The 230,120-nt window shown below is 41.4% G+C and overlaps 5 protein-coding genes, 1 long non-coding RNA gene and 1 pseudogene across 7 annotated transcripts; 4 read left to right on the top strand and 3 right to left on the bottom strand.

Moving 5' to 3' along the window:
• The first annotated feature begins 33,549 nt into the window (after window positions 1-33,549).
• On the top strand, window positions 33,550-90,930 carry hdac7a (histone deacetylase 7a). 2 transcript variants are annotated; one of them, XM_085343959.1, is made up of 26 exons: window positions 33,550-33,700; window positions 51,426-51,494; window positions 70,638-70,831; window positions 70,970-71,060; window positions 71,699-71,819; window positions 71,998-72,092; window positions 73,546-73,668; window positions 73,905-74,014; window positions 74,614-74,715; window positions 76,224-76,395; window positions 76,775-76,980; window positions 77,347-77,550; window positions 77,822-78,047; window positions 78,392-78,525; window positions 78,680-78,800; window positions 79,530-79,579; window positions 80,117-80,224; window positions 81,510-81,565; window positions 82,052-82,139; window positions 82,252-82,371; window positions 82,465-82,562; window positions 86,481-86,599; window positions 86,957-87,090; window positions 87,611-87,692; window positions 87,830-87,968; window positions 88,081-90,930. In XM_085343959.1, exons 1-26 carry the CDS (start codon window positions 33,682-33,684, stop codon window positions 88,121-88,123), a joined length of 3,024 nt encoding a protein of 1,007 aa, XP_085200085.1. In that variant the 5' UTR covers window positions 33,550-33,681; the 3' UTR covers window positions 88,124-90,930. The 2 variants fall into 2 exon arrangements, with proteins under 2 accessions (XP_085200085.1, XP_085200087.1); XM_085343961.1 differs by lacking the exon at window positions 33,550-33,700 and adding an exon at window positions 50,184-50,375.
• Window positions 90,931-94,873: 3,943 nt separating this feature from the next.
• LOC146610676 (twist-related protein 2-like) lies at window positions 94,874-95,509 on the bottom strand. Its single transcript, XM_085344374.1, has one exon. The coding sequence runs from the start codon at window positions 95,507-95,509 to the stop codon at window positions 94,874-94,876; it is 636 nt and encodes a 211-aa protein (XP_085200500.1).
• A 2,153-nt stretch (window positions 95,510-97,662) lies between these two features.
• On the bottom strand, window positions 97,663-126,171 carry LOC146610674 (tonsoku-like protein; annotated as a pseudogene).
• LOC146610675 (uncharacterized) lies at window positions 120,478-121,941 on the bottom strand. The gene is made up of 3 exons (XR_014904996.1): window positions 121,789-121,941; window positions 121,551-121,627; window positions 120,478-121,073 (listed from the first exon to the last, which is right to left on the bottom strand). It is a non-coding gene; the product is annotated as an uncharacterized LOC146610675 (long non-coding RNA).
• A 274-nt stretch (window positions 126,172-126,445) lies between the features above and the next one.
• LOC146610672 (uncharacterized) lies at window positions 126,446-203,933 on the top strand. The gene is made up of 5 exons (XM_085344071.1): window positions 126,446-126,624; window positions 129,143-129,358; window positions 131,385-131,600; window positions 176,185-176,400; window positions 203,659-203,933. The coding sequence occupies exons 1-5, from the start codon at window positions 126,462-126,464 to the stop codon at window positions 203,931-203,933; spliced, it is 1,086 nt and encodes a 361-aa protein (XP_085200197.1). The 5' UTR covers window positions 126,446-126,461.
• On the top strand, window positions 156,612-161,980 carry LOC146610673 (kelch-like protein 10). The gene is made up of 5 exons (XM_085344070.1): window positions 156,612-156,763; window positions 157,851-158,331; window positions 158,744-159,358; window positions 160,078-160,227; window positions 161,618-161,980. Exons 1-5 carry the CDS (start codon window positions 156,612-156,614, stop codon window positions 161,978-161,980), a joined length of 1,761 nt encoding a protein of 586 aa, XP_085200196.1.
• A 10,622-nt stretch (window positions 203,934-214,555) lies between the features above and the next one.
• On the top strand, window positions 214,556-215,344 carry LOC146610671 (uncharacterized). Its single transcript, XM_085344069.1, has 2 exons — window positions 214,556-214,610; window positions 214,643-215,344. Exons 1-2 carry the CDS (start codon window positions 214,561-214,563, stop codon window positions 215,319-215,321), a joined length of 729 nt encoding a protein of 242 aa, XP_085200195.1. The 5' UTR covers window positions 214,556-214,560; the 3' UTR covers window positions 215,322-215,344.
• Window positions 215,345-230,120: the final 14,776 nt, after the last annotated feature.

The raw sequence follows: 230,120 nt of genomic DNA, 5'->3' as shown, positions 1-230,120 counted from the left end.
ATAATCACCAGAGGCCCCCAGACTTTCCATTTATTTTTAATAATCCACTTAATTACAGTCACTTATACTCAAAGTGAAATAAATCGACAAACGAGCTTGCAAAGCTCTTCTGCGTCCACTGCTCATTGAGAAATATGGAACTATTTAATGAGCAATATTTTTTTTCCATGAGTGAAGTTTGTTGATATTCTGTCATTTTATCCTCCACTTGATGTTGGGGGAAATAAGTGAATTAATTAAAATAATTGTATTTAATTTAATTGTGGGACTGCCTCGTTTATTACCACATGGCTGTACACTTCTTTGGCCGGTAGAGGGCGCAAATATGCTGCTGTAGTCCTGAGCGGCTGATAGACTCATCGAAGTGGGTCATTCCGTATGTGGAAATAATCATACCGAATATAGAACAATATTCCGATTTCACGTCTCCGAAAAAGTCAAAGGATCATTAAATTTAATGTATTTCAGCTACTTTTTCTTCCATTTTCCTTTCAGCTTTTGGACACTTTCACATCTTCACCTACATCCTGATTAGTGACAGCCGCAGTGAGAAGCTGCCTTCCATTTTCTTAACGTGCATTAAAGATGCGCATGATTTATTTTTTTTAATCAAGTACCGTTACATGTCTTTGTCACCTCAGAGTGGTGACCAAATTGCTGCTGTCCCCAAACATGACCACTTTCATTTTTTCCGTGTTAGACTTTCATCTGCACAGCGCCATTCCTCGTGACTGATCTGTGTTACGTTCACTTCTCTCCCTGACGGATTGCCTTATCTAATGATAAGACAGCAGCTGTGGCACGATGAAAGGAAGAAGGGCAGTAGATGTAAGGAACAAGATAGATAGGGCTTCCCACTCAGCGAGAGCCGGGAGGCTCATTTTAAGTTTCTCTTTGATCACAAACGTATTCGCCCCTCTTGTGACAAACTCCACCCAACCACGATGAAACAAATGCTGTAGTTTATTGCCAGCCTCTGCACGACCAAGGTGAGCATGAGCAGGATGCTTTGGCCTGCCTGTGATGACAGTCATCCAGACCTCATTAGGACAGTCTCATTCCATGTGACCCTCCGGGAACGACGAGCAGTGCTGTGCGATACCGCACATTTTGATAGCAGTCTGATTCCAAGTAAATGCTGGGCCAATATTACCAGTACCGATACTTTTAACCTATAAAGGCAGCTTATGTAGGGGGGAGCAGTGTGTCATGATTTATTAGATTAATCATCATGAATTTGCAAAATCTGAACACATTTCATTGAAAATTAAATCTTTATCACTTAGGTTTTCCAGAAAAATGAATACATCAAAACACACCTTTTGAGCTTTTTATTTATCTTGAAATTGGTATGTAAATGTGCCGCTATCTCTAAAGCACTTTGGGTCAACCTCTGTTGTTTATGTGCTATAGACTATAGATAAAATAGACGTGACAGTCAACACAAAAAAGGTTCAGACATTTTTCATAGTGCCTTTCAGGAGTATCTGAACAGCTGAGACACATTTTTTCTAAACACTGCATTCCTCTGGCTTTTAAACCCCAAAACACGCCGCGCCAAAAACTGGTCCACCCCAAGGATTGAGTGGACCAGTTTTTGGCAGAGTAATATAGTGTACGCTGTTAAGTGCCAGGAGGATTGCCATGATTTCTACATCGAGAAAACCAAACAACCTCTGGTGAAGTAGATGGACGATGGAGAAGAGCTGGTCAGGCCAGGACTCTGCAATCACACCAAACCAGTGGACACTCCTTCACTGATGAGGATGTACACATGCTGGACAGGGAGGAACACTGGTCTGAATTGAGGAGATCTTTCACCATCTTTGCAGCCATTCCCCAACTCTCTGTGAATGGTACTTAAGGCCACCGATCATTGGGCTTTGGTCGATGATCAGTAGTTGATGATCAATAGTCATGTCAATTGGCGTATTAATGATCCAAAAACTGACCTCACAGCCCTACTCTTTATAACGTTGGGGAAACCTGGAGTCAGCTGAGACTGAAGAAGTCACTTGGATGAGTGACAAAATGTTTCTCCCACTGAAAACTGAGCATAGAGGCTAGAAACACAACACTGATCCTATCACGCTAGTATCGATCCAATACCAGTACCAGTATTGGCACTGATATTATTTTTGGCTCGATCCACCCACCTCGAATGAGAACAACTGCTGGCTGAGCAGTTGAGATCCTAAAAGCTAAGCTCTTTAAACTGAATCACTCTCATGACAAAAATTAGGAAAGGCTTTTTTTATGACAGCTGTCTGCTTAATCTGGTATTTGTCTTTGTTTATGTTAATGACACAGCTCCCAGTGGCTGAATGATTGTGTTCTCAGCCTTGAAATAAACTCACAGCGAAGCCGCCACGAATGCTTCCACCATGTTTGCGCTCATTGCGGTTTTCATAATAACGGCTTCTCCCATATTAAGTTCTCCGCTGGACCGCTAACCAGATGCTAATAGCTCACTCTGTAGAGTGTTGATTGACTATTATCTCGCCGGCTTTCATGGCTCATGTGAAGAGAGCTGCAGTTTATGGATGAGTCTGAGAAGCCAGGCGTCTCAAGTGTTTCTACAGTCACATTCCTGCATAATTGCTGCACATAGCCGTGTTGGGAAAGAGTCATGATACACAGAGAGACATGCCATGGCACGAACACACACACACTGTGTTATTGGTATCCCTGCTGAGCTTCGTTAGTCACATCCTGCACATGGTGACGTGTCCAGATGCTCTTTACTGGAATGTCAGAGAATGTTGTAATACTGCAATGAATCAGTACTCAAAAAAAAGAAAAGTAGAACTTGTTTAAAACTGGAGAGTCTTTTTTTTTTTCTTTTGTCAGGGGGTCTTTTGCAAAGCAGATTATACAGATTGTTATTTGTGGCTCTGAGTTGGTGTGTGCAGAACCAACTTAAAATAAATGACATTCATCATAATAAAGCAGCTTGTCACTGAGCACACAGGGAGTCCTCCACAGATGGTTTTAATCATTAGAGTTCAAAAGCAGTAAAAGCACTAAGTCAGACTGTCCATACACACAAAATGAAAATTCAGTGTGTTTTCATGTTGACAATAAGAAAGGAGATATAGTAGAAATCACTGGCTGCAAATCATGGAGCATATATAAAACACACACACATACATATATATATATATATATATATATATTTATAGTTATATATATATATATATATATATATATATATATATATAAAAAACAACTTTTAAAAAAACCCACAAAGCAAAAACCAAAAAGAAGAAAATATTGGCTCCATTCATCTGTCCAGCCCCAGAAGGGAGTCACCTCCAGTATTTCTTACATGTCTCATTTTCACATCCCCATTGTGCCGTGCTGTGCAGCTTTTCCCAGAGGAGGAGGAGTGTTTTACTGAATAAGATTCTTGTTTCTCCGGCCAAATGTCCGACATTCACAGCTGTCGCAGCAGACATATGCACAAGAGGTCGAGCCTTATTATGACTTTTATATTTACGCCTCATGTTTCTCACAGTTTCTCAGGCCCCTAATTTGCATGACCTTGCACTTTTAAATATTAAATTTAACACACCACGACCGCCCAGGTGTGTGAGCTCTAAAGATTTCGTTCCTCGTGCTGCTTTTACAGTTTTAACCAGCTGGTTCATTTCAGTAAGTGAGCAAAATAAGAAGAGTTTAATTAGTTTATAGTTAGCAAGTCCTTTATTTTCCCTGTACTATCCCTTTATCTGAGTGAAGTTGTGGCTTGAGAGGAAGACGAGTTAAAATGAAAGACTTGTCATCTGATTTGATTTGTAGCTACTTGAGGGCAGCAGAAGCAACTGAGCAGCGAAAACCTTTATTCTTGCAAACATAAGATTTCTTTATGTCTTCCCTCCAAGGACTTGCTTGGACTTGCTTGTCATTTTTAAAGTGGTCTTGAGCGCTAGTTCTTGAGGCTTTCTGAATGTTTTCATTCGGACATTGGCTTCTTTTTCATTCACGTTCAGTTCCGTCCTTGTACCTGATCATTTTCCAAGGAACGCTTTTCATTCGTTAAGCCACTTCACGCTGATTTTAAGTGATGAATAGTGTTCCGTCTACACTAAAGACACAACTTACCAAAGAGTCCATTTTAAGTAGACTCTTTGTTAATAGCTGCCTGATGCAAAAACATATCATGTGTTTCTCTAGATGAATCTACACCACTGATTGTGTCATTCCTCTCAACAGACTATGCAGGTTCCTTGATATCAACTGGCACTTCTCAAATGATTTTCTTCATACCTATGTGACAGATACTTCAGGATTCATATTTACAATGATCTGTGCTCCTCCTTTCTGGGGTTACACTCAATCCTTGGTGTAATTCCTTTATATATGCTACCCCTGGCCGTCTACTAAACAGCTTCAAAGACATCTCCTGCCATTGCACTGCGGTACTTTTCTGTTCGGCCAAACAGCCTCAGCAGGCTCTCCTATCCTGGTGAATCTTTCACTGGCATTAGATGTCTTCAAATTTCCTCCATCTCGAGCAAGGCTGAGCTCCGTGACAGCTTATCAATAAAGTTATTACACTGGTCTTGTCATGCTTTGGGGCAGCAGCCCACATGCTGATATTGCAGTAAAAGCTTACCAGGATAGAGAAACACACAACAGAACACTATCAGTCATGGATTGGCCTTTGAACTTTGATTAGCTTTCAAGAAGCCTGGAGAACTATTCCTGCAGACTACTTAAAGACATTACAGCAGGGGTGTCCAACTCCAGGCCTCGAGTGCCCATGTCCTGCAGGTTTTAGACGTGTCATTGATCCAACACAGCTGATTCAAATGGCTATATGACCTCCTCAAAATTGCCTTGAAGTTGAACTCCAGAGGCCTGGTAATGAACTAATCATTTGATTCAGGTGTGTTGACCCAGGGTGATATCTAAAACCTGCAGGACACCGGCCCTTGAGGCCTGGAGTTCCTCCATCCCTGTATTACAGGAAGAATAAAGGGGGTCATACCAAATACTGACGTTCAACCTCATTTGATTTGTGTAAATTCTGTTTTTAACATCTATACTGAACTGTATTTCCCTGTATGTTTGCACAATTCAATAAATCGCTGCACCTGTTTCCCATTTTGATCACTTGACTTCACATAGTATACAGTGAACAGGGAAAAATCCCACTTTGAGTTGAAAGCACCGGCAGTTTTTGTGTGGGGGGTCTTCTTCTTTTTTTTCTTTTTTTGCCTGTCCCATTTGGTTCTTTAGCCGTCAGAATTGTTGTCTGAAGACCAACAAGGATACCCAATGGATTTACTTTGCCAAATGGATCATCGTGGCATTACCGTATTGGTCCATTTGATCGACCTTTATTGTTATTATTTATTTTATTTTATTTTATTTTCAGTTGTTACAGATGGGACAGACATGACTGAGGGATAGGAAAGGGAGAAAGAAAGATGAAGGAAAAGAAAAACAGAAGGGAAGAGGGACAGTGAGAAAGGGCACTTAAAAAGAGAAAGAAGAAAAAAAATCTCCTGGATCACCTGTTGAGAGAAAAAGAAGAGAAAACAAGCAAAAAAAAAACAGAGCAACATACTAAACAGAACACCATCACGTTAATCTAGCTAAGTGTAAACAGCAGTAAATACTAAATATTGAATGTTGTTGTGTAGCACGCAGGACCGACAGCGCATAATGTGCTTGGAAATAGCAGCCAATAGAGGTGTAGTTTATGTCTATGAACAGTGAACACCCGTGTGCACACCTGTGTGGACACCTGTGGGGATGAGCGCGCTTGTATTCAAAAGGTTTCCCCATGTAACGGTCTGCTAGAGGATGTAGAGAGCCATAGCCCCGTCCCCCAGGGCATGAAGCAGGCATGGAGGAGATCCAGGCTCCAGACATCCAGAGGCCCCAGAGTGCGAGAGCCCAAGGAGGACCACCGGAGGGGCATCCGTGCCACCCTCCTGGGAAGAGCTGAGGAGAGCCCCAGATGAGGGGTCACCCAGTAGCCACGGAGCAGAAGCCAGAGGGGGCTGCAGTGGCATGCCCGCCGGCTCTGCTGGCAGCCAGCTGTGCCAGAGTGAACCGAGCCGCAGGCCCAGAGGCCGGAGGCCCAGAGGCCGGAGGCCCGAGGGCCCCCTTTGCCCCGGAAGAGGCCTGACCGAGCAACAGGCACCAGGCCCCGCCAAGTAGTCTCCGGGAGTGAGCTGGTACATATCTGAGCACCCAGCCCCGGACACCAAGAACCACCAATGCACCGACCCCTGAAGGCATCAGTTGTGTGTGTGAGTGTGGTGAGGGGAGATAGGCCTTTGGAGGGCCTGAGAGTTCCCAGAGAGGTGGAGTGTAAGACCCGACCTGACATATAAACACAGACAAACAGGCACACGCAGACACAAACATGCATTCCCACCCTCATGCACACATATACAAATACTCAGCACTCACCCAACGTAGGGATAGACATACATGGACACTTTACACACAATCACACTCCCCAAACAAATTCTATACCCCAGGTCCAGATACCCTCGCCCCTGGAGGGGGAAACGGCACCTAGACCAAGGAGATGTTACCCTGTCCCCCGGGGTGGAGGCAAGCAGACCGCCCCAGGCTCTGCAGCAGCAGGTAGGCCCCACATCCCAGATCCCAATCGGACGGCCAACACCTCCTTCCAGCCCCCCTGCCCCGATGGCCAGCAGAGAACAGGGGTGTGTGAAGACTCCAAACCTCCCTCCTCTCGCTCATGTGTAGTGTTGCTGCGTGTTGTTCTAAGGTGCATTTAAAACATGGCAGAGCATGGTGCTGCTGCCAGAGAGCAGCAGGTGTTAGCACGTGTGTGGGGGGTGTTCTTCCTCACGCTCACCGTGGCTGCATGTTTCGATTTCATGATAAAGCTGCAGACTGGATCTGTCATCCACTGCATGTTGGTCTGAGGAAGAGTTTCAGCCAAGTGTTCAGCCAAGTGTTGCAAATGTGAAACAAAGTTTTGAAGGCTGGCTTTTTTCCCCCCTTTTCTTTCTTTCTTTTTCTTTTTTTTTGGAGAGGGGGAATGAAAAAATTATTTAACTAAATATGAGAAAGAGGAAGGAGGGAGAGAAAGAGACGTGTCGGGTGAAAACAAGAGGGTGGGGTGTTTAAAACGAGAAGGATCGCGGGGTTACAGAAAGAGGCTGCGGTAACGCTGCTGACGCACATGTGAAACACGGAGGGGAGGGAGGGATGGAAAGGAATCTCTGGCTGGGATCACCAAAACCTCGAGACGAGGTCAGAAAGCCACTGGCGACATGATGAACACACACACACACACACACACTAGAGTCCGAGCAGCACTAATAATAACAGATCTAATAGTAGTTTAATGGGTGATAATCAGTGATCGTTTAAAACCACGTGGAGCACAGGAAAACGGGGGTGAAACCTCTTCTGCGCACACTTTATAATGTGTGGGATATTTAACAGTGTGTGTGGGTGGGTTGGAGATATCATTTTTAAAACATTTTGTTGTATCGCTGTTGTTATTTCCCACTTCTGGGACAGTCCTCTGTCCCTGTCCTCTGTGTGTTTACCGACTCTGACATTAACCAGTGTGTTGCACGCTTAGTTTGTGTGTTGGCTTTTTGTATAGCTGTGTTTAACACTCACACATGCAGTTTAATGTCAACTGCAGGTTGTGATAATCATGTGCGCGCTGTAGTTTGTCTGTCTGCAGATGCGTGCGTGCACGTATATGAATATGAATTCATTTTATATTGCACGGGTATGTTAATAAGTACATCCAGAGGCAGAAAAGTCACCGTTGGTATGTATGCGGGGTACATGTGTGCGCGTGTGGTTGCACGCTTATGTGCGTGTATGTTCTGGCCAGTCGGAGCGTGGGAATGTGGTGAAGGATTTCTGTGGTATTTTTAATGTTTGTTATTAAATATTACCACAAGGGACTAGGACCAAACCCCAGACACTCCTCTTCTTCTCTTCCTCGTCCTTCTCTCCCTCTACTCCTCCTCCTCCTCCTCCGAATAACAATGAAACCAAAGCGACTCACCACTTGGTTTAAATAAATCTGACACTTATGGAAACAAAATCCTGACCAGACTCTGGAAGGGGTAAAAAGTCAAAATAACCATGGTAACACAAGAAGGCAAAACTACTTAGAAGTAAAGCAAAACTATAAAAAAAAAAAAGAAAAACAAAGTGACACCCAGCAGCAGGTGGAGACGTTATTATGGGATATGGGGAACAACAGGTCAGCTCAGTCATAAACCATCTCTTTTTTCTGAATTCCCAGATTTTAAGCAGTGATGTTGGCTGAGTGTGTTTCCATTCTCCTCACATCACAAATAACAGTAAGTTCCAAGTTAATGGACCCAGTTAACCTAACATACCCTTACCTAATTAAAAAAGAAAGAAAGAAAATTACAATATCTTTGTATACTTTGATAACTTGATCAATTTTTCAAATGTATTGCTGCCCAGGGCTGGGGGCAGCTGACCTGGAAGTGTCGGTCCTGCAGGTCTTGAAATGGCTCCTTGAATGTCTCTCCAAAAAGAGGCACTGAGGTTAAAATTACCAACCTAAATTAAACTCCAAAAATCCCACCTGGCAGTGATCAAATCGCAGACGTTAATGTGGAGTCCAGAAACCTGGACAGCTGAACTCATTCATTTAATATTGCTCACTCAGAAAAATCAAGTTACTCCTAGTGCTCTCCACTCACAATGAACACGACCCCTACAAACTAAGAAAACAAAAGTTAGTGAACTGTACTTAGTTTTTCTAAGGAAGAGAGTTTGCATCATTTTTTTAAAGCAATGACAACAACATGAAATTTTACAAAATCAAACCTAAATCTTAAATCTAAACTCTCAAATTGACCTTTTATAGAACCTTATCACTCTGATGGTGTAAAACTCCACTGAGTTCTCACAAGGGTACTTTGTGAACCAATGCCCTGCATGTAGCATGTTTAGGGTGCGTCTATGAAGTTCACAATTTTGTAGTTTAGTACCTACTTTTGATGATTTATTTATTTATTTAGGTCAATTCATTTGTCATTATGATTGTTTTCTATCTCTTTATGGCTGTTTTGCTTCACATTTTGATTGAATTATGGGTCTCGGGGTCTCAGCTGATAAGACCAGACAAATGTTCTTCTTCCTCTTCTTCTTCTTGCTTCTTTAAATTTTGTGGTGAATGTTTTCCTATGTTCCGTGACGTGAACTTGGACTTGCTTCAGTTGTTTGAATTTGGAGTTGTCGGAGTCAAAGTTGACTGAAAAGTCATACGGTGTTGACGTGTTGGTCTGGAAACAGGAGAGCAGAGCAGCTTTTATACCGATAAGAAGAGTAAACAGTGTGAGCGATTATCAGATCCTCCCATCTTTGCAAATTTGATCTTTCCAACCTCGGTATCAAACTGGACTGGATGCATTTTTTTGTACTGGAAATGTCAAGACTAATTTTTCCTGTTTAAAAAAAAAATCCTCTGCACAAAAAAAATGTTCCCCATCAATGCTACAGACAGACCCCATTCAAAGCTGACATAAAGATCTGTTTAAACGTATTTAACTCTCCTTTTCGCTGTTTGAAACATGTGCTACGAGAGGCTCTGTTTGTTCAGAAAGAAAAGTTCAAGCCTTGGGTGGAGCAGACAGATGGATGGATTCAGTGCATACAGTAAACATCTTTTTTTACTTACCAAATGCAGACCTCATTATTTTCCTCCAGCTGAGCATTTTTTCATCTTTAAACTCTTACACCATCGAAACTCGCCCCTCCAGAGACTCTTTCCTGTCGACCATCCCGACAGGGCGGTATTCGTGTCTCTTTGGTAGAGCACGAGGCTTATTTCCTATCAAAGGCAGATATAGTGCAGATCAGAGGTCATATAAACAGGAATTCCAAAGTACACAACAGGAACGCCTATTTTTAGTTGAATCTGATGACTTACATTTCTTTCTTCTTGTTTTCCAGAAATGGGGGATGAAAATCTTCCAGTGACATGAGGCAACCTTTCTTTTTCTGTTCTTTCTTGTTAATTTTAGTGAAAGATTGATTTTATTTTTATGTGTTCTGCTTGGTCATATATTTCAATGATAATAAACCTCAGGGTCATCCTGTTCAGGACACATCTCATCCGTGGGATTAGTTTGAAAGGTGTATACTTTTCCAGTGCTCAGTCCACAGTAAAGTCTTTCGAGACAAACTTTTGTCCCCCACATTCCCCCATCAGCCCCCGCCCTTTATATGTCACCCATTTCCATGTGTTTCCAGCTTTTCTCCATTTTTCTGTTTGTTCCTCTCATCTCCGCCTCTGCCTCTCAGCTATCTGTCTTCTTGTTCTTTCCTTAAAGAAGCATGTGAGAGCGCAATCACGGAGACTCCAAGCTTTTCCGCACAAGCAGCCAAATTTATCCTCGTGGTTTTCCGCATGTTTATTTTGGGTTTTCTTGAGGGACGACATATCTGCGGGAAAACCAAACAGCCCAGAGCGGGTGCTTTCCCTCTGGGGATCATCGAGGCGCGGGTAAAAATAGGAACGTCTTTTTTGGGGAAATGGAATTAAAGATTAGTGAGGGCCTCCCGAGGGTCCCCCACCTCCCCTCACAAGAAGATGGCAAAGATCATAACTCTTTTTTTCTTTCTTTCTTTCTTTGTTTTTTTCTTTTTTAAATATCTTTTTTCCCATTCTGCAGCGAATGTTGAAAATGACAAACTGGGTCTCGTTTTAGACACAATAGAAAAGCACCACTGCTATCCGCTGCTCTCCATTTTTAATCTGACTGTAATTTCCTGGAGCAATTAGCACCAAAACATCACAATTATATAAACGCCGGTGGAGCAAATCATTCTGACTCCTTTGCGGTCCCGCCACCTCTCCTATGTAAAGCTACCCCAAAGAGGGCATTAATCTCTGTCATCACTTTCAAAAACTCTTTCCTTCATGCTTTTTATTTTCTCGCAGCTGAACTCGATGGCTGTCATTGTAGGATGTGCGTGTGGGTTGTAAGGAATTCTGGGATAGGAAAAAAAACCCTCCTCCGCTCTGACTTCTTGGTTTGACCTGTGTTCAACATGCTGTCTGCTATGGTGATCTACTACTACTTCTGCTACTACTGCTGCTACATTCATGGAAATCGTTTTTCTGCAGGGTGGGCGACCCGCTCGGATTGCACCAAGGGGGATAGTGGGCGAGCAAATTGTTTTGTTCACCCATGGTTTTTTTGTTTGTTTTTGGCTATAGCTACTCTGCAGGAAACCTTTACAATCTCTGGGTTGCTCTTATTCAACAACTGCTATCCATATAATGTCTGTGTCTTCCAACCTAAAACCGAACAGGGTTTCACTACTAAGGATGGGGCTCAAACATGTGCATGATGACAAAGCAATGCTCCAGCAATGATGATATCTGACTCATATTCTTACTCAGATGATAAAGTTGGGAGTTTTTTTCCCCCACATTTCTATTACTGTTGGTTCTTTTCTTTTTTTTTTTGCAGTTGTTGAGTCTAAATATCATCAAGGGTGTTGGTTTAACTGCTGGATACAGTCAAAGGCTTTATAAGGATTCTGTGCAGTCAAACTAAGTACACCACATGATTAAGTAGCTTAGAATCACCTTTAGCAGTAATAACTTGAAGTAACTTTATCAGTGACTTTTTGGCCCACTATTATTTACAAGGTTGCTTAAGGTCATTGAGCTGTGTGGGATTCATTTATGTGCAGCCCTCTTCAGGTCCCACCTGAGTATTTCAATCAGATTGAGGTCTGGACTGTGACTGGGCCCATGCAGCACCTGGATTATTTCCTTTTTCAGTCATGCTGTTGTAGTTTTGCTGCTGTAATCCTGATTTTTGTCTTGTTGCATGATCATGGTCCAGTTTGGCCCCAACTGTTGGCTGTTGGCAGATGGCCTCACATATGACTCTAGAACTACATGGTCGACTAAAGTGACTGCAAGGTACCAAGAGCTTGTGGCTAGAAAACAAGCCAAAATCATCACCCCTCCACCACCGTGCTGGACTCAGTATGAGGTGTTTGTGCAGTGCATTATAGCCAAACATCTCCAATTTTCTCCCATTTGTAAAATGACATTGTTTCTGAACTCTCATGTCCTTTCAAACCCTTTTGAGACTAGTCATACTTGTCTTTTTCTGATCTAACATGCTATCTGAGAACGAACAAATTTGCTGGGGCATCCACTTCTAGGGAGATTTTAGCACTGAGTTAACACACAAACCAAAGGGCTCCAGATCAGAAAAGTGCAATAATACTTTTGCTTTTGCTGATCATCAATTAATCAGCATCCTCAGAATTTGTGTGGAAGCAGTACGGATGTGTTTAATTTTCCTAGGACTGCATAAAGTGCTGTGAAAGCTCTTCTTTCACATGACTGTATATTATTTTGGAGTACATTAGTTAGTGTTAGAGATATGGTTAGTGATAATAATTAAGTGTAGTCGGTAAAAATTGTGACCAGAAATTCCAAAAAGTGGAAACAGAAAGGGGATGTGGTTATCAGTTTTTGTTGCCTCAGCAAATGGCAGTATGACGCAAAGTGGAGATATGGTCAACTAACGAAGACGTTCAAACTGTAGTTCATATGTGAAAACACCAGAGAAGGATACAAAAGTAACTAATCTGACTATGCCCATAGGTTAAAAAAAAATAAGAAAAAGAAAGTTTAAGCCACAGAAGCACGCGGCTTTATGTCTACGTCAGCACTGACCACAGCTCAGTCATCACCATCACTCAGCTGGTCACTTGGGAGTGGCTGGGTCTCAGTAGTCTGCTGTCACTGTGACTAATAAGAAGCATCTGCACATCCATAAATATAAACAGACACACAGACTATTTTATACTGCACACAGAGTGACTGGTGCACATAAAACCTCCTAATAGTAGGGGTTACACAGTACATCCACATATGTGTGCAGGAAAAAATCATATCCAGAATGCAGCTGAGATTTGTGTGAAGACTCCAGTAGTTATTGGACCCAGAAACCAGGAGAATAGTGAATCACATAAGCTGGATTGAATTGAGAGTTAGAGCAATCCATGAGAAGCTTGAATAGTCAGAGGGCCCGGTGGCGCCAGTGTCCGGCAGCCTCGCCTCTGTCAGTGCCCCACAGGGTGGCTGTGGCTACAATGTAGCTTGCCATCACCAGTGTGTGAATGTGTGTGTGAATGGGTGGATGACTGAATGTGTAAAGCGCTTTGGGGTCCTTGGGGACTAGTAAAGCGCTATATAAATACAGGCCATTTACCATTTATTTGTAACTTTATTATATTTATAGCACGATCATTTCTTTTTAGGCCAGAGAAGAGAAGAAGAAAAATCAGCTTGTGCATCGGATATTTGGGGGAACATAAACTGAAATGTAGAACATAAACATTGTATGTATTACAGTTATGTAATTAATGTGTATTCCTTTATTTTCACAGTGAAGGAAGAGTCACGTTGTTAAACATGTAGCTGCATGAAGGAGAAGGCAAGCTAATTATAATATTAACACTGCAAACAGTGGCTAACAGCTAGCTTGGCTTTCTCCAAAGGTTAAAATAAAAAACTCACTCTGTAGTGACAGAGTGAATATAATACTGTTTTAAATAAATAAATAAAACTGTAAGAATGAAGTAAAGAACATATAGCGTGCTAAAATTTGAGTGTAGCCAGGTTAGCTTTTTCTACTTTTTACAGTGTTTATGCTAGGCTAACTAAGCTAGCCCTTTTAACTGGACAGTGTGTGTGTTTGTGTGTGTGTGTGTGTTGCACAAAGTGCTTTTTCAGCAGGTTAATACCATTTCGGTGAGCATTGTTGCTGGGAGCTATAAAAAGGTAAGTTCTGTCACCTTGTCATGACTTGCTGGGTTTTTCCTGGCAATCAAGCTAGAACCCAAAGTTAACTTACCTAAATTTAACAGTAATACTTTAACTATTATTAGTATTCTTAACCTCCTAGGACCTGGTGTCCAAATATGTGGATATCACATTTTGGGTTGTCTAGACCAAAATACACAATTTTGCCCTACAAGGGCCTGATATCCACTTTCGAGGACATTATACTGCCACTGTTCTATCGAAATTTGAAACAAATGTCCTCATATGTCTCTCATTTGTCTCAGAAAAATAAATCAGGGAAAAAAAATCTGTTAATTCTTTGTTTTTACATTCATCAGGTCCCAATCAGCCCAACTAGCAAAGAGAAATTAAAAATGCATGCCATGAAAAAGTTCAGGTCTTAGGAGGTTTTAAAGCAGAGTAGAGTCAATTCTTTAACTAACCTTTTTAAGAACTTGCGTTATTTTTAATAAGTGTGCTACTGCTGCTAGACTACTGGAACTACTGGACAGATGTGGCGGTTTTCGTTTAGGACAGTTATTATAGTTGTTTCTACTCTACATTCATTTTATTGTTGATCTAACTGCATCGTATGGATCATTTTAGAAGACTGAAGTCCTAGACTCCACCTTTGTCTAGGGCACTGTTATTCTATGTGTGTGCAGGCAACGAGTCAAGGTCCCCCATCAAAGAGGAAATGACTTCAGAAGACCCGAGGGCCTCTGCAGGGCCAGGAGGGAGGCTGGTATGCACACACAAACACACATGAACTCACATGCACACCTGCAAGCCCATGCAAGAATGTGCACAACAGCTTCACACATACTAAAAGGTACTTGCTGGACAGCACACACATACACACACACTGTAAGCCACACATATATGTACTTTAAATACACTAACCCCAGCCTGTCATCTCCTGGGTCTGTTGGGTCTGACTGTGTTATTTGTTTTAGCTAGCCTGTGTGAGAGTTAAAAATGGAATGTTTCAGCTACATAAAGCACTTCCTGTTTTGATGACTCCCTCACTGAGCTGTTCCCCCAAGCTAAACAGTCCCAGAGCAACACGTAATGATGGTCGCAGGAAAAATTGTGCTTATTTTCATCTAAATAAACTAGACTTTCACTCATGGTTTTCCGCTTCCATCAGTGTGTCAAAGCACCTTCTCCCCATTGGTCTGCTTGCTTGCGGTGATGGAGGTCTTGTTCTTGTTTGTGTTGCACGGGGTCTTGTCTGTCTGCACTTTGAGAGTGTTATCACAAGAACAGGAAGTAAGCTCTGTGTTTTATTTGAAATCTACCTCAGGACAGATACTTTTATGGTACTGCACAGGGATGACACAGGGGGTATGTTATCATCACAGTTTGTCTGTTTGCAAAAGAAACCCTACCAGGCCTAAACACAGTACTTTATACGCTGTGTTTAAATATTTGAAATAATGCATAATGTCCTTGGACGAGGACATTTTCTCTGATATATCTTTTCCACTAACTCCCATTATGATACTGCTGTGAAAGTTCTGGCGTGGTGTCTTTTGGGACTGGGCCCACATTTTAGGAATGGGCAGGTTTGAAAACTGACCTAATACAGTGGTACAAGGCAAAAGTTGGGGTAACTGGTAAGATGTGGTAAAGGGGTATAACTTCCCTTCTAGCTGTCACCATATTTAAGTTAGAAAAGCTAAATTAATGATTGTAGTTTCATTAGTATTTTCAGTACAGGTGGGATACAGTTAGACTCTTGCTAAAATCCCAAGTGTTTCTCTTTAGTCAGCAATGCTGCAGTCAAACTAGAGAAAAAAATAGACTGCAGTACAACCAAAAATATTGCAACCTTGTGCAATGAACTTACCATTTTGTTGCCTTTGAAATGGTTGCTTTAAATATGGAGACGGGGCTGCAACCATTAGTCAGTTGCCATCTTCAAAACTACTTTGGTGCATCAAGACAGGAATAAAACAACAATAAAATGGACTCAGTCTAATCAGTTTGTGATTAAATTAGGTCCCAGATGACAAATACATGCAATTTGTTTGTGATAATTCAGCTATTAACTCTGATAAACTTGCCGTCTGCAACGTGTTGCTACAATATGACCATTTAACTGTGAAATGGCATAGGTGCAATGGAACTCTGCTTTTATATAGCAGTATAACCAGAATACAACCAGCTGGCAACCAGGTGAGTCGAGTTCCTTACAGCAACGAGATTGCAGAGTTACACTCATTGATGCAGACTGACTCAGATTGATTGATTGTTGTCTGCATGCATAAATTGCACAGCATTTATTTGCAAACCTTAACCACTTTGTCTAAGAGTGACTGCAGTGAATCCATGATTGCTTGGAGACAGGCAACCTGTGCAATAGACTGGATCAACAATGGTCAAGTGTTGCATGCTCAACCTCTGGGCGACCAGCTGTGTGTCATCTGTCCCCAAATATGAAAAAACATTCAGTGCAATCACCAAGCAACCACAATTTTTTCCTAATCACAAGGAGGCTGCTGTCCTATTTTTACTCTAGTGTGAGTGAGGTAAGAGGCACTTATCATATTTCTATGTGATCTATCAGATTTTTCACATTTGTAAGGAAAATGCATTTGTGGGTTGAGCAGCAGAGTTGAGTATGTGAGTTGTGCCCATGAAAAACTTCCCAGATCTTCTCTGCTAATGCTTAACAGCTTATTCTGCTGTTGATTCTTGTTCAACATTTGTTGGATTGGATGATTGAAGTTTGAAGATTTAACAGTTTATTTATTTGACAATCAGGGGCCTCTGTTGTAATATGTGGATCAGAATTCATTACAATGAGTGTGATTGTCGCTCTGGCACAAAGAGCACACCCAAGCTGATCCTACAGTATTCAATGGGGTTGAGGTCAGAACTGCAGGCAGGCCATCCCAAAGTCTGGAGGTAGTCTCTGATAATCCCAACTCTGTGGGGGTGAGCATTTTCATGTTTGAAGACCGAGTTTGTTCCCAGGCTGTGGAGATATGAAATTGCCAATGGTTGCAGAATCTCTTCCAGTAATGCTTCCAGTGATGACAAGCCTTTTCCACTGCTGCCCCGTACCATTAAAACGGTCTCCACCGAGAGCTGCTACCCTATTGGTGCAGCAATCAGCATAGCATGCTCAGTGTTTTCTCCACACTTTGACCCTACGATCCAACTACCATAGACTGAATCTGGACGCATCACTGAACACAATGATTCTCTACATGTTCAGGTTCCAGCGCAAACGGGCCTGACAATGAGAGGCAGCTATTGCAGGCCTCCTGGCAACCCTTTGGGACCGACCGGTCATTGGCTGCGTCTAGTCTGTTGTGGATTGTCTGGGCAGAGAGCCGTTGGCATTATCATTCTGCAAACATTGACTGCAGTCTATGGTTCCTAGGTGCTGACAGAGTGATGAAACTGTCGTCTTGTGGATCTCATCTTCTTGGGACTCCCACTTCATGGCTTGTCTCTGACATCCCCTGTTATGTTAAAAGTTGGTCTTCAATTTGGAAATGGTATGAAGGCTCAGACCAGGATATGCTGCAGCTGGGTTTTGCAGAACACCAGCTTGAAGTCACCCTATGGCACTGGCCCTATCCAGATCAGTGAACATGCCATACTTGTAGCAAACACCAGCTGACCGCTGTAGCAGGCTCCATGCTCCGAGGTGCTGCTAATCAGGCACCTGATTGTCAGCACTAGAAGCTCAAAACAAGAGTCAATATTTTGTGCTAACATTATCTTTGGTGGCGACACGACGTCATGTTTTCCATGCACTGAGAGAAGCCACTTAACTTCTACACAGATAGGACCTTATCATAGCTTGTGCAAATAGCCTTTGTGGTTGTTTTCTCACATTTACCTATGCTCATTTTAGAATCATCTATTAGTCTGACATGCATATTTCTGGACTGTGGGAGGAAACCTGAGAGCCTGAAGGGAAACCCACACAGGAACAGAGAGAATATGCTCACTCCACACAGAAAGACCCCACCACACTGAGCTGAAGAAGAAGTAATCCAACAGAAAGCCTAAAATAATGAAAAGCAAGACATAAGCAGATTGCAAACATAAAAAAAATTTCACCTAGAGCTAATAATTAGCTCACTCATTAGGGGAGTTTCAAAGTGATGCTTGTCTTTGTGGTATTAAACAAAATAGCTTTAGAGTTGAATAAAACAAGGCCAAATAAAACAAACATCTTAGGTTGTGGAAAATTAGACACTTTTAACAGATTTTGAGCGATTTCATTTATTCGTCCGACTTGTGTTTGTCCAGTTGTCATGGAATCGCATTTTTCTCCGATAACTTCAAGACTACAAGTACCAGTTTCACCTCTGAGTAAGGAATCCTATCAGTGGACCTTTTGGTGACTTTAGGTGAACATAACCAAACAAAAGCTCCAGTTTCCAGTTTCACTAAATTCAAGAAATCATCGCACTCTGTATCAGACTCATTAAACATGCAAACGTCCGCTGAGTAACATTTGTAGCCGTTATCCCCACTCCCCTCGCAGTTATGATTAAAAACAGAAAATCGTCTAATGGCAGAAATCCACGCTCCAGATGTTTATTCGTGATTTTTGGCAAAATACCAGCTGTTCTGTATTCTCATCACACCCAGGTTTTTCTTTCTTTTTTTTCTGACGTTCTCCTGACAAACACAAACTTCTGCAGAGAGAAGTGAGCTGCCGCAGACGAGAGCTGATTACATCTCTGCGCTGCGACATTGTTGATGTTTGGCTGAGTGAAATTACAGGTGTTTCCAGCAACAAAGTACATGCTTTCACACATACACACACATCTCCCACTCACTGCTCACTAAACCACAAACCCTCCCCCAGCTGAAACAAACCATTATATAGGTGCTTGCTATAGATCTGTGAGATGTACAGGGTCTGTGGTGGAGCTGCTAACACACACACACACACACACACACACACACACACACACACACACACACACATATTTGAATTAACACACAAGTTTGTTCGTTCTCTTTTCTGTTGTCTTTCTCACCCACAACCACTTTTTTGTATTTTCCCTTGCACACACACACTTATAAATTCACACACACCCCACTTTGAAACATTTTCTCTTGTCCAGACTCTACACACACACACACACACACACACACACTCACACTCCCACTCCCTCTTCCTTTTCCCTCCCTTGTTTCTAATCCCTGCAGCTGTTGCTCTTACTCACATTGCTGCCTCCTCCAGACAAAACCTCATCTGTGTGTGTGTGTGCAGATGTGTATGTGTATGTATGTATGTGTGTGTGTTAGTGTGTGTCTTAGAGATAAGGAAAGTTACGTGTTAAATCAAGGAGGAGGGACAGAAAGAGCAAGGCTGCAATGAGAATGAGAGGATGGGAGATGGAGAGGTGAAGGAAAATCCCCCTCCCCACAACACACACACACATACACAAATCCCCCCTCCCTCACAGTCTCGGGAGAGCCTCCGTCTTCCCCTTCTCCCAAACCCATTGTGTTCCCCCTTCACCTCCTTCCTCCGTCCATCCATCTCCACATCCTCGGGGTTCTGCTTTCGGATATCACAAATCTATCAGCCGCATCTGGCTCCATCATGAATGTCAAGTGGAGAGTTGGCAGTGTGCAAATAGTAGCTAAATATATAACAGGGATATTACATCTCAGAAAGACGGCTGTGGTTTGGACACGGTTCATTTCAGTTGTGTCAGAAGTGAACAGTCTGATGAAGGAGATTTGTTTCCGCACTGAAGTTACAGTGACACGAGAAAAATATTTTTATTCTGCTCTATTTGTCTTCAGGCTGAGAAATATACTAGAAAGTAACCCTATTTCTATCATTCTGGCCACATTATACTTTTAGAAGCACGTCCGTCTGACCATAGCCACTGTGGTTGCAAGGGATATAGTAGATAGTCACCACTAAAGGGACAGTCAACCAATTTTCACATGTCACGCTAACAGTCGAGTCATGAGAAGTGCCGCTCAGTCTGTGAAAACAGTTAAGCATCTACATCTTAACGGTTCTGCAGGAGCTTTGCCACATTTGAGAAAATAACCCCTGACGATGACATCAAAGTTCTCCTGGTTTGAGTACTTGATACGACAAATGTGTAACAGAAAGCTTGGGTTACAAACTTGCAGCATGAGGGTTGGAAACATGTAGGATTATCAGTGTAATGACCCAGAAGTGTCTGAGTGGCATCCACGATGCACTCAAAAAAAATGAAATTGGGTGGTTGTTGCATGTACAAGATTCAAACTTGTAATTTGAACTAAATAATTTCATGTTTCTATGGTGAACGTAATTAAATCATGTAGCATCTGCATGAAATTCAGAAACTTAATTTGTTCTTGTTGAGATGACATGATACAATCTAGTAAGAGTGGTTAGTTGCCTGGACTCACGAAATTCGCAAGATCACATTAGATGTCAAATTGGAGAAAAATCACTGGAGTTTTAAGAGGCAGACAACTACACCCACACCACGTGTATGCTATCGCTATTTATTGTGGTTTAACCTGTCAAGGACAAAAACGTACAGAAAATTCTGCATCAAGCCTTGTAATCATAGCTTTTCTACTTTTGGTAAGCCTGGATTGACAGCTTGGTGGTGTGATGGTTAGTGCTGTTACCTCACAGCAAGAAGGGCCTGGGTTCAAATCCACAATCTGGCTGGTTTGCAGTGTGTAATTAGAGTTGGGTTAATTGGTGATTCTAAATTACCCATGAATGTAAGTGCAAATGGTTGTTTTTCTCTATGAAATCATCAACCCCCATATTGGTTCATTAAGCAAGACTAGCAGTAAATGCCTTGATTAACAAAGTAGTTGTTCAAACAACAAGATTTCATTGCATTTTCCTAAAGTTTTTAACTTGTGTAGAATGAATTAAAACAAATTTCACTCTACATACTTAAATAAATCACTTCAAGTCAATGCAAGTATACTACGTTGATTCAGCATAATCTGATTACATTAAACCACCAAATGCCAAATGTGTTGGTCAAAAATGGGTTATTGTACTTGGTTAAATCACGTGGAAAAAGGTGCCATGATTAAATTGTGTTTATCCAACAACAGATTTTTTTGAGTGTGGAAGTCCGTCAAATTCTCTGAATGCTTTAAATACTCGTTGGGGCTTCCTCCTTCCTCCTTTAGTCTGGACAGATCAGAGTGTGTGCATTCAACATAACACAGCATTGTAGTGTTTGAATAGCGTACAGTGTCTAGGTTTTACTGAAACTTGGATGACTTGTAAGCATATGGTGGAAGATTTCTAAACCAAACACTTGCCTATTTATTTTTCATACATGTAACAATTGCTTTCAGAAAATTATATTAAATGGCAGGATGCGCAATGAGCATGAGAGTTGGTTTGTGACCGGTAATTCCGATGTTGGTAATGAAGTCACATTTCTCACCAGGTTACCGTCTTTATGACCTGCATAAAACACCGCAGTGTGCACAGGGTGAAGTATCTGAGCGGTGCTTTTAGGTTCACCGCTCTCGAGCCACATCAAGAACACCTGCCGCAGCATAATTATGTAGCCTAGTGCATGAGCAGTCAAATTTTCTGAGCAGATTTTTGTTTTCTTTTTGTCTTCTTTGACTTCACAGTCACATTTCGTTTGTCTTGACTTTTCCATCAAGCTCGAGAGAAGTGTTTAGAAAAGAGACAGGATTGTGGGAGTGGGACTGACTGTAACTCTAATGTATTAGAATTATTTCTAATATTATTCAAACTCACTACACAGTGTTCTGAAATGTGAAAGTACATATATGGTGTTATTACTATATATTATTATAAGTCTATCAACTGCAATTGTCCCCTCAATGGTCACTCAGATCTCATTTACACATTTTATCACAAACTTTTTGTGTTTGAATAACTTATCTAGACAAAGGAAACCCCATGCCAAGTATAAATGTAAATGCATCTGAGCATAGGAACCTCTACAGTGTGTCTCACAGGTGTTATATGGCTGAACGAGCGACTCTGTTCTCTCTGATGCCTCCCTTGCAATTACATTGATAAGCAAGGAAACAACAAAATACAACATCAGCCGTTGCATAATGCCAATACGTTTGTGGCAGTGTGATGAGTAAGGATTTCACTGTAGTAACCAAGAAGATCTTCGATGTTGCAGTTATTTTTGTTAGAGGGTGGATTCTTACCAAAAACCAAAGATCGTTCAAACTTTGAAAGTTGTGGTTTTTTTTGCTACTGAGTAAAAATAAAAATGTATGCAAATAAGAAAAGAGCAAATGTGACCCATTCCTCTATGACTAATCTTCAGTGTGATCTTCAGGTGTTCATTACTCAAAAAAAGTAATGCATTACACATAGGCTACCGTTTTACACACCAACACAAATACATATCCTAATGAGCACACACATGTGATCTTTCTGTAAGCTTTTAAGTTACAACACAAAATCGACAACACGAAGATGAAGATGAAAACCAGCGTAAAGAGGCTTCAAAACGATCTCGGTCTGCATTCACTTAACTTCATTATCATTTTGAGTTCTTGGCTAGCTTTGTGTTAGCATGCTGTCTGCGCAGATGCTAGCAAAGAGCTTAAGTTATGTTAGCTGTACAATGCAGCTGTTTCTGAGGTGAATGCAGTTTGCACTTTAGTTTGAAATGCATTACCCCCAACACTGCTCATCTTTGAAAGGTGGGCTTTCTTACTCCTTATCCTACCTCTACCTACTTTCTTTTTGGCAGAAACATAGCCATCCAATAGAGGGTCTTGGACAGCAAATCTGCAAAGAGTCACATATGTTGCCACTCTTTTGACATTTAGGTACAGCAGCAAGTTGGAAAAAATAGCAATGAATGCGGGTCTGCAACTCCTTTTGTGCGCTCTCTTGGCAATTCATCGAGCAAATTTAAATCCAGTCACAGTGTGGACAGGTGCTGAGCATGTGAACAAATATCTGACAGATAATATTCAAATAATAGATGTACAGATTACATGATATAATCTGTAAATGCACTTTTATAAGGTTATGACAGGTTATGTCATGCAGTTTTGCATCTGTCACTTTAAGTATTTGAACCTTACGGAGGTTATAATGCTAATGAACAGATGTTCATGGGCCACTCATCTGGAAATAAATAAATCCTTCCTCAGCTTTTGAGTGTTACACACTCTGAAACGACAATCAACATCAAAATCTATTTAAAATCCATCTGGGAAAAAATATTAACTACCATCCTAAACTGTTCCGTAGTGGCAAAAACTATTTTTTAAAAAAAGGCTGTGAGCCTCAAAATATCACTTCATAATTTTGGGTCTCAGTTAAAATCACCCACACCCACACAGGTGTTACCAGTGTAAACACAAATTATAGCCATGTGTCACTTTAATGGGCTTAATCAAATGTTCACGTCATACCCAGATGTCCATTGCACACATGATCTTGTGCTGCGTCTAAAAATACACAAACACACATCAGCCTGTCCGTGTGCAGCTGCTTGCAACTGTGGTTTATGAATACTCAGGGTAACACAGCTGTTAGTTGTCCTAAATTGGTAATTGTTGACATTATGGTGACCATGTGCCATTTTATTTATACTTGTGATTTTGCAAAAAAAAAAAAAGCTTCCTGTTATTTTAGAAAGGTTTCCACAGCCATTGTTAATGAGGATTTTGAAGGTATCAATTTTAATGTTGATTCAGTAATTTTGAGTATGCTTCATCTCTCAGTGTCTGTTATAAACAGTTTTAATGAGGTGGACAGAATGAACTATCCACACAGCCTCTGTCAAGCTTGTATACATCTCTGGCAGCATCATGTACACACTGATGTTTGGATAAAACTAGGGTTTATTTATATTCACTTTAGGCCATAACAACAAGCTGTTAAATACACTGAAATATGGCTGTTGACGCAGACTGTGGACTCTTAACAATGAGGTTCATTCTGTTCTCCAATCAGCTGATCACAATTTCTTCATTCTAGCTGGCACACATTTGGAAGACTGCAAAGAATAGCAAAGAGATGGACTGCACTGTTTTAAAAAGTTAGCCTATCACATGCAACTGAGAGCTTAACTGCAAACAAAATTCTATGAACTTCCTAAAAACATTAGATCTGATGTTGCCAAAGAACTATACAAGCACCCCGTATCTAGTTAGCTTTTACAAAGCTAACGGTAGCTATACTTCACGTTCAGTTTACTCTACTTAGCTAGGCACGTCCCAAAAACTACTCATAAGTCGGAATTATCCTAATTCTGTCATAAAACACTGTATAAAAAATGCTTTAGCATAAATTAACACCTTAATAAAATTAACAACAGGTGCACTGGAGGGGCAACAAAGACCCTGTCATCAAAACAGAAATGATGTTACAGTTGGAGGACACTGACATTTTATCTCTCCTTGTGTTTTCTCACTGTTTTTTCACCAGCTTTGCATTTTGCTGTGTTCAGTGTGACTACTGGTTGCAGGAGCTGATGCCTCAGCTGTACAGAGGTCACACAGGTAGTTCATCTACTCCACGATGGCACATCAGTACCCGGCCTCATATGCTCGCAGTTCCTGAAAGATAAAGGATCGATACCATTGCATGACCTCCACACTCACCTGACCAGCAGAACACCTCTGGGACATCATGTTTCAGTCCATCTGACATCGTCAGGTTGCACCTCAAACTGTCCAGGAGCTCATCTGGGAGAAGATCGCCCCGAACATTATGATTAGGAGCATACCCTGATGTTGTCAGGCATGCACACAAACACGTGGGGGCTATGCAAGCTAATGAGTACCATTTTTAGTTGCTGCAGTGAAATGGACTAGCCTGCTGCATCATTTTTTCACTTCAGCCCTTTCATTTTCATTAAACCATGTAGCATCCTTTTGTTCATAACACATTGCCTAGTCCATATCAGTATAGATATCCAGCATGATTTCTTTACTCACTGACATATGATGTGCTTTCAAAGTGGGTTTTTTTTTTTCAGAAGTAGTAGCCTAATACCTCTCGTTTTATTCTTTTCACTTGTTGCCACTACTGACTTTTCATGGTCTAAAAAGCTTATTTTTTTGGTAAAGCACTCCATCCATCCATGTTCTTCCACTTATCCGGGGCCGGATCGCTGGGGCAGCAGCCCAAGCAGAGAAGCCCAGATCTCCCTATTCCCAGCCACCTCCTCCAGCTTGTCCGAGGGAACACCCAGGCGTTCCCAGGGCAGCCGAGAGATATAATCTCTCCAGCGTGTCCTTGCTCTGCCCCGGGGCCTCCTCCCGGTGGAACATGCCTAGATCACCTCACCCAGGAGGCATCTTCGTCAGATGCCTGAACCACCTCAACTCTCTCCTTTTGATGTGGAGGATGAGTAGCTCTACTCTGAGCCCCTCCCAGATGGCCGAACTTCTCACCCTATCTCTAAGGGAGAGGCCAGCCACCCTTCCACTTGTATCCGCTTGTATCTCGTTCGTTCTGTCACTACCCACAGTTCATGACCATAGGTGAGGGTAGGGACGTAGATTGACCGGTAAATTGAGAGCTTCGCTTTTACACTCAGCTCTCTCTTCACCACAACAGACCGCACAGCGTCCGCATCACTGCAGCACCAATCCGTCTGTCGATTTCCTGCTCCCTTCTCCCATCACTCGTGAACAAGATCCCGAGATACTTAAATTCTTCAACTTGGGGCAGGAACTCATCCCTGACCCTGAGTGGGCACTCCACTATAGCACTCCACTAAAGCACTTCAGCAATAGCTTATTCTGGGTTCCTTAGATTTTTAGTACCCCAACATATAAAAGCATATAGGCATTTATTAGTCTCTTCTTAGCAGATGTTCATGGAGAGCTCTGAATCTCCTCCATTTTGGGCTGAATACACTGTGTCCTTGTGCTGGCCGTTTTATGTGGCACATTTCAATCTGGATTTGTGAATACCAACAAAGTTTCCTGAGAGACAAATCTTTCATCATGATGTCATCAGGAAATTAAATGCTGGATACGGCTAATTTGAAGTGTATGAACAAGTGCATGGCAGCTTTGTTGCCACAGTGACAGCACACATGCATAATTTGGACACAAATTTGGACGGGGCGATTGTGGCTCAAGAGTTGGCAGTTCGTCTTGTAATCGGAAGGTTGCCGGCTCCGATAGTCTCGGTCGTTGTGTCCTTGGGCAAGACACTAACCCCGTTGCCTACTGGTGGTGGTCAGAGGGCCCGGTGGCGCCAGTGTCCGGCAGCCTCGCCTCTGTCAGTGCGCCCCAGGGTGGCTGTGGCTACAATGTAGCTTGCCATCACCAGTGTGTGAATGGGTGGATGACTGAATGTGTAAAGCGCTTTGGGGTCCTTAGGGACTAGAAAAGCGCTATACAAATACAGGCCATTACCATTACATCCTTTGATTCATAACTCATACTGTCAGTCCAACATTTACTCTCAGGCCAGCTCTACATTCTTCATGATCTCATATGTGCTATATGTTCAGAACTGAAGATCTGTGTGTGTGTATGCCCAATGTGGTTTAAGGTGAAGAAAAAGACATGACCCATGTTGGAAAGCTGCTGCGTGAGAGGCCAGAACCATACCACTTAACCTCTGCATGACACACACACACACACACCCAGAGTCCTCACCACATCCATTCACTGTAAAATCCCCCAACATATGGATGCTATAAATTCAACCAGACCTATAAATTCTTGCAAAATGCATTTGAGTTCAAACTATTCAGACTCTTTTGGGTTTGTCACTGTTTTTTATAAGATGTTAAAACCGTAATTCTTTGCAAAAAGACAGCTGGCATGTTAAATTGACCGTGATCGCGACGAGCTCTGACACCCGGGGCTCCAACAGCCCTGCCACTCTTTGAATAAGAGGTGAAAAGCGTGGGCTGCATTTTTCTTCTAGCGCTTTGTCGAAAATAAACAGTAAACTTCTGAAATGTTACTTTTATGAATGAATGCATGAGGTTCTAGAAACTGTATTTCATTCTTTGCTAATAACAACCTCAATGAACTGTGCAGATACTTTACCGAAGCCCCAGCTGGCAAAAATTATTAGTAAAATAATCACGAACGTAAAACTAATCAGAAAGGGTTTGAAAATTCAAAACAATCCCTCTAGCCAAAGTTTTCCTTCCAGAACTTCAGTTAGTCAAAACCATTTTAAGGTCCTGCTTCCTAAATTATGTGGTCTTTCAGCAAATGCTAATAAAACAAGATGACAAAACAGCGTGTGTCGCTTTGCATTGGATAGGAAGTGAGTGAGTGAGTGCTGGGAAGCCGGGGGAGTATTGTATGTCATCTAACACTAACATTCTTTAAGTAGGTCAAGTAGAGAAGTGATGCTCAGCCTTTTCCATAAACCTACTGATGTAATGCTGACCTACAAAACAACAGCAGCTGCTGGGATCAGCGGTCTGGACCCCATCCTTTCCTTTCCTTTCCTTTCGTTTCCTTTCCTTTCCCTTTTTTAAACTTATATGCAGCTTAGTCATCCATATCATTACATCACTCTGTCATCACAGCATTAAGCATCCCAACCTTAACAGTATTGTTTTAGCTGCCTAATCTTTACCATAACCACAGCAGCTCATTTGTCTTTTTCTTCAGTTTGAACTTCATAGCTGTCCTGTCCAAACAAACACGGATTACTTTTCCATCACGGTTCTGCTTATGCATATATTTTGATTGAACTGATGTAAATACCTGTAAAGATGTTGTACAAATCTTCATTTCTAGGTATATGGGACTGAGCCACGTTGTTTACATCTGGGTTTCATTGCTGTTGCTCTGAGAGGAAGCTCTTATCCTTTCACTTAATAACAGCCAGAGTCACAGATGCTCCCAATAACAGCAGTAGCGAGAACACTGAGCAGCAACGGGATGCTTTATTGTCCTTGCAGGTGATTAAACAGACTTTTTAAAAAATCCATTTTAGGGCCATACGGCAAGGTTTTAAGATGATAGTGGCATGCTAACACACCGTGTTCACCTACTTTTAGTTTTGAAACTGGTCTCCACCAATTTCTAAACTAATAAATTGGTCTCTGCCTTTCAGCAAGCTTTGTCTTTTTCATGTGCATCCATCTAATAGTCATAACATTAGTCTCTAAGTTATCATTTTTATCTGTCTTTTAAAGGCAAAACACAAAAAAAAGGCCAACACAGCACTGAAACAAACACAAAGAGCTTATGCAATTAACATGATGATATATTCAGCACTATATAAGAGACTATTTTTGCATCAATAAGGTGATACCTTGTTCTTTGCGATTCCTTGGTGAGAACTAATAGCTAAAAACTTTAAGAAATTAAAAAGCATAAGTGGAAGGCCGAAAAATACCTACTGCAGATGAACAGTATCTGAAATGTATGTTGTTAAATAGGAGAAAAAAATCCAGCAAAGGCCTGAGAGATTCATCTGGGACTAGTTGCTCCATCTACTCTTTGTTTAAGGCTCATCAGAAATGGCCTCAGTGGAGGGATAACTGTTAAGAAACCATTCTTAAGAAGATAAACAGGGAGAAAAGAGTGAGGTATACCAAGTTACACAAGAACTGGGTGATTAATCCAATGATGAATCCAAAATGTGAAATGCAAATCACCCTGAGTGTCCAAGGAGAAGGTCAGGAGAGTGGTACAACAGTGAATGTCAATAAATACTTCATTGTGTAGTATAAAGACAGCATTGACGGTATACTGTCAGTGCAGAGGACGGAAATCAGAAAAGGTAGCTTGTGAAGCATCTGCTTACATTTTATTTAATTCAGTTGTGTAAATCCACAAGGAGCAGCAAACCTTAGAGCAGCATCAGCAGCACGGGTCAGCTGATTATAACCTGTACACAAACAAAAACTACTGCAGTTCTTAATACAAATTACTGTGAGATGTGATTCCAAACACAGTGCCAGAGAAGAAAATGTAAAAGTGGTCACATCAAATTCTGACTGACTCAAGCCTGCCCATATTTTAATAAACTCCTGCCCTTATTTCTTATTTTCCTTGCAAAGTATAAAGGAATGGGGGGTTTCTCATGACTTTTGCACACTGTACATGCAACAATAGTGGTAATTGTTTGAGTTAATTACTGTCGTTCACACTGCACACTTACTGTGCCCTGCTCACAAAAAAAGATCGGTGCTTTATTGTCATTTTTTTTTGTTCATTTTATATGCAAACCTGTATTTCCTGAACAGAACAAATTCCAAGGCACGAATGAATAGCAGACAACATGTTGAACTTGAGGCTTCCATATGCTCTCATTTAATACATTTATGTTGAAATTAGGCCCTGACCTCAGCTCATTTTGTCTCTCTCGTCCCAGTTTTCACCAGATCTGATTTCTCTTTCCCAGAATATTTTTAGCAGCGTTTGAGAGAGTACAGTTTTCTCCAGGAGTTACAGCACCATACGATCAACTGCCAGTCAATATGGGCTGCTCATGAATATCTTGCTTAATACCTACTAAGCATGAGCTCAAAGAGCTTACTGCATATGATTTTTGTTTCTGTAATGTCTTTGTTCTTTTGTATGCTGAACAGCAGCTTATTTAGACTGGAAATTTACTGTATGAAGACTGACAATATGGAGTGAGGACAATGCTCCGAGTCACAAGCAAGTTCACTGTATATGATATGTTCAGGTCTTGTGTTTCTTCTCTGGACCCCAGAACTGCTTAGTGAGGCTTAGCAGACCAGGCTGGTAACCAAAACAGAGGAGGGGAGCTGAAAACATACAACACAGTGTGCTTGGTCACTAATCACTGTGTACTAGCATCACACCCACATCTGAAGACATCTTTCCACGCGCGTGTGAGCGAAAGGCAGAGTGTGAACAGGAGTTTAGTCAGACAATGACAGAAAAGGTGTGTAACGGTCTGAGCGTGTGCGCTTTTGTAATTGTTAAGTCTGTGGTTAGAACAAAGAGTTGTTTGTCTGAGGTTTCAGAGAGAAGTTAGAGAGGACGCTAGTTTGATTCCCAGGAGAGATGTAGTCAAAGGTAGATGAGGCAACATCGGCGTGAGGCGCTGGAAAGTAACATCAGCTAAAACCCCAGGTTTGTGCATATGTGTGTGTCTATGCTCCAGATAGACACACACACCCCTCCAAAGGGACCTCGCCCTCATATTCAGTCATTTTAATGACAACCATATTCTCTGCTTTTGGACACACACACACACACACACACAGTCCTAGTCACGCACTTGCACATGCACACACACTCACACCCTTATGTTTGCCATGCATTTGACAGTGAAGCACAGCATTGTTTTATTTGGCCAAAATGGGACTCAGATGTTTTGAGCGAGTCTCATAAACAACCTGCAGCAAGCCAGCCGCCTCATCAGGCTGCATTACCCAAATCATTGGAGGAGCCCAACAGATCTGACCACTCGCTTCAAATTAAAGCAAGGATTTTTTATTAAAATCTCATATCCTCCGTCTTACTGTGGGACCCAGGATTACATGTTGCTAGCTTGTGTTCTGCTGGGAAGCCTGCAACCTATTTGGGCCCCTATCCCAGGTTTAAAATATAAATTAATAAAAAATAAAAACCTGGGAGGGGAACACAAAAGGCCAAAGAGCATTTGAGGCTTTCATGAAAAAGTCAGACCAACGGCTGATATAGCTCTGCATTCTGCATCTCCACCCTCATTTTAGTGATTTTGACTCATTGTAGCATTTTCTGTGGAGGCTGTAATAGAGACCTCCGCAGAGCTTTAATTAGTGTTTAGTGCTCTTACAGCTGGACTGTAAAGGTATAAATTAGAAGTGTGGATGTAAATACATAAATATGGTTGCCCGCTCCTTAGTTTGTGGCAATTTTATACTTTTCGTTTAGTTTGTCACAGAGCTTGCAATAAACAAGCAGCAAATCTAGATGTCAGAATCTTGCACACAGCTCTGCAATCCAACCTGTAATGTACTGTGGTGTGGTTTAAATACAGTTTTATCTTAAACAATCTGCTAAATACAGAATCTGCAGCTGACAATGCTTCCCCTCGCTGAGCATCATCTGAAAGAATTACTAACTTGCAGTGTTACTGTATTGCACAGCTTGCATTACTTTGATAATGAAGATCCAGTTCTTAACCAAAATTGGTGACACTGACTGTATAAAAAAGACAGACATAGCCACTGTGATGTCACCTACTGTTTTAAACCTCTGTTTTAATGTGAGAAAGAGGACGAGGAGAGGAGGTTGAGGTACAGATTTTAGTTTTGGATAAAGGTAGGAGAGGAAGAAGAGCAGTGGAGTAAAACATGGAGAGCCAAAGTCAGAAAGTAAAGGTTTATTTAGGTCTAGAATATTAAGTGTAATACAGCAGCCAGGGTGAGCATGAGCTAAAACATTACAAAGATTACTGGATACGTTTCTATGAAGTTCATCTCCAAAGTGCTGAATCCTATTACCACTGGTGATCCCACATAGCTTTACCTCAAATCTCACCATAGGTGATGAATGACCCAGTTTAGGCCAAGTTTTAGCTGTCAGACCTCACGTTTCACTCCAGAATACTTGACCTGGACAAGTTCATGGTCAGGTGCCCTTGCCCTAGTCCTGCGGCTGCAAAACAAGCCTGGATCATCACCACTTCATCACCGTACGTGACAGTTGGTATGAAGTGTTTTTGCTGATGTTCTGTGTTTGCTTTTCACTAAATTTGGGACTGTGCATTAAAGCCAAACATCTCCACTCTGGCCTCATTTGACATGCTACCTCAGGGGTGGCTGTAGCTCAGGTGGCAGAGCAGGTCAGCCACTAATCAGAAGGTCGGTGGTTCGATCCCAGGCTGCCTCCTGGCTGCATGCCAAATATCCTTGGGCAAGATACTAACCCTGTGTTTGCCTACTGGTGGTGGTCAGAGGGCCCGGTGGCGCCAGTGTCCGGCAGCCTCGCCTCTGTCAGTGCACCCCAGGGCAGCTGTGGCTACAATGTAGCTTGCCATCACCAGTGGGTGAATGACTGAATGTAGTGTGAAGCGCTTTGGGGTCCTTAGGGACTAGAAAAGCGCTATACAAATGCAGGCCATTTACCTCTGCTTTTACAGAGGGGCGGCTTACATTTTGTGTGTACTTACTGTGTAAATTAGGATGTGCTTAATTTTTCTAAGGACTGTGAAAACTTTCTTTTTCACTTGGATGTATCTTTAATTTTGGAGGTATGAAGTGAATGATTTCTATAGCTTTTTCTTGTGACGTGCTATTCTACATCTGATTTCTTTTTCTGTGTTATTGCACTACTGGAAAAAAAGTAAAAATGTCCACATTATAGCAGCAATGGATCCAACTGGTTCCAAAAAAAAAGCATGTACTTTAGTTAAGTACTTCTATATAACACAGTATCACTTGTTGCTTTTAGAACAAGACTTACCTGACTCCATTAAATATTTGCTGTGGCGACTGGGCCATCGTATTACAGCACATGGAAACAGTGAGCAGCAATCTGTGAGTGCTTTAGGATCCCAGTGAACTGGGATATTTTTTTTCCAGCACAGAACAGCTTTAAGTGTATTGTTTGAAATGCAAAATTGCAATAAGTGGATGAAGAACACGCACACACAGTTTGGATCTTGGTCTCTTCATCAGGTTCTTAATCAGTTCCTCCTTATGGACTCACATACACACATAAACTCACACAAAGGTTGACCCCGAGGGGAGGAAATTGAATTAGCAGTGTGTAATGCAGCTCCTTGTGTGTGTAATCAGCGCAGGCTTAGAATACAGGACCATTGTAAGACACTGTGGTCGGTGCCTGGAGAACCAGTAACCGCTGGGGGAAGCTGCTCTTATCACCAGATATGATTATAGCTGAGGGAATGTGTGTGTGTGTGTGTGTGTGTGTGTGTGTGTGTGTGTGTGGGAGTGGTGGTGAGATTTGTGTGGGAGTCATGACTGCGTGGGGAATGTGTGTCTACATGCCTGTGATGGTGCACAAGTACACAACTTTTAAAATGATGCAAATAAAAAAGAAGAAGAAGCTGAGAACTGTCCCCCCCCCCCCCCCCCCATGAGACCCAGCAATGCACTTTTTTATAATTTTTGCATCCAATGTTGCGCCAACAAAAATAATAGCGGCATTTTTTTACATTCGTTACAGCTAATGCTTTTGATCTGTGTACATTTTTTCTTTTGTTTTTTTTCTTATAGTGTTTTTATATCCTGTGGTTAGAATAACAAAAATACATTCGTTTTTTTTTTGTTTCCACTATCATTGTTCGAAGCAGGCTGCAGGCTGTGTTTTCCACTGTGGATGTCATTGTTTTTCAATGTCTGTTAATTATTTTTGTGCTGGTATTTTGCCTCCTGATATAGTGTTTCCTGCTATTGTCTTTTTCTACCAGGCTAGCTGCCTCTGGACTTGAGCCAGCCAGTCCCTCCTACCTTAAAATACACAAGCACACATACACACACATCATGACCATGAGTGTGCACGCACACACACACACACACACACACACACACACACATTCTCTGTCTCTGCCCTCCCTCTGCTCTCCCTTCCTCCTCTTGGCACTTGAGAGAAAACACAAGAAGTCAGTGATACGGCAAAACCAACTCTGTGTGTGTGTGTGTGTGTGTGTGTGTGTGTGTGTGTGTGTGTGTGTGTGTGTGTGTGAGAGGGAGGGAGGGAGTCCACCAGTCAGCTCAGAGGGGTTAATCTCTCTCTCTCTTTCTCGCTCTCTCTCTCCCTCAGTCTCTCCCTCCCTCTGTTGCCTTTTGTTGCGGCCCCTCACTTTCTCAACTCTTGGACAGAGGGAACTGATACTGTGCCTTTGCATGTGTGTGTTTGTGTGTGTGTGTGATGTTGGAGAATCCTCACCACTTTCTGGAACTGTACATGAACATGACTGATGGGACTTTGTGAAGCACTCCTCGCGCTGAATGTTTACAAGGCAGACTGGTAAGGCAGTCCTGTTCTTGGGAAAGCTGTCTGATTTCATGCAAATGCAAAAGTGTCCGTGTGTGTCTATATGTGTGTGTATGTGTGTGTGTTTTTGGGTCTGCGTGTGGGGAAATGCTGTCAGCAATCCAGCAGATTATTTGCAAATGTGTGGTGTGTTTCTGCGTTTTTTGAGCTTTGCGAACTTTTTTTTTTAATGTTTTCAAGATATAAAAACGCTTGCAGAAGGTTCCTCTGTCTTTTTGCTTTCCTTTCATTCCACCTCCTCTCCGTATCCCCCTCTTTCTACCCGGCCCAACTTACTCAAGTTACCGGCTTCCTCCTGTTGTTATGAGCCCCGTGGTTTCTCTGCAGTACTCTGAGGGCGCTCCCACGCTCTCTTAAAGAGAAAGAAAGGAAGGGAAACGGCGATAACTATTTCAGAGCCACAAAAGAAGTGGGAGAAGCATGGTACGGTTTCGCTCCACGTCTCTCTCTCTGCACCTCCATGCAAGTTTTTGTCCCTTTTAGCACTGAGCAATTTGGAAAAATGGATCTTCCTTTTGCACTGGTTGCTTACTTTTTTTTCTGGACAAAAGTTTTCTCTTTTCTTCCAAGGTGGTGGGGTAGTGAGAAAATTGGAAACAGAGCCACCCACAGTGGAAGTGAGTCAGCCCGGCATTTAGTGGTGTGTTGACTTTGGAAATGGCAGGGATTGGGGGCGGTGGTGGTGCTAGTGCAGGGGGACAGAAGAAGTTGTCAGAAAAAGAGAAAGAGAAGAAAAACAAAAAGTGTCAATTTGTTCATATTTTCTGGTGAGGGTCCCAGAATCTGTGCAAAGTGGGAGCTGAGTTGTGGATAACAGGCATTATAGGAGAGGAGAGGAGAGGAGAGGAGAGGAGAGGAGGCTGTTTATAAAGGGAGGGAGCGGCTTGTGTCCATCTGGGACAATCCCAAGTGCTGAAAGCTTCCCCACCCTGATCCCAAACATCTCTCTCCCCCTTCACTCCCTCTGTCTTTCTCATTGTCTCTCTCCTGCTCCTTCACCATAAAATGCAAGTGGATACATTTTGATTTCAGTCTGTGGAAGGCATCCAACTTGTTGCATTTACAGACACATGCCGCTATTATTTTCCTTCTGCCTTTTCTTTCTTTAAATATCCTTTGTCACGTCCTGCCTCTGTTTTCCCCTCTGCTTCCCTGTGGATAAACTGCCAGCATGTTAGATGTAACATGACAACATAAAACTAAGAGAATGGGGAAGCCCTGCTGCATTTTTGAATTGCATGTTGCATAATATAAAACAGTATCAATGCATTGTGGAAGAAGCACAGGCAAAGCACAGACTGTGCAACATTGTGATTCAGTCACAGCAAGTCACAGCCAAAGGCTATTGTTCTGTCCCATGGGAGAGATTATGGCTGATGGTTAACAAAACAGGCAAAAAGCTGATATCACAAAAAAAAAAAAAAGAAAGAAATTTGATTTGTCCATCAGCAGCGCCTTACAAGCCAGTAACAGACATTTTACACATGTTCTCCTCTTTCTCATCACTCACCACCTTTAAATATTTACTGCTTTCTAAGTAATTTAATGCCAGAATGTAACCCTGTAGAACATAAGCCACAACCCAGTCAGTCTCTTCAGTCCTCTCCCTTTGTTTAGCCTGCATGACCTTCCTCCAGCTCCTCTACTTCCTCCTCTTCCTCTTCCCTCCCTGCTCTGCCTTCCTCCCTCTGCTCTGCCTGGATACCCAGCGATAAGGGGACAGCGACGGTAGCACTTCCTCTCGCCACAGGAAGCAGGAAGTGTTGATTTCCACCACAGCCTCCCTGGGCAAACTCTGCACTGAGTCCACTGGGATCCTCATTCGCACTCTCAGCCGTATCGCAGCGAGCCTGGGATACAGGCAAAGAAGCGCATGTGTTGTGATTGGAAGCTGTCTGCTCACAATGACCCCAGTATGCATTTGCTTCGCAGCTGTGCCTCCTGACTGATTTTCATGGGAAAGCACCTGGGAAGCAGCCTGGTTTGCGTCTCTTTGACCTCAGGCTTGGCTTGCAGGTCACAGGATGATTGGCTAATTATTTCCCTAATCACGCTGCATGTTTTGTTATCACCCTCTGTGGCCACTGATGTGGATGGAGGCGCTGTTGAGCTTAAAAAAACACAAACAACCATTCATCAGCTAATGGATTCCAGTTACGCTGGTGGGTGGGAGGGCTGGGTGTGAGCCAGAGAGAGAGAGAGGGAGAAAGAGGTGACATAAAGAGAAGATGGGGAAGACAAAAAGTTGTGCATTAGGGCAGAAACGATACCTGAAGGGTTATTTTTCCGTTTTCTTACTTGTTTTTGTTCTGATTATGTTAAGATTATTATGATGTTATGATATCTTTGTGTGTGCGTGTTTTAAATTTGCACTGCCAAGTGAGGTCATGACTTCTTTTTTTAAAGGTTGCTTGAACAACATCTTCACTAACTGAAAACAAGGTAAAGAGGGAAAGACAGATGGACACAGCAGCAATACTGAGAAAATTATATTTGATTTGGGAAAGTATTGGCATCAAATAATCCTAGACCCACTCAGTTGGGTTTTTTAAAAACTTGTTCCAAGATAGTATTAGGAGGATATTATTTTTCAGCGAGTGACGCACATGGCCAGAAAAACAAGTGGAATTATTTTGAATTCTGAATCAAGGATTTGTAAGAGAAAGCAGGAACACAGCGGGCGGAGGGAGGTTTGGAGTCTTCACACACCCCCGTTCTCTGCTGCCTGTTGGAGCGGGGGGGCTAGGAGGAGGAATTGGCCGTCCGATTGGGGTCTGGAAAGTGGGGCCTCCCTGCTGCTGCCGAGTCGGGGCGGTCTGCTTCTCTCCACCCCAGGGAAAAGGGTAACACTACCTGGGTCTGGGTGCAGTTTCCCCCCTCCAGGGGCAAGGGTACCTAGACCCAGTTCGTAGAGTACGCTTGGGGAGTGTGATTGTGTGTACAGTGTCTATTTATGTCTGTCTCCACGTTGGGTGAGTGTTGAGTAATTGCATATGAGAGCATGAGGGTGAGAATGGATGTCTGTATCTGTGTGTGCCTGTTTGTCTGTGTCTATATGTCAGGTTGGGTATCAGACGCCACCTCTGTAGGGACATCTCAGGCCCTCCAAGGTATGGAGGCCTATCTCCCCCCACCACTTCCCCTGCCAGTGGCAGACACCCTCAGGTGTCGGTGCGTTGGTGGTTCTTTGTGTCCGGGGGTGGGCGTCCAGGTACACACCGGCTCACTCCTGGTGGCTGCTTGTCGGGGCCTGGAGCCTGGGGCTCGCTCGGGCCACTTCGGGGGTGGGGTGCCCCCGGCCTCTCGGCCTGGGGCTCGGTCACTCTGGCACAGCTGGCTGCCGGCGGAGCTCACGGGCACGTCACTGCAACCCCCCTGGCTTCTGCTCCGCGGCTGCTGAGTGACCCCTTATCTGGGGCTGCCCCTCTTTTGGTCTTCCTTGGTCTCTTGTGTTCTGAGGGTCTCTGGATGTCTGGAGTTCTGATCTCCTCCATACCTGCTTCATGCCCTGGAGGACGGGGCTGTGGCCCCCCCACACCCTCTAGCAGATCATTACATGAAGGAACCTTTTAAATACAAGCGTGCTCATGCTCACAGGTGTACACACGGGTGCTCACACACACAAACTACACCCTTTTTGGCTCCTACCTCAAAGCACACTGTGCGCTGTCGATCTTACGTGCTGCACAATAATGTTTAATATTTAGTATTTACTGTTATATTCCCATAGATCATCGCAATGATGTTGTTTATTATATTGCTCTTTTTTTTCTTCTGCTTGTTTTCTCTTTTTTCTTTCTCAACAGGTGATCCAGGTGATTGATATATGTATTTTTTGTCTGCTTATTTTGTTGGTTTTTGCCCTTTATCCCCGTCCCTCTTCCCCACTGTTTTTCTTTCCCTCTTTCTTTCTCCACTTTCTTTTCCCCAGTCAAGTCTGTCCCGTATTTAGCAAGTGAAAATAAAATAAAATAAAATAAACAATAAAAGGTGAATCAAATAGACCATTATGGCAAGGCTGGGATGGTCCATTTGGTAAAGTAAATCCGTTGGGCATCTTTCTTTGCCTTTAGACAACAATTCTGAAGAGCCAAACGGGACAGGCAAAAAAAAGAAAAGAAAAGAAAAAAGAGAGAAAGCAGGAACTGTGAAAGTCAGAGCGACTAAGTATGAAACACCACACACACAGAGTTTTTATAGTGCTGCTCTTATTATTATTATTTTCCAGTGTTTTCTGTGTGTGTGTGTGTGTGTGTGTGTGTGTGTGTGTGTGTGTGTGTGTGTGTGTGTGTGTGTGTGTGTGTGTGTGTGTCTATATATCTATGAAAATCATTCATCATCTCTCACGCAAAACCCTTGCATGGTGGAAAATGAGTTGCCTAAGTGACAGAAGTGGATGAGGTCTCATGTTACTAAACTTTACGAGCTAGAAATTTGCATAATGAGAAAAGGACACATCTACTTTTTAAATTAATTCAATTAAATTCAATTTTATTTATATAGCACCAAATCACATCAACAGTCAAGCAGCTTTATATTGTAAGGCAAAGACCCTACAATGATACAGAGAAAACCCTGTCAATCGGATAACCTTGTAGCAGTCCGAGCAAGCACATGGAGAAAGTGGGATGCAAAAACTCCCTTTTAAGAGGAAGAAAGCTCAGATGGATTCAGGCTCAGGGAGGAGCAGCCATCTGCCATATACTATGACTGTCTGCACTTTCCAGATGGTGAAAAAAAAGATAATTTGCACCTGGGATGTGGATTGATGCTAAAGGTTGTGGCCCTTGTCATTAAATGTTATGGATATTGGATTTAAAGCCTAGCATTATAACTTGGTTTTTCTCGTAATTAACCACACAAGTCAGAAGGGGGAAAAAACATTAATGAAATAAACAGAAGAGTGGCAAAGGCAGCTACTTGTGAGTTTGACTAAGCAGCTGAGTAGAAGAGAAAGCAACAATGCCATAGCAAAGGATGCTGAGACATTTGGGCGATTAGGAAACAGCGGAGATATGAACCTAAATTGCGGTCGGGTTAAGGGTCAAGAGGGGTGAGGAGGTCAGATAGAGCCCGGCTAGCTCAACTTATAACAGGATATCCTGCAAGGAAAAGCCATCTGGTTCTCCTTCTCCCTCTCCTTCTCTGTCTTAAATTCCCACAAAAGGCACAGCAGTAAGCAGAGGTATAACCTTTCCATGAAAACCCCTGAGAAAACACAAGTTCATCAGTCATCGGTGGCAGACAGCTGATGTATGTGCCTACTTCATGTTCTTCTTCTTCAGCAGAACTCGGAGCACACTGAGTGTTTTATATAAGTGTGCGATGACAGCTGTATGATGTTTTTATCCACTTGTTTCAGGGGCTTCAGCAGCTAGAGGGAATTTTCCTACAGGGGTAGCAAAGTTGATCTTATCTTAACCAGACAGTGTCTAAAAAACACAATGAATCATCCCTCTTCTGTTTCAGTCAGTCATGCCTTAAACTGATATCAACAACTTACTACTCAGAAAGAACTGTTATTCAGTCGCAGTTAAGCCCCATTTATGGAAGAGGAAAATGAATTAATGGAAATTTGTCATATATTAAAGGTATTTGTATCAGACGGCACTTGGCACTTTTATACATGTTTTCCTTCATTTGAACCGGTGTGAACAATGACTTACAAGCGCAATCAATGCCAGAAATTGTGAGGCAATTCTAAGAAAACCAGTACTGTGGTTTGTCAAGACATCTAATAGCAGGAAACTACCGAGAGCACAAGATTTTTGGTTTTGTTGCTTCAAAGGTGTCACCATCTCATTTGCTTCTTTGCCACGTGTTGTTGTGAAACCAATGAAGGGAGAACGTCTGAAGCGCATTTGTGATAGTAAAGTATGGTATACCCTCACGGCCACTTTATTAGGCACACCTGTTCAACTCAGACATGCTCACACGGCAGCACCACAATGCATTGAGGCATGTAGACGTTGGCCAAGCCGAATTTCAAACTGAGCATCAGAATGGGGAAGAAAGGTGATTTAAGTGTGTGAATGTGAGTGTGAATGGGTGAATGACTGAATGTAGTGTGAAGCACTTTGGGGTCCTTAGGGACTAGAAAAGCGCTATACAAATGCAGGCCATTTAAGTGACTTTGAATGTGGTGGTTGTTACCAGGCAGGCTGGTGTAAGTGTTCCAAAGACTGGGCTTTTCCCACATGACCATCTCTAGGTTATACAGAGAATCGCCCGAACAAGCGGAAATATCAACTGAGCAGGAGTTCTGTGGGAGAAAATGCATCGCTGATATCAGAGGGTTAAACTTGTTCAAGCTGATAGGAAAGCAACAGTAACTCAAACTGCATCCAAGGTTTGCAGAAGAGCATCTCTGAACACACAACATGTCAAACTTTGAAGCAGATGGGCTACAGCAGCAGAAGACCACACCGGGTGCCACTTCTGTCAGCTAAGAACAGGAAACTGAGGATACAAGCAGGTTCACCAAAACCGGACCAGAAAAGATGGTCCGATGAGTCTCTGTGTAATTCAAATGATACAGTCAGAATCTGGTATAAACAACACCAAAGCACGTGTCCAATGTGCCTTCAAAGATTCAGGCTGCTGCCATAATGGTGTGGATATTTTAGTACCAATTTTGAATGCTACAGACTCTCTGGTTATTGTTGTTGACCATGTCCATCAATTTATGACCACAATGTACTCGTCTTTTAATGGCGGCACATCTGTCTAGCCATTTTCTTATCCAGATATCCAACTTTGTCCCATCTGGCACGGGGCAGCACAGCGGTGCAGTGGTTAGTACGCTCACCTCAAAGCAAGGATACTGGCTCAAACCTGCTCTGTGTGGAGTTTGCATCTTCTCTCTGTGCAGCTAAAAGGAATGCATGATTCTGTGTCTGGAGATCACACTATCAATATCAGTATATGGTAAAGGCATATAGTCAATCTTAACATTAGCTTCTCACAGATGATTTTTATGTAGATGAGAGGTCTAAATGGTACATACCCCAGCCGTCTAAAAATGGATGTGACCAGACAACCACATATGTTCTCGGGGACATTGATCTGTATCTGCATGTAAATGATGTTACTGTCTCGTTCTGTGCTGCACGATGAGCTTATAGTTATGGGCCTTAGGATCTTCGAAGCTTCTTGTTCCAGATTAGACAAGTTGTAAACATTCAAAGACTTTTTTCTTTCTTTTTTTTTTTTCTTTTTTTTTACCTTGAACTGAAGTGGTTCAAATAACCAGGTTAAACTCTGGCTTGTTTACAACCCATTCTGTTGTTGGAGCTCCCTTTTGTTTTCACATATTTACTGTAAGTGAGGAGGATTCTACTATAACAGAAAGCAAGACCCTAATAATTCAAAATGATGCTTTAAGCATACACACAGCTGGCTTAACAAAGCCCAGGCTGACACTGCCCGAGAAACAAAACCATGCCAGCCTGTTTTGCTTATTTAACAAGGACTGCAATTATATTTGTTTAAAAAAAAAATCAGTAACAACGCAGGATGACAGGTTACTAAAACTGTCCGGTAAACACCTCGTGAGTCCATGTGACTTTTGTTTACAGGGGCTGCTTCACTTGTAATTGGGTATACTAAATCTAAACAAACTGACAAAGTTGCCACAATGCTTTGGACCCCGGTTAAATATCCGTGAGCGTGACAGCACTGTGAAAAAGATGCAGGAAAACACAGGCCAATCATAATTTACTGTATGTGCATGGCCAGAGTGTGCCAGCAGCTATTTTAGTCTATCCTGGATTGTTTTATTTTGACAGGAATTTAGAGGGGAAAAAAAGATAAATACTACTTTATGATCTTCTACAGTTTCTTCAGAGAACTGCCTCATTTGCTCAACGTGTCAGACAGACTTCAACCAACTAATTCTTCCCATTTTGTGAAAACCTTCATGTTTCCCCTTATGCAACAGTTATGCCAAAGTATAGTCATTGTTCTCTCCGTTCGCTGAATCACATACTCAGCCTGATATTCTCACATTCGAGTGCGCTCTTTAAGAGGGTGACATTTTCCATATGGAAAAATTAACTTATTTTTTTCCTACCCGTGGTTAATCATGACACAAACAAGACACACAGAGAAACACAGAGGGACAGACGGAGAGCGAAACGAATGAGCGAAGGATTGAAAGCGAGAGAGGGGGAACAAGAGTAGAGCTATTTTTGGCCTGTCTGGGTGTTTCCTACACACACACGCTCACGCTTCTCAGGCTTGTTGTTGTTCAGAACGGTGGGTGTTATAAGGCTGAGTTTTGATTTGATTTGACTTTACGTTTTGAGGCTTTGTATATGTGTGTGTGTGTGTGTGTGCGTATGTGCTTGTGTGTGTGTGTGTGTGTGTGTGTGTGTGAGCTGGCTGCTGACATCCCTGGGATTTTCTTGTGGTAGCTATGGTTTCTTGTGGTGTTTTGAATAACTTACCATAACTCCAAACGTCCTCGGGGTGTTAAGGGATCCTCGGTCCTTCATCATATACTCCTCTTGTGCCGTCACCGGAGCTGACCTCAGTTCACTTTCAATCAAACCAGATCAAACGTCCAAAAGAGAGGCTGTAATTCATTTAGTCAAAACCGTCTTTGTGTTCAAGTACTTACCGCCATCTTTTGTTGCTCTGCATTAAACCTCTCACAGATCTCTTAGTTTTTTTAATGGCTTTGGTAGCGCTCGGATTTTTAAAATGCTGATAAAAGTTTCTCTGCAGTTTAAAGATGCTATATGTATAGTTTGTATAGATAAATAATGCTATACGACTGGTGTGTGTGGTAATGCCTCTTAGACCGAAGTGGATGATGAGATATTGCACATAAAGCTGGAAAAAAAGTAACACTGTTTCTTTGTTTTACCTTTCAGTGGTGGTTAGTGATGACTGCACAAATGACACTGTTGCTATTTTGCGGAAAATGCCTGTCAGCGATCCATTGTGTTTCTGTGGACTGCATATGTCACCGAAGCTTTCCATGCACTGAGTCCTTTCAGACACTGGTTCAGCCTCAGTCTTTTCACACATATCTGTAATTTGAAAGTAGAAAGATGTATATTAATTTCCTGGAACTTCCCTCACTTTGATCTTAATCAAAGGGGTTTTTTTTAACTAACAAAAAATGCAAGTCCCCAGAACAAAGACATCCTATAATGTGACTGGATAAATACAGTCCACACAACATGAATAAAACCTGAAAGACTTTCAAAGGTCTGTACTGTATATAATGTATGTGCTTAGCTTATTTATGTATTAGGATTCTGCTTGAAGATGCTAACAGTCTCATGTAAAACAACGGGACTAACAAACTGATGCTGGAAAAAACGTAAATATTTAAGACTCACAGCAAAATTAAGTAAATTAAGAGTAAACCTAAAATAGACTTTATAAAATAAAAACATAAATCTTTAGTAAATGATAATATATAAAGGTAACAATCTTCACAAGGGAATGTGTTCAGGATTCTTGTTTTGCCCAACTCTTAATACCCAAAGACAACCTAATTAACTAACAATAAAGAGGAAGCAAACTTCTCATGTTTATATTTATTTCTAAATATCTCTATATTTATCTCTTATCTCTATATCTATATTTATGTTTTTTTACGCATTTTATTCTCATATCATTAAGAGTTCTTTCAATTAAGAATGATTTTGCAATCAACGCTGTGCTATCGACCTACAGCTTGGATTTCCTAATACATGGTTTCCCATGCAGCTCATTGTTACTCACTCCTCATATGAATTGGTCCACAGCACAACAGCTAGACCGCTAACAAAAATCTGCAAAACCTGCCACTCCATATCAGCCTTGATCCCTGCTTCCCATCTCTGCTTCCAGTGAAATTCAGAATTCATATCAAAATTTTATTAGTGCACATGCCTTTTCATGGCCTTATCCCCGCTTATACAGGAGAACTGCCAAAAGCTTATTACAGCAGTCGCGCTTTCCGTTTATCAGATCAAGGTCTTTCAGCTGTTCCCCATTCTGCAACCACACTTTTTAGGTTGTAGCTCCTAAAATGTGGAACAGTCTTCCTCGGTGCATTAAGTCGGCTGAGTCTGTGGTTTCTTTCACATCTGCTGACATTTTTTATAGGTTTTGCTTTTTAACATTGTGTCCTTTTTTGTTTTAGTCTAGTCATACTGCCTTTGTGTGCAGGTATGTACAGTATGTTGGGCTAGGCAGACCCATTATGACGACTGCAACATTTGTGTCTGCTCCTCCTTAACTCCTCCTAGACAGGTAATCAATCTGGATTAAACTTATATTATATACATTGCCCAGGTTACCAGCACTGTCGACATCTAAATAGCTTTTTAAAATTAATTTTATAATTTATATAATTTGAGCTTTTCAAATTATATAAATTTGACATTCACATATATATATTATGTGAATGGTGGCTTAAAACATTAGATCTACATTATACGTATATTGTGTACATTATGTGTACTCTGTTTCTAAACTCATGTTGATAAAGTACTTTTAGTACAGTGAAACTTTGGGGTCTGAGAATTGTGTTGTCATCTGTAAATAAGTGTGGAAAAAGTGGCGCTAATAATGCCTGTACCCTGATTACCAATGAATATGTAGCTTGGAAGAAGAAGAACAATAAATATATAAATCAATTATTTAGTTATTTAGTATTTATGCACAGCCATTTTTGCCACCTCATATACCTATATATAGTGATACAATGAACATAAAAAGAATAACATCGTAAATCAACGTACATGTCCGTGTTTTAATACATGAGCGAAATGAGGAAACAGTGAAAGCTCATTGTTCTAATTTCCACATCCATATTTTTACTCTTGTCCTTTACTAAAATAGCTTTATATGGTTTAGAGTTCAAAATAATCCTTATGTGTCATGAATGGGTCTCAGTTTATCATCTGTCTTGAAAACAACTACTTTAAGCATCTTTTCTCTGATTGGTTGCCCCTCACAAGCTTAAATAGTAGGTGGGCGGGGCTTCTGTTTGCCTGAGAAGACCATATTAAGCAGCGGTCCCCAACCCCTGTGGTCCCGTGGCCCATGGACCCGGGCCATATATCTGGCCCAGATATCGGGCTGCGAGAGTTGAGGCTCGGGTGTGAAATGTATGGTTTTCAGGGTTTTTATTGGTTTTTAGCATTTTTTTTTTTTTAGCATTTTTATCATTAACTCGGTTTCCCCGGGTCTTTTTCTGTGTGTTATGAATAAATCTTCTTTTTTTGGTACCGGTATTGGTTTTATTTTGTTTATTTATCCACAATACCTTAAAGGCCGGTCCGTGAAAATATAATCGGACATAAACCGGTCCGTGGCACAAAAAAGGTTGGTGACCGCTGATTGTAAGGACATCTCATCCCTCTAAAATTAGGACATCTGGACAACTGGAGCAGTTTGATGTCTGAGTTTTCAAATCATAGGGATTACTTACATATACATTGACCTTTTATAAAAGCTTCTTGTTTTATGCTTTGAATGTGTGGCTAATGCATTTTTTTGTGTGGGTGTGGGTGGGGTATTGGCAGTTTCTGGTATAACTCAGAATGCAGGCTCTGAGCTTAAATTTGTGAAGAAATGCATTTCTTCTGTGTGCTCAGTTTGGTGGAACTTTAAAAAGCATGTCTGAAGGTTTCTGTCTTTATATCATGATTAGAAACTGATGATCACCAGACTAAGGCAGACTCAAACATGGTGGGGGGAAGCATTTTCAGTATGTTACACATATATAATTTTAGCTGCTTAAATTACTAGCAAAGAGAATTCTGAAATGAAAATATGTAAACGCACACAAACACATGGCTGTGTGCATACATCTATGTCCGCAATATTCACAAAAATAAAATCCCAGTGCTTTTCCTACCAAATATTTTCCAGCCTTATTATTTTTATCCTCTTTGTTCTTGTGTTTACACAGCCCCACTAAAGATAATACATCTTTTCCTCCCCGTCTGCCCCTCCTCCTCCTCCTCTTATTACCCTCCCTCTTCTGCATCTTCCCATCTCCCTCTTTCCGTCTTCATCTGGATACCTTTCTTTGCTTCCTCCTCCTTGGCTTTTCTTCATTCCCATCATCCTCTTCTGTTTTCTCTCCCTCAGCTCCTTCCCTCTTCTCATGCAGCATTCCTCACATTCTTGTTGGCTTCATAAGGGGAAGGACCCCGCTGGCAGACCAAGGCCAAACATTATTACAGTGCTCCCAGCCTCTCTCTCTGTCGCTCTCTCCGTTTCTCTCATCCTATCTGTCTTATTTTTTTCCCCTCGCTTATCTCCTAAACCACACTGCTCAGGTCCTCTTATCCTCTTCCTGACTTTCCTTTAACTTTTTAATCCCTTCCCTTCAACATTCACTCCTTTATTCGTTTTCTCTTAAGCCTCCACTAATTCCATTTTACTGATAGTATCTGTAAGCTCGGACTTTAACTATGTTAAACCAGTTTACTGAGACTGCTGTCTCTCATAATTAGTGGAAATAAGGGTCATACCATTCCCTCTTACGCACAACAGACTCATTTGTGTTTATACCAGAGCATGTGCTGTTTTTTAACGACACACTGTCTGCACATGGTAGATCAAGTATCAGACACAGATGCTCACAGCAAAGGCTCCCCCAAGTTACCCAACGCACACATACACACAGACAGACATCCACTTTACCTGTAAAGTAGATGACATTTAAAGCATCCTAAATGAATTTAATCAGTTGCCTTTTATTTTGTGAGGACTCCAGTTTAGTTTTGCACATTCTTTATTTTTTTATTGTTGTTTTTGTGAAGAATCACTTCTTGTGTCAAATGTTGTTGCTTTAGCAGTAGCACATCCCTGCAGGTGGGAGGCAACTTTGTAGCACACATTTGACCACATCCTGCCCCATATACTAAACTGACAAAAAAAAGAGCCGTACGTCAAACTTTTCTATGTCATTTCAAATTAATTTACATCTTAAAGGATGACTGATCATGTTTCTAAAAAAAAAAAAACCTGATGTGCATTGCATCATTTTTCTGCACTGTCTTCATAGCTGTGTTATCCCCTGTTGTATCTTAAGAAGATAACATGGATTATTTGATTTCTTACAAAAGCGTTAATACATGCGATGAGTTTTACAAAAATGTGAAATCATTTTGATTTGAAAATCTCAGGAATCAAAGCATAGCACACTGAAATAGACGCCAGTTCCTATTATTGTTTGTGAAAAATACCAAGTGACCAATGCTGGACAGAGTGTGTATGCATATGTATCTATTCCTCTCTCCCTGTGGGCGGTTGCCTGCTGCGCTGCTTTTCTGTCACCCTGTGGTTTGGTTATTTTCAGCTCGAAACCGGATGTGATTCAGACTGCATGCTAGATTGTGTAATTGAATGGACTAACCACATACACACACACACACTTTTTGAACGCGCACAATCGCATAAACGATGCAAACACAAACACACAGGACACAACCCTCTCTCACACACACCGTTATATCGTTAGATACACCCACACACTGAGGGTTTCTGGGAACAGTGCTGGGTTCCCCCCGTTCAAAGAGCCACCCGAGGGTGAGCGAGCGGACGATGAAGCACCACCAGCAGCAGACAGAGCGCTCGTTTCTTGGTTTCAATATTGGTCTTAAACATCAGTTGTTGACCTGGCTTACGCTGAGATCGGAAAAAGGATAAAACGCTTGCACACGCTCGTGCTCTGTGGAAACAAAAAGGACGGTTAAAAGTGGGGAAAAACATTGTGAAGTGCTTGTGAAACTTATTATAAATGTCAGTTTCTGACTCAAAAAAAAAAAAATTTAAACGGTACTCTACAGATGGTGCTGAATTAAGAAGAGTGAGAAAAACAGGGAGTAGATAGCGTCTCCAAGCACCTCCGCCATGCATGAAGACATTCCCTGCGGCCTTATTTAAAAATAATAATAATAATAATTCAAACTAATTTCTAGCAGTTTGGTGTATTAGTTTATGTTTTAAAATGTCTTCTAAATGTGAATGTTTGACAGGAAGTTCTGGGAGGAAGTTTGTTTTGCAGGTACAAACAGAGGTTTGATTTTTATGGTGCTACCCTGGAGAAATTACAGATTTGCAAATTATTGTAGAAAAGGGCCAGAGAGGTTTACTGAATCATGCAGACCACAGTGGAGTGGTTGTGACGCGAGGATGTGTGCGATTCACTGTCAGTGGCCTCTACCAGAAAACTGCCTCTTGATTCTAGGAAGACTTTGGGCTATAAGATTTGACAAGGCAGTGTTCCTGCGTCACGCAGGCTTCCACAGCAGCGTGTTGTACTGCAAGTGTGTGCGCTTGAAAACTGACAGGATGCTCTACTTCCTTGGTGGTCTGAAAATGTCAAGAAAAAAATGTGTATCTGCACATCTGAACATTGCACAGAACTTAGTGTCTTTAATCTCTGAAAAAAAAAAGTAGTCTGCATTACCGCAGGAGAGAATTACAAACATTCAGTCCTTCGTTATTATGAGGGAAAATAAAGATAGCTAGACATCGAGAGCATCTATTTGGATAGTTTTACCCTGATTTTAACTGTTTCAACTGTAAAAGTCTATTATGACTCAACTTTGTTAAGGATTATGTCAGCCTGCTTTATTTACTGCCACATCCCTTGTTTAACCGTAACTGCTCTTAATTACCCCCGTTTTCTTTTGATATTAGCAGTATCTGCTGTATCAAGGCAAGGTGTGCACCGATTACAGTGGAGTTATTTTTACTGTTATGCCTGTAATACTTAAAAGTTCATCAAAAACAGCTGACAAATGATGACTGAAAGCAAAGTTCTTCGTGAAAATTAAGCATTTTAAAGAGAGGATTATGGATAAAGTCTTTTCCCATAAATAGCAGGACTGATCACGTCAAGCCACCAGCAACCATGATCTCTCTTTCTGCACAACATACTTGAAAGCACAATAGGAAGCTTGTTCACACTTAATACTCAATTAGCGTGAACAAGCTATTGAAAAACTACACAAAATGTCCATGTTTCTACATGACTGCATTTTCTTTCATAACAGACTTCCTGCTTGCTCTACCACACGAGTGAATCGGGTGCAGTTTTAAACACACAGATTTACATTCTTCACGTACAGGAGCAAGTAAAGTCATTTGTATTTGTAGAATCGAGACTACAGTATATGGCATTGGTAATTTGGCACATAGAAACTATCTGAGACATTTTTTATGAGGGCCCCTTTAAACAGCCTTACTTTGTTTTTCCTGCTGTTCTTTGGGACAGCAATGAATGTTATTCAGCTTCAGCTCCAACTGCAGATTAATTTCCAAAGATTAATGTAAAGTTATTTCCTGCGCTCCCACAGTTCAGTTTTGTTAGGAAATATCTCTAATACTTACCTTTGTGATTCTATATAATACTGTGATAGTGGTCTATATAAGTTATTTAGGAAACAAATCTGAAATAGCTTCATAACTGAGCACTGTAGGCAGGAAATCAGAATTACAAAGGAAACCAAACCAGGTTCAAAAATTGTTTTTGTTTCCTGAGAAAATACTTGCAGCTTTTATGGTTTTTTGCAGAAACTCACACAGACTCGAGTTTTAATGTGCACCCAAACAAGCTAATTTGTTCGGTGCTATAATGGTTTTCATTGCACATTAGCTCAATGGTGTATGACTGTAATCAGAGATTTTCTTGTCCACACCTACACCACAGACAGACAAAGTTAATGGAGTGGGGGGTATGAGGCGTTTGAAAACGCTATTCAACAGTATGTAATTTACTGTAAGTACAAGCTCAGGAATCAATATGCAGGACAACTATTTATATTCACTGTACTATAAATAAAGTGAGCGCTAAGAAAGGTATTGCACAGCAGATCTGTGCAAGTCAGTGCTGTAGTGATGGAAGTTCCATTTTGACCAACATCTGTCTCATCTTGGAGGGTCACATGTTGCCGTATCCTGACATGAATAACACTGTGTGGGTTGTTTGTTGTTTTGGAAACATTTAAGCATTTATGACAAATAGTAAATGTTCGCAAAAAGAGCCTAATTTTGTTTTGGTTTTTTTTCTGGGGGCCTCCAAAAGAACCCTGGAGATCCCAGAGCCGAGTCACTCTGCTTGCTGCTGGAAGTTCTTGACAGCAGATGGAGCCACAGAGAGGGAGCTATTATTTTATGTGGCACAAAATCCCCATCTTATTTGTAAGAAAAAGTAATAAAAAAAAGAAAAGAAAAGAAAAGAAAAAGAAATAAAGTTAAGAACGCCATACAAGTTACGAGCAGTCAAACGCGGAGCGTGCACTTAAAGGGAGTGAGTCGGTGCGGGAAAACAATAGTCAAGAAGGTCCTGTGTGAAGTCAAGGCTATTTTTGGTGGGGCCCGCCTCGCCTGCTATTTCTGTCAGCAGGAGAGCGAAGGGGAGGGAGCAGGGCTTCGAGGGGGCCGGACTTACTTCTCTGTAACTTGCCTCCGATAAGTTCCTGTTTCGGCTCCTCAGTCAGTACAGGCTTCACTGACAATACCAGCGGACCTCTCCATCTCGCTTCCATCACGTTCCGTCAGCTTTTTGGCTCTTTTTACTTGTTCAACGTTTCAAAAACAGACTCCGATACAAGTTGGATTATCTTCAAGTGTGACTGGACTCTTTGAAGGGGCGGTTAGGTGTAAACGGGCTCCAGTTTACAAGGTAGGCAAGCGCTGGTGGTGACACGGTCCGAGCAGCTGAAAGTTTGATAAATGTTCTTAAATTTCGGGCTGTTTTGAGTCGGGCTTTCGACTCGTCGGGCAGGTGCAGTATGGCGTTAAGCTACGTGCGCAGGTGCACTCTTTTAATTGCTCGCGAGCGCTTGGAAAAGTGTCACGCGCGCGCATCTTTGACGAAAACTTAAAAAAAATAAATTTGGTACTTTTCTCGAGCTTTAATTTATTTCATTAGTCTTTTGTACATATATGTTACATAAAGTCACCATCAACTCCAACAGTCGTTTTAAAACATGATTTGCATTACAGCTCAAGTCATTATGAAGCAAGAAAGTGACTTTAAAGCAAAGTGCCGTTGACAAGCTGTAAATCACGTAAATAATGTCTGCCTTCCTAAACAGAGTAAGGAGTGCTTTGTTGAAACTGCCGGAGGTGTGTTAACCACAAACCTACGTTTCTTATCAGTCATTTCTTAAGATAAGATTCAAATATTATTTACTTTTGGCCCCAGTGAGGTTGAGCAGATGTCGGCCAGCATCACAGTTTAGCAGCAGCACCTCCGCAACCCAGTTTAAAGTGCAGGTGCACTGTTCGCGTACTTTTCTACGACTGGGATTATCGCGCGCGTGTGTGTGTGTGTGTGTGTGTGTGTGTGCGCGCGCGCGTGCTTGCGTGGTACAGCCCAGACCACCACACACTTTTCTCATCTTTTCTATCCACATGTGGGTCAAAATAGTGCACTAGACCTGTGGTTGATACATCACATGAGCAGCTCACATTGTGCCAAGTGCCAGCACATGGCAGTGGTGAAATCTATTAACACACACCTGCAAGAAACGTTGTCACCTCTCTCTTTAAGGCTGGTATTAAAACTGCTTTGTTTATTGTGACATTTTTAGGAAAGGTTCAGAGGTGAAAGCTGCCAGTTATCAACTGTGTTTGTTTTTTTGTTGTTGTTGTTGTTTTGTTCATTGTTGTTAGATATTGTGAATATGAGCTCCAGTTCAGTGATATACTTTTGTCTTTGTCCCCACAGATGGAATCGGCACCTCTGGGAACATCGTAAAGACTGACAGACAGGACAGCGTACTTCCCACAGTGGCAGGTTAGACCTTAAACCTCTGCTGAAAATGTTCAGAATGCAGTTCTGATTTAATAAGTAGTTGGGTTTTTTGGTAATATTTTACTTGAACCTCTTAAAGTTAGGCAAAAGCCATTAGCGCTGAAACGCTCTTGTGGAAAAAGATGCTGCTGCTCTCCAGGCAGTCCCTGCTCACGACTACATCTTGTTTTCTTTACATCATTTTCTTTTTAACATGTGCGCGTACACACACACACACACACACACACACACACACACACACACACACACACACACACAGTGTATGCAATTTGGGTGACAGCAGTTTTTCCACAATGATCTAAGCTGCAGTAAAAGTAGAGAACAGGTGCTGGCCTAGTTGGAAAGACGCAGCCTCCTCGGCTGTGTTTTTCATGTGGGTTTAGAAGTTAGTTTTGCTGCAGGTCATGCAGAAGTTTAATTGAACATGCGTCACGCAGTCCTACAAAAATGTGTGAATGTAAATTTACCACATGAGCTATTTATTGTTTAGTAAACGTCCAATAGCATCCGGTTTTAGTTAGTTTCCTACTAAAACAAAAGACTTAGTTCTGTGTTCGAATTAATATTAGGAAATCACTGGTACCAGTGTATAGTACAGTAGAGGGATTCACTTTTTTATATTTTCACTTCCAGGATTGTGTAAGAGTCATCAGTAAGGATTCTGACGGTCATTCTTCTTGGCACAAAAGCTTCTCACATAAACATCTGGAGATATCAAAACATATTTCCTCCTAATTATGGCTGATTGCAACTGTTTCTTTCACAATGTGGTCATGGTTAGATAATGAAAATGTTCGCTCTGACTACTAGTGTGATGCAGGACGTGAACTTAGGTTAACCCTTTAGCACTCATTTCAAGATGCCACCATCTTTCCAGTAAAATAAGAGCTGGCTTGTTACTTTTCTTTGTAATCGTGTCAAATTTTCAACAATTTTCAGCAACCCTTCCTGTCATGTATTCATCTGTTGTGCCTCTCTTTAACAAAAAGCCTAGTTGATGCTTTTGTTCTTAAACCTGAGCTCAAAAAGTATTTGATCTGCTGCTCCAAGCATCAGAAACAAGTGACCCAGGCTGGCACTTTTAGTCCTGCATTTTTAGTTTAGATTAGCATTCTCTGCTGTGAAGCATGCCTGTGTGATCACGCTGTGTAGGATTACAATGCATGACTCTCTGAATGAAAGCCGGCTCTCGCTGTGCCAGGCTCTGCTGACTGCATGCTAACCAAGGACCCACTATGGGCTTTGTGTGTCTGCGTGCATGTCTCTGGAAAAAAAACTAAACAAAAAAACCCCCATTGAGGTCATGGCCGTAACTGCAGAGTCTGGTTACATGCGTGTTGTCCACACAGGGCAACTGGCACTGGCTCTCTATCCTTTGTCTTCCTCTCTCTAATTTCTCCATCTCAAACATGCACACCTCGCTTTAAATCATTTGGCCTGTGGAGTGCATTGCCCTTACGCCAGACGTCTGAAGTCGGAGATTGGTTAGCGATCTAAGGTGGCGGTGGTCTGCGCCAGATGTGCATAACATGTGAAACCACCATTTTAAAAGCCTCTGGAGCTCAAACAGCCCTTTAAACTACACAGAGTGCTATAATAGACCTGCAGGGTTACGTCCCACTTGTCCTGCTGTGTCTGTAATAGCCTTGAACCCTAATTTTCCACATACGTGAAACAGAAAACACGCAGAAGTGCTGTTCACTTAAAGAATAGCTTGTAATACTTGGCTCCTGTAGCAGTTACCAGAAGTGAGAGCATACAGGTATAATGATGATTTCGGACAAGTTTCACAATGGCTTTCAAAAGCTATGTCTATTAATAAAAAGACCTTCACCTCATATTCAACTTCTTCCTCCAGCAGCCTTTTCCTCTACACGCCCTAGAAATGAAAAAAGACACAACTCTTAATCCTGCAAACAGAGATATTTCAAAATAGTTCAGTTTTTTTTTTTTTTTTTTTTTTTTTTTTTTTGATTGACCATAGTAATGTTATTTTTCAATAATTGTTTTCCTAATAAGGAGTGAAAAAACTGCCTTTTTCAGGGCTGTCAGTGAAATCAACAAAAATTCCTTACAAATTTCTTCATAGAAAATACGACTTATTGCAGTTTGCATGTGTACTCTGCTCATTTTCTCAGGCCTTTACTCTATGGATCGCTAAATGGAGTAACTCCAACAGTCATGCAGTGGAGATCACATATCCTAGTTGTGGTTTCCAGCCACATTGGTCAGCTGATCTGGGCACTGTGTTTCTTTTAGTTACCGGTTCCTGTTGAATTAAAGACTCAACTGGAGGAAAGTTGATAAGCAACAATCAATCAATCATTACCTCTAATGCTGGTAATCGTTCTCACTTATTTGTATATCTAAGTAACATGATTCCTATTGAAACATTTAATCAGCAGGTTTAGCCTTTTATTGAGTTGATATATCACTAGAAGACTGTAATGTTGCAGCTGCTAGACTGTTTATTTAGAGCTTAATTGTGCTCCTTCTTGAATTTCCAGTTTGCGCTTTGGCACCCAAATAGCATTAGGTCATTCATCCTCTGCAGCTGCAAATTCAAAAACGTACTGACATTTTGTACTAATGAACAACATATACATTAAGGTGATTTTGAACTCTAATACCCGTTAAAGCCAAATGGGAGTGCAGACACAAGCTGTTCAGTAGTCGAGGTAGTAATGGTTGTAACAGTAGACGGCGTTGGAGGTTTGGCGGCTATTTTTGACCTGCTGAACAAATGGCTCAATTGTCCTGCCTCGAGGTGCATGAAATCACTTGATATGTCAGGGGTAATGTTATATAATACTCTCCAAGGGGGGCTCACAGGACTGTGTTTGTGTGTGTGGTGCAGTTGTCTACTTTTTATTTCATTTTAGAGCGTGTGTGTGTGAGTTTTTCTGTGTCTGTGTGACAGGCTGCACATATTTAAAGTATTTTCTTGCAAGGGGACTGAGAGACTGTAAGAGTGTGCGCTGTGGCTTGAGGTAAGAGTGTCCTCAACATTTTATTACTGTGTCAAATCAATTCACGTTGCATTAACCTTTGAGCTAAAATCTTTTTGCTGTGGTCTGCTGGGTAACTGGTCTCTTATTGGCCTCCAGCCTCACTCTGATACCTCCCCCTCCCATTTCTCTCTCACTTCCATGCACACAGCCGTGTACATGCCGAGGCACGTAATTCGGATTAAATTTACTGAAGTCAATGGAATTCTTTCTTCTAAGGATTTATTCCTGTGGCATTCAGGGTATAAAAAATCCCGAAACACTCAATTTTCACCTCAGTTACAGCAACTGTGCCAGACGAGAAGCCCTGGATCTAAATCTGTTTCTGAGTTCCAAACTTTAAGGAAGCTGGGGTTGTTCCCGTTTCCCACTATTGGTGAGAAACAAATACACGGAAAGTAAGATGTCCTAGCTTTAATTAGTATCCTCTTCTTTTTTTGTTTTATCTTTCCCTCACCACCAGTGGCTGGGTTTTGCTGGAGATTTCTTCCTGGTAAAAGGGAGTTTTTTCTTCCCACTGTTGCCTAGTGATTGTTTCTAGGGGATCATCTGATTGTTGGTGTTTTCTCCAGCTACTGTAGGCTCTTCACCTTGCAGTATAAAGCACCTTGAGGTGACTGTTGTTATGATTTGGTTCTATATACATGAACTTTCATTGAAATAAACTTGAATCAAAGGACACATTTTACTATTTGTGTACCATTTATTTTAAAGCTAATTTGCTTTTGTTTATACAATTAATACTTAAGTCACCGATCCTAAAATATTCAGGATCAGTGACCTTGTCTTTGTTCTTTTTTCTTTGAAATGGTTAGTTGCTGACTAAACATTACATATGTAGAAATAAAAATCAAGAACATTCATGTAACAGCCCTGAACAAAAAATAAATTTAGATGTTAACTGAAGCATTAAAGTTCTTTGGAGATACAGGTCCATCATTAATGCTAATCATCTTGCTCATAGATAATAAGTTAGCCTGATTCCTGATACTGTAGAAGCCACATATCAGTCACAAGTTCTCCGAACCAGATGATACCGTCTGACCTAAACAGCTCAACCAAGTCATGATTCAGCTCACACCGACTGATGCTGACCTCGGATCAGATGGCTTGTTGTAGGTGCGGATGTAATAGGATCTGACCGGACTCCTGACTTTACATGTGACTCCGTGTGTGTGTGTGTGTGTGTGTGTGTGTGTGTCTTGATTATCTTCAGTGACGTTTACAGCTTCAGGCTGATTTCTTTGTAATTGAATAGGAGAACTACACGATACAGGTTTATACAATGCCCATCTGTGGTCAGTGTGTCTGTCTGGGTGTGTGTTTCAGTATATGTAAGACAAGTTTCTGTGAGACACCCCTTTTCACCGAGGATGATGAAAACAAATAGTACTGCAACAGAGGTGAGAAGAGCTGCTGTGTAGTTTGAAATCTCCAGTAAACTAAAACCCGACACGTACAGGAGTTTTGGGCCCGAGGCAGATGCCTATTTTTAGAGAGTAAAACATTCCGATATTGAAGGGTAAAGTGAGGTTGTGCTGGAATTGCATTGAAAGGGGAAAACAATGGTGTTGCTGTTTGTTGACTTTCCAGAAATGTATTTCCCGAACTAGTTAGCAACTTAGGGCAAAGATGCCACTTGACTCCATACCACCATTTGCTCAGCTGTGATGCTTGCAGCTACATGTCCTGCAGGAAGTGCTGAGAGCCAGAGCTGCTCTGTGGCAAAAAGTATGGGATGGCTTTCTGCATTATGTAGTGACGTTTTTATATTGCACACCATAGACGTTACTGCTGTTATGTCTGTCATACCATCCAACAGCCAAAGAGGCAGGCGTCACATGTTACCAATCTCACAAAAATGAGTACAAAATCATCTACAAGTATTAGCTTTTTTTTCTTTTTTCTTTTTTTTTTTTGTCCAATGGGCAGAACAAACATCTGTTTATTTAAAGAAATCAAATGAAACCAGAAAATTTCCACATTTGATCTACTAAAATTAGAAAAAACAAAACAAAGAGACTTTCTTTTAAAAATATGATCAACCCTTGATTACCAAACAATTTCTCTTTTTGAACATCATCAACTTAATGTTTGGCCTCCATCTTTGTGTACGATTGAGAATGGAATTGGGTTTTTCCAGAATCAATGTTTTTTTTTCCTTTGTTAGATACGCGCATGTGTGTTTGTGTGTTCATCCCTGACCAGAGTGCAGAGCATGTGCAGGAATGTTAATGCCTTCTTCCTTTGTTATCTGTGCAGACGGCAGAGTGTGATGGTGCATATTCATGAAGCTGCTTTCCTGGAACATGTTAACTACTCCCATGAAATGAAGAGATTTAAATTTAAGAGAAGCAGATAGAGTAGAGCGATACTGTAGATTCTCTCTCTTCTCATTTTGTTTCTTTTCAGTTTTTTCCCAAATCCTATTTCACACATGTACTTTATTGTAGTTCATTAATGTTTTGCAGTTGCAACAGGCACCAAAGCTGGGTGCTCTGGCAGTCAGCCACTCCAGCATGTTATCACCGTTCCAAAAAATCTCCATGTGAACAGGTCACGCAGTCAAGCTTTGCATCTTGAAACCTGTTATAAAACAAGTAGAGGGGGAAACCAAAGTTGCGCCGATGTACACAGCATTTCAGCAGCGTTCATCAAGTAATTAAATTGGGAGTCTTTCTTTATCCTTCAGGAACGCTCATCAAACTTGTTTACGCTGAACTGGATGTTGATGTAAGTTTTGTCCGATTTTGCTGAGTTAAGTCAAACTACGTCTTCCATGCAAGACGGGCTGAGGCTTCAGCCAGATAAGCAGATATATTGTGTTGTTCTTATCAGCCAAAGGCCTTTGCTGCAGATTGTAGCCACCAATCTCACTACCACAGGCTTTTTTCCCCCCAGATATGGCAACAGCCACAGGCTATCAGCATATCAGTCACCACTGTCATTTTGATGACTCACTGTTTTCACTTACAACCAGCAATATTAGTTTATTTTAAATAATCGTGCTTACAGTATCACACAATATTTGAGAGAAGAGATATGAGCAAGACACTTAAGGCATTATTATTTATTTCCCTTACCTGGCTCTGTGTTTAAGAAATGTGTGAATTCTGTGTTTTGTTTTGTTTTCCCCTTTTCTTCTGGCTTTTTATGGTGTGTGTGTGTGTGTGTGTGTGTGTGTGTGTGAGAAACGTGTATTATAAAAGATAAAGAGGGAGATCCCGTCGAGTGTGGTGTTTTTGTTTTTTTTTTTTGTTTTTTTTTTGTTTTGTTTTTTGTTGGGAAATGTGAAGAATGTGTTTGATGTGAAGGACAGCAGGAGTGTGAAGGAGAAAAGGAAAATGTATACAGATGTGCAACAGAACTGAAGTTGGATTGATCTCTAAAGTAGAGTTTGTGAAGATTAGTGCAATGAATTCTTAAAATTCTGTGAGAAATTACAGAAAAAAATGATTTAAAAAAAAAAAAAAGCAATTTGCTGTTCTCGTACTGTAAATGCAGATGGCATTGAGGGGAAAAATACTGGCCACAGTTGAGTAATCATTCAGGCTGCAAGGGAGTGTCATCCATTTATAGTTCACAACAGTTTGTGTTGGTGTGATGTAGGAACACTAAAACAGCAGTATAATGGCAATCAAACAGTTATTGTAGTGTAAAGTTTATATTTTATACCACATATTGCTGTGTTGGTTTTTTTTTGTTTTGTTTTGGGTTTTTTTATAGTAGAGAAACTGTAAAATAGCAGCTTAAAGACTAGAAATGCAGCTGCCGGTACTTTACTGTAATTTTACAGGAAATGTTATTCCTGTGTGGCTCAGCACACAACTTTTAAATGTAATCGTATTTTTTCGATGGTGAATAGTTTCCTCATGTTACACTGGGAACAGGAACATGCCCAACACAACCAGTGCTGCTTTTGGAAGGTGAGCAGCTGTATTTCATCAGCTGGAGAAGTGCCATTCAGCAAATAAACGGTCCTATTCCTGTCAAAGAAGGAACTCAGTTTCTTAAGTCTCCACATTACCCCAGTCTCGGAGTATAAGGATTTATTTATTTTTCGTTTGTTTCATAGTTTAACCTCTGGTCTCCTGAAAAGTATGACACAAGGAAAAACCAAAGTGCCTGTATTGAGCAATGAAGGTGTCCGATGTCATACAAACAAAAACTCAAAGAATCTGAGTTCGTGCAACACAAAGAGAACCTTTCCTCACCTGTGTTATGATTAACATGTTGCAATACCAACTTGGGCCTTAAGAACATTTGTCAGTCAGTCATAGTACTCATTTCCCAAGTTACAGTTCTTCTGTTTGTTGCAAAACAAAGCAAACACAAAAAGTATCACTTTCCCCGTGCTAGAAGAGTGTTTGGAGTAATATCTTAACCGACAGTATGTAAAACAGCAATGGGGAAAAATGGCAGACGATCTGGTGTCTTTTAATGTGTCACTGAGCTAGTGTGTGGCATTCAGCGGAATACAGGAAACGGAGATAATGTGGCTCTCTGAACCACGTCTGTGTCGACTGTTATTTGTCAAACAGGAGAGCACACCTGGTGTCACCTCTGTGACAGACGGAGGCATTCAGATGAGTGAGTTGTTTCCACCTTCAAGCAAATTATAATACTGGGTTAAGATAATTTAAAAAAAAAAAAAACAAACCCCAAAGTGACAGAGATGCACTCTGTCAGAGTTTTTCTATCTGTGTGACCTGTATGTGAGTTATGTAAATGGGTGTATTGCTGGTATGCTGAGCTGGTGGAATCCCAAAGCACCTGTTTAGATGAATTGGAACAGGATGTAATGACTTAGATTCCTCACACGATGTTCATAAATCTCCTGATGGAAAAAGTGAAATGAGACAAATTTTAAAAACGTGTAATTAAAAATAAAGTGGCTTTTGTTTCAAATACCTTGCCCTTGACTCAGATTTGGAAATACTCGGTAATGACTCTGTTATGTCCTTAACTTTAAAACTGTTTCCATCTTCACTGTGATTCAGGAGGTGGAGCTCTTTCTGTCTGTTTGTCGAAGTCCCTTTTTCTAAAGACTGTCCCAGATGTATCATCATGTGAATGTAAAAGAAAGAATTACCATGTGTGTGGTATAAGAAAAATGCCATGTGGCAGATTAGGCTACTGAAATATATAAATTCAGTCAGGTTTAGGGCTAATTGGCGAACATTAAAACACAATATTGCTATGGTGAAAGTGGTAAACGCTGTAGCTGTATAACGTCATTGTAACTGTTGTTAGCTTGTGGTTGGTCCTGTCGAAGCTGCTAGTATAGTTTATTTGTAGACTTATTATTTCAGTGGCAGCTGGCTCTTATCTTATTTTTGGAAAAAAAATATAAAAATTGTGATGTTGCATAAACACGCTGATTACAGAGGCAATGAAAACTTCATTTTTGAACGATCAATAAATTATTCATCAGGCTGGTTTTTGTTTATATAAATAGAAGTCAAACCTCACACACTGAACCATTATCATCTCATTTTAATCCCACGCCAACTGTACGGGGGCTGGCAAACAGGATTCTTAGGTAACCTGCAATCTAAGTATTAAAGCGGGAAGAAAATCATGAATTATTTATTGATTTATTACAAAGTAGTTATGTATTGAGCTTGGCAAATGTTTTGGAGGAGGGTGAAACGAATCCAAGTGTGGATTTTTCCTGTCGTTCTCACATGAAGGCCTGCAGCCAGATATCTTTCAGAGGCTTGTGGATGATTTAGGTGCCTCTGGTGTCCTCACTTAACACTCGGTGATGTTTTCACTTCAGAGGGTCGTCCTCATTTTTGCTGTAACACATGCATACGGACACACACACTTGCATACACATAGCAGAGGGTAGTTCCTAAACTTGTTGACAGCCACACACACTAGCATTTACACTTGGATACTCCAACTATGCACCAGCAGAGCGAGATCATAAATATAGAAATATTTTGGCGACAGTTGTAGGCAGGGAGGCCCACACCCATACACGCGTACTTGTGCACACACGCACACACAAACCACAGTCTGGCCAGCTGCTCTGGGAAGACGAGGTTTTGAATGGGAGTGACAGCTGTGGATTCCTCTGGATGAAGGAGGGAGAAAGGGAGATAGTAGATAGGAAATGTGAGCAAGGAAGGGGGATCAGTTGCTGAAGGAATGAGCGAGTGAGAAGAAGTGGTGGAAAAGGAGAGCGGGAATGACAAAGAAAAACACAGATTGGGATGAATGAAAACCCGTGGGGTGCATCAGAATTCCTTTTTCCTCAACGAACTCCCTGCAAATTGAACCGCACTCTATGGAGCAGAGTAATATCAAAGCTGATCAATATAACCTACCCATGGCCCTAAAAAGTATCCTAGTATCAATATGTCTCTCATTTTAAAATAAATGTATTATTTCAGGTTTGAAAAAGATTAAATAATGAGATGTAAACATGTCCTGGCAGCAGTTAACTTTTTGATGTAGCACACAGTTGAGTTGGTACTCTTAGAGAGAACAAAGAAACGCAGAGCGTTCCCAGAGTAAAGAGCATGTGATTCTAACTGTCAGTACCAGACTATTTATAAAGATCCTGTGTTGCACAAGGCTGATTTAGCAACTTCGTGGATTTTTCTTTTTTTGTGAATACACCCCCATGTCTTGTGCTTTTTACTCTGTTTGATTAGCTGTTACTATTGTTGCTCTGTACTAAATGCTAAATGACAAAATCTGTATTTGCAATAGGTTTTCTGAGTCCCTCCCCCAGTGACTTGGATCTTTCCTTGTAAGACGCTTCGTAAGAACCTAAAAGTCAAGATGAACAAATCATTCTTCTTTTCTTCCTTTCCAAAAATGGAAAAGAAGAAAAAATTAACAGTGTAATCAGGTGTCGCCATGGCCGACAGACAAAACAAACAGCTCCACCTGTGGAAACCAGGAAGGAATTGAACAATCCATTGAAAAAGATGTCGAATTGCTGTGACCAGTTTGCCCCATAGTGGCACTTCTCCCCCGCAAAAAAAAAAGTTATAGTAAGCTTTACAGCTGAGATTTATTTTTTTTTTAATATGCTGTTTAAAAAATTTGTTTTAGTCATTCCTGTAACATGTGTTTTGTTAACATGTACTGACAACAGTGGAAAAAATTTCTTGCACCACTCCTGCTTCCTAAAAATTAGCTGAGATAATGTCCTAAAAAGCCAAAGTATTCCTTGAGTAGTGGAAAAACTAAATGTCCTGGTCAAGTAGCACTGCAAAGTTCTTGAACTCTTTAAGCTGTGTCTGAGCCTATTTAGTACTACAAACAATTGAAATGGATGAAACACAACTTATCTGGGCTGTCAATAGCTGACTTAGTAGTTTTCCATGTGCCTATAACGTGTGTGTTCATTACATTAGTCTGTTGCCTTCAGGGCCAGTGTTAGTCATTAATCTGAGTCGTTAATGGATGTCAGACTCTCGGCTCATCGTGAACAGAAATGGCGATTTGAACCGATCGGGCGATAGTGTCCGACAAAGAGGCCTTCAGAGAAAGCAGTGTTATTCTAATGAGAAACTTTCCAGCTGTAGGGCTCAAGGGCACTGTGGCAGCGTCAGCGTCACAACAACAGCAGGGGGAGGAGGAGAGGGGAGGAAATGGGAGTCTAAACTGAGCTCTTAAACAGGAAGCCACCCTGGTTCTCTCATTGTTGTGTTTTTATAGACTCGACTTCCTGCTGACATGACCGCCCCCGTTACCATGGTTGCAATCCATGTTGTTTATGGGATGGACTTCAAAGATCCCCTGGTGGCAAGACACTAACGGTCACTGCTGTGTCAAGAGTGTGATGCGGAAAATGTGTAGTGTGTTTGTGGGGCTGAAATATGCTTTTAGTTGTACAGAGGTGTGCGCTCGTGAGGATTTAGAACGCTTCCTTTAGTGTTACTACAGATGTGAGTTATCACTTAATTTATGTAGTTCAGATTTTATTTGTTATACTTACTATACTAATTATGATATTCTTAGGACTGTTTTGCTCCAGGTGAGTGAGGGAGTGTGAGCAAAATGATGAAATGAACAGTCTGGTGTCAGAGAGATTCGCCAAATAGAGGCAGAGAGAGGGAGGGAGGAAAGAAAGAGAAGGAGTTAAAGAAAAAAAAAAAAGAGGATGTGGCCGACAGTAAAAGATGACTGGAGGGGAGTGGAGCTCTCTGTCTAATTATAGATCCTGCTGTGAGTTGGCTGAGGCAGAAGTGCTACTGGGGCTTTCACATTGCCGGATATTTACAAGACAAACACGGGTATGTGCCACTGACTTTTTTATTGTTACTTCCATGTGTGTACTTGTGCATGTGACAGTTTGGTTTTTTTTTTTAAGAGAGAGTACGGTGAGGGAAAACTTGTATGAAATTCACTGGATACCGCGCACTAGAACCCTGCTGTGATGTGTGCGTCTGAGAGTGTGATGACTGACCTCAATCAGCCCAGCTTGTGTATTAAAGAGAGCGGTGCAGAAAGTTAAAGAGCTTCTTTCTTGCGTTGTTTAATTCTCAGCCCTGTGTCTCACTTTTCTTTGATACTGCACTACTGTGCTTCGACAGTTACTACTAAACTTTTTTTAACAGCGGCAGCACAGTTTACGTGTGTGTGTGTGTGTGTGTGTGTGTGTGTGTGTGTGCTCTTGCTGATCTCACACACAGCAGCACTGGATGTTTATGGAAACTCGTTGAGGACTTGGGAAACTGGACCCTCAGTGCATTATACATCAACCTTCTTCTATTACACACACACACACACACGTATACTGACATAACCACACACTTGCAGTCCCATCTGTTTGTTACACACACACACATGCACACACACCTTTTATACACTTAAATGGTTTTGGGATGACTGCTCTGGTTGTTTGCACGTGCCAGCGGTTCCTGTGAGGGAATGGTGGCAATATTAATCGAATGAAATCAATCAACATGTGAGATTTTTAGCGTTTACTTCAACTTCCATGTGCCCGCAATACTATGCAGTAAAACCTGCCTTTGACATAGTTTTCTGCTGCTATTATCGATGGATGGTTCTGGTTGAGTCAGCAACATAGAGGAAGGTTTAAAATGCACTTCCAGCATAAAGTTCAGATTTTTGGTTTGGCAAATAAGGAAGTGAGAAGTAGTAGGATTTCAGGAATATACGTTGCACGAGTGTGCAATTTAGCATCGAGGGAATTTCTAGTAGTAGCCTAGTATAGATCAAAAGTCACGCTGCTAAGTGCTGTCATTTGCCAGATTTACATTGCATCAGAAAATGGTGACATAAAGTTTCATAAAGCCACTTCTATTTGTGTCAACATGTGGCTTCAAGAGCTGACCATTTCTCATCCTGCTTCCGATAACTGCTGCAGTGTGTTATTTTAGTTTAGTTTTTGCAGATTATAAGAAGCTGCTTACTTAAGAAGAGCCAGGCTTAAACCCCATGGGTCTGATCGTGCATTTGTTTGCTTTGGATGAAACTGGAACTGTTTTCCTTGGCAAAGCGCTCCAAAGACATGCTGCAGGCTTGGATCAGGAATTCTATGGAGCAAGTATTCACGCGCACATCCTCAAATACCATCACACTAAGCGCACAATGGTTTGACAGGTGTTCAGAGTGTGTGCGCGATCATATTTGACTCCACATTATAAACACAGGTGGATTCTTCTATTACATAAGCTTGAAAAAGCACTGTAATAACATGGATGAATGCCGTCTCAGGCTTAAAGAGAAAGACTCGAAAATCGGAGTCAAAAGGCAGCCTTCTTTCAGATTTGATTTGATTTGATCTCTGAATGTCGTTGAACCTCTGTTAACTGTGCTTATTCTTTCCTTCATCTGAAAGGTCCTAATTTGCATTGGAGTCTTTTTTTGTGCCTGCAGCTCAACAGATACCTTGCGGTAATGACATTTTTATCTTCTGAAATTAGCTGGTGCCTCTAAAAGGTGTAGTGTGATTTAGACACACACGCATGCAGCAGAGAGAAAAGAGAAGGAGTTCTAACTATATTTGGATGTGTGACAAGACACAAAGTGGTTGTGTGCTCTCTTGATTGTTGACTTTATAGTGAGTGGTTCTCACTTGTGGCACTATTCTGGCTGTCAGCTCTCAGTGAGTGAGAATAACTCGCCTTATCTACACGGTGTTAAAGAGAGGGGACCTCTTCACCTTTCTTGTCTGCTTGTACTTTTTTCGTTTTGTTTTGGGGTTGTTTTTTTTTCTTTCCAGTGTTCCTCAGTTTTATTGCAGCGGCTTTTTCTCTCTCGCCCCATTTTCCACTCCACAAGATGGTTTTGAGGAAGAAAGGGAGAGAGGAAAATACCAAGCGAGGGAGAGAACGAGAGAGAGGCCTTTGCATATCCTTGTCTTACCTGTAAAACCAGTCCAGACTGAGCTGTACACCAGTACAGAATAAAAGAATAGAAGAAGGGAGGACTCAGATGTAAGGGATTACCCAAAATCACTTGCTGTGGGAAGGACTCCTTGTCTCTCTCTATCAGTCACACACATCTGGACGCACCCATTTGAATTTCATGTTGTCTTCATTGAGGACATGCACCTAATCTACATAATCTGCCTGATAATTCAGCACATTCCCAACGGTTTCTGCAACTAGGCGAGCAGTATCGTACTGCACCCTTGGTAATTTTCATAATGACACACTGACACTCCCACACGTTCTCACTCGCACAAACACACTCACTGAATGTAAACCTCTCAGTTGAATTTGTCTGTCTTTGTTTCACAAAGAGCTTAGCTGTGTGTCACCGTTAAATCCAAATTTCAAAATAAAACGTAACCTATTACAGTGTTAGGTATGTTGAAGTTTTAATCTTGGCAACAAGAAGTCTTGGAGTTCTGTGCACATTTAAACACACAGAGTAGTTACTTTGTTACCCTTGACTGGAAGATGTGGGCACCGTTTTGTTTTAGTATAAAAGTCTGCCGATGCTGAATGCACGACCACGTTGTTTTCTGAATGTTGGTCTCAGATTTAGTGTAAGGCTAAAAAAAACACATTAACAAGAAGCACAGCTCACTCTCTGGGCAGTATTTACTGTTAAGGAAACAGTACTATCGTTTATATATGTGTGTGTGTGTGTGTGTGTGTGTGTGTCTGTCACTGGACATAAATAACTTGACCTTATTATATAGTATTTTACTACTTCAGTATATTTCCAAATAATTAGACAGCACATTCTCTCTCTTGACTGTACTTCCTTTAGTGATATAACATATTTTTGGGGTCAGCTATTAAAAATCATAGTTATCAGGCTTTCAGTAAACATTTTTCTCAAATAAATCATTAAGTCGACCTTGAAGACTTTGATGGATGAAAGTCATATTTTAATGGATAGTTAAGATGACCCCGCCCTACACCCCAGAATTCTTTCCAAACTGTCATGTTTACACACAGAAAGAATGGCACACACACAATTACCACGCATTACCAAAAACATAACCTCTTTGGTACTCCTCCGGAACTTTGGGACAAATAAATACATAAAACCCATCAAGTTCCAAATGCAGTGGGGGTTTTAAAATAAATTTAAAATTAGTTTCTCAACTTTCTTTGGCTTTCATGAGTATCATGTTACTAATGCTCGAAAAAGGACCTATTGCTTAAATGTATGTGTGCATGATATGCATGTTATTTTAGCACATGCATTCCCAGCTCTATTTGCAGAAAATAGCTGTGCTTTTTAAATAAAATCAACATGCAATCATAAGCACAAGGCCAAGATTTGTTATTTCTATCTGAGTGCAACATGCAGATGTAATGAAGTGTAACATAATGCCATTCTTTAAGGGAACTGAAAACACCAGAGCCTCGTATTACTGGGAGAGGCCCCAGAGAGAGAGACTTTGAATGATTTAAATGTGCCTGCAGAAGTTAAACCACTACATGGTGTCTAGCCTTAAAGTCATGTTGGCTTCATGGGCAGCTCATGAGGCATTCAACCAGGATGACTACTGAGTCCTATCCGGTTGTTCAGTCTGACGTCACTAGCCGTGTCTGGGTCTAAACTCCGCTGCAGGTCCATATATCAAACGATCACTGTGGCATTACTGAGAGTTGAAAAACTGTCTAAAGTCTTTCATCTTTAATAAAATGATCAGCGTTCTGCTCTACCAGGTGTAACAATTGAGTTTAACATCCAGGCATCCATGAAAACGGAATTTATGACATTTAACGGAGTTAGAAGTTAGCAGGGAGTTAGCTCGCTAGCTTCTATCTAAATACAATATAGCATGTCCTGACTGCGGGGTTTTGGAAACAAATTAAAACGTACAGCTCTGTTATCACTTCCAGCATAAATGAAGACAGAAAACTAAACAGCAGTAACGTTTGTAGGGTTACTGAAGTTGGGCTAGCTGGTATATAATGATGTGCTGCGTGACCGCTAGCGACACAGCTACGTTAGCATAATATAAACAAGCTAACTTTTTTTTCCACTCGATAAAAGTTACCGTGAGTGTTCTCGGTGGTCAGGAACAAATGTAATCGCATGGCAGGATGCTGTAAACAGACCAAACTTCAGCCAGGAGAACAACTGAGATAATCCATCCACAATACGAGGTTAGTCATTCATATACTGCTGCATGGGCTGGGCTGTAGTTACATCCTAAGGTTTTAAAAACTGAGCTTAAATAAATGATTAGCGGTAATAAAAGCCGAGGGAGGTCAACAGGGATCACTGACTGTTTTAGGAGCTTTTTGAGATCAAATAGAAGAAAATACATAACATTAAACATGTTAACAACACAAAAGCCATATTAAACGCAGACTACTTTAGACCCGGAAGTAGGATTCGTCGCGTCATCACTGAACAACCGGATACTCCAATGTAAGCACATCACAATACTAGAAATGCAGTAGTTTGTACCAAAACCAGTATAATTACACGATTTTCAACCCCCCGAAATACAAAAACAAAATGATTGTCCTGTGTTTAAATAATTACTGGCAAATGTTTATATCTTGTTAAAGGACAAAGACCAGATATTAGGATGGTTGCGTTTACTTTGGGTCTTCATTCACAGTGAGGTTCCACGCTAACGGCATGTCAGTGCGAGGCTGTGAGTGTGTGTGTCCTGCACTCCCGTTCACATGGGCTTACCGGACAATGTCTGGTCAGGGTCAAGAGTGCTGGAAATCAACTGATTCCAGTCCCCTGGTCAGTCTAGTTTGAATGCAGAGTAACATGTAACAGACGTTCCTTAGAGGTCTGCTGGATATCAACAGTGTCAAATAAAGTTATAGCTTGGTACACAGATTACACATCAGGGAGTAACAAGTTTATAAAAAACTTTTTTACATTGTATTCTGCTGAGATAATTGCGCTCTACTGCCAAGTGATTTCATGTTTTGTAAGTTCTTCATAAAGACAAGCAAGTTTAGCAACATTTGGCAGTAATGAGGATTTCTCCAAACTCTTGAAATTAATAAGAGAAAGCTGTTTTGTGTGTGTGTGTGTGTGCGTGTGTGTGTGTGTGTGTGTGCGCGTGTGTGCGTGTGTGTGGGGGTCAGCATTTCATGGACATCTTCGTTGTGTTTTTTTTTTTTTTTTTTTTTTGTTTTTAATTTATTTTTTTTGACAACTAACTAGAAGCTGCAGGTGACATCACTGGGTTACTCTAGAAGAGAGATTGTGGTTTCCCTGTAGAAACAAAGACGTCTATGTAGGTAAATGTTGGAATAGAGTGCCATTTGCTATTTATCACTCAGGAGAGCAGGGTGACAGACAATGGTGTGTGTGTGTGTGTGTGTGTGTGTGTACTGTGCCAGCCTTTGTTTCCTTGCACGAGCATGTTCTCCTCTACATTTCCTCAGAATAATGACGTTATTATTCTGTGTTGTCATTAAAGAAAATATGTGTGCATAGCCGCCTGTGTCTTTGTGAATGTGTGTGTTTGCCAAGGGATTTCTATTATTCCAGCCACGGCCGGCATTCGGGATGTCTTTCTGCATTTGTAGCCTAATATGGAGGAAGAGTACTGACGATCTAATACAGTAGGTGAGGTTTAATGTTTGTTCTAGGAGACACAGCACTACTGACATCATCTGTCTTCTGTACTGTTGTGTTCATGCCCAGCCTTGTCGCAGATTGTAAAAATAGTCACCTTCTGAAGAAGTCCATGCACATTATGTAATTATTCACAATGAATAAATCATCCATTTACAAAGCGAATGATGATCAGCGTGAGATGCACAATGTCAACATGGTGCTTTAAATTTCCATCTTCAGTCATTCTGCGGTCACTGTAATAAACTTTAAAAAAGCATCAGCACAGCTTCTTGGCTTAACCAGATAGTTTTGTTGTAAAACTTTAGACTTCTGGCTCGGACGGAATTAAAAGTTCAGACAAAAAAAACAAGAAAAATCTTCCCTCCTTTATTTAAATCTTTTACATTTTCCAAGGCCAACTAAAGGGGCTGGATTGGCTGCTTTTAAAGGTGAGTTTCTGGCCCTCAGGCAGTTTGCTTGACGTTATGTGGTGCACATAAACATGAATGGTCCTGTATTTCATGAAGGGCAGCAAGATTTTGAAACTGAAAGTGTGTTTTCTGACTACATTGAGTATTTTTTTTCTTTCTTTAAACTCCTCTGTTAGGACTCGTGACTGAGGTAACCTACAAAATGTAGTAGCTGTCAGACATGCGGTAAAGGACTTCTTTTAACCTAAACCACAATCTTTTCTCAAACCTAACCAAACAGTGAGAGAAAAGGCAGCTTAAGTGTAAAAATATTTATTTTTATGATAGTGTGGGATTCGAGCTGCAGTCTCCTTGGTGAAAGCTGTTTGACTTACCTGACCACCACCGGCTCCTGGCTCGTAAGGTGGTCTTGTTTTTCAGACTGGAAGCAGATCGTTTTGTTTGCACGAATACAAATAAGATTAATTTTGGCGATTACTTTACAAATTCCCCTGAGACTGTGGCGTCTATTCATTTCCCTTTTGCCCATATCCAGTCAAGTGCTGCTATTGGCATCAGGCCAGGCCACGCTGTGAGTGACATTTACTTCACACTCTGCAGCCCGACATCTGAGCGGCACCCAAGATGATGTCACATGAAGTTATTTCATTGTGCTGTGTGTGTGCGTGCACGCGTGCGCGTGTTTGTGCACACATGCAAGTTTAAGCATTAGGCAGGTTTGTGCAATCGGTATTTACTCAAGCCTATTTTGTGTGCAGCTCGTGATTGTGTGTAAATGTTTTTTACCGTACGTGTGCCTGCTTGCTTTCGGAAAGCTTGTTTATGCGTGGGTGGTTATTCAAATGTGTGAATAAATAAACCGACATATGCAGGTGAATGTGTGTCACCTGCTGCAGCATTATCCACATGTGTGGTGAGATATATTTGAATACCTATATGTGCTTACAGCTCTGTCTCTTTTTTGGTTTGAGCCACTGTATATTATTTTATTTATTTATTTATTTTTAGTCATGTGTAGACATTTGTGTCTGTGTGTGCCTCATGGACGGAAACCCCCACCCCCAAGCTGTTCCCAAGCTGTTCCCAAGCTGTTCCCTCCCTGGATCTTGTTTTTAGCACTGGGTGAGGCAATCTTTCCCATTGACTCAGCTGTGCGATGCAGATAATCCCAACAGCAAAAAGCATGGAAGTGTGTGTGTGTGTGTGTGTGTGTGTGTGTGTGTGTCTCGTGTGAGTGTTGGTAATGAAAGACCTACACAGATGCCATAAATGCTTCAGGAATGCTGTTTCTACTTGTTGTGTTTACATAAACCCAACTTTCTTGATTCCTGTGTCAGTTTCTTATTATTCCTTCACTTTGGGTCTTGGTGTACTGCATTGGGCATCAGCTTAGGTAGTTGCTGAAGAGCCTTTCATGCTTTCACTGCTGTAGTTTCAAATCCTGTTGTAATTTGTCCCAAGGTTCCTGAAAGCTATTTCAAGCACAGATCTAGAAGGCCCAAATAATTTTGTGCTTTTCCGTTTTTATTGTAAAGCAATTTATATAAAGCCTGCTTCATAGCGACTCCCATGTGCTCCTTGAAATCCTAAATGTTTGTTTTTTCAGCACTTCCCACAGAGCATCAACTGTTCCTCATTGAGGATTGGGCAAACTGTCTCTCTCTCTTCACTTTATCCTTGCCTTTTCCCAGATTCCTCAGTGGCAGTGGCAGTGTCGCGCACATCCTTGCTGTTTCCCATGGATCTCAGGGTGGGAGAGCGGGGGATGCGCCCTGGTTCGGACACGGTGCTCCTCACCCCGCTGCACCCGCCTTTACACCTTTCACCATTCTCCCCACAACCTCGCAGCTCCTTCTCCCAACAACAGCTTCACCAGCAAATCCGGGTAAGGGGGAAAAAACTGAGTAAAACCATAAAAGACTTCTTGGGAAAACTTGTGTACAATATATTTATTACACTGCAGTCTTACCTGACTTTTTGCTTTATAAATGTTGCTAATCTGTGTATGTGTTTGGTGGGGTAGTTTAATATGGAACAAAGGAGGCGAGAGCACGAACATCACGAGAAACAACAAGAGTTGCAGCAGCTAAAGCACAAAGACAAGAGTCAACAGAGTGAGTCCACACACACACACACCCACACACAAAATTGGAAATTAAACTCTAACTTTGCTACTCTACAGGTCTCTACAAGACTCCAGCTAATATTTATTTATTTTTTCACTTTTCATAAAACCATTTCCACAAATTTAAGAATAATTATGGCCCAGAGTACTAATCATGGCCAGAGAGGAAAGTCCCTGCAAGAGATCATCTTCATCTTTGCTACACAGTGTTTCTTCAATTGCAAAGCTGCTTTCTTTGAAGTGAGATCTAAATATAACCTGAAAAAGTGGAGATAAATATAGTTTTGCATCCAGGCACATAAAGTCCCTGGGTCAATATTGACTTGATCACTCCTAGCACCAGCTGCCACCTCGGTGTGCACACTTACACACAAGAATGGAAGCAAACATAGTCTCAGGCCTAACCGGTGACTTCACAGTGCATTGCACACAAATGCATCGACACTCGGAAGCATACATGCATGTATAGTATTTGCGTTTTATTTATGTATTTATTTCCTGCACAACTATGCAAATAATGTCTAGCTGTGAACACTGTGCTTTAGGCAGGGCTTGCTCCTCCCTTCATGCTGATACAGCTGGTAAATGTTTCTGTGGATTTGATTGGTTGCTGTGGCTGATTGACAGGCGCGGTGGCAAGTTCCTTAGTGAAACAGAAACTCCAGGAGGTGATTCTTAAGAAGCAGAAAAAGGCTGAGCTGGAAAGAACAAACGCTAACTCTCTGACTGCACCTCCTGTCCAATACAGGTAACGCAGCATGTGTGAACAAGCAGAACACAAAACACTAAGTGTACAACACAGTCACATCATAATAATAGTGTTATTCTTTAAATGCACTTTATATCGTGAATTTGAAGTAAAGCTGTACCAGGTGTTTACATGAATGGCTTGATGTGTAATTGTTGTTATGTTGTGTTTTTTGCAGAAAGCTGGGCCCTGACCCTAGCATACCCACTCTTGTTTCCTCTTCAACGCAGCCCCCTCATGAGGGTCCAGAGGGCACGCCGCTGCGCAGAGCAGGTGAAACATTTGACGCAAAATCCTATTAAGGAGAAATCTGACGAATACATATCATGGCGGAAGCTATGAATTGACACTATAGGGAAGTGAAAGTGAGTTATGACGTGAAAGACCCGAAGACAGCCTGGTCATTTATCATTTATCATTCAAATAGCAAAGTGAAATATTTACTTCAGTTAGTTCTTTCAGAAGGGAAGAAATATTGCACTGCTCCTGACTTCATGCCAAAACCGGAGGAATCAAAATCTGTTTAAAAAAATAAAATATATATATATATATGTATGTATGTGTATATATGTATGTGTATATATATATATATATATATATATATATATATATATATATATATATATATGTATGTATGTGTATATATGTATGTGTATATATATATATATATATATATATATATATATATATATATATATATATATATATATATATATATATATATATATATATATATATATATATATATATATATATATATATGTGTGTGTGTGTATATATATATATATATATATATATATATATATATATATATGTGTGTGTGTGTGTATATATATATATATATATATATATATATATATATATATATATATATATATATATATATATATATATATATATATATATATATATATATATACACACACACACACACACATATATATATATATATATATATATATATATATATATATATATATATACACACACACACACATATATATATATATATATATATATATATATATATATATATATATATATATATATATATATATATATATATATATATATATGTGTGTGTGTGTGTGTATATATATATATATATATATATATATATATATATATATATATATATATATATATATATACACACACACACACACATATATATATATATATATATATATATATATATATATATATATATATATATGTGTGTGTGTATATATATATATATATATATATATACACACACACATATATATATATATATATATATATATATATATATATATATATATATATGTATATATACACACACACATATATATATATATATATATATATATATATATATATATATGTATATATATATATATGTGTATATGTATATATATGTGTATATGTATATATATGTGTATATGTATATGTGTATATGTATATATATGTGTATATGTATATATATGTGTATATGTATGTATATATGTGTGTTTATTTTGAAAGGTTGTCTCCAACCTTTCTATCAAAAACTACTGAATAATCTTTACTCAGTCCAGAGAGTAAGAGTTCCTGTGGATTAAGTATTTGGTAACACTAACATTTTCCTGTTATGACACATTGTGAACATTTGGGATTTCATTACATGGAAATTGATTCATTTTCAGCTTTTACAGTCAGCAAACAGCATGAAGTAATATTCCTTTGTTCATCTCTTATTCACTAGCGTCGGAGCCTAATCTGAAGGTGAAAAACAAGCTGAAGAAACACCTGAATACCCGCAAGAGTCCGCTCACCCGCAAAGACAGTGCCCCACCCACTGTCAAGCACAGAGTTCCTGATACACTGGGTAACCTTACAGACACACAAATGCAGCAATACATAAGAGCGCTGCATTATTGTAGCCGTAAGCTGTTCTCAATTATTACCGATGCGAGCAACGTTTTTCATTTGTTCATTTTTGTTTTTTTGCCTTGTTTGTTTGTTTTGTACATGATTGTTTGATTGATCTGCTGTGATGTGATTGAAACACAATCGAGCTTCATAGTCAAATATCAAACTCACCTTCTGTCTGTCTGTCTGCAGACTCGTCCCCGAGCAGCAGCAGCACTCCAGTCTCTGGCTGTAGCTCTCCTAACGACAGTCTGCCTAATGAGAATGGACTGCTGCCATCTGCAGGCGGCCTCTCACATGAGGTTTGACAAGAAACACACACACACAGTGCTGTTGAGTCCTCTCAGTTTTACTGTATTAACTCTATCTAAGTTGACGTAATGATATTAAGTTATTTTCACACTTGTTTTAGTAAAATAGTAAAACAGGCATTTTGAGCAGGGTTAAAAAGTTGTTTTCCATGCATTGGCTGCTGCTGAGATGCTGGGTAATGATATGTTTAAATCCATAAGAGTATGGGAACACTGTTTGTCAGCTGTTTATACATAATTCATTTAATCATCAAAGTCAAAACAAAGCAACCTCTGTCACACCTGCTGCGAATGTCTGACTCATGATTTCCCAGTGTAGAGGCAGCTAGAGACAAAACATTAGCTTAGGTTTCATTAGACCATGCTGGTGTAGAGTAGCTCAAAACAGACTGAAATTATTCTAAATAATAACATTTTCAGTTATTATTAACAGTAGAAAATGTTAGACAGTATACCAGCTTTGGTTTAAAATGTGAAAATCAGTTTGTTTGTTTTTTTCACATATGGTGTAGATTAGGAAAGTTTATTTTCATCAGCACAGTTTCAGTTGGATTTCAATTTTACATCATGTTTATGTTTGGTATTCTCAGGCCCAGAAACTGCTGCTCAGAGATGGTACTCTAGCTAACTTCACCATCCAGAGTCCCTCCACCCTGCCCACCATCACACTGGGACTACCGGCTAACTCGAGGGTAAAAACTGAACTCATTTCTTACCTCTGCCAAGAAAGTTATGTTTCTGGTAGCGTTTATGTGTGTGTGTGCGTGTCATTTTGTCATTCTGTCTGTAAACGCGACATCTCGAAAGCTTTTGGATGAATTCTGACTGAACTTTTTAGGGGTGTAGAGCAGTTTCATGTTAAACATCTGTTCAAGGTCAACTTGATTATTTGTTAATCAAAAAGTGACAAAAAGCCTTATAACATAGAAACTGTGATTGAAGTTTTAAATATCGTGACACATTTGACCTCTGACCTCACAATAGATTGATATGAAGGTGAAAAGTCATAATGCGATATAGAGCTATTTAAAACTATGTTTCTTAATTTCCTTGTGTGGGTGGGTTAGGGTTGGCTGTAGCTCAGGCGATGGAACTAATCTACTACTGGTAAGGTTCATGCTTTGATCCCTGGCTGCTCCAGACTGCTTGCCAAAGTATCCTTGGGCAAAATACTGAACCACATGTTGCTCTCTGATGCATCCATCAGAGTGTCGATGTGTGTGACTGTTAGCTAGAAAGCATAGGAAAAAAAGTGGTTTTATGATTGGATGTGAAGGGGTGACTAAGTCATGTTGTAGGTAGGAGTAGAAAAGCACTACATGAGAACCACTCCAGTTACCAGTTTGTATTGACAACATACAGGCATACAGGGAATGTTATATAAGGATTCTAAATATCATATTAATTATTATGACTTTGTTATGTACATTAAGGTAAAAAAATTAATGTACACTGTTTCTGAATAAGGTTTTTTTTCCTTTGCTATTTATTGCTAAACATAAAAAAAAACACTTAACAGTAAAATGAATGCTATATATTTACTATATCCCAATATATTATAAACCGTATATTAAAAAGGATTTCAGCAAGGCAAATAACAAAAGCCTGTACTTTGTATTTGTTCTTATGGCACTCCAAACTTCTGAATGTAAAGAGAACAAAGAAAACAAAACAGATATATACAAAATACTTCACTGTGTCCTTGAAAGTAAAGGCTGCGCAGAGAGTGAGCTGATTTGGCGGAGGTTTGCACTATTAAATTTGTGTTATAATAAATTATCTAGACTCAAATCTGAGTGTTGAGATGACTGTGCAGTGCAGTCTGTAGTGTTACAATTAACCTAAGTCACATCACAGTGACTTCAAAATCTCTCTGAAGTGAATGAAATAATCTCTGTTTCACATATCCTGTTTTACAAAGGAAGTAAGTCAATTAAAGGAAGCTTGATTCTCAGGAGTTGCTGTTTCACTATGACCTGAAACTCTGGCTTTCTGACATTACAGCGTGATGAAATTAAAAGACACTTTAGGCGGTTATGTCACTTCCGCTTTACATCAGTGTCGTCAGAACTGATCAACACAGAAATGTTTGTCACAACGAAATGTGTGTTGTTATTTGTTGTCCTGTGAATTCATCCGTGTTGAACGTAAACTAGTGTGTTTGCTGTGACTACAAAGTTCTTTTCAACTGTGTGTGCAGACTGAAGGAGAGCTGTCCTCGCTGAAGGTCAGCCGAGTACCCGTGGTCACTGCCGGCGGCTCTTCAGTGTTCCTCCCCCTCAGCAGAGAAGATCAGGCAGGGCAGATGAACCCACACCTACCTGTCATCATCCTGGAGCCATCTGGACTGGTCCGCACTCCGCTACTCACCGGTGAGACTCTGCACTCATCCACAGTGTTGAGGCAAAAGCTCTGCAGTTCACAGTTGAAAAGTTTTCATTTTAATGTTATGTGTGATTTATTTGCTAAACTACATCAGCATTAAAACAGAAGCACAACGCTGCAAAATATGCACATCCATGGTATTGACAGTTGTGTAACCCTGTTATTAGTTTTAGTGAATGAAATGTTACAGCACCACCTGGTGGTTACATTGGGAATGCACTTTTGTTGACTTTCAGACTATTTTTAATCTCTCACCTTTTTTGTGTGCTTCATTTGAGTAACTTTTCTTTCTTTTCATTTTGTTTGAACGTATGTCTTTGCTTTCACGCAAGTGAATTTCCTCTTTATCACCCTGTCTCTTGGCAGTTCAAGGCCTAGACTCCGTTCCGCTTCAGTTTGCGCAGCCGTTGGACCACCTGTCTGCTGGAGGTGCTCAATCACACAAGCCCCTGAGCAGAGCACGCTCAGAACCCCTTCCTCAGAGTCCCCACGCGCTTCACACACATCTCCTACAACAACAGCACAACACACAACTACTGGAGAGGCTCAAACAGCAGACACACCTGGGCAAGGTAGGAATACATGTGCACCTTTCATTGCTGTTTGAGATCATACATGATCTCCTCTTTGCCACATTTGCATCAAGACTGATAAAACTGGCTGCCTGTAACCTTTTAAACATGATTAAAGGTACACCCAGGTTTGTCATTAAGGGGGGTGTGGGGGAGGCTGAGCCTTTCTTGAGATTGTTTTATTAAGCCTCTTGTCACAGCTCATTGCCCTTCACTCGTTAAATTCACTTTACCTGCGACATCAGCTATTCTGAGCCGTTCTTTTTTTTTTTCTCTCTTTTTAATGGATTAAAGTGAACTGAACACAGATTCACAAACATTTTTTACTTTTAAATCCATCTTTAACGTGTGTATGTCCATGTACAGCTGATGTCCAAGTCCAGTGAGAAGCCCAGATTGCATCAGATACCTTCTGAGGATATGGACTCAGAGGACGGTGGCGGGACGTCACCCACGGAGCCAGCCTATCACAGCAGAGGGCGGTCAGAGTCGCTGAGGGAAGTGGAGCCATCAGCATCCAAGACACAAGAGGAGCAGATGAACCTGCAGCATGCCCTCATACTTAATCAGGTTTGGAAACATAGACTACCTTCAAACACACACACACTCTTGTACAAACACAAACAGGTAGTTGGGTAAAACACAACTGTGGAAATTTTTTCTTCATCATCCAGTCCTGTAGATGGCAGCCTAACACTGGCATCTGCATATTTCATATTAGTAGCAACTGAACATTTTTCTTTGTGTAATTTAACTTTTTCTCCTTTTTATTCTTTTATTATTGATAACTATAGACTGTATATCTGATTTATCTATGTTCCCTATCAATTTCTCCCACTAGTCGTTGCTATGGGAACAGCAGAAGCAGCTGCAGCAGCTCCACCGACAAATGGAGACCCTGGCAGTACCTGTGTTGCGTGGAGGCGGCGGGGCCGTTGGTGGCTTGGGCGTCCATCGCCCCGTGTTCCGTACGCAGTCTTCCCCAGCCTCCACCTCTCTCACTCTGCCAGAGAAAACCCTCAGTCTGCCTGCACAAGACACCAGCAGCAAGCCACGCTTCACCACTGGTGAGTCACAGTGTTCTAATGCATATAGCACCTTCTGTGTACAAATTTTTATTATTTTTAGGCTGGGGCTGTATAACATGTCAGATCTATCAAACAGTTGACAGGGTTTTTCCAGATGGTTTCACAAATTATGTGCTGTAATAGCTGGTCTACTCACGAGAGTTAGTTGTGTTTTATTAAATGTAAATCTTTATATTGATATGTTGACAAAAATCATAAGTGAGGAGCATGCTCAGTTAATAGTGGTTAATCTGCAACAGTGGGTGTGTGATTACTGGTGGCAGTTCTTATCAAAATGGCCATCTCGACTAACATGTTGTTATTAATCCTTTTTTTGTACACAGGCCTCGTCTATGACTCTCAAATGCTGAAACACCAGTGTACCTGTGGAGATAACAGCAGTCACCCAGAGCATGCTGGGAGGATACAGAGCATCTGGTCCCGACTACAGGAGAGAGGCCTGAAGGGACAGTGCGAGGTATGACACAGGACGGACGGACACACACACACACACACACACACACACACACACACACACACAGGATATGGTTAGTCAGGTATCATTATTGTTATTAATAAGATATTGATTTCGAATGTATCATCATTTTATGCATGTTATGCTCGTCTTGCAGAGTATCCGCGGCCGTAAAGCCACTCTGGAGGAGCTGCAGTCCGTCCACACGGAGCGTCACGTGTTGCTATATGGCACCAACCCACTCAACAGGCTCAAACTGGATAACCGCAAACTGGCTGGTACGCTTCACCTCATATTGATTGTGTTTAGAATCATCAAAGAGTAATTTCAAGGGTTTTAGAGTGAAAGAAATTATACTTTTATCCACAAAACGTCCTTTGAATTCAATCCCTGCCAAATGAGTTCATGCAGTGCTGATTATGCCTATCAGAACCAGTCAGATCTCTCTGTATTTGGCAGCGTACTTGGGTTTTAAATCGAGTGATGACAAAATGGATTAATTTTATTCAAAGGCTGGTTTGACAGAGCTGAAGAGAGATGATCAACAATAGCAGTGAAGACAGAGTTTGTTAGGAGCTGCTTGGAGGCATCAGCAGTGGAAAAATGGTGGAAAGATTTTAAAGAAATTAAGAATATTAAATGAAGATCAGGCATGTATAAGTCTTTTGAGGGATTAAACTGTTAAAAATCTAATGGCAGGGACAAAAACAGTTTATCATCAAAAACAAGTTTTCAGTTCTGCAGTTATTCTCACTGCCAGATGGGGGAGACAAACACTCTGCACTTCTCTTTAAATATTTATATGAAATAAATGTGTTTTGGAAGCGTGTATTTGTGTATGCTGTCTTATACACAAAAATGACATTTATGGCATTATGATAGCTTAATCACAATATGCCTGATTCCTCATGACATAAAAGGATTATACAAGCTTAAAAAACAAAACAATTACTTCTAATAAATGTATGAATGCACAATAAAAATGTATATTTCTCTTTGATTTTCAGGGATCCTGTCTCAAAGGATGTTTGTGATGTTACCATGCGGCGGTGTAGGGGTAAGAAAAACCAACAATACACACCAAGACTTAATGAATGCCGTAGAAAATGCCACAATCGCTGAAATAATGAAAGTCAACACTGTTTCAAAGAAAAGCAGCAAAGACACGAATATTACAAAACAGACAGAAATAAAGAGAATATATTAGAGTGGAAAAGAGACCTGGCTCAGCCCTGCGCTAACATTTGCCTGACAGTCCAAGTCGAACCATGACAACTCAGACTAATGAGAACAACATGTCCAGGACCCGGGATGAAAGGAATGCCTTAGATTTCATCGTCTGAGCCAAATGCAGTTATGCCAGGTTGCGAACAAACAGAGGAGAGAGAAAAAAGCCAATGGAAAGAAAAATGACTTGTAAATATAGATCTGTGTTAACATGGGAGAGAAAAGTGACATGTTTACTCTCGAGTCACATTAGTGCAGGAGATTCTGTTTTAAAAAATGAGATTATTTCAGCAGCAGCGACATAAACTGTGTAGTTTTTAATGCTTCCTTCAATGCATACTGATCATTTGTATTTTTGGATCGGCAGGTTGATAATGACACCATTTGGAATGAGTCGCACACCTCCACGGCGTCACGTCTGGCAGCAGGAAGTGTCGTGGAGCTGGCGTTCAGAGTGGCCAAAGGAGAACTAAAGGTGAGACTCAAAACTCTGCAGTCATCTAACGCTGTGTGAAAGAGACAGACCACAGATGGACAGGCTAGTTTCAGACATGTAGTTTTGTTTGCAAAACTACATGTCGGAAACTAGTAGTTTCCGACATGTAGTCACCTGCGGCAATTGCAGTAAAGCACTTTATTTGGAACCACTGAGCTACTGAATGGACCGAGTTTAAAGTTGGCATTCAACGTTAGCTGTCGGTGGTAACGATCAATAAAGTTGACGTTTCTAAGCAGCTATAATATGATGTAATGTGTAGCTGTCATGATGTCAGTAAGTTGAACAACTGCTTCACCAAAAACTGCACAGCACCTTCTGAGAAACAGTATTTTAAAAACATGTAGTACAGTAAGTGTATTTATGACTTATTTAATGCTCCTCAGGCTCTGAGCTGTGGGCCAAAACAAATTAGAGAAACTAACTTGTTTTCGAGGAGGTTATATCCACCATGGCGGTGCTTTGTTTCTACGAGTAAACTAGTAGACTAGAACTGAGCAGAGAAGCGTTTCTCAGCAGAAGCCACTTCAAAGGTGATGGGTTTCAAAAAAGGGCTTTTCTGTTATATTATGGCCTTAATTGTCTTTCTTTTCCTCGTTGCACTCAAAATTTGGGATGAAAGACTTTTTTTGTTGTAAAAACATGATTGGTTTAATAAAAAAAGATGAAATAGCAGGTTGACCTAAAAGGTTTTTTGTTAAAAACCCAACCAAACGAGCATGAAACAAATGTGTGAAACGAGCAGGTCAAGTACAGTGTTAAAAACAGTAAAGCAGCATCCTGGCGTTCAGCTCCATAAACTGTGCATGCTACATTCAGTGCATATTATGCATGCGCTTTACACACATAATTAGTATTAATATAATAATGTTGTTCTTATGCCTGCACCTGTGCTTATGTTCTAATATACCGCATCAGTGTATTACACTGGTATAGTAGAGCTAGCTAACAAAGCTAGATGTTACACTTAAATAGTACAAACTGCCAAAATTATAACATTTGTTGGGATTAAAAATGATCTATTAAGAGATCAGAAAGCTACTTCACTCCTATAAATGCAAAGAGCACTGATGTAAACCATCCTTCCTTACGTGACCTCTATCAGTTAGCTTGAGCCTAGCAGGGTTTTTGACAGTAGCATTGTACCTTTTTGGGCACGCGTGAGTCTTTAGTCTTGTGTGCCAAAGATCGTAGGTTCTGAACAGCTCTGTTAAAGTTTACCATGTCACAATGCTAATTAGTGGCATCTATCTCTTCTTTGCAGAATGGCTTTGCTGTTGTCAGACCACCAGGGCATCATGCAGACCCCTCCAATCCCATGTAAGTGTGTGTTTGTGTGTGAGTCATAGTTGGTTTTCCTGTTCTTACTGCGCTGTCAGCACGTCCTCTGTGGATGATTGTGAAAGAGGAAAAAAAACTGACCGAATATAATATTTTTGTGGTGGGGGTTTGTTTACACGATGTTCTTTTCTTTTTTTAATTTAATTTTTTAAGCAATATTTGTGCATCAATAACTTTTGCAGGACTCTTTACCCTGTTAAAGAGTAAATATAGTTTGTCTGATTGTATGCTAGGGACAATTTTCATGGTTCAGAATGATTTGGAGACCAGTCGGATACCTTCTTTTAAACATTTGTATTAGTACTGAACACCTTGCATGTCTCTGAAACCAAGAATAAGGAAATGGCAAAAGTCAAAATCACACAGGTCTTTTCATTAACCAATTACCTTTACTTTTTTGTCAGTTAAAGATTAAAGTCTTTATATTCTTTGTCTTTAAACATTGGCTCTGTCTCTGTCTTTCAGGGGTTTCTGTTACTTCAATTCTGTAGCTATAGCTGCTAAACAGCTCCAACACAAGCTCAGCGTCAGCAAGATCCTCATTGTCGACTGGGTAAGACTTCCTGTTAACTGTGGCCTCATTTTACTGTGTGATACCCATCCCCTTAGAACATGACTGTGGCAACTATTGTGCTAAAGTAATCTCTCCTCATCGCCGTGGCTAGGACGTTCACCATGGTAATGGCACGGAGGAAGTATTTTACAACGACCCCAGTGTTCTCTACATCTCACTTCATCGTTATGACGACGGAAACTTCTTCCCCGGCAGTGGGTCTCCCGCTGAGGTAGGTGACATCCAGGACTGTTTGCTTCCCTTTTGAGAGAGTAATGCTATCAGAGAAGAATGACATCAATTGTCTTTGTTATTTGGCGTTTAGGTTGGATCTGGAGCTGGTGAGGGCTTTAATGTGAATGTGGCGTGGACAGGAGGACTGGACCCACCCATGGGAGATGCTGAATACCTCGCTGCATTCAGGTAGAGCCAACTCTGGCTGCGTTTACAGCACAGTGCAGCTAAATGGGTGACAAATTAAAATATAGTGATGGAAACCTCCCTGAAATATTTCTCTTAAATGTTCAGTTGGGTTGAATGAAGGTTGCCTTGTTGAATAAGATACATGATTCACATCATTACTTTCCATTGGCCTCTTGCGCCATCCATGGAAATATCTGCATTCGCCATGCTTTATTACACAGAGTTCTTTATTCGTTAGCTTTTTCATGGAGACTGGAAATATATCAAAGTGTAGAAAGAATGAACATTTATAGGTATTTTCTCTTTTCCTGTATGACAGTAGTTTTGATTGATAAGGACAGTGTCATTTAGCACAAGTGTAATCAGTAGATTTCTCCCATTTCCTCTAAACTGAGCCACAACTGAAACACTGAAGTCGATCAGAGACTCAGCTCCCCGCTACCTCTGACGTACTTCTTGCGTAATTAATAATCCTTGTCATTTGGAGAGCATGTGTCTAGCCCTCCCTGTTTCCAATAACTTCAGATGGTTTACAGTAAATGGTCTCCAGGTCTTGTGTTTGACAGATTGCAAACCGTTACTTCCTGCTGGTGGGTTGGATAATTGTCATCGGTGGGAGTTTAGCACCAATAAAGTTTCAGTCTTGTGGGCTCTTTGGTTGTCTGGTGCTTCCAAGCCCCAAGGAAACACTGGCAACCATGTGGTTACTGGAAAAGAGGCACAGTGGTGAGCTCAAAGACATAAGTGGGGGAACTCTGCATATATGCATGTCCACAAATGTTTAAACCCAAACACGTAAGATCAAACATATTCAAGTACGTATCAGGTGGATCGGTCATAATCCGGAAACTCAGGAAATGACAAAATAGCCGTGCGCCTTCAACAGTGATCTGCCAAAATATTTAGTTCTGACTGTTTACTCCCCATAATACACAAGCTCACTCTGTGTGAGTTTTATTTATGCAGTGCTCCTTTAGTTCTAGAGCATTTCTAAAAGTGCTTGTTTTAGGACTGGCTCTTAGTTTTATTTGGATTTTTGGGTTTATCCGCACATTGATAGTCAGAGCATGTCTTATATTCCAAGGGCATATGGTGACAAAAATACTTCTGTGTCGAGTGTGAAGAGAAACATTACTGTAAGTTCAGTTTGAAATTTTGTTCCCTTTAAAGCCGGTGGATCTATTTTCTGATCATTTGTATTGAGGTTTGGTCCCTTGACTTCAGTGTTTTAATGCCGTCCCTAACATTCAGGACGCTTTTGATTATCTGGGATGTTTGTACCTTCTAGAGTAACATGATTAAAATACTGATCTCTTTTTTTCAGATTTAAAACAGACTTAGTTCTTTAAAAAAATATGATCACTAACAAAATTAAATTGAAAGGGTCTCTAAAGTAATCAGATCTTACTTGAGAGGAGCGCGCTGACTCATCTGCAGTGGACACAGTGAAATTGCTTCAGAGTATCATCTTTAGTACATAACACAGATCTGGACCTAATAGAACTTCTAAGTAATTTTCTGTTTTTCACTCTGCCTGGAGCCCCATGAGGACAAAAGATCACGACATCAAAGCTTTCTCAGATAATTGCCTTCTCAGTTATTCAAAATAATACTGATGCTAATATGTGAGCTTTTCGTATATAAGTTGCAAAACTTCAGAAACTCACATTTCTTCCACGTGCAGTGAAGTATGGTGCACCGATTTTGAGACCCACCCATTCAACACCACTGTAGATTTACTACATATTTGAATTATTCTTATTGTGAAAAAAGTAGATCTTTATTTAGAACGTCAGGCTAATCGAATCAGCCTGCACGTCTTAAATGTAGCCGTGAGCTCATTTTTCTGACAGTGTTCAGAATAAATAAATAACTGTGCTGGATTTCCTGATGAGGATTAGCTGGAAGTATTTTTTAGCTATTTTGAAAGCAAATGTTTATAATTCTATTATGATTAGCCTGTAGGTCAACATAATCCCTGTTTAAGCCCTAATGGGGAGGTGCTTTGCCTGAAAAACTTTTTAAAAACCCCAACTCCCTCACCACTCAGCCACCCAGCATTTAAAGCGCTATGAATGCGCTTTGTAATTAATAAAGTTTTTTTTGAAAGCATCGAAGGGTTTGTGGAAAAACACAAAGTGCCGGCGCTGTTTAATAGAATCCATTTTATGAGTTAAGTTTGCAAGCGCTTAGCTGCAGAGGGGGAGCTTTGTTGTATTTTCACCTTATCCCTCACTCACCCTCCCCACCCTTAAGTTTTCCATCACCCCAACCCTCACCCACCACCACCCAGCACACATTCTCGCCCTCTTCCTGTCCTCCCTTGATTGATCTTTAATAACCGTCCCCTCCTCTCCCCAATCCTGCCCTCCCCTCCTTTCTTCCATCTTTCCATTAGTTTGTCTGCAATCTCTCTCTCTGGGGGGACCGTGGCAGCTTTAATGGCTCTACAGGGGAGGTGGGGTTGGGTTTTGCGGTCAGGCGTGTGGGGATGAGTGAGGAGTGTGCGCACGCTTTTGATTCATATCTGCATCGGTGTGATAAAGCTGAGGCCTGCTTTATGAATTACAATTTTTGGACGAATCAAAGCACCGCTGATGTGCGTTTGCATCAGTGCACGTGCGTGTTTGCACGTGCACGCTCATTTTGGAATGTGTTTGTTTTATCTCGGCGACCTTATTTCTCTCTATGAGCTCATGTTGTCCATCTGCACGCAGTCATGTCAGCAGTATGCATTTGGATATGTGCGCCTCTGTGTCTGTGTGTGCGTGTGCTTGAAGGGGGAAGGAGGGGAGGTCTCCAAAGTCCCCAGGCAGAATAATGAAGGTAAATTGATCCCAGATGGACTGTTTTTCCTCTTTTTCCCTGTGTTGTCAATGACGTGAGGAGAGTGACAAGCCTCTAATGGGAAACAGACTCGCACGCTGCAGCTTTGAACTTCTCGCCGACAGCATCGAGTCGAGCTTCTCCCCGTCTCCGGACAGTACTACTTTCTTCCCTAACAACAAGAGCATTAAGGACAATTTCATCTATTGGAAATCCACAAAGAAGTTAGCGAGTATAAGAGCTGACAAAACAACAATATGACTTTGTTGAGCTGGCTTGTGTTCCTCGAGCTCTGCAGCTTCTCCCACAGAGGAAACAATAGTTCTTTGTCAGCTGTGCTCGGGCTGCTGAGTCTGGGATCAGCCAGTACGTCGTTTCACTTGTCATGTTAATGACTTCTTTAGATTTAATGGTAAATATTTGTCTTGTGTCCAGTTTGGACATGCCCACTTGTGTTTGAAAACGGCTATATTTCACTGAATGCTAGGGCCGGTCTTCATAAGCACCCTAATGAAATGAATCCACACCGAAGTGCTTCTGTCAGCAGTTTATTTAAACATTGAATCAACAGAGATGGAGACTACAGCTGGTTCTTCTTTGCTTTTCATCACTTTGTGTCCTGTTAGTGCAACTTAACTTCCCCCACGATGTTTCAGTGGTGATGTCAATATATCGTTAGCTTCATAGCATAATTGCCTAAGTCATTTGACTAAGTCAATGACTTAGGCACTTATGCTATGAAGCTAACGATATCGTTTTTTTTGTTTTGTTTTTCACGTTCATTTTGTGTTAATTTTGTCAATGGTGTTGATTTTTCAAATCAATCAGTGACTCAGTTTCCTGTTGAACTTTATAATTAAGGCTCAAATGTGCACATCAGAATCTATTGTCCTATTCCTCGACAGCAATGTGTTTCTAACAACTGTAGGCGCATGTTACAGCCAGGAAAATGACACAAAAGTACAAAACACACAAGATATTTGAGTAAAATTACACACTCCTTTGAAGACTGTATTGGAAACCAGCAGAGTCCCCTACAACCATCCCTTCCCAGTCCCTTGAAGTCATTATGAACTCTGTGTGTTCATACAGGTCTGTGGTGATGCCCATCGCTCAGGAGTTCTCTCCGGATGTAGTTCTGGTGTCAGCCGGGTTTGACGCCGCCGAGGGAAACCCCGCTCCTCTAGGAGGCTACAAGGTCTCGGCCAAATGTAAGAACAGTTTCCCACCGCAGACTGCACTTGGCCTTAACTTTTGTCTTATTTGTAGCAGGAGACAGTGAAACTTTCTGTTAAGACCCTGAGTGTCTCAAGATATTTGAGTTTCTTGAAGCTCATGTTTAGCATGAACAAAAGAGCAGGATTCAAGTTCCTTCTACTGTGTCTTGCTTCACTGCTGATATTACCATAATTACAGTAATTAGTAATTGGTATGTTGCTGTGGGAGGATCTACGGATGAAAATATGCATTTGTTTTTGGAGACTATTGGAAATTGCAACAGTTCACCTGCTAAGCTTTGTTGTCATTTAATGTTAACAACTCTGTGTGCGTGTTTGTGTTCGCCGCAGGTTTTGGTTTCCTGACCCGTCAGCTGATGTCTCTAGCAGGAGGCCGTCTGGTTTTGGCCCTTGAGGGAGGTCACGACCTCACAGCAATCTGTGACGCATCTGAAGCCTGTGTCAGTTCACTCTTGGGCATACAGGTATGACTAATGGAGTTCTTTACTAGTGTTTGTTTGTTTTTTTGGGTTTTTTTTTACAGTTAGCTGGAGCACAGTGTCCCATTTTTTACTACAGTTAGAGGGACTTGGTAGGGACAGTGTATCTCGGAGTTCGTTATTCTTTCATTTTGTACAAGTGTCACTCGTCACATCATGGATCAGCTACCACAATGTGCTCACTGAAGTGGTGCTTCCATTTCAATAAACATAGTGCCAAGTTTTGACAGAATTGATCACAGTCCTACTTTACCAGCAGATGATCAGTGCTGAAATTCTTTCCAGGGTCAGTTGAATTCTGGTTTATTGTCAGGATGTTAAGACTATTTTTAAAGGTCTTGCAAAACAGGCAGGCTAATGAAACATTCTCTGTTTAACCAGTTTGTGCATGTGTAAGCTTCAAATGAAAAATAAATAATGTCTTTTCAATTTGTAGAAATTAAATAATACTGTCGTAGCCATTTTGGTTCTAAAGATGGTGTTTTGTTGTGTGTTTGTCCTGTAGGAACCGCTGCCGGAAGATGTCCTCCTCCAGAAGCCCAACGCTAACGCAGTCCGCTCCCTACAAACTGTCATACAGATACAAAGTGAGCAGCGCTTATGTTTCATCCTCTTCTCTGCATTTTTATTTCAGTTGTAATCAACACTTAACCAGTGGATATGATGTCAAAACTACAACGTTGAAATTCGCTTGACATTTTTGTTACGTCTTGTGTGTTTGCAGGTCAGTACTGGCAGAGTGTGAAGGCCTACAGTGGATCAGTGGGTCTGTCATACATGGCTGCTCAGAGCAGAGACTGTGAGGAAACGGATGCTGTCAAGGCTTTGGCCTCGCTCTCTGTTGGAGTTCTTTCAAGCAAGAGGTACAGTGCATGGATACAAACACACACAGTCAAAAATCCCACTTCCTTCCTTTATATTGATGCAAACTCTCCCAGGTCTCTGCTCACATGTGCTTTTCACACTTCCCTCCAGCCTCCCTGATGAGCCAATGGAACATGACAGCGACTCCATGTAGGAAAACCCAACCAATCACCTCGCAGAACGTTCAGAAGCCTCAGATCTCCCGTGTTGTCATATGAACATGAAGGGGACACATATTTTCAAAGCCACTGAGCCCCGACCTTCTTCACACATACGCAGGCCAACTGAGACACAATGCTGAACCTCTACAGACCCGCCGTTTTGAGCACCTCAACCACTCAGCTGAAGCCAGCAGCTGAGTAACCTTCTGAAACCTCACCAAAGAGCAATACAAGTTGATTTCAATAGTCTTCTCATGTCTTCTTACTGACATTGGACCGTGTGTGTGTGCGTATTGTCAGGGCCACAGCCCTGTTACCACAAACCTTTGAGGATCAGACCAAAAATCAGAAGTGGACTTGAGCTCTGATTCCTCTTTGAGCACCAGCAGCTGTTTTTGTTGCCTTACCTTTGCCTTAATACCAACATCAGAGGGAAACTTCAGATCATAAATTCTTTCTGCCACATTGCTTCTCATATCAGACTCGAACTGAGTGGGATGAAAAACAATGCAGAACAAAACTACTGTATACCATCAGGTAAAGGCGTATATGCTTGATGGACACGATGCAAACGTAGCACCATGAAGAAGTGGCCCCATCATTAAGAAACAAGATTTTAAAAAAAAAGAGAGACCTAGTTGCTGCGTCTGCTATAATGATGTCATTACCTACAATTTAACCACTAGAAGAAGACGACAAAGCAAAGAAGAGGAAACAAAGACACAAAACAAAGAAAGAACGGGCAGTTCTTCATTGTTTTATTGCACTGTTCATTCCATAATGTGAACCATGAGAAATTCCAAAGCTCTGGGAAAGAAAAAAACAAACTTCTCCTCTCTGTAGATAATTGAAAGGTTTTTTGAAGATTTGGATGAAATGTTGTTTGCTATCTTTTTCCCACTCTTCATCTGAGATGTCTTAAATGTTCTCTGACTGACTGTGGACACGTCTGGGCTGAAATACTGTAGAGTTTAATTCATCTGAAAGTAGGCAATATTTTCAAAGCAGAATTATTATTTACTGCTGTTCAGTGTCTTACATTCATGTGCATTTAAAAGCCTACACACACACACACACACACACACACACACACACACACACACACAGCAATGACAAACTATCGATGTACCACTAGTATTCAATACTGTGTATTATTGTTTATATTTGAGACTAAAGGAGTGTTCATTCCACCGTGGCACCACTGAGGACCACTGTATTGTTCTATTGTAGTAGCAATACTGTTAATGCACTTAAAGGACATCACCCAAAGAAAATTGCCTTAAAACAGCCTGCACTTGGTGATGGGACTGTGTTGAAGCACTGCAAAGGACCAGTATGGATACTGCTCCCGCAGCGACTTGACTTTTGTAAAACAACGTTTAAACCTGTGGATTTAGATGAACATCACATATGCAGTCTTTTTGTAAATTGTTTGATTTGGTTAATGAGTACAGTGACTTGTTTTTTTTTTTTTTTTATTTTGTTGAATATTTAGGTCATTATCTATAATCCATCACAGCCTAATTAAGGAAATGAATGCTATGTTGAAGTGAACTTCATTGTGAGAATCTTTTCATTCAAACTGTTATCATGCAATCAGCCTAGACAACGCTACAACACGTCAGTCCATCATCTAAGCTGATGTTTGTAATTTAATTGACATGTTGTCAATCATTTGACGTTTGTTTTTTTGGGGGGGGTTGGACCACCCTCTTAAAGAAGCATATAAAGGGCTCGACATTCCAAACAGTCAAAGTCCAAGACTGTATTTCTTCGTTTTTCTTCTAGGTTATTTTGTAGCAAAATCTAGTTTGTTAAAGTATTTTTTTTTCCCCATCATATGAGGTTTGACCAGTTTCACATTTTGATGACCAGTACTAATGTTTTTAGTTGAGCTTTTGAAGGTAAAGTGTAAAGTTCAGACCTCTGTTAACAGCGAATAACTACTAGAATTCTTAACTGATCAGTGCAGTCACTCTTTAGCTTTGTCTAAAAGTTTTCTTTGGTTTTTTTTACATCCATGATTTGATTGATTGAGCAGCACAATTAGATTTTTTTGTATTCCATGATTTTGATGTTTATAAATAACAAAGAATCATTTTTTTAAATCCGGGTAAAATAAACTTTAAGCATTTGTTTTAATCAGACCCTGGGTACACTCTGCCCGACAGGAGGCCTCGGAGCTTTTACCTTAAACAAAAATTACAGTGGACACCAAAATGTATTTTTTTTTCCTTTTTTAAATTTTTTTATTATCCCAATGTTGCTGCAGTACACGTGTATCTCAACAGGAATTATTGAGAAAATGTTGCACGGAGGATCGTTGTTCTCCGATAAATGCAGCTGGTATGTCTTTCTTGTAGAGTACCAGAGTATTCTCGACAGCAAAGTGGCAGCATTGAAACGCGATGCTGCGTCTTTCTTAAAAGAAAGTAAAGTATGAAGTCAACGTTATCTGACGTGTGTGCGTGTATGAGAGAGAGAGAGTGTGTTGTTATTGCATGCACACTAGTACATAATGTGCATGGATTTGCAAGTGTTAAACTGCTTGTCTGTGATTCTGTAAATGACCTCTCTTGTATTATACTCGTGTTTTTGGTCTTATGTAGAGGCCAGTATTGCCTCAGCTCTTAATTCCCTTTATTACTTATGTAATTTGTACCTTCTTCTTAAAGAAAGACACTGTAAATAGTAACTCAAAGACCAAAATACACGTTGCACATGTGCCTTGATGCATTCAGTAGTATGTGTATTGGTAACTCTTAACTAACTGGACGTACAGTAACTCTGTATCTCTAAACATGACATTGAAATCTTTATTTCATACTATTCTTTATTATTTACTTATGTTATTTTCTTACATTTCCTACCATTTGTATGTATAGAAAGATTATCTATTTTGTACTTTTGTCTTTTCCTCTTGATTAAAAAATAATTTCCAGTATAAGCCCTTGATTTTTTCCGTGTCATTTTTTTCAGAAAGTTATTTTTTCTGCAGAAATTAACACTAATAGTATACACTAGACTGTGAAAACGAAAAGACCCATCGTAAGAAAGGAAAATACACCTATGACAAACAGAAATTATGAACATAATGGACTCATTTAGTCTGAGATCTGCTAGAACTGTTTATCCATTTAATACAAGTTTTAATAAGTGTATACATGCAATATCACTTTTGATAATATATATACTTTTGATAATAAAAGTAGCGTTTAGCTGACGGACCTGATTGCCCCCACTCAATCTGATGATTGCATTTCTAAAAGAAGTGCAGTAAATCTGAAATACTGTATATAAAAGGTGGACATTTCTAGGTCAGAAAAGTAAAAAGATAATGAAAGTACCTTAAATTTGCTTTCTTTCTAACAGTCAGCAGGGGGCAACTTAATGATGCTTAAGGCTCTTTTGTCTGCTAGCTCAGTAAACACTTTCCTTTAATTACAAAGGAAATGACAAACTACAGCATTCTGTTTGTTTTGTAACTTATTGTTTCCATTAGCGAGAAAAATGGGAGGATAAGTCAGGCTCTGCTATGCCATGTCAGTGTCGCTAACCTGTGAGGATGTAGTGTCGTAGCTGACAGCGAAAACGTGTCACTTGATAAGAGACATTTAAAAATACTAAATCACTTAGTTTCAAGTCCCACCTTTCAGATGGTTGTTATGGTTGGTAATTGATTGCTAATCAAACTTGCTAGCACTAGCTTAAAACTTAGGACTTCATCTGTTATCTGAATATCGTCACTTTTGCATCTATAAATCCAGCACGATGGCTGCTAACAAGCTAACACTAAAGATTAAAGTTGCTGGTGAGTGTATTTATGTTGTGTCAAAATCATTTGGGTTTATATTTTTCTGTAAACCACAGCACATCAGAAGCTGTAAATCGGGGAGCTACATATCTTAGCAGACAGATATCACAAGTCTTAAGATCACGTTATTCTTGTTTTATTTGGGAGCTTTGTCATCACTGGATAGTTTGCAATTCAGGGTTTTTGTACCGAAATTCTTCACTTAGTTTTATACTGTATGTTCCCTTGCGATCATAAAAATGAAAATAAAATACGCTTACATTGTGGTGCAAAAGCTTTATTCATTTAGTGTTTGTTAAATCATCAAGTTTCAAAACAGTAGCACAACTGAGATGATAAAGCTATAAGTTATTATTTAGGTCTAAACATACTATAAATATTTCCTGAGCACTTAATTGCACTTTAACATGTTTCTTTTGGGAAGAATTAAGTGTTCCTGACCGGGCAAAGGCACACAGACCTCGTTAAAAAACAGAAAGCAGGGGGAGGAAGGGAAAGGAAAGGAGACAGTTTAACAAGAGAGACAGGAGACAAGGAAGGCGTGGTGAGAGTATAAATCTGTGCACCAATCACTGAAAATAAGAACTTCAAGAAAGTTTTGCAGATAGTTTTATTTTTCAGGAGTTTTCTGCTTAGGATGCTTTACGAAGTCATACTGTGTCAGTATGTAAAGCATCACACTGTACACATTTCAAGTAATAAGTCATAAAAACAAAGCCTGATTTTAAAGTCTGAGAAGTGCACAAGAGATGGATATGCTAATGCTCTCTGAAATGAAAGCCTGGCTTCGACTACACAATCTTTTACAGCGACAGCTATAATATCAGCTTCTTTAAGGTACTACAGAAGGAAAGTGGTCAAAAAATGTTCTCGGTAAATGACGGCACTTTGTATGTATAGCTGATCCTCGTTTTCCCACATTACTCTGAAGCATGACATACAAAGTGCATACGCAGAAAGAAGAACAAGGAGCAGAACAGAGATTCAAAAGAAAGATCACAGTCACTTTATTCAGCAGCTGGTCAGACAAAGAAAGACATATTACTACTGTAACCACTTATACACATCAGCATTGGATGTTGCGTATATAAAGATAATTCAAAATTCCTGTTTCCAAGTAAGAATGGCAAAAGGCAGGATATAACTATATGTTATTCTTAGGCATCTCAAGCGAGAGATGAGTCACTTCCAGTTTCAATTTGATCCATAAATGAAAATTTAGAATACAACTTGAATTACATGACAACATAGAGAATAGGCAAGGCCATGCACTCATTTTAATGTTTGCATTTCACATAGAAATGCACAGGGGCTGCTTTTTCTCTGTTGGCCCACAACTGGATTCTTTCTAAATGTCAAGTGTCTTCTAACATGTCAGTGAAGTCTAGCCTTCAGAGACCGCACTGTGCTGACTGTGGGGCTCGGTAAACATCTCCATAAGTCTTTAAAAGAGCTGGAAACATTAGCTACCTCCCTGGGACGTTCTAATGATAGGTTGCCGGTCTTCATGTATTTTGGCAGTGAGGGGAGAAATGGATTGTCATGGATGCCAAACAGCATGTCAGTCCTGTTGTCTTGAAATAACTGTAAACCTTACACTTAATGTTCATTGCGTCTCACAAAACAAAAGCCTACAATATTAGAAAGAAAGGTATATCATTTGGTAATGATGTGGACTCCAATAGCATTTCCCTAGTGGAGCCAATGTATTGAAAAAAGTGTATTTTTTTAAGTGCATAGTTGCATGTGTGCACCTCTACATTTGTGTGTATAAATCAGCTCTCACCTCCTCCATCACTACCAGTGGTTTATGGGAGCCCAGCAGGGAGCCACATCAGCCTTCCCCTTTGATGGTGACACACATGATTCATGGCTTTCCGAGACCGTTTGTTTTCATTACGCCTCCTCGTCAGCTCGCTAGCTGTATCGCGGTTTCGTGCAACGCAAGCAAATTCGGGCCAGAACGAGAGGAAAGAACGTCAAGGGGAGAGGTTTTTTTGGCACTGAAAGAAACAAAGGGGCTAGGTTTTGGGATGGACAAGAAACTTAAGGCAGAGTGACGGACGGCCGTGGCTGCTTTTTTTTTTTTTCTTCCAACTTTTGCTAAGGTTCAGAGGTAGTCAGGGATTCCTTAAATGTCAATGTTGGAAAACCAGGAGCTGAAAGCCCACGGAAAAGTCAAAATCCTGACAACTCTTGCAACATTCAGTATGGTGTTCGCAGTTCTTTCTTTCTTTTAAGTCCTCTGCTCTATAGATATTACACAAACCTTTATACACTTTCTACCTCAAGAAAGAAAGAAAGTTAAATAAAAAATGGCTCATTGTATGTAGACCTATGGTGATGATTATGTTACTGATAATAGTGATAATACTGATTTTATTTAAGGTGATAAAATCAGGGGTGATGGCAATGATGATGAAACCAGCTGTCATGCTTCAGTACCTGAGAGAGCTGGTGGGTCAGGGGGCTCCAGCAGAATTAGCTGTGCTGCTATGAAGCGTCAAAGACGATCGAGTCCTTAACCATCAGCTTGATGAAGCGAATGCATGTTGAATGAAAGCTTCCATTGTGATTCATGTAAACAAAATACACATGTTAAAAGAAAAAAAGAGAGAAAACAATCCCTAAATAAGCTAGCAGTCCCTGCTTGAACTCATTGCATTTGCATTCGTGAGCAGTGATAGCTGCTTTGGTAAAAGCAGATAAGTGGAATGACAATAATCCACGGTTACATCTCACAAGTTCATAACCAATCAAACAAATGCTCATGTGAAAGCTTCCTCTCATGAAGTGTTACGCTGTCTTTTCATTGAGGCAACCAGATCGCAACCGAGGTGTCAAGTAGTGTGAATCCACTAGTGAGCAGACACAGTTTGGACATCTCCTCAGCCCCTTTGCATCATACTTTTTAGGCTTTCAGACAAGGCTAGTGACCAGCAGACATGGTTGACCAGGCTCCCTCCATCCTCCAGACAGAGAAAGCATAGCTCAGTCTCTCATGGGCCAGGTAGTTACATCCTGCCAGCTTGGTGTCCATCTCATCACTCTGCAGAACCTGGTACAGAAAGTCAATGTAGCGTGACGCCAACTTAAGTGTCTGGATCTTGCTCAGTTTGTCAGACGGGAGCGTTGGGATTATTTTGCGCAACGAGGAAAAGGCTTCATTCAGAGATCGCGTCCGCTGGCGCTCCCGGATGTTGGCGATGACCCGCTGGCCGTGTGGGTCCTCGAGGCCGCTTGAAAGACCTTCAGGGCTGGGACCGGGCGCAGGAGAAAGGGAAAGCGGGTGATGCTGAGGACTCTTCTTGAGCTTTTTGGGGCCAGTAGGATTGTAGCTCTGAATGTCATCTACTGGCTTGACCTTGCCGTCGTCTGCCGACATGGTGGGTGTAATTGCGGAAATGTGATCCTCCATTTGGGCACCCATCTGCCGCTTACGCCCGGTGATCCCCGCCGTCGCAACCACAACAGGACAGGCGTTAGAAAGTGGTCGTTTGTTGTTCTCCTTGCTGGACACCACCCCTCCCTCAGGATGGTCATTTGAGTGTTCCTCCTCTCGCATGCTTGGCCACGTTCTTCTTCTATCTCCTGTCTTCTTTATTTCACTGTATCCTTCACTCTTATTTTGTCCAGTTTCCTTTAATGTCTCTCTCCACTCCTCCACCCGTAACAGCAGTTTCCCTCCCTTCCGATTGCTGCCGGGAACTCCCTCAGTACAGCCGCGGGTTTCTCTGATCTTCTGCTGGGTTCTTCTTCTTCGCCAACCAACTTTTCACATTGTCATATCCAGACATGCCAAACCAAAACACGTAAGTAATGAGTTCAGTTTTTCTGATCAGCTCTGTCGCGTTACATGTTAAAAATCTCTTCCCATACTCGCTGAGAGAACGCTGCATCAGCAAAGCTAGAACGTTCTCATGTCCCACTCCCACTGCAGCATGTGAGACAACAGCAAATCGAATCAGACTTTTTAAAGCGAAGGGAGCATGAAGCTTTCAGCTGCCCACCCATCTGACTCACTGATTGGTCCAAAGGTTTCTTTTTCTGGGGGACAGCTGAGCACAAGACAACAGAAAAAAATGAATTCTGACTGATTGGTCGGATCAAAGGATGAGGCGGAGACAAAGGTGTGCCATACAACCAAGTGAAACGAATCGCTCTGACGTTTCTGGTCCCAGAAGTTGCCCGAGTTTATAGGTTCCAGATTTCCTCTAAAGCAAGCCATTACCATCCCCCGCCTCTCGCAGACCGTTCTCTGTCGTCTCCTCTATAACAGTTCAGCACAGTCAACCATTGCCTTCAATATAATTAAAAACAAAAAAATTCATTAAAAAGAAGCTCCACCAATGTTTGTCTCTGATTATAAAGTTGAGCAAAGTTCAACTTAGATTTTTCTGCCCCTAGGTTGTTTTTTGTGCTTTACAAATAATGAAATGTGGTGATTTTTTAAACACATTCCAAGCAGATGGAGTAATAATTAAAACTTGGAGAAAAGAAAATTCAGCTAGTGTTGCGATTTTGGATGTATGCAATGATTAAAGGTGTGGGATTAACAGGAACTGCTGTATATAATACTTATTAAATTACATGAAATACAATGAAGATGGTAGTCTATTACCACAACACTTGGCCACCAATGAGGCACCATTATTTTCCATATGTAGTAAATGCAAAAATAAATAAATAATGATCTCTTGTATAAAGAGTTGATACATTTCCTTACAATCCTAAAAGAATGAAGACAGAAGGTTCTTGTTTTGGAAACAATACTGTTTTATTTTACTGGCAATGCCTTAGCTGTAGTTACTAAACACAGACCTGGAGGGAGGAAGGAGCTGGCATTCAGTCAGCACTGAGGTCTAATCACAGCATTAAGGAAAGAATGAGTACTGTGAATCAGAGGGAGTACTGTGAATCAGAGGCAGGCCTGTGGGACATTTTGTTACTTTCATCCACTGTGCTTCAGCATGCACTGGTCCAGATCCAACGTGGGCTTTAGCTCTCCAAATTTCTGGGTCAGCCTCCAGTACAGCATGGCCCACAGCCACACCCTGACAAGAGAAGAGTCTATTGTTAGCATTTTGCATTTCATAGGAAAGATGCTTCCCTCTGATGAAAACACCCGGTTCATGATGCATTTCTTTGACACTCGCAGTTAGGACACAGAGCTGGAAATTCTCAAACTCTCCCCACTGAGTTATAAGTCAAGTCCACAGTTAGAAGAGAAACCTCTATTTTCCTGATAATAAATGATGTCATTTCTCTTGTGCACACACCACTGCTCAGCATCAAAGTGCTCTTTTTGCCACAGATTTTTGTTCTAGTGAATAAATACTGCTAAAACAGTTTTTAATCAGAGTATAGGATGAAGTCAATTAAACGTCTGGGGTATTGATATGCTGAGTTAAGTAGCAGAGGGTTTTTTTTTTAAATCTGTTTCTGTTGCTCTGCTGTTAATTAAATTAACGGCAGCTACACTAGAAGGGCAACAATGAGACAATCCCCATCTGCTTTTAAAGTAGAGGCCTTTTTTTTTTTCTCTCCTCGCATTTTCTTTTTTTCCCCCTTCACTTTAGGATCAGAATACCACAGAATACCAAAATTGAAAGATCCACCACTGGTGCCCTGTGGTTTTCACAGATGAGAGGAGGTTCACCCTGAGCACATGTAACAAATGATAAAGGATCTGGAGAAGGTCCACAGCAATGCCCGGGCTCATGCAGCAGGAGTATGCAGACAGTTCCTGGAGGATGAAGGATTGATACCATTGACTGGCCCCCATGCTACCTAAAATTCAACAGAACACCTCTAGGAGATGATGTTTTGGTCCATCTGAAATCCCCAGATCACATCTCACACTATCAAAGCCCTGATCCAGATCTGGGGGGAAATCCCCCAGGAGACATCTCATTAGGAGAATGCCCCGATATCAGGCACGCATACAAGCACGTGGGGTCATACAAACTACTGAGTACCAAATATCAGCACAAAGGTGTCTTTGAATTCACCTAGGTTGATCATTTTCACTTCCATCAAACGGCTTGGTTGTATTAACTTGAAAAAAGAAAGCAACTGGACAAAATAAAACAAAATAATTATTACTAACTAACAAAAAAACATCTGAGCAGAAACGTCATGGACATTGTCCAGCTGCAGTGAGAGAAAGACACGTCTCCGTATTACTATCTAGTTGCAGTTGTATCAGATTGCAGACATTGTCAAACCCAGTCCACCTTTTCCACAGTGGATTTAAAAAAAAAACAAACAATTTATAACAAATTAGTCTACAATTCATCTTTGTGATGCACAATATAAGTTATTTGTCCTGGTAGGCTCAAATAAATAAGGCTACCAGCCATTATGAAGACATGATCTGAATCCTTTGATATGATTTAAAATTAAATACATATAAATCATTTAAATGACTTAATTTAAATGACTCTGTTAAGACTATCCTCCTCAGTCATAGCCTCTTCATGCTTGTCAAGATCATCAGTGTAGGATGGACATATCTGCTGCTCTGTAGCTACAAGAATATTATTCAGTATTACACAGATCATACAGAAATTAAAGCAACTGTAAATATAAAAAAGTTGATGATGTGGTTCTGTGCTGTTTTGGTCTGGTTAGTTAAAGAGAATGTAACAACCACAAAAGTTTCTCTTCTGAATGTATGGTTTTTTAACAAGATTTGCACTCCTGAGTATTTATTTAATGAAGAGCAGCTTGCTGCGTTTAAGGAGCATGATTTAAATCACTATTAGAAGACTCAACTTACAGAAAAAAACATGAACCTGACTGATGAGATTCAAATGCCCATCTGACAAGAACAACTGTTTACCCAGCTTTACACACCCAGGGATGGAGCATTCAAGGCCTGCTTTGTAATTTCCCACTAAATCACAAAAAGCAGTAAGCCAATCTCTGATGGGGAGTTTAGCAATGAGGGCTTGATCGACACTACCTCGCTAATATGTCCTAAGAAAAAAGAAGTCTTCAAAAATGTGCCCGTCTCTGGACAACCTGTAACAAAAGGGATCGATGGCACAGCCAGAAACACAGAGCTTCAATTGCAATACCGACAATTAATCAACTTTGCAGTTGAGATAACACCAGAGAATGGTCTGTTACTGGAGTTAAGTACATATCAAAGTTATTATAGTTTTGTATTCTCTTATTAGTTTTTTTTTTTTTACTTTTCTCTTTTTAATTCCATTTTATTTTAGTTAGTTTCCAGAGCAGGTTTGCCCATTTCACTCGAGTTTTTATTGTTTGAAAATGTCTCTTAAGTATTATTGTATTTATGGCAAATGCTTGATGCAAGATTTAGGAAAATCAGTATGAATATTACAGTGTAAACAGAACTTTTTGAACTCACAGTCTTTTCAACATCCAGGTCTACATTACTAAATTAACAATGGCTTTTTATATGTGTAAATAATACAGTTAACATCAACCGAACTTTGCACAAAAACTGACTTTCAAAGCTCAGGTTCAATATCTAGTTAAAGACTAGATTTCGCACACTGAACAAGGAAAAGGTGGAAAACTGTACATGAAGTCATTAAACAGCAAGAAAAATAGCAAAATCACTTTTTTATAAAGTCTTTTAAATTTTGTAAAAATGGGCATTTTGAGGGGGGATGATGGGATGATGATTAAATATACAGCAGGTCATCTGCTAATTGGAAGGTTGGTGGTTAGATCCCTCCCGTTTGTGCAAGATGCTAAAGTCAAGTTGCTCTGGGATGCATCCGAGTATGAATGGGTGTGCATGTTAGATCGAAAGAACAGAGAATGAGACAAGCTTTGAGTCCCCAGATAGAAAAGTGCTCTCTCTCTCTCTATATATATGTTATATATATATATATATATATATATATTATATATATATATATATATGTTATATATATATATATATATATATATATATATATATATATATATATATATATATATATATATACAGCAATGACATTGGAATGTCGTTCGGACTGGAGAAGTGTAGTCGGATGGTAACAAAGAGAGGGAAGGTAGTCAGAACTGAGGGGATTGAACTACCAGAAGGCAACATTGCAGACATAGAGGACAGTTACAAGTACCTGGGGATCCCGCAGGCAAATGGGAACCATGAAGAGGCCGCTAGAAAGGCTGCAACCACCAAGTACCTGCAGAGGGTCAGGCAAGTCCTGAGGAGTCAGCTGAATGGTAAGAACAAGATCCGGGCCATCAACACATACGCCCTGCCCGTGATCAGGTACCCTGCTGGGGTAATAGGCTGGCCAAAGGAGGAGATAGAAGCCACTGACATAAAGACAAGAAAGCTCCTGACCATGCATGGAGGGTTTCACCCCAAGTCCAGCACCCTGAGGCTGTACGCTAAGCGGAAGGAAGGGGGCCGGGGACTGGTTAGTGTCAGCACCACAGTCCAGGATGAGACAAGGAACATCCAAGAATACATTGGGAAGATGGCCCCAACTGACCGAGTGCTCAGTGAATACCTCAGGCAGCAGAAACCCAAGAAAGAGGAGGGAGACGAGGAACCATCATGGAAGGACAGAGCCCTGCACGGTATGTACCACCGGCAGATAGAGGAGGTGGCTGATATCCAGAAATCCTACCAGTGGCTGGACAAAGCTGGACTGAAAGACAGCACAGAGGCACTAATCATGGCAGCACAAGAACAAGCTCTGAGCACAAGATCCATAGAGGCTGGGGTCTATCACACCAGGCAAGACCCCAGGTGCAGGCTGTGTAAAGATGCCCCAGAGACAATCCAGCACATAACAGCAGGGTGCAAGATGCTAGCAGGCAAGGCATACATGGAACGCCATAACCAAGTGGCCGGCATAGTGTACAGGAACATCTGTGCCGAGTATAACCTGGAAGTCCCGAGGTCAAAATGGGAGATGCCCCCAAGGGTGGTGGAGAATGACCGAGCTAAGATCCTGTGGGACTTCCAGATACAGACGGACAAAATGGTGGTGGCTAACCAACCGGACATAGTGGTGGTAGACAAACAGAAGAAGACGGCCGTAGTGATCGATGTAGCGGTTCCGAATGACAGCAATATCAGGAAGAAGGAACACGAGAAGCTGGAGAAATACCAAGGGCTCAGAGAAGAGCTGGAGAGGATGTGGAGGGTGAAGGTAACGGTGGTCCCCGTGGTAATCGGAGCACTAGGTGCAGTGACTCCCAAGCTAGGCGAGTGGCTCCAGCAGATCCCGGGAATAACATCGGAGATCTCTGTCCAGAAGAGCGCAGTCCTGGGAACAGCTAAGATACTGCGCAGGACCCTCAAGCTCCCAGGCCTCTGGTAGAGGACCCGAGCTTGAAGGATAAACCGCCCGCAGGGGCGTGCTGGGTGTTTTATATGTTATTTATATATATATATATATATATATATATATATATAACAAGCTAATCTACAATACGGCAGCAGTGATCAGTGAGATGCTTGGCTACAAGTTGAACAGCCACAAGGGGCAGTACCCTCCATGGAGAAGGAGGCTAGAGGGCAAGATCAAAGTAGCACGGAGGGAGGTTAGCCAACTAACGGAGTTGCAGAAAGGTGCGACAAAGAAGGTGCATAAGAAATACAGCAAGCTGTCCATACCTGAGGCCTTGGAAACTGCCAAGCAAAGACTCATAGCCTTGGCCAGCCGCTTGAGGAGGTACACCAGAGAGATAGAAGGCAGGAGAATAAACCAGCTGTTCTCCACAGAACCAGCAAAGGTGTACTCTCAGTGGCAAGGGAACAATAATAATAAGAGAACAGCACCACCAAGGCTGGAGACAGAGCAATACTGGAAGAGCATATGGGAGAAGGACGCAACCCATAACGGCAATGCTCAGTGGCTAGTGGATCTGAGGGCAGACCACAGCGACCTCCCTGAACAGGGTCCAGTAACCATCACAGTGGCAGATATCCAAGAAAGGGTCTCCAGTATGAAGAGTTGGACAGCACCAGGGCCCGACATGGTTCACGCCTACTGGCTAAAGAAGCTGACTGCACTCCACGAGCGTCTGGCAGCACAAATGAACCAGCTGCTAGTTAACGACAGACACCCGGAATGGCTAACCGAAGGTCGGATGGTCCTGATCCCCAAGGACCCCAAGAAGGGACCGGTCCCCTCCAACTACCAACCAATAACCTGCCTCAGTACTACATGGAAGCTCCTGTCAGGCATCATATCGGCTAAGATGAACAGGCACATGGGTCAATACATGAGCGGGACACAGAAAGGGATTGGCAAGAATACCAGAGGCGCAAAACACCAGCTACTGGTAGACAGAACAATCAGCCGAGACTGCAAGACCAGACTGACCAACCTGTACACTGCCTGGATTGATTACAAGAAGGCCTATGACTCAATGCCCCACAGCTGGATACTGGAATGCTTAGAATTGTACAAGATCAATGGGACCCTAAGAGCCTTCATCAGGAACTCAATGGGGATGTGGCGTACAACACTAGAGGCCAACTCCAAGCCCATAGCACAAGTCACCATCAAGTGCGGGATCTACCAAGGAGATGCTCTCTCCCCACTGCTGTTCTGCATAGGCCTGAACCCCCTCAGTGAGATCATTAACAAGACTGGCTACGGATACCGACTACGGAACGGAGCAGTTGTCAGCCACCTCCTGTACATGGATGACATCAAGCTGTATGCCAAGAGTGAACGAGACATCGATTCACTGATCCATACTACCAGGCTATACAGCAATGACATTGGAATGTCATTCGGACTGGAGAAGTGTAGTCGGATGGTAACAAAGAGAGGGAAGGTAGTCAGAACTGAGGGGATTGAACTACCAGAAGGCAACATTGCAGACATAGAGGACAGGTACAAGTACCTGGGGATCCCGCAGGCGAATGGGAACCATGAAGAGGCCGCTAGAAAAGCTGCAACCACCAAGTACCTGCAGAGGGTCAGGCAAGTCCTGAGGAGTCAGCTGAATGGTAAGAACAAGATCCGGGCCATCAACACGTACGCCCTGCCCGTGATCAGGTACCCTGCTGGGGTAATAGGCTGGCCAAAGGAGGAAATAGAAGCCACTGACATAAAGACAAGAAAGCTCCTTACCATGCATGGAGGGTTTCACCCCAAGTCCAGCACCCTGAGGCTGTACGCTAAGCGCAAGGAAGGGGGCCGGGGACTGGTGAGTGTCAGCACCACAGTCCAGGATGAGACAACGAACATCCAAGAATACATTGGGAAGATGGCCCCAACTGACCGAGTGCTCAGTGAATACCTCAGGCAGCAGAAACCCAAGAAAGAGGAGGGAGACGAGGAACCATCATGGAAGGACAGGCCCCTGCACGGTATGTACCACCGGCAGACAGAGGAGGTGGCTGATATCCAGAAATCCTACCAGTGGCTGGACAAAGCTGGACTGAAAGACAGCACAGAGGCACTAATCATGGCAGCACAAGAACAAGCTCTGAGCACAAGATCCATAGAGGCTGGGGTCTATCACACTAGGCAAGACCCCAGGTGCAGGCTGTGTAAAGATGCCCCAGAGACAATCCAGCACATAACAGCAGGGTGCAAGATGCTAGCAGGCAAGGCATACATGGAACGCCATAACCAAGTGGCCGGCATAGTGTACAGGAACATCTGTGCCGAGTATAATCTGGAAGTCCCGAGGTCAAAATGGGAGATGCCCCCAAGGGTGGTGGAGAATGACCGAGCTAAGATCCTGTGGGACTTCCAGATATAGACGGACAAAATGGTGGTGGCTAACCAACCGGACATAGTGGTGGTAGACAAACAGAAGAAGACGGCCGTAGTGATCGATGTAGCGGTTCCGAATGACAGCAATATCAGGAAGAAGGAACACGAGAAGCTGGAGAAATACCAAGGGCTCAGAGAAGAGCTGGAGAGGATGTGGAGGGTGAAGGTAACGGTGGTCCCCGTGGTAATCGGAGCACTAGGTGCGGTGACTCCCAAGCTAGGCGAGTGGCTCCAGCAGATCCCGGGAATAACATCGGAGATCTCTGTCCAGAAGAGCGCAGTCCTGGGAACAGCTAAGATACTGCGCAGGACCCTCAAGCTCCCAGGCCTCTGGTAGAGGACCCGAGCTTGAAGGATAAACCGCCCGCAGGGGCGTGCTGGGTGTTACCGGTAGCAGTTTTAGAAAGATATAAAATTAGTATTTAGCAGAATTGAGTTTAGCTTATCGGTGTGCCCCTCCACAACAGTCCCAGTTTCCCTTTGGGGTAAATTAAATTCCCACCCCTGCTCTTGACTGAAGGTGGCACTTGGTTTTTCCACTTTATGCAAAGAATGGATCAAATTGCTAAAACTGTCTTCATGAAGCTCTGACTGGGGTTTATCCCAGCTAACAAAAAAAGAAAAAGAAAAAAAGAAAGAAAACCCTTGGCTGTGCTAAACTTGCTTTGCAGTCTGGTGTGGTGACAAGAAATATTTATATCAAAACTTGAATTACCTCCAGCTCTGATACATTGTTATCAAATTTAGCTTCCATAAACACTCGTGTGCACAGATTTCTGCCAAACTGGCTGAACCCTTTTCATCTTCTTCTCTCTAAACATCAGACCATGTGTCCCGTGTGTGGGCGCTGAGACACCTGTAATGGATCACAACAATTTACATATCACAGCTCACTTCAAGCTGCTCCTTGCTGTCTAAAAATAAATAACTCCAAGCTATGGTGGTGATGGAAATTAATATCAGGCCTAAATATAAACATATAAATTGGGGCAGGGTATAGGGGAGAGGCAGATCATGCGTGCACGGGGAGGCCTCCCAGATCCTGTGTTTAGAAAGAGAAAAACGTGCCGTACCTTGTCCGTCTGAGCTTCATGCTCAAATGAGGACTTACCATAAATATTTCCGACAACAGAAATGGGAGAATGTTATCAAACGCAAAGGTTGAATGCACACACATGGCACACGCATGTTCAAAATACATGGGTCTTTAATGTGGCATGTACAGTCTTAAAAATAAATAAAGACAAGCTTTAAAATGTTACATGTCACAGCTATGCTTTCCTCCACTGGGACACTTTGACTGTTTATCTAAAAATAACAGTCTTCACAATTCGCACGGCAATAGTAGCCAAGCTCACACGGGAAACATTTTTCTTCTGTTTTCCTCACAGAAATGATCACAAATCTTAAACCCACAGAATCTGTGATCTAAACATTTTAGGGAGTTGTTCTAAATGTTGAACAACCCAGAGGACATTTTAGATTCTTTCAGCTAATTGTTTTGGTTTCACCTCGTCTTCACTCTCACTTTGCTTATCAATTTCCAGCAGCTGAGCATGTTTGGTAAATTCAGCATATACAGTAGTATACCTACCCAGCTCCAAAAAGAGTTAGCATTATACTTTTTAAAAGAGAAAGTGTGCACACAATGTCTCACTTCATGCTTGCTCTTCACCAACCTTTGGTGTCACTTTGTCATCACTCGTGTTGTTGTTATTGTCTTATTTGTTACGATTTAGGGTCTGTGAGCATAAGCAGAGGTTTTTGCTCAGGTAGTAACTGTGACCTCTTTTTCAGAGGCTTCTCTAACATTTAATGGTTGTAAAATATGTCAAACTTTTTGATAAGGGGTTGCACTGAGGATTTTGGACGATGGTGTTTAAGTGTTGTCACTGCCCAGGATTCGTGGACACAGATTCTTGTTCACTTAGCCGCTGTTTACAGTTTAAAAGTCTCCATCAGAACAAACACTTCTAACTGTACTTTGCTCCTCATTGTCTTTGAAAAGCAAGAGCTGATAAAACAGTTAATGCCCTTTTATCTTTAAGTTTGGTATAGTATTCTGTCTTAATCTATTTTGTGTTTTATTTACTATATGGGGAAAAGTCCTGTCAGCCCTGTGCTGAGAGGGCTGTGGTCATCAATCCATCCTGTTCTAATAAAGCCAAATTTCCGGAAGACTTTTAGATGTGTTCAGTTTTATTCATATAGCACCACTGTCAACAAATCTTTTATCAAGGCACGTCATATTGTAAGGTAAAGACCCTACAGTGTTAATCTAGGACAAATGTTCACTCTGATTCATTGATGAAGCGAATGCAAGTCAGTAATCAAAGGAGAGTTTTTAGCCATAACTAACTACATATGTATAGTATATCATGAGTGGACAGACATGGATGTAAAGCACACCTTAACTGTTTGGCTGAGCCAAAACAAGCACAGCAGTGGTCTGGATATTGTTAAATGTGCAAATATTGTTTCACTTTTTTGTATGTCAGGTGTCATGTTTGAAGAAAGCACTTTGAAGCCACTTGAATGTATATGAACACATTTACATGAGCACAAACTGACAAAAAGGTTATGCTGTCATTATGTTTTAGTATAGTTTATGAGTTGCGGACAATAAAAGAATATTAAAAATCAAATGTATCAATGCTCTTGTGTACTACTTGTGCACAGATAATTTTAAGTCGTTTTGGGGGCATAAAGTGTAGGAAATACACGTGTAAAAGTTCAGGTATCCCTTTAACAAGGCTTTTTCTATTGCTTGTGCCTTGATGTGGTAGAGATATCTCATTATAATTAAAAAAGAGAAAGCTTTTAATCACTGTAAAATCTGAAATTTCTATAGTTGTGAAATAACAGGAAGATTTCTATCATTTAATCATTTATTTATTACTTTGGTATAATTTAAATAGCTGTGAGGAAGGTCTTTATCAGCAGAGGAAAATGCAAAACTTATAAAACACAGTTAAATGTCCAACATTTGTGTTCTCCCTCACATTTTCCTTTGGGCCGGATTAGTCCTTGCTTGGCCCCTGGGCCTTACACCCCTGCACACACACACCTTTTTTTTTTCTTGCTGTGCACCAACCAACTGATGTTATTTTAGCCAAAGGGACTAGTTTTTATTTGCCACTATTTTTCAACATTTATCTCATTTTCACAATAAAAACTTAAACAGTGAACTTGCAAACTAATCCTATGAAGACTAAGAGGAAAAAAACAAAAAGGTCTTGGCACATGCTATTTTAAGACTTATTTCCTGCCACTAGAGGGAGACAACACTACATATTTGTTACCTTTCTTGATCGCTGTACTGGACTGTATGACAGCCCTCTGTCATATTACACATAATCATTGTTAGGGTGATGGAAGACATGTCCTAACAAGCCAGGTTTAGAGGAGTATTAGGCATTAAAGCAACATACTGTGATAATCTGTTTATTGGAGGCTGGATTTTATTACTCTGTAATGTTCTGTAATGTTCAATAACTGGTATTGTAACTGGTATGTGGCTTCCTGCTGTCATTCTGTTGTGTCATGAATTGATGTGCACAACAGTTCATGTTCAATAACTGGTATTGTATATATTCTATATTACATACAACACTTCGGTGTAAGCAAAACAATTGTCAAAAATTGAAAGTGAGGAGATAAGAGCTAAGATGGTTATCGTTAGCAAGAGTTTGGATGTTTGTTTGTTTTTTTATGTACAAAGGCAAAGTAAGTAAGTAAAAGTAAAGTAAAATCTATTTATATAGCACGCTTCACAGATAAAAATCACAAAGTGATTCACAATACAGAGAATGAAAATGAATAAGAATGAAAATATAAGAAATAACAATGTAAAACAACATAAAAACAACTAATTAGTTGACAACTTGTGTATATAAAAATGTCTTTAGCTGCTTTTTAAAAGAAACAATGGAGTCAGTGCAGTGTAAAAACAGTGGAAGAGAATTCCACAACCGTGGTGCCACTGCCTGAAAGGCCCGATCACCACGAGCTAGCAGACTCTGACCTGATGACCTTAGAGCTCGGGAAGATGAATGAGGTTTCAGCAGGTCAGACATATACTGAGGAGCCTGACCATGTAGGGCCCTAAAGGTTAAAACTAAAATTTATGTAATCAGCAAACAGCTTCATGTAATGTCAGTGTAGGTTCTCAGTCATCCAGGTCACAGTAGTCTAAGAGCATGAAAAAAACAACAACTGGACTCCTCTATGTTTCACCTGGTTCAGAAGGCTTCTTCTCTTCTAAGACCAAATGGTGCAGAGTCCCGTGTATTTAAACGCTAGTGGGGATGGTCACTTAAGAGGGTCTTTAACCCACTATTCAAAGTCTAGTTGCTTTCTTTTCAAAGCTCCTTAGACAACTTCATGTGATCTTCAACTGTACTTATTTGATTATTCTGATTTTTAATTATAATGTGATAAGACATTATTTTACCATTAAAGGCTCTGTCTTTATTTCCACGTGTTGTATTTTGTCCCCATTTATCCTTTGTCAGGCATCCAATAGCTTCACATCAGTGTTTGTAATCATTTTCAAGTAATGGTTTTACCTGTGTAAAATTATTACTTGAAACAGTAAAGAAAGAAAAAAAAAGCCACCTCTTTCCTATTGGTGGAAAAATGTACCATGTTGAGCAATAAAAAAAATGGCAACACGTGAGATTTGGTTGTTTAGGAAGAGGGGAAAGTTTTGGGAGTGATGGCAGCGAGAGAGAGTTTTGAGATGTGAAAGATTTGTGACGTTTAGCGTGGAGCTTATAGTTAGTGTGTTGTGTGTTCGTTGCTTTGTTTTGAGTGTCGGTGAGGGTACTAATGAATGTCACAAAAGCAGATTGCAATGTAAACACTGTCTCCAAATGGAAAACTGGATCCCTGTGGAGTTCTCTTCTGTCTTGTGGCGGACAAACTATTTTTTTATTTTTTTATTTTTTTACAGGCACAAATAATTTGTGTGGCATCTTATTGTGACACTTGATCGTTCTCTCATTTTAGCTATCGTAGTACTTTTTAATGGTTGTCCAAAAAAACCCCACTACATGCACTGGCTGCATTTTTAGATAAATAGTTGTATATAACTTTATTGTTTACAAAGTTTGTGCACAAGTTTTCAAAATTTACAATTTATATTTGCATTTCAAGTTATGAAAATAATTCACTAAACGTGTCTGTGGTACTACTAACTACTACTCGGATTTTTTGTTTTTCTGTGATTTCAGATCAGTTGTGTTAATACACTGCGCAGGTGACCAAAAATTACACAAGCAGCTCATAATTGCATAATTGGGAATGTAATGGCAGAAGCCTGCAGGCCTTGAATATTTTCAACATGCTAATGGGAGTATGTTGAGCACAAAGTAAACAAAAACAACAACAACAACTTCTCTGATCTTATCAATTAAACGGCCTCCTTCGCTGTCACCTCATGATTCGCTGATTGAACAATCACGTTTCTCAGTTGGGTATAAGAAGAGCTGCTTGCAGTCGTAGCTGTGTGTGCAGTTTGGACCTGAGCAGCATCCTGCTGGCACAGCTGGCTGTGGTCCGTATCATCAAAGTCATGGTTAACATATGTTGAATGACAGAGCTGCCACAGTGAAGAGGCATTTTTAGTAATAACATCACCGTCATGCATTTAGGATGTCAAACTGTTTCACAGTTTAAGGTTTTTATAATAAAACCGAGATGCCCTGACGATGATACCAATGGTTGATTTTCATTGTTATACAAGACTTCCACCTGGTGGTGAAAGAGTTTCAATGAGTTCTTTGACTTTTTTGGCTTTTTCTGACGACGCATCTCCCCACACACAGCTTTAATGTCAAATCAGGCTAACAACCTAATTGTTAACCTTAGTATAGAGACGTCTTCATCTCTGTACTAATGTACAGACACAAACTTGTATTGCTGTTGTCTCAATCACAGGAAGAAAGCTGACTATAACTCATTCATTTAAGAAGAACCATTAAGTTTATTCCTACAAGAAAGTTACAGCCGTGTAATCAAATAGGCTTTGATAAGATAAGATAAGATAAGATAAGATAAGATAAGATAAGATAAGAGGTAATCTATCTTCAATGTGGTTTTACATAAATGGGCTTCTTGTTGCACCAATCTCCATAAAGTGAGGCGTCATACTAAGAATAGTTGTCTTGCTCTGATTTGTCCATGTTGTGGCTGCTTTGATCATTGCCAGAGCCCAGGTACAGTTCTCCTCACAAAGTCCCCACATCTTTCACCCAGCACAAACAGCACCTGGCATGTAATGTACAAAAATGTAATGTACAAAAATGTAATGTACAAAAGCAGCAAGCTGTCAAAATTCAATAAAACTTTACCGTTGTATACTCCTGGATGAATTGTAGTATTTACAAAACTCGTATATATCCAAAAGCTGATGAAACAATTTCCCAGCAGCAGCTCTGAGTGAATAAATGACTGTTTACAGACTTAATGTGTCTGTATTTGTCAGTTCATCAATGAAAATATGAATAACGAATTTAAAAATATTCCAGCTGATGACAGGAGCTGACGAGTAGCCTAATTTACACCGACAAGTTGAATCAGCTGACACTTGCACCAAAGATCACAAAAAACTATCAGCTTCATTTATCACAAAGTCCTACTTTGTGATTCTCTGAGACAGTTTGAAAAGCAGCCTCTAAGAAGGCATCCACACAGTGATCTTTCTGTGCTGATAGAAGAAATGTTAGTTTAAAGAGTCTTCACATTACAACCCAAAAAAGAAAATAATAGAACTATTTCTGAATGAAATAAGCCTGTTGTTGGGCAGCATCTTTCATTTTTTGACTACTAAGTAGTGATGTGACGTTCTGTATCGAGGCTTCGAAGCTTGTGTCGAGTAATGGAGGGGGCGTTTCCGCGATGCGCGTATCGAGGCTTGCTTCATTTATGGGAGGAGCTGAAAATGATGACGTCCGAAGCCTCGCTGCCCGGCTGTACCACGTGACTGGTTCATGAAGTGGTTCGAACTTTGCCGCGAGCTATGACAGCGATATAAACCCCTCAGACTTCATTCAAAATGTGGGTGTTTGATGGAGAGTTGCGGTTAGTGAGAGTTTGGAGGTTTAGCGAGAAAGTCAGGAGAGAATGGAGCCAGCTAAGAAGAGGAGGATGTCCTCCGCTGTGTGGGAACATTTTGATCTTATATCTCCCAACAAGGTATGTAAATTTCCACAGAAGATGTATTTTCATAATACTGATGGTGCAATACAATTTATGTTAAGCTGTCTGTACTTTTGTACAAGGTGAAGTGTTTGCTATGTGCCAGGGAGCTGGGATATAACAACAACACCTCATCCATGCTTAGGCACTACAGAGCTTTGCATGAGAATAAGGGGAACACCGATTGTGGAGCAAGACCAGGTGAGCCATCAAATGTCATGATAATATAGCATGCAGTAATGTTACTAAATGATATAACAATATTATACAACTGTAATAAGTTACGTGTGTGATATTTATATTTGTGCTTTGTCTTTATTGTCTTTCCTCAGGAGAACAATCTCAAATAGATGAAGACCTGGTTAGCATGGTGATTGAGGACTCCCAGCCATTTAGCATTGTGGAGGACAAAGGATTCAAAAGATTTGTTAAACCATTAAATCCTAGCTATGTTCTCCCCACTAAAAGGTCATAAAAGCAGTGAAAATTTAGTTTTTACAGAATAAAATGTGAACAGGCAGGACTGAGGCTCAAAGCCTCAGTGTGTAGCTGTCCATACCTCAACGTTACAAAAGCACAACCACTGTCCACACCCCCAACCACACCTCACAGTAAATGATCATTTCCATTTTAAGCATTTCCAAATAATCATTTTCCATACTGCCAGTATAAATATACACAGTATGCTGCCATCACTACAATATACATGTTTTACACACTCCTTTAGTTGTTGACATTTACAGGCTGTGTGCAAAAGGCCACACTCTTCAAATTCATGCCAACTAATATTTTTACGTCCAGTAGATGTCCTACTAGAGCAAATGAAGCTTCAAGAAGCTTTGCACTGGGGTGAACCAATTGGATGAAAAGCTTCAGTGCTTCATGAAGCTTCATCTGCCCATCACTACTACTAAGAGTTTAAAACTAAAGACGACTTGAATAATTTTGACTCACGTAATGAAAAGAGAGGTTTGTTTTACTTACCCTGAAGGCTCTGAGGACTGCTAATGGGTCATCAGCTGTGAGTCTCTGCAGGAGTGCTGGCCAGCAGTGATGAGCCACAGGCAGCAGTTCATTTTCCCTGTCATTCAGCACCTGAACGCACAACTCCAGCACGTCCAGTACCTAAGGACAAAGAAACACAACACACCTAACAATTATCTCTGTTTTGATCCTGATTATATGTGAGCTGAAACTAATTATTGAGGTCTTCATTGAGAGCCCAAACTCCTGAGCAGGCACGACTTCAGCACAGACTTATTTCTGTTTCACTCCTGGACCAGACTGAATGTTTTTCCTTGAGGAGCATTACACCACTGAACAGTCCTCCACACAGTTCTGACAGGATGAATTGTACCAACGCTGGCGGTCCTACCTTCACAAGAATGATTATGTTTGTTATTAGTCCAACAGTTGACTCTACATAAAACTACTGATACAGTACCTTGAGTCGGAGCCTGAGGCTGGGATCAGACAGCAGATGAATGCAGCGCTCCATAACATCCTTAGTGATGCTGAGGTGGGAGGGAAGCTCTGCTTTCACATCAGGACTACCAGTATCTTCAACATCCTCACACTCAAGGGGAAGGACCTCTGCAATGGAGCACATGTACAGTTAGACCGCCAGTTTTGCAGTGAGGTTCAGATTTCTATGACTCTTAATTACAATGATCCATCTCCTCTACACTCTGAATCTAAAATAGGGCTGCCGCAAACGATTATTTTGATAGTCGACTAGTCACCGATTATTTTTGCGATTAGTCGACTAATCAGATCATGCATCCATTGGACGTAAAACGTACAGCTTATTCCACCAGCATGCATCTGCTCTTATATAACTATCTTTAGCTTACAGCTTTAAGTGTTTAAGGTCTGTGCTAACTAAAAATAAAGACAAGATGATAGTTTATTAAATTTTAATGAAATTTGCAGATTGTTTCGGTGAAGTTTAATAAACTCAGCCGTCTGCTCCTTGCTATCTAAAATATAACAGGACACTGGAGTATATTCTCGAGCATCTCACACTTCTGATAATCAGTTGTCTGCTTGACGTTTATTCAGCTGTGTAAAAACTATAACTTTAATCTCAGACAAACTGATTTACTCAGGAATAAATAAAATTATCAAAAAAAGCCAAACAATAACATGTTTAAGTTATCTAAGTGACTTATATATCATGTTTAACCTGAGTAGCGAAAGGGTTTGAAAACGATTTGCAGGAGTCCGGTGTTCTCACAGGCTCTAGGCTGTAGTGATGTGCGGATCAATCCTGAAATATCGATTCCTCCGATACCAGTCATTTATGTTCTAGAATCGATTCTCACATTAAAATATCGATATTTTTTAGTAATTTAGGGTAAATTTGTAGTTTATCATTAACAGCAACACAGTGGAAAGAAACTATAACATTCGGATTGTCTACATTCAAAGGAACTACTTCCTCTTCCGCCTTTCATAGTCATGTGCGAAATACGGCTGTATAAATGTCTCGCAGCCCCTTGGCGCGCGCACTCACAACAATGGCAGAGCGTAATTGTGCGGACGTATTTTACCTCCACAAACAGCTGAGACATGGTTTGCAATACATGTGGCAAAAAAGTGCTCCAACAGTGAGGTGTGGTGGCTATACTTTCCCAACCTTGAGACCTCAGAATTAGGGAGACATTCAAAAGGGCTGTTGGGGGGGTGATAAATACATTTTACAGGGTTTATTTATCGGATAAAATACGTTAAATGTCACCGTTATTATTAGCCGGCCCGGAAACAGCGGGGGTGTCGAAATTCAGAGGCTGCTTCCACCTGAGGACCCGCCCTTCGCGGTCTAAAGAAAGCCGGGTAGTACGTCATGAGTTCCCTCGGTGGAGTGAAACTGCCGTCTGCTCCTTGCTATCTAAAATATAACCGGGCGCTGGCGTAAACTCTCGACCGTCTCACACTTTAATTAGTTTTCTGTTTGATGTTTATTCAGCTGTGTGAAAACCCCGGAGGAACCCTCCCGAGGGATTAATAAAGTTAAATTTAATTTGATCTAATCTAATAACTTTAATCTCAGCCAAACCGATTTACTCACGAACAAATAAAACACTGAAAAAGCCAAACAATAACATTTTTAAGTTATCAAAGTGACTTATATATCATGTTTAACCCGAGTGGTGAAAGATCGTGGGGGTTTGAAGACGATGTGTCGATCGGCTCAGATATTTGAAGTTTACACAGCTACATTCTCACCTGAAAATATGTTAAAAGTTTTGTTTTTGTTTTTTGCGACCCAGAAAGAGAAATAAGAGTAATATTAAAACTAAGTTGCTGCCGCCATTGTTGTAAACTGGAATTGGCTGGGCCGTGCTATGAATTCTGCAATATGGTTTTTCAATGTTGTTGTCCAGGTGGAAATTTGGGAGAATGGTGGCTCCGGGATTCTCCCGGAAAAATCGGGAGGGTTGGCATGTATGGTTGTGGCAACATCACTAACCTTGTCAAACACCTCAGAGTAAATCATATCACAGAATATGAGGCGCGTATGTTGAGACGAACTGAAGAGGAGGAGGGGACAGGTGCTGCTAGGGCGAGACAGACCTCTCTCATGGAGTCCTTTAGTGCTGCAGGCAGGCAAGGTGTTCAAATAGCGCACAACTTCAGTTTTTTTTATTTCTACATGATAATTCTGCATTATTAAGTGATAAGAACAAGTAATCTGATATCCTGTAATCATTATGATGCTATAATTTGAGATACAATAAATAAAATACGTTTTTGTATAAAGTATCGGTATCGGATCAGTATCGTCGATACCACCCTGAATATTACTTGGTATTGGATCGGAAAGGAAATCAGTGGTATCGCACATCACTACTAGGCTGTATCCCAATTCAGGGTCTGCAGCCTTAAAGGCCGCATTTTAAGGCCGATTACGTCACCGCGACGCGACGAAGGCTGTCCCAATTCGAAGGCTGCTCGAAATGCGGCCCTCAAATGCGTCCTTCATTTCCCTGAATTTTAAGGACGTGGCGGTGTAGACTTCGTTGGCCCAACATATCCCAGAATGCATAGCGCGGCGGTGGGTGTGGATAATTTTGCCGAAAAAAACAGCAGATGAGGGGCGCCCGAAGAGTAAACTTTAAGTACTGAATATTATGTCACTTATTTATGTGCAAATGTTTAATAACGAAGAACATTAAAACATTACTGTTGGCCACATGTCGGCAAAGTTATGTGACATTAGTGACGTTTGTACTAACTTGGTTTTAAAGCCTTTACTTTAAAATATACGCCGTTCAATAGCTGAGCTTAATCTTACAGAGAATGATCAAAGCTCATGTAGAAACAAACAAACAAATGAACAAAAGATTTTCTCCTTCATTTCTGTCAAACAAAGCTGTATGAAACGTTTCCAGCTGTTAGTATCATGGTTGCTAGGAAACCTGGGCTAGACCGTCCCATTTCACAAGCCTCGCACTTCCGGCCTTAGCAGTCTTTAAGTACGCGGCCCTTGAGGATCGTTGAGGCTGCGTACTTTGGCTGCAGACCCTGAATTGGGATACAGCCCTAGTGAGCCTTGCCCCCAGTTAGCTATCGAACTAGTGGGTAACAGACGTCTCCGAAAACGTGTGGTGTCTTGATAAACTGAGCAAATATTTGAGGTTTACACAGCTACATTCTCGCCTGAAAATATTTTAATCGTTTATTTTGTGACCCAGAAAGAATAATAAGAGTAATATTAAAACTAACTAGCTGCCGCCATTGTTGTAAACTGAGCTGCGCTGCGCTATGAATTCTGGGCTACAGCTTCTTCTTCTTTGGGGTTTAACGGCAGCTGGCATCCTTGTACATACAGTGCTGCCATCTTCTATTTCAGTCCGTTATTACACTCTTAAATCCTACTACTTATTCCTGCGTCTTTTGTGATGCTTCAAACGAGGCGTCGACTATTAAATCAGTCGTCGACGATTTTGATAGTCGACGTAATCGTGACTAGTCGACTAATCGTGGCAGCCCTAATCTAAAATAATCACCACTACAACATATAGCTTATATTCCACTGGCCCTTAGACAGACCTATTACCTTGGTCTTCAGTGTTATAATCATCCTCTATTCCAATGCCCTCTGTCAGTTCTTTCTGTTTGCGGTAATTCAGCAGGAATTGGTGAATGCTGAGGTCTTCCTGGTCACTGGAGCTCTACCTGGAGCTGGCAGACGTACTGGTACTGCTACAATTGGAAGGAAACCACCTCGCTAAAGGAAAAACAAGACAACAATATCAAAATAGGTTTGATTACAATAAAATAAGTCAGTTAATCAAAATCAGTGTGACACAGACGCTGATTTTTTTTGAGAAGAGCCCATTAGTGACATTTAATTCCATATTTTTACCGTGAGGGCTTGTAAAACTGCAAAAACTGCAAACACCTATAGTGCCGCTGTCTAAATATTATTATGAATATGAATTCTACAAGAGAAAACGACTGAGCATTTAAACCATCACAATGTATTAAATGTTTCCAGAGATACTGATAATTTGATAACGAGCAAAGTTATTTCTCCTCAAAATGCGCCTGACTAAAAGTGGGATCAACCAGTACATATAATATTCATCCTGCTACATTTAGAAAGTGGCAACAACAGTAAACATGAGTAACTTCACCGTGTGTCTATCCGGTCTTTAAGTGATGACGTGATCAATCCTACTTCTGGGCCCAAACTACTCTGCGTTTAATAAGGCTGTTGTGTTTTTAACATGTTTTAATGCTTTGTAACTTGTTCTATTTAATCTCAACAAGCCCCTTACAAAAAGTAAGCGATCACTGTCGGCCTCTCTCAGTTTTCTAGCGCATCTGTGGCTGTGTACCATTCGTGGTGCGTTGGCTCCCTCTACTGGTATGCGCCTCATTCAAATGTCGCCACACATTTAAAATTGCAGGGTGTCTTTACACTGTCATAGCTCCTAGATAGATTTCTTCAGAGACCTGAAAATCGCTGTGATTATTCACCATAGCCTGCTGAGTCTTACAGTGAAAGAACGATGTCAACGTATAGCATCGTTGGTTACTTTAATTATGTTTGGTTTTTTTTAATCAAATCCTCCAAAACAGGACCATTGTGACACAAAACCTCTCACACACTAACACAAACTCTTTATACAGATACAGAGCTTTACATGTATAAATAAGGCAGACAAAAATGCATAAAACACAAGCTATCCACAGACTGTCGGTGGACACCATGTCACTTTATTTTGTTTTTATCTTGTTTCTTTTTGGTGTAGCCTCATTAAACAAAATGTTTATAAAAATGACCACTTTTATTATGAATTATTAGGAAATTAATAATTCATTATTAATTATTTATTATGAACACACCTGCCACCCTCAAGTAGAGGTGGCAGAGAAAGTGTCCGTGTGACTGAGTCCTGTCCCAGCTCTGCTTCAAGGTCTGTCGGTCCAGCTTGTTGAGGGCCTGAGAGCAAAGACGGATATCCTGGACCAGCTCTGACAAACTGTCCAGGTCTTGACTCTCACACACGCACACCTCGCCAAGGTAGCTACACTGCTGTCTGTCAGCCCATTTGCAGCCAGGCTGAGGTGGGTCAGAGAGCACTCGTCCTGCAAAAACACAAAAGTCTTAACCTGATTGCACAATTATATCTTTCGACAATAAATGACATTGCATGATTTTTGCATGCACACCTGTGACAGGACTTTGGCGAGGTGTTCCAGTGCCGGGTAATCAGCAGGCCCTCTGCAGACAGCTGACAGGTCCACGTGTGGGAGGCAGTGGAGGGGCAGTCTTTTTAACACCAGCCTAGGGGATTGAGGGACAGGCACACTGCTTTCAAATGGCCTGTGCCTGAACGTTCAGAAGATGTAAAGTTAGTTGCAGTTTTGCTTATGGGTGGGAGTTCAGTGAAGCTTAAGGCTTCAGTCAGCTGCTTGTTAGAGTCACCTGTGAGCGCGCTGGCTAGCAGCAGTCGATGCTGCTGAAGGAAACGAGCAGTGAGGCCGCAGGCCTGCAGAGACCGCTTGGCTAGCACAGGGCAGCAGGACAGCAGACAGGACAGAGACTCAGACATGCCGTCCCCCAGTGGGTTCATACTGAGGTCCAGCTCCTCCAGGCACTTTGAGTGGAAACGAGCAGAAAAAGCAAATGATCACGAGAGCCAATTCTCTCTGACAGATATCATTGATATGAATCAGGTTAGCTTGTTATTAAGATCTAAGGTAGTTATTAAGACCAGAGGTACTTAAATACAGGTTAGATGGTAAACCTGGAGCTGCCACTATTGGCTAGCTGAGGCCCTTACCGGGAATGCAGGTGCACTCTGTCCCTTTAAAGCATTTACAGCCTTCTCCAGGCCGTCCCCTGTAATGCAGTTGGCAGAAATGTCCAGCAGCTGCAGACGAGGCATGTGAGCGTTGTGGCAATCAGCTCAGGGAGAAGGTCGTCAGACATACGGTTTCCAGAAATTCGCAGCTCCGTGAGGCTGGCCTGAAGTTTTAGGGCACGGAGGAGCGGGCCGAGGGAAGAGGCGGCCAAACCGAGACACTTGGAGTCCTGACACGGAGGAACCCCGGTCCCGAACCTCATAGCCGGGAGACACGCTTGTTCTCATCTACAGGTAGAAAGAGATGGTACTTCATAACAGAATACAAAAATGCACTTGTGTGCGTTTTATAATGCATTTCCTCTGTGTTGCTCACCCACTGCCAGACTTTGACAGGCCTTCTTGTATCGCTCAGGGAGAGGAGGGAGATCCCCACACTCTCAGAAATAGGGGTACCAAAGTGTACCAAAAAGGGTACAAATGCTTGTCGCTGGGGGTGTTCCTTTTTGAAGGACATTTTTGTACCTTATGAAGTTGTACCATCTGAAGTACAATCATGTACTTTCCTAAGACATAAATGTACCTTGAAACTATAGTACAGAAATGTTCCCTTGAAAAGGGTACAGTAGGGTACCTATGAGGGTACCCCCCCAGCGACAACCTATTTCGTACCTAAAGAGACAAAAATGTACCCCCAATATTCCAAAATATTTGGTTATTTAACCATTTATTCTCGATAATAGAATCACATCAAAGCATTTAAACAACCACAGGAATACATCCTTGATTACTTTCGTATATTGCCATAGGACATGTCAAGAAAAATACATTCATTAAAAAAAAAAAAAAAAAAAGTAAACAATCACATAAAGACATTAAACACCTGAACACAATGGAAAATGTGCTTGCAATCACGTCACACAGAATACCTCAAGGACACAAACAGCCTATCATCTACTAAATACGTGTCTAGAGCTTGAAAGTCTAATTCATTTCCTGGATTGAACAGGATCCAGTCATTGTCAACTGAACTTGGTAAGCATGGAAATGACATTCATAAGTGCAAGGAAGTAACAGTTTCCCACACAATACCCAACAAGTATCAACATTCAAAATATACTTGATTTTAAGGAATATAGGTATGGCTTCAGTGTGTGTATGGCCAACTACAAAAACATCCTCAAGTTCATATTTGACACTGCTGACTAGGGCTGGGCGATATATCGAGTTTTTTAAAAATATCGATATATTTTCATGCGAGATATAAGATGCGACAATATCGTTTATATCGATATAGTCTATGTTACGTTATAATTATACTTGTGGAGCCGCAGGTTTGCCTCTCTTTCGTCCACTTTTGTCTCTACGCTGCGTTACTCGGCCTCGCCTCTCCTTCACTGAACACAACTGCCCCTCCGCCATAGCTTCATCTGCAGGCAATGACAAGATGAAAGCGGAAAATCTCCGTTAGCGAGTTACCGCGGATCGCCCCGTGCGTGGGGCTGGACGGCGTCAACGTGTTAGCGAGCTAACCGCGCTAACCGGGCTGCACGGCCTAAAATCCTTTCATTTTCTCAAAACTCGACAGTGCGCCCTATGTATGAATTCTGGTTGTGCTTACTGACCGCGAACCGATTTTATGTGGTACACAGCGCTCAGCAATCTGTCAAAAAATGTTTTAATATGACTTTGCTAAGCTACGGAGCTGCACCGCTTGATGGATTGTCGGATGATTACGGCTACCGAGGAGGAGCCTCGCGGAGTGATACATACTGTGCTTCAACGTAATATTACCGTACTGTGTGTGTATAAGGACCACAAATGGCACCTGTTCAGAGACGTGGTGCAGCTGTGAAATCTGTCTCTTTGTTATTATGCTCAGCGTCTGTTAGTTTACATTTTGACTGCACAATTGTGAGCTTTTTGTTATGCACAAAAAGAACATAGTTTTCTTTTATTTATGGACCATGATTATTTAATAAATGCTGAGAATTTATTTTTGAGTAATTTTTTCATGTACATCTACGCTGTATGTAAATAAAAGTGCCCGTGTGACATCTGGGACACAGTGTGACTAAGAACTCTCTTTTTGTTCTTAACTTATGGCTTTAAAAAAAAAAAATTGAGATATATATCTTATATCGCCATCCAGCTAAAAAATATCGAGATATGAATTTTGGGTCATATCGCCCAGCCCTACTGCTGACAGATATAGCAGACACACACTGAAGCACTTTATCCTGAAAATGCACATCTGTAAAACTTTTGTTCATTTCCAGAGCATTCTGTAAGTCACCTGGCAGAGATGAAAATGGCACACTGACACTTGTGCTGAGTGAATGTTCAAAGTCAACAAGCAACTTATCTGAAGAAAACTCCCAGCACTGTTTCATTTGATGACGATTGTTAAGAGTTGCAGTGATGTTTACAAAGTTTTTGCATTTACTCGCTAGATTTTTGAAATATTGATGCTTGCTTTCATATCCCATACACCACAAAGGGCGAAGAGGACCATACATCAAAATCAGCCTTGGGTAGTGAATAAGGTAGTGACACTTGGGTGGGGGCATATTTAATAGAGTTGGTTAAGTACCCTGGTGACACTTACTGGCAGGGGTTTGTCTCCCTGGTCTCCTATGTTGACAATGCAGTTCTGAAGAAAGACAAGTGTTTTCTTGAAGTATGCAGGGTAGGTCATGTTGAACACGAAGAAGGTGGAGAATGCTGAGATGTAGGCCTCATCCAGCGAGCGGCACGAGCAAACATCCACTCCTTCAACTGTCACAACACAGCGAAACTGTCTTAAGAGGGCAGTTGTCCAACTCTTATCCTTCATTCGAATGGTTGGGTATGGACTCGTGGGAGTATTCTGCAGAAGAGGAAGAAAAACATTAGTATACAGTATGTTTAAGCAATATGTGCCAAGTGGATTTTCAACAGATTTCTCAAATTACCTTCTTTATTTGCAGCAAAACAAAACTGTCTATTCTGATAACCTGTAAACATGGCCCCTACTCCAAACAAAAAGCTTCTTGACCAATGACTGTTGTGGTAGTGTTTGATAAGCTGCTAAAGTTTGACATAATATTCAAGGGCAAAAGCAATCACCCCTGACAGTGACAGTACCTGTGAAGAAGAATTTCCCTAAGGGGACAATAAAGGTTTATCTATCTATATAAACACCAGACAAAACCCAAGAGCACAGCAGCACTGTGGATTAACAGCAGTGTTTCCCCTACATTAGCTTAGCTGTGATGCTGAACCGCAGCTGAATTCAGCTCCATGCCAACAAAACACAGAGAATGAAACTTGTGGCCAAAGGCTATGCATTGCATCATGCATTTACCTCTCCAAGGATGATGAAATCTTCTATCTTCTCCTTGAAGATGGATGGCAAGAGAAGTGCCCCCTTGAAGTCAATTCCTAGGTCATACAGATGCAAATGCACTTCATTAGATTTTGATAGCATGCAAATTCCCATTAACATGCTCTTCACATGACACTATGGTACATCAATTATCTTTGGAAGAGAGAGCAAATGAATTGTCACAAAATTTACTATTTGTATGCGGTCAAATTAGCACCTGTAATGTCTTCAGCCAGTGCATTCTCCCTCCATGTAGACCTTCTTCAGTGGCAAATCCTTGGTCATTTGAAGAACAGCAGTGAAGTTTTTGCTAAAGCGGCGACAGATGTTGTCTTGGCAGGGATGCATTAAATCAACCTCATCACACAACTGGAAATGAAAAGAGCAGAATAGACAAAAGAATGACATTTTACATTGAGGATTTAAACTTTTGACATGTTTAAAGACACAGACTAGAGATAAATGTAAAGTACTTTAACCCTTGATCAAAAAATTCTAAAGCTAATAAACAGATTGATTAATCAGCTAGTACAGAAAATAATAATAATAATCAGATTTAGAGACAAAAAAAAAATCATTAGCTGTTTCCCCAATCATCTTAACAATTCTTGGGTTGCAGACAGTGTCCCTGCGCAGAGCTTACAGCTCTCAGATTTGAAAATCCCAAATCCCACTAAGTAGGTGGAATGGTGCAAATGTGTACCTTCCATTGTTTAAAATCCCTTTGAGCGGGAAACAAGTTAGATGCGATAAATTTTGCTTAGAAAACGTTTTTGTTAATAGCTATATTTACATACAAGCATGTTTTGAGAAATTATTGATTTTTTTACATTGTTGTACAAGGTTAGTGACTATTTATTGATAAAGCACTGGAATACGGCGGGAAGACAGACGTTGACGATTCCACCAACAGTCTAAAATTTAGACTGTTGGTGGAATCGTCAACCAGACAAGATTTTAACCATTTAATTCTAAGGGTGCCAACCATAAATTCCAATTCTGGAGTTTTGATACCACCTTTATTGTATCCCTTCACAAGCTGAGATCTTTCTATGTAATGGGTTTTATTCCTCCACAAAAATTCGAACACATTTCTATTTATGGTTTTCATGGTATTTATCGTTTTTTTATTTCTTATATTGTTTACGTGGCGCAAAAAAGGTTGGGGACTGCTGTACTAGCAGGTTGCTGAGTAGAAATCCTTGTAGTGTTTTGAAATATACCACTTTTTCCATCAGTTTCCTTGTCAGGAAACAACTTCCTGTTCAGCAGAAATGCCTCTGGTTTCAGTGGTGTGTGTGAGAGCGTTTCAGTAGTGTGTGTGAGAGCGTTTCAGTAGTGTGTGTGAGAGCGTTTCAGTAGTGTGTGTGAGAGCTAAAATTTCAGTTGTGTGTGTGAGAGCGTTTCAGTAGTGTGTGTGAGAGCTAAAATTTCAGGTGTGTGTGTGAGAGCGTTTCAGTAGTGTGTGTGAGAGCTAAAATTTCAGTAGTGTGTGTGTGAGCGTTTCAGTAATAATGTCCCTTACGGCACCTCATAGCTGACGGCCAGGTTTAAGAGAAAAAACCGAGAGCTAAAAATTGGAGTTAACTCGCTGACTAGCTTGTCAGTTTTACTACACTTCGCGCCGCTGTTTGCGCATGCGCAGCGACCTAAGCGTCAGAAAAAATCTGATGTCATCTGACTGGCTTCCCTGTATCAATCAAGTGACGGGATGGATGATAGGCTGGCATCTATTTTTTTAATGCCATGCGATCTACCAATACTACCTTTGCGATCGACTGGTCGATCGCGATCGACGTATTGAGCACCCCTGGTCTAAATAGTCCACATTTGTACCTTTCTTTGTTTAAAACTTAGCTAACTGCTAGCATTCACCCATGTTAAAGCTAGCTCTTCGGACTTTTGCTAACTCTACTGTAAAATTACACGTTGTAATTTTTATAACAACACAAAATCACACCCGACTTACCTCTAAACCTTTGCGCCTCGTCGTCTGACACATCAATGCCTTCTTCCATCAACTTTATAAGGAGCTCCTCCATTGATAACCCCCTGAGAGTCATTTTCTGCGTCAACGCTAGTCAGCGCGGAGGCGGAGCACTCACCGCTGCTGGCTTTTCAGCCTTTGGGATTAATGCGCGTTGCGAACTTGATACATGGAAATACAACATTGTGGTATTAATGCGCAGTTGTTTAGAAACCGTTATGCTGTCTTGGCGAACTATATTTGTAATTTACAAAGTGTAGTCACCGTAACATAAACATCTGCTTGACATTTTAACTTCCAAAGAACCTCGGTTTAACTTGATGTTGCAAATTCCATAAAAACCTCCCAATTAATGAACAATTCTAGGATGTAGTAAAAGCGAAAAAGTAAATGGCCAAACATAACAGTAATATGATTTCACGTTTTTGAAGGCTACAACCAAGATTTAAAACATTAAAAATTATAACTGGAACTCCAGCGAGTAGTGCGGTGCTCTGAACGGATAATTGGAGGTGAGCTTCCCTCCCTCCAAGACATCTACAGGAAGCGGTGCCTGAGGAAAGCGGGGAGGATCATCAAGGACTCCAGTCACCCCAGCCATAAACTGTTCAGACTGCTTCCATCAGGAAGGAGGTTCTGCAGCATCCGGTCCCGTACCAGCAGACTGAGAGACAGCTTTTTCCATCAGGCCATCAGACTGCTGAACACGTCATAGACACCTCAGCTTCACTACTGGAACTTCAACATTATGCACTCCACACTGTATATAAATGCCACTTGTTTTGCACATATTCAACTCTGTATATTTTATATATTTTATTATTATTATTATTATTATTATTATTTTATTTTATTTTTTTACTATTTAATTTGTAAAAATGTGTATACACACACACACACACACACACACACACACACACACGTAGGAAAATATTTAGTATACACATCCAGAAATGCATACACTATTATATATTGTACATATATTTATTAGTTTCAGGTTGGCCATTCTTGTATTTTGCTCGTTTGTGTTGTTGTGTTTGCACATCTCTGTTGCTTGTGGGGCTCGCACACAAGAATTTCACTCGCATGTGCTGTGCCAGTGTGCCTGCACATGTGATGTGACAATAAAAAGTGATTTGATTTGTGATTTGATTTGATTTAATAAAATGGAAATGGACCAGTTTTTTTTAACATCATTTGGTTGTGCCTGCATGTCATTGTGTGTTTTTTTTTAAAATATAATTTAACATAACTTACACAAAGGTAGGTTACAGATATTCTTTGCATCATAGGATAATTTACGTACAGAGGAGAGGACCAACAGATTTGATTATAACATGTAGCTTTTATGAGCACACTCACATCTCATATGAATTTTACAATTAACCAGGCCCATCCAGATTTTCCCATGCTGACCCATTACCACATTCTGCCACTGTCACTGCAGTACAGGTCAAAATGGTACAGATTTGTACTTTAAATTGTACCTTTAAAGGGGCATTTCTGGACTTTTAAAGGCCAGTATTGTACTTTTAAGGGAACATTTTAAAAAAAATGTACCTATAGGTACAAAAATGTTCTTCTCTCATACCTCTATTTCTGAGAGTGCACGAGCAAACTTCAGCCAGAACCTGCAATACAAACCCATCAGTTATCCTGCACTGGTGCAGGAAAGTGAAGCCAAGGATTCAATCCCAAAAACTGTGATTCCTTCAGTGTCTTCTGGAAGCTGGCTCCAAAAGCAAGTCAGCATCCAGTCTGGTAATAGAAATGGTTCTAATCTTTACAGTTTCTCAGATTGTAGTTTCTCAGGCAGCTTGTTAACATAACCAGCCCTTCACCTTCTTACCAGAATCATACAGTCTAAAACCTGCACGCCTCATCTGGGTAATGAAAGATGAAGTCATTGTGGAAGGACCTAGAACCTCCATTCCTTCTATCAGTGATTTAATGAAAAGACCTCTGTGTCTATGAGAAAGTCTATTTTATGAATTTGGGCCATACTTTGCCTAAGAAAAGGAGTATGCTCACTGGCTGACATGCAAGCTGTTTCACAGTCATAGCCATCCTCTTGTCACTGTGGGTTTTTTAAAAAAAAATCCAAGATAGCAACAGTGACAACATTTGTCTTAAACACTCGTGATCAGACTTCATCAACCAATCATGGTAGTCTTCAGCATCTTTTAAATTGTCTGTGGTCCAAGTATGGTCACTTCTGGCTCTCCTCAGTGTCACCTCACCTCTTCATTTGTGTGCAGGACGGCCAGTAGCTGGTCCTGCGGGGAGAGCAGAGCGCCTTCTTTCTGCAGAGAGAGACGAGGCAGGAGGCCACATTTCTGGTAGTAACGCTGAGCTGTCTGCTCACACAGCCACGACACAGAGCAGGAGTTGGCCTCACTGGGATGCAGAGCAATGACCGGCGATTAAACAGAAATTAAAAACAAAACAACAACAACAACAACAAAAAAACACTATACCAATCAGATTGGGATTTATTTTTATATACTGCTCAAACTTAAAAGTTTTCACCGACCTTTGTGGAACTGGGATCAGGAAGACGTCTTCCTGAACCCGGACCCTCATTCTGATTGGTGGAGGAAGTGACGTGGGCATAGGAGCAACCAAAGTTTGAGTTGGAGGCTAGAGTAAACAAAATAAAACATTCAAGCACTGTTAAAACATCTGTATTTAATGTCATCAACTCTTTGTAGAAAGACAAAGCAGAGTCTGTACTAGAGAAATCAGGAGACCTGACGAGGGCAGTATTACGCCTTTTATACCTCCAGCCTACCGTAAATTCAGTAGAAGAAGAATAGCAGCAATGGCGCCATTGAGAGATCCCATCGCGATCCTGAATTAAGTTTGAAGATGTTGGTTTGGCCGTGTCGGTTGTTGTTGCAATAATGTCTTCAGTTCCGAATCTTAGAGAGTTTATCAAGGAGAGATTAACTTCTGCTGCAGAAGAAATCTTCTCAGAGTTTGAAAAAACGATCGTCCGGTATGAGGAAGAGATCCGTCAGCTAAGACTGCTTGATATCAGACCCGGGATAAAGTCACACAATACAGGTGTGGAGGTGTGAGGGTTGCGATTCACGTGGGCATGATCTAAATGCATTGAACTAGTAATACACCACAGTAAAGTGTATGAAGTTATATCTGTGCAGTGTTGAGAAGGTTACTTTTAAAATGTTTTCCACGAAAGATTACAGAATACATGGCCCAAATGGAGTTTGTAACTATTCCATTAAGTTACTCAATGTGAATAACGTATTCTGAATACTTTGGTCCGGATTACTTTATTACTTTATTACTTGCTTGTTACAACTACTTGAATGTACTATTGCTGTGTGAATTATTGCTATAACTGAAGGCTACTAGCCACCGAGCTAACATTGTTAGCTGGCTTTAGCTAAAGTTATTTCATAGACTAAAGACTGTTAGACTTGATTCATAGCATTAACATCCTGCTAGCTACAAACAATCATGTGCAGTTCTGAAAGCAATCTCAAGTAAATTTTTAAATCGTGATGTAAAATGAGTAACAGTAGGGTGGACATTAGGCAAGGCTGCAGTTTTTGCAGCGATCTCGTATAGAACACAATTTCTGTATCAGTAATAGGTTTTCTTTCTGTTTGCTTTCAGAACTGCACATAATTATTTGCAAGTAGCAGGTTGTAATGCAGCCTTCAGTAATAGTAATGAGTCACACAGCAATAGTACATCGAAGATTCTGAAGTGAGACATAACCTAGATAGCTACATAAACTAATACAAGGTAGTTGTAGTAGGCTTACGTTAGGGCTGTACAATCAATAAAGATGAGGCAGAACCTGGTAGCTCCAAACAGAAGGACCAGTCAAAACAAATTGAGGATGTTATTCCTAAATGAGGGGCTCCCCCTGTTGCATGGACATGGTTTGGTTATGAAAAGTCTGACACGGATCAGAAAACTGTACTATGGAAATTATGCCCAGACTGGTTCCCACCACGGACTCAAACACGACAAACCTCTTCGACCACCTACGCATGAATCATGTGAAAGTTTGTGGAGAGAGTTTATAGATGAGAAGCAAAAAAGAGCCATCAGGTGCTCAAAATAAACCTTAGACTCATACGTTAGAACAGGCTTTTCCCCCACGTGTAATAAATACTCAGAAAGAAAATGGCGGCCGTTACAACATATATCTAAAAATATATAGTGCATTGGTCAAAATACTCGACTCCAGGTACACGACACCCAGCTGAAAACACTTCATGAAAGTCAAGTTGCCCGATATTCACAGAATTTACAGAAAAAGCACTATTTTGTCATATATATCATTATCGGGATATATATCATATATATCATATATACACCATCGTGTAATCCATTTATTTAGAAGTAACTGTATTCTAATTATTACCAAATTATCGGTAACTATCGGCGGCACGGTGGTTAGCACTGTTGCCTCACAGCAAGAAAGTCCTGAGTTCAATTCCACCATCAGGCCGGGGTCTTTCTGTGTGGAGTTTGCATGTTCTCACCGTGTTTGCGTGGGTTCTCTCCGGGTACTCCGGCTTCCTCCCACCGTCCAAAGACATGCAGCTTGTGGGGATAGGTTAATTGGATAATCCAAATTGCCACTAGGTGTGAATGTGAGTGTGAATGGTTGTCTGTCCCTATGTGTTAGCCCTGCGACAGACTGGCGACCTGTCCAGGGTGTACCCCACCTTTCGCCCTATAACAGCTGGGATAGGCTCCAGCGCCCCCCGCGACCCTGAAAAGGATAAGCGAATGGATGGATGGATATCGGAATACAGTTACTCATGTTTTGTATTTTAAATGCATAATGCCGGTACATGTATGCCGTTACTCCCTAACACTGCATCTATGTAAACATACTTACGGCCACTTTGTTAACTACACCCGTTCAACTACTCTTTAATCCAATTCAATCAGCCAATCAGATGGCAGCAGTCCATGCATTTCAGCATATAGCGATCAGTGACGGTGATTGAAATCACTTTGATCATGGTGTGGGTGTTGGTGCCACATTGGCTGATCTGAGTATTTCAGAAACTGCTGATCTGTTTAAATTTCCAGCACAAACATCTGCATGATTTACAGAGAGTAGTCCAAAAAAGAGAAAATATGCAGTTCCCTTAAAATGACATTGAGTTCTCTGTACTCGGGTCTCCAGAGTTACCAGCTCTCAACCCAACAGAGCATCTTTGGAATGTAGTGGACCATGAGATTTGCATCATATTTATTAGTAAAATGTTAAAAGATTAGCATTAACAGCATATCTTACCTGCCGTCGTAAAATACTTTAAGCTTTCATGATCATATTCAGATCATGCTGCTGTTCATTTGTTTGTTTATTCACAGTGTGTGATGATCACTGGCAGTCACATCTAAAAATCAGACCCCAGACAGCTGTAAGGTTATCAACATCATCCAGTGAACAAATGACTATCAGTGAATGTTTCTGTGGCAACATAAAACGCAAGCTAAATTCTCAATAGGTGACCGTTTTCATCCTTCTTGAGCTTTCTTATCATCACATTAGTCACTATTTTCTTGTGTCCTTTTGTTGAACACGAAGGTCTGGATGATCAGCAGTTCTGTGACCATGAGAGGAGCTCCAGTCTCAACCAGGAGGACCCAGAGCCTCTACAGACTAAAGAGGAACAGGAGGAAATCTCCACCAATCAGGAAGGAGAGCAGCTTGCACTGAAGCAGGAGGATGAAGGGATTAATGTCTGGACCGGAGAACAGCTGGATTTGTTGTGGAAACCTGGATCACGGCTGACCAGATTTGGTATGTAAAAGTGTAATAAGCAGATTTCATAATATAGAAATGAATATGACTTATAACAAAATGTCACAAAGACACATGGCGTGCATTACCGCCTGGGATACTGCCTCACTGGAGACATGTTTTCTGTTTCAGATTTAAGTCATGTTAGCCCAGAACTGTACGCAGAATGTAGAAAAATGTTGAGACAATGAAAACTGTGGATTATTGGCCACAAGGACCAAGTTGGAGTAGTGAGCTGTACGCCTCATAAATGATGACTTTCTGCATGTAAACAGAATTCTTCTCTGTTCGCTGCATGAGAGAGAATATTTAAATATCGCTCACATATCTGAGAGACCTGCTCACAGTGTGACTTTTTTCTTGTGTGTTCTGTCCATCAAGACCTCCCACAGCAACATGATTGTAAGGAAAATGAGGATCTGGATGACCCGCAGGTCTGTAGCCAGGAAAGGAACTCCAGTCTGGACCAGCAGAACACAGAAACACTATAAAATAAAACTACAATATAAGACGAGAAACGTCTTATATTGGGATATGAGATTTTGGTCATGTCGCACAGCCCTAGCTAATGTTAGTCTTTAAAAAAAGAATGTACTTCCAGATGTTTCTTTCGGGTGGAGTCTTTATAGTTGAGAGCAGCTCGGTTTCTGGGTCCATTGTATAACTGACGCCACCAACATTACCAAGACACTTACACTAGAGCTTCTTGTTGCGTGTTTTGTTTGGGTTTCCGGTAATGCGTGAAATCAACAAAATTAGAGAGGGTATAGCCTGACATATGAAACAGGAAAAGACCATCGTGTAATCCATTTATTTAGAAGTAACTGTATTCTAATTATTACCAAATTATCGGTAACTATCGGCGGCACGGTGGTTAGCACTGTTGCCTCACAGCAAGAAAGTCCTGAGTTCAATTCCACCATCAGGCCGGGGTCTTTCTGTGTGGAGTTTGCATGTTCTCACCGTGTTTGCGTGGGTTCTCTCCGGGTACTCCGGCTTCCTCCCACCGTCCAAAGACATGCAGCTTGTGGGGATAGGTTAATTGGATAATCCAAATTGCCACTAGGTGTGAATGTGAGTGTGAATGGTTGTCTGTCCCTATGTGTTAGCCCTGCGACAGACTGGCGACCTGTCCAGGGTGTACCCCACCTTTCGCCCTATAACAGCTGGGATAGGCTCCAGCACCCCCCGCGACCCTGAAAAGGATAAGCGAATGGATGGATGGATATCGGAATACAGTTACTCATGTTTTGTATTTTAAATGCATAACGCCGGTACATGTATGCCGTTACTCCCTAACACTGCATCTATGTAAACATACTTACGGCCACTTTGTTAACTACACCCGTTCAACTACTCTTTAATCCAAAATGTAATCAGCCAATCAGATGGCAGCAGTCCATGCATTTCAGCATATAGCGATCAGTGACGGTGATTGAAATCACTTTGATCATGGTGTGGGTGTTGGTGCCACATTGGCTGATCTGAGTATTTCAGAAACTGCTGATCTGTTTAAATTTCCAGCACAAACATCTGCATGATTTACAGAGAGTAGTCCAAAAAAGAGAAAATATGCAGTTCCCTTAAAATGACATTGAGTTCTCTGTACTCGGGTCTCCAGAGTTACCAGCTCTCAACCCAACAGAGCATCTTTGGAATGTAGTGGACCATGAGATTTGCATCATATTTATTAGTAAAATGTTAAAAGATTAGCATTAACAGCATATCTTACCTGCCGTCGTAAAATACTTTAAGCTTTCATGATCATATTCAGATCATGCTGCTGTTCATTTGTTTGTTTATTCACAGTGTGTGATGATCACTGGCAGTCACATCTAAAAATCAGACCCCAGACAGCTGTAAGGTTATCAACATCATCCAGTGAACAAATGACTATCAGTGAATGTTTCTGTGGCAACATAAAACGCAAGCTAAATTCTCAATAGGTGACCGTTTTCATCCTTCTTGAGCTTTCTTATCATCACATTAGTCACTATTTTCTTGTGTCCTTTTGTTGAACACGAAGGTCTGGATGATCAGCAGTTCTGTGACCATGAGAGGAGCTCCAGTCTCAACCAGGAGGACCCAGAGCCTCTACAGACTAAAGAGGAACAGGAGGAAATCTCCACCAATCAGGGAGGAGAGCAGCTTGCACTGAAGCAGGAGGATGAAGGGATTAATGTCTGGACCGGAGAACAGCTGGATTTGTTGTGGAAACCTGGATCACGGCTGACCAGATTTGGTATGTAAAAGTGTAATAAGCAGATTTCATAATATAGAAATGAATATGACTTATAACAAAATGTCACAAAGACACATGGCGTGCATTACCGCCTGGGATACTGCCTCACTGGAGACATGTTTTCTGTTTCAGATTTAAGTCATGTTAGCCCAGAACTGTACGCAGAATGTAGAAAAATGTTGAGACAATGAAAACTGTGGATTATTGGCCACAAGGACCAAGTTGGAGTAGTGAGCTGTACGCCTCATAAATGATGACTTTCTGCATGTAAACAGAATTCTTCTCTGTTCGCTGCATGAGAGAGAATATTTAAATATCGCTCACATATCTGAGAGACCTGCTCACAGTGTGACTTTTTTCTTGTGTGTTCTGTCCATCAAGACCTCCCACAGCAACATGATTGTAAGGAAAATGAGGATCTGGATGACCCGCAGGTCTGTAGCCAGGAAAGGAACTCCAGTCTGGACCAGCAGAACACAGATCCTCCACAGACTAAAGAGGAACAGGAGGAAATCTCCACCAATCAGGAAGGAGAGCAGCTTGCACTGAAGCAGGAAACCAAAGGCATCATCATCTGGACCGGGCAGGAGCTGGGCATCATGTGGAACCCTGAAGTAAAGTTGCACAGAATAGGTATGCAAAACTTTAATAGATAGATTCAGTTTTGTATTAAGAAATCTAACTCATGTTGGGTCCTAATCAGACCTCCAATATACTTTATAGAGGCACATGAAGAATTTAAAGACCGACTGCAATAAGGAAACTGACGTAATATTCTAAGAGCCAAAATGTCTAGCCCTCCCAGTGTCGCCCCTGTCAGGACTGTCTTATGTTGAAAATAATTGAGTACAAGAGAGAGGAAGACACCCTACAATGAGTTGAAACGTCAGCTTGTTATTTATTCCTCCATATTCATATTTGTCATTCATATGGTCACTTTGTTTGTCCCTCCAAATTGCAGTCGTCACTCCTTCGCCTGTGCTGCGCCCCTGCACCTGCAGGCACACTTACAGTGAATATCAAATTTAATAACATATATATATATATATATATATATATATATATATATATATATATATATATATATATATATATATATATATATATATATATATATATATATATATGTTAGGGGTGCAACGATACACAAAATTCACGGTTCGGTTCGGTTCGATACTTTGGTGTCACGGTTCGATATTTTTTCGATACAAAAAAAATGTTCATGCCTTTTTAATTTGTCATTTATTAAAATTATAAATATATATTTTAACTCAAAAGTACAGTTTTTAAATTTAACCCTAACCCTTGTGCGTGTTTTTTATTTTGACAGCGAATGCGCACCTGCGGACCACTTATGTGCAGCCCTGGTTATTTAGCTTGTCATATTGCAGCCACAGAAATTATTTTGTCCATGAAACCATAAAGCTGCACTTTCTTTTTGCCTTATAGTCTGATTTGTCATAACTTCTCCGTTTTGTGGTAAGCTTTTCTTTGGCTGTCACTTCTTCACCCTGACCTGTCTTATTTGGCTCAGCAGAACTAAAATATATATCTGTCTGTGAAGGTTCTCAGTCATCCAGGTCATCGTAGTCAAATATATATCCTGCTGCTTTTACACGCGCACTCACATAAGCTCAGCGATTCTCTGCGCGATCAACCTCTCACATTTTTAAGCTGCGGGAGATTTCACTTGTCATGTTTGCATAGTAAGCTAACGATTAATAAGACGATGTCAGAGGAATTGGTGCGCAAATTATCATCACTCACAGATCAGTGCTGTCGCTCTCTATACACAGTTCGCACGATTGCAAAGTGAAAGCAAAAAAACAAGCGCAAATTCAAACGGGATTTCAATATGTCACATATTGACAGTGGCTCACCGATGCCAATGACATAATTACCCAGCTACATTTCTGAAAGAATTCAAAAGCATTGACATATATTTTTCCTTCCTACAATAGCCCGACGGGCAGGGAAGAGATAGATTTTGGTAGCCCGACTGAAAAAATTGCTAGCCCCAGGACGTCGGGCTAGCGATTTTGCGAGCCCTGTATCTGATTGAGGAATCACTCATCTTTGGAAAAGAGAGTTTATTACAGAGAAATGTCTCTTTCCAAAATAAAAGCTATACTATCCGCTTCTTCTGGGCTATATTCTCAGCAGCATATTAAACATATCAGGTCCCCATAAGGAGAATCATGTGCTAACAGCTGTCTAAATGACTCGGCTATAGTTAGTAGCATGCTTGTTGTTTTTGTCTTTGCACTAGGATGATGTCGGCGTAAATGTGCAGTCATATTCGTTGTGTTCCCACTAGTGCTTTCAGGTTAATCTCGTTGAAATGACCTTAACGCCACAACACGGCAAATCTCCGTTAACGAGCTACCACCGATCGCCCCGTGCATGGGGCTAGACGGCCAACACGTTAACGAGCTAACTGCGCTAACACACTAGTTCCCACCCATGTAATTGAGCATTGCATGGCACATCCAACATACTGTTTTACTTTAGTCCATGACTCGCTTAGTGGAGCTGTTCTCATCGAGACGACCCCTCCTAACTACAGTTTTATCAGTGAGGCCAGGGTGAGCAGGAGAGGAGGAGGGGTTGCTGTCTTATTTAATGAATCATTTCAATGTAAGCAGCTATCTCCTGGAAGTTTTCAGTCTTTTGAATATGTGGCTTTACAGCTGAAGGCCCCGTCCAAAGTTGTGTTTCTTAATGTTTACAGGCCTCCCAAATACTGCACAGACTTTTTTAATGACCTCAGTGAACTGCTGTCTGTGATCTGTGTTGATTTCGACTGTGTAATTATTGTTGGGGATTTTAACATCCATGTGGACAACCCTCAGGACAAAGGGACTAAAGACCTGAGTAACACTCTGGGCAACTTTGGGCTGACTCAGCATGTAACAGAGGCCACACATAATAGAGGACACACTCTTGACCTACTGATCTCCAAGAGCCTGAGCATTTCAAACATTACTGTGTCTGATGTGGGCTTATCTGATCATTACTGTGTTTTCTTTGAAAGTAAAATCTCAGCCCACACAAATATATCAACAGCAGTGATCACAAAACGGTGTATAACTGAAGACAGTAGTGAGATCTTTAACCAGGTCTTCCCATTAACACCTGACCTGTCCAAAGGTTCAGTCAATGAGCTCGTCAATAGCTTCAATGCAAAAATGTTAAATGTAATGGACACTATTGCTCCCATTAAGGTGAAGGTTATCTCTGGAAGGAAAAAGTCTCCATGGAGAAACTCCACACTAGTGAAAAATGAAAAAAGAGAGTGTAGGAAAGCTGAGCGCAGATGGAGAAAAACAAACCTCCAGGTTCATTATGACATCTATAAAGAGAAACTTCACAATTATAATTTACAACTGAGGAGTGCAAGAAGGTCCTACTTCTCTGACATCATCACTAAAAACAGCCATAATGCTTGGGTCTTATTTTCTACAGTTGACAGGCTAACAAACCCTCCTGTGCCAGTGGCAGCTGAACTTCATTCAACCATGGCCTGCAATGACTTTGCCAAATTCTTCACAGACAAAATCCAAAAGATTAGACAAGCAGTTGGTACACCAACAGCAGATCCAGGATATGTACTGTGTCCACCGAAAAACTGTTTAAACACCATCAAAGAGTTTCACCCGATTAACAGCAAAGACCTGGAGGACATCTTAGGTCAACTGAACTCCTCCTCTTGCTGTTTAGATGTCCTGCCAACAAGTTTTTTCAAAAAGGTCTCAAAGACTTTAGAGTCAGACCTGTTACAGATCGTCAACTTTTCCTTAATGTCAGGTGTGTTTCCAGAACCACTAAAAACTGCTGTAATCAAACCTATACTGAAAAAGGACAATCTTGACAAGACACAAATGAAAAACTACAGGCCGATCTCAAATCTCCCATTTTTAAGTAAGATCATTGAAAAAGCAGTTTCTCAACAGCTCAATTACTTCTTAAAACAGAATAACTGCTACGATGCCTTCCAGTCAGGTTTTAGACAGAACCACAGCACTGAAACCGCTCTGACAAAAGTGTTTAATGACATATGTCTGAACACAGACAGTGGAAAAATGTCAGTCCTAGTTTTGCTGGATCTCAGTGCAGCATTTGATACAGTTGACCACAACATATTACTCAAACGACTGGAGAACTGGGCAGGTCTCTCAGGAACTGTACTAAACTGGTTCAAAACATACGTAGAAAACAGGAAATACTTTGTATCAATAGGTAACTTCACATCCGAGCAGACAAGTATCACATGTGGAGTTCCCCAAGGTTCCATCTTGGGACCCCCTCTGTTTAACATTTACATGCTCCCACTGGCACAGATTATAAAGAACAACAAAATAAACTACCACAGCTATGCAGATGACACACAAATATATATCACAATGTCACCAGGAGACCGAGGCCCTGTACAGGCTCTTGGTAAATGCATTGAGGAAATTAATGACTGGTTGTGCCACAATTTTCTCCAACTAAACAAAAACAAAACTGAAGTAATAGTCTTTGGCGCCAAAGAAAAACGATTACAGGTCACCAGAGAACTTCAATCTATACATCTAAAAACCACAGACCAGGCGAGAAATTTGGGTGTAGTGATGGATGCAGACCTAAACTTAGAAAAACACATTAAGACAATAACAAAATCAGCTTACTATCACCTCAAGAATATTTCAAGGATAAAAGATCTGATGTCTCAACAGGACCTGGAAAAACTAGTCCATGCATTCATTTTTAGTAGGCTTGATTACTGTAACAGCATCTTTACAGGTCTACCTAAAAAATCAGTCAGACAACTACAGCTCATTCAGAACTCTGCTGCTCGAGTCCTCACTAAGACCAAAAAAGTGGACCACATCAGTCCAGCTCTGAGGTCTTTACACTGGCTGCCTGTCCGTCAGAGGATAGACTTTAAAGTTCTGATGCTGGCCTATAAAGCTCTGAATGGTTTAGGACCAAAATACATCAGTGACCTCCTAACCCAGTATGAACCTTCCAGATCCCTCAGGTCATCTGGATCCGGTCTTTTATCAGTTCTCAGAGTCAGAACCAGACACGGAGAAGCTGCATTCAGCTTTTATGCTCCTTATATCTGGAACAAACTCCCAGAAAGCCTCAGATCAGCTGAAACACTCAGTTTATTTAAATCCAGGTTGAAGACTCACCTGTTCTCAGCTGCATTTGAATAAAGCACCAAATCCACACTTTTAAGCTTAAATTTCAAAACTTACACTAACTACTGATCTTATCTATTTCTGATTTTATCTGTCTTGTTTGTTTGTTAATTAGTTAAGCTTAAATTTCAAAACTTACATTAACTACTGATTTTATCTACTGTTCTGATTTTATCTGTTTTGATTTTATATACTGTTTTGTTTGTTTGTTTGTTTGTTAAGTGGGATTAGAGCTCTGGGTAGCTCCCCAGCTGGGTCTAGACTGGGTCTAGAGAGTATTTTAAATTCGGGGAATTTAAAACAGAAAGTAGCTCGTCCACAGAAGGACTGGTAGCTCCCCTTACGATAAGGGTTCAGATCGCGCGAACAGGTGTGGGATTAGAGCTCTGGGTAGCTCCCCAACTGGGTCTAGACTGGGTCTAGAGAGTACTTTAAATTCAGGGAATTTAAAATAGAAAGTAGCTCGTCCACAGAAGGACTGGTAGCTCCCCTTACGATAAGGGTTCAGATCGCGCGAACAGGTGTGAAATGTGTGTGTTTAGTTAGTTTGTTTGTTTGCTTGTTTTAATCAATTTTAAATCATGCTTTTTATTTGTTTTTGTTTCTAATGTCTCTGTAAAGCACTTTGAATCACCTTGTTGTTGAATTGTGCTATACAAATAAATTTGCCTTGCCTTGCCTTGCCTTGCCTTGCTTACCTTCAGGGTCATACGTCACATGAAAACCAAAATAATTCCAAACGCCAGATCTGAATGAGGGTGGGGGAGGTTCATGTTGCAAGGAGAGCTTAACTTCTGTCTTGCTAGCTTGCCCTGCGCTCTTCATTCTGACTATGCTGTCTGTGTTGAGCGCTCAGTGGATCTGCGTTCGACTACTCCGCCTAGGCTGCACTGTCGAGCGCAGATCCACTGAGCGCTCCACACAGACAGCATAGTCAGAAGGAAGAGCACAGGGCAAGCTAGCGAGACAGAAGTTAAGCTCTCCTTGCAACAGGCAAATTGACCCTCATTCAGATCTGGCGTTTGGAATTATTTTGGTTTTCATGTGACGTATGACCCTGAAAGTAAGCGAGTCATGGACTAAAGTAAAACAGTATGTTGGATGTGCCATGCAATGCTCAATTACATTGGTGTGAACTAGTGTGTTAGCGCAGTTAGCTCGTTAACGTGTTGGCCGTCTAGCCCCATGCACGGAGCGATCGGCGGTAGCTCGTTAACGGAGATTTGCCGTGTTGTGGCGTTAAGGTCATTTCAACGAGATTAACCTGAAAGCACTAGTGGGAACACAACGAATATGACTGCACATTTACACCGACATCATCCTAGTGCAAAGACAAAAACAACAAGCATGCTACTAACTTTAGCCGAGTCATTTAGACAGCTGTTAGCACATGATTCTCCTTATGCTGCTGAGAATATAGCCCAGAAGAAGCGGATAGTATAGCTTTTTTTTTGGAAAGAGCCATTTCTCTGTAATAAACTCTCTTTTCCAAAGATGAGTGATTCCTCACCAATTCCTCTGACATAGTCTTATTAATCGTTAGCTTACTATGCAAACATGACAAGTGAAATCTCCCGCAGCTTAAACATGTGAGAGGTTGATCGCGCAGAGAATCGCTGAGCTTATGTGAGTGCGCGTGTAAAAGCATTTCAGTTCTGCTGAGCCAAATAAGACAGGTCAGGGTGAAGAAGTGACAGCCAAATAAAAGCTTACCACAAAACGGAGAAGTTATGACAAATCAGACTATAAGGCAAAAAGAAAGTGCAGCTTTATGGTTTCATGGACAAAATAATTTCTGTGGCTGCAATATGACGAGCTATATAACCAGGGCTGCACATAAGTGGTCCACAGGTGCGCATTCGCTGTCAAAATAAAAAACGCGCACAAGGGTTAGGGTTAAATTTAAAAACTGTACTTTTGAGTTAAAATATATATTTATAATTTTAATAAATGACAAATTAAAAAGGCATGAACATTTTTTTTGTATCGAAAAAATATCGAACCGTGACACCAAAGTATCGAACCGAACCGAACCGTGAATTTTGTGTATCGTTGCACCCCTAATATATATATATTGGGGGTGCTAGTAGGTGTTAGGTTCAGGGAATTTACGCAAATTTGCACGGGGTTAGTAAATCTAGTGGTAGGGACTTGCACCAAGAAAAAAGTCAGTATTTCTAGTGTTAACCATAATGTAAACCAACAAGAGGCCACCAGACAGGAAAACATACAAAGAGACTTTAAGAGAATGCTAACTGCCCCAACAGTACTGACCTAAGCCTAATCTTAAAAGTAGAGAGGGTATCTGTCTTCCGAATCCAAATTGGCAGCTGTTTTCACAGAAGAGGGACCTGAAAGGTGAAGGTTCTACCTGCCATTCTCCCCAACTTTCAGGCAATGAATGGTTAATCTAAAAAATAAACAAAAAAATACTGCAGTGAGTGTCCTGTAAAGTTTTTAACTAATTTTAAATAAACTTTTAAATGTTTTGTGCACTTTGATTAAAAATTTTCAGGGATACGACTTTGTTTTGTTTGATTATATATCGTCTTTATTTTCTCATCGTAGATGGTCTGTTTATATTATTTGTAGAGTTTGTAAATGAGCAGCCAAAATGGTTTTCACTGAGTCAGCAAAACTGTTTCTCCCCACAACATGATTTTCATTGGTATATCTAAGCAACATGCTTACCATGTGGAGATTTGCTAATGGTTAAGGCAAAAAATGTATGCTTTTTGATCTGTCCCTTCAGATTTTCCACAACATGACTGTAAGGATGTGGAGGGGCTCACAAATCAGCAGGTCTGTAACCAGGAGAAGAACTCCAGTTTAGACCAGGAGGATCCTTCACAGATTAAAGGGGAACAGGAGGAACTCAGTACCACTGAAGAGGAAAAACCGCTTGTACTAATGCAGGAGACTGCAAATTTTCCATCTCGTGAAAAAAGTGACCACAGTGAATCAGAACCATGCTGTGACCAGTGCCTTTCTCACAACTCTTCTGACACAGATGAGGATGAAAGCAAGGATGGTAACTCACACAGAAATAAGTCGGAGCAAATCGTATCAGGCTTGTCAGTTCAAAATTCCAAGACAGCTAAGTTATGTAGAACCTGTGGGAAAAGATTTATTTGGAAGTCAGACTTAACTAAACACATGCGAATTCACACAGGTGAGAAGCCACATTGCTGTAGTAGTTGTGGGAAAAGATTTCATGTAAAATCAAATTTGAAAACACACACATGCGAATTCACACAGGCGAGAAGCCACATTGCTGTAGCACCTGTGGGAAAAGATTTACTGTGAAGGGTCATTTGAATATGCACATGCGAATTCACACAGGCGAGAAGCCACATTGCTGTAGTAGTTGTGGGAAAAGATTTCATGTAAAATCAAATTTGAAAACACACATGCGAATTCACACAGGCGAGAAGCCACATTGCTGTAGCACCTGTGGGAAAAGATTTACTAGCAAGAGTGAGTTGAATATACACATGCGAATTCACACAGGCGAGAAGCCACATTGCTGTAGCACCTGTGGGAAAAGATTTACTAGGAAGACTCACTTGAATATGCACATGCAAATTCACACAGGTGATAAGCCACATTGCTGTAGCACCTGTGGGAAAAGATTTACTAGGAAGAGTCACTTGAATATGCACATGCGAATTCACACAGGTGAGAAGCCACATTCTGTATTACTTTAGTACAGTTGAAAATGCATTTCGGAAACCATCCTACATGCTAAGTTTCATTCTTAGAAAATGGTGATGGCAGATCACATAAACAGTGTTTGGATCATTTAAAAATGAGCATTCGGAAAAAAAAACTTCATTTTGAAAAGGTTTTCAGAAGCTCAGTTTCTTTTTTCACACATGGACAAGAAAAAGTGTTTGTCTCGCAACATGAAATGTTTGCACCTTTATCACATTTTCTGACATCATTTTTTATTGTTTATGGGCTTTGTCTTTACTGAAGTTTCTTCATTTTCTTTGGCATGGCCTCAACAGTGCTTGAGATATTTTTGGGTCTTGACATAAAAGAACTATTTCTCAGAATCACACTTGGAAATATCAGTTTAAAAAAACTACCCGTGTACATGCGGTAGCCTTTATTGAAATCAGTTTTTTCTCTGAAGTTCACAGTTTGAAGGTGTTTAAAGCATGAGACAGTTTACTAACTGTACACTGTTCGCTAACTTGCACACTGCCAGAACTCCTGTTGGGATTTTGTTTTTGTTTTTAATGAATTTATACACTAGATTGACATTAATGGGAAGTGCTTTGTAGATGGAAAGGGAATATTTTAGGGAATGACAATGTTAGGCGGTTGATTCAAGTTCTCGTATTGTTTGTGACCCATATACTTAGGTCATTTATTATTCATATTTTTAACATAGCTTGCACTACTGTTATGTGAACACCTGTTGATACCCAGCTGTTGTTTTGTAAAAGGACCTCAGAAGAGTCCCGGGAGTCTTCATCTTTATTTATCTTGATTGGTGTTTGGCCTGCATGTACTTATGGCGAACACCCTAGTGGGCTTTTCTTTCTTCTAAATCTTTGTTAATCTTGTATGTTCAATAAAACTGTTGGCATCACACTTCACTCATCTCCTGTAGATTTTGTGTTTTGGTTTCAATTGTGTTCCAAAAGCCTGAATCAACATCTTTCCAGCCTATAGAAATTCTGCAAAGCCTTTAAAATTTGCGACCCCACAATCCTGCTGCTCTTTGAAAAACTAACAGTACTTCCAAACGAGCTGTTAAACAGGGCTTCGTGTGATCTGCCTTTTGGTGATCAACTGGTCAGAAAGATTCAACGCATTCAAGTGGATAATCATGCTAACTTCCTTGATTCTTGTCCTCACTTTCCAGGTCCTCAACGGTACTCCATCAATGTCTCCTGAAGTTGTGTGTTTCAGAACAAAAGTGGAGCAAATAATAGCAAACACTGAACACACACCTCCCCTGTCTGCCAAGAGCATGTCTAAGACTTTTCTATACCACCATCAGTGACGTGAAGACAGATTGTTCAATATTAGATTATTCTGTTATTATATGTTACCTTATATATGTAATCAAAGTAGTTGAATTAGAATACTGCTGTAGATCACATTATACCCTTTAATATAGAGTGTGTGAGCTGTATGTAGTTTAGTTCTCATTATACTTTTGAGTTAACAGAACATATTAGTTCATTAGATAAATGTGCAGAAATGAAATAGAAGTTGATTTAAGGAAAAGCAGATGCTGGCTTCACGGTGCAGTTGAACGCTGGCAACGCGAGAGCGAAACACGTCCGTAGGTTTGGTTTATGATACGGCGTGTTCCGGTGGTGCGGCCGTGAAGTGCAGTAGTGGTTGGTGCTAGTTTTAGTACATTGGATAGAGGTTTTGACGGTGGTTTGTGGCGTCAGTCGAGTTTTAAGGGCTGCGGTCATAATACAAAGTAAAATTTTAAGTACATAGAGCAAAACCTGGTTTATGATGTCAGGTATAACTTCGGGGATGCAAGCATCACTTTTATGATGCGACTTTGCCCCGTTGTGGCGGTCATAAGCGCAGAGAAAGGGGTATTTTGGTCTATGGTGCAGTGTGCTTTAAGAAGATCTAACAGTTGAGCTCAGAAGTTTCTGTGTAATCTTCCACTGATGAGGAACGCTCTCTGTGTGTCTCACTGATGGTGTAACGCGCTGTGTGTGTAAGGCGCGCTCTGGCTATGTGTGAGGCGCGCGCTGAGTGTGTTTCTGTGTGTGAAGTGTGAACACAGTGACAGTGACGGTTGATGTGTTTGATTAGGAGGACATTAGAGCAAAGACACATTTTAGGATCAAAGGTTGATGCCTAGTGTACCTGTGGAAATAATTTTGCCCTAGGAGTGGCGACCCTCCTGTTCGTGGACGCGCGGCCAGGACCGGCGGCGTCCGGGTGCCGAGGTGGTGACTTGGGGAGGTGAGGGCCCCCGCATAGCTACGGAAATAACACTGGAACGGCCGTGTAATCACGGGTTCACATTTATTCCGGACTAGAACAAGACACATTTTGCGAACAAAGGTTGAGTCTAGATTAGTAAAGAAATATAAAAAGGTTGAATTCCTCGTTTCAGTGGTTGAAATTGTTGTGTGCCTGTCCCCTGACGAGTGTGAAATTAAAATAAAGAGGGAATTTGGAGCCACATAGAGATAGACGGGCATAATTGGGTGTATTACTCTGTGGTGTAATAAAAATAAAAAGGAGAGATAGTAAGAGGTGCAGTGGAGAATTATGGAGGAGTACAGAGAGGAATGTGTTGGGAGACTGACGTACAGTTTACGCTGTCAAGGTAGGCGGGTTGCCTGCTTATCTGTTTAACATGTGATGAAAATGAAATTAAATAAATCTCTTAGTGTGTTAATACAGGAAGCTGCGGACCTGGACCAACTGCCCCCACAAGCACAGCGGTCGAAGCAAAATTATAGGTAATGGGAACCACACCCAGCACGAATCAGCAGCTGTGAAAAAGACAGCAGCGAGGAGAGAATTAGAGGAGAAATTAAGAGAAGTTTTAACACATAAAATTGGGGCCAACGGACTTGTGGAGGTTGGGAAGGCGTCCGGAGCATCACAACAAAAAGGTGAAACAAAAACACACAAGCAGAGAAATCTGAGAGAAAGGCTCCTTTTAAGGTAACGCCTAGTTTGAGAAAAGATAAAATTAACCTGCTTTTATACAAATGCACATACACGCAATGAAGAAACAGCTTACACTCATGAACACGTGAAGATTTTCCAGCAAGGTTAAAGAAAAATTAACATACTTAAATGATGAAGTCTATACATTACTGACAAAGAAACCCTCTGGGTTGCAGGACAACAATTTAACTAAAAAAAAAAAAAAAAAAAAAGGAACACTGGTCTAACCAACCAGGCAAGACACAACAAATTTAGTGGTTAAAAGATTCAAATTGTGACATGTTTTCTGTTGATTGATTAATAAAAGTGATTACTGAATGAAAGAAAGTTCCTTTTTTGGGCTTTTAAACATGATCTTAAGAATTTTAACAGGTGCATGTTGTCCTGTCAACTTGGTGGGTTAGGAGTTGATTATATCGGGAGACAAAAAACAAAAAAAAGGGGGAAAGAAGGCTGACACAGGGCCTGGCCCCATTGTCTCCCCTCTGAATAACACAGCCAACACAACATCATTTTCCTGTTCGTTTGTTTTTGTTTTGTTTTGTTTTTGTTTTTTCTATATATATTTAATTACAGGCTGCTTTGCCGGCCCTGAAAGCCGAGGCTGACTGGACTCCTGCTCTCCCCCATACGTGACACTGACCAAATGCTGCAACAGCTGGACCCACAACAACGACCTGAGAATGTCAACAGACCTGCAGGAATGTGATCTCATGCAGCCGAGACGGAGAGCACTAAACCTAAGGCCCGTTTCACTACACGGGGAAAAATTCCCAGACTGCGTCAGCTGACAGAGCTGTGACGAGACGCCCGCCAAGCCCGAATGAAAAGTAAGGCCGAGCGAAAGAATGCTGACCTTGATAACTTTGCATTCACACTGTGCAGGACAGTGATGGACCAACACGGATGATCGGGTGGCGAAAAAGGGCGTGACCGAGACAAGAGGAGTAACTGAGGACAGAAGGCACCTCAGAATGGACAAAAACACAGAAGAAGATGCAGGTTTCACCTGCGGTGAACATCGACACTGGAGAAAGGACTGCCCCAATTGGGGTCAGAACCAGGACGGACTGAATTTTGAGCAGCAGCAGCAGCAATGGTCGCAAACAAACTGAAAAGGAGGGGGGCAGGACCCCAGGGCATGCTTCAGGCCGTGGTTTACCCAGAACACCAGAACAGGAAAGTGATGAACACACACACACACACACACACACACACACACACACGTCTCCAAACACACAGATTCAGAATGAAGTGAAATACACACATGAACACGTGCACTCGTTGAGTGAGTGAGAAATGACACACACACACATATACACACACACACACACACACACACACACACACACACACACACACACACACACGGGAATGCTGATTCACTGAGAAGTGATGCACATACATACACATGCACACGCTTGTGCAATGAAGAGTGATCCACACGCACACACACATACACGCTGATGCAATGAAGAATGCTTTGCTTATGCTGATATGCAAAATGCTGCACACAAACATCCCAATGCATAATTTTTATGAGGAGCCATTGATTACCATTAAATACTTAGAATGTGTTATATGTCACCCAGAGGGCATTTATGTAGATTTTAGGAATAAGGTCTAAAAAAGTTTGGTTATGAAAACAATGTCTGTGCGTGATGTCTGTTTATGGCTCAAGGCCTTGACTGAATTCTTTGCTGTGCTTCACACAGCCCTGATGAGGAACAGTGGCACAGAGTGAAAATGATGAATTAATAGTGTAAGTTTAGGTCGGAGTACGGCATTTTCTGTGATTGAGTTTTAATTCAAGGAGGAACAAAAGGTGTTACGGCACCTGAGGTTCTCATTCCCACACAATATTGTCCCGGCAGGAAGCAAAATGTTCCTGTGAATTTCTGGTTGATTGTTTGGTTTTGTTTAGCGCTAGCTTGATTTTATCAGTGAGCTTTGGCTTGTGTTCTTTCTCGTAAGCGAGAGAGGGATAGTTTTATGCTTGGACATGTCTGCAACGGGCCCTAGTTTGTGTTATTTTAGTAGTATTTTGTTGGTTATGTCTGTTTTCGTTTTTGTTACAGTGCACTGAGATAAGAAAATCTGAGAGGTGTGATCCACCGGTGGTGATATGGTGATATGGTGATATGTTGATATTTTGTGAGTTCATGATTTAACAATCAGCTCTTTAAACAAGGCCTGAAAGATTGAAATTTAAAGCGCTATAAAATATTCTTACAAAAACAGTTGCAAAGTGTGCTTCTCCATGATTGTAATTGGCTTGGGAGAAATTCACTTATAGGGAACACTGAGAAGTTCTGAGTCTAAAAGGATTGCACCGAGTCAATCCGGCCCAAAAAACAACAAGGAATTGTTTTCCTTTAAAATGATGACGTCATCTTGCTGGTGATGAAGGCTCGAATAGGTTGCGCGGGAGACTCCATTATCAGCAACATCTGGTATGAATGTGTATGGAGGTATGCATGTGAATGGACTGTGATGGACTGACGACTAAAAGTTTTGACTGACTTGATACTGAGACAATGACTGCACCAACTTTAGGATTCGTAAATGCCAATAAACAATTCACCCAGCCGACAAGAGAAGGGTGGATGCTTCGCTTTGTTTTGTTTTGTTTTTTCAGGAGCAGGAGGATAAGAGAGACTGGAGGAGGAGACTCTAGCTTCACATAAGTATGAACTGCAGACTTAACACTGTGGTTGCTGATTTTGAGTTACCGATGTTTGCATTAAGAAAACTGTGCTATATTAGCTGTGTTTTGAGTAAGGTATCATGTTATATTATTGGGAATGCCAAATGCTACAGTGGAGAAGACTTTTGATACCACTCATGACTGGAATATGTTATTATTAACCATAGCAGGCCACTGTAAAAAGTCAATTAAATTTTATAGAGGAAAATCGCCAAAATTGAACAATACCTATGAATGACTGGCCACATTCAGAATAGAGATATGCAATAATAAACATTGGTCCACGTGATTTAGGTTCTCACTTGAAATAGTAAGTTATTAGATGTAGAATATAATTGACAGGGACATTTGATAGGATGTGGTACTGAAAAAGAACAAGAGCAAAGTAAATAAAGAAAATATTGTGTTTAGTTTGGATAAATTCAAATTAAAATGTACCATTACACTCAGAGGATCAATATGAAATAAAACATATGCAAAATTTGTAGGAAGTACATGACTGATAACTGTTCTGTCCTGAGCGTTTGTTTCTAGAGCACCCACTTGACCACACCAACAGTTTCTCGCCACCGAGGAGGGGGACTTGCAAAAAGAATAAAATAAAAATCTGAGTTTAACAAAACATTTTAAATGTAAATATCAAGCTTACCTTTCTTTTTCCATGAAATGTGCTTGTGGGCACGCCAGCCATTTTGAAAAGGTGGGCAAAACAATTGGCAAGGCCACACCCCCACACATGTGATATAATTTTAAAGGTACTGTTGCCCTCTCTAAGAAACATCAGGAATTAGAGGAGTGGCAAGTAGAGTATGCGAGCTACAAGCAAAAACTAAAATGTGTACTACAGTGTGCAAAAAATGAAATACTGGGTCATCAGGGGGTCATGAGGGACATTTATAAAACTAAAAGTCCCACTAACCTTAAAGTGCACTTGAAAAGCCCACACAAGAAGGTTAACCTAGCTTACCTAGAAGACCTCATCAGGGGGAGCACACTCCCCCTCCTTGAAGAGCTCACCCACTCAACCCGCATCCCCAGAAAACAGCTAACCCCAGATAAGGCAGCGTGATGTATCCCGAGACAACAGGACTGGGACATCTAAATAAAGGTGTGAAACAATCGCCTTCAAAAGGTTATCAATTCACTTCAACGAAAATTAGGACCACTCGGTGCGGCAAGAGTTAATAGTTATTAGTCTCAACACCCAAGGATAACCAGAAGAGCTTGACTGATATGATGGAACTGGGATTTTGTTACACTTAATTTTTTGCAAAACACAAATAAAACTAAATTGAAACTAAGGATTTTCAGAAAATAAAAACTAAACTAAACTAGCAAACAATTGGTAAAAACTGATTAAAACTGATGAAAATTGCAAAACTATTACAACCCTGGTCCAGACTAAGATGGTGTTGGACATCTTCAGGGCAGAAAAGGGTTGGTGTGACCAGGGTGTGGTTTGGCTTGTTGTATGTATATTTGAGATCATATGGCTCTGGATGGACCAGTTACCAGGGCATGGAAGGATGACAGACTTTATTACATGAGGAGAAGGGACATTTTCGGGATCGAAGATCCTCAGGGATGACAAGGCTGGAGCAACGGTACTCGAGAGAAGAATTTCTGATACTTTCTGAGATATGATGTCACCAACCTTCTCTTTTAAGTGTCTAGCTCCAATGAATTGACACATGGGAGTGTGTCAAAACGGGGGAGTTGAGTTTGAACATAATATGGTAAAACTTAAGCATATAATGGGTTAGACTTAGAGATGACTCATTAATTTTTGATTTCTTTTACACACACATAGATTATGATTAGAATAAGTCCTGAACATAATATTTTGAACCAAATTTGAATCATTAGAAGAACAATGGATAACAATATTAGATTATCAAGGCTAGGGAGAGAGGTGTTTTGGTTTTCTGTCTCTTGCAGAGAAAGGAACAGACACCAGACGGGGACCCGGAGATGTGAGGACCCTTCACAGCAGGGACAGATGTAGGGACTGCCGAGACAGCAACTGGGGTCAAGTGTCATGACGTTTGGGCTCCTGGAGAAGATGGATCCCACAAACACAGCAATAACCATGAAGGGGTTGGCGAAAACCAGGAACACCAGACCAACGAGGTTCAAGAGGCTCTTGGCAAAAAGGGGGACACGCCAGTGACCCCAAAATACACAGATCTTTGTTTGAAATCGGGGCAGAATAATCCCCAGAACTGTGCAATGACTAAAGGGTGGTCTAACCCCGGAGGTCGAAGAAAGAAGCTGAGAATCACCCAACTGGAAGACACTGGTAGCTGCAGCAATAAAAATAAAGGTTAAAAGCTCCTTAGACAGAGGTTCTAGTCTAAGTACATTTGAAAGGTATAAGGGGGCATTAAAATGGGAGTGGAAAACTGGAGCACCAAAATAAAGCTGTGGGAGAATTGGGGAGTGATGGGAGAGTCATCTGTAACTGCTGTTATGGTTGTAAATCTAACTTTGCTTGCATCTGAACTGCGTGAACACAGAGGTCATCCCACATATGGTCCACCCGTTAAAGGGGGACAGAGGGCCTCAGGATCAAGAAAACTTGGACCTTGCGACCCTGGAGTGCATGTTGTAAGTGATCTCTTTCAGAGATCAAAAGGGGGAATTATTAGATTATTCTGTTATTATATGTTACCTTATATATGTAATCAAAGTAGTTGAATTAGAATACTGCTGTAGATCATATTATACCCTTTAATATAGAGTGTGTGAGCTGTATGTAGTTTAGTTCTCATTATACTTTTGAGTTAACAGAACATATTCACATATTAGTTCATTAGATAAATGTGCATCACTCTGTATCCTTGATCTGCTGGGAATGTGTTACACTGTTTTCTTGACATGCTTAATTGTTGAATCATGAAGAGAAGGTTGTAAGCAGGAGACTCTGTGTCTAAAGACAGGGGAGCTAGATAGACCACATTCCACACCCCCACCTTACAGAAAGCAGAGAAACAACTGCCGAGGTCATAACTTAGGCGCTGTAACAGAGAAAAAATGTGATGTTTTGGCTTTTACGACTAGCTGGGGGCCACTAGAGACTATAAAAAGCTGAGCAACCCGTCACCATTTTGAGACATGTGCCTGACCCTCTGGTAGCATCTCTCCCGTCCGGACGTTGTAATGCTCTGACTGTTGAATTATATGGAAATAAATGATTGTTGATTGAGCATTGATACACCGAGTATTGTCCCTCCTTCAGCCCAAAGATTCAAAGAATTGGGAGAATTCAACATCAAACAAATCTGCGATGGTATTTTCAGATTAAGTTAGCCAATTAAACATCAAAGTGGACTTAATTAATGCAGTCAACAATTCCTTAGGAGGTATCATGGCTCGTGGGGTGAGCTGTGTGGAATTTAACTAGGACCCAAGATGCTGGCAGCTGAGATGCAGGAGAGTTTTATTGAGAAGATGGAGATACAAACAGAAACGGCGGAGGTGTGTAGGAAACTAAGCATAACCTAAACTGTAGAAAACTAACAAAACGAACCTGAAGCGCTAACTGGAGACCCGGGAACATAGAAATATGCAGGGAGGAACACAGGTTGACACAGGGAATTAACGCAGACGAACTAGCAACAGGCAAGAGAACACACAGGGCTTAAATACACACAGCAGTAACCAAGGGATGGGAGACAGGAGGGGAACACACCTGGGACAAATCAGAGCTGACGAGACAGGGGAAACGTAAACTGACCACACTCACATGAGACAAAGACCTTCAGAATATAACAGGAAACTTACAGACACAAAGAACCAGACAAGACACTGAACTCAACAGACAGACTCACAAGCAGACACAGTAACACCATGGACAGACAGTCAATAAATAAATGTTTAATAAAAAATGTCATGTAGGCTATTACAAGTAAACTAGTGTGAAATAAGAGGACTGTTGATCAGCCTACGCTGTGGAAAGCTGTGACTCTGTCACTGACACGTGTGGCATGATGGATGCAGTCATGCTGGGAGAAGCTACGTGAGTGCAGAAACCTCTGATCACCAGACGATCACGTGGTCATCAGTTTTCAAACAGCTCATTGCAGTTTTATAAATCATCTTCAGAGGTTATTTGAACCTTGTCTTTGCAGAGACCTGCAGACCTGAGGCAGTAATGCAGTGATAATGACCAGCACACAGTGTAAGTCATGCTGCAGCTGCCCTGAATCTACAGTGTTGGTTATTCCCACCATGTCTCTATGTTTCTGATCCAGTGTGGACGAGCTCTTTATTCAGTCTGAACTGGTTTTAAAACTAAAATACAATTGATTTGTTATTCATAGATTTTCAGATTTACTCTTACACAAAAAAGTAAAACATTTTTGTTGCCAGATCACACGTATTTACTTCCAGTCCTGAACAGAAGGAAATCGTTTTGATGCCTAAATGACATTTTATGTTCAGTGACAACCTGGTGTGCTTGGGTCCATGAATGCAGTGGTGTCGTGAGTGGGCCCTGTTACAGTCGTCAGTGCCAGCATGAGGTGTCAGTGAATATATTTACACATTACTTCATTTAAAGTACGAGTTTGTGTCTCTGTCCACAGGCAGTCAACCCCGGCTGTGTCCTGGAGGATTTTGTGCGCTGGTATTCACCTCGGGATTACGTAGAAGAGGAAGTGGTCGATGAGAAGGGCAACACGATGGTGACGGGGACACTCAGTCCCAGGATGAAGATCCCAGGCAACATGTGGGTGGAGGCTTGGGAGACTGCCAGGGTCACACCTGCACGACGCAAAAAAAGACTTTTTGATGACACCAAGGAGGCCGAGAAGGTCTGAAGCAGGTCGTTCGTTTTGCCGCATGCGTGTTTTTAAGCCAAACGTGTTTACTAAGTGGATCACAAAGTGTTTTCATGAATGTTTCTGCTGATTTTCAGGATCAGCTTCTGCCATGGGACCGTTTTGGCTCATGTATGTTGAAGCATTTTCACATGTTGATGAAAAAGGATCTGATGCTGTCACACACGATGTTTAACTGACACACAGCAGCTCTCTGTGGTGTGATGGTGTTAAATGAAGAACAACTTTAAACCAGCTTCTATTAATGATCCGGTCGGCTTTATGGGAAAGGGACAAACAGTAACTGGGGTTAGTTGTTTCCTCACCCAAAGAGGGTCCTGGATTTGGACCCGGGCAGGTCCCTGCCAAGCGTTTGCATGTTCTTCCTGCACATATGAAAGCAGAGCTCGGAGCTCCAGTTTGCACCATCACTGAAAATGTTGCCTGTCTTTTAAAGACATTGTTTATCCAAAAAGAGAAAGTTAAAAATAATGCTCACTGATAGTCTTATGACAGATTTAAAGATCTGGGTATGACCGGTCCCTCTGTGAATAACCATCATAGAGAAAGGTCACCGTTTATCTGGAGTCTTCTTCAGAGGCAGCCTGTTGGCTGTGCAAAAATATTCTGTTGATCTGAAAGAGCAAAAAGAAAACAGAAGCCAGGAAGACTAAACTTTTTGGGGGTTTGTCTTTAGGTTCTGCACTACATGGCGATGCAGAAACCTGCAGACCTGGCCCGTCACCTCCTGCCCTGTATACTTCATGCAACTATTCTGAAGTTGAAGGAAGAAGGTAAGTCCTCACCGTTTGGTTGAAAAACACGTTTATATGAAATAAAATCAGGGAAAATAACTCTGAGCCCACAGCAGGTAAATTACAGTAAGACCGAAATACAAAAAACTAAAGATATTAAAATAAGTACTAAGAAAATGAAATGCAACCCGAGATGTTAATGCAGAAAAAAAACCAGAAGCTGCATCTTGGACGCTGCCAGCATAATGCACAGGCTTTTGACGGGGCTCGCACACAAACACAAAGCAGATGATGAAGCATCACCAAATATGTTTCTGTTGTGATATTTTGATACCATGGTAGTAGAACGATAGAACGATAACGATATGTATCGCGATATAACTTTTACTCGATAGAGAAATTAAGCTATCGCGATAGACCTCGCCGCTCTTGTCCTCTTAAAATAAAAAAATTAAAAAATTTTTTTTAAAAAAGGTCAGCCAATCCAAACTAAGTAGCGCAGAGCCGAACCAATCACAGCCGCAGCGTCACGTCGCGTGACTTGTTCAGCACAAGTGCCAAGCCGCACGTGTTTGTTTGGGAAGCAGCCAGCGCGTAATGGAGGAAATGAGTGTGCCGACTAGAAAAATCAACCGAGCGTGACCGAAGAGAAAACAGATGATGGTTCCAATGCCGGAGAGATTGTCGAACGGAAGAGCCATAGAAGTTCCGTAGTGTGAAGGTATTTCGGCTATTTCAAGTCTGACAAAAAACAGAGCAGCGTGCACTGTAAATTGTGCCGAAAGCAAGTCTGGAAATACAATAAACTGGTGCATGCGTCACACTGTGCGCCACGTTATTGTTTCGGTGAAATGAATTTCTACAATACTGTTAATTCTACTCTCTGCAGTGTTTAAATGCTTACATATACACACAGTTACTGTCCCTCCACACATACGACTCGGTTCTGCTTCTATGCCGCAGCTTTGTTTACTTTTTCCCACCGAGGCTTCTAGACTTCTGATTGGCCAACATTTCTGCACAGTTAGGAATCTAGCGCCACCTGCTGCTTTGGCATGTTCATAGCAGCGTTTTTCTTCATTTCTGCCTTTATGTGTGGACGGGATTATTTTTTAAAACGAAAACGGAAAATCTCCGTTTTCAAAAATACCCGTGTACGTGTGGACGTAGCCTCAGTCTCTGACTGGAAGCGCTAATTCGTCATTCGGCTTTTGTCAGACTAAAGTAACTGTTAAAACTCAAATTCAAATTTCAAATTCAAATTTTATTTGTCACGTACACAGTCATACACAGTACGATATGTAGTGAAATGCTTGGACAACTGCTCGTGACCTAAAGAGAACAAAAAAGGAAAAGGCTATGAATAAGATAGGAAATAAATATGAAAAATTAAAAAGGGTAAATTTAACTAGGAAGGAATAAAATATAAATTAAGGTTAAAAATGAAATAACTGTACAACACAAATTAGAATGAAGGGTAAATTTAACTGGGAAGAATAAGATAAAGATAAATATATAAATTAAAGTTGAAAATAAAATAACTGTACAACAAAATACACAATATAGAACTATATAAGAATGTATGAAGAAATCTAAATATAAATAAATATATACACACTAACAGCAGCTGTACAAGTATTAACCGGAAATGAAGAATATAGTGACCAGTGTTGTGCAAAACCAAAGTCCAGAAAGTCCAGTGTGTGTGTAAGAACTGTATGTGTGGGTCAGGACTGTGTGGTGGTGTGATTGAGAGACCGTATCGCCTGCGGGAAGAAGCTCCTCCTCAGTCTCTCTGTGTTGGTCTTCAGGGAGCGGAATCGCTTTCCTGACCTCAACAGAGAGAACAGTCCGTTGTTGGGATGGCTGAGGTCCTTCACGATCTTCCTGGCCTTGGTCCAGCACCGCCTGCTGTAGATTGAGTGCAGGTCAGGGAGCTCGGAGCGGATGGTGCGCTCAGCTGACCGCACAAAACTGTTTGAAAAGCTCAGCTATACAACAAGGAGAGATTGAGAATTTCCTTTTAGTTCTCAGTTTATTTGATATTGACAAAAGTTTGTCAGTTTTGTCTGTTCTTCTGTAAAACAAACTAAGATTTATTTTTAGAATTAATATTTTGTTTCTAAGTGGAATTGACAATTTAGTCTGTTTCGTTTGTTCTATTTTGAAACTTAAACGCTTCAGCGGCTGCCTTTTGTGTAGTTTGCAATATTTGCCTTTATTTATCTGAAAAAGTCTCATGTTCCTTAAGTACATCTACCCTGTTGAACTTATTATGGGAAATAAATATTTAAATAAAAACAAGCTGCTGATTATTTCACATTTTACTTGTGAGCAACGGCACATTTAAATCTTACAAATATAGTTATTTGGCTTATATCGTGATAGATATCGTTATCGCCTGAAATGAAAAAAACATATCGTGATATGAAAAAATCTCATATCGCCCAGCTCTACATGGTAGCATTTACAGGATATTGTTTTTGATGATGTTATACAAAGGACCCTGTTTCTGCAATGCCCTTTGTTTGAACCTCATCTCCTCTTGCTGTGACCCCATGGGCGACTTCCCTTGGCCTGCTGGTCTGGAAAATCCAACAGTTCATCTATATGTAAAGAAGGCACTTAAACTGGAACAGGCATAGCTGCTTGATCCTGCCATGGAACAATAGGACGGGGTGCAAGCTCTCATGCTCCCAGGACGTGGGGGTGCATTCCTGGAGTGCACACCAGGCTTGCAGCCTGCTAAGGATCACACACAATTGATTATGTGCCTCTGGGTATACATGGTTAAACATTTCCTAATGCAAATAACTACATGCAGTATTCTACCATGTGCAAACTTATATCACTAAAGGATTCTAACTGTCTAGTGTTTAACGGACCTTTCAAAGGTATGTTGAGATTATAGAAGGCCCCTTTCAGAGCTAGGGGGAACTTCCTTATATGGTTGTAACTTGAAACTTGTTGACACACAAACCCTTCTGCCTATAAAAACTGCTGCACAAAGAATAAACTTTGAGTTAGTTTGGGATGACAATTTAGAACAGTCTCCGCGTCTTTTTGTTCTTCCAAACTGCTCCCGGTACTCCGGCCGGTGCCGTAATTAACCGTTGATCATGCTTGAGAATATTTTAATTGTTATAGGAGGATGAACTCTGATGATGAAAGCCCACGCCTCAGAGAAACCCGGAATGGAGTTTCTTACAGTTTCCAAACCAAAGAAGATAAGATGAAGCATACCTGCGCAGCGGTGGGTGATGAGGAGAGGCCGCAGCGTGTCTGTCTTAAAGTGCAAGTTTGTGACAGTTTAAAGCTTAACAAGCTAAGACGCCAAACATCCAGAGCACAAAGACAAGTCAGAGGGCTTTTTCAGACACACACTTCTAAACCGTCGTGCTCAACAGTGTCTCTGCTAAAACTGCGTCTGTGCTCTACCCCTGTAAAGTTGCCTATCGAGTGCTTAATGATAAGGTGCATGGTAGCTGCTTTCCTCTGCAGGTGGATGAAGCCACTGATAGTGACAAAGGAATGACTTCTCTGGTGTATGCCTTATACCAGGGGTGTCAAACTCAAATACACAGTGGGCCAAAATTCAAAACTGGAACAAGGTCGCGGGCTAACATTAATATTTATTGAAAAAAAAATCTTCCTCCAGATTTAAGAATGAATCTCTTCTTATGGACTCAAACAAGTTTTGCTGAAAAACTGAATATGGAACAAGCAAAGTTTAATACTAAACAATATGTATATTAGTTGTATAATACCAGTAGGCCAGCTCTAATAATAATTTGGTATGGCTTCGCGGGCCAAATGTAATTAGGCTGCGGGCCAAATTTGGCCCGCGGGCCAGAGTTTGACACCTATGCCTTATACTGTCATCACTGCCACCCTGCTGCAACTGACTGAAGCATCCTGATGCCAGGCTGAGCATGCATGACGCATGATCCCGCGTGATCCCTTGCATGACCATCTGACTGTTCTTGGTGGAAGTGACTTGACAGAGCTATCGAGATGAAGTTCTCTAACCTGTACAACAACCTGGCCTGTGGCAGTTTGCGTGTCGCCTCCACATTGCCAAAGATCACTAGCATATCCAGACACTTCCTTGGCCAGCATTTAGTGTTGATGTCTCTCCCACTGAATATGCCTGGGTAATTTTGGGCTGGCATGTTCATTAGAGGCAACCAGAACCCATTGCAGCTGGATGCTGCATTTATCTATGAATGGAAAGAAATTGCTCAACAACAGATCTGCAGTCTGTGCTCAGACAGGTGACTGCTTGCACCTGTCTGAGGTAATACTGTCAAGCACCGTCATTATAACAGTCTTGTACTATACATACAGTGTATATATGTGTTTTGTTTCTTTCTTTCTTACTACTATTGTACATCAGTAAAGTGCAGGAGCCCATTTTTCCAACTAGATAAAAGTCTAATACAACCCAAGAAAACAGCTTAGCCATGAATCACACTTTGTAATATCTGTGTTTGGATATTACAAAGTGATTTTATTAAACAAAATGGCCTATTAAGGTTAAATATGAGCTAAATATGATATTGTAGTCCATTCGTAAGAGTGTTTTGAAGTGCTTATTTTACTAGGTGACCTCTGTGAGGCAAACATACAAAATGCTGTATGCTATCTGTGAGGCTCATATGCAATTTCTTAAATCCAAATCAAATCAAAACAAAGCTTTTTTTTTATGCAATGTAAATATACATTTCAAAACAATTCATGGCAACAGTTGCCAAGTCATGATGATGTCATGGGCTCCATTCCCCAAATTCCACAGTTAGGTTTGATTTTGAACACTTCAAGACAAACTGCAGACAAAAAAACTAAGAAAAGCAGTCACAAAACTCAAGATGAGTGAAGAAGGCCAGCTGCCATACAAGTCGAGCTCAGTAAATAATGAACTCTGTTTGGAGGGACAATTTTGTGATGCAATCATCAAAGTGGAGGATGTTGAATTTCCGGTCCACAGGATCATCCTATGTAACTGTACGCCGTACTTCAGGTGAGTTGCTTACCTGATAATGTGAAGGACAGTTGACTGATTTATACCTGTGAAAAATGTAATTCATGGTCTTAGTTGGTGAAACAGTGCCAACCAAAAGGAACAGGTTGAATCATAAAACTTTTCTGATAGAAAGACTTTGTCACGGTCAACTGACAGATACACCCAAAACATAATGCAAACATTTGCAGATTTCATCATTACCTTCACAGAGCTCCAGATTCCACTTCAGTAAATGTGCCATTTAAAAAGCACTGTGAATCACTTGGTGATTGTGTGAAGTCTAATTGAAGTGTTTTATTAAGTTACATTAATATCTTCCCCACTGTTATTGAGACAGTAAGACACACCAGACTTCCTGATACTAAAAAGGTTGAACTGTGTTATACAGTTATACGCTGAGCAAAAGTTTTGAGTTGCCTCTCATTTTTTTATATTTTGCTTTGAAACAGATGATTTTTTAAAAGTCCACTTGAGCAATAGTTCTGTGTTTTTTTGAAGACTTATAAAGGTTTGGTTTGGACATTTTTCACCCTTTTTAGTCCAGTGCTTGTACCCGATCATTTTCAGAGGAATGGTTTCCTCATCCTCATCAGAAATGGTTTCATGGTTCATGTAAAACCTGTTAAAACCAATAAATAAATGTTAAGAAAAAAAAAGAAAAGAAATGGTTGTGGAAGGGAAACAGAGACTGTAATTAAGCAACATGCACTGGAACTTCCATAAGGAAAGGAAACAGACTGAGGTATGCCAAATTACGCAATAACTAGACTAAATATCAGGGTAAACTGGCCCTATGGAGTTGATTTCAATATTTGTCATAGAGGTACAACAGTGAGTGTTTAGAGTTAACTTTAAAGCACGGTGGAGGCTCTGTCATGGTGTGGGACTGCATTGTGTTTGGCAATAGCTTCATAAACATGCTGCCAATGTAATAAAGACATTGAAAACCCAACAATCAAGTGCACTAAACATGTACAAACTCTGTTTTGGAGTTACTTGGAGTACTTGTGCATGACATAGTTTATTATCTTGTTGCCTCCACACCTTTTAATATTCTCTACTCTGTCTCCATCTCTACCCTCAGGGCTCTTTTCACCCACTGCAGCGACCCAGACAAACAGGTCTTCAACATACCTGGCTTGTCTTCTGAGATGATGGCACTCATCATTAACTTTGCATACACCGGCTCAGTTTCCATAACGGGGGAAAATGTAGTGGAACTTCTCATGGCAGCTGATCAATTCAATGCAATGGACATTGTGAAACTCTGCTCTGACTTCCTCGGGGAGCAACTGTGCCCAGAGAACTGCGTTGGCATTTGGCAGTTCACAAAAGTATGCTTATCACCCGAACTACGCACCAAGGCCTACCACTACATCATCAGTAACTTTGAGCAGGTTGTTCTTGAGGAGGAGTTCCTGCACCTAACTGTGGAGGAACTTGCTGACATCCTTGATAGAGAGGACCTCAATGTGTGGGAGACCACTTTGTATGAAGCGCTTACAAAGTGGATTAGCCATGTACCTGTACAACGGAAACAACACCTCACCGCTCTGTTGTCCAAGGTCTATAAACTTTCATTACTACATTTAGTTTGGACTTAAATCTTCAGCATTTAAGTCATAGATTGAGTCGATCCATCTGGGTATAAGGATGCTTTAATATCTTGAGATTTTGCTCTTTTCAGGTGTAGCCAAACCACATTTAAGAAATTCTCTTCAAGAGCATTAAAACCGTATCAGATCTCTACACACATACTATAGAATAAATTATATTTATTAAGTATAGTTGCTAGGGCTATGACTAAAAACTGTCCCTGTTGACGAAAAGGCTAATGGTGTCTGACTTTGGTCGCTCTCTTGCTAGCAATAAGAAAATTAAACAACATTAGGAGCATTATCCTAAAGAAGCTTGAGTTTACTAAAACTGATGTAGTTGAAATTCATAGTCACATTCTCTTCTGTCATCTCTCTATAGGTCCGACTGGGATTGATGACGTCAGACTACCTAAAGGACAATGTGCTGTCTAGTGAGCTGGTGGAGGCCAATTCTGAGTGCCTGTCCATGATAAGTAATGCCATCTTAGACATACATGATCTAGGAAGCAGACCCTTCATGTCTGCCTTGTATCACCCTCTTGCTCGTCCCCGCCTGCCTCATTCCATCCTGCTGGCCATTGGGGGGTGGAGTGGTGGTGAGCCAACTAACGGCATCGAGGCCTACGATTGCCGGGCTAACCGCTGGGTCAACGTAACGAACAACCTCGAGTGTCCTCGTGCTTATCATGGAGCCGCCTTCCTCAACGGGTACGTCTACTCCGTTGGTGGCTTCGACGGGGTGGAGCATTTCAACAGCGTCCGTAGGTTTGACCTGACCACTCACGCCTGGAATGAGGTGGCGCCCATGCACTCCCGCCGCTGCTATGTGAGCGTGACTGTGTTGAACGGGTTCATCTATGCCCTGGGAGGCCACGACGGGCATGTACGACTCAGCAGTGCAGAGCGCTATCAACCTGAAATCAACCAGTGGAGTCTTATTGCACCGATGCACGAACAGAGGAGCCACGCCAGCTGCACAACACTTAACAACCGGGTGGGTGAAGTAAAACAGTAGCAGAGAAATAGAGTAGGGTCTAAGGCACACAGGCCTAGAGACCTGTCAGCAACCTTTGGTAACAACCAGTTGCTAGGGGAAAATGTGTACTCCTCAGCTGGTTAGGCAGTGGTTGTATGAAAGACTCTACAGATTTCTACAGCAAATAGTTTGAGTATTTGCAGTAAGTCAGAGTACTCCATGCAAACCTCAACAGTCTGCTTACAACCAAAGGAAACACAAGGAGGCTTGTGGTGCAAAACCTTCCTGGTTACAATTTCACAGTAGTGACAGCCATCAACCTCCAGCAACCACTTGCCAACCAGTCAGGGAATACACATTTTTACAGTGAAGCGAGGTGCAAGATAGGTCACAAACTGGTTTCTATGTTCATGTTTTCAAATTTAAAAGTATAGTTTAAAAAGTTGAAAAATATACTAATATATATCTATTTTGTTTCTAACTGATCACAAGTGCATCTTTGCATTTATGTACAGTACTTTATTTGAGTTGACTTGTCAACTAAAATATAACAGATATTAAAAAAATTGTAAAACACACACATTTGTTAATTGTCATATTTTTCAGTTGGACACTTGGGTACTGAGTATCGGTCTTACTTCACAAATGATGTGGAAACATTTCACTTACAGGTAACATTGTTTCCAACTGAAATCTAAGAAATGTAAAAAATTTTAATGTCCCTTTTTTGTTTTCAGATTTACATTTGTGGTGGACTCAATGGCAACGAGTGTCTGCAGACAGCTGAATATTACAACCCAGAGAGCAACCAGTGGACGATGATCAGTCCCATGAACAGCCGCCGCAGCGGGATAGGTGTCATTGCATATGCGGATCATGTCTTTGCAGTAAGACCACAAAGTAGTGCTGACACTCACGTAACATACAAATCAAATCTGTAATGTGCTTTGATCAGCAAGGCTTAACACAGATTTGGCTGACACAGAATTTGGCTAACTTTGTTTTGTATTTATCAATGATCAGATTCCTATCCTGACCACAGGTTCAGAGAAGGCATTCTTACTCATTCTATGTATTAATTTAACTGATTAGTGATGTTTCTGCCTCTCTTTTTTTTTTCATGTGCCTCATTCCCAAAATGTTGTGTCTTTGATGATTTCACATTTCACTCAGTACAACAGAAATACTTATTCAAAACCAACATTGTCATCCTCATCGTTCCATAGAGGACATATGTTAGAGACAATTTCAAACTTATCCTGCAATACCTTTAGAAAAATGAGGGAATAAGCCAAGTGATTAGAACTCATCCTCTGGGGACGGTAGGCCTTTTAGCTGTAAATTTATCTTGCTATTTGCCTTAAAACCACTTATTTAGTTGTTTTGCAGCTGCACCCTTTGGTAAAAAGCAAAGATTTTAGTCTCACCTTCTGAGACACACTTCTTTATTTAGCTAGCTACCGTTTAGTATTTATTTTCTATTCAGACTAAGTCTCTATTCAAAAAAAGGAAAAGTTATCATCAGCAGAATGCAGTGACCTTACCCTGGTGCTGACCTCAGGGTCTTTGATCAGGCTTATAGGCACTTATAGCCTGTCAGGGCTACTTTAATCTGTTATAGGAAGAAAGGACTGGAACTCAGTGTTCCTTTTTGGACTAAAGGCAAAAGAGCTGTGAAGACATTTATACTGAAAACACAAATACTTTTTGTCGAGGGCTATTCATCTTTGTTGATAATAGCGTGGTGTAATAGACAACAGCACTTTAATAGCTGTAGTTGAGGCTTGAGTGAAAAAAGGTCTCATACAGACTTCCACAACAGCTGGCTTCTACTTTATTTTACTTTCTCCTTTTAATTCAGAAGTCATTTTCACACACCACTGCACCCTGATCTTTTCTAGACATTCCCAACAAATGCGGGCCTGTGAAAATGCAAATACTGGGACGTTAATGGGCCTTTTTTAAACAACTTTTATGTGTAAACTCCATATAACAGCATGAGAATATGTCAGGTAGCTGTTCGCTTTATCCAGGTAAAACCCTAAACCAATCAGAGTATTTCCAGTAGTCAGATCACACCTAAGGTAAACAATTTCCTTGTATCTGCTACATATTAAGGGCAACTTTGGACAATATTGCAACTTAATTCTTCCGTCACTTTCTGGAGTATCTGTGCAAAAGCAGCTAAAGACATATAGCAGGTGCATTTTCTTACAGGGGTACGGTGAAGCTGGTTACACTTACATTCAATCATTTGAGCCACGTATTTACTTTTAGGTTGGTGGCTTCGATGGAAACAACTATCTGCGCACCGCTGAGGCTTACAACCCGCATACCAACACGTGGAACCTCGTGTTCTCTATGCTGACCCCCCGCAGCAACTTTGGCATTGAGGTAATTGATGATCGCCTCTTTGTCGTCGGGGGTTTCAATGGCTTCACCACCACTTCGGACGTCGAGTACTACACCGCTTTAACCAATGAGTGGTATGAGGCGTGCGACATGGATATTTTCCGCACAGACTTGAGCTGCTGTGTGATGTCCGGACTTTCCAACCTGACTGAGTACACCTTTCCTCGTGACTTCCTGCCACTTGAGGATGTTCTGAAATTAGCAATGGAGTCAGCAGAGTCCACGTAAAATCTTTAAAGTGCAGTACTGCCATGTGTCAACATCTGAGTCTCGAACATGAAGGACTGAAATAAATCTTTAGAGCATTAAACTGCTGGTGAACTGGACATTTTATGTATGTATCTCAAAAACTTTCAGTAGGAGAGCCTGCACTGTAGATACTGGGTTTTATTAAGAGAATGCAATTGCAACAATAACAAATTGAAAAGATTTTTTCATTCCCTGTAATGTATGGCTGCTGAGCAGCCATACCAGACATGCACACAGGGTGACCAGATCACAATAAGCCGCATGTCGGACTTTTCAACTCTTGCTAGGTAAACACCATAAGAATAAAGGGAAGTTTTCACTCTCCCTTGTTATTTCAGCTGCGGTTCTGTCTGGTAACAGTCTATAGGTTTGAGTAAGGATGTATCCAATATTTTACAGTTGTACTAGCCAATACCCAATAAAGCAATTCTTACTTTTATACCAAACTAGTCAGTCTCAGCTTAGTCAATTTACTCTTTCACAGTAGAGCCTATTTTCTGAATAGTCTTCTGTCTAAACTCAAGATTAAAGAAAAAAAAAATCTTAAAATTAACTAAAAGCGAGGCTGTCTCTGCACTGCACAAACCAAACACAAAATGTCGGCATGTTAGCCAATATTATCGTGCACCCTTAATTATAACACTGGGCTAACCTGGCCAAATTACAAACAAAAATCAATCACAACCAACATGGACTGTAGTAGCCGTGGAAGGAGAGAGGAAGTCCTTTCCTATAGTCCATCTGACCATATTGGCTTTACTGGCCAATAAAAGCAGTCCACTCAGCCATGCTCTTCTTGTAAGATGATGTGAGATCTCTCTCATGGATTTTGTCCAAGAGAACCTCCGTCTGTATGACGGAAAGCAGAGTGGCTACACACTTTGGGTATGTAAGGTGAAGGGTGTAATAGTAGGCCATAAGGTATAAAGCACCCTCGGTAACCAAGTCTTTTGGAAATGTGGTTATTGGCACATCTCCTACCGCTAGGATGCAGTTGGATGGACTCACAATCAGGACTGGGCAGGAGAGAGGACGTTTCATCAGATAGGTATTAGGGTCTTCTTGGTCCTTTAACACATAACACAGACATACTTTTGTAAGGATGATGCACTTTTGTTTCAAACACATAACTAAAGCTAAATTACAACAAAAGTTGAGGTTCTGAGAAAACACATCTGAAATTGCTACTTTTAATTATTCTCGATGGAATTACTGTTCACATCTGTCTAGCCTTCCTGAAAAACAGAAAACCAAGGCTACATTTAATTAGGTATCATTGAGGTGATAAAAATGTGCTACCACGTAATGCATCCATGTTTGTATTTACTGGTCACAGAGATCTAACCTGTGAGAACCCTCATTCCAAAAATGTGTTTTAGGTGCCTTTTGAAGGCTTAGAACATATAATATGTGAATATAAAATACTTTGGCACTCATCAGAAGCATTTTTTAATACTGTTGTCCCAAAAAGAACAAAAACAAAAAACAACTACTACATTTTACACAACTCACCTCAAGGACATGCACCAGAGCCTCACTCGCATCCCGTGCCCTCTTTGGAGGAGCAGAGGTGGATGGGAAGAGTGATGGCAGCACATGTAGGATCTCAAGAGCCTGTTCAGCTATACAGAAAAAAGAATCATCATCTCATTACCACACTTAAACAAAATCCTCAAGCATGTCCAGCAAAATCGCTGGACATGCTCGTAGGCAAGAAGTGAAGCAGCACATGGCGGGGAGAAATGAGGGGTGAGAACAGACACAATTTTGCACCGGAGGTTTTCGGGAAGCTTTTATTTTGGTATTTCCGTTGATTCGTACAATAAATTTGCATATTAGCCTAAACATTTAGGTTTAACATTTAACATTTAGATTTAAATATAATATTTAGATTTAATATTTAACATTTAGATTTAATATTTAACATTTGATGAAAAGTTACAAATATTTTACTAAATGTTGTAAAAAATTACTCGAAAAAACATGTTTTTGTAAGGTTTTGAGCTAAATGTGGAAAAATGTTGCCGTTAATTTCAGCATGTTTCAGTTTACAAACGGCGCCCCATAATTATCAGACTATTTTTGCCGATTACTGCTCACAATTTCTTTGTATTTTGACTTCAAACAACATTTTTTTTTGCGATTAAGTGTCAACAGAGATACAGAAAAGTGGTTACACCTAAAAAGCAAGGTCACTGAAGGCAGCGGTGTGGTTGTACAATGGTGCTGTAACCTTGTCCTGTCACCAGGGGGCGACGTCAAAATATCTGCTGTTGTCTTGTTGGCCCTTGGCTTACGGTGCATTCCAGATTGAGTCGGAAGTCGGAATTCCTGAGCTCCCAGTAGTAATTTTCATCTGGAACTCCCCCTCAACTAGTATTTCCTTCTTGGAAAGTCAGAGCAGGCAGCCTCAACAATCCAAGATGGTGACAGAGAACATAAACATAATCTGCTCTGTCACTCACCTGTATTTGTGACTCATGATATAAGCCACATGCTAAGCACTTACCACATTCTATCAATGAACGTGCTGCAGCTAAAATAAATCCCATCTTACTTTGCTTTTCTGACTTTCCTGCTGGAATGCACAAACTCGGGAATGACGTCACTGCCAAAAAGGACCACAGACATCAGAACATTGACACAGCTGCCAGGTTGGAAAAGTGAAGCAACAAAACAAAAAAACTGTACTCCATTTACAGGCCACCAGGGGGCGACCCCTGCGTCTGTAAAAGACTTCTGGCCCTATAGAGGTCTCTGGGACCTCTGTGAACAGTTCCCTGATGTGTTCAAGGGTTCAGTTTCTCATTTCAGAACACAGCTGAAATGATCAAGACTCACTGAAGGGGTGTGAAATGTGTCTAAATCTAGGGAACAGAGGCCTGATCGACGATATGTTCTGCAGACTCGTGTCTTTGTTCATAAACAGAAAAATGAAGGTAAAACACAAAGGCTTCCTTCAGTTTGACCTCTCAAAGGTCAAGGTCAGTCCAGTCTAACATGTTTTACTTTAACATGAAACGCTGCTATGACCGAGTCTCAAACAACAGAAAATCCAGAGTCTGCTCATCAGCTAACGACTCTGTTTTATGCTGTCGGTGGGTTAAATATCATGAAACGCCTCATTCAGTCAGCTGCATGTTCTTTAGAACCAAACTGGCTGCTCGAACTGATGAATGATACCACACTGAGCTCTCTGCAAGGGAACGAATGAGCTCGATTCCCTAAAATATCAGCCAGCGAGTCCAAACACACTGATTTTTACTAACGGATAAAATGATGTTAACTTTTCTATCAACTTCTTTTGCTCGTTATCACCTTATTAACTGTTCGGGGGTGAGAATGAAGCCTTGTACAAACTCTGGGTAAAGTAGTGTTTAGAAACGAGAACACTGAACGGGAAGTTAAAACACATCATAGACACCTCAGCTTCACTACTGGAACTTCAACATTATGCACTACACACTGTACAGTAATGCCACTGTCTTGCACATGTCTCAACTCTGTATATTTTTATATATTTTATTTTATTTTTACTCTATTTAATTTGTAAAAATGTGTATACACACACACACACACACACACACAGAAAAACATTTAGTATACACATCCAGAAATGCATATACTATTATATATTGTACATATATTTATTAGTTTCAGATTAGCCATCCTTGTATTTTGCTTTGTTTACGTTATTGTATTTGCACAACTCTGTTGCTTGTGAAGCTCGCACACAAGAATTTCACTCACATGTACTGTACCAATGTACCTGCACATGTGATGTGACAATAAAAGTGATTTGATTTGATTTGATAAAAGAAAAAGGCGCAGCGGTGTTCCTTCTCCGAGTGGGGGGGCTTCTTCCGTCTCCAGGCGTCTTCAGGAGTTTTTAAGTTTCCTTGGTGTAGAGGCTAAGCCTACGCTTGAAGCCACTGAGGTGGTCGTTAACGGGGGTGACGCGATGTCACTGGTATGCATGAATGTTCACAGTCCAATAAATCCAGCAGTATGTATCTTGTCATTTTTGGTCTTTATTCCGTATCGACATAGCATAACAGCGCAACGGTCACAAACTGTTTGCCTTCTCAATGACACACCTGATGCCGATTACGTGCGTCTACCTTAAATACCTTTACATTACATAATCAAAACAGAAAAAGGTAACCTCTAGTGACCACATAAGGTATTAACCCAAGAATGGCTCCTACACCCCGGCCCCTAATTGAAATGGCTATCAGACATGGCAATTCTAATCACAAAGAAAATAAGGAGCCACTAATAGAGTCTACTTTAGACCTATACATTCACATAAATAAACATAAGTAACACACTTTTAGATTACAGTCTCATGTAACAAGCAAAGTTTGGTTACAGGTCTTTCCAGAATATTAGTCTTTGTTTTTAAACGTGCAGATCGCACGAGTCCTTTTTTGTCACAAATGGCTTCCAGAACTCTTCCAAGTGGCCAGGAACCACGCGGTGCAGAAGAATCCATTATAATGACTATATCTCCAGGTTTTAGATTCTTCTTCTTTTGGTTCCATTTTTGTCTCTCCTGTAACAAAGGCAGGTATTCGCGTATCCATCGTTTCCAAAAAAGGTCTGAGATGTACTGAGCCTGTTTCCATCTTCTCTTCAGATACATATCCTGAGGGTCAAATAGTCCGGGTGGTAAAGATGGTTTTCCTTTCATCAGGAGGATGTGATTTGGTGTAAGTGGCTCTAGGTCTTTTGGATCATCAGAAAGCTTTGTGATGGGTCTGTCATTTAAAATTGCTTCAATTTCACATAGAACCGTATTTAAGCCATCGTCGTCCAACTGTTGTTGCTGAAGAACGGATCTCAGAATCTTTCTGATCATACGAATTATCCGTTCCCAAATTCCACCATGATGTGATGCTCCAGGCGGATTAAAACTCCATCTTATTCCAATGTGTCGCAAAGCATCCGCTATTTGGGTATGTTTCAGCGATTCAAGAGCCTCCCTTAACTCTCTGTCTGCTCCGACAAAGTTGGTTCCATTGTCCGATTGGATGTGAGCGACTTGACCTCTTCGACTCACAAAACGACGCAAAGCATTAATGCAGGCATCTGTGTTTAGAGAGCTAGCCACTTCCAAGTGCACTGCTCGGCTGGCTAAACAGGTGAAAATGACTCCATAGCGTTTAGCTGTACCTCGTCCTCTTTTCACTTCAATAGGTCCGAAGTAATCAACCCCGACATTGGTGAATGGTGGGTTATCTGGCAAGATTCTTTCCTTGAGTAAATCTGCCATCTTTTGCTCCAAGGCTTTTCCATGATATTTCCTGCAAAAATTACATTCTGCGATAACCTTCCTTACAGCTGAGTTGGCCTTTGTGATCCAGTATCTTCTCCTTAGTGTGGATAAGGTGTGGTTACGACCGCTATGACCAAGCTGTTGATGAATGTGCTTTAGGATGAGACTTGCTACATGTTGATCCTTTGCAAGAACAAAGGGATGCTTTATTTCTTCTGGTAAGGAGCCCTTTGTCAGTCGTCCCCCAACTCTTAAGAGGCCTTTATCGTCAAGATAAGGATCTAATCTATAAATTGAGCTGTGCCTGCTCACAGAACCTTTCCCACTTGACAACGTAGCAACCTCCTCTCCAAATCGTTGTTGCTGGCAAAATCTAATAATGGCAAGCTCAGCTTCCAGAAGATCCTTTGAAGATAGTCTGTACAGTTGCGTTTTCTTTACTTTCTCCTTTGTAGTACCTTTACAAATTGGGTTATCTGAGTAAGGTTGCGGTCTTTTTTTCTTATTTCTCATTGAACGAAGGATTTCCTTCAGTCTAAGGAACCAAGCAACAGCAACCTTGAGCCTTCTCCAGTCTGAGAAGTACACCATCAATTGACATGTAGCATCTAGCAAGTCTTTTACCTGAGTAACATTTACTGTGGCCTCACCTTTGACTTCAGGGTCCTCTGGTTCTAAGGAGCATTCCATTAAATTGGTTGGCCAATCACTTTCCGGCTTCTGCAGAAAGCTTGGTCCTTCGATCCAGCGGCTGCTATGAACAACGTTCCCAGCCTTGAGCCCTCTTGTAGCATCATCTGCTGGGTTTTTCTTCGAGCTTACATATCTCCATTGTGATTGTTTAGTTGCAGTTGTAATGAATGAGACTCTGTTTGCCACAAAGGTAAGGAATCGTTTATCCTCATTCATTATATATTTTAATACAGATGTACTATCTGTCCAAAATATAGATTGCTCGAGTTTCATTCTCAACTGAGCCCTTAACATGAGATCCACTCGGACGGCAACTACAGCAGCTGTTAGTTCCAGACGTGGAATAGTGACAGGTTTTAGAGGTGTTACTCTTGCCTTGCCCATCAAGAACGCGACGTGGATGGATTTCCTATTATCTTGCATGCGCAGATATGACACGGTTCCATATCCAGATTCACCAGCATCTGAAAAATGGTGTAGCTGTGCATGTGAGAGAGGTCCAAACTCTCTTGGTTGTATACACCTTTTAACCTTGAAATGGGAAAGCATTTGCAAATCACTGAGCCAACCTTTCCACTTTTGCAACATGGTTTGGGGTATTGGTTCATCCCATCCCAGTTTCCTTTTGCAAAGCTCCTGCTGCATTCCTTTGGCAGGCAGCAGGACTGGTGCAAGAAATCCCAATGGATCGTAAATGGAACTTGATATTGATAACATTCCACGCCTAGTACAGGATTTTTGAGGGATATCCATTTTGAAGTTGAATGTATCAGTTTCCACGCACCACTGCAAGCCCAGAGCTCTTTCTACCGGAAGTTTGTCTCTGTCAAGATTTAATTCTTTCAAGTCTTTAGCCCTTTGCTCCTCAGAGATACTTTGCAACAGGGTGCGATTGTTACTGACCCACTTGGTCAGTGTAAATCCTCCCCTTTGACTGTGCTGAAAGATCTTTGACCAAATCGACAGCATCTGAGGTGGAGGCCACACTCTTTAAACAGTCGTCCACATAGAAGTTCTCTTTCAGCGTTTCACATACCTTGTCTAGGAATTCAGTCTTATTGTCCTCAGCTGTTTTTCTCAAAGCGAAACTGGCGCAGCTAGGGGAAGATACTGCACCGAACAGATGAACAGTCATGCGAAACTCAATTATGTCCTTGCTCAGATCTCCATCTGGCCACCATAAAAAACGCAGAAAGTCTCTGTCTTCTTTGGCAACTTTAACTTGATAAAACATTGCCTTTATGTCACCCATAAATGCGACTGGATCCTGTCGAAATCTAAGCAAAACCCCAAGCAATGTGCTTGTGAGATTAGGACCTTGTAAGAGCTGCTTGTTTAATGATGTCCCCTGGAATGATGCCCCACAGTCAAATACAATTCTTATGGATCGTTTTCTGGGATGGTAAACTGCGTGATGAGGAATGTACCACTTCTTTCCATTTTCGCAAGACAGCTGCTGTGAAGGTATTTGCTCTGCATATCCATTACTTATCATCTCGTCCATAAAGTTTTTATATTCTTTATGCAACTGTTCATTGTTGAGAAGTTTTCGTTGTAGACTTTGCAATCTTTGTTTAACTATGGAGAAATTGTTTGGCATCTTTATGTTATCCTTTTTAAAAGGTAACTTCAAACAGTAGTGTCCGTCTTCCATTGTTGCAGATTTTTCCATGATCTTCATGAACTTAAGGTCCTCCCTTGACAAACCCTTTTCCTCTGTAACCCTTTCATTAAAGTCATAGTTATATTGACTTTTCAGCATCTCCTCCAGCTTACAAACAGATATCCTATTTACAACTGTTGGTGGGTGCTCGCTGTCCAAGTTGCTTTTACCATCTTCCATGGGCCCATTTATGACCCAGCCCAATGCTGTTCTTATAGCATATGGGCCATTCCCCTGGCTATGAATGACCTCCCATGGTTCCAATAACTTGGGAGCGTTGCATCCAATCAGCAGGTCCACATTAGCCATTATGTGGGGAATTTGAACCTTTGACAGATATGGCCACCTGATCAGATCTTCTTCCTTTACAAAGTTATCCGTGGTGACAGGCATCCTTTCCTGTGTTAGGATTTCTGGAAGTTCATAGAAGGCATTGCTGCCTAAACCAGAAACTTCAAGACCAGTAAGTGAGTGGGCAGAGACGACCTTTTCTTGACCCATCGTTTGTAACAGGAAGTGAGTTCTTTTGCCCACAAGATTTAGCTTTTGCATGAGGTGCTCTGAACAGAAGCTAGCTGAACTGCCAGGATCTAAAAAAGCATATGTCTGTATGACATGACTACCTTTAACAGACTTTATTTGAACTGGCAGAATGGAAAGCAAACCGCTTTCTCTTCCGGCCCCTGTATGACCACAAGTTTTTACATTCTTTGAAGAGGAGGGCTCTCCATAGCATTCACCATCGTTATCAATATGGAGGACAGTGGGATGACCTTTACCACACGTTCTACATATCAAACGCTTAGCACAGTCCTTGCTTATGTGCCCAGCACCTAAGCAACCAAAACACAGCCCTTTCTCCTTTAGAAAAAGCATTTTGTCTCTGTGCTTCTTCCGCTGAAACTGTTGACACTCCTCCAGTGTGTGTCATTGAGTACAGCAGACACAAGATGGCTTTACTGTAAAGTCATGGCTTGTTGTAGTAATCAGCCTTTCCGTACTGTAGGTTTTTTTCATGATCATGGGTGTGGCTGTAGCAGCAAAGCTGTTCCCTTTAATTTGTTTGCTTGGTTGTGACTTCAGTCTGTTGTCAACCTTTGAGACAGGGATTGTTGACGTTACATTCTGAATGTCCCCAAACAAAGGATCTGAAAGAATTTTCACCTGCTTTTCAATAAATGCAACCAAATCTTCAAACTGAGCTCTGTGTTTAGAGGTTTCCAATATATCATATGCGAACGCTCTCCATTTCTCTCTCATTTTATATGGCAACTTGCACAAAATGATTTTCATGTTCACTGGCATGTCCAGTTCCTGCATATGTTGCAATGTTTCCATGACATTACAACTCCCACGTAAGAAAAGAGAATATGCTTGCAATGATTTCACATCTTCATTTTTAATTGCAGGCCAAGATAACGCCTTGTCAATATAAGCAGTTGCAATTTTATATTCATTTCCAAAGTGTTCTTTGAGCAGTTGCTTTGCTTGTATATAGCCTTGTCCTGCAGCCATATGTTGACAACTGCGTACCAGCTCTCTCGGCTGTCCTGTTGTAAACTGCTCCAAATAATACAAGCAGTCCCTCTTATTGGCCTTTTCTTCCACTCCTTGTTCAAACACATTAATGAAAGAGATATACTGAAGAGGATCACCATCGAATACAGGTATTTTCCTGGATGGTAATGACGATGCACGCTGATGCTGAACAAGGGTTGCAGTTATTTCATTTTGTCTTTGTAAAATGGTACAAATGTCCTCCAACCGTCCTTCTGCCGCTGTAGGAATTGACCTGGGCGATGGAGGATCCACATTGTGAAATTGCATTGTGATGACCGTTTCAGCTTGTGGCTCACCTTCAATTTCCGTTCCTGGCAGGATCATTGCAGATATGTTGCTTTCAGTCTGTACTATTTGCACTGCAGGTTTATCTTCATTGACTGGTGTACTAGGCTTGACTGTGGCTGAAGCAGCTGTTTTCTTGATTTCCCTTTCATAATATGAATTCATAGCATTGGACGATATGTTAGATATACTTTGAACTTCAGCAGCTTGGAGAACAGCTAACTTTGCAGAAGAGGCAGAAAGCAGCGCTTCAAGCTCAAGCTGTTCACGTTTCCTCCTTAGCTTTAGCTCTTGCTCCTCCAAAGCATGCTTCTCTTTTAAGACTGCCATACAAGCGAGTAATGCTGCCTTTTCTGCTTTTGCCTTGATTTTGGCAGAAGAAGTTGTGCTCACTTTACCACTAGATGAGCTTTTAGTGACTGAAGATTTACCAACAACATTTGAAACACTGTCCTCTGGCTTAACGCCATCATCAACACCATGATCATCCTTTAAATGTAAATATATACAGAACTTGAGGACATTACCTACATGTAAATATCTAAATAATTATAAATTTGTTGTGTTTTCTTTAACAATGTCAGAAGGAGAGAGGCACTGAGGCACCGTCTTCTGCCCCCCGACGCTCCTGCTGCGCCTCCTCCTTCTGACAGGAACTGCTTACAGAACAAGCATGAATGATGCCTGAGTGGACACACACAACTCACAAGTTCCTGGCTCTGTCAGCTCCTCTGCAGAGGGTTTCCCTAAGAAGGTGGACCTAGCAGGGTCACCGGGGGACGGGGAGCTGTGCCTCACGGCCCTCACTTCGTCGGAGAAACCCTCATGCAGAGTTCAGAAACTTGTGTGTTGAGTATGTCGCTGTGAGCCTCCACCATTTAACTAGTGGGTGAAGCCTGAACTGTCTAGAGACAGACCAGACCAGCTGCACAACACAGACACTTCAAACCTGAGGACAAATCTGAGAGAACAGAAAAAGGAAAGGAAACTTAGCTTAGAACCATGCAGCGCTACAGGAGACGGCAGCACTGCAGAGGTGAGGACCGGCACCTGTTTGAAAGAGACAAATGCACACAAACACACACAACAACGAACGAGAAACAAACACAGAGAGAGGAAAAAGTGGTTATACAGAACTTGAGGACATTATCTACATGTAATTATCTACATAATTATAAATTTGTTGTGTTTTCTTTAACAATGTCAGAAGGAGAGAGGCACTGAGGCACCGTCTTCCGCCCCCCGACGCTCCTGCTGCGCCTCCTCCTTCTGACAGGAACTGCCTACAGAACAAGCATGAATGATGCCTGAGTGGACACACACAACTCACAAGTTCCTGGCTCTGTCAGCTCCTCTGCAGAGGGTTTCCCTAAGAAGGTGGACCTAGCAGGGTCACCGGGGGACGGGGAGCTGTGCCTCACGGCCCTCACTTCGTCGGAGAAACCCTCATGCAGAGTTCAGAAACTTGTGTGTTGAGTATGTCGCTGTGAGCCTCCACCATTTAACTAGTGGGTGAAGCCTGAACTGTCTAGAGACAGACCAGACCAGCTGCACAACACAGACACTTCAAACCTGAGGACAAATCTGAGAGAACAGAAAAAGGAAAGGAAACTTAGCTTAGAACCATGCAGCGCTACAGGAGACGGCAGCACTGCAGAGGTGAGGACCGGCACCTGTTTGAAAGAGACAAATGCACACAAACACACACAACAACGAACGAGAAACAAACACAGAGAGAGGAAAAAGTGGTTATACAGAACTTGAGGACATTATCTACATGTAATTATCTACATAATTATAAATTTGTTGTGCTTTCTTTAACAATGTCAGAAGGAGAGAGGCACTGAGGCACCGTCTTCCGCCCCCCGACGCTCCTGCTGCGCCTCCTCCTTCTGACAGGAACTGCCTACAGAACAAGCATGAATGATGCCTGAGTGGACACACACAACTCACAAGTTCCTGGCTCTGTCAGCTCCTCTGCAGAGGGTTTCCCTAATAAGGTGGACCTAGCAGGGTCACCGGGGGACGGGGAGCTGTGCCTCACGGCCCTCACTTCGTCGGAGAAACCCTCATGCAGAGTTCAGAAACTTGTGTGTTGAGTATGTCGCTGTGAGCCTCCACCATTTAACTAGTGGGTGAAGCCTGAACTGTCTAGAGACAGACCAGACCAGCTGCACAACACAGACACTTCAAACCTGAGGACAAATCTGAGAGAACAGAAAAAGGAAAGGAAACTTAGCTTAGAACCATGCAGCAGCGCTACAGGAGACGGCAGCACTGCAGAGGTGAGGACCGGCACCTGTTTGAAAGAGACAAATGCACACAAACACACACAACAACGAACGAGGAACAAACACAGAGAGAGGAAAAAGTGGTTATACAGAACTTGAGGACATTATCTACATGTAATTATCTACATAATTATAAATTTGTTGTGTTTTCTTTAACAATGTCAGAAGGAGAGAGGCACTGAGGCACCGTCTTCCGCCCCCCGACGCTCCTGCTGCGCCTCCTCCTTCTGACAGGAACTGCCTACAGAACAAGCATGAATGATGCCTGAGTGGACACACACAACTCACAAGTTCCTGGCTCTGTCAGCTCCTCTGCAGAGGGTTTCCCTAAGAAGGTGGACCTAGCAGGGTCACCGGGGGACGGGGAGCTGTGCCTCACGGCCCTCACTTCGTCGGAGAAACCCTCATGCAGAGTTCAGAAACTTGTGTGTTGAGTATGTCGCTGTGAGCCTCCACCATTTAACTAGTGGGTGAAGCCTGAACTGTCTAGAGACAGACCAGACCAGCTGCACAACACAGACACTTCAAACCTGAGGACAAATCTGAGAGAACAGAAAAAGGAAAGGAAACTTAGCTTAGAACCATGCAGCGCTACAGGAGACGGCAGCACTGCAGAGGTGAGGACCGGCACCTGTTTGAAAGAGACAAATGCACACAAACACACACAACAACGAACGAGAAACAAAGACAGAGAGAGGAAAAAGTGGTTATACAGAACTTGAGGACATTATCTACATGTAATTATCTACATAATTATAAATTTGTTGTGCTTTCTTTAACAATGTCAGAAGGAGAGAGGCACTGAGGCACCGTCTTCCGCCCCCCGACGCTCCTGCTGCGCCTCCTCCTTCTGACAGGAACTGCCTACAGAACAAGCATGAATGATGCCTGAGTAGACACACACAACTCACAAGTTCCTGGCTCTGTCAGCTCCTCTGCAGAGGGTTTCCCTAAGAAGGTGGACCTAGCAGGGTCACCGGGGGACGGGGAGCTGTGCCTCACGGCCCTCACTTCGTCGGAGAAACCCTCATGCAGAGTTCAGAAACTTGTGTGTTGAGTATGTCGCTGTGAGCCTCCACCATTTAACTAGTGGGTGAAGCCTGAACTGTCTAGAGACAGACCAGACCAGCTGCACAACAGAGACACTTCAAACCTGAGGACAAATCTGAGAGAACAGAAAAAGGAAAGGAAACTTAACTTAGAACCATGCAGCGCTACAGGAGACGGCAGCACTGCAGAGGTGAGGACCGGCACCTGTTTGAAAGAGACAAATGCACACAAACACACACAACAACGAACGAGAAACAAACACAGAGAGAGGAAAAAGTGGTTATACAGAACTTGAGGACATTATCTACATGTAATTATCTACATAATTATAAATTTGTTGTGCTTTCTTTAACAATGTCAGAAGGAGAGAGGCACTGAGGCACCGTCTTCCGCCCCCCGACGCTCCTGCTGCGCCTCCTCCTTCTGACAGGAACTGCCTACAGAACAAGCATGAATGATGCCTGAGTGGACACACACGACTCACAAGTTCCTGGCTCTGTCAGCTCCTCTGCAGAGGGTTTCCCTAAGAAGGTGGACCTAGCAGTGTCACCGGGGGACGGGGAGCTGTGCCTCACGGCCCTCACTTCGTCGGAGAAACCCTCATGCAGAGTTCAGAAACTTGTGTGTTGAGTATGTCGCTGTGAGCCTCCACCATTTAACTAGTGGGTGAAGCCTGAACTGTCTAGAGACAGACCAGACCAGCTGCACAACACAGACACTTCAAACCTGAGGACAAATCTGAGAGAACAGAAAAAGGAAAGGAAACTTAGCTTAGAACCACGCAGCGCTACAGGAGACGGCAGCACTGCAGAGGTGAGGACCGGCACCTGTTTGAAAGAGACAAATGCACACAAACACACACAACAACGAACGAGAAACAAACACAGAGAGAGGAAAAAGTGGTTATACAGAACTTGAGGACATTATCTACATGTAATTATCTACATAATTATAAATTTGTTGTGTTTTCTTTAACAATGTCAGAAGGAGAGAGGCACTGAGGCACCGTCTTCCGCCCCCCGACGCTCCTGCTGCGCCTCCGCCTTCTGACAGGAACTGCCTACAGAACAAGCATGAATGATGCCTGAGTGGACACACACAACTCACAAGTTCCTGGCTCTGTCAGCTCCTCTGCAGAGGGTTTCCCTAAGAAGGTGGACCTAGCAGGGTCACCGGGGGACGGGGAGCTGTGCCTCACGGCCCTCACTTCATCATCCAGTGAACAAATGACTATCAGTGAATGTTTCTGTGGCAACATAAAACGCAAGCTAAATTCTCAATAGGTGACCGTTTTCATCCTTCTTGAGCTTTCTTATCATCACATTAGTCACTATTTTCTTGTGTCCTTTTGTTGAACACGAAGGTCTGGATGATCAGCAGTTCTGTGACCATGAGAGGAGCTCCAGTCTCAACCAGGAGGACCCAGAGCCTCTACAGACTAAAGAGGAACAGGAGGAAATCTCCACCAATCAGGGAGGAGAGCAGCTTGCACTGAAGCAGGAGGATGAAGGGATTAATGTCTGGACCGGAGAACAGCTGGATTTGTTGTGGAAACCTGGATCACGGCTGACCAGATTTGGTATGTAAAAGTGTAATAAGCAGATTTCATAATATAGAAATGAATATGACTTATAACAAAATGTCACAAAGACACATGGCGTGCATTACCGCCTGGGATACTGCCTCACTGGAGACATGTTTTCTGTTTCAGATTTAAGTCATGTTAGCCCAGAACTGTACGCAGAATGTAGAAAAATGTTGAGACAATGAAAACTGTGGATTATTGGCCACAAGGACCAAGTTGGAGTAGTGAGCTGTACGCCTCATAAATGATGACTTTCTGCATGTAAACAGAATTCTTCTCTGTTCGCTGCATGAGAGAGAATATTTAAATATCGCTCACATATCTGAGAGACCTGCTCACAGTGTGACTTTTTTCTTGTGTGTTCTGTCCATCAAGACCTCCCACAGCAACATGATTGTAAGGAAAATGAGGATCTGGATGACCCGCAGGTCTGTAGCCAGGAAAGGAACTCCAGTCTGGACCAGCAGAACACAGAAACACTATAAAATAAAACTACAATATAAGACGAGAAACGTCTTATATTGGGATATGAGATTTTGGTCATGTCGCACAGCCCTAGCTAATGTTAGTCTTTAAAAAAAGAATGTACTTCCAGATGTTTCTTTCGGGTGGAGTCTTTATAGTTGAGAGCAGCTCGGTTTCTGGGTCCATTGTATAACTGACGCCACCAACATTACCAAGAGACTTACACTAGAGCTTCTTGTTGCGTGTTTTGTTTGGGTTTCCGGTAATGCGTGAAATCAACAAAATTAGAGAGGGTATAGCCTGACATATGAAACAGGAAAAGACCATCGTGTAATCCATTTATTTAGAAGTAACTGTATTCTAATTATTACCAAATTATCGGTAACTATCGGCGGCACGGTGGTTAGCACTGTTGCCTCACAGCAAGAAAGTCCTGAGTTCAATTCCACCATCAGGCCGGGGTCTTTCTGTGTGGAGTTTGCATGTTCTCACCGTGTTTGCGTGGGTTCTCTCCGGGTACTCCGGCTTCCTCCCACCGTCCAAAGACATGCAGCTTGTGGGGATAGGTTAATTGGATAATCCAAATTGCCACTAGGTGTGAATGTGAGTGTGAATGGTTGTCTGTCCCTATGTGTTGGCCCTGCGACAGACTGGCGACCTGTCCAGGGTGTACCTCACCTTTCGCCCTATAACAGCTGGGATAGGCTCCAGCGCCCCCCGCGACCCTGAAAAGGATAAGCGAATGGATGGATGGATATCGGAATACAGTTACTCATGTTTTGTATTTTAAATGCATAATGCCGGTACATGTATGCCGTTACTCCCTAACACTGCATCTATGTAAACATACTTACGGCCACTTTGTTAACTACACCCGTTCAACTACTCTTTAATCCAAAATGTAATCAGCCAATCAGATGGCAGCAGTCCATGCATTTCAGCATATAGCGATCAGTGACGGTGATTGAAATCACTTTGATCATGGTGTGGGTGTTGGTGCCACATTGGCTGATCTGAGTATTTCAGAAACTGCTGATCTGTTTAAATTTCCAGCACAAACATCTGCATGATTTACAGAGAGTAGTCCAAAAAAGAGAAAATATGCAGTTCCCTTAAAATGACATTGAGTTCTCTGTACTCGGGTCTCCAGAGTTACCAGCTCTCAACCCAACAGAGCATCTTTGGAATGTAGTGGACCATGAGATTTGCATCATATTTATTAGTAAAATGTTAAAAGATTAGCATTAACAGCATATCTTACCTGCCGTCGTAAAATACTTTAAGCTTTCATGATCATATTCAGATCATGCTGCTGTTCATTTGTTTGTTTATTCACAGTGTGTGATGATCACTGGCAGTCACATCTAAAAATCAGACCCCAGACAGCTGTAAGGTTATCAACATCATCCAGTGAACAAATGACTATCAGTGAATGTTTCTGTGGCAACATAAAACGCAAGCTAAATTCTCAATAGGTGACCGTTTTCATCCTTCTTGAGCTTTCTTATCATCACATTAGTCACTATTTTCTTGTGTCCTTTTGTTGAACACGAAGGTCTGGATGATCAGCAGTTCTGTGACCATGAGAGGAGCTCCAGTCTCAACCAGGAGGACCCAGAGCCTCTACAGACTAAAGAGGAACAGGAGGAAATCTCCACCAATCAGGGAGGAGAGCAGCTTGCACTGAAGCAGGAGGATGAAGGGATTAATGTCTGGACCGGAGAACAGCTGGATTTGTTGTGGAAACCTGGATCACGGCTGACCAGATTTGGTATGTAAAAGTGTAATAAGCAGATTTCATAATATAGAAATGAATATGACTTATAACAAAATGTCACAAAGACACATGGCGTGCATTACCGCCTGGGATACTGCCTCACTGGAGACATGTTTTCTGTTTCAGATTTAAGTCATGTTAGCCCAGAACTGTACGCAGAATGTAGAAAAATGTTGAGACAATGAAAACTGTGGATTATTGGCCACAAGGACCAAGTTGGAGTAGTGAGCTGTACGCCTCATAAATGATGACTTTCTGCATGTAAACAGAATTCTTCTCTGTTCACTGCATGAGAGAGAATATTTAAATATCGCTCACATATCTGAGAGACCTGCTCACAGTGTGACTTTTTTCTTGTGTGTTCTGTCCATCAAGACCTCCCACAGCAACATGATTGTAAGGAAAATGAGGATCTGGATGACCCGCAGGTCTGTAGCCAGGAAAGGAACTCCAGTCTGGACCAGCAGAACACAGAAACACTATAAAATAAAACTACAATATAAGACGAGAAACGTCTTATATTGGGATATGAGATTTTGGTCATGTCGCACAGCCCTAGCTAATGTTAGTCTTTAAAAAAAGAATGTACTTCCAGATGTTTCTTTCGGGTGGAGTCTTTATAGTTGAGAGCAGCTCGGTTTCTGGGTCCATTGTATAACTGACGCCACCAACATTACCAAGAGACTTACACTAGAGCTTCTTGTTGCGTGTTTTGTTTGGGTTTCCGGTAATGCGTGAAATCAACAAAATTAGAGAGGGTATAGCCTGACATATGAAACAGGAAAAGACCATCGTGTAATCCATTTATTTAGAAGTAACTGTATTCTAATTATTACCAAATTATCGGTAACTATCGGCGGCACGGTGGTTAGCACTGTTGCCTCACAGCAAGAAAGTCCTGAGTTCAATTCCACCATCAGGCCGGGGTCTTTCTGTGTGGAGTTTGCATGTTCTCACCGTGTTTGCGTGGGTTCTCTCCGGGTACTCCGGCTTCCTCCCACCGTCCAAAGACATGCAGCTTGTGGGGATAGGTTAATTGGATAATCCAAATTGCCACTAGGTGTGAATGTGAGTGTGAATGGTTGTCTGTCCCTATGTGTTAGCCCTGCGACAGACTGGCGACCTGTCCAGGGTGTACCTCACCTTTCGCCCTATAACAGCTGGGATAGGCTCCAGCGCCCCCCGCGACCCTGAAAAGGATAAGCGAATGGATGGATGGATATCGGAATACAGTTACTCATGTTTTGTATTTTAAATGCATAACGCCGGTACATGTATGCCGTTACTCCCTAACACTGCATCTATGTAAACATACTTACGGCCACTTTGTTAACTACACCCGTTCAACTACTCTTTAATCCAAAATGTAATCAGCCAATCAGATGGCAGCAGTCCATGCATTTCAGCATATAGCGATCAGTGACGGTGATTGAAATCACTTTGATCATGGTGTGGGTGTTGGTGCCACATTGGCTGATCTGAGTATTTCAGAAACTGCTGATCTGTTTAAATTTCCAGCACAAACATCTGCATGATTTACAGAGAGTAGTCCAAAAAAGAGAAAATATGCAGTTCCCTTAAAATGACATTGAGTTCTCTGTACTCGGGTCTCCAGAGTTACCAGCTCTCAACCCAACAGAGCATCTTTGGAATGTAGTGGACCATGAGATTTGCATCATATTTATTAGTAAAATGTTAAAAGATTAGCATTAACAGCATATCTTACCTGCCGTCGTAAAATACTTTAAGCTTTCATGATCATATTCAGATCATGCTGCTGTTCATTTGTTTGTTTATTCACAGTGTGTGATGATCACTGGCAGTCACATCTAAAAATCAGACCCCAGACAGCTGTAAGGTTATCAACATCATCCAGTGAACAAATGACTATCAGTGAATGTTTCTGTGGCAACATAAAACGCAAGCTAAATTCTCAATAGGTGACCGTTTTCATCCTTCTTGAGCTTTCTTATCATCACATTAGTCACTATTTTCTTGTGTCCTTTTGTTGAACACGAAGGTCTGGATGATCAGCAGTTCTGTGACCATGAGAGGAGCTCCAGTCTCAACCAGGAGGACCCAGAGCCTCTACAGACTAAAGAGGAACAGGAGGAAATCTCCACCAATCAGGGAGGAGAGCAGCTTGCACTGAAGCAGGAGGATGAAGGGATTAATGTCTGGACCGGAGAACAGCTGGATTTGTTGTGGAAACCTGGATCACGGCTGACCAGATTTGGTATGTAAAAGTGTAATAAGCAGATTTCATAATATAGAAATGAATATGACTTATAACAAAATGTCACAAAGACACATGGCGTGCATTACCGCCTGGGATACTGCCTCACTGGAGACATGTTTTCTGTTTCAGATTTAAGTCATGTTAGCCCAGAACTGTACGCAGAATGTAGAAAAATGTTGAGACAATGAAAACTGTGGATTATTGGCCACAAGGACCAAGTTGGAGTAGTGAGCTGTACGCCTCATAAATGATGACTTTCTGCATGTAAACAGAATTCTTCTCTGTTCGCTGCATGAGAGAGAATATTTAAATATCGCTCACATATCTGAGAGACCTGCTCACAGTGTGACTTTTTTCTTGTGTGTTCTGTCCATCAAGATCTCCCACAGCAACATGATTGTAAGGAAAATGAGGATCTGGATGACCCGCAGGTCTGTAGCCAGGAAAGGAACTCCAGTCTGGACCAGCAGAACACAGAAACACTATAAAATAAAACTACAATATAAGACGAGAAACGTCTTATATTGGGATATGAGATTTTGGTCATGTCGCACAGCCCTAGCTAATGTTAGTCTTTAAAAAAAGAATGTACTTCCAGATGTTTCTTTCGGGTGGAGTCTTTATAGTTGAGAGCAGCTCGGTTTCTGGGTCCATTGTATAACTGACGCCACCAACATTACCAAGAGACTTACACTAGAGCTTCTTGTTGCGTGTTTTGTTTGGGTTTCCGGTAATGCGTGAAATCAACAAAATTAGAGAGGGTATAGCCTGACATATGAAACAGGAAAAGACCATCGTGTAATCCATTTATTTAGAAGTAACTGTATTCTAATTATTACCAAATTATCGGTAACTATCGGCGGCACGGTGGTTAGCACTGTTGCCTCACAGCAAGAAAGTCCTGAGTTCAATTCCACCATCAGGCCGGGGTCTTTCTGTGTGGAGTTTGCATGTTCTCACCGTGTTTGCGTGGGTTCTCTCCGGGTACTCCGGCTTCCTCCCACCGTCCAAAGACATGCAGCTTGTGGGGATAGGTTAATTGGATAATCCAAATTGCCACTAGGTGTGAATGTGAGTGTGAATGGTTGTCTGTCCCTATGTGTTAGCCCTGCGACAGACTGGCGACCTGTCCAGGGTGTACCTCACCTTTCGCCCTATAACAGCTGGGATAGGCTCCAGCGCCCCCCGCGACCCTGAAAAGGATAAGCGAATGGATGGATGGATATCGGAATACAGTTACTCATGTTTTGTATTTTAAATGCATAACGCCGGTACATGTATGCCGTTACTCCCTAACACTGCATCTATGTAAACATACTTACGGCCACTTTGTTAACTACACCCGTTCAACTACTCTTTAATCCAAAATGTAATCAGCCAATCAGATGGCAGCAGTCCATGCATTTCAGCATATAGCGATCAGTGACGGTGATTGAAATCACTTTGATCATGGTGTGGGTGTTGGTGCCACATTGGCTGATCTGAGTATTTCAGAAACTGCTGATCTGTTTAAATTTCCAGCACAAACATCTGCATGATTTACAGAGAGTAGTCCAAAAAAGAGAAAATATGCAGTTCCCTTAAAATGACATTGAGTTCTCTGTACTCGGGTCTCCAGAGTTACCAGCTCTCAACCCAACAGAGCATCTTTGGAATGTAGTGGACCATGAGATTTGCATCATATTTATTAGTAAAATGTTAAAAGATTAGCATTAACAGCATATCTTACCTGCCGTCGTAAAATACTTTAAGCTTTCATGATCATATTCAGATCATGCTGCTGTTCATTTGTTTGTTTATTCACAGTGTGTGATGATCACTGGCAGTCACATCTAAAAATCAGACCCCAGACAGCTGTAAGGTTATCAACATCATCCAGTGAACAAATGACTATCAGTGAATGTTTCTGTGGCAACATAAAACGCAAGCTAAATTCTCAATAGGTGACCGTTTTCATCCTTCTTGAGCTTTCTTATCATCACATTAGTCACTATTTTCTTGTGTCCTTTTGTTGAACACGAAGGTCTGGATGATCAGCAGTTCTGTGACCATGAGAGGAGCTCCAGTCTCAACCAGGAGGACCCAGAGCCTCTACAGACTAAAGAGGAACAGGAGGAAATCTCCACCAATCAGGGAGGAGAGCAGCTTGCACTGAAGCAGGAGGATGAAGGGATTAATGTCTGGACCGGAGAACAGCTGGATTTGTTGTGGAAACCTGGATCACGGCTGACCAGATTTGGTATGTAAAAGTGTAATAAGCAGATTTCATAATATAGAAATGAATATGACTTATAACAAAATGTCACAAAGACACATGGCGTGCATTACCGCCTGGGATACTGCCTCACTGGAGACATGTTTTCTGTTTCAGATTTAAGTCATGTTAGCCCAGAACTGTACGCAGAATGTAGAAAAATGTTGAGACAATGAAAACTGTGGATTATTGGCCACAAGGACCAAGTTGGAGTAGTGAGCTGTACGCCTCATAAATGATGACTTTCTGCATGTAAACAGAATTCTTCTCTGTTCACTGCATGAGAGAGAATATTTAAATATCGCTCACATATCTGAGAGACCTGCTCACAGTGTGACTTTTTTCTTGTGTGTTCTGTCCATCAAGACCTCCCACAGCAACATGATTGTAAGGAAAATGAGGATCTGGATGACCCGCAGGTCTGTAGCCAGGAAAGGAACTCCAGTCTGGACCAGCAGAACACAGAAACACTATAAAATAAAACTACAATATAAGACGAGAAACGTCTTATATTGGGATATGAGATTTTGGTCATGTCGCACAGCCCTAGCTAATGTTAGTCTTTAAAAAAAGAATGTACTTCCAGATGTTTCTTTCGGGTGGAGTCTTTATAGTTGAGAGCAGCTCGGTTTCTGGGTCCATTGTATAACTGACGCCACCAACATTACCAAGAGACTTACACTAGAGCTTCTTGTTGCGTGTTTTGTTTGGGTTTCCGGTAATGCGTGAAATCAACAAAATTAGAGAGGGTATAGCCTGACATATGAAACAGGAAAAGACCATCGTGTAATCCATTTATTTAGAAGTAACTGTATTCTAATTATTACCAAATTATCGGTAACTATCGGCGGCACGGTGGTTAGCACTGTTGCCTCACAGCAAGAAAGTCCTGAGTTCAATTCCACCATCAGGCCGGGATCTTTCTGTGTGGAGTTTGCATGTTCTCACCGTGTTTGCGTGGGTTCTCTCCGGGTACTCCGGCTTCCTCCCACCGTCCAAAGACATGCAGCTTGTGGGGATAGGTTAATTGGATAATCCAAATTGCCACTAGGTGTGAATGTGAGTGTGAATGGTTGTCTGTCCCTATGTGTTGGCCCTGCGACAGACTGGCGACCTGTCCAGGGTGTACCTCACCTTTCGCCCTATAACAGCTGGGATAGGCTCCCGCGACCCTGAAAAGGATAAGCGAATGGATGGATGGATATCGGAATACAGTTACTCATGTTTTGTATTTTAAATGCATAATGCCGGTACATGTATGCCGTTACTCCCTAACACTGCATCTATGTAAACATACTTACGGCCACTTTGTTAACTACACCCGTTCAACTACTCTTTAATCCAAAATGTAATCAGCCAATCAGATGGCAGCAGTCCATGCATTTCAGCATATAGCGATCAGTGACGGTGATTGAAATCACTTTGATCATGGTGTGGGTGTTGGTGCCACATTGGCTGATCTGAGTATTTCAGAAACTGCTGATCTGTTTAAATTTCCAGCACAAACATCTGCATGATTTACAGAGAGTAGTCCAAAAAAGAGAAAATATGCAGTTCCCTTAAAATGACATTGAGTTCTCTGTACTCGGGTCTCCAGAGTTACCAGCTCTCAACCCAACAGAGCATCTTTGGAATGTAGTGGACCATGAGATTTGCATCATATTTATTAGTAAAATGTTAAAAGATTAGCATTAACAGCATATCTTACCTGCCGTCGTAAATTACTTTAAGCTTTCATGATCATATTCAGATCATGCTGCTGTTCATTTGTTTGTTTATTCACAGTGTGTGATGATCACTGGCAGTCACATCTAAAAATCAGACCCCAGACAGCTGTAAGGTTATCAACATCATCCAGTGAACAAATGACTATCAGTGAATGTTTCTGTGGCAACATAAAACGCAAGCTAAATTCTCAATAGGTGACCGTTTTCATCCTTCTTGAGCTTTCTTATCATCACATTAGTCACTATTTTCTTGTGTCCTTTTGTTGAACACGAAGGTCTGGATGATCAGCAGTTCTGTGACCATGAGAGGAGCTCCAGTCTCAACCAGGAGGACCCAGAGCCTCTACAGACTAAAGAGGAACAGGAGGAAATCTCCACCAATCAGGGAGGAGAGCAGCTTGCACTGAAGCAGGAGGATGAAGGGATTAATGTCTGGACCGGAGAACAGCTGGATTTGTTGTGGAAACCTGGATCACGGCTGACCAGATTTGGTATGTAAAAGTGTAATAAGCAGATTTCATAATATAGAAATGAATATGACTTATAACAAAATGTCACAAAGACACATGGCGTGCATTACCGCCTGGGATACTGCCTCACTGGAGACATGTTTTCTGTTTCAGATTTAAGTCATGTTAGCCCAGAACTGTACGCAGAATGTAGAAAAATGTTGAGACAATGAAAACTGTGGATTATTGGCCACAAGGACCAAGTTGGAGTAGTGAGCTGTACGCCTCATAAATGATGACTTTCTGCATGTAAACAGAATTCTTCTCTGTTCGCTGCATGAGAGAGAATATTTAAATATCGCTCACATATCTGAGAGACCTGCTCACAGTGTGACTTTTTTCTTGTGTGTTCTGTCCATCAAGACCTCCCACAGCAACATGATTGTAAGGAAAATGAGGATCTGGATGACCCGCAGGTCTGTAGCCAGGAAAGGAACTCCAGTCTGGACCAGCAGAACACAGAAACACTATAAAATAAAACTACAATATAAGACGAGAAACGTCTTATATTGGGATATGAGATTTTGGTCATGTCGCACAGCCCTAGCTAATGTTAGTCTTTAAAAAAAGAATGTACTTCCAGATGTTTCTTTCGGGTGGAGTCTTTATAGTTGAGAGCAGCTCGGTTTCTGGGTCCATTGTATAACTGACGCCACCAACATTACCAAGAGACTTACACTAGAGCTTCTTGTTGCGTGTTTTGTTTGGGTTTCCGGTAATGCGTGAAATCAACAAAATTAGAGAGGGTATAGCCTGACATATGAAACAGGAAAAGACCATCGTGTAATCCATTTATTTAGAAGTAACTGTATTCTAATTATTACCAAATTATCGGTAACTATCGGCGGCACGGTGGTTAGCACTGTTGCCTCACAGCAAGAAAGTCCTGAGTTCAATTCCACCATCAGGCCGGGATCTTTCTGTGTGGAGTTTGCATGTTCTCACCGTGTTTGCGTGGGTTCTCTCCGGGTACTCCGGCTTCCTCCCACCGTCCAAAGACATGCAGCTTGTGGGGATAGGTTAATTGGATAATCCAAATTGCCACTAGGTGTGAATGTGAGTGTGAATGGTTGTCTGTCCCTATGTGTTGGCCCTGCGACAGACTGGCGACCTGTCCAGGGTGTACCTCACCTTTCGCCCTATAACAGCTGGGATAGGCTCCAGCGCCCCCCGCGACCCTGAAAAGGATAAGCGAATGGATGGATGGATATCGGAATACAGTTACTCATGTTTTGTATTTTAAATGCATAATGCCGGTACATGTATGCCGTTACTCCCTAACACTGCATCTATGTAAACATACTTACGGCCACTTTGTTAACTACACCCGTTCAACTACTCTTTAATCCAAAATGTAATCAGCCAATCAGATGGCAGCAGTCCATGCATTTCAGCATATAGCGATCAGTGACGGTGATTGAAATCACTTTGATCATGGTGTGGGTGTTGGTGCCACATTGGCTGATCTGAGTATTTCAGAAACTGCTGATCTGTTTAAATTTCCAGCACAAACATCTGCATGATTTACAGAGAGTAGTCCAAAAAAGAGAAAATATGCAGTTCCCTTAAAATGACATTGAGTTCTCTGTACTCGGGTCTCCAGAGTTACCAGCTCTCAACCCAACAGAGCATCTTTGGAATGTAGTGGACCATGAGATTTGCATCATATTTATTAGTAAAATGTTAAAAGATTAGCATTAACAGCATATCTTACCTGCCGTCGTAAAATACTTTAAGCTTTCATGATCATATTCAGATCATGCTGCTGTTCATTTGTTTGTTTATTCACAGTGTGTGATGATCACTGGCAGTCACATCTAAAAATCAGACCCCAGACAGCTGTAAGGTTATCAACATCATCCAGTGAACAAATGACTATCAGTGAATGTTTCTGTGGCAACATAAAACGCAAGCTAAATTCTCAATAGGTGACCGTTTTCATCCTTCTTGAGCTTTCTTATCATCACATTAGTCACTATTTTCTTGTGTCCTTTTGTTGAACACGAAGGTCTGGATGATCAGCAGTTCTGTGACCATGAGAGGAGCTCCAGTCTCAACCAGGAGGACCCAGAGCCTCTACAGACTAAAGAGGAACAGGAGGAAATCTCCACCAATCAGGGAGGAGAGCAGCTTGCACTGAAGCAGGAGGATGAAGGGATTAATGTCTGGACCGGAGAACAGCTGGATTTGTTGTGGAAACCTGGATCACGGCTGACCAGATTTGGTATGTAAAAGTGTAATAAGCAGATTTCATAATATAGAAATGAATATGACTTATAACAAAATGTCACAAAGACACATGGCGTGCATTACCGCCTGGGATACTGCCTCACTGGAGACATGTTTTCTGTTTCAGATTTAAGTCATGTTAGCCCAGAACTGTACGCAGAATGTAGAAAAATGTTGAGACAATGAAAACTGTGGATTATTGGCCACAAGGACCAAGTTGGAGTAGTGAGCTGTACGCCTCATAAATGATGACTTTCTGCATGTAAACAGAATTCTTCTCTGTTCGCTGCATGAGAGAGAATATTTAAATATCGCTCACATATCTGAGAGACCTGCTCACAGTGTGACTTTTTTCTTGTGTGTTCTGTCCATCAAGACCTCCCACAGCAACATGATTGTAAGGAAAATGAGGATCTGGATGACCCGCAGGTCTGTAGCCAGGAAAGGAACTCCAGTCTGGACCAGCAGAACACAGAAACACTATAAAATAAAACTACAATATAAGACGAGAAACGTCTTATATTGGGATATGAGATTTTGGTCATGTCGCACAGCCCTAGCTAATGTTAGTCTTTAAAAAAAGAATGTACTTCCAGATGTTTCTTTCGGGTGGAGTCTTTATAGTTGAGAGCAGCTCGGTTTCTGGGTCCATTGTATAACTGACGCCACCAACATTACCAAGAGACTTACACTAGAGCTTCTTGTTGCGTGTTTTGTTTGGGTTTCCGGTAATGCGTGAAATCAACAAAATTAGAGAGGGTATAGCCTGACATATGAAACAGGAAAAGACCATCGTGTAATCCATTTATTTAGAAGTAACTGTATTCTAATTATTACCAAATTATCGGTAACTATCGGCGGCACGGTGGTTAGCACTGTTGCCTCACAGCAAGAAAGTCCTGAGTTCAATTCCACCATCAGGCCGGGGTCTTTCTGTGTGGAGTTTGCATGTTCTCACCGTGTTTGCGTGGGTTCTCTCCGGGTACTCCGGCTTCCTCCTACCGTCCAAAGACATGCAGCTTGTGGGGATAGGTTAATTGGATAATCCAAATTGCCACTAGGTGTGAATGTGAGTGTGAATGGTTGTCTGTCCCTATGTGTTGGCCCTGCGACAGACTGGCGACCTGTCCAGGGTGTACCTCACCTTTCGCCCTATAACAGCTGGGATAGGCTCCAGCGCCCCCCGCGACCCTGAAAAGGATAAGCGAATGGATGGATGGATATCGGAATACAGTTACTCATGTTTTGTATTTTAAATGCATAACGCCGGTACATGTATGCCGTTACTCCCTAACACTGCATCTATGTAAACATACTTACGGCCACTTTGTTAACTACACCCGTTCAACTACTCTTTAATCCAAAATGTAATCAGCCAATCAGATGGCAGCAGTCCATGCATTTCAGCATATAGCGATCAGTGACGGTGATTGAAATCACTTTGATCATGGTGTGGGTGTTGGTGCCACATTGGCTGATCTGAGTATTTCAGAAACTGCTGATCTGTTTAAATTTCCAGCACAAACATCTGCATGATTTACAGAGAGTAGTCCAAAAAAGAGAAAATATGCAGTTCCCTTAAAATGACATTGAGTTCTCTGTACTCGGGTCTCCAGAGTTACCAGCTCTCAACCCAACAGAGCATCTTTGGAATGTAGTGGACCATGAGATTTGCATCATATTTATTAGTAAAATGTTAAAAGATTAGCATTAACAGCATATCTTACCTGCCGTCGTAAAATACTTTAAGCTTTCATGATCATATTCAGATCATGCTGCTGTTCATTTGTTTGTTTATTCACAGTGTGTGATGATCACTGGCAGTCACATCTAAAAATCAGACCCCAGACAGCTGTAAGGTTATCAACATCATCCAGTGAACAAATGACTATCAGTGAATGTTTCTGTGGCAACATAAAACGCAAGCTAAATTCTCAATAGGTGACCGTTTTCATCCTTCTTGAGCTTTCTTATCATCACATTAGTCACTATTTTCTTGTGTCCTTTTGTTGAACACGAAGGTCTGGATGATCAGCAGTTCTGTGACCATGAGAGGAGCTCCAGTCTCAACCAGGAGGACCCAGAGCCTCTACAGACTAAAGAGGAACAGGAGGAAATCTCCACCAATCAGGGAGGAGAGCAGCTTGCACTGAAGCAGGAGGATGAAGGGATTAATGTCTGGACCGGAGAACAGCTGGATTTGTTGTGGAAACCTGGATCACGGCTGACCAGATTTGGTATGTAAAAGTGTAATAAGCAGATTTCATAATATAGAAATGAATATGACTTATAACAAAATGTCACAAAGACACATGGCGTGCATTACCGCCTGGGATACTGCCTCACTGGAGACATGTTTTCTGTTTCAGATTTAAGTCATGTTAGCCCAGAACTGTACGCAGAATGTAGAAAAATGTTGAGACAATGAAAACTGTGGATTATTGGCCACAAGGACCAAGTTGGAGTAGTGAGCTGTACGCCTCATAAATGATGACTTTCTGCATGTAAACAGAATTCTTCTCTGTTCACTGCATGAGAGAGAATATTTAAATATCGCTCACATATCTGAGAGACCTGCTCACAGTGTGACTTTTTTCTTGTGTGTTCTGTCCATCAAGACCTCCCACAGCAACATGATTGTAAGGAAAATGAGGATCTGGATGACCCGCAGGTCTGTAGCCAGGAAAGGAACTCCAGTCTGGACCAGCAGAACACAGAAACACTATAAAATAAAACTACAATATAAGACGAGAAACGTCTTATATTGGGATATGAGATTTTGGTCATGTCGCACAGCCCTAGCTAATGTTAGTCTTTAAAAAAAGAATGTACTTCCAGATGTTTCTTTCGGGTGGAGTCTTTATAGTTGAGAGCAGCTCGGTTTCTGGGTCCATTGTATAACTGACGCCACCAACATTACCAAGAGACTTACACTAGAGCTTCTTGTTGCGTGTTTTGTTTGGGTTTCCGGTAATGCGTGAAATCAACAAAATTAGAGAGGGTATAGCCTGACATATGAAACAGGAAAAGACCATCGTGTAATCCATTTATTTAGAAGTAACTGTATTCTAATTATTACCAAATTATCGGTAACTATCGGCGGCACGGTGGTTAGCACTGTTGCCTCACAGCAAGAAAGTCCTGAGTTCAATTCCACCATCAGGCCGGGATCTTTCTGTGTGGAGTTTGCATGTTCTCACCGTGTTTGCGTGGGTTCTCTCCGGGTACTCCGGCTTCCTCCCACCGTCCAAAGACATGCAGCTTGTGGGGATAGGTTAATTGGATAATCCAAATTGCCACTAGGTGTGAATGTGAGTGTGAATGGTTGTCTGTCCCTATGTGTTGGCCCTGCGACAGACTGGCGACCTGTCCAGGGTGTACCTCACCTTTCGCCCTATAACAGCTGGGATAGGCTCCCGCGACCCTGAAAAGGATAAGCGAATGGATGGATGGATATCGGAATACAGTTACTCATGTTTTGTATTTTAAATGCATAATGCCGGTACATGTATGCCGTTACTCCCTAACACTGCATCTATGTAAACATACTTACGGCCACTTTGTTAACTACACCCGTTCAACTACTCTTTAATCCAAAATGTAATCAGCCAATCAGATGGCAGCAGTCCATGCATTTCAGCATATAGCGATCAGTGACGGTGATTGAAATCACTTTGATCATGGTGTGGGTGTTGGTGCCACATTGGCTGATCTGAGTATTTCAGAAACTGCTGATCTGTTTAAATTTCCAGCACAAACATCTGCATGATTTACAGAGAGTAGTCCAAAAAAGAGAAAATATGCAGTTCCCTTAAAATGACATTGAGTTCTCTGTACTCGGGTCTCCAGAGTTACCAGCTCTCAACCCAACAGAGCATCTTTGGAATGTAGTGGACCATGAGATTTGCATCATATTTATTAGTAAAATGTTAAAAGATTAGCATTAACAGCATATCTTACCTGCCGTCGTAAATTACTTTAAGCTTTCATGATCATATTCAGATCATGCTGCTGTTCATTTGTTTGTTTATTCACAGTGTGTGATGATCACTGGCAGTCACATCTAAAAATCAGACCCCAGACAGCTGTAAGGTTATCAACATCATCCAGTGAACAAATGACTATCAGTGAATGTTTCTGTGGCAACATAAAACGCAAGCTAAATTCTCAATAGGTGACCGTTTTCATCCTTCTTGAGCTTTCTTATCATCACATTAGTCACTATTTTCTTGTGTCCTTTTGTTGAACACGAAGGTCTGGATGATCAGCAGTTCTGTGACCATGAGAGGAGCTCCAGTCTCAACCAGGAGGACCCAGAGCCTCTACAGACTAAAGAGGAACAGGAGGAAATCTCCACCAATCAGGGAGGAGAGCAGCTTGCACTGAAGCAGGAGGATGAAGGGATTAATGTCTGGACCGGAGAACAGCTGGATTTGTTGTGGAAACCTGGATCACGGCTGACCAGATTTGGTATGTAAAAGTGTAATAAGCAGATTTCATAATATAGAAATGAATATGACTTATAACAAAATGTCACAAAGACACATGGCGTGCATTACCGCCTGGGATACTGCCTCACTGGAGACATGTTTTCTGTTTCAGATTTAAGTCATGTTAGCCCAGAACTGTACGCAGAATGTAGAAAAATGTTGAGACAATGAAAACTGTGGATTATTGGCCACAAGGACCAAGTTGGAGTAGTGAGCTGTACGCCTCATAAATGATGACTTTCTGCATGTAAACAGAATTCTTCTCTGTTCGCTGCATGAGAGAGAATATTTAAATATCGCTCACATATCTGAGAGACCTGCTCACAGTGTGACTTTTTTCTTGTGTGTTCTGTCCATCAAGACCTCCCACAGCAACATGATTGTAAGGAAAATGAGGATCTGGATGACCCGCAGGTCTGTAGCCAGGAAAGGAACTCCAGTCTGGACCAGCAGAACACAGAAACACTATAAAATAAAACTACAATATAAGACGAGAAACGTCTTATATTGGGATATGAGATTTTGGTCATGTCGCACAGCCCTAGCTAATGTTAGTCTTTAAAAAAAGAATGTACTTCCAGATGTTTCTTTCGGGTGGAGTCTTTATAGTTGAGAGCAGCTCGGTTTCTGGGTCCATTGTATAACTGACGCCACCAACATTACCAAGAGACTTACACTAGAGCTTCTTGTTGCGTGTTTTGTTTGGGTTTCCGGTAATGCGTGAAATCAACAAAATTAGAGAGGGTATAGCCTGACATATGAAACAGGAAAAGACCATCGTGTAATCCATTTATTTAGAAGTAACTGTATTCTAATTATTACCAAATTATCGGTAACTATCGGCGGCACGGTGGTTAGCACTGTTGCCTCACAGCAAGAAAGTCCTGAGTTCAATTCCACCATCAGGCCGGGGTCTTTCTGTGTGGAGTTTGCATGTTCTCACCGTGTTTGCGTGGGTTCTCTCCGGGTACTCCGGCTTCCTCCTACCGTCCAAAGACATGCAGCTTGTGGGGATAGGTTAATTGGATAATCCAAATTGCCACTAGGTGTGAATGTGAGTGTGAATGGTTGTCTGTCCCTATGTGTTGGCCCTGCGACAGACTGGCGACCTGTCCAGGGTGTACCTCACCTTTCGCCCTATAACAGCTGGGATAGGCTCCAGCGCCCCCCGCGACCCTGAAAAGGATAAGCGAATGGATGGATGGATATCGGAATACAGTTACTCATGTTTTGTATTTTAAATGCATAACGCCGGTACATGTATGCCGTTACTCCCTAACACTGCATCTATGTAAACATACTTACGGCCACTTTGTTAACTACACCCGTTCAACTACTCTTTAATCCAAAATGTAATCAGCCAATCAGATGGCAGCAGTCCATGCATTTCAGCATATAGCGATCAGTGACGGTGATTGAAATCACTTTGATCATGGTGTGGGTGTTGGTGCCACATTGGCTGATCTGAGTATTTCAGAAACTGCTGATCTGTTTAAATTTCCAGCACAAACATCTGCATGATTTACAGAGAGTAGTCCAAAAAAGAGAAAATATGCAGTTCCCTTAAAATGACATTGAGTTCTCTGTACTCGGGTCTCCAGAGTTACCAGCTCTCAACCCAACAGAGCATCTTTGGAATGTAGTGGACCATGAGATTTGCATCATATTTATTAGTAAAATGTTAAAAGATTAGCATTAACAGCATATCTTACCTGCCGTCGTAAAATACTTTAAGCTTTCATGATCATATTCAGATCATGCTGCTGTTCATTTGTTTGTTTATTCACAGTGTGTGATGATCACTGGCAGTCACATCTAAAAATCAGACCCCAGACAGCTGTAAGGTTATCAACATCATCCAGTGAACAAATGACTATCAGTGAATGTTTCTGTGGCAACATAAAACGCAAGCTAAATTCTCAATAGGTGACCGTTTTCATCCTTCTTGAGCTTTCTTATCATCACATTAGTCACTATTTTCTTGTGTCCTTTTGTTGAACACGAAGGTCTGGATGATCAGCAGTTCTGTGACCATGAGAGGAGCTCCAGTCTCAACCAGGAGGACCCAGAGCCTCTACAGACTAAAGAGGAACAGGAGGAAATCTCCACCAATCAGGGAGGAGAGCAGCTTGCACTGAAGCAGGAGGATGAAGGGATTAATGTCTGGACCGGAGAACAGCTGGATTTGTTGTGGAAACCTGGATCACGGCTGACCAGATTTGGTATGTAAAAGTGTAATAAGCAGATTTCATAATATAGAAATGAATATGACTTATAACAAAATGTCACAAAGACACATGGCGTGCATTACCGCCTGGGATACTGCCTCACTGGAGACATGTTTTCTGTTTCAGATTTAAGTCATGTTAGCCCAGAACTGTACGCAGAATGTAGAAAAATGTTGAGACAATGAAAACTGTGGATTATTGGCCACAAGGACCAAGTTGGAGTAGTGAGCTGTACGCCTCATAAATGATGACTTTCTGCATGTAAACAGAATTCTTCTCTGTTCACTGCATGAGAGAGAATATTTAAATATCGCTCACATATCTGAGAGACCTGCTCACAGTGTGACTTTTTTCTTGTGTGTTCTGTCCATCAAGACCTCCCACAGCAACATGATTGTAAGGAAAATGAGGATCTGGATGACCCGCAGGTCTGTAGCCAGGAAAGGAACTCCAGTCTGGACCAGCAGAACACAGAAACACTATAAAATAAAACTACAATATAAGACGAGAAACGTCTTATATTGGGATATGAGATTTTGGTCATGTCGCACAGCCCTAGCTAATGTTAGTCTTTAAAAAAAGAATGTACTTCCAGATGTTTCTTTCGGGTGGAGTCTTTATAGTTGAGAGCAGCTCGGTTTCTGGGTCCATTGTATAACTGACGCCACCAACATTACCAAGAGACTTACACTAGAGCTTCTTGTTGCGTGTTTTGTTTGGGTTTCCGGTAATGCGTGAAATCAACAAAATTAGAGAGGGTATAGCCTGACATATGAAACAGGAAAAGACCATCGTGTAATCCATTTATTTAGAAGTAACTGTATTCTAATTATTACCAAATTATCGGTAACTATCGGCGGCACGGTGGTTAGCACTGTTGCCTCACAGCAAGAAAGTCCTGAGTTCAATTCCACCATCAGGCCGGGATCTTTCTGTGTGGAGTTTGCATGTTCTCACCGTGTTTGCGTGGGTTCTCTCCGGGTACTCCGGCTTCCTCCCACCGTCCAAAGACATGCAGCTTGTGGGGATAGGTTAATTGGATAATCCAAATTGCCACTAGGTGTGAATGTGAGTGTGAATGGTTGTCTGTCCCTATGTGTTGGCCCTGCGACAGACTGGCGACCTGTCCAGGGTGTACCTCACCTTTCGCCCTATAACAGCTGGGATAGGCTCCAGCGCCCCCCGCGACCCTGAAAAGGATAAGCGAATGGATGGATGGATATCGGAATACAGTTACTCATGTTTTGTATTTTAAATGCATAATGCCGGTACATGTATGCCGTTACTCCCTAACACTGCATCTATGTAAACATACTTACGGCCACTTTGTTAACTACACCCGTTCAACTACTCTTTAATCCAAAATGTAATCAGCCAATCAGATGGCAGCAGTCCATGCATTTCAGCATATAGCGATCAGTGACGGTGATTGAAATCACTTTGATCATGGTGTGGGTGTTGGTGCCACATTGGCTGATCTGAGTATTTCAGAAACTGCTGATCTGTTTAAATTTCCAGCACAAACATCTGCATGATTTACAGAGAGTAGTCCAAAAAAGAGAAAATATGCAGTTCCCTTAAAATGACATTGAGTTCTCTGTACTCGGGTCTCCAGAGTTACCAGCTCTCAACCCAACAGAGCATCTTTGGAATGTAGTGGACCATGAGATTTGCATCATATTTATTAGTAAAATGTTAAAAGATTAGCATTAACAGCATATCTTACCTGCCGTCGTAAAATACTTTAAGCTTTCATGATCATATTCAGATCATGCTGCTGTTCATTTGTTTGTTTATTCACAGTGTGTGATGATCACTGGCAGTCACATCTAAAAATCAGACCCCAGACAGCTGTAAGGTTATCAACATCATCCAGTGAACAAATGACTATCAGTGAATGTTTCTGTGGCAACATAAAACGCAAGCTAAATTCTCAATAGGTGACCGTTTTCATCCTTCTTGAGCTTTCTTATCATCACATTAGTCACTATTTTCTTGTGTCCTTTTGTTGAACACGAAGGTCTGGATGATCAGCAGTTCTGTGACCATGAGAGGAGCTCCAGTCTCAACCAGGAGGACCCAGAGCCTCTACAGACTAAAGAGGAACAGGAGGAAATCTCCACCAATCAGGGAGGAGAGCAGCTTGCACTGAAGCAGGAGGATGAAGGGATTAATGTCTGGACCGGAGAACAGCTGGATTTGTTGTGGAAACCTGGATCACGGCTGACCAGATTTGGTATGTAAAAGTGTAATAAGCAGATTTCATAATATAGAAATGAATATGACTTATAACAAAATGTCACAAAGACACATGGCGTGCATTACCGCCTGGGATACTGCCTCACTGGAGACATGTTTTCTGTTTCAGATTTAAGTCATGTTAGCCCAGAACTGTACGCAGAATGTAGAAAAATGTTGAGACAATGAAAACTGTGGATTATTGGCCACAAGGACCAAGTTGGAGTAGTGAGCTGTACGCCTCATAAATGATGACTTTCTGCATGTAAACAGAATTCTTCTCTGTTCACTGCATGAGAGAGAATATTTAAATATCGCTCACATATCTGAGAGACCTGCTCACAGTGTGACTTTTTTCTTGTGTGTTCTGTCCATCAAGACCTCCCACAGCAACATGATTGTAAGGAAAATGAGGATCTGGATGACCCGCAGGTCTGTAGCCAGGAAAGGAACTCCAGTCTGGACCAGCAGAACACAGAAACACTATAAAATAAAACTACAATATAAGACGAGAAACGTCTTATATTGGGATATGAGATTTTGGTCATGTCGCACAGCCCTAGCTAATGTTAGTCTTTAAAAAAAGAATGTACTTCCAGATGTTTCTTTCGGGTGGAGTCTTTATAGTTGAGAGCAGCTCGGTTTCTGGGTCCATTGTATAACTGACGCCACCAACATTACCAAGAGACTTACACTAGAGCTTCTTGTTGCGTGTTTTGTTTGGGTTTCCGGTAATGCGTGAAATCAACAAAATTAGAGAGGGTATAGCCTGACATATGAAACAGGAAAAGACCATCGTGTAATCCATTTATTTAGAAGTAACTGTATTCTAATTATTACCAAATTATCGGTAACTATCGGCGGCACGGTGGTTAGCACTGTTGCCTCACAGCAAGAAAGTCCTGAGTTCAATTCCACCATCAGGCCGGGATCTTTCTGTGTGGAGTTTGCATGTTCTCACCGTGTTTGCGTGGGTTCTCTCCGGGTACTCCGGCTTCCTCCCACCGTCCAAAGACATGCAGCTTGTGGGGATAGGTTAATTGGATAATCCAAATTGCCACTAGGTGTGAATGTGAGTGTGAATGGTTGTCTGTCCCTATGTGTTGGCCCTGCGACAGACTGGCGACCTGTCCAGGGTGTACCTCACCTTTCGCCCTATAACAGCTGGGATAGGCTCCCGCGACCCTGAAAAGGATAAGCGAATGGATGGATGGATATCGGAATACAGTTACTCATGTTTTGTATTTTAAATGCATAATGCCGGTACATGTATGCCGTTACTCCCTAACACTGCATCTATGTAAACATACTTACGGCCACTTTGTTAACTACACCCGTTCAACTACTCTTTAATCCAAAATGTAATCAGCCAATCAGATGGCAGCAGTCCATGCATTTCAGCATATAGCGATCAGTGACGGTGATTGAAATCACTTTGATCATGGTGTGGGTGTTGGTGCCACATTGGCTGATCTGAGTATTTCAGAAACTGCTGATCTGTTTAAATTTCCAGCACAAACATCTGCATGATTTACAGAGAGTAGTCCAAAAAAGAGAAAATATGCAGTTCCCTTAAAATGACATTGAGTTCTCTGTACTCGGGTCTCCAGAGTTACCAGCTCTCAACCCAACAGAGCATCTTTGGAATGTAGTGGACCATGAGATTTGCATCATATTTATTAGTAAAATGTTAAAAGATTAGCATTAACAGCATATCTTACCTGCCGTCGTAAATTACTTTAAGCTTTCATGATCATATTCAGATCATGCTGCTGTTCATTTGTTTGTTTATTCACAGTGTGTGATGATCACTGGCAGTCACATCTAAAAATCAGACCCCAGACAGCTGTAAGGTTATCAACATCATCCAGTGAACAAATGACTATCAGTGAATGTTTCTGTGGCAACATAAAACGCAAGCTAAATTCTCAATAGGTGACCGTTTTCATCCTTCTTGAGCTTTCTTATCATCACATTAGTCACTATTTTCTTGTGTCCTTTTGTTGAACACGAAGGTCTGGATGATCAGCAGTTCTGTGACCATGAGAGGAGCTCCAGTCTCAACCAGGAGGACCCAGAGCCTCTACAGACTAAAGAGGAACAGGAGGAAATCTCCACCAATCAGGGAGGAGAGCAGCTTGCACTGAAGCAGGAGGATGAAGGGATTAATGTCTGGACCGGAGAACAGCTGGATTTGTTGTGGAAACCTGGATCACGGCTGACCAGATTTGGTATGTAAAAGTGTAATAAGCAGATTTCATAATATAGAAATGAATATGACTTATAACAAAATGTCACAAAGACACATGGCGTGCATTACCGCCTGGGATACTGCCTCACTGGAGACATGTTTTCTGTTTCAGATTTAAGTCATGTTAGCCCAGAACTGTACGCAGAATGTAGAAAAATGTTGAGACAATGAAAACTGTGGATTATTGGCCACAAGGACCAAGTTGGAGTAGTGAGCTGTACGCCTCATAAATGATGACTTTCTGCATGTAAACAGAATTCTTCTCTGTTCGCTGCATGAGAGAGAATATTTAAATATCGCTCACATATCTGAGAGACCTGCTCACAGTGTGACTTTTTTCTTGTGTGTTCTGTCCATCAAGACCTCCCACAGCAACATGATTGTAAGGAAAATGAGGATCTGGATGACCCGCAGGTCTGTAGCCAGGAAAGGAACTCCAGTCTGGACCAGCAGAACACAGAAACACTATAAAATAAAACTACAATATAAGACGAGAAACGTCTTATATTGGGATATGAGATTTTGGTCATGTCGCACAGCCCTAGCTAATGTTAGTCTTTAAAAAAAGAATGTACTTCCAGATGTTTCTTTCGGGTGGAGTCTTTATAGTTGAGAGCAGCTCGGTTTCTGGGTCCATTGTATAACTGACGCCACCAACATTACCAAGAGACTTACACTAGAGCTTCTTGTTGCGTGTTTTGTTTGGGTTTCCGGTAATGCGTGAAATCAACAAAATTAGAGAGGGTATAGCCTGACATATGAAACAGGAAAAGACCATCGTGTAATCCATTTATTTAGAAGTAACTGTATTCTAATTATTACCAAATTATCGGTAACTATCGGCGGCACGGTGGTTAGCACTGTTGCCTCACAGCAAGAAAGTCCTGAGTTCAATTCCACCATCAGGCCGGGATCTTTCTGTGTGGAGTTTGCATGTTCTCACCGTGTTTGCGTGGGTTCTCTCCGGGTACTCCGGCTTCCTCCCACCGTCCAAAGACATGCAGCTTGTGGGGATAGGTTAATTGGATAATCCAAATTGCCACTAGGTGTGAATGTGAGTGTGAATGGTTGTCTGTCCCTATGTGTTGGCCCTGCGACAGACTGGCGACCTGTCCAGGGTGTACCTCACCTTTCGCCCTATAACAGCTGGGATAGGCTCCAGCGCCCCCCGCGACCCTGAAAAGGATAAGCGAATGGATGGATGGATATCGGAATACAGTTACTCATGTTTTGTATTTTAAATGCATAATGCCGGTACATGTATGCCGTTACTCCCTAACACTGCATCTATGTAAACATACTTACGGCCACTTTGTTAACTACACCCGTTCAACTACTCTTTAATCCAAAATGTAATCAGCCAATCAGATGGCAGCAGTCCATGCATTTCAGCATATAGCGATCAGTGACGGTGATTGAAATCACTTTGATCATGGTGTGGGTGTTGGTGCCACATTGGCTGATCTGAGTATTTCAGAAACTGCTGATCTGTTTAAATTTCCAGCACAAACATCTGCATGATTTACAGAGAGTAGTCCAAAAAAGAGAAAATATGCAGTTCCCTTAAAATGACATTGAGTTCTCTGTACTCGGGTCTCCAGAGTTACCAGCTCTCAACCCAACAGAGCATCTTTGGAATGTAGTGGACCATGAGATTTGCATCATATTTATTAGTAAAATGTTAAAAGATTAGCATTAACAGCATATCTTACCTGCCGTCGTAAATTACTTTAAGCTTTCATGATCATATTCAGATCATGCTGCTGTTCATTTGTTTGTTTATTCACAGTGTGTGATGATCACTGGCAGTCACATCTAAAAATCAGACCCCAGACAGCTGTAAGGTTATCAACATCATCCAGTGAACAAATGACTATCAGTGAATGTTTCTGTGGCAACATAAAACGCAAGCTAAATTCTCAATAGGTGACCGTTTTCATCCTTCTTGAGCTTTCTTATCATCACATTAGTCACTATTTTCTTGTGTCCTTTTGTTGAACACGAAGGTCTGGATGATCAGCAGTTCTGTGACCATGAGAGGAGCTCCAGTCTCAACCAGGAGGACCCAGAGCCTCTACAGACTAAAGAGGAACAGGAGGAAATCTCCACCAATCAGGGAGGAGAGCAGCTTGCACTGAAGCAGGAGGATGAAGGGATTAATGTCTGGACCGGAGAACAGCTGGATTTGTTGTGGAAACCTGGATCACGGCTGACCAGATTTGGTATGTAAAAGTGTAATAAGCAGATTTCATAATATAGAAATGAATATGACTTATAACAAAATGTCACAAAGACACATGGCGTGCATTACCGCCTGGGATACTGCCTCACTGGAGACATGTTTTCTGTTTCAGATTTAAGTCATGTTAGCCCAGAACTGTACGCAGAATGTAGAAAAATGTTGAGACAATGAAAACTGTGGATTATTGGCCACAAGGACCAAGTTGGAGTAGTGAGCTGTACGCCTCATAAATGATGACTTTCTGCATGTAAACAGAATTCTTCTCTGTTCGCTGCATGAGAGAGAATATTTAAATATCGCTCACATATCTGAGAGACCTGCTCACAGTGTGACTTTTTTCTTGTGTGTTCTGTCCATCAAGACCTCCCACAGCAACATGATTGTAAGGAAAATGAGGATCTGGATGACCCGCAGGTCTGTAGCCAGGAAAGGAACTCCAGTCTGGACCAGCAGAACACAGAAACACTATAAAATAAAACTACAATATAAGACGAGAAACGTCTTATATTGGGATATGAGATTTTGGTCATGTCGCACAGCCCTAGCTAATGTTAGTCTTTAAAAAAAGAATGTACTTCCAGATGTTTCTTTCGGGTGGAGTCTTTATAGTTGAGAGCAGCTCGGTTTCTGGGTCCATTGTATAACTGACGCCACCAACATTACCAAGAGACTTACACTAGAGCTTCTTGTTGCGTGTTTTGTTTGGGTTTCCGGTAATGCGTGAAATCAACAAAATTAGAGAGGGTATAGCCTGACATATGAAACAGGAAAAGACCATCGTGTAATCCATTTATTTAGAAGTAACTGTATTCTAATTATTACCAAATTACCGGTAACTATCGGCGGCACGGTGGTTAGCACTGTTGCCTCACAGCAAGAAAGTCCTGAGTTCAATTCCACCATCAGGCCGGGGTCTTTCTGTGTGGAGTTTGCATGTTCTCACCGTGTTTGCGTGGGTTCTCTCCGGGTACTCCGGCTTCCTCCCACCGTCCAAAGACATGCAGCTTGTGGGGATAGGTTAATTGGATAATCCAAATTGCCACTAGGTGTGAATGTGAGTGTGAATGGTTGTCTGTCCCTATGTGTTAGCCCTGCGACAGACTGGCGACCTGTCCAGGGTGTACCTCACCTTTCGCCCTATAACAGCTGGGATAGGCTCCAGCGCCCCCCGCGACCCTGAAAAGGATAAGCGAATGGATGGATGGATATCGGAATACAGTTACTCATGTTTTGTATTTTAAATGCATAATGCCGGTACATGTATGCCGTTACTCCCTAACACTGCATCTATGTAAACATACTTACGGCCACTTTGTTAACTACACCCGTTCAACTACTCTTTAATCCAAAATGTAATCAGCCAATCAGATGGCAGCAGTCCATGCATTTCAGCATATAGCGATCAGTGACGGTGATTGAAATCACTTTGATCATGGTGTGGGTGTTGGTGCCACATTGGCTGATCTGAGTATTTCAGAAACTGCTGATCTGTTTAAATTTCCAGCACAAACATCTGCATGATTTACAGAGAGTAGTCCAAAAAAGAGAAAATATGCAGTTCCCTTAAAATGACATTGAGTTCTCTGTACTCGGGTCTCCAGAGTTACCAGCTCTCAACCCAACAGAGCATCTTTGGAATGTAGTGGACCATGAGATTTGCATCATATTTATTAGTAAAATGTTAAAAGATTAGCATTAACAGCATATCTTACCTGCCGTCGTAAATTACTTTAAGCTTTCATGATCATATTCAGATCATGCTGCTGTTCATTTGTTTGTTTATTCACAGTGTGTGATGATCACTGGCAGTCACATCTAAAAATCAGACCCCAGACAGCTGTAAGGTTATCAACATCATCCAGTGAACAAATGACTATCAGTGAATGTTTCTGTGGCAACATAAAACGCAAGCTAAATTCTCAATAGGTGACCGTTTTCATCCTTCTTGAGCTTTCTTATCATCACATTAGTCACTATTTTCTTGTGTCCTTTTGTTGAACACGAAGGTCTGGATGATCAGCAGTTCTGTGACCATGAGAGGAGCTCCAGTCTCAACCAGGAGGACCCAGAGCCTCTACAGACTAAAGAGGAACAGGAGGAAATCTCCACCAATCAGGGAGGAGAGCAGCTTGCACTGAAGCAGGAGGATGAAGGGATTAATGTCTGGACCGGAGAACAGCTGGATTTGTTGTGGAAACCTGGATCACGGCTGACCAGATTTGGTATGTAAAAGTGTAATAAGCAGATTTCATAATATAGAAATGAATATGACTTATAACAAAATGTCACAAAGACACATGGCGTGCATTACCGCCTGGGATACTGCCTCACTGGAGACATGTTTTCTGTTTCAGATTTAAGTCATGTTAGCCCAGAACTGTACGCAGAATGTAGAAAAATGTTGAGACAATGAAAACTGTGGATTATTGGCCACAAGGACCAAGTTGGAGTAGTGAGCTGTACGCCTCATAAATGATGACTTTCTGCATGTAAACAGAATTCTTCTCTGTTCGCTGCATGAGAGAGAATATTTAAATATCGCTCACATATCTGAGAGACCTGCTCACAGTGTGACTTTTTTCTTGTGTGTTCTGTCCATCAAGACCTCCCACAGCAACATGATTGTAAGGAAAATGAGGATCTGGATGACCCGCAGGTCTGTAGCCAGGAAAGGAACTCCAGTCTGGACCAGCAGAACACAGATCCTCCACAGACTAAAGAGGAACAGGAGGAAATCTCCACCAATCAGGAAGGAGAGCAGCTTGCACTGAAGCAGGAAACCAAAGGCATCATCATCTGGACCGGGCAGGAGCTGGGCATCATGTGGAACCCTGAAGTAAAGTTGCACAGAATAGGTATGCAAAACTTTAATAGATAGATTCAGTTTTGTATTAAGAAATCTAACTCATGTTGGGTCCTAATCAGACCTCCAATATACTTTATAGAGGCACATGAAGAATTTAAAGACCGACTGCAATAAGGAAACTGACGTAATATTCTAAGAGCCAAAATGTCTAGCCCTCCCAGTGTCGCCCCTGTCAGGACTGTCTTATGTTGAAAATAATTGAGTACAAGAGAGAGGAAGACACCCTACAATGAGTTGAAACGTCAGCTTGTTATTTATTCCTCCATATTCATATTTGTCATTCATATGGTCACTTTGTTTGTCCCTCCAAATTGCAATCGTCACTCCTTCGCCTGTGCTTCGCCCCTGCACCTGCAGGCACACTTACAGTGAATATCAAATTTAATAACAGGAAATTAACTAGGCATGTACTTTTCTTTCTTTTTTTGGCCACATTTTTCAAGTGACCTATATTTGACAACAGCATATAAAAAAATAAAACAAAAAAAAGAACTTTAAATTATGTTTTTGGTGTGCCATCTCAATGTTTTCAGTGGCCCCCATATGGCCACCCATATGAAAAAATTCTGGAGCCGCCCCTGTACATTATGACTGAGTACATCCACTAAACCTTTTGTGGATAACATAACAATCCCCATGAGGACTGAACGATCAATTTAAAAATAAAATATATCGATTTGAAACTAAGCTTTTAGCAAACCACACAACACTATGATAGGTGTGTCCTTGTGCCATGTGTTTCTGGGTCTTTCTTCTTCTTTCCCTTTGGATTCCAGCACAAGGCCTGTGTAGTGATGTTATTGGTGGACTTCCTGATTGTGTGGCCAATCCAGCACCACTTTCTCTCAGAACTGTATTGCTATTGGTTTCTGGTTTGTACTTGTCCACAGTTTGTAATCCTCTCTGGCCACTGGATACGGAGGATTTGTTTTAAGCAGCTGCTGATGAATGTCTGCAACATACAAAGCGCTGTCTTTGCTTCATGTTTACGAGCTATAGAGAAGTATAGGTGTGACCCTGATTTTAAAAATGCTCAGCTTCAGAATCAGAATACTTTATTCATCCCGAGGGAAATTAGGGTTACAGCAGGCAGCACGCTAATGGCGCATGCGCACTTACAAAGGAACCTTCTGACCAACTTTACACAAACATCACATTGGGCAGACATGGACATTATGGACAATGCTGGGCATCCTCTGCACACGGCCATTAACAACCAGAAGAGTCTGTTCAGTGACAGGTTGCTTCTCCCAAAGACAAGAACTAACAGACTTAAAAACTCCTTTGTCCCACACGCCATCAGACTGTTTAACTCCTCCCTGGAGGGGAGAGGGAGGGGAAACAGGAGGACAAAGGAGGGGGGAACAACTAAGCTGTAGTGCCTCTTCACCTCACTGTGCAATACCTTTTGTGCAATACTTTTGTAAATAGTCAACGGTGCAATAGACTCAATACTTGAAATGTGCAATTCACTTGTATTTTTATTTTTATTCCTATTTATTCTATTTATCCCCTTCGTATATTTTATTTATATTGTCTCTGTATTTATATATGTGTGTGTGTGTGTGTATATATATATATATATAATATTCTGTGACTCTGTAACTTCTGTCGGTGCTGTGCTTTTTTGGAAATTGAATTTCCCAGAGGAACCCACCCGAGGGATTAATAAAGTTCTATCTAATCTAATCTAATCTAACATGTCAGAAAGGTAGGCTGATAGGAAAAAACAACGAAAATACACTACATGAGGTAAGAGGAGGAGAAAAAAAACTCCACTCAGACTGAGCTCCTAGTGGGAGAACAGTTTGATAACAGAAAAAACACCTCAGCACAAAAGCACATGACTATCAATACACCATAGAAACACAAGACAAGCAACAGGGGCGGGTAAAGGGTAAGAGAGAGCCGGTGTAGACAGCGCATCCGGTCCTGCAGCATCTGTGCTGGTCCAGTTGACTGCTATCTTCCCCGGTAGGGCACAAGCATCGAAGGCGTTGGAAAGGGAGAGGGGATGAGTGAGTGCTTATCAGTGTAAGTGTGTGTGTCTGCGTGTCCATAGTTTAGCTGAGACAGTGTCCTTCGGCCTATCAGGCTAAGTAAACAGTCCTCCAGCCAATCCAGGTGTCCTTGCATGGGATGGGAAGAATAGCCGTAACACAGCTTGGTGAAATTTCTGACCTCTTGAGTTTCAAACATTTTTTAAAATGATGTTGTTTATTTTTTCTTACTTTTTTTTACACTAAATTTACTAACCCAAGGTGTTATTCACCCCTACTGAGATTTTCAAAGGTCGTCAGCTCAATTCTCCTGCTTTTGTTGTGCAAACCACCCATTATCTTTGAGGCCTGGCACGTTTACTCAGAGTAGCTCAGATCCAAGGCAGGCCAAACCTCTGTGTTACAACCTTCAGAAATGCCTGCCGTATCTATACAAAATATCCCACACATTGACTGACCTGCAAATGTGTAAGACACATTCACAATATATGGAAACACAAGTCTGTTTTATTTATAAAAAATTGTGTGAAAACAGAATGAAAAGTTGCTAATACAATGACATGAGTGACATGTGTGATCTCCCCAGCGTTGCATGTTCTCTCCTTTGCCTGTTCATGTAAAAATAGCAAAACATAAAAAATTAATTCTGTCCCTCAGTTCCAGGTTGGTTCATCTCTTCATCTTTCTGCCTTTTGTCTTAGGTTACTCTCCCACACAGTCTGTCTGTCTGTGTCATAGTCTGTTTGCAGCATTCAGCAATGCAGTTCCTTGACTCTCACCACAGATCTTCCATTGTGACTGTGTATGTGAGGGAGTGGCATTGCATTACTTCAGCACAGTGCTGTGCATAAAAGCAGACAGCCCAGGCTGGAGAATCATTTCTTCTTCGCATTTCTGACAAGGCACATCAGGATGGCCTCTGTATCACTGCCTCACAGGAAGAACATCTGCGCGCAACAGGCGCGCATCCATTTCCTTGCTTCAGGAAATGGATGAAGCAGACTCTGATGGAGGAGAGGTTTCATTTGTCCAGCAGGCCACTGATACCTCCTCAGAAGAATCTAAAAAGGAGACGGAACAAGAACCCAACATGCCTCCATGGAAGAGGCACCGTGGTACTGGGAAGCCCAGTCTGAGCCACACGGCAAAAGACGGCACTGTGTGGGTAGAGGAGGACATTGGAATGCCCAGTGCAGTAGCAAATCGCTTGTGCTTCACTCGTGCTGGACCCACAGAGTCTGCTAAGGTCTGTCATTGCCATAGTACGTAGGGCTGCTCAATTAATCGAATTTTAATCACGATTACGATCTGGGCTTTCAACGATCATTAAAAATGACTGAGCCGATTATTAGCCCCTCCCTAATTTATCCGCGACACCTTAAAGGCCGGTCCGTGAAAATATTGTCGGGCATAAACTGGTCCGTGGCGCAAAAAAGGTTGGAGACCGCTGATTAAGAGGACCCGAGGGAAGCTCGGAAAGCTAAGCAGAAGTTATTTGGAGAGTGACTGCCGTTGGTTGAAAAGAGAGTTTAAAAAAAAACAAACTTCAGTGGTGTTGCACACTATTTTATATTATTTTTTTAAAGTCATTGTTAACCCTTTAAAGCCGGTCAGAGCAGCACGCTCCGTTTTGCGTAACTATTTTTAAATCCCTGTAGAACCTGAACCGTGTAAGCTAGCGCAATAATTTGTTTTGCATATGAAACCGGAGGAGTTGTACTTACATCTGATGCCATCAGCTTGTCCTCGGTCACGGTTTCGTTCCACATATAGCTTTGCAAAAATTGCATAAAAAGCGCTTGCAGGAACAAAAACATAATATTCCAGAAACACGCTTTGCCGTTCCTATCAGCTGTTCGTAACACTTCCCACAGTGAAATGATGCACATGCTGTTTTCTTTGCAAATTTGCATCATAGGATTGTTTTTTGTTTTTCCTGCAGTATATAAAAATTGCTGTATCTCCAAAATAAAACTATGAAGACACTCAAAATAAATTTCCTGTGGTGGGAAACTATTTTTTGCAACTTTATTGTATTTAAAGTTTTGAGGGATAAGCCCCTTAAATTTCTCCAAGTAGAAATATACAGTGGGGCAAAAAAGTATTTAGTCAGCCACCGACTGTGCAAGTTCCCCCACTTAAAATGATGACAGAGGTCAGTAATTTGCACCAGAGGTACACTTCAACTGTGAGAGACAGAATGTGAAAAAAAAATCCATGAATTCACATGGTAGGATTTGTAAAGAATTTCTTCGTAAATTAGGGTGGAAAATAAGTATTTGGTCACCTCAAACAAGGAAAATCTCTGGCTCTCACAGACCTGTAACGTCTTCTGTAAGAAGCTTTTCCGTCCCCCACTCGTTACCTGTATGAATGGCACCTGTTTGAACTCATCATCTGTATAAAAGACACCTGTCCACAGCCTCAAACAGTCAGACTCCAAACGCCGCCATGGCCAAGACCAAAGAGCTTTCGAAGGACACCAGGAAAAGTATTGTAGACTTGCACCAGACTGGGAAGAGTGAATCTACAATAGGCAAGCAGCTTGGTGTGAAAAAATCAACTGTGGGAGCAATCATCAGAAAATGGAAGACATACAAGACCACTGATAATCTCCCTCGATCTGGGGCTCCACGCAAGATCTCATCCCGTGGGGTCAAAATGATCATGAGAACGGTGAGCAAAGATCCCAGAACCACACGGGGGGACCTGGTGAATGACCTGCAGAGAGCTGGGACCAAAGTAACAAAGGTCACCATCAGTAACACACTACAACGGCAGGGAATCAAATCCCGCAGTGCCAGACGTGTTCCGCTGCTGAAGCCAGTGCATGTCCAGGCCCGTCTGAAGTTTGCCAGAGAGCACATGGATGATACAGCAGAGGATTGGGAGAATGTCATGTGGTCAGATGAAACCAAAGTAGAACTTTTTGGTATAAACTCAACTCGTCGTGTTTGGAGGAAGAAGAATACTGAGTTGCATCCCAAGAACACCATACCTACTGTGAAGCATGGGGGTGGAAACATCATGCTATGGGGCTGTTTTTCTGCCAAGGGGACAGGACGACTGATCCGTGTTAAGGACAGAATGAATGGGGCCATGTATCGTGAGATTTTGAGCCAAAACCTCCTTCCATCAGTGAGAACTTTGAAGATGAAACGAGGCTGGGTCTTCCAACATGACAATGATCCAAAACACACCGCCCGGGCAACAAAGGAGTGGCTCCGTAAGAAGCATTTGAAAGTCCTGGAGTGGCCTAGCCAGTCTCCAGACCTCAACCCCATAGAAAATCTGTGGCGGAAGTTGAAAGTCCGTGTTGCTCGGCGACAGCCCCAAAACATCACTGCTCTCGAGAAGATCTGCATGGAGGAATGGGCCAAAATACCAGCTACTGTGTGTGCAAACCTGGTAGAGACCTATAGTAAACGTTTGACCTCTGTTAATGCCAACAAAGGTTATGTTACAAAGTATTGAGTTGTATTTTTGTTATTGACCAAATACTTATTTTCCACCCTGATTTACCAATAAATTCTTTACAAATCCTACCATGTGGATTCATGGATTTTTTTTTCACATTCTGTCTCTCACAGTTGAAGTGTACCTCTGGTGCAAATTACTGACCTCTGTCATCATTTTAGGTGGGGGAACTTGCACGATTGGTGGCTGACTAAATACTTTTTTGCCCCACTGTATTTGTGTGGGCTGAGATTTTACTTTCAAAGAAAACACAGTAATGATCAGATAAGCCCACATCAGACACAGTAATGTTTGAAATGCTCAGGCTCTTGGAGATCAGTAGGTCAAGAGTGTGTCCTCTATTATGTGTGGCCTCTGTTACATGCTGAGTCAGCCCAAAGTTGCCCAGAGTGTTACTCAGGTCTTTAGTCCCTTTGTCCTGAGGGTTGTCCACATGGATGTTAAAATCCCCAACAATAATTACACAGTCGAAATCAACACAGATCACAGACAGCAGTTCACTGAGGTCATTAAAAAAGTCTGTGCAGTATTTGGGAGGCCTGTAAACATTAAGAAACACAACTTTGGACGGGGCCTTCAGCTGTAAAGCCACATATTCAAAAGACTGAAAACTTCCAGGAGATAGCTGCTTACATTGAAATGATTCATTAAATAAGACAGCAACCCCTCCTCCTCTCCTGCTCACCCTGGCCTCACTGATAAAACTGTAGTTAGGAGGGGTCGTCTCGATGAGAACAGCTCCACTAAGCGAGTCATGGACTAAAGTAAAACAGTATGTTGGATGTGCCATGCAATGCTCAATTACATGGGTGGGAACTAGTGTGTTAGCGCAGTTAGCTCGTTAACGTGTTGGCCGTCTAGCCCCATGCACGGGGCGATCGGTGGTAGCTCGTTAACGGAGATTTGCCGTGTTGTGGCGTTAAGGTCATTTCAACGAGATTAACCTGAAAGCACTAGTGGGAACACAACGACTATGACTGCACATTTACGCCGACATCATCCTAGTGCAAAGACAAAAACAACAAGCATGCTACTAACTATAGCCGAGTCATTTAGACAGCTGTTAGCACATGATTCTCCTTATGGGGACCTGATATGTTTAATATGCTGCTGAGAATATAGCCCAGAAGAAGCGGATAGTATAGCTTTTATTTTGGAAAGAGACATTTCTCTGTAATAAACTCTCTTTTCCAAAGATGAGTGATTCCTCAATCAGATACAGGGCTCGCAAAATCGCTAGCCCGACATCCTGGGGCTAGCAATTTTTTCAGTCGGGCTACCAAAATCTATCTCTGCCCTGCCCGTCGGGCTATTGTAGGAAGGAAAAATATATGTCAATGCTTTTGCATTCTTTCAGAAATGTAGCTGGGTAATTATGTCATTGGCATCGGTGAGCCACTGTCAATATGTGACATATTGAAATCCCGTTTGAATTTGCGCTTGTTTTTTTGCTTTCACTTTGCAATTTTACAGGTCACCAGAGAACTTCAATCTATACATCTAAAAACCACAGACCAGGCGAGAAATTTGGGTGTAGTGATGGATGCAGACCTAAACTTAGAAAAACACATTAAGACAATAACAAAATCAGCTTACTATCACCTCAAGAATATTTCAAGGATAAAAGATCTGATGTCTCAACAGGACCTGGAAAAACTAGTCCATGCATTCATCTTTAGTAGGCTTGATTACTGTAACAGCATCTTTACAGGTCTACCTAAAAAATCAGTCAGACAACTACAGCTCATTCAGAACTCTGCTGCTCGAGTCCTCACTAAGACCAAAAAAGTGGACCACATCAGTCCAGCTCTGAGGTCTTTACACTGGCTGCCTGTCCGTCAGAGGATAGACTTTAAAGTTCTGATGCTGGCCTATAAAGCTCTGAATGGTTTAGGACCAAAATACATCAGTGACCTCCTAACCCAGTATGAACCTTCCAGATCCCTCAGGTCATCTGGATCCGGTCTTTTATCAGTTCTCAGAGTCAGAACCAGACACGGAGAAGCTGCATTCAGCTTTTATGCTCCTTATATCTGGAACAAACTCCCAGAAAGCCTCAGATCAGCTGAAACACTCAGTTTATTTAAATCCAGGTTGAAGACTCACCTGTTCTCAGCTGCATTTGAATAAAGCACCAAATCCACACTTTTAAGCTTAAATTTCAAAACTTACACTAACTACTGATCTTATCTATTTCTGATTTTATCTGTCTTGATTTTATATACTGTTTTGTTTGTTTGTTAATTAGTTAAGCTTAAATTTCAAAACTTACATTAACTACTGATTTTATCTACTGTTCTGATTTTATCTGTTTTGATTTTATATACTGTTTTGTTTGTTTGTTTGTTTGTTAAGTGGGATTAGAGCTCTGGGTAGCTCCCCAGCTGGGTCTAGACTGGGTCTAGAGAGTATTTTAAATTCGGGGAATTTAAAACAGAAAGTAGCTCGTCCACATAAGGACTGGTAGCTCCCCTTACGATAAGGGTTCAGATCGCGCGAACAGGTGTGGGATTAGAGCTCTGGGTAGCTCCCCAACTGGGTCTAGACTGGGTCTAGAGAGTACTTTAAATTCAGGGAATTTAAAATAGAAAGTAGCTCGTCCACAGAAGGACTGGTAGCTCCCCTTACGATAAGGGTTCAGATCGCGCGAACAGGTGTGAAATGTGTGTGTTTAGTTAGTTTGTTTGTTTGCTTGTTTTAATCAATTTTAAATCATGCTTTTTATTTGTTTTTGTTTCTAATGTCTCTGTAAAGCACTTTGAATCACCTTGTTGTTGAATTGTGCTATACAAATAAATTTGCCTTGCCTTGCCTTGCCTTGCCTTGCTTACCTTCAGGGTCATACGTCACATGAAAACCAAAATAATTCCAAACGCCAGATCTGAATGAGGGTGGGGGAGGTTCATGTTGCAAGGAGAGCTTAACTTCTGTCTTGCTAGCTTGCCCTGCGCTCTTCATTCTGACTATGCTGTCTGTGTTGAGCGCTCAGTGGATCTGCGTTCGACTACTCCGCCTAGGCTGCACTGTCGAGCGCAGATCCACTGAGCGCTCCACACAGACAGCATAGTCAGAAGGAAGAGCACAGGGCAAGCTAGCGAGACAGAAGTTAAGCTCTCCTTGCAACAGGCAAATTGACCCTCATTCAGATCTGGCGTTTGGAATTATTTTGGTTTTCATGTGACGTATGACCCTGAAGGTAAGCGAGTCATGGACTAAAGTAAAACAGTATGTTGGATGTGCCACGCAATGCTCAATTACATGGGTGTGAACTAGTGTGTTAGCGCAGTTAGCTCGTTAACGTGTTGGCCGTCTAGCCCCATGCACGGAGCGATCGGCGGTAGCTCGTTAACGGAGATTTGCCGTGTTGTGGCGTTAAGGTCATTTCAACGAGATTAACCTGAAAGCACTAGTGGGAACACAACGAATATGACTGCACATTTACACCGACATCATCCTAGTGCAAAGACAAAAACAACAAGCATGCTACTAACTTTAGCCGAGTCATTTAGACAGCTGTTAGCACATGATTCTCCTTATGCTGCTGAGAATATAGCCCAGAAGAAGCGGATAGTATAGCTTTTATTTTGGAAAGAGCCATTTCTCTGTAATAAACTCTCTTTTCCAAAGATGAGTGATTCCTCACCAATTCCTCTGACATCGTCTTATTAATCGTTAGCTTACTATGCAAACATGACAAGTGAAATCTCCCGCAGCTTAAACATGTGAGAGGTTGATCGCGCAGAGAATCGCTGAGCTTATGTGAGTGCGCGTGTAAAAGCATTTCAGTTCTGCTGAGCCAAATAAGACAGGTCAGGGTGAAGAAGTGACAGCCAAATAAAAGCTTACCACAAAACGGAGAAGTTATGACAAATCAGACTATAAGGCAAAAAGAAAGTGCAGCTTTATGGTTTCATGGACAAAATAATTTCTGTGGCTGCAATATGACGAGCTATATAACCAGGGCTGCACATAAGTGGTCCACAGGTGCGCATTCGCTGTCAAAATAAAAAACGCGCACAAGGGTTAGGGTTAAATTTAAAAACTGTACTTTTGAGTTAAAATATATATTTATAATTTTAATAAATGACAAATTAAAAAGGCATGAACATTTTTTTTTGTATCGAAAAAATATCGAACCGTGACACCAAAGTATCGAACCGAACCGAACCGTGAATTTTGTGTATCGTTGCACCCCTAATATATATATATTGGGGGTGCTAGTAGGTGTTAGGTTCAGGGAATTTACGCAAATTTGCACGGGGTTAGTAAATCTAGTGGTAGGGACTTGCACCAAGAAAAAAGTCAGTATTTCTAGTGTTAACCATAATGTAAACCAACAAGAGGCCACCAGACAGGAAAACATACAAAGAGACTTTAAGAGAATGCTAACTGCCCCAACAGTACTGACCTAAGCCTAATCTTAAAAGTAGAGAGGGTATCTGTCTTCCGAATCCAAATTGGCAGCTGTTTTCACAGAAGAGGGACCTGAAAGGTGAAGGTTCTACCTGCCATTCTCCCCAACTTTCAGGTAATGAATGGTTAATCTAAAAAATAAACAAAAAAATACTGCAGTGAGTGTCCTGTAAAGTTTTTAACTAATTTTAAATAAACTTTTAAATGTTTTGTGCACTTTGATTAAAAATTTTCAGGGATACGACTTTGTTTTGTTTGATTATATATCGTCTTTATTTTCTCATCGTAGATGGTCTGTTTATATTATTTGTAGAGTTTGTAAATGAGCAGCCAAAATGGTTTTCACTGAGTCAGCAAAACTGTTTCTCCCCACAACATGATTTTCATTGGTATATCTAAGCAACATGCTTACCATGTGGAGATTTGCTAATGGTTAAGGCAAAAAATGTATGCTTTTTGATCTGTCCCTTCAGATTTTCCACAACATGACTGTAAGGATGTGGAGGGGCTCACAAATCAGCAGGTCTGTAACCAGGAGAAGAACTCCAGTTTAGGCCAGGAGGATCCTTCACAGATTAAAGGGGAACAGGAGGAACTCAGTACCACTGAAGAGGAAAAACCGCTTGTACTAATGCAGGAGACTGCAAATTTTCCATCTCGTGAAAAAAGTGACCACAGTGAATCAGAACCATGCTGTGACCAGTGCCTTTCTCACAACTCTTCTGACACAGATGAGGATGAAAGCAAGGATGGTAACTCACACAGAAATAAGTCGGAGCAAATCGTATCAGGCTTGTCAGTTCAAAATTCCAAGACAGCTAAGTTATGTAGAACCTGTGGGAAAAGATTTATTTGGAAGTCAGACTTAACTAAACACATGCGAATTCACACAGGCGAGAAGCCACATTGCTGTAGTAGTTGTGGGAAAAGATTTACTAGGAAGAGTCACTTGAATATGCACATGCAAATTCACACAGGTGATAAGCCACATTGCTGTAGCACCTGTGGGAAAAGATTTACTAGGAAGAGTCACTTGAAGAGACACATGCAAATTCACACAGGTGATAAGCCACATTGCTGTAGTAGTTGTGGGAAAAGATTTCATGTAAAATCAAATTTGAAAACACACATGCGAATTCACACAGGCGAGAAGCCACATTGCTGTAGTAGTTGTGGGAAAAGATTTACTGTGAAGGGTCATTTGAATATGCACATGCGAATTCACACAGGCGAGAAGCCACATTGCTGTAGTAGTTGTGGGAAAAGATTTCATGTAAAATCTAATTTGAATATGCACATGCGAATTCACACAGGCGAGAAGCCACATTGCTGTAGCACCTGTGGGAAAAGATTTACTAGGAAGAGTCACTTGAATATACACATGCGAATTCACACAGGTGAGAAGCCACATTGCTGTAGCACCTGTGGGAAAAGATTTACTAGGAAGAGTCACTTGAATATGCACATGCGAATTCACACAGGTGAGAAGCCACATTCTGTATTACTTTAGTACAGTTGAAAATGCATTTCGGAAACCATCCTACATGCTAAGTTTCATTCTTAGAAAATGGTGATGGCAGATCACATAAACAGTGTTTGGATCATTTAAAAATGAGCATTCGGAAAAAAAAACTTCATTTTGAAAAGGTTTTCAGAAGCTCAGTTTCTTTTTTCACACATGGACAAGAAAAAGTGTTTGTCTCGCAACATGAAATGTTTGCACCTTTATCACATTTTCTGACATCATTTTTTATTGTTTATGGGCTTTGTCTTTACTGAAGTTTCTTCATTTTCTTTGGCATGGCCTCAACAGTGCTTGAGATATTTTTGGGTCTTGACATAAAAGAACTATTTCTCAGAATCACACTTGGAAATATCAGTTTAAAAAAACTACCCGTGTACATGCGGTAGCCTTTATTGAAATCAGTTTTTTCTCTGAAGTTCACAGTTTGAAGGTGTTTAAAGCATGAGACAGTTTACTAACTGTACACTGTTCGCTAACTTGCACACTGCCAGAACTCCTGTTGGGATTTTGTTTTTGTTTTTAATGAATTTATACACTAGATTGACATTAATGGGAAGTGCTTTGTAGATGGAAAGGGAATATTTTAGGGAATGACAATGTTAGGCGGTTGATTCAAGTTCTCGTATTGTTTGTGACCCATATACTTAGGTCATTTATTATTCATATTTTTAACATAGCTTGCACTACTGTTATGTGAACACCTGTTGATACCCAGCTGTTGTTTTGTAAAAGGACCTCAGAAGAGTCCCGGGAGTCTTCATCTTTATTTATCTTGATTGGTGTTTGGCCTGCATGTACTTATGGCGAACACCCTAGTGGGCTTTTCTTTCTTCTAAATCTTTGTTAATCTTGTATGTTCAATAAAACTGTTGGCATCACACTTCACTCATCTCCTGTAGATTTTGTGTTTTGGTTTCAATTGTGTTCCAAAAGCCTGAATCAACATCTTTCCAGCCTATAGAAATTCTGCAAAGCCTTTAAAATTTGCGACCCCACAATCCTGCTGCTCTTTGAAAAACTAACAGTACTTCCAAACGAGCTGTTAAACAGGGCTTCGTGTGATCTGCCTTTTGGTGATCAACTGGTCAGAAAGATTCAACGCATTCAAGTGGATAATCATGCTAACTTCCTTGATTCTTGTCCTCACTTTCCAGGTCCTCAACGGTACTCCATCAATGTCTCCTGAAGTTGTGTGTTTCAGAACAAAAGTGGAGCAAATAATAGCAAACACTGAACACACACCTCCCCTGTCTGCCAAGAGCATGTCTAAGACTTTTCTATACCACCATCAGTGACGTGAAGACAGATTGTTCAATATTAGATTATTCTGTTATTATATGTTACCTTATATATGTAATCAAAGTAGTTGAATTAGAATACTGCTGTAGATCACATTATACCCTTTAATATAGAGTGTGTGAGCTGTATGTAGTTTAGTTCTCATTATACTTTTGAGTTAACAGAACATATTCACATATTAGTTCATTAGATAAATGTGCAGAAATGAAATAGAAGTTGATTTAAGGAAAAGCAGATGCTGGCTTCACGGTGCAGTTGAACGCTGGCAACGCGAGAGCGAAACACGTCCGTAGGTTTGGTTTATGATACGGCGTGTTCCGGTGGTGCGGCCGTGAAGTGCAGTAGTGGTTGGTGCTAGTTTTAGTACATTGGATAGAGGTTTTGACGGTGGTTTGTGGCGTCAGTCGAGTTTTAAGGGCTGCGGTCATAATACAAAGTAAAATTTTAAGTACATAGAGCAAAACCTGGTTTATGATGTCAGGTATAACTTCGGGGATGCAAGCATCACTTTTATGATGCGACTTTGCCCTGTTGTGGCGGTCATAAGCGCAGAGAAAGGGGTATTTTGGTCTATGGTGCAGTGTGCTTTAAGAAGATCTAACAGTTGAGCTCAGAAGTTTCTGTGTAATCTTCCACTGATGAGGAACGCTCTCTGTGTGTCTCACTGATGGTGTAACGCGCTGTGTGTGTAAGGCGCGCTCTGGCTATGTGTGAGGCACGCACTGAGTGTGTTTCTGTGTGTGAAGTGTGAACACAGTGACAGTGACGGTTGATGTGTTTGATTAGGAGGACATTAGAGCAAAGACACATTTTAGGATCAAAGGTTGATGCCTAGTGTACCTGTGGAAATAATTTTGCCCTAGGAGTGGCGACCCTCCTGTTCGTGGACGCGCGGCCAGGACCGGCGGCGTCCGGGTGCCGAGGTGGTGACTTGGGGAGGTGAGGGCCCCCGCATAGCTACGGAAATAACACTGGAACGGCCGTGTAATCACGGGTTCACATTTATTCCGGACTAGAACAAGACACATTTTGCGAACAAAGGTTGAGTCTAGATTAGTAAAGAAATATAAAAAGGTTGAATTCCTCGTTTCAGTGGTTGAAATTGTTGTGTGCCTGTCCCCTGACGAGTGTGAAATTAAAATAAAGAGGGAATTTGGAGCCACATAGAGATAGACGGGCATAATTGGGTGTATTACTCTGTGGTGTAATAAAAATAAAAAGGAGAGATAGTAAGAGGTGCAGTGGAGAATTATGGAGGAGTACAGAGAGGAATGTGTTGGGAGACTGACGTACAGTTTACGCTGTCAAGGTAGGCGGGTTGCCTGCTTATCTGTTTAACATGTGATGAAAATGAAATTAAATAAATCTCTTAGTGTGTTAATACAGGAAGCTGCGGACCTGGACCAACTGCCCCCACAAGCACAGCGGTCGAAGCAAAATTATAGGTAATGGGAACCACACCCAGCACGAATCAGCAGCTGTGAAAAAGACAGCAGCGAGGAGAGAATTAGAGGAGAAATTAAGAGAAGTTTTAACACATAAAATTGGGGCCAACGGACTTGTGGAGGTTGGGAAGGCGTCCGGAGCATCACAACAAAAAGGTGAAACAAAAACACACAAGCAGAGAAATCTGAGAGAAAGGCTCCTTTTAAGGTAACGCCTAGTTTGAGAAAAGATAAAATTAACCTGCTTTTATACAAATGCACATACACGCAATGAAGAAACAGCTTACACTCATGAACACGTGAAGATTTTCCAGCAAGGTTAAAGAAAAATTAACATACTTAAATGATGAAGTCTATACATTACTGACAAAGAAACCCTCTGGGTTGCAGGACAACAATTTAACTAAAAAAAAAAAAAAAAAAAAAGGAACACTGGTCTAACCAACCAGGCAAGACACAACAAATTTAGTGGTTAAAAGATTCAAATTGTGACATGTTTTCTGTTGATTGATTAATAAAAGTGATTACTGAATGAAAGAAAGTTCCTTTTTTGGGCTTTTAAACATGATCTTAAGAATTTTAACAGGTGCATGTTGTCCTGTCAACTTGGTGGGTTAGGAGTTGATTATATCGGGAGACAAAAAACAAAAAAAAGGGGGAAAGAAGGCTGACACAGGGCCTGGCCCCATTGTCTCCCCTCTGAATAACACAGCCAACACAACATCATTTTCCTGTTCGTTTGTTTTTGTTTGTTTTTGTTTTGTTTTGTTTTTGTTTTTTCTATATATATTTAATTACAGGCTGCTTTGCCGGCCCTGAAAGCCGAGGCTGACTGGACTCCTGCTCTCCCCCATACGTGACACTGACCAAATGCTGCAACAGCTGGACCCACAACAACGACCTGAGAATGTCAACAGACCTGCAGGAATGTGATCTCATGCAGCCGAGACGGAGAGCACTAAACCTAAGGCCCGTTTCACTACACGGGGGAAAATTCCCAGACTGCGTCAGCTGACAGAGCTGTGACGAGACGCCCGCCAAGCCCGAATGAAAAGTAAGGCCGAGCGAAAGAATGCTGACCTTGATAACTTTGCATTCACACTGTGCAGGACAGTGATGGACCAACACGGATGATCGGGTGGCGAAAAAGGGCGTGACCGAGACAAGAGGAGTAACTGAGGACAGAAGGCACCTCAGAATGGACAAAAACACAGAAGAAGATGCAGGTTTCACCTGCGGTGAACATCGACACTGGAGAAAGGACTGCCCCAATTGGGGTCAGAACCAGGACGGACTGAATTTTGAGCAGCAGCAGCAGCAATGGTCGCAAACAAACTGAAAAGGAGGGGGGCAGGACCCCAGGGCATGCTTCAGGCCGTGGTTTACCCAGAACACCAGAACAGGAAAGTGATGAACACACACACACACACACACACACACACACACACACACACACACACACGTCTCCAAACACACAGATTCAGAATGAAGTGAAATACACACATGAACACGTGCACTCGTTGAGTGAGTGAGAAATGACACACACACACATATACACACACACATACACACACACACACACACACGGGAATGCTGATTCACTGAGAAGTGATGCACACACATACACATGCACACGCTTGTGCAATGAAGAGTGATCCACACGCACACACACATACACGCTGATGCAATGAAGAATGCTTTGCTTATGCTGATATGCAAAATGCTGCACACAAACATCCCAATGCATAATTTTTATGAGGAGCCATTGATTACCATTAAATACTTAGAATGTGTTATATGTCACCCAGAGGGCATTTATGTAGATTTTAGGAATAAGGTCTAAAAAAGTTTGGTTATGAAAACAATGTCTGTGCGTGATGTCTGTTTATGGCTCAAGGCCTTGACTGAATTCTTTGCTGTGCTTCACACAGCCCTGATGAGGAACAGTGGCACAGAGTGAAAATGATGAATTAATAGTGTAAGTTTAGGTCGGAGTACGGCATTTTCTGTGATTGAGTTTTAATTCAAGGAGGAACAAAAGGTGTTACGGCACCTGAGGTTCTCATTCCCACACAATATTGTCCCGGCAGGAAGCAAAATGTTCCTGTGAATTTCTGGTTGATTGTTTGGTTTTGTTTAGCGCTAGCTTGATTTTATCAGTGAGCTTTGGCTTGTGTTCTTTCTCGTAAGCGAGAGAGGGATAGTTTTATGCTTGGACATGTCTGCAACGGGCCCTAGTTTGTGTTATTTTAGTAGTATTTTGTTGGTTATGTCTGTTTTCGTTTTTGTTACAGTGCACTGAGATAAGAAAATCTGAGAGGTGTGATCCACCGGTGGTGATATGGTGATATGGTGATATGTTGATATTTTGTGAGTTCATGATTTAACAATCAGCTCTTTAAACAAGGCCTGAAAGATTGAAATTTAAAGCGCTATAAAATATTCTTACAAAAACAGTTGCAAAGTGTGCTTCTCCATGATTGTAATTGGCTTGGGAGAAATTCACTTATAGGGAACACTGAGAAGTTCTGAGTCTAAAAGGATTGCACCGAGTCAATCCGGCCCAAAAAACAACAAGGAATTGTTTTCCTTTAAAATGATGACGTCATCTTGCTGGTGATGAAGGCTCGAATAGGTTGCGCGGGAGACTCCATTATCAGCAACATCTGGTATGAATGTGTATGGAGGTATGCATGTGAATGGACTGTGATGGACTGACGACTAAAAGTTTTGACTGACTTGATACTGAGACAATGACTGCACCAACTTTAGGATTCGTAAATGCCAATAAACAATTCACCCAGCCGACAAGAGAAGGGTGGATGCTTCGCTTTGTTTTGTTTTGTTTTTTCAGGAGCAGGAGGATAAGAGAGACTGGAGGAGGAGACTCTAGCTTCACATAAGTATGAACTGCAGACTTAACACTGTGGTTGCTGATTTTGAGTTACCGATGTTTGCATTAAGAAAACTGTGCTATATTAGCTGTGTTTTGAGTAAGGTATCATGATATATTATTGGGAATGCCAAATGCTACAGTGGAGAAGACTTTTGATACCACTCATGACTGGAATATGTTATTATTAACCATAGCAGGCCACTGTAAAAAGTCAATTAAATTTTATAGAGGAAAATCGCCAAAATTGAACAATACCTATGAATGACTGGCCACATTCAGAATAGAGATATGCAATAATAAACATTGGTCCACGTGATTTAGGTTCTCACTTGAAATAGTAAGTTATTAGATGTAGAATATAATTGACAGGGACATTTGATAGGATGTGGTACTGAAAAAGAACAAGAGCAAAGTAAATAAAGAAAATATTGTGTTTAGTTTGGATAAATTCAAATTAAAATGTACCATTACACTCAGAGGATCAATATGAAATAAAACATATGCAAAATTTGTAGGAAGTACATGACTGATAACTGTTCTGTCCTGAGCGTTTGTTTCTAGAGCACCCACTTGACCACACCAACAGTTTCTCGCCACCGAGGAGGGGGACTTGCAAAAAGAATAAAATAAAAATCTGAGTTTAACAAAACATTTTAAATGTAAATATCAAGCTTACCTTTCTTTTTCCATGAAATGTGCTTGTGGGCACGCCAGCCATTTTGAAAAGGTGGGCAAAACAATTGGCAAGGCCACACCCCCACACATGTGATATAATTTTAAAGGTACTGTTGCCCTCTCTAAGAAACATCAGGAATTAGAGGAGTGGCAAGTAGAGTATGCGAGCTACAAGCAAAAACTAAAATGTGTACTACAGTGTGCAAAAAATGAAATACTGGGTCATCAGGGGGTCATGAGGGACATTTATAAAACTAAAAGTCCCACTAACCTTAAAGTGCACTTGAAAAGCCCACACAAGAAGGTTAACCTAGCTTACCTAGAAGACCTCATCAGGGGGAGCACACTCCCCCTCCTTGAAGAGCTCACCCACTCAACCCGCATCCCCAGAAAACAGCTAACCCCAGATAAGGCAGCGTGATGTATCCCGAGACAACAGGACTGGGACATCTAAATAAAGGTGTGAAACAATCGCCTTCAAAAGGTTATCAATTCACTTCAACGAAAATTAGGACCACTCGGTGCGGCAAGAGTTAATAGTTATTAGTCTCAACACCCAAGGATAACCAGAAGAGCTTGACTGATATGATGGAACTGGGATTTTGTTACACTTAATTTTTTGCAAAACACAAATAAAACTAAATTGAAACTAAGGATTTTCAGAAAATAAAAACTAAACTAAACTAGCAAACAATTGGTAAAAACTGATTAAAACTGATGAAAATTGCAAAACTATTACAACCCTGGTCCAGACTAAGATGGTGTTGGACATCTTCAGGGCAGAAAAGGGTTGGTGTGACCAGGGTGTGGTTTGGCTTGTTGTATGTATATTTGAGATCATATGGCTCTGGATGGACCAGTTACCAGGGCATGGAAGGATGACAGACTTTATTACATGAGGAGAAGGGACATTTTCGGGATCGAAGATCCTCAGGGATGACAAGGCTGGAGCAACGGTACTCGAGAGAAGAATTTCTGATACTTTCTGAGATATGATGTCACCAACCTTCTCTTTTAAGTGTCTAGCTCCAATGAATTGACACATGGGAGTGTGTCAAAACGGGGGAGTTGAGTTTGAACATTATATGGTAAAACTTAAGCATATAATGGGTTAGACTTAGAGATGACTCATTAATTTTTGATTTCTTTTACACACACATAGATTATGATTAGAATAAGTCCTGAACATAATATTTTGAACCAAATTTGAATCATTAGAAGAACAATGGATAACAATATTAGATTATCAAGGCTAGGGAGAGAGGTGTTTTGGTTTTCTGTCTCTTGCAGAGAAAGGAACAGACACCAGACGGGGACCCGGAGATGTGAGGACCCTTCACAGCAGGGACAGATGTAGGGACTGCCGAGACAGCAACTGGGGTCAAGTGTCATGACGTTTGGGCTCCTGGAGAAGATGGATCCCACAAACACAGCAATAACCATGAAGGGGTTGGCGAAAACCAGGAACACCAGACCAACGAGGTTCAAGAGGCTCTTGGCAAAAAGGGGGACACGCCGGTGACCCCAAAATACACAGATCTTTGTTTGAAATCGGGGCAGAATAATCCCCAGAACTGTGCAATGACTAAAGGGTGGTCTAACCCCGGAGGTCGAAGAAAGAAGCTGAGAATCACCCAACTGGAAGACACTGGTAGCTGCAGCAATAAAAATAAAGGTTAAAAGCTCCTTAGACAGAGGTTCTAGTCTAAGTACATTTGAAAGGTATAAGGGGGCATTAAAATGGGAGTGGAAAACTGGAGCACCAAAATAAAGCTGTGGGAGAATTGGGGAGTGATGGGAGAGTCATCTGTAACTGCTGTTATGGTTGTAAATCTAACTTTGCTTGCATCTGAACTGCGTGAACACAGAGGTCATCCCACATATGGTCCACCCGTTAAAGGGGGACAGAGGGCCTCAGGATCAAGAAAACTTGGACCTTGCGACCCTGGAGTGCATGTTGTAAGTGATCTCTTTCAGAGATCAAAAGGGGGAATTATTAGATTATTCTGTTATTATATGTTACCTTATATATGTAATCAAAGTAGTTGAATTAGAATACTGCTGTAGATCATATTATACCCTTTAATATAGAGTGTGTGAGCTGTATGTAGTTTAGTTCTCATTATACTTTTGAGTTAACAGAACATATTCACATATTAGTTCATTAGATAAATGTGCATCACTCTGTATCCTTGATCTGCTGGGAATGTGTTACACTGTTTTCTTGACATGCTTAATTGTTGAATCATGAAGAGAAGGTTGTAAGCAGGAGACTCTGTGTCTAAAGACAGGGGAGCTAGATAGACCACATTCCACACCCCCACCTTACAGAAAGCAGAGAAACAACTGCCGAGGTCATAACTTAGGCGCTGTAACAGAGAAAAAATGTGATGTTTTGGCTTTTACGACTAGCTGGGGGCCACTAGAGACTATAAAAAGCTGAGCAACCCGTCACCATTTTGAGACATGTGCCTGACCCTCTGGTAGCATCTCTCCCGTCCGGACGTTGTAATGCTCTGACTGTTGAATTATATGGAAATAAATGATTGTTGATTGAGCATTGATACACCGAGTATTGTCCCTCCTTCAGCCCAAAGATTCAAAGAATTGGGAGAATTCAACATCAAACAAATCTGCGATGGTATTTTCAGATTAAGTTAGCCAATTAAACATCAAAGTGGACTTAATTAATGCAGTCAACAATTCCTTAGGAGGTATCATGGCTCGTGGGGTGAGCTGTGTGGAATTTAACTAGGACCCAAGATGCTGGCAGCTGAGATGCAGGAGAGTTTTATTGAGAAGATGGAGATACAAACAGAAACGGCGGAGGTGTGTAGGAAACTAAGCATAACCTAAACTGTAGAAAACTAACAAAACGAACCTGAAGCGCTAACTGGAGACCCGGGAACATAGAAATATGCAGGGAGGAACACAGGTTGACACAGGGAATTAACGCAGACGAACTAGCAACAGGCAAGAGAACACACAGGGCTTAAATACACACAGCAGTAACCAAGGGATGGGAGACAGGAGGGGAACACACCTGGGACAAATCAGAGCTGACGAGACAGGGGAAACGTAAACTGACCACACTCACATGAGACAAAGACCTTCAGAATATAACAGGAAACTTACAGACACAAAGAACCAGACAAGACACTGAACTCAACAGACAGACTCACAAGCAGACACAGTAACACCATGGACAGACAGTCAATAAATAAATGTTTAATAAAAAATGTCATATAGGCTATTACAAGTAAACTAGTGTGAAATAAGAGGACTGTTGATCAGCCTACGCTGTGGAAAGCTGTGACTCTGTCACTGACACGTGTGGCATGATGGATGCAGTCATGCTGGGAGAAGCTACGTGAGTGCAGAAACCTCTGATCACCAGACGATCACGTGGTCATCAGTTTTCAAACAGCTCATTGCAGTTTTATAAATCATCTTCAGAGGTTATTTGAACCTTGTCTTTGCAGAGACCTGCAGACCTGAGGCAGTAATGCAGTGATAATGACCAGCACACAGTGTAAGTCATGCTGCAGCTGCCCTGAATCTACAGTGTTGGTTATTCCCACCATGTCTCTATGTTTCTGATCCAGTGTGGACGAGCTCTTTATTCAGTCTGAACTGGTTTTAAAACTAAAATACAATTGATTTGTTATTCATAGATTTTCAGATTTACTCTTACACAAAAAAGTAAAACATTTTTGTTGCCAGATCACACGTATTTACTTCCAGTCCTGAACAGAAGGAAATCGTTTTGATGCCTAAATGACATTTTATGTTCAGTGACAACCTGGTGTGCTTGGGTCCATGAATGCAGTGGTGTCGTGAGTGGGCCCTGTTACAGTCGTCAGTGCCAGCATGAGGTGTCAGTGAATATATTTACACATTACTTCATTTAAAGTACGAGTTTGTGTCTCTGTCCACAGGCAGTCAACCCCGGCTGTGTCCTGGAGGATTTTGTGCGCTGGTATTCACCTCGGGATTACGTAGAAGAGGAAGTGGTCGATGAGAAGGGCAACACGATGGTGACGGGGACACTCAGTCCCAGGATGAAGATCCCAGGCAACATGTGGGTGGAGGCTTGGGAGACTGCCAGGGTCACACCTGCACGACGCAAAAAAAGACTTTTTGATGACACCAAGGAGGCCAAGAAGGTCTGAAGCAGGTCGTTCGTTTTGCCGCATGCGTGTTTTTAAGCCAAACGTGTTTACTAAGTGGATCACAAAGTGTTTTCATGAATGTTTCTGCTGATTTTCAGGATCAGCTTCTGCCATGGGACCGTTTTGGCTCATGTATGTTGAAGCATTTTCACATGTTGATGAAAAAGGATCTGATGCTGTCACACACGATGTTTAACTGACACACAGCAGCTCTCTGTGGTGTGATGGTGTTAAATGAAGAACAACTTTAAACCAGCTTCTATTAATGATCCGGTCGGCTTTATGGGAAAGGGACAAACAGTAACTGGGGTTAGTTGTTTCCTCACCCAAAGAGGGTCCTGGATTTGGACCCGGGCAGGTCCCTGCCAAGCGTTTGCATGTTCTTCCTGCACATATGAAAGCAGAGCTCGGAGCTCCAGTTTGCACCATCACTGAAAATGTTGCCTGTCTTTTAAAGACATTGTTTATCCAAAAAGAGAAAGTTAAAAATAATGCTCACTGATAGTCTTATGACAGATTTAAAGATCTGGGTATGACCGGTCCCTCTGTGAATAACCATCATAGAGAAAGGTCACCGTTTATCTGGAGTCTTCTTCAGAGGCAGCCTGTTGGCTGTGCAAAAATATTCTGTTGATCTGAAAGAGCAAAAAGAAAACAGAAGCCAGGAAGACTAAACTTTTTGGGGGTTTGTCTTTAGGTTCTGCACTACATGGCGATGCAGAAACCTGCAGACCTGGCCCGTCACCTCCTGCCCTGTATACTTCATGCAACTATTCTGAAGTTGAAGGAAGAAGGTAAGTCCTCACCGTTTGGTTGAAAAACACGTTTATATGAAATAAAATCAGGGAAAATAACTCTGAGCCCACAGCAGGTAAATTACAGTAAGACCGAAATACAAAAAACTAAAGATATTAAAATAAGTACTAAGAAAATGAAATGCAACCCGAGATGTTAATGCAGAAAACAAACCAGAAGCTGCATCTTGGACGCTGCCAGCATAATGCACAGGCTTTTGACGGGGCTCGCACACAAACACAAAGCAGATGATGAAGCATCACCAAATATGTTTCTGTTGTGATATTTTGATACCATGGTAGTAGAGCTGGGCGATAGAACGATAACGATATGTATCGCGATATAACTTTTACTCGATAGAGAAATTAAGCTATCGCGATAGACCTCGCCGCTCTTGTCCTCTTAAAATAAAAAAATTAAAAAAATTTTTTTAAAAAAGGTCAGCCAATCCAAACTAAGTAGCGCAGAGCCGAACCAATCACAGCCGCAGCGTCACGTCGCGTGACTTGTTCAGCACAAGTGCCAAGCCGCACGTGTTTGTTTGGGAAGCAGCCAGCGCGTAATGGAGGAAATGAGTGTGCCGACTAGAAAAATCAACCGAGCGTGACCGAAGAGAAAACAGATGATGGTTCCAATGCCGGAGAGATTGTCGAACGGAAGAGCCATAGAAGTTCCGTAGTGTGAAGGTATTTCGGCTATTTCAAGTCTGACAAAAAACAGAGCAGCGTGCACTGTAAATTGTGCCGAAAGCAAGTCTGGAAATACAATAAACTGGTGCATGCGTCACACTGTGCGCCACGTTATTGTTTCGGTGAAATGAATTTCTACAATACTGTTAATTCTACTCTCTGCAGTGTTTAAATGCTTACATATACACACAGTTACTGTCCCTCCACACATACGACTCGGTTCTGCTTCTATGCCGCAGCTTTGTTTACTTTTTCCCACCGAGGCTTCTAGACTACTGATTGGCCAACATTTCTGCACAGTTAGGAATCTAGCGCCACCTGCTGCTTTGGCATGTTCATAGCAGCGTTTTTCTTCATTTCTGCCTTTATGTGTGGACGGGATTATTTTTTAAAACGAAAACGGAAAATCTCCGTTTTCAAAAATACCCGTGTACGTGTGGACGTAGCCTCAGTCTCTGACTGGAAGCGCTAATTCGTCATTCGGCTTTTGTCAGACTAAAGTAACTGTTAAAACTCAAATTCAAATTTCAAATTCAAATTTTATTTGTCACGTACACAGTCATACACAGTACGATATGTAGTGAAATGCTTGGACAACTGCTCGTGACCTAAAGAGAACAAAAAAGGAAAAGGCTATGAATAAGATAGGAAATAAATATGAAAAATTAAAAAGGGTAAATTTAACTAGGAAGGAATAAAATATAAATTAAGGTTAAAAATGAAATAACTGTACAACACAAATTAGAATGAAGGGTAAATTTAACTGGGAAGAATAAGATAAAGATAAATATATAAATTAAAGTTGAAAATAAAATAACTGTACAACAAAATACACAATATAGAACTATATAAGAATGTATGAAGAAATCTAAATATAAATAAATATATACACACTAACAGCAGCTGTACAAGTATTAACCGGAAATGAAGAATATAGTGACCAGTGTTGTGCAAAACCAAAGTCCAGAAAGTCCAGTGTGTGTGTAAGAACTGTATGTGTGGGTCAGGACTGTGTGGTGGTGTGATTGAGAGACCGTATCGCCTGCGGGAAGAAGCTCCTCCTCAGTCTCTCTGTGTTGGTCTTCAGGGAGCGGAATCGCTTTCCTGACCTCAACAGAGAGAACAGTCCGTTGTTGGGATGGCTGAGGTCCTTCACGATCTTCCTGGCCTTGGTCCAGCACCGCCTGCTGTAGATTGAGTGCAGGTCAGGGAGCTCGGAGCAGATGGTGCGCTCAGCTGACCGCACAAAACTGTTTGAAAAGCTCAGCTATACAACAAGGAGAGATTGAGAATTTCCTTTTAGTTCTCAGTTTATTTGATATTGACAAAAGTTTGTCAGTTTTGTCTGTTCTTCTGTAAAACAAACTAAGATTTATTTTTAGAATTAATATTTTGTTTCTAAGTGGAATTGACAATTTAGTCTGTTTCGTTTGTTCTATTTTGAAACTTAAACGCTTCAGCGGCTGCCTTTTGTGTAGTTTGCAATATTTGCCTTTATTTATCTGAAAAAGTCTCATGTTCCTTAAGTACATCTACCCTGTTGAACTTATTATGGGAAATAAATATTTAAATAAAAACAAGCTGCTGATTATTTCACATTTTACTTGTGAGCAACGGCACATTTAAATCTTACAAATATAGTTATTTGGCTTATATCGTGATAGATATCGTTATCGCCTGAAATGAAAAAAACATATCGTGATATGAAAAAATCTCATATCGCCCAGCTCTACATGGTAGCATTTACAGGATATTGTTTTTGATGATGTTATACAAAGGACCCTGTTTCTGCAATGCCCTTTGTTTGAACCTCATCTCCTCTTGCTGTGACCCCATGGGCGACTTCCCTTGGCCTGCTGGTCTGGAAAATCCAACAGTTCATCTATATGTAAAGAAGGCACTTAAACTGGAACAGGCATAGCTGCTTGATCCTGCCGTGGAACAATAGGACGGGGTGCAAGCTCTCATGCTCCCAGGACGTGGGGGTGCATTCCTGGAGTGCACACCAGGCTTGCAGCCTGCTAAGGATCACACACAATTGATTATGTGCCTCTGGGTATACATGGTTAAACATTTCCTAATGCAAATAACTACATGCAGTATTCTACCATGTGCAAACTTATATCACTAAAGGATTCTAACTGTCTAGTGTTTAACGGACCTTTCAAAGGTATGTTGAGATTATAGAAGGCCCCTTTCAGAGCTAGGGGGAACTTCCTTATATGGTTGTAACTTGAAACTTGTTGACACACAAACCCTTCTGCCTATAAAAACTGCTGCACAAAGAATAAACTTTGAGTTAGTTTGGGATGACAATTTAGAACAGTCTCCGCGTCTTTTTGTTCTTCCAAACTGCTCCCGGTACTCCGGCCGGTGCCGTAATTAACCGTTGATCATGCTTGAGAATATTTTAATTGTTATAGGAGGATGAACTCTGATGATGAAAGCCCACGCCTCAGAGAAACCCGGAATGGAGTTTCTTACAGTTTCCAAACCAAAGAAGATAAGATGAAGCATACCTGCGCAGCGGTGGGTGATGAGGAGAGGCCGCAGCGTGTCTGTCTTAAAGTGCAAGTTTGTGACAGTTTAAAGCTTAACAAGCTAAGACGCCAAACATCCAGAGCACAAAGACAAGTCAGAGGGCTTTTTCAGACACACACTTCTAAACCGTCGTGCTCAACAGTGTCTCTGCTAAAACTGCGTCTGTGCTCTACCCCTGTAAAGTTGCCTATCGAGTGCTTAATGATAAGGTGCATGGTAGCTGCTTTCCTCTGCAGGTGGATGAAGCCACTGATAGTGACAAAGGAATGACT

Source organism: Diplotaxodon limnothrissa, linkage group LG20 (genome assembly GCF_057381915.1).
Source record: "Diplotaxodon limnothrissa isolate DT_005_m linkage group LG20, D_limnothrissa_male_GT1.1, whole genome shotgun sequence".
Lineage (NCBI taxonomy): Eukaryota > Metazoa > Chordata > Actinopteri > Cichliformes > Cichlidae > Diplotaxodon > Diplotaxodon limnothrissa.
Note: the sequence above shows the minus strand (reverse complement) of the source record. Positions and strands in the feature narration are given on the sequence as shown.

Bases quoted from the DNA above. Each gene is read 5' to 3' on its own strand.
- hdac7a (XM_085343959.1), top strand. The intron at 73,669-73,904 runs GTAACCTTACAG...GTCTGTCTGCAG, and splicing joins CAGAGTTCCTGATACACTGG to ACTCGTCCCCGAGCAGCAGC. The intron at 77,551-77,821 runs GTTTGGAAACAT...TTCTCCCACTAG, and splicing joins ATGCCCTCATACTTAATCAG to TCGTTGCTATGGGAACAGCA.
- LOC146610676 (XM_085344374.1), bottom strand. From the start codon at position 95,509: ATGCGAGAGGAGGAACACTCAAATGACCATCCTGAGGGAGGGGTGGTG.
- LOC146610672 (XM_085344071.1), top strand. From the start codon at position 126,462: ATGTCTTCAGTTCCGAATCTTAGAGAGTTTATCAAGGAGAGATTAACT. The intron at 131,601-176,184 runs GTATGTAAAAGT...TTGAACACGAAG, and splicing joins ATCACGGCTGACCAGATTTG to GTCTGGATGATCAGCAGTTC. The intron at 176,401-203,658 runs GTATGTAAAAGT...CTGTCCATCAAG, and splicing joins ATCACGGCTGACCAGATTTG to ACCTCCCACAGCAACATGAT.
- LOC146610673 (XM_085344070.1), top strand. From the start codon at position 156,612: ATGAGTGAAGAAGGCCAGCTGCCATACAAGTCGAGCTCAGTAAATAAT. The intron at 159,359-160,077 runs GTGGGTGAAGTA...TTTTGTTTTCAG, and splicing joins GCACAACACTTAACAACCGG to ATTTACATTTGTGGTGGACT. The intron at 160,228-161,617 runs GTAAGACCACAA...ATTTACTTTTAG, and splicing joins ATGCGGATCATGTCTTTGCA to GTTGGTGGCTTCGATGGAAA.
- LOC146610671 (XM_085344069.1), top strand. From the start codon at position 214,561: ATGGTAACTCACACAGAAATAAGTCGGAGCAAATCGTATCAGGCTTGT. The intron at 214,611-214,642 runs GTTCAAAATTCC...TAAGTTATGTAG, and splicing joins AAATCGTATCAGGCTTGTCA to AACCTGTGGGAAAAGATTTA.